At 39.7% G+C, this 288,358-nt stretch overlaps 1 protein-coding gene across 2 annotated transcripts; it reads left to right on the forward strand.

Annotated features, from left to right (window-relative positions):
* The first annotated feature begins 22,302 nt into the window (after positions 1 to 22,302).
* Positions 22,303 to 126,398, forward strand: SLC6A1 (solute carrier family 6 member 1). 2 transcript variants are annotated; one of them, XM_067568046.1, is made up of 15 exons: positions 22,303 to 22,459; positions 85,745 to 86,165; positions 86,849 to 86,980; positions 88,251 to 88,351; positions 94,079 to 94,188; positions 94,316 to 94,448; positions 96,901 to 97,035; positions 97,166 to 97,269; positions 97,629 to 97,753; positions 108,911 to 109,023; positions 111,455 to 111,586; positions 112,198 to 112,300; positions 113,729 to 113,829; positions 119,049 to 119,216; positions 123,912 to 126,398. In XM_067568046.1, the coding sequence occupies exons 2-15, from the start codon at positions 85,928 to 85,930 to the stop codon at positions 124,014 to 124,016; spliced, it is 1,800 nt and encodes a 599-aa protein (XP_067424147.1). In that variant the 5' UTR covers positions 22,303 to 22,459; positions 85,745 to 85,927; the 3' UTR covers positions 124,017 to 126,398. The 2 variants fall into 2 exon arrangements, with proteins under 2 accessions (XP_067424147.1, XP_067424148.1); XM_067568047.1 differs by lacking the exon at positions 22,303 to 22,459 and adding an exon at positions 23,201 to 23,326.
* Positions 126,399 to 288,358: the final 161,960 nt, after the last annotated feature.

Raw genomic sequence — 288,358 nt, forward strand, 5'->3', positions numbered from 1 at the left:
GCTGCAGGTACCAGTCCAGTAAAAAGCACAGCCATGATTATGAGCAGGTTGGACAAACCTGGGGATGGCTTGTGAAGACAAATGTTTGGGACCCCTCGCTTCACTTAGTGACCTCCTCCCTCTATCTGTTGCAAACCCCTACGTCCTGTAAAGTTCTGGGGAGTGAGCCCTGCAGTGGGGGGCGGGGGGGCGGGAGAGAAAATAAGCAAAACATTGAGAACTGTGCATCTGTTGTTGGAGAGAGTGGGGAGAAGAGCAGACTCCTCTTATACTGATCCTGGTGACAGGAGATAAGTTAGATGTGCTGCAGCTTTTAAATCCAAGCTGACTAATGGTATGGCTGGTGTTATCCCTTAAGCCAGTGAAAAAATCAGACACTACAATGAGCAGCATGTTTTCATTAGATCTGAATGCTGCCATTTGTTACTCACATGAGACTTGGATGTTAGTTTAGAGGTGCTTGCATGGGACTTGAACTCTTATAGCAGGGGTGCTGATATAGTGGCTTAGGTAGTCTTTGCACGCTCCACTGCACAGAAGCATAGCCAAGGTGTTAAGTGATGTGCTTAGATCTATTATAGTTTTCAGTTATACAGGATGAAAAAGGATGGTAGACTTGGAAGATGTATTTCTACAAATGGCTAAGCAGAGTGAAGTAAGGAAGAGAGCAAAGGAAAGGCAGGTGCTACCACCCCCTGGAGATGTCTACTGTGCAGTTGTGCGGATCACTTCGCAAATTCAGTTGTGCTCCAAGCACAGAAAAGGAAGTTAGACTGAGATATTGCAATCGCTTTGTATCTGCCTTTTCTGAGAGTTCATACCAACTCTCTGTACACTCGACTTCTTGCTCTTTGTGTGTATACATTTTCTGTCCCACTGACTTGCTCTTGAGTCAGGATGTCAAAGCAGGTGGTTCTTTCTTTTACAAAATGCTGCAGTATTCCAGTGTGCAGCCATTAGAATAATGCAAGGTAAGGATCTCCAATTGATTTTCTCCATTCCTTGTATTAGCAAGTGCAGGGGAAACACCATTGGAAGCTAGTGCAAATTAACATCTGCTCTAACTTATTTTTTCTTTTAACTTTTGAAATGTTTTGGGATAATTTTTTTTCTCTGCCTCAGCAGAATGGAAAAGACAGCATACTGCAGCAAGGTCTAGTAGTCTACTATTAACACTCCTCCTTCACCTAGTATCAGCTGAGCTTACAGAACACATATGCTGGTATAGGGTCCACATCCAAATTAGGTCTCAAGTGAAAATGAGTTTACTCTCATCCCAGTGCCCCTTTTGTATAAAAGATGAAATCTCCCTATTCCTAAAATGGAATGAGAAGTGGAAGAACAAATGCGTGACATGTATGACAGGGTCATGGGGAGGAAGCTTACATGATATCTGCCAATACTACACTTACCTAAGGCCCTGATCTGCAGTGAAATTTGCCTGGGCTGTTACCAGACTTGCCCGTCACCTAGAGGTATGCTCATTTATTAGGGCTACCTTCTTGGAAGGAGGGGGGTGTGTGATTCTATTAATGTACTGCTTGTGTTACTTGTGTGTTCATATGGCTACAAGTCCCCTCTCAATGGAGCTATCCTGCAGGACCTAAGGTTTTCAGAGCAGGGTTTCTCCAGCCCCAGATTCAAATAAACCTCCCACAGATACACACACACATTCCAGATTAGCCAAGTGCATCTGAGCGGACCAGGCTATCAGCACTCTCAGCTGACCCCTTACATGTCCCTGAACTCAGCAGGCTGGGTGACACAGCACTTTCAGCGGCAACCCCTTTGCACCACACCAGAATAGAGCACACTTCTGAGCAGGCTGAGTCCAAACAGCACTTTTCAGCTGCCACCCTTATATGTCCCTGGACTCCATAGGCTAGGAAGAGCAGCACTTCTCAGCTGCCTCCCCCCTCACTCTACAATTATTCTAGCAGTAACCCCCTTGATGAGCAAACCCCATAGGATTTCTGGGCACTCCAGGAATCTTTGGCTTAGGTAGAAGAAGTGTTGCTGCAGAGCAACATAGGGAAGCTAAGAACACAAAGGAGTAAATGAAGTTTGGAGAGAGAGAGAGAGAGACTGGCAACCAGCTTGATTATAAGAATTAGTTTATTGCCAGGTATATAAAACTTACGATACTAATAGTGATACCATGCAAGGAGAGAAAAACAATCAAACGAAAGCTAGCACAGGTTTGATTACAAAAGTAGAAAGTTATGCCCGGACTGAAAGAAAGAGAGAGAGTGTTGGGGGAGTGAGGGGTCTCACTACTCTGTGCAGCTCAGAGGTTCCCAGAAGACAGGCTGTTCAGCTTAGGGTCCGGAGCGCTTGAGACAGGCAGAACCCCCAACACGATCAGTCAGGAAGAGGGGAAGTTCCAGTGGAACTGAAGCAGAATTTGGATCCAGGCATCAGAACAGGGTTTGTACTTGGGTAGGGGTTTTTATAGATACCAGGTTCGTTTATGGGTAAACAATGTCTCAAGGAAGTATCCTAGAATGGTTTTCTTTGTGCTGGACAATAGGAGCTGATCACTCCTGGCTATGGGCAGTGTTCCTTGAGAGAGCTCACAATGCAATCAGGAAGATTCAGTGTTTTACATATCAATAACTAGAATGGTCTGATAACTGCAGAGCTGGATGTGTGCAAGTGTGACTTCATTTACATCAGGAGCAGAGATTTCCCATCATGCAGTGCGTCCCTGCCTTACCAATCCCAGAGTTCAGTGCAGTCCCTGCGTTGGAGCTTGGTTCTCCATTTGCTATGCTAATTCTTGTTCCATCTTCGATGTAGATGAAGCTTCTGTTCTCCATTCGATGTGTTAATTGAGATGCCCCTTTTTACATCTTTGATGTAGATGAGGCTAGGGGAGTTGTCTTAATCCTATTGTTACCCTTGTTTGGAGGGTTTTAGATGTGTCTTCCACTGCCTTTTCATTGCTTTTGGTTTCTGGTTCAAGCAGAGGCTGGGGGGGAGGGGGTGGGGAGGGGATTCAGGTGAGCCAGAGAGAGTCGGAGTTTTGTGCCCTGGTTCCCCAAGAACACAGAGCTGCCAGGTAACAGGGCATACTAGCTTTCCATGCAGAGTCTTACTACACTCAGGATTGGGCATTAAGGCATATTTGTCCTTCTCTTTAGTAAGCACTATAGCTCTTGCACCTCAGATAGTCTGCTACACCTGTGGAAAGTCAATGCAAAATGCTACCAAATGTTTTCCACTCACTCTCACCAGTGGTCATGTTTTACCCCAAACTCTTGCATCCACTTTGCACAGGTGTAAATAATTACCTAAGGAGCGATGCAATGGAGAATCAGACCCTGTGTATTTAAAAAGAGAAGGTGCCTGATCTTCAGTTATGCGAAGGCCTCTTTACATTGATCTGGCAGTGAGAAGAGGTCTTAGAAGAACTAAGAATTCAGGCCAAAGAAAATCTGTTTACACAAGTGTAAATGAGGATGCAAGACAGGAGAATTGGTCCTAAAAATCAACTTAACATAGGAACATCTCATCAATACTAGAATTCAAATCCTAAATGAAATACATAATATTTGCTAGTTCTCAGAGTATAATCTTTTTTCCCTTTAGATATTTCATTGTTTATCCCCTCTCCCTCTTGCTCTACCAGACAGAACTGGTGTCAGAACTGAGTTTTCAAGTGGTCTTTTATTTATTGAATGCTTATGACTAATCAAAAAGCACATCAACAGAAAACCCAGGCTGCTCATAAAATAAAGGCTGCTTTGATGGGACTGCACAACATCTATGACCCATTTGTGGTTAGCTTTAATTTGCAAAAGAAATTGGGATTGCAAATTCATTACCAGAGGCACTAGAGCCTTCCCTAGCATTCAGCTTTGAAAACCTTTAGAACATTTAAAAATATGACTTTTTTTTTTTTAATATTTTTTTTTCCTGGCAAATTAATCCGAGTGCAGTGAAAATACATTTCCAGCTGCTGCAGATCACTTCATCCTTTGTGGAATTTTTTTCCTGTTAAATAAATAAAATCTCAAATTCACAGTCATGTTAACAGGACAGATCTCCAAACACTGTAGGCATCATCCATGCACTGTAGCTTTTGACAGTGTTTTCTCTTTACCCTACTCTTTTTTCTACTGCTATACCTACATCTCGGCCATTGAAGTCAGTGGGACTGCTTGTACAATGACCACGTGTGAATAAGAAGGGCTGAAGAATTGGGTCATACGTACTTGCTGAAAACCAAACAGGAACTTTGCTGAAGATAGAGGAATATAACCCAGTCTCCTCACCTGACCATGTAATTTGTTGTGGAGACCCCCTTTGCCCTTATTGGTTAACTACACTTAGAATCTCAGCTTTCATTAAAACACTATTTTTCTAGCCTTCGTGGTTGCAAAGGTAACTTTGAAAATGTAAGCAGAATGTAAACCACAGCAGTATAGTTTTCCTGAATCTGCAGACAGCCTGAAATGCTAGCTCTGAGAGATAGGGAACAGCCATCTTCATCTCAGTGTGATGTTAACAGTGCTATCTATTTCGCTGATGATCACTCATTTTAGCAAAAACATTCAGGTGATGCACCAAAAGCCCATAAAGTTCCCTATACATCTTCCCCTCTGACAACTTTTATGATGCATTTCCTAAATCTATAATACATTAAACATTGAAAATGTGGAGGCAATGTGAAAAAACATTGGCTTACTTATCAAAATAACACTGGGGCTATCATATTGATTGTTTTATTAATTTTTCCTATCTAGTTAATTACAAAACTTAATCCACGGTCTTTTTTTCAGGAGTGTGGTCCAGCTTCATGGAGTCCATATGGAACTGGAATGCTACTGTTTCCGAACTACAAGATCATCCTTCCTCCTGCACTGGCTTATCATGTTTCTTTAGGGAGATGCTGATAAAAACGGTATTTAAAAATAAGTATTGACTAAGCTCATAGTAGCTCAGCAAAGCTTGGTTGTACAATTAAAGAAACAGAATTAGTGTTTTGAATTAAGCTGTATATAAGGTATTTCTTTATCTGTTCTAGCCTTCTCTCTGACTAGCTGGGAATGATAATTTGGTGAAATTGTTTGTATTATCCCTTTTGGTCAACAGTGTCTTGCCACCAGCAAATGTCATTAAGATTGATGGATGAAATGAGGATAACAAGACAGGCAGCCCTTAATTGGAAGGGACATCAAAGGAAGTTCCATTTTAACAGGAAGTCCTACCCCCTCAATGCCATTAAGTCCTACCATAACTGGCAATGATGATGTCACAGAAAATGGAGTTATGCTTTAAAATTTTGCCTTTCTGGGGAGTGGCTTATCCCCTTTTGACCCCTAACCCCCAATAAGAAGGCCTGCCTTACCCAAGGAGGGAATCAATAGGATTTAGTATATGGCCCAAATCACTTCTTCAGAATCTAATAAGTAGTGTCATCTCCTGTGACTCATCATTTCCAGTTCAGAGGGGATATCCAGTGGCACTGACAGGGCAGGACTTCCTCTCATGTCAATCTTATCTCATCCATCAATCTTTGTGACGTTTTCTAGGGGCAAGATACTACTTTAGTCTCATTAACATTGCAACTTAATCACATTAATGTCTTCAATTGCTGGGTGTATTTGTTCAGATTTGTATCTTGTATTGCCCATTTCCAAGAATCATTTTATAATGCAGATCCGCATTTATAAAGACTTTCATTGAAGGAGTCTGTCTAATATGTTGTTGATTTACTAAATCAACATGCATCGTTTTTTCATGGTATGCTATATTGGAATGGAATTTCTAACAGTATTGACAATCTGAGATTGAAATAGAGCAACACTGTACTAGCATGAAAAGGCTAAAGACATGCACTACTCTGATAAATCTCAAAATTCATACGTGCAGATGTTGTTAATCTGTTCATTTGTTTCATATTCATTTGATGAAAGGCCTTGGGCATTTGCATATGAGCTCCTATGTTGCATTAAGAATATTTTCCAGTTTAACACACACCTATTAGTAACTAACTGGCCACTGTTTGGCAGCCAAGCATATAAACCAGGTGCATGGAAAATACAGTTTTGAGATCTTCCAGGTGATTTAGTCTCTTGCAGCCTTCTCTTGTGGGATTTTACTCAGAAGGGAGCAATCCAGCCCTGAAAAATGAATGTCTTACTTATCTTTAGCACTTCCCATCTTGAAGGATCCCAAAGTGGTTTACAATCTACATCCAACACATATATGAATCCCTTTATCCACTGCAGCAATGCAGCCAAACCTGGGAGTGAAATAAAACTGTTCAACAGGATAAAGCAACACTATGTACAGAGGTCACTCAAGACAATCTGCTGCCACAGCCACAAACTTCATTGTGCTACTTCCCCCCTTCCCCGCACACACACTTCTATCAGTGCCACAGACTTTCCACAGGGGTGAGAATTGCAGAGCGCTCTAACGTATAGAATTCTAACTGCTGCAGGTAGCCGTGCTGATGCAAACTAAAGGATACCTAGTGCATGTTAATGTAATCCCATGGACTACATCAGTGTGAACAAGGTTCCTTTTAGTTCATGCCAGCAGGGTCTTCATGGAGCAGTTAGCAAGACCTGCAATTCATACCCCCGTGGACCAGTCTGCAGAGCCATGTAGACAATATTAAATTTTGCTGATTGAGCATTTTTAGAGAATCACTTCTCCCAGAAATCTGTTGCCTTAGGCAGCTGGTGCTCTAGCCACTGCCTTGTGTGCCTGTAGCTAGAGAAGCCCCAGACTACACAACATTTTAGGGAAGGAACAGAAGAACAATTACTGCTTCAGGGAAAATATGGGTAGACAGAATGTAATTACCCAAACTGGAATTTGGCCAGAATGCTGGGGCTTAACATTCTTACTCTTGTGAAAAGAGCAATGGAAAGGAAAACACATTGACCGGAACTGGTCAGGTTCTTAGTCTTTGCTGTATGTGCATGACACCTCCTGCAGCACAGTTCCCTAAACCAAATGATGGGTACTAGCTCAGAAGGAAGCATTCCACACCCCCTTTCGACATTCACTGGGTTATGATACTAAGGCTGAGAAATAAGCAAGACATGTTCAGCCAGGAAAGGTAAGCCTTCTGGGTGATTTAAAGGGGGACAGTGTCAGAGAGTATGGGTGAGATTTGCAAAGCTCAGTGCTCATTGAAATTAATGGGAATTGGGATTTCATATCCCTCCAGTTTTGAAAATAGCCTATCAATCCAAAATGTATGTTACATATGACATGGGACTAGCTGGAACCCTCGACATGGGACCTCTAGTCTGTGGGACTAAATGAGGTCACCAAGTCCAGTCCCCTGCTATAAGCAACCCTGTCATATAATCATATTTGTAAATTTAGCAAGCTCCATCTTAAAACTAGTTAAGTTGTTTGCCCTCATTACTCCAAGTGAGAGGCACTTGCACAACTTCTCTCCTCTGATGGTTAGAAACCTAGTTTAAATTTCCAACCTACATTTATTCATGATCAGTTTACCCCTTTTTATTCTTGTGCCAACTTATCTTTTAGCTTCAATAGCTCTTCTCCCTCCCTGGCATTTACCCTCTGATGTAATTTACAAGTTTTTTCAATTAAAAGGTACTAGAAAAGCAAATATTACAAAGGGTGTCAAGATATTTTTAAAAAACCAGTGAAAACCATAGTATTTGGCTTTGAATGCCTCTTGGCAGCATTTGCAACCTCAGCATTGCACTAGTGCAGGGGAACTTGCCTAGGAAACACAAAATGCTAACAAAAAGCAAAAATGTTACTAACTACACCAAGAGGTTTTGTTTTAATAAGCGAAAGAGTTAAGGAAATTTGATAACACATGCTTTTTAACCCAACATTTGTCTTGAAACTAGAACATGAGAATTTCCAGCCTGGATCAGACCCATGGTCCATCTAGTCCAGTCTCTGACAGTGACTAGCACCAGGTGCTTCAGAGGAAGTTGCAAGAACCCTGTAATAGGCAGAAGTGGATGTGATCCCATACTCCTGTGTTCACACTGCACACACTTGTAATAATCTTTGTAAAAAGTATACCTTGTAAGGTATCATTTGAAAACTCATAATTTGCTGGTCAGTAATCAAATATGTGTGGCAACATTGCATGTGAAGTTATAAGATTCCCCTGCATGGTGTTATAAACACATGTTCCAAACTTCACAGTCCTGTCCAAAAAGAAGTTGGCAAACTGGTCTGTGCTAAACAAAGGAATGTGTGCTTACCTTAATTTGCATTTAAGCAGTAAACAGGAAGGGAATACAAAGGAAGTTCAAACAGGTGAAAAAACTTGCAGGGAATAAACTTCCACATACACTCTTTGGCTTATGGTTCTCAGCTGAAAATGTTTTTCAAGAGGGGGACTGAAACCATATAAAGGAAGAACAAACACCCCAAGGCATCCCTCTCTATCTCCCCACCCATTGCATTCACTACACCTGAAGAGACAAAGGAAGCAGACAATAAACTATAGGGGAGAGGCTCTGACCTAAAGAGTTTAGTCAGTAAGACTGCTGAAAACATGTGGTGAGGAAACTTTGCTTTGAATCCAATATAATTTGTTAAAATAGGCACCAGTAAGCATTTAATTTTTACTTTTCTTATAAACATATCTGACTTTTATGCCTCATTGCTTGTAGTGATTTTAAAATCCATCTCTTTGTAGTTACTGGATTAGATAAAACAAGTCTATTATGTCCACATTGAAATGTCTAGGTAACTCCATTTGGCTTAACAAATTGTGTGCATATTATTCCGTTAAAGGAATAACAGATTTAATGTATTTGTACTATCCAGGAGAGGGTGGGGCAGTACAGGACATAGGATTCTGGAGGAAAATCTGGGCTAGGGAATGTGTTGGGGTCACCCTACGGTCATTTTAAGGCTGTAATAGCCAAGGTGTGGCTAGCTGTAGCACACACACAGATAAAATTGGGAGTGATTTACATGCTGGAGGCTGTTTGTGAGCAGGAAAGCACTGTAAAGGGCACCCCAGGTCACAGGGCAAGGGTGATACAGCTACTCATTCGTCTGGATTGTACCCTGGTATACCACCGTGGAATAATCTGTCTCCTGTGAAGGGCTCATTTTATTGCCTAATAATTAAAGGTTGGTGTAAACCCTGAATTGAAGCTTTTATACTTTCCAAAACTTTTTTTTGGTATTAACTGTTTCAATTCTGGATATTCTTGTCATACATAAAAATGGCCAGTCCCTCTTTGAATCTTACTAAGTCTTTGTGACAGTGAGTTCCATAGTCTAGTTAGGCACTGAGTCAAAAAGTCTTTCTTTTTTAATCCGTTTTTAATATTCCTTTCAATTTCGTTGAATGTCCCTGTCATGTTGTTACCCTTTTTGACCCAAGCAGTTAACCACAATTCGAGTCCTGTGGGTTGTTTACATTAGAAGGAAAAAACGATGATGGAGTCAAGTCTCTTGGATGCAGTCCTGTTTATTACAAAAAACATACATAAAATCTTGTTTCTCTGAACGCAATGGGAATCAAACAAAGTTTCTTTGTTCACGATTCCAAGCCTCTTTCAGCCAGAACTCTAGCCAACAAGCTTTTTCCCCCCCCCCCTCAAGGCCACGCCACCCAGTGCTTGTTCTGGCTGTCACCTAATCTTTCTAGTCCTTCCAAGTCTGTTTCTGAAGGGTTTCTTAGCCTCTGTGTTTGCTATATCAGTCATTAGGGAAACCCTCTAGACCACATAGTTCAGCTTCTACTCAAACCTCGCCATGTACCTATGTTTTGGGTGGTGTTCCTATTGTTTCAACTATATAGTTTCATCAAAGAGCTCAATGGCTTTTTACACCTACCCTGAATCAAAGGTAGCTGTTTCACCCACTAGGTGTAATGGAGTTTAAGCCAACTGAGAACATTGTTTTTCTCATGGAAAAAAGATAATCCATTGAAGAAAGAACTTGATTTTTTTTCCCAACAGTGATGTTTGTGTTCTTGATGTCTGAAATCCAGAGACAGAAGTCCTGGCAGACATGGAAGAGCGTCACACATCAGACAGATACTGGTTTATTCCTATGGAAAACTACAGAATAGTTAGGGCTCAGTGGTATAAGGAGGGTTGCACTAATATTCAGGGGTGTATTTTTCGCTCACTGAGTGAAATTCATTCCTTCTCCAAAGAGCAAAACAAAACTTATGCATCACTTACATCCCATTTTCACCTGTCGGAGAGCTTACATGAGATTTAAGTGTGTTAGGTATCTGCACAAAGGCACATGTCACACTGGGAATATGGGACTCTTACGGATGTTAATGGGCATGCACTGAATTCAGGATACCACACAACTACTCATATAGACTCGAAACAGCAAGACATAAATGGAACAAGCTGCATAAACATCATTTAATTAAATTAAACAGTACAAGAAACTTGGTTAATTGAGGAAGTGGATTTTTCAGCAGATCCTCCATTAGCGAGATCCAATAACACTCAAAAGCACAGAGATTAATGAACTCAGTACCAAAAACAACTTCTCCCAGGATTTTTTCAAGCTATTAGAAACTAAAATAATCAATTATAAATCTGATGTTTTGGAAAAGGGAAATAGGAGAATTTGCAATACAGTTGAATACAGTACAAGGGTTTAAAGGAGTATGCTACTCCTTTAAGGGACAGATGGGTTCCTACAATCTAGACAGTCTATGGTAATCCGTTCCTGCCCTGCCCGAGAGCTATTTAGATAGAAACAAGAAGTTGAGCCAGAGAGTGGACTAGTAACCATGCAAACTACAAGCGGGTGTTGAGCTCTCAGGTTGTAGGGGATTATATTGAGTAGGCAGTGTTGCCAATGCTCATGATTTTGTCATGAGTCTCATGATAATTATTGTTTTCCTTAAAGCCCCAGAGCTTGGAGTCATTTGGATGTGTGATGATTTCAGCCTTCATTCTGGAATAAAAAGTAAGTTTCTCGCCCTCGTGGGTGTGAAGAAAGCTTCAAAATGTGACCCCAGTGCACCCTAAAGGCTCAAAAAGCAGAACACCACCTCTATTCTTTGTACCTGATCTCATGATTTTAAAGCCAGCCTCATGATTTTTGGTGAGCCTGACTCAGGATCTTTGAATGTTTGGGGATGGCAATACTGAGTAGATCAGAATCTTTGATTTCAGGACTCTCTAGGTTTGGGAGATCTGAACCAGGATCCTGAGGTAAGGGCCTTATGAGCTGTTGTAACTAATGTTCCTTCTCTGATACCTTGTTCAAGGGACCTGCCATTTGGTTAGTTTGTTTTGACTTCCCTTTGCTTAGATCCTTTAAGGCGAACTTACTGATATCCCTGTTGGGAGGGAGTGGGGGAAACCTACAGTGCCCCTACTGGGCTGCAAGGGGGCGAGGGAATGGAACATGCTTTTCACAATAGGCCAAATGAAATCCTGGGGTAAGTCACTTCAGTCAATGGAGGTACACACTGTGGACCAGATTGCGGCCCATCCTGTGTGTTTATGAAAGGAGAAAAGCATAAGGTTTCCCCTTTACTCCTTTGTACTGACCATCATAATGTGAATAGCGGTGTGGAGGGAATAATGTCTTTTGGGGAGTTGCTACACCCCTCCCTGTGCATGTGGACAGGGACTGCAGGTGAAAGAGTGGAGCTTTGTCTCTGTGTCCTACGACGTGCCAGCCGGCACATCTATCTGAGGGCTTTATACTGCTGCCCGTCACTGTCATATCTGAGCGCCTTCCATGTGCCATCTGTGGCGTTATGCTGGGGGATGTATGTCCTGCTGGGCATAGGGATGGCAGGGGGTACATCTCATTTGGAAGGGGGGGAACTTTGAGTCATGCTCTTACTGATCTTACTGTACCACAAAGGTACATTTGACCCCAGGATGAATTTGCCACTGTATTTACATAGTGAAAATGATAATATTTGCCTTTTGACAATAATTTCTTTATCTAATTATTATTGATTGTTTTTCCTGTCTGTAAAGGTCAGTTTTTGTGGTAAGCTATATCTGAATGGTTTGCATCCAGTTGGGAAGTTGGGAAAAGGATCAGCTGCTTTGAGAACTTATTTTGATGACAGACAGGAAATGGACAAAATGCTAATTTTGGTTTTGCCACCATATTCACAGCCAGTGTGCTTGACAGAGCTGTTTCTTGCTGCTTCCTCAACCATACAAATCTCTTAATAGCCCCTGGATAGTCTCTATTCACCATTGTTTGAGATTCTGATCTCATTATGATGATATTCTCGCATCTCCTCTTGTCTCTGCTATAGTTAGCATTGCTCCTACATTTCTGTATGCAATAATTTCTCTTTCCCTTCCAGCTGTTATTAAAGTCAAATAGCTATTCTTAAGGGAGAGCCAAGACTAATGCGAGTTATTTTTTAAAATGTGATTCAGGCCAACTCTCTCTTCTTCTAGGATGTGAAAATGTAATGAAACATTATGAATGCATTTTTATGCTATAGAAATGCAAAAAGATCTATTGTGATAGTCATTAGTTTATTTGTTATAGTCTATTAAGGCCAAATGCTGGCTTCAGTAGCATCCATCATGGTTGGGTTCCAATGCTATTATCATTAGGGACCTGATCCAAAGCCCACTGAAGTCAATGGGTAATTTTCTACTGACTTCAGTGGGCTTTGATCAGGCCCTAAATTTTGTTAATCTACTAAAACCAAACCTGAGCTCCAGTAGAGTCCATCAAGGCTAGGCTTCCCAGCCACAGGTGGTCCTAATGAGGACCTTTCGGGTAACTTGGGGCTACAGTAATCTCAAAACCCCAGCTGGTTCAAAGGGAGGGGACGTTCATCCATCTGTCTTCAGAATTAGCACACTTCGTGCCCTGTTCCCATGCTTGTATGTGGCTGATGTCCTGCATCCCTTACAAATTCAGCCCGCAGTGAGGAAGACAGTGCAGTGGGGAAAAGAGGGCAAATAATGTGCTTCTGAGACAAAGTTGGTCAGTCACTACATCATGATTCCTGCTTTAAGAATCCTCTGACCAAAATCTGATTTCAGTTCCATCTCTATTTGCTTACTGAGCCAGTAATGTATGGCAACCATCTTTGGCATCAATTGAATAAGTAACGGAGGTAGGGGCCATTGATATTTTTCCAGATTTCCCATTTTGTGCTTGAATAAAATAAGACATAAAAAACATCACACTAAAGTATAACATCTAAATATTTCCAAATGAGAAACCAAGTTTAACTGATGTAAAGATTTCTCTACAGTGTGACCCTACGTTACAGTGCTTCAGAGGGGGAAAGACAATAACTACAAGGGTGACACACATTCATGCTGATTTAATCACAAGATATTAAAAACAAATTACTTATTATAGTGCCTTTCATCCCAAGGGTTCCAAAAGCTCTTTACAAAAAGTTGGCCAAATGTTGCTCTTAATTATATCCATGCAATCATGTTCAAATCAGTGTGTCATTTCTTCACTCACTGAAATCCAGCCATCTCTGGGGAGGAAAACAGCAGCTGCTTATCAGAACATAATAAACTATGCAACAGGGTAGGGTAGAAGGTGATGAAAAATGCTAAATCTAATGGAAATCACTGGGGATATTTACATAGGTGGAATCTATCCCCCATATTGGAAATTGGTCAGGAGAACATGAACTGCTCCCCCACTCTTGTGAAAAGAAATGCCATGGGATCTTGAATGAATGCAGGTGGTCAGGACCTTATGACTCAGCCAATATACCTCCCCTCAACCTGGGGTAGGAATTCAGGACTGCCTATTGAATTATTAGCACCACAGAGCAAAGTAGCTGTGTTTTCATAGCTTCTGTCCTAGTACTGACCAGGTCTAACCCTGCTCAGCTTCTGAGATCTGTTGGGTTATAGTCCAAATTATTGTGGCACCAAGCATTAACATTCAACCATGTTATTGGAAACCCTGGCTAGCTGTTGCTATGAAACACGAGGCCACAGAAGCCTGATCCAAATATTCAGGTGTTTGTGGAAGGATGATTCCCTTCTGATTATCAAAGGAGTTTAATACAGAGAATGAAGCAAGGAGATATACTTTTCTGTTTAACACACAAATAAACTTCTGGAAAGACTGCATGCTTCAGCTGTTGGCACAGTTCACAATTAGAATGATCAAAGCAACAATCCATTTCCCCTTTCGTGTTGTCTAGAGCAGTGTTATCTATGGGATCCTGTAGCTTGTAGTGTTTAACCATATTAAAAGTGGTGTGAGTAAAATGACATCAAGAGTTTTGATAGCTGCCAAAACAAGTACCAGTTTGCTTTGTCCTTAACAGGACAACTGTCTTTTTCCTTTTGGCCTATAGATAACAGCTTTTAGTTTAAACCTATTTTCTCAGTAGAACTGTCACAGATCTCGGTAGTATCAATAGTGTCAGTGCAAAGAGTGTTCTAACATATTTTCTTCCTTGTATTGCTAAGTGCCTCAGGACACATTTTACAGTAAATGCACATTACTGCATACTCTGCTTAGATGAATTGGGAGAGTTAAAATAAATACATGGAGACTGAGTCCCATTTATATCCACATCTCCCTTGTCCCACAGTAAAAAGATTAGCCACCATCTTGGTATCATCCAGGGACAGGAGTGGGTGAGATCTGTGCTCTTCCCTCTCTGGGGACAGCGCAGAAAAGTTTGTGTAGCCTGCTGTCATATTAGCTTTTCCATGCCTCCAACTCCACTCTGGACAATTCAGCCGAACTCTCCTGCTTTTATGGAGATTCTGGGAGCAGCCTCCAGATGGAGCGTTCCTGGCCATACAGTTCCAGTAGAGCTGCTCTGCTAGGGAGCTGGAGTAGGGATCTGTGCCTCCTGCAGATCCTCTGAGAGCTATGGATTCTGGGACTGAACCATCAGCTCTTCTGCATGAGGATGAACACTGTTGCATTCCTACATCATTTAGGAAAGCTTAGCAAAAAGAAACTCAGTTTTCCTCCCCCAACTCTTGGGTGTTTCAGTGGGTGAGGACTATTTTCTCCCTGGGTGATTGTTGTGTGCTCCGTTTTTTTGTGGTGAAAAGCAGCACTACAGAACAGATATGTATTTCTTATTTTATTGCAATATAATTTCTTTCGCGGTCTCTAAAAGTTTTCATTATCCGCCACAGGAGGAGAGAGGATTTGAAGAGGTGTCTCCCATCCCTTCCAGGAGAGTGCTCTAACTACTGAACAATGGGATATTCTGATGTGGGGCTCCCATAATCTCTCCTGGTGAATCTGTTCCAGGCAGCGGGCAGAACTGAACTGGTCTCCATCACAGCCTAGGTGAGTGCTGTAACCTCTGGGCTAAAAGTTTTATAAGGGTGGTTACTGCTGCCATCTCCTCCCCCTGCAGCCATTTTGTGTAGCATGAAGCAAGCACCTGACCAATTTCCATGAGAAACTATTTAGGGGTTTAAGCCTGCTGACTCCACGCAATGCATTCCTGTTTGTGGCTTGTTAAGCAACACCAGACGCCTCCCTAGAGCCCAGATGTAGGTGCCTACCTCTGTGAGAGGCCTAGGCCACATTGCTCTTGTCAGCATCTCCTACTGGTTAGCTTAGGTGGCTCTCTGCCTAGCATGCTGACTTTGTGGAGTGCATTCTAAGGCACCTCTCTCTCCCTATTCATTGTATAGAGAGCCTCGGTGCCTAACTCAGGCTCTGTGGATTGCAGTGTTGTTCCTGTGATTTTTTTTTTTTAAGTACCTAAAAGTTAGGAGCCTGGAACACTTTCTGTTTCAATGCCTATGTCCTTTGTGAGTCCAGGCCACAGTCCCTAGGAGGACAGCTGTGAAGCCCTAATATAAAGCAGTGAGTTTGTGGGCCAAGGAAGGCCAGGACTGAAAGGAGGCAGTCCCAGAAGGAGGGCTGTGAAAATCTGGTCTAACGGGGTGAATTTGCAGTCAGGGAGGCCAGGACTTGAACCGCATAGTCCCAGGAAGGAGGACTGTTTAATTTGAATGTACAGGTGAGTGAAAGAAGGCCCACTCTGGGAGCTGAATTGTGTTGGATAAATTCTCTCTCCAGAGAGGGATAATAGTCTACTCACAGCAAAAGTCTTTAAAAAAATATTTCCAGGAACCTCAGAGGGCAACTGAGCAGGGTGCCTGCAGCTCCATCCTGGGCCATGAGGGGTGGTTCTGGAGATAGCGACCCTCTTATCCACCTTTGTGCCTTGCATATTCTGAAGCTTTCTGAGGCCTGTTGAGTATAGCTAGAATTCATCTGTGGGCTGTTAAAATGACTCAAGGACTAAGGGACTACTTAAACAGTAAGATGATCAGAATATGGCCCCAAATTAATAAAAATCTAAATCAACCAGAAAAGTTTTAATTCAGCCTAGAACCACACAAGGCAATGGGGCTGGCCATGGACTAAGGTTCTGATCCATGGAAGAATCTGGCCCTATATTCACCTAAAGTAACAAATATGTTCAAAACAACAAACCTCTGTTATTAATCCCTGGTACAATAAAAATTGAGGAAGCAGACATCAGCTAGGATATTGTTAACTATTATCTGAAACTACAAAGAAATGAAAATTTCAGACCATTAGATCATTACAGGACAATCCAATTATTACTTGCAACATAAACACTTAATTAACGGGCAGCAATTAAATTCAGTTAGCATATTTACTACATCAAAACTCATAAGCAAGTCACTGACAATTCTGAACAATCTGTGTATCATAATAATAAGACAATTTTGAGCTATATCCCCTCTGTCTGTTTCCTTGTACTGAACATCCATGCTTATATTGTTGTTCAATTAACATGTTTTAAACATTGATTCTCCAAAAGTCTTGAGATTCTACAGAAAGGAAAAAAACATTTAGAAGATAGATTATAGCCAGATGGCTCACAAACGTTGGGTGGATTTGTTGTTCAGGGACAAGGCAAACAATATCTTAACAATCCACCCACCTCTATCTTCTGCTTGGGGGAATCAATCAAGGAACAAGAATATAGGAAAAAGGCATCCAGTCTTCCTTATTTGACAAATCTATGATAATGCAATAGATACTAGTTTTTCTTGAGCTGTTACAAATTATTGTGTATCACTGATGTTAGAAAGCATCATGAACACTGTTTGAGCTTCAGGACATTGCAATGATGCTCTGAGCATCAGCCTATAATTTATGGGATTTACTCTTCCACTGCAATGGGAGTTACTTTTATCCTGCAGCAGGAGAATAGGGCCCTACCTGCCTAACTAATTCCATCCCAAGCAATCCACTCCTTTGTTGTGGAGAAAGCTGGAAAAGCACTATAGTGAAGAAACACTGAGGTAGGGCTCAAACACTAACCATGTTAGGAGAGCTTCACACAGTCGAGTGGAAAGGAGGATCAGGGATGACTGCCAGAGACTAAGATCTCAATTTTGAGTGTTAAGTATAGCCAGAGCCACACTGAAGGTGGTGATACTCTTGGCATACAAAAGGTTCCTCCACGCCAGCTGGAGCATGCCATCTTTGTAGCTTTCTTTTGGATAGGGCAGTAATAAAATTAAGAGATTTTTTTTTTCGCTTTTGAGACTGAAGGGTGCTGGGTCGTGGCATGAATTCATATGGGGCTGAATCTCCCAATAACTTCTCTAAAAGGAGAAATCTGCTCTGATAAAACTTAATTAAAATGTTCTGAATCAAAATCTCTTCTGGTATAAACTGGCATTTCTCCTCTGGTTTCAATGCAGTTGCACCAATTTACACCAGCAGAGAATTTGTGGATAGTACCCATGGAAGGAAGCAGTTGCCTAGCTGACATGCCCAAAAGTCTCCAAACTCTTACTGGTTTTAGGCCTGTCTATCTTGTAGATGAGACCAGCCCTTTGAATTGGTACTGGAATCAAACAGATCACCTGAGATTGCTTCATAGATCTGGACAAAAAACATTTTGGGAAGACACCACCTCCAGATCAATCTCTTTCATTTCCTCCACCTTCCCACTAAATGTACTGAGAAAGCTGTGGAATGTAAACATATAAAAATCAATATAGTTCACTATTGTTCTAGGGTAAGAAGCAGCTGACACCACAACAATCAATGGCAAAGATTAGCAAGAATAGTAATCCATTTTTCCAGCTACATGATCTGGAAGAACAGAACAGAGCAGAGCTCATGTATGGATACATTTGCTGTCCTTTCAAGCAAATTTTAAGCAAGTTCATGACTAGAACTGACATGTGAACATCTTCCTCTTTAGAGGTCCCTCTTCTGAAGCATATTATCATTACTTTTTCCAGTAGCACCCATCATGTGTTAGGTGTACAATGGTTGTGCCCAGATGACATAATCAGGGCTCCATTGTGCTAATCACATACAGTGAACAAACAGTCAAAGACAGTCCCTACCCTGGAGAGGCTAAGTATTTTGCAAACACAGTACTTGCTATAGTAGCATACCACTTCATTTTTTTTGTAAAACTACTTGCTCATAAAAACTAAAGATTCATTTTTATGTCATCCTAGAAACGTGTCAGGGGGAGAGAAGGGATTACGGAGAAGATTAGGAGAGAAGGGATCCATATACTGAAGCCCTTGCTTGGTACTTATTCAGGCAAAACTCTCATGGTCTTATCATTCAGTATTCTGCCCTCAGATTGTTGCAGGTGATACCTTTTGAAATCAATAAAAATTACTCATAGATGCTTCAAGGCAGATTATGGCTCTTTGTAAGAACTTCAGTATATGGCCCATGGCTGCTGTCATCTCCATCCTTACATATTGGCTAGTTTCTCAAACCTTCATCTCTCTTGTGACAGGCTCCAACTCCAGGTCCAAGAAGAAACATTCAGCACCAGTGTTTAAAGATATTGAAAATACACAAAAATGAGGAAGTTAGTTAAACAGAAATTAAATGGTACAGTACCAAAAATGAAATCCCTGCAAGCTACATGGAAACACCATCACAAAGGCTCAATTTAAATGTATACCCCAAAATAAAAAACACAGAAGACCAAAAAAGTGCCAACATGGCTAAACAACAAAGTAAAATAAGCAGTTAGCATCAAAAAGGAATCCTTTCAAAAGTTGAATTTAAATCCTACTGAGGAAAATAGAAAGGAGCATAAAGTCTGGCAAGTAAAGTGTAAAAATATAATTAGGAAGCCCAAAAAAGAATCTGAAGAACAACTATCCAGACTCAAAAACTAACAGCAAAAATTAAGTAGATCAGATGCAGGAAGCCTGCAAAACAACCAGTGGGGCCAGTGGATAATTGAGATGCTAAAGGAGCACCCAAGGAAGATAAGGCTATTGCAGAGAAACTAAATAAATTCTTTACCTCAGTCTTCACGTCTGAGGATGTGAGGCAGGTTCCCAAAGCTCAGCCATTCTTTTTATGTGACAAATCTGAGGAACTGTCCCAGATTCAGGTGTCATTAGAGGAGGTTTTGGAAAAAATTGATAAATTAAACAGTAATAAGTCATCAGGACCAAATGATATTCACCCAAGGGTTCAGAAGGAACTCAAATGTGAAATTACAGAACTACAAACTGTGGTATGTAACCTATCATTTAAATCAGCCTCTGTACTAGATGCCTGGAGGATAGCTAATGTGTCGCCAATTTTAGAAAAGGCTCCAAAGGCGATCCTGGCAATTACAGTCTGGTAAGCCTATTTTCAGTACCAGGCAAAAAACAGTAAATAGTAAATAACTAAATAAAAATAACTAAATAAAATAAAAAAATAGTAAATAGTAAAAAACAGAATCATCAGAAACACAGATGAACACAATTTGTTGGGGAAGCATCAACAGGGTTTTTTGGATAGGGAAATCATGCCTCACCAATCTACTAGAATTCTTTGAGAGGGTCAACAAGGGTGAGCCAGTGAATATAGTGTACTTAGATTTTCAGAATGCCTTTGACAAGCTTCCTCACCAAAGCCTCTTAAGCAAAGTAAGCTGTCATGAGATAAGAGGGAAGATCTTCTCCTGGATCTGTAACTAGTGAAAACATAGGAAACAAAGGGTGGGAACACATGGTCAGTTTTCAGAATGGGGAGAGGTAAATAGTGGTGTCCCCCAGGGATCTGTACTGGGACTAGTGCTGTTCAACATATTCATAAATGATCTGGAAAAAGGGCTAAACAGCGAGGTGACAAAATTAAAAGATGATACAAAACTATGCAAGATAGTTAAGTCTAAAGCAGATTATGAAGAGTTACAAAGGGATCTCACAAAACTGGGTGACTGGGCAACAAAATGGCAGATGAAATTCAATGTTGATAAATGCAAAATAGTGCACATTGGAAAAAATAATTCCAACTATACATATAAAAAGATGGGGTCTAAATTAGCCATTACTACTCAAGAAAGATCTAGGAGTCATTGTGGATAGTTCTCTGAAAACATCCATTCAATTTGCAGTGGCAGTCAAAAAAGCTAACCATGTTGGGAATCATGAGGAAAGGGATAGATAAAAGACAGAAAATATCATATTGCCACATTATATATCTATGGTACGCCCACATCTTGAATACTGCATGCAGATCTGGTCACTCCATCTCAAAAGAGATATATTGGAATTGGAAAAGATACAGAAAAGGGCAACAAAAATGACTGGGGTATGGAATGGCTTCCATATGAAGAGAGATTAATAAGACTGGGACTTTTCAGCTTGGAAAAGAGATGATTAAGGGGGATATAATAGAGGTTTATAAACTCATAACTGGTGTAGAGTAAGTAAATAAAGAAGAGTTATTTTTTCCTTCTCATAACACAAGAACTAGAGGTCACTAAATGAAATTAATAGGCAACAGGTTTAAAACAAACAAAAGGAAGTATTTCTCCACACAACGCACAGTCAACCTGTGGAACTCTTTGCCAAAGGATGTTATGAAGACCAAGACTATAAACAGTTTCAAAAAAGAATTTAGATAAGCTCATAGAGGAAAGGTCCATCGGTGACTATTAGCCAGGATAGGCAGGGATGCAAAACCATACTCTGAAGTGTCCTAAGCCTCTGTTTGCCAGAAGCTGGGAATGGGCAACAGGGGGATGGATCACTTGATGATTACCTGTTGTGTTTACTCCCTCTGAAGCGCCTGACATTGACCACTATTGGAAGACAGGATATTGGGCTAGATGGACAAAAACCCAGTATGACTGTTCTTATGAAAGAAGCTACCATGGTAGAAGTCTTCCAGCATTACAGCATTCATCTGGTATGCTATTTACCCTAAATTTTGTTAGCTCTGAATTCAGAGCAGCAGAAAATATCACCTTACAGTAAATGGTGGGACGTAAACACATTTATGATGTTTAGACACACATTTCAATAGCTTACTTGTTTCTTTCTGAAGGATAAGCAGAATAGAGAGAACATAGCACATTTTATGACCACCTCAATGACACAGTTGCAGAAGGAAAGCAGCTTTCCCAAACATTAGCTAAAGTGTAGGACCTTATCTGAAATAACACAAACTGACTTATCTTGGAAAACCCCCTATAAGATAGATGTCCTCAAATTGTCTTGCTGAAATCCTATTACTAGTTGCTATGCTCCACTCATTTCAAATGGACCCTTGGGGAGTCAACACCAACAAGTTGCCCGCCTCCCCCCCAGATGTTGCCACTTATCACAAATAGCTACAGTCTAACTGTAGTTTGTGAAATGGTTATGTGAGAAAACATTTGGCTTTTAAGTAAGACATTTTTTACAAGAAAGAATGTGTTTTGATACAGTCAGGTACTACATGAGCAACTTATCACCATTTATGCATTTATTGGTTCATGCGCCTTCCAAACAGAGTTGTTTGGAAATTTTTCAATGCAACATTTTTAATTGGAAAATGCTGAGTGGTTGAAACAAACTTTTTGTGAAAAATGGTCAGTTTGGAGTAATTTTTCAACTAAACGTTTGGAAAGAAGTTTCTAAATTGTGGTGATGTCTTATCTTCACTGTTCTTTTAAATGAAAAATTCTGGTTGTGTGGTTTGGACCAACCTTTCATTTAGAAATGTAAGTTAACTATAGTAACAAAAAATAGAGATCTCAGCTGAACAATTTGATTTTTTTGAAACAATGTTTGAATTGACCAAAACCATTTTAAAAAAAGTGTGTGTGAAAGTTTCCAAGATTTCAATTTTTTGTCCAAATGTGGGATGGGGAAAATTTTTGAAATTAGGAAATTTTCATGAGCTGGAAAAATCATTTGCTGAACAGCTCTCTGCATGAAAGCCTTCTGGGTGGGGACTAACTTGATCCCAGGAGCGTAGAAGAGCAGGAATAATGCTGTTTTGTTTTGTTTTGTTTTGTTAATTCCATCCAAAAACCAACAACTTCAGTTTGGGCTCCAGGAGTAGCAGGAAGTTTCCCTGGTGGAAGGTCTGGAGGTAGTGGGGAAGGCCCTTCCCCCTGCTCTCGAGGACGCTGGCGAAGGAAGCAGTGAGGATCCGCTGAACTCTTGGGGCTATACTAGACAGATGCCCTGGAAAAGGTGGTTGCTCCAGGCTTGCTGTGATCAAGACCCTGCAGCGAGCTGGACCTGGATACCTACAGCAGGTACAAACCCCAGGCTACCACCCACCCTTCCAGGGCTGCTTCTCAGACAGCAAATCCCTCTGCTCCCAAGGCTGACCAGCAGTGCAGAGGGTGACCGCTCTCCACCCACCGCAGAGCCTTTCCCCGGGCCCCCAGGCTGCGCCCCAGAGCTGCCACCGGCTCCAGAGTCCTGGCTCGGCTCGGCTCACCTGCGGCTCCCCCCTGCAGCCCAGGGTGGCCCCTCGCCCCCCACCCGCTGCTCCTTTGGCCCCTCGCCTCCCTGCTCCGCTCCGAACAGCCCCCGAGCTCCTCCGCCCAGGACAAGCTGCGCCGCCTCGGCCCTTGGCAGCTGACGCGAATCTGCAGCACCTGAGGCTCCTTCCCACCTCTGCCCGCAGCCCCTGCCCCAGCCGTGCTCGCTGCTTCTGCTGCGGGGCCGGAGCCAGCTGCCCTGGGGCGCGCGCCCAGAGCCTGGGGCAGGGCCCCCGCGAGGCCGGGCTGTGGATGCTGCCCCAGAGACCCTCGCCGGGCCGGGCCGGGCCGGCCCCTGCTGCGCTGCCACCCCCGGGGAGGCGGGCTGCGGGCGTCCGCGTGCAGTGACGGGGGCCGGTGTCCGCCCCCCCAGGTGTAGGACCCAGCCGGTGGGGGCGGGGCCGCTCAGCCCGGCTCCCCTCCTCCGGGTGGGCTCGCGCGTGCTGCCTGCACCGCGCGGGGAGGGCGAGCCAGAGCCAGAGCCCGGAGTCTGCAGCGCGCAGCCACTGAGCAGCCGGCCGGGCCGAGCTTTCCATGAGCATTACTAGCGGGCGGGCAGAGCAGCGCGGGCCAGCTCCGGCAGATCCGCCAGCGGCGGCGGCATCAGCGGCGGCATCCTCCTCCGGAGCCCGGCAGGTAAGTGCGTGCCGCTCCCCGAGTTCCTCCCCAGCAGGAGCCGCCCGGCCGAGAGAGGTGTCTGGGCGGTGTCTGAGCACAGAGCCGTCCCGGGCTGTGGGGCTAGAGGGGGCCAGTGGCCGGCAAAGTGTCGGTTGGGTCCGTTACACTCTGGCTCTCTCTAGTGACACCAAACCTCCAACGATCCCCTCCTTGGTGCTCGGTGCTGCCATGAAACGCAGCGTCTGTCTACCTGTGGAATCTCCCCGTCCTGCCTCTGCCCCTGCCCCTGCCCAGCTCTCCCTCGTCAGTCTCTGCTAAGGCCAGCTCTGTCTCAGCACGTCTTGACAAAGATCACTGCGTATGTGACACTTCCCTGAAGTTTCTGCAGAGCACGTTATGGGGAGGATGTGTTTGTGTTTGCTTGTGTGGTTTTGAAATGCAGAATTTTTGAAAACACACACAGCCTAGAGTATAAAGGGCGAGATTTTTCTAGAAGTGTGGTTAATAAGCGATTTTAAGGCTTTGTGAGGTGCAAAAAAATGGCTTTGACTAACATTTAGGATTTTCTAGGTGTGAACTAAAGATCAAGATCAGTTTCTATTCCCATCTATAAATAACATTTATAATGTTAATCTAGGTAGCTACATTTTAGAGAGAGAGGCTTGTATGCAACAATATCAAATTGTGGACAGTTGCAAAAACAGAATCTAAGATTCTTGATGACTATAAACTCAAGGCAACTAAGGCGGAATTGAAACTGTGTGATCCTGTTGGTAGCTTTCATCTTAGATATAAATCTTAGGGAACGATTCCCTCATTTAAATGACCAGACTATAGATTTAGAATTAACAACTACCTTTGCTCCGCGCACACAATTTTTTTATTATGTGTACGTAAAGCAACCTATTAACATTTCTGCATATCAGCCTAACACATAGATTTGTCTTCTTGCTGAGCTGATTGTTGAACATTTCCAATTTTCTTCCTGTTTGCACCCTGTCATGTTGTTTCCCCCCCCACAATGTTATCAACAGTGACACAGAATGCTTGAGATGCTCCTAGAAGCCAAGAGCTTTGGTAACGAAGGTCATTGAACAGGAATTTGCCTAATGTCAGTGTCAAGTCATTACTGTTCCCAGATTTCTCCCCAGAGGGTGACTGCTTGAAGGTATTTAACTCCAGTTTAACCTGATTTTACCTGTACAGTTTGGATTGCAGAAACGTAGTTAGGTATATGCATTCTTAAGCCCCTAGCAAGAATTGAATCAGTTCTCTCTGTTCCACATTTTGTTGTTCACTAAGCTAAACACTGACTTCTTGTTAACTTGAAATCTTTCTGTTCTATTGAAGTAGGCAGTCTGAAGAGATCAAAAAATTGTCAACATGAAACAAACGTAACTTGAATAATGAAAATAATATCAGACTCTTACACTAAAGAGTTATAGTTTACATCACTTTTATTTAATGAACTTGATAGGTCACCTGATCACAAAAAATAGATATTGATGGTTCAGACACTCTTTATCATCTTTTTATTTTTGTTTGAGTTGTTTCCTTATTATTTGAGAAAGGATGGTGAGACCGTGTTGGAGGCATAAATATTGGTGATTTGGATACGTTTCTTTAAATAATGCATTGGGATGTGAAAAATGTTATGTGAGGACACAAATTTCAAATGATATGCTATGGGAATGGCTCCGGTTGACAAAGAATAGTCCATCTGGATTTTAAAGAGAAATTATTCATTCAGAATATGTTCATGAACTTCAACTGATGGTGTTAATGTTTGTAAAGAGTGAAGTGTGTCAGTTACTAATATGTATAATGAAAGTGCTGGAAATCAGATTTAAAAAAAAAAAAAGATTTTATATCTATAAGGATGTTTTCTGATATGTTAAATGTTACTTGCATATTGATTGTCCTTTGTTATGTATGTAACAGTTCTTGGACAAAAATAGGCAAACTATAATATTTCATTTCTTTTTAAAAAAAATGAACAGTCATTGTTTAGATCAGTTTAACAAGCACAGTTTTATAAAGAAATTCATTGAATGAGAATGAAGAGCAGAGGTTTTCAAGAGTAAGTTGAGTGTTCTTTGGATATTAATGGAATCATTTGTTTCTGGAAAACATGCAACCCTCATCCAATGAAACTCTAGATAAGCAAACATTAAATTTTCTCTGTCTTAAATAAAAGTATTTTTTGCAGAGGATAAAATGTTTTAAATCAACTTGATTTTCAGTTTTGATCTAGAGTTAAAACACACAACATAGATTTGAAAACATAGAAATAGCTTAGTATCATGTTTATAGCGTGTTAATGTGTTTTTAAGAGTTGTAATTTCAATTCACTTATCTTCTTTCTTTAGCTGCATTTGAACTTATTTAAATCTATATTCTGGACAGTGATGAGTAAACTTTAAAGAAAATCAGGTCAGGCATAGATTCCGGGCATCTAACCCTTTTCAGATGCCCAGAAATAGCATGACAAATTTCTTTTTCAAGCGCAAAGGTTTTTTTCTTTTAAGGGAGAAGGAAGCGTCTTAGAATTCCTACAGATATCAGAACCTTGTAAAATGGATGTTTCTAGTTTATTTTATTGGATTGAATATGGCTAGCATAATTTCTACTTTTCTGCTGTTTGATTTAGGGCTGCTCAGAAGTATGAGATTATTGGTTGTTGGGTTTTTTCCAATAAAGGTTTTTTTTTTTGTTCTTTTTTTTTCTTTTTTTTAAAAAGAAGCTTTATAGAGCTCATGAGCTTTTTTCTTAGAGGCAGCTGCCACTTACCTGTAGAAAAAAGATTTGGGGTCATTAGATTTTGGCAATTGCCAAAAAACAAAAGAAAATACCAGAAAATGACCAAGTATGTTACTTTTTCTCCCCTCAAATGGCTAATAAGAAAGCACCTAGATTGACATAAGGTGCAGGAAAAAAATAGTTGTTATTTGAAACAACAGGTAGAATTAAGCTATCACATGCCTTGTTTTTCAGGACCTCACAATTGAAGGAAATTAGTTAATCCTACAGTTAATGGACCAGTTCATAACCTCTTCCAGTGCTTTCTTAGTTCTCTGTTGGACAGATTCAGTTGGGAAGAGGCGATGAATTTTTAATTCCTAAATAAATTATGTCATAATGACATCATCACATCCTTCCATTTGATTGATTGTCATAAAAGAACAGTAATGAGATTTGATATGCCTGTATTAAAATTCCCCCTTCCCTTCAAGGGATTGCTTGGCCTGCAGGGTGAATTCCAGTGAATAACACTGAGTTCCAGTAAAAAAGACATTTCTTTTTGGAAGCCAAGGTGGGACATGAAGAGGCAGTGGACTGATCCTGATCTCCTAGAATTAAAGGATTTAGATGATTAAACTTCAAATGGAGAGAGTGTATCTAGAAATGGAGACATTGGTCAATATTTTCAAATCTGGTGCTGCTAAAGGCACCTAAATAAAGGTGAGTTGATTTTCAAAGGTGCTGAGCATATGCAGTTTACACTGACTTCACTTGGATTTGTGGAAGTTTAGCATTTCTGAATATCAGGTCATTTTTATTTGGAAACCTAAGTTTAGGGACCCAGGTTGGCAAATGTTGATCATTAAGCACAAATGTTTTTTTGAAAGCTTTCCCTGCCCCTCCTCCCTCCTTGAAACTACCAATCAAACCAAAATATTAGCCATAACTGTAACTGGGTGTGAACTGATAAGTACGACGTTAGTTTTCTGTGTTGATAGCTATAAATACTAATTCATTAAAACAGTTGAAACTCTGATGTTGTATTAATACAGCAGAATTCTCCTATCATTAGTTTAGACATAATGAAACTCCGTTTACAGAGAAGCAGAGCAACAATCCTAAACTTTCAGTGAATTACTGTGTGAACATTTGTAATTCTGATTATAGTAAATCTCTTTTATAATGGAATTGTTCTTTAATTTAAATCCTTATAAAATTTCATAGTTTTTATAAAGTAATCTGGTATAATTTTTAATTTTTCAGTATAATATTTTGGTATCATGTATCTCACTAAAGCAAGGGTTTTAAAAGGAAAGACCTATCATGTGAATGATGGCCGGGGTAGGCTGCTCATTTATAGAGTTGCTTGGGTATTTTTGCATAGATCTATAATTACTTATAGAATTCTAGAACTATATGATAAATCATATGCAGTTGATTATGTACAAACTTTTATCTCAATCACTAATTGTATAAGGTAAATATGAAATAATTCTGAGATAGAGCTACCAGCATTCTTAAGTGAACTGTTCTTAATAAACTTAGCAGGTTTTGTGTGTGTGTGCGTGTGCGTGTTTAATTCCTCCTTATCTCTCTTTAAACAAGTATAGGGTATGACAAAAGATAGGAAAAAGAGGTTGTCTTAATGTTTAACTTCATTGAGTTGCTGTAGGATCTTTATCTGGGTTTGGAAGGAGTTAAAGAATGAAGCCCACCTCTTATACTGACCATCCTGGTGATTGTAGTTACTGCTCTCATCTTTGATTCTGAAAGACAGCCACCAAGTTTGGTGAATATCATGGCTTGCTGGAACCACATTTCAGAAGAAGTCAATGACTTAATAACCATGGACAGGCTAATCTGAATGCAAGAGTTGGTGTTGAGTTGAATTAGTGAGAGCAACCTAGTTACTTAAGACAGAGAAATGTTACATCAGCAGGCCTGTCAACTTCTGTAGTTCACTAGTGTTAAGATGGTTGTATTAGGAATAGCTGAGTAGTGATTGGGCGTGGGGATTGTTAACAAGTGGAAGGTTGATTTATAATGAATCTATAAATGTTAGGCACCCACAAGTTATTGGTGCCAGTTACATTTCTAAATAAATCTCATAAGCCTGTCTGTACCTATCTTGCATGCTGTGACAAATTTTCATGAGCTGTAAACTTATTCTGGAATGACTGAAGTAGGAACCAGCAATAGAACCGTATTGCTAGAGAGAATCTTGATTTAATAATATTCCATGGCAATTTCTTTTTGCATTCCTCTCAAGATTTGCCACATACTGTGAACCTTCTAGCTCGTACCTGCATTGCACATTGAAAACAAAAGATGGGTTTGGACTTTGTGAAACGTCTATGCCTTCTGACTGAATTTTAGATGATCACCAATGACATTTACATGGTTGTGCTGTAATGCAGGGACATATTTGGTTATATAAAATATGGAAAACCAACCACTTCAGAACCTTTTCTGAAAGCTTACTACTAGAAAGGATCTCAAAGCATGATGTCTGTTACTGTAATGATGACCGTCTTGAACATGAAATGACCGCACACACTTGGCTAAACAGAGAAGGACAATGAATATTTTCATTACTGTGACAGAATTCATTTTGGAAAAACAAGGTCAGTTGTGGCATTTGTTTAAGAAAATAAAAATGAGGCAGTAATATTTTGTCATTGTATTGATGTAATGTTAGTAGATGATGTGCAGTTTTTGAATTACAATATGTAAAAATCCAAAAGGATGTAAAGCAGAACTTCATGCAAATCAACTATTACTGTACCTATGCTAGTGTTTGATAGTTAAAAACCTAAATTAATACATTTCAAAAGTAAAAACTGTATAGTGACTGAAATATTCTGTTGTACTTGCTCTCTAAAGCATATCAAAGGCTATGAATAGACAGCAAATCTTATGTTTGGTTTTTCATTTTTGTTTTAGGCTCTAAATCAGAATAAATTTAGACACTGATTCATGAGTACTATTCATGAAACACCTTTCAGTATTTTTCCATGTTTACTCGAAAGGAATTCATCATAGAACATGGGACTTCTTCAAGCTGTTTTTATTGGTTCCCTTTGTAGGAACAAAATTCATAGCCATACTTTAGAAGTGTATTTCTTTCACATAAATCAAAAGTTATGATATCTCCTTAGATTAGAGACCAAATCAACTTGCTTTATTGATGCAAAACTTCTGTTAACTTCTGTAAAAGTTTTCTTTCAGGATTTGGCCCTAGATCTACTGGTGCTGAACATCATTTTAAAAATGTATTTTAGGATTTTTTCCCCCACAAATTGAAAAGTACAAGGAAGTTCAAACATAGATTTGTAAATAGTTTTGTTAACAATAAAAAGTGTGAGATTGCAAAAAAACCACTAGTATTTTGTAGGAAATTTTTGTGGGTATGCAAAATTAATTTGTAATGATTTTAACAATTACTTAAAAAGAGGCAAATATACAAGTTTGTGAAAATGAGGTTACTGACGGCAATTGTGTAATCTGCAAACCAGGGACTAAATACTGCTCAGTTACACCGGTATAACTTTATTAGCTTTAGTGGTAATACTTGGGTTTGTTACCCTGGGCTAAATCGAAATGTAGTCAGACAATTTACATTCTGATTTCTTTATGTTTCTGTTCCATTTTCTTTAAGTTGCACAGCACTGCCAGTGTGATCAGGTTTTAACATGAAGAGATTCTGCAGGTTTTAGCTATAATTCTGCTTTCATATTAGTTCACTCATAGCTCTGCAATACAAAACCTGCCAAATGTATATTCATTTGGAAACCTGGGATGCATAGAAGGTGTAGATCCTATGGTAAAACACAAATGTTGTACACTGTCTACTAAACCATTTACAGTATTCACTTCAGCATTTTGTAAGTGGAATATTTGCCTTGCTCTTAAGAAACCCAGATGTGCAACGATTGTTCATGGAAATACAGAGTAAATAAATCAAAACTATATTTCTACCTGACTTGAAGTGGGCATTATCCACTACATAGATTTTCAAGGCCTACATCTGAATCTAACTTTTAAGATTTAAATCTCAATAAGCAAGAGACTCATTTCCGTGTTTATTATTCTAAAACCATTTTCAGGCACCGAATCACTTCTCAGAAAGAATATCCATTGTTGGACAATGAATTAAAAATACTGCAGGGTATTTTTAGTCATTTCAAATTGTGAATAAATGTTTAAATTTTACTCTCAGAATTTTATTAATAAGAAATCCAGGTATTTGTTTATAACCTTCACACTCTTGTTGCTGAAGCCTCACTGTAACCTAGGCTTTAGAATGATCCTTGTTTAAAAATTGTTTACAAATCTGAATGATCCATCAGATCTAAAGATATACCATAAATCAAATCAAGCCTCAAATCTGTACTTTTAAACTATATGATTTTGATTATTCTATTTTGTGAAAACATTTAATTTAAAATATGGGGAAATCTGATCAAGTTTTACCTTTCTTTTTTACACCACTGGTCAAAAACAGTAGATATAATAATAATATGTTGGCGGGGGGAGGGGGGATGTTTTAAAAAAAAATAAAAATATTAATTTGATTTTGATATTGGAGTATTTTGCCTTTGCAGTGTCTGCCCGGTTTATATATTTAACTATTTTAGTTAATTGTATATCTCCCTAAAATAATGTGACAAAAATAAAATAGAGCACAGTAAAAAGGTGGAAAAGCCTCTTCTGAATGGTTGAATATTCAAACAGAGTCAAGAGTACAGGTCAGAAACCTATTTGCTTGGGAAGTTTAATTTTAAAAAGTGAACATACCGTTTCACACAAGTAGTGTATGTTTGTGACGTTCCATCTCTTAGTGGCTTTTACGGGAGAAAACAGAAATATCATAAGGTTCTCTATCACGAGGGCTGATCCTGCATTACTTATGTAAGCAAAAGTCCCATTGACTTACACATATCTCTTGTTTAAATAAAATAGGCATGACTGACCTCTAAGATGTAAACCTTTTTTTAGATACATGTATTCTGCATTTATGCCACGTAAAAGTGTCGTTTTTGTGTGGTGTGTGGAATTATGATATTTCTATTGCAATTTAAGTGTCTTTAGAATTCAGAACTGATCATTTGTGGATCATAGAGGTGTATTAAGATATCCTGACCAATCAGAATCTTGAGACTGTTAATTATCTAACTAGATTTTTCTAGCTAAAATGAGGTATAGCATCAATCTCATAACTGATATGCTCTTTACAAGGGTATGGTATCTATCTAGTATGTCTTTAATTTCTCACTACTATAAACCCATTTTCCCACCAGGTGACTAATGGTATAGTGAAGTTGAGACTCTAACCTTGGATATTGTAAACATTTTAGGATTAAAAACATGGCCTCCATCTTCAATCAACAGCAAGGGAGCACTGTGTGGTGTGTTTCTCTTTTCCTGAATTTCTTTAAAGGCCAATGAAAGCCTAAGGAGGCATTCAGCAAGGCAGAGTTGCATAGATTCCTACTATTGCACTGATGATTAGCACAGACACAACTGAAAACATACAGAGGCTTTGCAGCCTTGTGTATGAGTAAATGTTATAAACAGCAGTCAGTGGTAGATAAGATCAGATGAATGCTTTTAATTATAATTTAAATAATTTCAAATGACCTGAGGGGGTAGCTTTGATGAATATACAGCTGGGGAAAATATTTATAATCCAGAAACATCCAGAAACTAAAATGTACATTTTATTATTTAAATTATTTGTTTATATAACTAGAGGGATGGGAGGGGGGATGGACCCTCAAATAAGATGTCTTTTAATCATTTGATATGTTCCTCCTTTTTAGTAGAGTGCAAAAGGTTAAGATATTCTGAATCCTAATTTTGTTTAGTATTAATACTGTTAATGATGTTTAATTTATATAGTATATCAAGCCACGGTTAATTCATCTGTCTTTATTAAAATAAACAACAAAATAATAAAGCGATGAATGTTTTTAGACATTTTAATGTTTTAAATGTCTGATATCAGTCTTTATGAATTCTTAAGGGCTTGACTGTTCAGAGTGCACTCACCCCACAGTAAAGGATGACTAGTGAGCCATTCTTCTTTGGGGCACTTCTGAACACACAAAGCCTGTGCTGTCATTATGATGTCTCTTTATGGGATGCAGATTATTCCCCTTTGTGTGGTCAGCCATGAACTAACTGAGTGGTGCATATGAGGGAGGGAAAGACCAGGCTATCTCCCACCTCTTCCCCATTCCCATAGCGATATCTTGCTCCCCCAGCGGCACAGCTATGGCACATTCAGTGTATCCCCATGGGCACAGAGCCTGGAATTTTGCCTAGCTCTTACATTGGCTGCATAGGGGTGATTGGGAAAGCTTTTCATACCCTCTGCCTCTTGTGGTTCAATTATGTAAGGGCCAGGCACCATATGGCCCTAAATTCTTACTTCAGGCTAAATTATGTTTAGACTATATCAGTATAACTTAAGAGCAAGCTTTGGCCCATAGATTTCACTAGGAGTTTTGTATGAATTAAGGAGTTTGGAATTGGACCCTAAAACTGAAGGAGCTTTCAGCATAAACTATAAAGATACGCTTTAAGTATATATGGCTCACTTCTTTGACAATGCAGAAATTGTGCCTGTAGTTAATTGTTGCCGCATACCTGGCATTTGGCCAGCTAAGTACCAGATTTGTGCCTGAAAGTGGGTGCTTAGCAGACTGAGCGGTAGATTGTCACCTGTTAACTGCAGGCACAAAAAATATAGGCAGAGAGAAAGGCCAGGCTGAAGTATGACTGATAATTGGGTCACAAATATATGGCGTTAATGTTGTTAGTGAACAAATGAAGTGATTTTTCTGTTGACTTTTCTCATTGTTTAACAGTAGGCAGTTGTGAACTGCTTGAAGTCTAAATCGTAACTCCAACCTGAACGCACAATAGACCACATTGCAGGCGTGGAGCTACTACCCAGCTGCTACTTGAGAAATGCATGGGGAGCCCATATGGAGCTGGGCTCCACAGGCTACAATAAGTGAGCATGAGCTCCTACAATCCTGTCCCCACCCTCTCCTCACACTGAAACCACCCTGGCCCTATAGAAGGGGGTAGGTCTTGGGAGAGGTGTGGAGTGGTTCCATTCATCTCAATGAGATTCTTGTTCTCTGCAGCCTAACTCTGTGGCCTACAGTAGGCAATTTGCTTGTTGCTGACAACTGGTGCTAAATGTGGCCAGCATAGTCAAGGACAAATTGTGTTCAGAACTGTTTCAGTGTAACCACAGTTTCTGAAACTGTGCTGAGCAGTTTAAGAGTAGGTAGGTGTCAGTCATATTCTGCACAACCTCAGAAACCTTTTTCTCTGCAATATGTAAATTTCCTAGTGTAAAGAGGGCATCTTGGTTTTTCATAGAGCCCACAAAACCACTGCCTTCAAAGTATCATCCCCCCCAACCCAGCATGTAGTCCAAGTCTTCTAGCTAGAAACTTAGTGGATGATTTGGCAAGGGTTGCTTTAATAAATTAGGTTACTTATTTTCTGCCTGAAATTCCCTGGTTGGTGGCTCAGAGAGACTTTGTATTAAGCTGTACAGAGCATAATGAGGTTGTAGGAATGCTTTGATGTGGAAATGCTTATATACAAAAAGTAGTCTGGGCAATTATTGATATAGAATGCTTTCCCAAAGTATTCTGGGACAATTTATATTAACCAAATTCAGATTATACTGTAATGATAATAAATGTGATAGTAGCACATCAAAACTCTCCCCATTCAATAGACAACATGAAAAGGTAAAAGCTAAATAATTTTCTTCCTTCATTCTGTTGATATGTTTATAACTTCAATCCTTTTTAATAGGCACATTTGCTATCTGCAGTAATTAAAAATTAATATTGCAATGCAACAGATTTGCAGAAAGATTTTTATCTTCCATATAATTTGTACCATAGCCATTCTCCACCATCAGATTTACTGAGACAGTGATTCATCTTTGGAATTGAATGTCTTCAATGAACTGTCACTACATTTGTCTGACTTAATAAAGATTGTTATATAAGAGGTGCTTCCCCTTAGCTGATTGAATTTAATTTCCCATGCCACCTCTGGTTGCTAATACTGTTTATCCATCAGCGAAGCAGAGTTTGCTGTGTTTTTTGCTTTTCTGCTTATATCTATACTTGAGGGTTAACAACACAAACTAGCTCTGAGTGATGACTTGGACACCAGAGATTTAAAAAGCCCCTAATAGCCATAATAATAGAGTTGGTTGAAGGATACTGGTTGCCTTGGTAACGGGCATGTGCCATAGAAGATAATGTGACTGCTATAGTCAAGAGATCTGTGCTGCATATTGATTGCAAGAGTTTTGAGTATTTATATAAATGTGTGTTTTGCAATGCATGTTCCATCCAAGAAGTAATTGTGGCTTACAAAGCAGGCTAAATTCAGAGATGTTTTGAATGCCATTAGAGTACCTTGAAAACTAGCTATATTTTGGTTTTGTTTGTTTTTTTTCGTTGGGCATTATTACAAGAATAGTTTATACCAGATATGATCAGACAATTACTGTGGGCTTTTTCTAACTGAGTTAAATGATTGCGGCTGTCAAACGATTAAAAAAAAATCTCAATTAATCGTGAAATTAATAAAACAGTTGCGATTAGTTGCAGTTTTAATCGCATTTTTAAACAATAATGGAATAGCAATTTAAATTTGCTATAAATATTTTGGATGTCTTTCTACATTTTTAAATATACTGATTTTAATTACAACATAGAATACAAAATGTACAGTGCTCACTTTATATTATTATTTTTATTACAAATATTTCCCCTGTAAAAAAAAGATTTAAAAATAAAGTCCAAGCATGAAGAGGCATACACATGTTTAGCATATCTGGCACATAATTACCTTGCAATGCAGCTACAACAGTGCCTGGCTTGCGAATGCCTGCTCTCACTTTCAGGTGACATTGTAAATAAGAAGCAGGCAGCATTATCTCCTGTAAATGTAAGCAAACTTGTTTGTCTTAGAGATTCACTGAATAAGAAGTAGCACTGCATGGACTTGTAGGCTCTAAAGTTTTATGCTCTTTTGTTTTTGAGTGCTATGTTAAAAAAAATGTACATTTGTAAGTTGCACTTTCATGATAAACAGATTGCACTACAGTACTTGTATGAGGCGAATTGAAAAATATTTTCTTTTTTACAGTGCAAATATTTTGTAATAAAAATATAAAATGAGCACTGTATACTTTGTATTCTCTGTAATTGAAATCAATATATTTAAAAATGTAGAAAAACTCTGTTTTTCAAAAATAGTGTAAGAATACAGTACTCATGAAAATTAGGAGCTAATGGTGCTGGCTAAATGAACACATCTACTGAGGGACATTCCCCTGTGTGTAGAGGGACAGCACAAGGCATTTATGTCCTCAAAATGGGGCTCTAGTGGGATGTAAGTGGTGCCTAGGCCTTGCGAGCTAGTATAAATTTCATCCATTATTAGCAGAACTGTGCCTGCTTCCCCACATGGCTCTTGAACTGGATTAACCCTACACTTAGAGTCCTGGGCTTCTTTTGAGCAGATCCCTAGAGATACCAAATTATGTGGTGGTTCTGAGATGCACAAATGAAAACTAGGATAAGATGAGCTCCAACAGATCAGAATTTGGCCCAGGTTTTCAGTGGTGAAATAAACTAAAATTACTGACCTGTATAGCTAGACCCAGATCTTCAAAGGTATTTAAATAAAGTGGGAGTTAGGTGCTTAAATACCTTTGAGGATCTGAGCTTTAGCCCCCTGAAAACCACTTCAGGTGGCACTTCTACACTGATCCTGCACAACTGAGTCAATGGGAACTTTGCTATTGCCTTCTGTGGGTGCATGATTGGGCCCACGATATTTAGCAGAGCAACTTGTCATCCAGATTTCTTCTACATTTCCCTAATTCCTCAGTGTTCCTCCTCTTTGTATCAGTATTGGTGTACAGATAGAACACTCGTCTAGATATGTTTGACATGTTAATATATTCATACAATATATATGGTGAACATTTACACACACGATGAAAGCATTCACAGCTAACAGGACATGTTCACAAATTATTTACAAACTAGAGAGGGAGCCAAAAATCAATGGAACTTCTTTTTCAATAAATCCTGTTTGGCCATATCCGGTTTTGTGTTAGGGATTTTTTATTTTATTTTGTTTGTTTAATGCTTGAAATTCACATTTATCACAATATCAAAAGGCTTCTGTCCTGATGGATCATTCACTCAGGAAAGAATTCATCAGTGGCCCTTTTTCATAATATTGATTGAATACTTTATCAAAAAGTGTCTGAATTTTATTTAAAAAAATATGACATTTCATTAAAAGTTCCATGTGCAGAGATTTCCAGTTCCTAAATTAATAAAATTGAAAAGGTGGTAGTTGGCAAAAAAGACACGTAGGACAAGCTCTTCTGTAGGTGTAAATCAGCAAGGCTCCATTGGAGTCAGTGGAGCTACCCTTAGATGAGATGAGAATTAGGCCCATGAGCTCAAAAACATTGTGTTCAATCTGAGGCATTATCTGTCCACGGCTTCGGTGCACTTTTTTGGCCAGATTCATTCTCTGGCAGTAACTCAGACTCGCAAACCTGGAGGAAGAAAATCTTCCCTATGTGAGTCACAGCACCAGAAGGTGCCTTTAACCCTCATTCTGCTGGGGCATCCACTGCTGGCCAGGATTGGGCGGTGCTTGCCAAGGACTGGTCTTGGCCAGGACATCAGGGCATCCTAGGGAATCTGAATGCAAATTAAATCTCCCTTCCCGGAGCTGAGTTCCTGGGAGAGTGTGGTAAACTATACACTTACTTGCCTCACCAGGCGTTAGCTGACCATCCTAGACCAAACACTACAAGTTGCAACCACTTCCATACTAGTGAAGATGAATCAAACCCTGTACATATAGGTGAAATCCGTGCATGTACCCTGCAGTGTACATGTTAGAGCTACTTCCCCACAGGGTTGACTAGGGAGAGCTTGCCTACGCTGGGACCATACTTTTTGCCAACCATAAAAGCTTTTTTGATTGCTGGGATCGTTCACTTAGAATATCAGGAGGTTTTTGTTGTTCTCTCTCAGAGAAGGCTTCTTTTTACCAATCATTCAGTCTCTATGTTCATTTCATATCTGCTGCAGTTAGTATCCAGTGACAAACCTGTTTAGCAATGTCTGATCCACAAGAGCAATTTCACATCTCAACACAGCATAGAGAATATACAGAATTTACTGAGGTTTGAATTAAAAATTGCCTTGTTCTTTATAGCTCGTCTTTTTAGGCAGTATTTGACACCGTTGATCTTATAAATCTTTTGGATCAGCTACATGCTGTTTTGGGACTGTCTGGCATATCTCTGGCATTGTTTGAATGTAATTTTTCTCTATCAGAAATCTAGATATAACACTGACATTGAATTTCTGTTGTTGTATGGCATCAACCCTGCCCACATATGAATATCTGGGGTTACTTGTTTTGTTTTGATTACTTATGGAATATTATCAGGAGAGGATAGATTTGGAAATGTTAGTTTTCTCCAGTAATTACCTGCAGGGTTGTGTGACTTAGATCATTAGTACAAGTAATTTAGAATGCAGTGCTCAAACTCTGTGAATTCAGTTCTTCTTTTGGCTATTATCCCTGTTCTTATATCCTTCCATTGCTAACCAGCAAAGTGCCTAGTTAATTTTACTGCTGACTTATGAGACTCCTAAATATTTAACCTATTTTATTTTTTTAAAAAAACCAAAAGCCTCTTGGTATCTTTTATAAGGTTGCTTTACTTATCTTATCTAATCCTAGGTATTTGAAGTCGTTGGATTTTGGACAGCAGTATTTTCACAGATATTGCATCTGCTTTTGCTTGATATTAAATGTCCGATCAAATTCTTTCTTGTGTTTGAATCTGACTGAAGAGACCGTAGTTTGCAGCACTGTTAAATTGTTTTGGATTCTGTGAACTATCGTAAGATATTCTCATGAAGGATAACCTTTTGTGTTTGTACTCTATTTCAAAGTCTTACAAGGAACTGATGCTTTCAGAACCTATTGTGTTTAAGTAGAACCGTTAAGATTACCATTCCTTTTGCAGGGTTCACAACCATTGGAACTGATGGTTGTAATGTATCTATGACTATATCTCACTAATCGGCCAAATTTGGATAGTATCTTCTTATGCAGAATTTATATTGAATTTAGACTCATTGAAGTCCATGGGAGTTGTGCTTGAGTAAAAATGTTTCTAAAGCATTCAGAATTGTACACATTTGGCCAAGACCTGTATGTCTTACCCATTTAGAGGAGTATTTACACACATGAGCAATCTCATTAAAGTTAATGAGACTGCTTGTGTCAGTAAGTGGAGAATCAGGCCCCATGTAAGGACTTCACTGAAAATTGTACGGGTATGTGGTTCAGAGCTGAACACACAGTACAGTTTGCATCTTCTCTTATCTTTAGATATTTTCCCAGTGTGCCGTTTGACACTGCTTAAGCTGGTTGCTTTGATTAGAAAGTTTTGTCATCCATAAAATAAAAGTTGCTAAAACAGTCATTGGCTTTCCATTTAGCAGTAGGTCCAGCAATTTAGATTCTAGAGTTCAAGACCCAGAAGACAAATTATTCTTTTGCCATGAGAAAAATGAACAAACAGGCTGAAATAGGATACCACTTGTAACATATAGTTTAACTAAGGATGCGTGCTCAAATGGAAATAGTGGCCAGTCATTGCAATAACACAGTACCATGTCTTATTGGCATGGCATTGATATATGATAATGGTACAGTTAACTGTTGTGATTTCCTTATCACTTCTAGAGCATGAGCCACTCTTGTACCCTTCCTTTCTAAAGTTTAGCATCTGGATCTGAATTTGTGACAGTTCCAAGTTAGAAGCTAAATTTTCTATTTCCAGATATTACTTTCTTGCTTGAACCACTCTTAATAGGCCATTCCTTCCCAAGGTTTGCAGCTAACATTGCAAACGAAAACAGTGTATTGATTTGGGTGGATTGACTCCATCTATATTCTAGCAGCTCACTTAGTACCCAATCTAATGATGTCAAATGACAAAACTTGGATAATTTGAAGACTGAGCTTCTTACTTCACCTGGTATGAAATACAACTATGTCCAAGCAAAGCCTTTGCTTGTGATGTGTACATGTACGCACACATATGAAGACTTAAAATTACAGAAAATCAGCATAGCCAACTGGGGTCAAAAGGGTGAACCTCCCCCCAGTCATTTATGGAATGCACTGAGGAGCTTGACATTGCATGCTTCAGTATCTTTGCATAGTTGGCAGCCTGCTTCCTGATGTGCCAACAGCCAGCTCCATGGCCTGGTGAGAAGAGACATGAGGCCATGAGCCTGCTTCTCCCTGCCTGCTTACACCCATAGGGTGCACTGTTAGTGCAGAGAATACTCCTTCCTATCTTGAGAGTAGGGACTGCTGTTGTCTGGTGTCTGTGTCCTCTTCATCCTCCCATGCTCACCAGCACTGGGTCAGACACAAACTGGCCATTAGTGTATTTATTACGTCTTAGGGGATGACATTTGTGGTACTGAAATATATGAAGCAATAAGCGGTCCTTGTGATTAAATGTTGAAACAAGGCAGATGCATTGATTATCCACAGAAGCTGTGTATTGTGAAGTGTACTTCAGTGTCCTTTTTTTTTTTTTTTACAAAACATTTTTTCTGCAGTTGTAAACTGTTGGGAGGGGGCTTGGTTGGTTGGAATCTAGGAACTTATGGAAAATAGGGGAGACATCTGATCTTGTGGGTATTTGCAAAGCTATCTCACCATCTTGTTTTCAGTCTTCACAGCGATGAATCCACAGTGGTTTTTTCTCAGGCTAATGGTAGTGAATGTGAAAGTTGCTAATCAGTTACTGCAAAAAGGGTGATCAAAATTTAGGGATTTCCATACACTAGTTTGTAAATTTATCTCGTTTAACATACCTAAAGTTATGAGAATCAAGTGACAGAAAGAACTGAATCACTACAAACATTCATTTTCTGAGGTAAAATGTAAAGATTGTCAAGAGTTAAATAACAAGATAGAAAGGACTGGTGATTATCTAAAAAGATGCAGAAAATCAGTGTCTTCACATTCTTCAAGATCAAATGTGTCACTGAATGATACTTCCCTAGTGAAACAGAAGAGCAGAACTTTGAGTTTGATACCGAAAGTTAGACATTTTTAAGCCATTGTTGTCATTAAATGTACCCCCCATTATCATTTACATACCCCTTTCAGCCACACTTAAACATCAGCTTCATTCAGGAGCAGACTCCATTTGTCTTCAACACACACACACACACACACACACACACACACACCCCCCCCCCAAAAAAAAAGACGAGCAGGTGATTATGCCATGAAAACAAGAAAAATGAAGATAAAAAAGTTGCAACGTTCTTTTATACTAAGTACATTGTTGTCAATGGAGCACAAAATGAGCAATTTAAAGAAGTGATTGACACTTTACCTAGACAGATTTAAACTTGCTGTTCCACTGCTGTATGCTGCAAATAAAGGAGATGAAGAAAAATTAAAGAACTAAGAAAACCAATGTGAACTTTAAAGCAAAACGGTTGGTTGAAATGACCTGATAATAGGTACAAACAACCAAACATGGAAAAATGCATTCATCTGAAGAGAAAAGAAAACCACAGAACAATCAGCTATAAGGTAGTATTGTTCCACTCAAGTCAATGGAGCAACACTGATTTTCACCAGCTGAGAATCTGGGCCACTGTGTCCACGTTATTGGACATGCCATCTAAAAATACTGAAAAAAGTGTGTTGGTTTTTTTTTTGTCATTTTTCTTAAACAAAAATAAAGAGGAAAAGATAAGAATACTTCTCAGGTCAATCATCCAAGGCCCCTGGTGTCTGAGTATGTTAGATGTTACTGCTCTTTCCATGAGATTTCAAGAGTGTGCGGAGCACATAGTGGAACTTCATCTTCATGGTTGGTTGACTGAAAAAGAGGATTATTGCTTCAGCTTTACAGTGACATTCAGTGGAACTTTTAAGGAAGATTGTGTCTCTGCATTTGCATCCATCTGCTTCAAGTATATTGAAATTTGTACCTAAAGTGAGAACAATTTTGATCATTTTACACAATAAGAGATTCTAGAGTGGCACTAAGTTTATAAAACAAGAGAAGAGGGTTTCACAGGACTTGACAGATGATGAACTATCACAATCTCAGTGGAAATTTGGTTTGACTTAAATAACAAAGAATTGGAGACACACAAGGACAAAATTGAAAACAATTTGGAGAAACCTTCACAACTTTCAATTACCTGATTGGTTTCCAGAATGGGAAGAGGGGGCTGAGACATGACTAATTTCCAGAACTTCTTCTTTCTCTTTCTTAGCATTTAAAATTGAGGATCGGACTTCAATCCTACAGCTGTGTATTTGTGAAGGAGATTGGGTATCACATCAGGCTGCTTCAGGGGAGATTCTGTAGAGGTAATATAATGGCAGTCAGGAGAGGTGAATTCAGAATTTGGCCAATTTTTAAAAGACCTACTTTCCTGTTCAGACAGGTATCAGTCATGTGTAGGTTTCTGGCACATTCTGATTGTCCTGCACAAAACTTTGTATTAGATGCTTTGTAAAAATTCATGGATATTTGTGGGCCATATGTAAAGAGTGCTAGTTCATATTACTAGCATTAGCAGACTGGGGACACGGTTATTTTGTCCTTGTATTCTGCATTAGAACCACAAGCTTTTCCTTTTGACAAATCTGAGTGCCATTTTATGTTTGAAGAATAAATCTGCTCACAAGTGAATCATATAGTATCTGTTTTGCGTTTTATTACTTTAAACCATTGTATTTTTTCAAGTTGCAGAAAATTGCAACGAATTCGTAACACAAAGCCAAGGCTCTTTTCAGAGTATGTTGGTCGCATTGGTTAAAAGAAAAGAACATCACTGATAACCAGTGTCTGAAATGTCTGAATGGCAGCAGTTAAATGAACACCTGTATACATCTGCCTGCTAGTAAGCTTTGTGTATTGTTGTGTGCTGGCAGGTTTCAAATGAATTCTTTTTCATCAGTGGATGTCCTGACACTCCCATTTATTTTAGATGAGATGAGAGGTAATCTCCTTTCTTTATCAGTGTTCTACTGCTCTGCAGATGTTGTCCTGAAATGCATTATATACAGACTCCATAGAAAGCTATCACAGCTTATTTTTGCAACAACATAGTTTGAGGAATATTGACATTTCTATGTAATAATCAAGATTGGTTGCTTGCTCACGCCATACATGTAGCCTAAAACTCTCAGTTGTTGAAATCTTGGTGATTATTAACACCAATAAATGGGCATGAAGGAAAGAGAAGATTCAGAATACTGTGCTGGCAGTTGTATTTACTGTCTTCTACAGCAGGGCATAGATCAAGAAAGACTGGGCTATTCTGCAAATGTTAGCTCAGTTATGTGCAAGCAAGTACTGATTTAGGATAAAAATTTGGAGAAAATATAAAAATTTAGAGAAACTATTTGTAACTGAAAAAAATGTTTTTGGAGAAGGATGTTGCATTACTATGGATATGAATATTCTGCTGATACCACTGAAATCAATGGCTAGCCTCCCATTGATTTCAGAGGAAGCAGGACTGAGCTGTGTGTAATTAAATTTTTGTTTAATTCAGGACATAGATAAGGACGCAGGGAATTTGTCACCTTGAGTTCTAAAGTTTTAACTTGTATCTTTGTTGAAATACTTCTCTTAAATATACGTACCCAATTCATTAGTAGTGAGGTCACAGGAATACTTAGTACTGTGAAGTGATGGTCACAGTCAAAAGAATTCAGCCATTGTTTCCATTGTTATCTGTTGAGAAGCCAAAGAGGACCATAGTGCGTCACTGAAGCCCAGGCCCCAGTGTCCAGTGTGAGAAGCCAGGGTGCATGTTGTTTATCTTTGCCAGTGCTGGAAGCAATTCGCTAAGGTGAAGAGCAGTGCTGGAATTGCTCTGTGGCTGCTGGTGCAAACAAGGACTACAGTAACTGCAACTGCTACCGTAATCTCTTGTGGTGGGGAATGGCTAATGAGTTCTCATTCTGACAGTCACAGATCCTCTGATCCTCTCCCTACTTTGTGCAGTAGAACTGCCCTGGTTCCACCGGGTCAGGCATCTTCTTGACTGTAGAGAAAGGGGGACAATTTAGTTGTAGTTATTTCAACCTTTCCCTGTTCCTAATGCACTTCCTACTATAGAACTGTGCCAGTTGAACAGAACTGCTCTGGGAAAGAATTTGAAGTTCTAGTATTTGGAATTACAGAAGAAAGACTGATCACAAATGGCAAATAAGGTTCAAGTTTTCACTACTTTTCATTTGATTCTAGATTTGCAATTGGGGAGAATAAATGGGCCAACTATATATATTTGACCCATTTATCTGTATACGGGCTGAGAAATGTAGGACTGGAAGGGACCTTAAGAAGTCATCAAGTTTGATGACATTACCCTGAGGCAGGATCAAGTAAACCTAGACCACCCCGACAGGTGTTTGTCCAACCTCTCTTGGTAACCTCTCTTGGTAACCTATTCCAGTACTTCACTACCCTCATAGTTAGAAGTTTTCCTAATATCTAACCAAAATCTCTCTTGCTACAGATCAAGCCCATTTCTTCTTAAGGTGGACATGGCGAACAATTGATCACAGTCCTCTTTATAACAACCTTTACCTTATTTGAACGTAATGTGTCATTTCTCAAGACTAACCCTGCCCAGTTTTTTCAATTGTTTGTGTTCTAGGCCAGACAGAAAATTAAAAGCAATCATTCTTGAAGCTGTCTAGGGTAAGATTAAAAAATACACCATTACTTATTACATCTCTTTATACTTAAACAAATGTGCATACCAGATGCTATCTTGTCTCTGAAAGCAAACTGCATTAATATCTGCTGCTTCATTTGCACTATGCATCAACTTTGGATTCGTTCACTTCAGCACAGAAGAGAATGAGTGGAGAAAGAGGATTTATATGGATCACCTACACTTTGCTACATCTAATAGTTATGAATGATTACAATGAACTGATTTCTGCGTACAACTTGTTTTGTGAGTGTCTCTGTAGATTCACCTACTTTATTGCTGCTGTTTGGAAAAGAAGACATGATCAGACAGAATTAATAAAAATATATATTTGTTTGCTGTGTTTGCACATACTTTTACTAAGGTAATATTTCAGTTTGTTTCTCTTAGTACAGGTCCTGGACTGAAATTATCCTAAAGCTGTAGTTACAAATCTCTCTTGTCCAGTGGCCTTTCTGCCATTGGAACAACTCTACCCAGGGGTAAAAAATTAATCTTCCTCACAATTCCAGACACCATCCGCAGCTGTCAATTTCACACCTGAACAGCTCAGTAGCTATCAGGGAAGGCTGCTGGTGGTATAAACAGGGTAAATGGTCTGCCAATGTAAATGGGCTAACCTTCACTGAAGGCTGTACCCAGGTACACTCGCAGACAAATTAGCCCAACAAGATTATATGCAGCGAAGAAGGGCCATAGCACCAGGTCTCAGATGTTATTGTTTTAAATGTACCATCAGTGCTGCTTCAATGAAATTTCTGCTTGTGATTCCATGTGTTACGATACTGATGCAATATAATAACACTTTTGGTCCTTATGACCCTGGTGAAAAAGGAGTTGATTATTTATCTATCTCCAGTGTGCCTATTGCTAAAGAAGGCTGGGTCTGCCTATTCTTAATAGTGTGAATTCAGGCCTATCAACTAACAACTAAAAAAAAAAAAAAAAAAGCTTTTATTAATGGCCACCAAAGGAATGCTGTCTTCCATATAGAATGAAGTTCTTTATTTCAAATAACTATTTACAACAATTTTCCTTTTAAAAAAAAAAAAAAAAAGGGGAGCTGTAACTTGTGCAAGCACAGGTTGGAAATCGAATAGCATATAATGCACATACACAGTAACATTTTGATAAGTGATTATGTTCTGAAACATCTACGCCTCTTTCAGATATATGTAACATCTGCAACATCATGGTTCATTCCCAAAGAACTTTGCTCAGTGACAGCATATATAAGGAAAAAACAGAACACATTTTGATGTAACAGGCAGGATTCATATTGCATCCTTGAAACATCAATTAATAAATGCTTTTTTTTTCTTTTCTCCAGCAAACAGAACTACAAAACACTGTCATTTATAGCTGTCTTTGTGTGATTAGGACAAACGCCTTTGAACATACCTTTGTTTATTGAGTCTTACAAGCTGGCATGTTTTATTTTTTAATTTTTTAAGGCTGCAGTTTTGTCATATTGTTTTGGTGACTTGACTTTTTAAAAATTAATGGCCTGAATTGTTTTATGAATTGGAATATCTTTTTTACACATTGGACCAGCTTGCTTAAAGATGGCCTAATCCTACAAGGAGCTGAGCATTTCCTGTGATGTACTGAGTTCTCTCACTGAAGTTAATGGGAATTTTGCCTGATAAAAGGACCTTAGGATTTGGTCCAGTGGGTCTTAAAATTAGATCATCGTTTATATGTATGACTGGCAGGTGTAATCCTCTTTTGGCCCTCAGCTCTCCCTTTCCTAGGCTGTGCCAGATTTAACCCAACACAATTAAATCTAGTCTTTCAGAACTGACTCCTTAAAATAATGCAGGCTAGGAGCCTGAGAGAATGAAGCATCCAATTCCCATTGACATGGGCACCCCAGTCCCTTTCGCTTCTTTGAGAAACGCATCTTCATTGTACCATAAATTTCCCTGAGGGCCTCTTATCGACATTCTCTTCATGACATACACTAGCACATATTTGACATGCTTTTGAAAAAATAGAGATGAACTGGAGATGTCCTAGTACTGTTGCATTTTTAAATATAGCAGACTAGCATTGCAGATTTTTCCACCATATCTTGTGGTTAGTATGTAAGGGTCATTATTCTGTACCTTTTTGTTACATTCCTCTTAAAACTACAACCTGCTTGCATAACATTAAACAAACTGGCTTTCCTCTGATTTGAGTTTCCCTCCATTTTTCAGAGAAGTGATTAATTAGTCATGGACTTCACACTTTTTTTTGCACTGAATATAATCAGATCTGAAAGCAATTTTAGGAACATAGCATAGTAATGACTGTCCTTTCCCAACAACATGACAAAATCATGATCTAGTTAGAATGGGCATCAATATCCAAATGTAGGTAAGTCTGTATAGTCCTGTGATGTGATGAGTGGGGTTTTCTCAACACTTAAGTACTGATGTAAAATGTGTTGGGAATTCATCAGAAATTTCGATGGATGACCTTCTGAAACAAAGTTAATAGTGAACAAAAAGAAACATCATTTGGCTTCAAATTTATATTTTTCAGCACTATGCCCCTTTCATTTACAGGTATGTTTTTCAGTTTTAGGGTGTGTTGGGTTTTTTTAAACTCCCTGTTTGCCCCAGCATCAATATGGAAGAGCAGTCAAGTAGTTGTATCTAAAAGGCTTCACTTAAGCATGCATATAAACGAATCATTGTTTGCTTCTGCAAAATGTAAGGTGCAGAAATGGAGGTCAGTTTGAGGGCTCGTTCAAACTCAGGACCTGAAAAGTTATCATATGTTTAAATGAGAGGTGTAACTCTTGAACATTTCCTCAGACCAGCAGACAGGAGGGGTGATTTATTTTTAAAGTTAGGGAAAAAAGGGAGCCTGGGGACGGACTGACTGATAGGATAGGTAATGGGATGTAGAACCTTTTCATGGACAGTTACTGATTCCAGTCTGAGCCTGATTTTATCATCATGTGATGGAAGCCTTTGTGATGTGAGTTATTGCTCGCAGTTTTTTCATAATGGACCAGTGTCCACATCACAGCTGAGAATTCTTTGGTTGTTTGTGTGTGCAAAGAATGCAGGATTGGGTTCCATCTATGTAGTATAATCCTATAGAAAACTCTCTTTTTACTTTTGTGCTTGGTTGCACCGGGGAAGGAGGAGGGGAGAGGGATGCCTGTGCAGAAAACAGCCAAAATCTCTGAGAGAAAGTTGTGGGAGTACCAGCACTGATAGGAATGCTGGAGGGAGTGCGGCTGGATGAGACCCTGACCACATCATCTTCTGTACCAGCTGGTAGACTCAAACTGATACTGTGGAGGGTGCAAGCTAGAGCCTGTTAAAGTATGTAGCAGATTCTGCTCCTGTACATAATCCTGTAACAGTGTATTTGAGGGACAGAGCAGGGAGGATACACATGTGCCAGTTTAAACTGGGAGCTGTAGTCATAGGTCACATGCGCCTAGTCACGCGCACTGCAGGAAACCAGATATAAAACTTCTTGCTTGGCAGTGGTAGCAGAATTCCCTAGTGTGGGCCTCTCCCCTTCCAGCTGGTGGAAGCAGGGGAAACCAGGGGTGGTTCTTTTCCATTTATTTGCTCTGATTTTGGAACTCCTGTTGGAAAATAAAACTGGTGTGGAGGAAAGGATCTTGGACTATATTCTGCTTTTCAGGCTGATGAGTTTGCCCACTGGCTTATAACCCCTTTAGGGATCAGGAAGCATTTGGGCAGAATATCTTCAGCCCCTTATCCCAGTGCTGTGTCCCAGACCTCTCCCCAAGATGGCGGTGGTTACTCAAGTCTAGGGTGCACTGAAGAGATTCCCAAAGACAGTTAAAGGAAAGGGTCAGGTTAAAACAGGCCTTTTTGAACAACAGATTCACTTAGCCATGGCCAGATTCAGGGGTGTGCACAGGGATTTAAATGTGACTACTTTTTGGAGGAGCACTTTAAACACCCTCCCCCCCAGTGCCCCACTGCCGCTCCCACACACCAGGCTCCCACTGCCTGTCCCCGCCCATTGTCCTGAGTTCCCTTCTGCGCACCCCAGGTGGGCTCCAAACACTTACTGGAGGCTGTGGGTGAGGAAGGGACGGGACTCAGCCCAACTCCCATCCTGGCAGAAAAGGGGGAGGACGGGCTCGAGGGAGGAAATCCCAGGGTGGGGGACGGGGGCAGAAGATGGGGGTGGAGATGATGGTTGCCCTGCTTGCCCCCCCTTGTGCATTCCTCTGGCTAGATTACACCCATGGGAAAGAGTTTGTGGGGCTCAAACTCCACAAAGCACCTCACAGTTTCCTTAAAAGCCCCTCAAGTTTTGGGACTGCAAAAGAGACAGGGTGTTTGGCTTCCCTGCTCCATATTTCATGGGACTCAAGTGGGAGGAGAATCCTTGTCCCCCAACTGGCCTCCTCTGGCCATTGCTCTCTATTGACACCTCGTACCTGATCAAAGTCCCCTTCAGAATGGGGACAATGCAAGACAGGCCCTGAGTTACTGTGTGTTCAGCCAGTAGTGAGATAGATGTAGGTAACCACTGTGATAGCCATTGCCTGGAGGCATCGGGGTGGGGAGGAGTGAAGGGCAAGACTGCCAACAGTGGCTCCTCCCCTGGTCATTCTAGGATTGTTCAAATGACTAAGTAAGGATGTAAGAGCTTAGGAGAGAGCACGTAGATAATAAAACCGAAAATATCATCATGCCACTATATAAATCCATAGTATGCCCTCACCTTGAATACTGCATGCAGTTCTGGTCACTCCATCTCAAAAAAGATATATTAGAATTGGAAAAGGTACAGAGAAGGGCAACAAAAATGATTAGGAGTATGGAATAGCTTTGTATAAGGAGAGATTAACAAAACTGGGACTTTTCAGCTTGGAAAAAAGATGACTAAGGGGACATGTGAATGATGGTGAGAAAGTGAATAAGGAACTGTTATGCACTCCTTCGGATAACACAAGTACCATGGGTCACCCAGTGAAATTAATAGGCAGGAGGTTTAAAACAAAAGGAAGTACTTTTTCACACAATGCACAGTCCTGGAAGTCCTTGCCTCACCTGTGGAACTCATTGCCAGGAGATTTTGTGAAGGTCAAAACTACAACGGGGTTCAAAAAAGAATTAGATAAGTTCATGGAGAATGGGTCCATCAATGGCTATTAGCTAAGATGATCAGGGATGCAACCCCATGCTCTGGGTGTCCCTAGCCTCTGATTGCCAGAAGCTGGGAGTGGACAACAGGCACTCCCTGAATAAGATCAGTCAATGACTGCCTGTTCTGTTCATTTCCTCTGAAGCACCTAGCATTGGCCACTGTCAGAAGACAGGATACTGGACTAGATGGATCTTTGGTCTGACTCAGTATGGCTGTTCTTAAGTTCTTATTACTTTCTTTTTTTTTTTTTTGGATTTTTTTAAAATGGATTTAAATAAATAAATCTATCATGGAAGCATTTCTGGTGGTCCTACGTTTTGTAAAACTTGTTTTGATCAGCCAGTGTCCTCTCCATGTCAGTCGTGCAAAGTACTGAGTACCCTCAATGGAATTTGTGGGTACACTGCACTTAACAAGATCAGGCCCTTAATTTGCACAATTAATTTTAATGGTTGGAGTGAATCTTGGCTGGCTCTGTTACACTGATTGATGGTTTTAGTCAGATGATAAATAGGAGAAGCTTGAGGATCGATAGGTAAGAAAGTAGGAAAACTGATGGATACGAAGCCTTTCCAAACCTAGACAGCTTATTGAGAACCTACAGCTTAATAGCCCAGCGTCCAATAATGATAGTGTCATAGGGACAACCTGTAGCAATATCAGCAAAGGGCCAGTCAACACAAAATGTTCCTAGCAGTCACTTTTTGTCATATAGCATGGAAACTGTAAATGTCATGTATTATTTCTCCATGCATTTTTGTTTTATGTAAGTAACAGACAATTGGGTACATGAAAAGGTTGTGATTCAAAATAGGTCACTTTATAAATTACAGACTTACTGGACTAAATTTTTCCCTTGGCTAGGCCATGCAAGCTCATTGGTTTAACTGGGGATAAGGATATATAACTGAGAGCAGAATCAAGTCCTCTTGAGTCTAGGTTATCACTCACATTTCTAGTTTTGCTGTAGGGGACGAATTCACCCCTGTGCTGGGGCCAGTCTGCGCAGGAATAGCGGGTGAAAAATGGTTCTCTGCCCACATTCCTTGCAGGGTGCAAGCCAAGGATGGGAGGGAAGAGAAGTTGGCATATGTCCTGGCTATTATCCAGCAACACCAGAATCAGAGAGTTGCTAACACCTCTCCTCCGTTTCTGTGCTGGTTTCTGCACCGACACAGGAATTAAGGCTTAGGCGTATATGTAACATACGGGAAGGGAGTAAAATCTTGCTGGAAACTGCATGTCCCACTGTCTGGAGTTGCTCATGACCGTGAATGCCAGCTTCAGGGCAGACTGTCAAGAAACAGGGCATGAACCCCAAACTGCTTGTATGTTCTATACTGAGATTTCACCAACCAAGTAACACGTGTGAACTCCTCAGGCACTATAACAGCATTAATAGGGAGCCACAGACAGTACCCTTGGGTACTCTGATCTATCTTGCCACCCAGGCAAACCTGCCTATGTGATAGATGGTTCCTCACACCAAAAAACACAACCATGTTCAGGTAACTCCCAATCCCAAAGGGACCAGTCACTTACCTCACATCAATTGTACTCTGATCTCAGACTAAAGACTATGCTTGCAGTCAGTCCTGAGGCAACTTAAAGGTTTAACTAGGAAAAAGAATTGACTTATTTACATGGTTAAAGCAGGAAAACACTGAGTTACAATCTTAAATTCTAAAAGTAATAGACGTTTCTATAATACGTAAGCTTTTAGGTTCTTTAGGGCTAACCCAAGCCAAGGTTTGGGGATCTCTTGCTCATGTTTAGGAATCTCTGCCCCTCAGAGTTCAGACAGCATCAAGATACTAATGTCTCTTATGGACTTGTGCGGGAAGCAATCACCAAAGTCTATTGTCCACAATGGCTTGTCAGATGTCTGGAGCCCTTCTTTTGTTGGAGAGAAGACAACACCTCTTGTTGTAAACTATCATTTTACACTTGGTGATGCTTCTCCCCTGACTACGGAGAATTTACAGTCTTAGCAAATATGTTTATAGTTACAGAGCAAACATTTAAACATCATCTGATCATCCAGGATACAGATTTTAGAAGTAGGATTAATACATGCAGCATCCTACAAGCATTCCATAAAGTCTAAATGGTAAACACATCCTTATCACTTATCTAATATCTATTGCAACAGCATCAACACATGTGAACCAGACTGGTTTCCAGCTATGTATTTGTCAGTGTTCAGTAAGGCCCAGGTCCTTGGCATGAGCTGGCACCTGAACTGCCAGCATCACACTTTTAATACTGAATTTCATGGCTTTTGTGGGCTTAAAAACCTATTTCAGATTCCTGAGTAGGTCTCGTGGGTTTACCTTAATTGTGGAAAGCAGGAAATTTAGGCACTAATGGTGGTTCTGCCACTGCCTTGCTGTGTGGCATTGGTCAGGTCACTTAAAATCTGTCTCTCATTATTCCAGTTTTATAGACAGAATAATGATCTCTCACTTGCGTCACTGTGCTGTTATAAGTCTTAATTAAATACCCACGATAAGTGACTCAATTATGTTCACCGTCTTAAAGTTTTGTTCTTATAACTTTTATAAAACAAACAAAATTTACTAGCCCAGGAAGATATGCACGTGCATATACTGAGTTTGTGTCGTCATATTCTGTAACTTTTCTCTCTCATCGCTATCCCCTGTTCTCCTCACTAACATCCTGCCTAATGTTCAGAGTGTCAGTTGTCTTAGGCTGGGACATCAGCTATCTTTCTGCCCTCACCAATCTCAAAAATCCAGTTCAGCCATGCCAAGTAGGGCCCCCTGTACTCGTTGTATCTTGGGTGCTAGGATTTTGTCAGGAAATGTTATCACTGATCTGCTCATAGTCACCATAATGTGACGGTTATGGCAATTTTCTGCAATATCCTTGAAAGATCTGACTGTGTTAAATTTATGTATTATTGTGGGCTGAGTTTGTATGCAGCCTCTCTACGGGGGACATGTGACCAGTGTTGAAACTGGGAGTTCAAAAAACTGTACTGAAAATGTGCCAGACAAGATGGATTTCCTGGGGATTCCCTAGGGAGAAGTTAATGAAAATTCCTCTCTGCTGGTTATGTGAAAACCCAGCCTTTTGAAGCTATGCCCTGAGGAGATGGTCATTGTCTGCTGATTACCTGTCACAGAAGGCCAAGATCAAAGGCCCAAGCTAAATAAAGAAACAACTGATCTGCCCAGCCTGCATTCTCATTCTGGATCTAAGACAGATGAACTTGTAACCACAGGGGAAAAACAAGTTGGGGGTTCTGAAGGACTAAAACTACCAGAGCCCTACACTGGAGTTAGGGTGACCTCATATGAGCTTTTTAGCATGCGTATAGGAACTTTTATTTTTTTAATATATTGCTCTGTAATCATAGAATCGTAGGACTGGAAGGGACCTTGAGAGGTCATCTAGTCCAGTCCCTTGTACTTACGGCAGGACTAAGTATTATTTAGACAATTCCTGACAGATGTGTGTCTAACCTGCTCTTAAAAATCTCCATCACTGGAGATTTTTCCACAACCTCCCTAGGCAATTTATTTCTGTGCTTAACTTCCCTGACAGTTAGGAAGTTTTTCCCTAATGTCCAACTTAAACCGCCCTTGCTGCAATTTAAGTCCATTGCTGCTTGTCCTATCCTCAGAGGTTAAAGAGAATAATTTTTCTCCCTCCTGTGTGTAACAACTTTTTTATACTTGAAAACTGTTGCCATGTCCCCTCTCAGTCTTCTCTTCTCCAGACTAAACAAACCCAATTTTTTAAAATCTTCCCTCATCAGTCATGTTTTCTAGACCTTTAATCGTTTTTGTTGCTCTTCTCTGGACTTTCTTCAATTGTCCATATCTTTCCTGAAATGTGGTACCCTGAGTTGGACACACTATTCCTGTTAAGGCCTTATCAGTGTGGAGTAGAGCGGAAAAATTACTTCTCATGTCTGGCTTACAACACTCCTGCTAATACATCCCAGATTGATGTTTGCTCTTTCAACAGGTCTGTCCCCTATTTCCATCTCAACCTCAGTTCAAGTGCATACATTTTTAATATATAAGGCAATACCTCCTTCCTTTTTTCCCTGCCTGTCCTTCCTGAGCAAGCTGTACCCTTCTATACCAAAATTCCAGTCATGTGTATTATCCCACCAAGTCTGTGATGCCAACTATGTCATAATTGGGTTTATTAACTAGCATTTCAATTTCTTCCTGCTTATTCCCCATACTTCTTGATTTAGTGTACAGACATCTAAGATACTGATTTGATTCCCCCCGATGTTCTCTCTTGTTATCCCTGCTGTAATGGCCCATGCTTTCCCCAGATTCTGACCCTTCTTCCAGGTCACCATATTTTTTATTTACCTGTGGGTTTTTGTCACCAACCTCCTTTGTACTTTGTTTAAAGGCCTCCTCACTAGGTTAGCCAGTCTGTATCCAAATATACTCTTCCCCTTCCTCCACAGGTGAACCCCATCTCTGCTTAGCAGTCCTTCTTCCTGGAACAGCATCCCATGGTCAAGGAAGCAGAAGCCCTCCTGGCAACACCATCCTTGTAGCCAGGCATTCACCTCTAGGATGCATCTGTGTCTGCCTGAGCCGCTACCCTTGACTGGAAGGATTGAGGAGAACACCACCTGCGTTCCCAGCGCCTTCACCCTCAATCCCAGAGCCCTGTTGTCACTTCTGATCTGCTCAGGTTCATACATCACAGTATCATTAGTGTCCACAGGGATGAGTAACATGGGGTAGTAGTCAGAGGGTTGGATTATCCTCAACAATCCCTCTGTACCATCTCAGATATGGGCCCCTGGCAGGCAGCATATCTTCCAGGATGCCATGTCAGGCCAATAGATGGTGCCTCCATCCCCATCAGGAGAGAGTCACCAACCACTACTACCTTATGTTTCCTCCGGGGAGTGGTGGCTGAGATCCTCCCAGCCTTGGGGTACGTGTCTTCTCCTCCTCCACCTTTGGGGGCAATTCCTCATCGCTTGTTGCCAGGGCAGCATAACCGTTCTTCATCACTACGGTGGATGGGCTGGGAGTAGGGGTGAAGCACTGCCTGCTGCCAGAAGTAACCAGCAGCCAGTGTCCTCCCTAGACAGAGCCATATCCCCTTCCCAGTGGCATGACAGCAGTCCTCTCTAGCTGGTTCTAGCATTATTCTTAATGCTTAAGAATAAATGTGCTTGCTTGGAAGAAGCTGTGTGGTAATGTGTAACTGTGGGCAATACACTGGTCATAGTCTTTGGTGAGCTGGCAAAGCGCAGGTACTGGCCTGTTGAGGCAGTCTGGCTTGTTAGGGTTATCTGAGTGTAAATCCAAGGAGCTGAGCAGCCTTAAAAGCTCTGATGAGGCGGGAGTGATATGCTGGTCTCTGTCCAAGAGAGGTGACATCTGGAAACCTTTAAGTGGGTGCTGTTGGTGGACCACAGAGGGTGAAAACAGGTACAATTGCCCCGATGCCCCGGCTGAATCTGTGATCTAAATGTTATCATTGACCTATTCATTGACCTACTCCATTGTTATTGTAATACCTCAGAACTTTGTACAATTTACTATGAAGATAGGCAGAACACTGCTCCTTCTGGTCTCTGTCTCTTCTTTTACATTGATTTCTGGTTTCTGAATAGGTATGATTCTGCTAGAGATTTTTTAGAATATCAACCTGTAACCCTGCACCCTGCATAGAAATTTAACAACTTCTTAATCTTAGAAATTTAGCTACTTCTTGATCTTAACAAGCTCATAGCCTAATCTATTCTTCTCCATTAGATATAGGGGAGGAATCTGAAGATTGAAGATTCTGATTCGGGCTAGGTTGGTTTATTGCACAACCTGTGCGCTTTTCTTTTCTTGATATTTCTTTTTTGTAGTGGGACTATGGTCAGAATATGGGTAAAAAAGCAATTGAATTAAAAATGACCCCCTTCTAACCAACCAGATCAGCTTCCTGTGAATTCTGAACCATACTTGCTTGCAAAAGAAGAGCTCTGTGTAGCTCCAAAGCTTTCACCAACTGAAGTTGGTCCAATAAAAGTTATTACCTCACCCACCTTGTCTCTTTAATATCCTGGGACCCAACAGAGCTACAACAGCACTGCTTTCTTTATTGTCTATTTTACTCCTGTTTTCACTAAAGAGCCAATATACATTTTGGAGAGTGAGCTGGATTCTTTTTTTCTTTTTTTTTTTTTTTTGATTGGAACATCATTAACAGAATCATTAACTAACCCAGCTTCAAACCTATGACTTTTATGGTTGCAGAGCCAATATTACACACAAGAAGGTTTGTTAAGTCAAAGAATTGGAATATGCATGGCTGTGTCATAGCAGACAGTTGAGAAAAAATCTGAATCATAGCTGAACAAAAAAAATGACAGGACATTTAAAAATCTATTATTTATATCTTATAAGACTGACAAACGGTGGTGGAAAGTAGTGACTGTCTTTTTGTTCTGTGTTTATATAGCACTGAGCACAGTGGGATCCTGGTCCATGACTGAGGCTCCTAGGGGCTACGGTAACTCAAATAATAAAGTTGAATTATTATCCTCATTTTACAAATGGCAACTGAGACATCGAGATTGTGACCTGCCTAGAAAGTAAGTCTGTGCTTTGAGGCCTATGGCGGAGATGTCTGTTGAACTCAGATGTCTTGAAACACAGTCCAGTACCTTAATCACCAGAGCAGCCATCACTTGTCTGGCTTCGTTCAGCAAAATAAAACTTGAAGCATTTACTTAACTTTAAGAAAGTGCTTAAGTCCCATTGACTTAAATCAAAGCTGACTTTAAGTCAAAGACTAATTGACTTTAATTAACTGAAAGATGTGCTTAACAGCTTTCCTGGATTAGGGCCTAAGTGTTTTGCTGCATCAGACACTAAATTATGTTTCAGATTTAATAAAAATTAGCACATTTATTCATTCAAATAGGGAAAATCCATATTTCACATAGACTATGGAATGTTCTGACAAAACTCTGCATGCTGGTAGGACTTGGGAAGACATCATTGCATCACTTACATTTGATTCATGTTGGGAAGATTATCTAAACTGTCATAAGGGTTACAAACTTATTTTTTAAAGTAAGCTAGTGCACCTCCACAGAGGGATATGGAACAGCCATCAATCTGCTTTTAAATTGTAAAAATCACAAAATCCATGACAAACACAGAGCATGACAAATCCCCATCCTTAATGATATGTGAGCCAGAGTGAACACAGTTTTGTTTTCAGATCCCTGGGTGATTTTGCCAGACTGCTGATGCACAAACCATTATTTTTTAACTGGCAAAACTGATCAAAGGCAAATCATTGAGGCACAATAAACATGGAATCCCAGAAGCCATTTTTACAGCCACTTTTCAAAGCTTAAACACATCTCTCATTTCTAAGCTGTCTGAAGTTAGTGGGTGTTGAGGCAAAGACAGAATGATTTTGTCATCTGCTAAACATTGTCTAATGGTCTTCATAGTCGTTGATCTTTATTTCTCTCGTTTGTTTCTTTCCAGAGTAAGCTGCTTTGTAATGAAGCAGAACAAAGTAGCCTGGTCTCTGGTGTAGTTAAATATTTTGCTCTTCCTTTGCCCCCAAATGTGGTGATCCATTCCCAATAGAGTCATAGAACCATAGAAGATGAGGGTTGGAAGAGACCTCAGGAGATCATCTAGTCCAACCCCCTGCTCACAGCAGGACCAACCCCAATTAAATCATCCAAGCCAGGGCTTTGTCAAGCCGTACCTTAAAAACCTCTAAGGATGGAGATTCCACCACCTCCCTAGGTAACCCCTTCCAGTGCTTCACCATCCTCCTAGTGAAGAAGATTTTCCTAATATCCAACCTAGACCTCCCCTACTGCAGCTTGAGACCATTGCTCCTACTTCTGTCATCTACTACCACTGAGAACAGCCTAGCTCCATCCTCCTTGGAACCCCCTTTCAGGTAGTCAAAGACTGTTCTCAAATCCCCCCTCATTCTTTTCTTCTTCAGACTAAACAAGCTTAGTTCCCTCAGCTTCTCCCCATAAGTCATTTTTGTTGCCCTCTGCTGGATTCTTCCCAGTTTGTCCACATCCTTTCTGTAGGGGGGGGAGGGGGGCCAAAACTGGATGCAATACTCCAAATGTGGCCTCACCAATGCCAAATTGAGGGTAATAATCACTTCCCTCAATTTGCTAGCAGTGCTACTAATGCAGTCCATACTAATGCATGCCGTTAGCCTTCTTGGCAATCAGGGCACACTGTTAACTCATATCCAGCTTCTTGTCCACTGTAACCCCCAGGTCCTTTACTGCAGGTCCTTTATTGCAGAACTTTACTGCCTAGCCAGTCCATCCGCAGTCTGTAACAGTGCATGGGATTATTCTGTCCGAAGTGCAGGACTCTGCACTTGCCTTAGTTGAACCTCATCAGATTTTTTTTGGCCCAATCTTCCAATTTGTCTAGGTCACTCTGTACCCTATCCCTACCCTCCAGCAAATCTACCACTCCCCCCAGCTTAGTGTCATCCATGAACTTGCTGAGGGTGCAATCCACCCCATCCTCCAGATCATTAACGAAGATGTTGAACAAAACTGGCAGAAGCACTGACCCCTGGGGCACTCTGCTCATTACCGGCTGCCAAGTGGACATCAAGCCATTGATTACTATCCATTGAGCCCGATAATCTAGCCAGCTTTCTACCCATCTTATAGTCCTTTCATCCAACCCATACTTCTTTAACTTGCTGATAAGAATACTATGTGAGACCATATCAAAAGCTTGGTAAAGTAAATGTATATCATGTCCATTGCTTTCCACACATCCACAGAGCTACTCATCTCATCATGAAAGGCAATCAGGTTGGTCGGACATGACTTGCCCTTGGTGAATCCATGCTGTCTGTTCCTGATCACCTTCCTCTCTTTCAAGTGCCTCAAAATGGATTATTTGAGGAGCTGATCCATGATTTTTCTGGGGACTGATGTGTGGCTGACTGGTCTGTAGTTTCCCGGTTCTTCCTCCTTCCCTTTTGTGAAGATGGGCACTATATTTGCCTTTTTCCAATCATCCGGGACCTCCGCTAGTCACCATGAGTTTTCAAAGATAATGGCCAATGGTTCTGTAATCACATCAGCCATCTCCCTCAGCAGAGCCGAAAAAGAAAAGAAGAAAATTAAGAAAAATTAAAATTGTGCCTAGTTTGGAATAATTGCCTTTCTTCAGAATTGTTTCTTGTAATAAAATATCATGTTTGTTGTCATTATATGCCACATTGGACTTAGTGGCACCTTTTGTCCAAGGATTGCATATTAATAAAAAGTAACTAAACGTTCTACACCCCTGTGAGAGGGGGAGAGAAGGGCTTTATGAAGCACTGAAGGCCAATTGTAAGGTACTATTGTAATGCCCTGGAGGTTCCTGACTGAAGTTTTGGGGAAAAAGAGCATCTGTGGAGAATTCATCCCATGATTTCTACTAGGCCCAGCCAGCTGATGCCAGAAAGGGAGTTTAGTGAGAGCTGCATGAATATCTATATAGTGTAGACATGAGCAATAAAGCTCATAATTATGTTGCTCATTATTAAATCTCAGTGCCTTTATTTAGGAGCTTCCAGTAACCTGGATACAACAGCAGTCATATCTTGGGAGTACAACAGCTGTTTAACATCACAGGGGAAATTTAAGTAGACAGAATGTAATTACCCTAGTTGGAATTTGCCAGAAGCCTGGGGTTAACTCTAGAAAAATGCCAACGGATCTTTTATGGCCACAGATTATCATGATGTTGCTTTTGTAGCTCATCCAAAAGCTGGACTTATTGTTAGGAATATTGTCATAGAAAGAATCCACCCAGTGTATAAAGCAGTATCTCTGTGTAAGTTCCTACCAAAATACACACATGCCTAACCTCCGGCTCTTGTGCAATTTCTTAGGCCTGCTGCCAAAAAATCTCAGAGCTTCAGTGCTGCAAATGGAAACAGTGATAGTGAATAGAATGAAGGCGCAATAGAGAGATGAGTCCTGTCTATGCATGCTATGAAGAAGAGACCTCCCCCCTGCTGTTCAGAGTCGTAGTAAGGAAGCACATTGCTCTTGATTGTTTATATATATACTATAGTGGGAAAGAAGTGGGAGCTTTGAAGGAGACCCAGAGATCTCAGGGGATGAGGAACAGAGAGAGAGAAATGGGGTGAGAGGCGGTGATGAGATCTTTAAGATGAAGAGAGGGCGTGGGAAAGGGCTGATAAGTTGTTGCAAGGGAAACAGACCATCTCCCCCTGAAGATGTGGAGACAAAAAAGTACTTTAGTTCTCAACAGGCTGTGAATATTCAAAGTTATGTAAATTAGCAATTGCACTTATGTAAATTTGACCTACAGGCTTTTTGAGGGCCTAATGTGAGCAGCCTTGGCCAAATCCCAGAAGACATTTTGACTATAAAATCCATCCAAACGGGATTTTAAATGCTAAATTTCATAATTACCCCTCCTTTGCATCCCATCTGACACTGTTCTAGCATTCTGGCTAATATTCTAGACTATTGTCAAATTAAGTAGTAGTCAACCTTGGCATACAACTATTTCACTTCTCCAGGGATAATATTTCAGCAGGATGACAGAATATTGCCAGAGTATAATTCTCCTTTGTTGTGTCGCAATAAGCCTGAAAACTCAAAAATGCTCCGCACTTACTGCTTCTCCATGGTTAGGATGGCAGCCAGAGTACTATTAGAAGGCAGATCATGACCCCCTGCCTTGGACCTTGAAACCAAAAATTCCACATGGTTTCAGTATTTGAAAATGGAATGATTTTCACTTGGGCAGACAGGCAGGCAAGGTGAGGAGCCAGCTGTGTGGTCCTGACTCCTGTAGACTCTCACCAACCTCTAAACCCTGATTCCCCTTTGAACCCTGTTCCCCACTTAACCCTAATGGGCCTTTGGCTCCTCCCCAAATCCTCTTATCTCCCACCATCTCATCCCTACCCTCTCTCTTGCAGTCCACAACCCTTCCACTGCCTCTCCTCTCAGTTCATCCTGCCACACAGATGCCACTGTTTGCAGAGCTCCATGTGTCACACATCATGTTCTTGAGATTCTGATGGGGATGAGGCAGGTGATGGGCTGAGGGAGGAGGGCAAATGTGTGAGTGTTGAGAGAGGCATCTGACTCTGCTGCCTTCTCTGGCTCCCTCCTTGACTCACCCAGATGCTTCGTCCCTTTCTCCCTGGAACTTTCCTTTGCCAACAGGGAGTTGAGGCCGACTAGTTGAATTAAGCTCAGAAGGGAGGAGGGGCTATAGAGAGGAGGGGAATGCAAGTACTGTAAACTGGAGGAGTTGTACTGCAGCTGGACCTCCAGAAAGAATGGGGCAGGCAAAGCCATAAATACTCGTGATTTTAAGATATACCAAGCCAACAACAAACAGTTTCTGATCACCTCACTGGTCATTCAGAAGACAAAACACAGTTTCCTTAAAACTATCCAGTCCTTTGGCCAGCACCTAGACAGCCAAATCAGATATGATGGGGATTACTGAAAATCTTCATCCATCATATGTTTAAAAAAAAAAAAGTTCTACCAATCCCAAAGCATTGGACACATTACAAAGAGGTCAATGAATAGTTCAGATCTTACCCAAATGCAAACTTTAAAGCCAATGATTGTTAACGAAACTAATATTTATTTAAAAAAGGAAAGAAAGTAAAAGTAAAAAGAAAGTAAAATGGTTAAAAGCTCAGTATACATACACAGAGGAAAATAAAGTTCTTAGGTCAATTTCAAAGTATAGAAGTTAACTGAAGTGCAAAGTTCTTAAATTGCAAACTCTCTGCAATTACCCAAACGGCTTGGGGGGTCATCAGTTCTTGTTTAGAGCTTCTTTGTTAGAAATCCTGCAGAGAAATTAAGTGTAAATAGTCCACCTATGTACAGAGTTCATTCAAATTCTCCCATGAGAATTAGCAGGGTGGTTCCCGGCTGATCAGCTGGGATCCCAATCTTGTGATCCAAGCTTTCCCTGACAAGGTTGGACAGATTTGAGATTAAAAAGGATCAGTCCGCTAGAGTCTTTTATAGATCCGTGCAGGCTTACCAAAATCTTCCTGACAGCAGGTACTTTCTTGAACAATTAATAGGTGATTATTTGTGGCTCTGGAGTATCATCTCCTATACCCCATGCACACCGGTAATTAGTTACATTAGCACAAGGTAATTGGCAATTACCACCATTTACAGATATTTACTATTTAAACTTCAAAGAGAAATAAAAACAAAAGTATTGTTACATTCAAGTTCCATCTAAATGTTAACATGTTCCTTTTGAACTCTTAATCAATAGAGCAGTGATAGACGAAAGCAGTTTATCTACATTGTTAACCTCCAACAAGATATATGTAAACAACATCAAATAACCACCAACAATAAATACACTTGCATATCAAAGCTCTAGTCTTCTTATAACGAATGACCCTCACTCCCATTTGTATTTCCCTTTAATGTATCTTTAAAGATCAGATATGGGCCATGCGCTTTGCCCTTTCTGGCCCAGTGTCACAGTTGGCAACACTGGGGATTCCTTCTGTGATCATTGTTCTGTTTGTACTACCTGGGCTTCTTGAAAGTGCCAGCCAGATCTGCAGACTCTGACTAAGTCATGTGAACGGGGTTCTAACACTTAGCAGTCTTCCTGTCAGACAGGGGCATGTGCAAGAGGGGCAGGCAGGGTCACGAGCCCTCCCCAATCAGCAGGGGCAGAGAACTCCTCCAGGGCCAGGGCCGGAGGAGCAAGTTCCTCCTGCTCTGGCATGGGGCAGCAGATGACAGCGCCTCCAGACCCAGGGTCATCAGGGGACAGCGAGCTCCACCGTAGAGCCAGTTCCTTTGGCCCTGGAGCTGCGGTGGTAGAGGGGGAAGAGCCAGTTACTCTGGCCATGGGGGGCACAGAAAATGCCCCTCCAAAAGCAGCCAATTTTTTATTCCTGGGCACACCCCTGTTTAGGATGATTGAAATCAGGAGAGAGAGCTTCTGCCCACCTTGCACTTCAGCCATATGATCAGAGATTAATCCTTCTATATTTTATTTTAAAATAAAATTAACATTTTAATGCTAAATTAGAAAATAAGAACAGTCAAGCCATATCAAGAGGTCTTATGTAGAAAAATGCTGCCGCAATCGCTAAGACGGTTAGCTATGGGAATGGGCGTGCAAAGGAATTTAAATTCCAGCGCTTTTGGAGGATCACGTTCTGTACTCCCGCTGGGGCAGGAGGAGCTCTGTGCTCCACCTGCCAATTATTCTGGGGGGCCCAGTGGCCCTGTTTGCCCCCCTTTGTGCATACTCCTGGGAATGATCTCGTTAATACTAAATTATGATTAATTTGTATACCCTTTCAGAGTCATACAGGCACAAACAAAACCTTGAAGTGGTGAGCTGGGGCCAGATTTTCAAAGGTATTTAAGCGCTAAAAGATGCAGATAGATGCCTAGTGGGGTTTTCAAAAGCATCAACCCATTATGAGTTAAATATTCCAGAGAGGTCCTACTGGTGGGAGTTAGGTGCTTACATGCTTTTGAAAATCTCACAAGGCACCTATTTGCATCTTTAAGTGCCTAAAAACCTTTAAAAATCTGGTCCTTAGCCCTTAATGTTACCGCTACTCTCGCTTAACTTCATCCTTCCAGTTCAGAGTTCCTGAGGGCTGCCATAATCCCAGTTGTCCCAATAAAGAGAGAATCTTCTTCCCTTATGATTGTTTCAGCAGCACTAAGTGAGCATAGGCAAGAGTGAGCGTACGTTGGGTTTCAGGAACATGGGTACTTTGGGGTTTAGTTACTGATTTTTCTGTACAGTGGCCATTTGAAATTGTGCTTTCGGTGGGAGACCCTTGCTAGTACTGAAGTTCCCTGTAATGGTATGACAGTGGTATTTGTGGGCCGTAGTCGACTTTCTCACAGTCAGTGAAGCAAAGCTCAGGAATGAAAGTTCGACACACAAGAATTTTAAATTAGGCTGGGAGCCTTTCTTCTAACTTCATCCTGGTGAATGTTCTTCATTTATCCTGGAAAGAAGAGTATTCAAGGGAAACTGCACTCCATAGTTGAAAGAAGTAATGGTTATGAACTGCCATTTAATCAGGGAAGCTAATTAAATTTTAGTTCTAAATGTTTCCATGGGAGAGCTGCTACATATGGTTTGCTGTAGCTGGAACTGCAGCTGCAGGTGATTATGTAGCCTTCACTGGGCAAAAACTGAAAGCTAATAAAAAAGAGGGATGTTCAAGTTGTTTGGTTTTTCAGAGATTTTGAATTCTTCAGAATTATCCCCAGTCGAAAGATCAGATCTCTGAACTAGTTCCCTAAAAATAAAATGAGTCATTGACAAAACATGTTCATCTGGAGGAAAATGATGAATAATCTCTAAAGTTGTGGAGTGTACATCATAAATGACATTTTAATACCTTTTTAATAACTCCTACATCAGACTTCATGGCACATAATACACATGCAACTTGTACACAGATAGAAAACCAGTTTATTAACAGAATTATTGTTTAATCTTCCAGCAATACAACATATGCATGTAGCTTTATAAAACAATAGAAGGCAGTAAGGTACTTGAACACAATTATACACTAGCTCATCAGATGCAAGCAAAGGGCCCAGTCCTGTGGTCCTTAGGCAAAACTCCCAATAGAATCTATCAAGACGTTTTACCTGGAGGTAGGCAGTCCTGCACTGAGTACACTGGACACAATATGAAAGAAGGGGATAAATACTGCACTGGCAATAGAGAAATCCAGAAAAAAATGAACTTTCTGAGATGTGGGAAGTGTTGCCTAGTGGACAGAGCACTGGACTGGGACTCAGAAGAACTGAGTCCATTCTTGGCTCTGCCACGAGCCTACTGGGTGACCTAAGTTAAATCATTTCACATCTGTGCCTCAGTTTCCCCATCTGTAAAATGGGGGTAATGATACTGACGACTTGTGTAAAGCACCTTGAGTTCTACTGATGAATAGCACTATGATAGAGCTAAATATTATTATTGTAATGAGTAAACCGTTGGACCTCATGTGATATCTCTTACTGCCTTAGTTTGTTTCCATTACAATAGCGTGTGCCTTTGAAATCTGTTCTCCCATATTTAGCCAGGTCCTGTTTTGAGATTTCTTTATTATGTAATCTAGTGCTGAGCTATTACTAGTAGCATTTTGTCATGAATCACCCTTGCAGAAGGATTAAATTAACAGTGTTTGAATGTCTCCAAATCAAGCTGAGGTTGGACAGGAGGAAGGCAGGAGAAATAGCTGCAACCACAGGTTAAATAACTTTGAGATGTTGGAGGGAGGCTGAGGTATAATATTTCTCATTTACTGTCCACAGGCAGCTAAGGATAAAAGGGTGGTTGCCAGGCAAGAAAATGTGGCTGCCCCACTTTCTAGGCTGTGGTCTCATTTTCTCAAGTAAATTAAAATGGAATATTGTTGTTTTCATGGTTGCCTGAGGACATTTATTTCTCTGCATTCCATTTGTTCTGGTTTTGGATTATTGTGCCAGCATTTCTCACTTGTATTCTCCTCCTTCCAGTGTGTCCATCGTCCACTTAATTTAATATAAATGACAGTGCCACTAATGCTACCTGTCTGAGAGGGTGAGTCAGAAACGAGACTGTCATAACTTATTTCAAACGTGAGTGAAAATTCTAACACCTGAGCAACATTATGGATAGTGGCCATCTGATTTGAAATCTAGATGTAATCCTACAAAGCAGCACTAGTCCAGTCTTCCATTAGTGCTGCCTGCCGTTGCTGCTGACTGCTAAGTGATTGTGTTCCCAAACCTGTTCTTGCTCCCATTTTAAAGTGCTAGTTTAGTATGGAAAGCGTCTACAGTGAATCATTCATACAGCTCTTCACCAGTTCCTGGAGTGTATTTTGTTATATAAATTGGCATGGGCTTATTTTGGTTAAGATCCACTTGGTATCACTGCAGTGCTAAGAATAATGAGAACAGTGTTTCCACCACGAGCAATGTGTCCTGAAAGGCAGGTGCACGGGTGGTTAAGGATGGGTTTTTCAAAAATGCCTACGTAATTTGGGAGCACAAGTGCCACTGAAAGTCACCCACACGTGCAGTCTCATTTGTTATAGATTTCATGATACTTAAGAGTAATTTTAGGGGTAACCACGGCAGGTATTGATCCTGCTGGAAAAGAACTTTTAGGGGTAACCACTGCAGGTATTGATCCTGCTGGAAAAGAACTAAGTAGGTTCTGCTGATTCAGAGGCAGGTGGCTTATAGCCCCACCTAGATGTAAGAGAAGTTGGAGTGGCTATCTAAAGAGAGAGCATCTAGGGTGTGGGCTGAGTGGTCCTGAAGTACAAACCCTCAGAGCAGCTGAGCTTGGCAAGATTGATAGGAATTTTGTTGTTACTGTTAATTTCATTGTTAATAAAGTCACATTCCAGGAAGGGGATGAGCTTTGACTCTACCTGTATGCAGACTTCATTTAATTCAAGATGATGAGTATATTTATTTATTTTTAACCCAGAAAACCCAAATGGGTGCCTTGTGCTCCAGATATTTTTCAACTATTTTTATGTAGTTTTCATACAAGTGCATCTAAAATAATTAGCATGCCAATCAAGGACAAATTGGAAATTAAACTGCTTAGCCCTTGGCAAATGTCGCTAACCTGACAATTACAAGGCTGTTAAAAAGTAGAAGAGAAGAGGCCATCTCTCTCCCAAAATGAAATCAAATTGTGTTTTGTTGCAACAACAACTGAGGACTTGTCTACGCAGGAAAGTTTGACCAATTATACCACTATAGTCATACCGGGATAACCCCCACCTAGATGTGAGAGGTTCTTTTGTGGGTTAGCTTAAAGCAAGCTACATTAGCTAAACTGAAAAAAGGCACTTTTAGGCCAGTTCTAGACTAGAAGAGGTCTGCTTGCATAGCTATACTGAGAAACCTTCTTTGTGTCAATGAAGCTTGTACTGCCAAAAAAGTGATTTTGCCCGCATAGTTTATACTGGGCTGATGAGTAAAATAAGCTATACCATCAAAAGCACTTTATCCTATGTATCTACATTAGTGCTTTTGCCAGTATTGAAGTGTGACAAAAATTACACCCCTAACCAGCATTGCTATACCAGCAAAAGTTTTTTAGTGTTGGCCTAGTCTTATACCAGAATCAAAATGTGCCAATAGAGGTTATACTAATATAACTATGTTGGTTTAAATTAATACTCTAGGTTATACCAAAAAACCTTTTTCCATGTACACAAGGCCTAACAAAGCCTTTTATCTCTTGCTTCAAACCATCTGACTTTGGCCTGTACCTTGCAAACGTTATTCTGTTTCTTAAAAATCAAAAGCAAAATGTGTCTTGCAGCATCGCCTTGCTTTACTGGCAAAAAATACTGCCTTTGAACTCAGCCCTCAGAGCGGAGCACAGATGGACAGAGCATTGAAACCGAAGTTCTGCAGTGCACTTCTCTCCAGTCCCACCATCTTCTCCAAGCCATTGTTTATGTAACTGACCTCAGTCAGACCCAGCCTCTTCCCCTTCCCATAGCCTCTATGCTGCAGTGCTGTGCTCAAGCCTTCTCCACTTACCACTGAGACTGCTCAGGCTGCTATGATTGTCACTCAGCCCACCTCATTGGCCTGGCCTAGTGAGCAAGAAACCTGGTATTTTACTTGCCCAGATAGCACATCTAGTTGTCCTAGGTTTATGAGCAGTGTGCGTTGACCCCATAGATTGCTTATGGGTCTAAATTATCTTCACCCAAAGTGAGCATTGGGCCTACATGGTACTGAACAGCATCACCAGCTTGGCTTCTGTGGACTGTGCTCAGCACGTCTGGGATTAGTTTGGGGGTTGCAGCCTCTAGCTGCACCAGTATGGCTGCTGTATGGGCCACAAGCATGTGAGCAAGTTTTGCTTATTCAAGTTAAGTTGACAAACTGTGGCCGATTGAGATGCAGCATTCAAGCCATCAGCTCAGAACTGTTGTGTTCTCATGGATGTCTCAGCATTCATGGGATAAAGTCCTTATCTTGGGTTCTTTGTTGCTACCAGTTTCCTTGATGGTTTAGAAGGAATAGTGGGAATTAGAGTTATCCAACTTTATGGCCATATCTATTTGCCATGTGTGATATTATTAGCTCTTGTATTTGAACCTAGATATTTTATGATAGGCATATTATAAATTAATATGTAAAATAAATTTTCATTCATATCCTCATGAGATGGAAAACTTTTATTCTCTAGCTATAGCATAGTACATTTTTTCTTTTATTTTATGAATATCATAGATTACTGCATTTTGCTCTAAGTAGTATGTCAGCAAATCTTTGTTCCTTTTACTAAAGGACCCACCTCAATCTCTGCATAATGAAAATGAGGAACTACTGGAGAGGAGTTTGATGTTCCCAACTAGCAAAAACTTTGCCAAAGCTACTCTACAGCTATAAAACTGACATCAATGGCAATTTTGACCAAATAATAACGGAGCAAAACCCTGAGGAATTGACCTGAGATAGATAATATCCTTAAAGACGCAATACAGACAGACTATACTGCCTCCAAATAAAATATACTGAATAATGTAATGTTTTTTTTAGACACCACTTTGACAGTGGTGTGACTGACAGCAGAATTTGGCCCATCACTTCTTTCACGAGAAGTATACTGCAGGCTTAAAATAACTGGGACAGAAGAGAAACACATACCTTGTTTTGTCAATACCGTAATGAAATTCAGTCACCATTCACGGAAAAAGTTGACCAGTTTTCACCTATTGACCACTTGCAAAATTTGAAAACTTATCTTGAGCTTCTACTTTTTAAAGTGAAATGAAAGCAATTGTTCAGTTTATCTCTTACTTTCAGAATAAGCTTACTGATTGTTTGTCCTTATCACTTCAAGCCAGAAAGTTTTATAGATTGCTAGACACTTCAGTAGCACGGTTTTAAATTCCTGATTGGACAGGGGATGGAGAATTTCTTGCTCCCAGTTAAACTGCTTTCATTTCAAAATGAAATCCCATTTAAACCTAGAGGTTTGGATTGAAGTCTGAGGATCAAAAAAAAAAAAAAAAAGAGAGAGAGAAAGAAAATGAAAGAAATTTGACTTGAAGCAGTAGCTGAAAAGGTAACTATTGAATCTTATTTATTTTGAGGGCATATCCCTTCTGGTTCCTCCAAAAGAAGCCATCCATGGTAACATGTGCCTATAACCTAGTTTTCATATGTAATATAAAATATTACATGTAGGAAGCATGAGTGCATAATGCAAAGGCTTAGTCTTTGTAATGTTCAGCAAATAGGGCTATTTAAAATGATACGCTGGGGTCGAAAATGTATACATGCCAAATGACACAATAGGAGCATCTGGAATAAACTACATTAACTGCAACTGATGTCAGTTGATAGACTTGTACATTAGGACATAGAGATTAGCACCAACCAAGCCTACCCAGCTTCAGGGAAGTTCAGATCCATACCCATATGAAATTTAAAATGAGAAAAGGAGTCTCTTTAATCAATGACATTTCTCAAACTCAAGGCCCAACCCTACAGTCTTTACCTCAACTCCCACTAAAGCCAACAGAAGCCTGGCTTGAATAAGGATTGTAGGACCAAGCTCCAAAGGTGTTGGACTACCTCCTCCAGTCCGTGAAAATTCATTCTCCCCAGAGGGCCTGATCCAGTGCCCCCTGAATTCAGTGGGAGTTGAGGGTACTCAGCTCTTTGCAGAACTGGGCATGTAAGCCTTGGTTTTGGTGAATCCCTGTCTATGCATTACTGCAATTGTTTTTACTTTGTAGTTAGTAGTAGCTGTTGAAGTGAATCTTAGGAAACCAAAATGACTTGACAGTGTGCTATCATTATTTCAGTTCTTCTGGGTTTCTTCTCAGTGGTGGTTTAAAGGGGAAAATTTCAGATCATATCTCAGTAAAGAATGGGTGGAGGGTCTCATATATATATATATAGAGAGAGAGAGAGAGAGAGAGAGAGAGAGAGAGAGAGAGAGAGAGAGAGAGAGAGACTCAACTGCATGAAAGAGAAATTACAGGCAGCTAATACTTATTAACGATTCAATCTTATTTTTACTGAATGTTTCTTATTTATACTGGTAGCACCCAAAGTCCCCAGTCAGGACTGAGAGGGTACTGTGTGCTGACACGATGTAAATAGAGAGGAAGACATGGCCTTTGTTCCTTTGTCAGCCTAAAATGTCGGAGAGAACAGTGTGAGTAAGAAGTAGAAGGGACAGTGCACCCTATAGGATGATACGAAGGATTGAACTGTCTGAGATATATTTGCATTTTGATCTCTCCATTGAGTTTATGGTAGAATGTGGGCAGTATTTTTTTTTTTTTAAAGTTGTACCCATTTCCTTGGTATGTAATCATCATTTCATTGCCACTTTTCTTGTCTGCCATCTGCTGGCAGCTGTGAAAACCACATGGAAATAGACTGGTTTGAATTATTATTGTGCCCAAATGGATCCCAATAGGCCACAAGGGATAGGGGGTGGACATTTAAATGTTTCTTCCACTCATCTGCTCCTGGGGTTGCCTTTTTTTTTTTTTTTTTAAACCCAGCAGTGGGCAGTAGCTATTGACATGGGCCCTCTTCTTGCAATGAACCCTGCATGAGCAGACCCTGGGACACACAAGGAGCCCCACTGATGGGACTCTGCCCCATACATCATAGTTCTATCACTTAATATTAAGGAACAAAATTATGTTTCTGGGTATTGAATGCATAGTTTGCACCCCACGGAATCAGGAAAACCCTCTTTTAATGAAAACATGCAAAGAACAAAATCAAACCAAATGCAAGTACAGAACCGTTGTACTAGATGTACAGTCTGGTAGCTGTAAAGCTTGAACTTTCTGCCCCTGTCTAGTCCCTTTGAGTTGTGTCTTCACTCTTCAAATGCTCTCTTTTTATATTATAAACTTGTGGCCCAAATCTTCAGCTGGAGTAATTTGATATAGCTCAGTTGACATTCATGGAGCTACTCCAGTTTCTACCAGTTGAGGATACAACCCTCTGGCCTTTACAGCTCTGCTCCAGCAAAGCACTCAAGCACATGCTTAACCTTTGACTTAGTGGGACTACTCCTGTGCTGATATGTTTTGCTGGATCAGGCCTTTATCAAATAACCTACTATACATGCTTGTAGCTGGTTGCTCACTTACTGAATGATGCAGTCCATTTTCATGTTCCTTTTCATGTGTACTGTGGAGTAAAAGCTTACAAAACTTATCTAAGTTTGTGTTGATTTCTTCCACAAACCAGTTATGTTGAATATGCGGCTTCCGGTGTGGAGAAACAATGGTCATCTAAGCTTGGGAGTTCAAATGTTATCCACGAAAATGTGCATGAATATGTTTATCACAGTAGGTAATTATATAAATTCCAGTGTTCAATCCTGAGAGAGGCAAGGTGTGTAAGGTAATATCTTTTCTTGGATCAAATTTTGTTGGTGAAAGAGAGAAGCTTTTGAGCTCCACGGTGACCTGAAGAAGAGCATTCTGTGAAGACAGTGAATTTACTTGAAGGCAGTTTTATTTTGAACTAGGGCATGTTCAGTAACAGGCTAGCAGAGTGTTACTGGAAACATATTTTCTGCAACAAAAATGATCTTCTTCCATATGCTACTAAGGATGGACTTCCTGCAATCTATTTGTTGTACTTGTATATCTCCATCTACATGGTATCTGAGCACAGGAGACTAATGTATTTATCCTACCACCTCTGAGAAAGTAGAGCAGTGCGGTTATCCCCATGTAACACATGTGGACTGAGGCACAGAGTGACTAAATGACTTGCCCAGGGTGACACCTGAAGTCTGTGACAGAGCAGGGAATTGAAACCTGGTTCCCCAAGCTAGCTTACTTGGACCGTCCTTCCCCTCCCAGTGGGACTGCTCATAGGGAAGTCAAAGTTACTCAGTTACATGTTAGCAAGATTTGGGCCCACAGTGTTTCCCGCACTTTTGAGCAGACACTTAGCAATAGGATGGTAGGTTCCATTAATATCACACGTATTTCTCGGAGGCTGAAAACCTGCAGATTTACGCATAAGGAATAGATGATGAAGGCAACATTCTCCCTTTAGTGATCTGAGGCTACTCTCTCAGATTAAAATAGTAAAACCAAATATCCCCACATTTAAAAGTTAGAGATGACCAGGGAGGCATGAGTGTGCGGCAGGATTCTGAACTTGTAAATAATAATGCCAGTCAGCAAGATGGCTGCCCCATCAGCCGGCTCCAAAGTGCATTTTTGCCAGTTCTTATGATATTTGTTATTTTCCTTAAAGCCTGAGATTCTGAAAGCATGTGATTAGGTGAAAATCGCAGTTTTTAATTTTTAGAAAAAATACATTTCTAGCCCTTCCGGTTACAGAGAAGCTTGAAAATGTAGCCCAAGTGTGCCCTAAAAGCTCAACAATGAGAAGGCAAATAAGAACCCAAAATACCATTTTTAAAAATCTTATCATTTTTTAGACCATGTCACAATATTTTTGAGTCCTAACTCATTTTTAAAGTCTGGATTGGCAATACTGGAAATGACCATTTTTTACTGAAAATATAGCACAAAATTTGTTTTCGGCCCACTTGTAACTTTTCTGAATTTGGTCCATGCAATTTCCAATATAATTCATCGTTTTTCCAGGATGACAACCAGTGAGAACCTTGCAGTAGTTTGAATCAGATCCTATGGACTAGATTGTGGCTTTGGGAGCATACACAGCAGCAGCTGCTGCTACACTATTAGCAGGATGTGCTGTTCCTTGCAATGATGCACAACATCAAGTTTCAGCACAAAATACATTTTATTCATAGAGCCGTAAGTCAGTGAAAAGTGGCAGATTCTTCAAAGTGCTGCTGACACAACAAAATTGCATTTAGAAGGATGGAGGTTATTGGATTGGTATGGTGCTATATATTTCCATTTTGGCACAACTTTGTGATCACTTGTCAGCTTGATAGCTCTGCTCATGCTTAAAGAGCTGCTAATCATATCGAGAATGCGGCTTCTGCAAAAAAGCTTGATAGCTGCATTAAAATAAAATAAATTGACTAGATACAAATTAAGGGTTGGATCATCAATTTGTATTCTTGTGCTGCTTGGGAAGTCAAGCTCTCCCACTCTCCCAGCTGCTCTGAGGAGGGAACAAAGTGCAACCAGGTCTGTACGTTCTCTGCATATGCTCCCTGATGCGCTGGCAGGCCTATGCTACTAGGTGCATTTGGGCTCCATCCCTTCCTGCCCCCTCCTAATTGATCTCCAGGATGCAGCAATGTAGAGGTTCTGCAGAGCCTGTTTCTCTCCACAATCACCATATAGCCCCGCCACTCCCTCATGCCAGCATGCAGACCAGGCCATGATCTGGAAATGCTAGAATATGTCCCCACCACCCGCATATGCATTATGATACAGTCTTTAATTATGTGGTCACATACTTTTTTTTTCCATTTGACCCCTGCCTCATTCAGTACATAGGGTGGGTGGTGCTTACTGAATGAACAGCTATTCAATATTTTGTATTATCCTCATTGTTCAGTGGGCCAGGCCTTATTTACTGCACAGCATTTATACTCTGCTCTGAGGGCAGAATTATTCATTACCATATGGGTTTTTCTATGGTGCTCATCCCTATAGACCCAAGTACTTCACAAATATTAATTACTTTATCTTCATGACACCCCTATGAGGGGAGAGGGTGGTATTATTCCCATTTTACAGGTGGCGAGCTGAGACACAAAGACATTAAAGTCAAAAGTTCACACTAATTTTGGGTGCCCAACTTGAGATGCTTATGACGTGATTTTTCAGAGAACTTACCATTCTATGGCACTTTCCATGTTCAGAGCCCAGCTCCCATTGTCTTCAGGTACAGCCGTGAATTCTGAGCACATCTGCAAATCACATCTCAGGGTATCAAACTGAGCACCCAGGCAATGAAGAGCATGCAATTAGTGACCACCTGTGAAAATGTTGGCTTACGTGACTTGCCTAGCATCACATAGGAACTCTGTAGCATAGGCAGGGGTAGAATCCAGTTCTCCAGGGCAGCATTCAACTGCCTTAACCATGAGACTGTCCTTTTGCTTCTTATAGCTCCTGCCTCATTCATCATACACCTTCCAACTTTTGCTCTAGTGGGCACACATTCTTCTACTTTACCCCTTTTTCCCCACAAGCTTTGCCCCTCTTTCCCATTCCCTCCAACTTGTTCCTGACTCAGTCCTGTTTCTTCCCCATCCCAGGGTCCCTGTCCCAGTCCTATGCTCCTTGCCTACCTACTCCCAGTCTCCACTCCTCAGGTTTCTCACCCCATGTCCGGTCTCCTTGACTAGTCAATCCTAGTTTCCCACTCTGGGCTTGCTGCCAGAGTCCCAATCTCTCCCTCTTCATCCCCATCCCCAGTGACAGTATCCTCACCCAATTAGTCCCAGTTACCCTCTCCAGGCTCCTCATTCCTCTACATTGGCTTCCAGTCATAGTCTCCCTCCCTGGACTCCTCATGTAATCTGTCTCCTATGTCCTTCACCCCCTTCCCAGCCTCATGTCCCAGTCTCCCCTCTCACTGGCTCCTTGTCCCATTGTCTTTGCCCAGCTGGCGCCAGTTCTCCCCTTGCACCCAAACTCTTTGTCAAATCTGTCTCCTGTTACACACCACCACTCCTATTCCCTCCCCACTGGTTCGTAGTCCGTCTCCTTGTCCAGCCAGTCCCAGTCTCTCCCCCCACCCATGTGATTTCAATGTTTCCCTCTCCTCAGCCAACTGACTCCCAGTCTCCCCTTGCCTGCCCAGTCCCAATTTTAATTTCACCAGACTTCTTGTCCCAATCTATTCATTTCCCTCCTCCCCATGTCTGGCTTGTGTCCCCTCTGCATTCAAATCAGGCAGTTTACTCCTCCCTGAGTTCCAGGAAGGGACTCAGTGAGAGCACACAAGGGATTTGTTTGGAAAACTTCAGTCAAAATGGTTCAGCCGTTTCTAAAAAGGAGGCTAAGAAAAATTACATTATTTTGCCTATGTTAAAAATTCTGGTGACCTTTTCTTTGAATAGTTTTATCACGCCCATGCTTGGGAGAAGGGAGCTGAAATTTGGCAGGAAGGTGGCTTTGTATCAGGGATGTGCCTTTTGCCATGCCCATGAAAATCTGACCACATCTGGCCAAATTAGAAACTTTTAACAATCACAATTCACACATGCTCAGCCGATGTGTTAGAGCATAGCAGCTAAAATCTCAGAGACTCTGTCCTCACTGAGCGTGCTCAAGCTTCTTGCAGCTCCTGGCAATGACCAGACTGTGCACTTTCCATCCCCTCACAGCTACTATGTGTGACAGGACTACACATAAACCATCCCCACAGAGCAACTAAGCATGCTCCATCCCCTCACAGCTCCTGTGTGAGTCCAGACAATGAGTTCACCGTCCCCACAGAGTAACCGACCATGCTCCATCCCAGAACTACAGGGGCTCAGAAAGATTTTCCTAGTAACAGCTACTCCAAGCCAGGCACTGGCACTGAGAGTCAATCAGACACCTAGCATGGTAGAAAATTTCATCTTAAATGGTTAAAAGTGGCAAAGCTATAAGCAAATGAAAACCATGTCATTTAATGGTAATTGTCAGGAAACCTTAATAGGTGGTGATATGAGCCTGCTTATAAATAACATGTATGTTCAGAATTTCAACTCTATTGTAATTAAAGTAGTAATTAATGGTAAAGGAATTCTTGTTTATACAGGTAATTTATGTTCATCACTAAAATAATGTACATTCCATAAAATATTCATAATTGCTAGTAGTTAATGACTAGTCATTTTCCAAGGTTATCCATTCGGTAATATACTGTATATGGTGCACTATATCAAAGAAATAAGTGATACACCATATTCAGTATTTTCTATTTCTTTTTTTAATTATTCTGGATATTGTCCAAAGCAATAAACTGACACAAAAAGAACAATTTTACACTTTGGCAAGTGAGGAATGCTCCTTGATCTCAAACAAACCAAAACTTGGAGGTCTGATCAATGTGCTGTGAGAAAAAGTGGCTGAGTATTTTATGTCCTGTTTTAATTTAAGGGAGTATTTTATATCATCAGGGATTGAGGAGATTAACACACAGCAGTAGATGGTGTACAGTTTTTATCAGCTCTGTGACTCTAAGCTCCTTCCTTGCTCTAATGTGATTGCTCTATTACAGAACCAGACTGAGCTATAGGGCAATGGCCTGGTGGGTTGGTCTCCCACAAAGGCTGCAGGACGGGTCAGTTCTTTCCTATCTTGCATCTGCCAAGCTGTGAAGGCTGCAGGCTCCCTACAGACTCAGAAGAGGGTTCACCAAAAGGGGGTGCTGGCATGCAGCTGTCTAGCTCCATATGGCAAATCCCTCACTAGTGGCCTGTGGGATCTGCCCTTGCTACTCTGCTTCTGCAAGGAACCTTTGCTTGAAGCATCTCCTTTCCAAGCCTTAGGGGTGCTCTCTCCTCAGCCTCTCTCTGGTCAGACAGCAGCTGCTCTGATGAGCGGGGGCTGCTAGAGCCTTCGGCCTTCTCTCCCTTTTTGTCTGCCTAGAAGAGTGGGCTTTCTGTGCTTCTGGGCACCATCTGCTGCTGTGTGGGTATTAGAATGGATATGCCTGTGTGCGGTCAGCTAGAATCCTTCCAAAGCACTTCTACACCTCCATTCTCTGGCAGAGTTACTGGCTGCAAAAGCTAAAGCTAAAGCAGGGCCCTTACTGAATCAGGCAACGATCTTGCACAAGCCATATTTTAAAAAGAAAGGTATAAAGCAGCTCTGCTTATCGGCATCATCAGAGAAATAAAAATGACTGACCTATATGTAGCTCCTTTCAGTATTGGGATATCCCAAACACTACACACGTGAAGGTGACAGCCTTTAAACATTGCTCAGCAGCACTGTACTGCTACTTTCCTAAGTGGAGAAATCCTTCTCCAACTGAAACTGCAGGGGAAATCTTAGATAAGCACAAAGTAATCAACCAACTGGAGTGGAGCTAGGACACCAAGGTTATCACCCCCTACAAGAAAAATTCTGTGGGATTCATAAGGCAGTGAACAGTCAGGACCTTAGTTTTACTTATCATCATTCCAACAGAGATGGCACCTGCAGCAACCCATTGCTCCTCTTGTGCTATGGGTTTTGGCTAGTGAATGCATTTTGTCATAAACCCATTAGCCACACTCTCTCTCTCCGTCTTTCCCTCCACCGCACAAAGTAGGGGAGAGCTACTGCAGAGTACAATGTGTGGGGCTCACTGTCTCTGAGACTTTCCCTGCCCTTACTGTGTAGTATAACTGGGTGAGCTTAAGAAAAGTTTTGCAGATCTGTGCTCCAGAATCTTCTTGTCGAGTTTTAATAAAAAACTAATAGGCCTGTGACTTCCGTAAGAGGTTTGTTAAAGTGCTTCACTCTGCTTTATAAACCCAAAGAAGACATGGTACATAAAGCAACACATTTTCTGTGAATATTTGTTCAAATTTTGAAATGAATTTGCTTACACCCTTTTTTGTGTCCTTTCCATTTGAGTGGTTGAAGTTCTTCTGGCATGGAAAATAAATTTCAAAACTGCACTTGCTAAAAATCTACCGTCACACCAGCATGCATGAGTATTTTCCCAGAAGCACTTTAGCACCTATCTTCTCAAGGAACAGAAAGAGTATCATGACTTACCCGTCTGAAAAGTAAATAAGACAGAAAAACAACTATTACTTACCTTACCTAGATTGTAAGCTCTTTGGGGCAGGAATTAGCTTTCTTTATGTCTATAGTGCCCAACACCAAGGGGCCCTGGTGTTTGATTGTGGACTCTAGGTGTTTCCACAGTTCAGATAATAAAGCATCTTTTATATCTACAGTATCATGCATATCAGAAATACAAAGATGTCTTAGAAGGACTGTGGGAAGGCACTGTAGTCAGATAGATACAACACAGGTTCTTTGAATCCCAGTCCAGTGCTCTAATTCCAGCTCTCTCACTAACCTACCTTTGTTTGTCTTGCCTGCTTAGACTATAATCTGTCTGGAGCAGGAATTATCTTGGTTTGTATGGTCCCTGGAAAAGTGGGCCCCTGATCTTCAGTGAGGCCTCTAGATGCTACACACAACTAATGCTATACTAATAATGTGGATTCAACCACTTGTAATACACCTGATTATTTAGCTAAGTTACCATTGTATTAAACATCAGATCAGTTTGGATGTAATTAATAAATGAGATGAGTAGAATAGGTGTGCCTTCCAGAGCTAGCCCTTTTTTCCACAGCAAAAACTTCCTAAATTGTGGCACTGACTTTATCTCAATCTGAGCATTAAGTCCCGAAACAGGGAAGAAAGGCCAGATTTACAAAGGCATTTAGGTGCCAGGTGAGATTTACAAAAGTACATAAGGGAGTTAGGTGCCTAATTCCCACTAAAAGAGTTAAGCACCCAATTCACCTATATACTTTTGTAAATCCCACTAGGAACCTACCTGCATCACTGAGGGTCCAAATCCTTTTATAAATCTGACCCAAAGTGCTTTCCAATAATGTTACTAGAGAATTTAGGCCAGATTCTGACACTGTTTCATGTTGAGTAGCAACTTACTCTACAGCTAGTCCTTTTAGAATTGATAGGCTGTCACTCAGAGTGAGTAAGAGAAACAGAATCTGGTTCTTAAGAGATGTACTCAGCAACCATCTCAATTTTGGGATGATTCCCCTCCCCCCCCATGGAAAAAGGTGACAGCAAGATTAGATCTCAATGGTCCACCAGGATTATGTGCTGCTTGTATAGACGCCAGGCAGGGTAGGTTTTGGACAACTTCTATTACTGGGGGAAAAAGAGGGAAAAGTACAAATAGGAATCTTGTAAATATATGCTTAAAGCATGAGGCTACTGTAGTCTGTTGTTCACCACTGCTGGGAGCACTAGAGAGGCGAAATAGTTTGAGATAAGGCTCTGTGCAGCTTGGAGAGATAAAGGACAAGGATGGGGATATTGTAAAGCTCCAAACTGCATCTATATTTCTTTTAACATTTTATTTTCTATATTTTAAATCAATTTGATCTAAGCCACCTCTTCACTACCCCAGTCACTTGGCCAGCCAAAGGGTCTTGAGATTGATATGGCTACGGCTTTAACTTTCAGTGCATCAACTTTGCATTTTACTCAGTGGCCAAAAGAAATATCAGGTAGTCTTGCATGGTCCCAGCCTAGATTTTTCTAATGGAAAGGGAGGTTTTCCATATGTGTCATTATTGTACTGCTGCTTGAAAGAAGATGGTTGAAAAATCTGAACCAAAAACAGGAAAAAGAAATGTTCCTTCCCTTTTTTGGTTCATCATTTTGTTGCTCAAAGTAGAATGTAGCTCTTGGTTTGCCCACTGGTGATAGCATACAGAAATCAGAGTTTTCAGTACTGTTGTTTATGGTTTTTTTCCCTATTTTATTTATTTCATACAATGGCTATGTGGAACCCAGCATCACTGTGACAAAACCAGTCCTCAGTGCCACATCTGCACCAGCATCAGATCCCCATCTTAGAGCTCATGGACCTGCGGCAAACCAAACCAAGTAAAGGGAAGGAAATTGAAGCTAACTTCTTTTGAAACCTATAACAGAGGTAGCTTGAAAGGTCAGAGGTAGGATAATTGTGGGCAAGAGAAGTGTGGCTGTCCCACAGGATAAACTGCAGGGAGTTTTATGTTAGCCACAAGACCTGCAAAACCTCATCACCAACATCCATCTTTTGTTTTGATTTTGGCCCAAAGCAGTTCCTTATGGATGAAGCCCCATTGAATTCAGTGAGGTTCTGCATAAGTGCAGGGCTCCATGTGTTGGGAGCTCCTTAATGTTGGGCCCTTAGATCTGAAATAGCTCTTAGGTTTTAAATAAGTGAATAGCATGCCCATACTTTACTACTGACCTTTGTAAGAGTGCACATCTGCCTTTGCCTAAAATAAGAGGTTACTTAAGTGGTTAGTGTCAGATTTGATGCACAGTACGTACATGTATGCGTATCCTCTAAACTGGATGGCAGATTGCAAGGAGTAACTATAGTAAACAATAGGCTAATTTTTAAAAAAAATGTAAATGTAAAAAATGTCCATTTAGAAAGACCAATCTAGCTTTTGAATTTTGCCACTCAGAAGAATTCTGGTCAAAAGAATGGGCATTCATGAATATCTGCCTACCCAGACTTGCACATCCAACTATTTTTTCTTCACTACTGGTGACTGTGACAAGTTCCAAGATTTGTAACAGGAAATGTAAATTGTGTCATCCATCAAATAATACAGTAGGCCAGATCCTCCGCTTGTGTAAATAGGCACAGCTCTATCCAAAGAAGTGACACCTATTTATGCTAGCAAAGGGATCGAACTCTTATGCATAAAAATGTTTAGAAGATATTCCAAATGCGTTTCATGATCATTGCTTGTCTTTACATAGCTCTTACAGAAATCATAAATATATATATTCAAAAACATATGCTATACAATAGTGAATTTGATTTGATTAAATATTGTTCATACATAGACATTTGGTCCAATATGCAATTACTCAGTAATCTGTAAGAAGATGTAGTTACAGTGTACTTACAAGGCATGTACAATGACAGGCAAGTATATTGCGCACAAGTGCTTTTTCTTTTTCCTTTTTTTTTTTTTTTCCCAGGTCATTCAATGCATTTATGCTTAAAAATTTGGTCCAGAGTGCTGCCCATTATTTTACACTTAAAAAATGTTTAAAAATAAATATTGTCACATCGCTCTTCCTGGACTTTCACAAAAGGGCCAGATGTTCAAAGATATCTAGGTGCTATTGATAGGAGTCAGGCACTTCTGAAAATCTGACTAGGTCCCTAGCTTCATCTTTAGGAGCCTAAATATCTTTCAAAATCTGGCCCAGATGATCCAATGATCCAAATTCGTACCCACATTTATGTGTGGTAAAATAGAACGTGCAGTATACCAACATATTTTGCATGTGTGTATTGCATAGTAAAGAGGTGACTTATACAGGCAAGAAACAATGGCTGTGATATTTTGGCCCTAAGCAGAGCTTGCTTCTAGATATCACACAATGGTAGGCGACCATTTCAAATAGATTCAGCAATCCCAGTTTCATGAACCAAGTCTACTTTGGTGTACGTTGCTTACACATAGTTTATGTTTTATAGCTAAAACTTGTGGTGTATGTAGAGTCAATATCCTTTGAACCTGGTTCACCAATACAAATAGGATTCTAACAACAACTTTCACAATAGGCTTAATTCAGCTACCACTCAAGTCAATGGAAAGCGGGGATGAAAGTTAGATCACTGATCTAAGCTGATATCACTATGTGCTTGAGTTGCATGTGGCCAGTTCTTGCACCCTTGAAATCCAGCTCTTCACAGCTTCTGAGAAGGGGACTAAATGCTTTGTTAATTAAATGGCAATATAGTGCACATCCTCTTTCCTCTCTGTCCCCTCTACCCCCCTGATTTATGTACATTACCTTGGCTGCAGTTTGTGCTCAGCTCCCTAATTACCATGATTCAAGAATGTGGTCACAATGTAGGACATTCAAATGGCATCCAAAGAACTGTTCGAGGGGGCCCGAAGGAGTAAATCCTGCCCATCTCAACCATTATGAAGACTCCACTGGTATCAGAACCAGTGAGGTTCTGCTATTCAGTGAGGCAGGAATCCAGGGGGCCATACAGGAGTGTCCACCCTCAGCGTGGCATGGAACTGTAACAGCGTGGGCCACGGGAAGAATGGAAGAGCAGAGACTTGTGGCTAGATGGTTCTTTCCATTTTCTTCCCTACACCTTCTGGATGGGGTGCATGGGGATGCAGCTCCAAAGCTGCTCCATAACCATAGAGATGTGGGGGGAGCTGCAATTTCCACCTCACACAACTGAGCAGTGCACAGGATTTGGGCTTAAAGCTGCAAGTGCAGAGAGATGGGGCCATTTCCCCTAGTGATCAAAGTCCAGCCAGTAGGTTTGCAGAGCCTTTTGTCTCGGCCTATTCCTCACTCTCATGTCAGGTCACTTTTAAATATAAATCTCTAGGAAGTGGGATACTGGCTAATGAAAACAGGGAAAGCCATCCAAGGCTACTCCCTGCAGTCTTACTGAGTCATGTTTTGGAGTGTTCATGAATGTTCTTTCTTTGTAAGTGCTTTTAATATGAAAAGTGTGGGCTGCAGATAGTGATTGAGGGCATCAGCATAGAAGTGTTGTTGTTTATTATTTTATTTATTGTATGTCTGTGGGTTTGGGTGGGATCATATTTTATGGCATAGCAGAATACCACTTAGTTCAGCCTATAGACCTAGAGTGTGACTTTTAATATGACTTCTGATCTTACGTAGGTCGCAAGAGGCCGTGTTGGTGTCTGCTTAAATCCTAGTGTATGTTTGTCTGCATCAGCCCCTCCCCTTTTCAAATGTACACACTCTCTTACAGTATTGATGGTCTCTGCCCCATTGTGGTCGCAGACTAGAACAATGACAGAAGTTGTTATAGGTCAGGACTTTCCCTATTCTCTCGACTTTCTTTGAAAATTTCAGCCTAAAGGAGATGGGCACACATTTGGGCATCTGTCTCCATAAAGGCTTCTGAAAAAATCCCAATCTTAATAATACAAAATAACTGAGTAGGGTGAATATTTTACCATTTATGCATGTTTAACTAGCCCCCAACAATCTTTTTGCCTGAATCAGGGAATATTGGGCCAAATTAATCACTCCCTTGACTTCAGTTGAGCTGTTGAAGAGGGAAATTTGGACCATTGTATCACAGCATAGATATTGCTATTTTAAAGTGAACGTTTTAAAACAAACGTCCAGGCTGATAAGCCCAAAATGTCACTCTTGATGTTTTTTCTATTGACTGGTACAGGCAGTTTTACTCTTTATATATGTGGATAATAAAACCGAAATGCTTCTGTTGTTTGTTTTCATAAAAGAAAAAAGCAATGTGCATGGAAAACATAAAGAATTAATCTGAGCAGCCAAGCAGTCACAAACAGCCATCCTGCAGTGATAAAGTGTGAATTTGTGGTGGAGGAAATGATTACATGTACATAGTGCTTTAAAGAGCGTAATGCTTCCCCCAGAGAGCTTTCCAAGGCACAAATGGGTACAGTACATTGCACAAAGATAGGACAATGTATTGTAATTATGACCTGTATAGTCTGCAGAGGCGAGAGAGTAGTTTAATCTTTCTGCGCCTTTCCTCATTCGGTCCTTGGCTACCATGATGAGATTTCCAACAGGGATGCATGCTATGATGGGGAGTCTGTGACATAAATCTCAGCCATACTGCCAGCAGGAGAACCTACTTTACCTTCCCTTTTCCTCACCTTTCATTAGATTCAACCCCCTCTGTCTTGAGTACTTAGCACTGTTGCTGGCACAGCTCAGTTGAAGTTCCTATGTAAAATGACACATATTTCAACATGAAAAAATATCTAAATAGGCAATAGAACACTATATACCATTTACGTTCCCTGTAATGTCCTTTGTTGTACAGCAAAGTAACATTTGCAGTTCTGTATTTTCATCAGTAGGTGGTGCTAGCAAATTGTAAAGTTGCATAAATAGTTGTAGAGTTGCAAATTGCATAGTAGCAGAAGCTGTCTGTGGCAAGACACCATGAGTCTTCATAATGTGTCCCTGATGGGGAAGGCCAAATTATTCAAAGTGATCACACCCTCACATGTGAATCTGACACACACTTGTGCCTTGCTCTGTCTTGAGTACATATGTCTTTGCATGCACAGAATCCCACATTTTCCCATGCAAGCATTGTTAACAGGTACAAATCAGCGAACTAGTTGTTTAACTATCCAAACTTTGCATCTGAATTTAGGGAATGGAGGATTTTGCCCGTTCAAAGAAACCTGGCACAAAAACTGCAGGTGCAGGTGCAAAGTCATTTTGCAGCAACTGGCCTTGATCTGAGTCTGTTGGCAAACAAAGATAGCAGTGTAACAAAGATAGGTGTGATCATTCCTGCCAATCTCACTTACAGTATTATAAGATTAATCCTTGGTTACCTAGTGCTTACAGTCAGTTGGAGCAGAATTCTGATATCTAGCTCTGCAGTTTTTGGTCCAGATGTTGGCAAAATGATGTTCTCCCCCCACACCTTAAAAATGAGAGATAATGTGAAGTTTGCTGTGCTCCCAAACAAACTTTAACATGACCAAATGGCAAAAGGAGACTGACTGATTTTACGAAGGCCCACACTCCTGTTCCAAAGTTGGCAGCATGCAGACCCTGGCAGTGGGAGCTTTCCACATTCAGGGTGGGAGCCTTGACAATTAATATGGATATAGTGCCAGATATCCTTACCAAAAGGAAAGTCTCAGAGTCAGAAAATCAGAATAAATACCTTTATCTTTTAATTTTAATCTAATGGATAATTATATGGAAGCAATGGAAGAAATATCTGATACGTGGAGAAAGCTGGAGAGAAATGTCACCAAAGATGTCCACAATCAAAACAACTGTACATAAGCATGGAATGTGATGGAGAGAAGAATCAAACATCTTGAGCAAGAGACCAAAGGATTTTGTGTGTGTTGAGGACATGCTTTATGAAGCTGGCTGACTTGTATTTAATAAATCCTTATCCATCAAGTACTAATATGAAATGGGACCTAGTATAGTTTTAGTGATGGCATCTGATCCTACAGAAAGATCCAATGGGACTAGCACCACAATATGGAATAAGGTCATTTAAAATATTACAAGATATGTGTGATCAGAAGAGATGCACTCTGAACTGCAGCTCAAAAGGAGGAGGGCTTAATAGGAGAGGATGTAAATTGCTGGTATTTCTCAATTTGAGTCCAGCAGCAAAATGGAAGATAAAAAAAACATGGTTATAAAAAATATATTCGTGATTGATGGGTGTTCTTTCCAGCAACACTTCAACTGATAGATCCAAATTATATCTTTCTATTCAGGGATGTGACCTCTGGATCAAAGAGCAATAGAAAGCACAGTGTGAGCTGAGAAGTTGCAGAGAAGGACTGTTAATAACTGAGTCTTTAAACTCAGTTGCAATTTCTGTTGATTATAAATGCAATCTGCAGAGTAAAGTTAGTAAACTCTCTCTTGTTCTTATTTCAGCTGCTAGTGAGTAACTTGTTCTTCCTGGGCTTTGTATCACCCATCCTGCTAACACAGTAACAACATGTATGATTTCTACAGACAGCATCCAAATAATTTTACAGTTAATCTTCTTGCTTTCATTACAGAGTTCAGTTTTAATGATTGTTTAACTGAATGCCTGCTTAGCCCCTCGTTATTAAAACCATTTGCCCCTTGAAAAAGATGTATGGATCTTCAGTATTCAATAGCTCATATCCTTAAAAATGTTGGTTGAATTGAAATTAAGCCATTGAAGTCAATAGGCATTGCAGATGCTCAGCACTTTGCAGGAAATGTCGCAAGTTATTTATAGTACAGTCATGCTTACTTTTTGCTGTTTCTCTTGTGTGTATTGATGCCGCAAAAGAGTAACATGAACATGGTAAAGTTGTACAGAGTGATTGATTCAGTACTAGCAAATGCTGTTTAAAAGGCTCTAGGGTGTAACCAATACCAGGAAATACAGGGCAATGATGGTGTGATCATTATAGCCTGTTACCTTAAATTACAAGGTAAAGTGAATCATCTGCACTCTGTATGCTAGCCATTAATTTTAAAAATATATAAGTGTGTAACTTACTTTTCCTCAGCCTTTAAGGGATGAGCCTTGTAGTTTAATATAGCTGGCTATTTGCAAATTTCTTTGGGAGTCTCCTGGATGAAAGATGCAAATGCACTGTCTTAATAAAAGGGCAGCAATTATCTATAGAAAATAGAAATCTATAGAAAATAACACTGTGATAGTCATGATGGCTTCCTGCAAATAAAGAGACTCTGCAGTTATCATGGAAATTAATCTTTAACTGGTGAATGTAGAATGTTATTTATTTGTTTAAAACTTGAACAATGAAAGCAGTCCTTTTTAAAACTGTTAAAGCAGCAATATCGTTATTGACACACCATGCCAAAGAACAAAATTATACACTGGAATATGGAAACACTGGGTTCCTGACCAACCTGTAAAATGATGTTAAACTCCTATTTTCTGCATGTGAAACTGCTACAGATTCTAGTCTAATAAAGATTAGGAATATTTTGTCAAGCATGGGCATTACTTGGGATGTGAAGAACCTTTCTTCAATTTTCAGGACTGGTGCTACATTCTTCTGCTTTTCTTGGAGCATAAGATAAAGTCAATGTATACCATCACTTTCTATAGACTGTTATGCTGTTGGAATTGTTTAATGCATGTTTATAGAAGCATGAGATCTGAAGCTGAATATACAGTTTTGTGTTTGCGATGTTACTATTTTACCTCTGATCCTGTTCCCATTGACCAAACCAAACCCAAAAGGCAGGATCAACACTAAACCTCCCATAAGGCAGGATCAAGCCCTTAGATAAAACACACTGCAAAAGTAGCTTTCATATAGAAAGGCCCCAGTCATCTAATTGATTTCGATAGGCATTGGACCACGTCTCACATAAGAGGTTACAGTAGAAGCATCACTGAATTCTGTTTTGATCTTATGTCTTACAGATTAATAGAGAAGCTGATTCTGGGATTTTTGATTGGATCACAAACCATTCCAGCATTATTTTATTTTACCAAACTCTCAATTCCCTAGTTGGGTAATCAAGAGCCGCAAAGCTGCTGTCCACGTGGACTGGTGCTGAAATTTCTCGTCCGGCTGCCAGAGCCTCTCCAGCTAAACCCAGAGACATGGCAACGAATGGAACAAAAGTTGCAGATGGACAAATCTCCACTGAACTTAGTGATGCTTCAATCACCAATGACAAGCCTAAGACCTTGGTAGTGAAAGTACAGAAGAAGAAAACAGATGTTCCAGACCGTGACACTTGGAAAGGAAGATTTGACTTTCTTATGTCCTGTGTGGGTTATGCCATTGGCTTGGGGAATGTGTGGCGATTTCCATACCTTTGTGGCAAGAATGGTGGAGGTACACCTTTTATTTTATGCTTGTCGCCTACAGTATATTTTTAGATTAGAACTCACCACAAAATGTTCTTTTACCGTTAAAATGCAAGCTCCTGCTAGTCTTTTTTCCATTTATAAAAATAAGAAAATGAATGGTTTGCTTGGTACAGCAGGGAGGATGCCATCAAGTGACTGGTTACAGCTGCTTGATTCTCAGGGTGGATTGCACTGCTGTGGGGTCTATGGAGGTCAGAACAGCCATGGGGTTGGCAACTATAAGGAAGCATAGCTGGAGCACATTGCACTCCAGTAGTGCCTCCTTCTCACCCACTACACCTGGCTGAATTTGTGGGAGGATGGCGCAAGGACTGTCTATGCCAGCTGTGAGCTTCCCCATGGCAGGGTAATTTTCATTTGGCCAGATTCAGCAATTTTCCTTCTTTGTGCCATCTGAACTATTTTAAAAGCAAACAATCCAAATGATAATAGGTAAAGTCCTTTTTTTCCTTGACTTTCTATCTCTTCAGGCTACTAGTTGTCCAGAAAGGCATTCATGCATGTTAGCTACTTTTAATATTCAAAATAAAAATGATACCATGAAAAAAATCTGCTGTATAATAGATATAGAAGTATCGGACTCAGCATAAAAATGTAGATTTAAGATTACTTTTCACTGTAATGAACCACGTGCTTTATTCCTTTTAGGAGCATTTCTGATTCCATATTTCCTTACTTTAATTTTTGCTGGAGTTCCACTATTTCTTTTGGAATGTTCCCTTGGTCAGTTCACATCTATAGGAGGCCTTGGAGTCTGGAAGCTTGCTCCAATGTTTAAAGGTACAATATGAGATTTGTATTAATATCTACTGTTCTGACACTTCCAGGTCACAGAAGCTGTTGAATGCACTTTCTGAGCAGATACAATGTTCCTTTCATTTTTATTTTCACTCATTTTTTTAAAGAAATGCCTGATTTTTCTGAAGTGGGGCTGGAACTTTCAAAGTCATTGAAGGGATTTAGACACCGATTCCATTAAAATAATAGCAGTTGGGCATTCAAATTTCTCAAGTAGTTCTGAAAATCTCAGAGTAAATGTTTTACTTAGTCTTATAAATTTATATTTCTGATATAGAATAGTAAAGATTGTTTTGAATAGTATTATGTGGAGGAGGTATAAAGCATAGTGGTTTCAGTTCATAGCAGTGTCGGGCAATCTCCTTTTTATCTTGGTTCATGTGGTTTTTCAGTCCTACTATTTATTAATATTATTATTTCTGTTACTATAATGCCTAGAGGCCCAATACAGTAATTTCAAGTCTGAACTTCAGGGCAGGTCTACACTGCCACAGCGTCAGGCATCGATGCAGTGGCATCAATTTAGTGGGTCTGTGTAGACGGGAAATGCTCTCCCATTGGCATAGCATCGTGAAGATGTTATGCTGTGTAGACGTAAGTACGTTATATAACTTGTGTATCTCACGTCAACCCAGCATGGCAGGGTAGACCAGGCCTCAGAGCGAAACTTAGTCCAAACTTCTTAGTTTTTCCTCGTTTGAGATGCCAACAATGAGAAACTGCGAGTTTTATCTTGGTTGTATATGAAACCACAAATTGCCTCTTATCATCCAGAGCCAGGGATTTGGGTTAGTAGTGAAACCTGAAATGAAACAAATTTCAATATGTATACAAAAGTTTAGAACTGCTCCAAACTACAGTACACATTTTAGCTTTTCTGCATTTCCATCTATGTGTGTGACTTTCCCTACTGCATGCAAACCAGGCCCCACCTTGTCCCCCTCATGTCTGGACCACAACTCGAGTAGAAGTCAATAGAAGCTGCAAGTGTTTATCACTTCACAAAATCAGGGACCAGGTGTCTCAATTTGATCACCAAAACATGCATCATCCAAAATTAGTGTCCATTTGTTATAATGTTACTTCTAAGTTTCAATTGGGTGCATGATAAATAAATCACTACAGTGTAATTGTACTGTATATGATGTTTTCCCTCTAACTGCCACCATTTGTAGTAATGCTGAAGTTGTTAAAAACATTGCTAAGAATAGTAGAAAAATCTCTAGTATTCACTTTTTGTTTTTTTCTGCAGGTGTGGGATTAGCAGCTGCTGTCCTGTCCTTTTGGCTAAATATTTACTACATTGTGATTATTTCTTGGGCCATATATTACCTATATAATTCATTTACCACTGTAAGTGTGTGGGTATTTTTGCTTTATTACTCGTTACTGATAGCTGCTTTATCCACCTCCTTTTAAACATCATTGTGGATTTAAAAAATAATCCTTTTGTGAATTAAATTGGGTGGGGCCTTTTATATGTAACTAGAGAGTTTTAAAAAATCGTAAACAAAGCACACACAACCCCTATTTTTCCCAACAAAAAATTTAGAATGAAAAAATCTATTCACAGTTTTTCATTCAAAAAAATTACCAAGTGAAACTCACTGAAAATTTCATTTGGATTCAGTTTTTTGAAAGCCAAAAATTTCCAAAATATTGGAATTTCAGATTTTTTTCTCCTCCTTTTCACCCAGGACTGCATGGAATGAATGACATCTAGGTTCCCCCTAGACACCCACATTTTCTCTCTTTTCTCCTTTTTTATTCCGTAACTTCTCAAAACTTCTCTAATTTTGGAAAAGTTAGAGTGGCAGTGTTACAGTGTTTCATTTTTCTTTTTTCCACTCTAATTTTTCCAGAGTTAACGAAGTTTTGAAAAGATACAGTGGAAAAAGGTAAAAGTAAGGGAGGGGAAAAAAACCTTGGACATTATTCATTTTGTTGCACTCAGTGGAGAAAAAGGAAAGGAAGATGGAAAAACGGGGGAGAAGCAAATTCGAAAATTGAAACAAAACAAATTTCAGTTTTGAAAGAATTTTTTGTTTCATTTTAAAATTTCTTCTTAAAGGATAAAAAATGTTCTCAAAAGATATTTTCCTGCAAAAAATTGAGTTAAACAAAACCCCATTTTTTGGTAGGAAAATATTTTGGTTGAAAAATTTAAATGAACTCTATAGTTGAGTATTGTTTTTGGCAAAAAGCAACATCACTAAAATAAAGGTCCATTATAACTGGAACTGCAGTTGGCACATTGAAATTAATTTAATCAATTTTGCACTTATTTATTAAGTTCATATTTATTATTAATGTATTAAGCACCATTGCTGTACAATTGGACCCATTCATGCTGTTTTTATGAAGTTATTACCCAGTCAAAACTCCTATTAAAATCAATGTGAGTTTTGCCTGAGGACAACACAATTCTTGCAGAGCTCAGTCTGAACCAGTCTTCATTCTCTTCCACTACATGCTGAGTGGAATTTCATGGAAATTTAAGTGGGATTCCACCCATATGTTGTTCTATAGATTGAATGAGATGCCTTCCATTTAGTTGTCATTAAAGAAAGCATGGGCAAAAAAGCTCTGATCTTGTGTTCCTTATTTATAAAGATGCTCCACCCTCCTCCTCCAAAAAGAAATACAGAAACAAACAAACAACATAGCCTTTGGTGAGCACAGAACAACATCTCTTATTTAGAAACATTTTTCTCTATGCTGCCATGTTGTTCTAAGATAAAGACCCAGATTCTCTGGGATACCCAAGCTCTGTTCAGCAGAAGACCATGGGTGCAGTAGGATAAAGATAGCTTTTCTGCACCTTTGTGGTTCCCCAGTCCTCAGATTGATTCAGTCCCCCTCAGTGCATTTTAGAGCAGCCTCAAGGCAGTTTGTAACTCTAGAGAGCTCTTTTGGAAGCCATGGATTGCCAAAGTTCAGTGGTACTTCAACCATCTCCCTACCCAATACAGAGGCTCAGGAAGAAAGAAGGTGTAGAGCCACTATACTGGTTCCATGCCATCCAGGAATTGCCTACACAGGGGGAAACTTAAGGAAGGCAGTGAAGCTGCTGAATGGCTGAAAGGGGCCATAGCAGAGCCCAGAATCTGGCCAAATTGGTTGCTAATGTTTTGTTGTTCAGTATTGTGCATACCATAATGGCAATTCTCAATTCAGCTTTCATTTCTCTTTTGGCTTGGCTTTTTCAAGAAAGCTTTACTTTGCCTCTCGTTGTTTTATATAGTTAAGAAACTTTTATTTTGTTTTCCAGAAGTTTAAAAAATGGGTAGAGAAAATAATTTGGTAAAACCACTTTCCAAACACATTAAATTCAAATGAATACTGACTCCATGAGAACTTGCAATTTGTTTCTGTACAAGCTCCTTGGTTAGGAACTTAAGGTGTTTTCATGATTCATAGATTTTAAGGCCAGAAGGGACCATTATGATCATCTAGTATGAGCTCCTGTATAACATAGACCATAGAACGTCACTCAGTAATTTCTGCATCAAGCCCATAACATCTGTTTCATCTATAACATATCTTTTAGAAAGAAATCCAGTCTTGTTTTAAAGATTGCAAGTGACAAAGAGTCCACCATGTTCCTAAGTGAGGAGTTCCAATGGTCAGTTACCCTCACTGTTTAAAAAAATAAATTAAAAAATTGTGCCTTATTATTAGTCCGAATTTGTCTAGCTTCAGCTTCCAACCAGGCCTCAGAGCGAAACTTAGTTCAAACTTCTTAGTTTTTCCTAGTTTGAGATACCAGCAATGAGAAATTGTGAGTTTTGTCTTTGTTGTATATGAAACCACAAATTGCCCCTTAGCATTAAGAGCCAGGGATTTGGGTTAGTAGTGAACCCTGAAATGAAAGAAATTTCAAATATGTATATATGTTATGCTTTTTTATGCTAAATTAAAGAGCTATCTGCTATCAGAAATGTACTATGGAGATACTTGCAGACCGTGATCAATTTACCTCTTAACCTTCTTTTGGATAAACTAAATAAAATGAGGTTCTTAAATATCAACTTGTGAGGCATATTTCCAGACCTTGAATAATTTTTGCAGCTCGATATTGAACCCTTATGAGTTTTTCAATATTATTTTTTAAATGGGGACTTCAGAACTGGACACAATATTCCAGTAATGGTCTCGCTAATGCTGTATACAGAGGAAATACCACCTCACTACATCTACTTGAAACACCTCCTCATGCATCCAGAGATTATGTTTGGCCTCTTACCTACAGCATTACACTGGAAGCTTATGTTCAGTTGGCTAGCTACCATTACCCCTAAGTTCTTTTCAGTGTCATTCCATTTCAGAATATTATCTCCCATCTTGTAAGTGTGACACAAGTACTTTATTGCAAGATGTATGACTGGCATTTAGCTGTACTAAAATGCACGTTGTTCAAACAAAAGTGTACCTGACCAAACAGTCCAGCTCAATCTATGTAACTGATCTGTCATTATTTACCTCTCCATCAATTTTTGTGTGATCTGTAAATTTTAATCACAATTATTTTATATTTTCTTCCAAATATTCATAAAGATATTGAATAGCATTGATCCAAGAAGAGAACCCACTAAAAACACTCTATGGAATAATTCTCATTTGTTATTTATACAGTAATTACTTTTTGAGATATATCAGCTAACCAGTTATTGAGCCATTACATTTGCACTACATTGATTTTGTATGGTGCTAGGTTTTTTATCAGGATGTTATCTGGGACCAAGTCAAATGCCTCACAAAAGTCTAAGTCTATTAAGTCAACACAGCAGCCTTTAACAACCAAAACTGTAATATCAAAAAGGGATCAAATTTGTTTGTTGACCTATTTTCCATAAAACTATGTTGATTGGTGTTAAGTTTGTTACCATCCTTTATTTCTTTATTGATAGCATCCCCTATCAGTCTTTCCATGATCTTGTCTGGTATGTACATAAGGCTAACCAGCCTATAATGTCCTAGGTCATCCCATTAACCCTTTAAAAATATTGGTGCAACATGAAGTTTTTTCCAATACTCTGGAACTTTCCCAGTGTTCCAAAATTTATTAAAAATCAATTTTAGTGATTCATTTTTGTGGAAACTATAGTAAAGAACAGAATTACCAGACACGTAGATGAACACAATTTGTTGGGGGGGAGGGGGTCAACATAGCTTTTGTAAAGGGAAATCATGCCTCACCAATCTACTAGAATTCATTGAGGGGGGTCAACAAGCATGTGGACAAGGGTGATCCAATGGAGATAATGTACTTAGATTTTCAGAAAGCCCTTGACAAGGTACCTCACCAAAGGCTCTCAAGCAAAGTAAGCTGTCATGGGATAAGAGAGAAGGTCCTCTCCTGGACCAGTAACTGGTTAAAAGATAGGAAACAAAGGGTAGGAATAAATGGTCAGCTTTCAGAATGGAGAGAGATAAATAGTGGTGTCTCCCCGGGATCTGAACTGGGACCAGTACTGTTTAACATATTCATAAATGATCTGGAAAAAGGGGTAAACAGTGAGGTGGCAAAATTTGAAGATGATACAAAACTTCTCAAGATTGTTAAGTCCAAAGCAGACTGCAAAATTGTTACAAAAGGATCTTACAAAACAGGGTGACTGGGCAACAAAATGGCAAATGAAATTCAATATTGATAAATGCAAAGTAATGCACATTCAAAACATAATCCCAACTATACATATAAAATGATGGGGTCTAAATTAGCTATTACCACTCAGGAAAGAGATATTGGAGTCATTGTGGATAGTTCTCTGAAAACATCCACTCAGTGTGCAGCAACAGTCAAAAAAGCTAACAGAATATTAGGAACCATTAGAAAAGGGATAGATAAGGCAGAAAATATCATATTGCCTCTTTATAAATCCATGGTATGTCCTCATCTTGAATACTGCATGCAGATCTGGTCACCCCATCTCATTCACATTTTTGTTTTTTCCTATCACTCAATTTTGCTCATGATTGCTTTCAGCTCTGGAAAACTGTCCCTTTTAAAGAACCAAGTATGTTTTGTTGGTTGGTTGAGACCATATTCTATTTGCACATATCATTTTCTGGATTTTGCATAACATGTTCTTCATGTGACAAAGTTGTTGATAGTCTGGTGTATGCTAGGAGTGTAGGAATCCTGTCTAAATTGGAGTATTCTGACTTTCAATTCCCATTAAGTCTCTGATAAACTCACTCTGTATGTTGTAACGTGCAGTACTCTGCAATAACATATAAAGTCATTTGCTTCCAAAACTATGACGATCAACAGAGCATATGTTTTATCAAAATCAACATTGTCCAGAATTACTAACACAGATACTCAGACATTGGATTCTGGTTTTATCAAAACATCAATTAAGTATCTTAAAGTAAGGAACACTGTTGTATAAAATACCACTTGAAAATAAAAATGAGTCCTGTAGCACTTTAAAGACTAACAAATTTAATTTCTGCAGGCATAAGCTTTCGTGGGCTGTAACCCACTTCGTCAGATGTTCGTGGGTTACAGCCCACGAAAGCTTATGCCTGCAGAAATTAAATGTATTAGTCTTTAAAGTGCTACAGGACTCTCGTTGTTTTTGCTGTATACAGACTAACACGGCTACCCCTCTGGAACTTTTCACCACTTGAAAATAGCAACTCTAGTTCAAGTTCCTGTAAAGATCTCTTCTCAATTTGAGAGGGAAAACTAAAACCTTTGGAAATGGTGTGATCAAAAATGGTCACATTTCATTACCTTTAATGTAACAAAGTCCTTGAGGTCCTCTCCAGTGCAGCCGTATCTTAACGAATTGTCAATACACTCTCACATTTTGAGAGGCATAGCCGATTCTGAAACGTTTTTTCTTGATGTCGTAAAGAAAGGAGGAAACATTTTCACATTTGATTCATATAATTGAGAAGAAGTTAAATAACTTTTATGGCAGACATTCCCGCAGGGAGATAAGTGCAGTGCAGAACTCAATGTACATTAGTTTTCAAATCAGCTATCATTCCTAGTCAGAGGTAATGTTTACTTGTAAAACATTGTTAGTAGTTTGACTCAGATTTTTCTTTTTTCTTTTTAAATAGACTCTTCCCTGGAGACACTGTGGAAACTCATGGAACACGGAGCGCTGTTTCTCCAACTATAGTATACTAAATACCACCAACATGACAAGTGCTGTGCTCGAATTTTGGGAGTAAGCTGAGCAGAATCTCTATACATCATTTGTGTGCATATGCATAGTTCAGCTTGTTATAATTCATATACATACTCACTTCTGAATAAGCAGTTGTCAAATGCGCCATTCTTTTTGCTGATTCTAGACGCAACATGCACCAAATGACAGATGGATTGGAAAAGCCAGGGCAAATCCGATGGCCATTAGCAATTACACTGGCAATTGCATGGATTCTAGTGTATTTTTGCATCTGGAAGGGGGTGGGCTGGACAGGAAAGGTAAGTTTTAGAACTGTTGTAAATGCTCTTAAACTAAAACTGTGCCTATTTCACTCAACCAAGATGTACCATCTTGCTGGAAAATGCCAGTGAGATATTGAATGCTGCCTTACTGTAAAGTATAAAATCTTCCATTTTCTCCCTTGGATCTCTTTGTGAAGCATTTTGTAACACAGCGTATGAAGGGCTTTGATGATTATTCAAAAATTACTTAAGAATTACTAAAAAGGAGAGAGAGACAAGGTGGGTGAGATAATATCTTTTCTTGCACCAAGTTCTGTTGGTGGAAGGAACAAACTTTCGAGCTCTTCTTCAGGTCTGGAGAAGAAAATTAGAGTGTTCAAGCTAAATACAAGATGGGACAGATTGTTAACCATAAGGGGTTCACATATGTTGTAGGACTCCACTTAAAATGAAGTGGTCAATTGCCCACCCATATCCTGCAACCAACACAGCTACAACAACACTGCAAACAATTACTAAAAATGTTCATACAAAAATAATGGAAAGCTTCACAAAAAATGGGTCAATTTAAAACCAGGCAAAATGGTTGTAAATGTAATTTACAACTCCCTGCACCACAGTTGGTGACTCTGGCCCAATATGGTTAGTAATGTAACTGGTACGTGTAACCTATACTTTGCAGAAAATCCTGTGTGTAGGAAGAAATTCACAACTTCATACTTGGGATCAACAAATTAGTCCTTGCTTAATGAAGCAGCTGTGTTTGGGGGGGGATGGTCATAGTTTCAAGACTTGATTCTTAGTTACCCTAAGGATTCTTTGCACCCCACTGGCAATGTAAAGGAGAACAAATTGGTTACACCAACTTTGAGGCCCCTTTATCCTGCCAGGACAGAGTAAAGCAGCCTTAGAGTAAATGAGAATCAGGGCAAAAAACTTGAAACATTCAACAGTTTGGAAATTCTCATTTATGGTCTTCTGTGACCATCAATGCTTATAAATCCCATACGAGACTATTAAGTCCTTATGTTAAACCTTAACCCCGCCACTAGGACATATGTTTTCCAACTCTCCTGTATTCTCATTACTATGTACCTTATTGTGAATATCAGCTGGTGATAGTAATATAATTGCAGTGTATTTATCAAAAATTACATACACTAACTCCATGCGTCTGAAATGTAGCTACAGTATAGTTCTAAGGGCTGGCCTTTATGCAGATGCACACTGGGTTAGGAAGGGTACAAATAATCTTTTCGCCCTTGCACAGCCGTTGCGTGGGTCAGACAGAATTGCTGTCACTGTGCTCCCAAAAATGTAAGGACTATTCTTTTCCTACTTCCCTGGGGATGGTCTGGGAGATGCGGGACTGAGAACAGCAATTACCTTAGACCCTTGGGCTTCACAGTGTTTTACGTTGTGCTCACCAACCCTTCTGTGACTAAAACACCTCCCAAACTGGCAAGTCCTGGGAAAAAGTGCCATGGAGATAGGTGTAGCTGCAGTTCATTGTCTGTAGTAGCAGCTGCAACCTGATGCTGGGTTGGGGTGTAGGATTCCACACCATCAGTTCCCACACAGGACATTGGCCTTTGTGCAGGGGAGCAGGATTTGGCACACTGATGAGGTATAAAACACTATCATTATCAGCAAAATACTGCTAACTGAAAGGAGCTAATCTAGTGACTGTTGAGTACACGTCACTCCCTTGGTATAGACTGAAGATGATGATCAGATGATTTGCCTCTTATCTGAAGAGAGAACTAAGTGTAGTTGTCAGATTCAGACTCCACTCTAGCAATGTTACCATACTGCACTTAAGTGAACTCCAAACATAAACTTTTCTGTGGCTAATTAAAGGCCGCCTTCTCACTGGTCAGTAAGAGCCACATTCCACTTTCACTTTAAGCTTTTAGGTGAATTTAGCCTGATCAAAGGAGGCAGCCAGTCCATTTTTGTGGCCTGACTTCACAACAAACCATCTCAGGGCTTTTGGAAGCCAGTTGAGTTCAAGACCTGCTACAGGACAATTCTATCACCAGCAAATGTCTTCTACCCCTTCCCTGCCCCCGATGTAGGAATACATCCCATTAGCAGGCATAGAGCTTACAGGATGGGAAAAGCAGAATCATATGGTGCTCTCCAGGCTGAGCTCTGCATGGGAGCAGTGGTGCGCACACTGCCAGCAGTGTGAACTAGTGCTTCAGGGGTAGCCCTGACCTCTCCCTGGTCTCTGACTGGTCCAGGGTCCTAAGGGAGGTGGCAGAGCAGAGTGTGTGTGGGGGGGCTTAGTTTACACTTAGTGACTGGAGGATTCTGGGCCTGGTGTGTGGGAATAAAGAGCAGTATACCATCGCTTGCCCACTGTTATGGATTGTAAAACATATCTGGAATCCTATCACTGTATTCTTGTGAAGCAAATAGCTAAAGCAATTTAAAAAAGCCTATTCTAACTCCATGCTTATAATTCCTTCTTTCTTTCTATTAGGTAGTATATTTCTCTGCTACTTATCCATATGTCATGCTGATTATCCTGTTCTTCCGTGGAGTGACACTGCCTGGGGCAAAGGAAGGCATTTTATTCTATATCACTCCTAACTTCAGTAAGCTTTCTGATTCTGAGGTAAACATTTAATCCTTGTAAACCAAAGTTCCATGCTAATTGCTCACCATTTTAAAAAAGTACCTTATTAGCCACCCAAGTATACGTCTAGGCATAGTAAAAAAAAAAAATATTTGCTTTCTGCAATTAGGTCTGGCTGGATGCTGCCACGCAGATTTTTTTCTCCTATGGTTTGGGTCTTGGTTCACTGATTGCTCTTGGAAGTTACAACCCTTTCCACAACAATGTTTACAGGTAAACATATTGTTATGTGTATTACAGTTGGACTTAGGCAATCGTACTTAGATCAGGGTCCCACTGTGCTGGGTGCTGTGCAAACATGTAGTAAGAAACATTTTCTGATCCGAAGATCAAATAATCTAAATAGAAAAGACCAAAGTCTCCATATCTCCATTTTACTAATGGGGAATTGAGGCCCAAAGAAATTATGTGACTTGCTCAAGGTCACAGAGAAAGTATGTCAAAGAACTGAATCCCAGTCCAGTGCCTTAACCCTAAGACCATCATCCTTCCTCTCAGGAGGATAGAAAATACTGGAATGTAACCAGTGTTACTTTATTTATTAGTCTAATGCACCTCACCCTTTGTTTCAGGGATTCCATCATAGTGTGTTGCATAAATTCATGCACAAGTATGTTTGCTGGCTTTGTCATCTTTTCCATTGTTGGATTCATGGCTAATGTCACAAGGAGGCCTATTGCAGATGTTGCAGCATCAGGTAGGCACCCTATTTCTTTAAGCAGTTCTGTAGCATCCGTTTACAGCAACATATATTTTATCTAACTATTCCATTGAATTATTTGTGGACGCTTAAGATAGGCCAAGAAATATCGTAAGGCTTGCCTAAGATCAAGACTCCCATGATGCTTTGCAGTTAAGATAAAGGTGTCTAATGAAGAATGAAATTTCACTATGTGGTAACTCTTAACCTAGTCTGAAAGCTGTTTTAAAATCTATTTTTAAAATGTACTAACTCCAAAATTTATTACCGATTATATTATCCAATAAAAGCAGACAAAAGGATTACCTAGCAGATGGTGAGACAGTTGGAAAGTTGCAATGGTACAGGGAACTTTGGAAATAGCCTAAGATAAGGAGAAGTGTGTACCAAAAAGAGGCAATAGAGAGAGCCAGAATAATAAACAATGAAGAGAAACAAAGGTATAATTACCCCCAAGAAATTATAAGGAAGTAAGACCATCAGCAGACTGGATGCATGCTGTGAGAAACTACAGGGAACGACTTACACAGCTTTGTCATATATATGCCTCTCTGTGCATGTGCTGTCTTACTAACTGTTTGATTATTAGTTATTGATTAATTTGTTACTTAATGTTGACAAATTATTGATCAATATTGATTATCAATGTATTTAATATTTCCTCTGTTAGACCCTTCAGCTCCTTGTTAACTCATTGGCACTGTATATGTATACAGAGAGAGAGAGTATTGTTTCAAGTCTCTCTAGGCAATCCAGTATATGCCCTTCAGTCAGGTGACACTGAACAGGATGACTGCCCAACTGAGTCACTTACTAGCAAATGCAGTTCTTAGGGCACCCACTAGTGACTCAGCTTGGGGTAATGAGAATGAATGACAGGGTCTACTACTTACAGGAGACAATATGAACAGGTGATGTCACTTAATGGGTGGCAAGTTCAGCCAGTGTGGTGCCTAACTGAGTGTTAAACAGGTGTGAAGATCTGAGCACCAGCCCTTTGCTGTGGTAGCTCCCAAAGCAGAAGAAATGCAGTGACTATCACTTCTGTTTGTCTGGTTTTATTTCTTCATTCATTATTTCATTGTCACACTTTCCAATTCGGTCATTTTTTCCCCCTTACTGACTTCTTTTCTAGGGAAATGACCCTGTGCCGATCTTAAGTCAACGGCAAAGTTTCTGTTAGCAATGGTAGCAGGATTGGGCCCCTTATCAGGACAATAGGCAGGGTCTCCCAGTTAGCAGGAATCTGCTGTATTTTGCTTGAAATTCACTGACTTGACCTCAACTGGAAAAGCTTAGCTTAGCAGAACTGATGCTTGCCCTGTCACTCAGTTGCCATGCCAGATACAGGTGCTGTATGTCTCTCTGGGTAACCTTAAGGAGGAGAATTCTGATAATGGTAAGTCACTGGCTGAGGGACACCAGAATAGTGTGTCTTACCGTGTTATTAGCATGCATAACCCAAACATTAAATACCTGCTGGTCGTCTAACTAATAGAACTTGAATCCCAAGAACATAAACTGTCTTAAGCAAAATATAGGTAGAGAGGAATTAGTCAAAAACCTGATAGGACCATAAGTTCCCATTGTGAAAGTCAATGATGTGAGAAATAACTTTCTTGAGTTGTGCACTTGATTTCTCTGTGACTGCATAAAGATTTCCAGCAGTGCTTGTGAACAGCTGCCAACACTTCCGAACCTGGGGGCCAGATGTCAGGCTCCTACATGCATTCTAAGACACCCAAGGCCCAGAGTCACAAAGGTGCTTAGGCACCAAAGTGCCCATTTTAGGCTCTACTGCGATCCTCAAGAGTCCTGCTGGGCTGCTACCGAACACTAGATGCCTAAACTCACTCAGCACCCAAGTTTTTGCAGTAAAACTTCCAGCCTGGCTTTGAGCAACTGCACTGCAGCCTCACTCTAGGCATCCAGTCACCTGTCTCACACCCAAGCCCCAGAGCAATCTGCAAAGCAGGGGAAGACAGGCATTCATCCACCTAACTCATGTGCCGGGCCTGATCTGGTACTCCTGCTCAGACACTGTCTACCAGGTCGGGCCCCCTTCAAAATCAGACTGAAAGTGATGGTGATGATACCCTGCTTATAATTTTTAGCCCACTGGCTAGATCACTCTCTTGGGATACAGGAGACTCAGGTTCAATTCCCTGCTCTTCCTGAGGGGGAAAGAGGATTTGAACAGGGGTCTCTTTCTCAGGCGAGTACTCTAACCATTGTGCTAGGAGGAGCTCCCTCACTCTCTCCTGTTGAAGCTGTTTCACTGTGGATAAATACATAAATTGTCATTAGGCCAGAGAGCATCACTCTGAAGTCTGGTGGTTGGGACACCCACCTTGGAAGACCCAGGATCCAGTCCCCCCACTCCAATGACTTTTTACATCAGAATATCCCACAGGTCAGTGGTTAGGGCATTTTCTTAGAGGTTCAAATCCTTTCTCCCCTTCAGGCAGAGGAGGGAATTGAACCTCGGTCTCCCACATCTCAGGTGAGTCCTATTAATATTGGGGTAAAAGTTGTAAGGTGGGCAGCAGCACCACCATCACCTCCACCTCCTCCTCTGATCTTTCTCTGTGGAGTGTGGCAGGCATCTGACTCATTTTCACAAGAAACTACTTACGCACCTAAGCTGCCTGACTCCAGGAGAGGGTTTATGGATTGCAAACAAAGAGAGGTTTGTCCTGGCAGCCCGGACTTAGGTGCTGATCTCCATGAGGGGGACAGGGCTTAAGGCATACCCCTGTCATCAGCATTTCCCACTGGCTAGCTTAGGCAGTTTCCCACCTACCATGCTGATTTTGTGGATCACATTCTTAAATGCCTCTCTCCCCATGTATTGTATAGGGAGCTTAGGCACCTTATTCCTGCATTGTGAATCACAGTGTTGTTCCTGTGACTTTTCTAGACACCCAAAGGCAGATGATGTGACACTGAGCATTGTAATGCTTAACGTCCCTTTGTTGATCCAGGCCTAATTAAATAGCTCGATTTTCAGAGGGTCTCAGCACCTGCAGCTGTCATTGATTTCACTGGTAGCTGCAGGTCCTCAGTGCATTTGAAAATAAGGCCACTTTTATTTAGGTTTTTAAATATGGATTTACTGTAAACTTAACTGTAATTCCCTTAGCTTGTCCATGGCAAACGAATAAATTAATGCTTATGTAAAATGCACTCCCATTAGACTTTTAGCTATCCTAAGAAGACATCATTTCTTGCAATCTCTTTTACATTTTAATTTAGGTTTGCTGACAAGGCTGTATCAGGCCTTTATGTTCATTCGGTGGAATTTTAAAGTTTGTAAATGTCTTTTTCAATAATCCTTCAAACACAATGTTATTTCTGCATCCTCCCAAAGAATCTTAGAAACTGGAAATGGGTCATTTGGTCTTCACACTCTTGCCACTATACGATTGCAACAACTTGACTGCTGTTCATATAATTCTGGTAACGGAAGTGGTCTTGGCATGTAACTTAACACTATATGGGACTTGGTGTTCCAGGGGCTGGAGAAAGATCTAGGAGCCCAGTGACCATAACTGTATTTGGCACAGTGGCGCCATAGAACTCACTTTATGAGAAGCCCTTTAAAGTATCTTCTAAGTCATCTTTAAATACGTGGACATTGCTCTGACACTCAGTGAGTGTTAATAAAACATCATTCTTAACCTTCTGCTGGTATGGCAAGAAAAACTCTTTTGCACACTAAAATCCATGTGATTTTTGCTTGTTCCCCCTAAGCATATTGTGCCATTACTTGACACACAGTATTTTAAAGTTACTATTTTAAAATAGTAGAAAAAATTATAAAATTTGCTCACAGAGAGAGTGGTTTATATCAAATCATTAACAATGTGCTGAAGACAGATTGACAGAGTTCGGCTTGATTTACACAGATATGCTCCTGGACTCTAGTAATAGCCAGGAGCGTGGTCTAGAAGCAGTGCACGGTGCTACCATGCCAGAGACCTGGGTTTTAGGAGTGAGATTGGACATGTGCTTTCAGTGCATCTGAAGACCAGGCTCAACACAAAATGATGTATTTGCTCTGAGTTCAAAGATGTCCACAATTTTCCTTTACCTTTACTCCCACTGCTACGACTATGACTTTATTAAGTGCAGCCTGAAAGGAGACTGGAGGTGAGTACTGGGTTGGTGTCAGCAGGTGGGGCAGGAAGTTCAGAATAATGTAACAGGAGAAGACTCGGTGGTTCCCATAATGGCAGGGTAGCTTTTCCTGTTCTGATTATCTCACCTATAATAGTCCCTTCTAGGAATGTCATAAAATTGGTTTTATAGACGAGCAGGCTAAGAAAGAAAGAGATTGATCAGATCCTGATGCAAGGAGAACATTGGCATGGATATTGAATATTGAACCAGGAAAAGATAGCCAGCAGAATATTCAGGCTTTGCTCAAATGGCTACCATTTCTACAGTCAAGGAACTGTAAAAGAGAGTTTAATGTATCAAGCTATGATGTCAACTTCCATTTATGAATATTTACAAACATGTAATAGATGTTTTAATAAATTGCTAATCAATCATTATACAGTTCTATAGGTGGCTTATTACTAACACTTTCTACTGATGTGTTTATAGCCATCTATAGTAGTGTTTCTCAACCATTTTGATACGAGGGACCGGCTTCCTATACTGTGTCAGAGAGATCTCAGGGACTGGTGCCAGTCAATGGACTGGTTGTTGAGAAACACTGATCTATAGCACAAAGTATTCATGTCTATAACATGCTTATAAAATCTATTAATCATTTATTAACCCATTATAAACCATTTGTAAATCAAACTTAAATACAAAGTGCAATGGTTTAATGTCTGGCTTTCTTTATTTTTTCCTTTTAGTTTTTTGGGGTTTTTTAAAAATTAATATGCCACTGAATTATTTTAACCAGAAATACCAGCTTTGTCTCATACTGTTCAGATATCAATTAAATGTTTGCAAGGAAGCCTGGAACTTCATTGGCTTCATGATATATGGGGAGGGTTGGGGGGGTTGAGAAAGCGCGCGTGTGTGTGTGTGTGTGTGTGCGTGTGTGTGTGTGTGTGTGTTTAAAATCAGAGAGATAGAAAAGAGAAACTGCAATTGCAAAATAAGCAGTCCTAGGGCTTGTCTACTATGCCCCACAGTTTGGACTATGGGGGGTGTGAAAATTAGTGCACAACAATGAGCTGCACTGTAACTCCCCCATGCAGGTGTGAACTAAATGGTTCCTAGTTCGCATTAACACCGCAGCAATTCACACACCCCTAGTTCCAACTGCAGGGCAGTGTAGACATAGCCTTAGATTCTTTAGTCTCTTCAGAGGTGGTACTGAGTATCTGCCATAACACCAGTTCAGTAATAATTTTCCTGTACTTAGCAACACAAACTGTTGCCTGTTAGTTCAAAGATCCTCTGAAGATCGTAAGAATGTAGTTGTCAGTTTCAAGTGAACCTGGATGCTCTGTGGAATAAACCTGGGTCAGTTCATGGTATTGCACTGAAACTGCATAAGTCAGTTTTTCCATAGGTTTGACTCATAATCAAGTAAATTTTGCTTTGAAATTTTCAGGTTCTTGAAGGTTTAAAAAAATAGTGAAGCAGATCATTGAATAGCTGCAGCTGTTTAAACTGACGAAAATATTCACCTCCGTGTGTGTTTGCACTTTCTGAGATTTTGGCTTTGAAACATATGGGTTCAAGAATTCAAGCAATCTCAAAGCAAAACTTGGAAATTTCACATCCATATGTTTTAAAACCAAAAAACGGTTTCACACATCTCTGTGAAGCAAAAGCAGCCAGACTAGCACAATTCCAGTAGTGATGATGTCGTTTGACTTCTGCTCAGCCATTCTTTTTTCAATGTCATCTCGTGTGCATGTATGTCCAATATTTATACTAAATCAGTTTTATTATACAGGATAATTAGTCACTTTAATTTATCAATTAAAACTTGTTTTAATATCTTCAGTAGTTGCTTGGTTCTGAAAAATAGTAGTTTGCATCTGCTACTATATTTCTTCTTAGAGGTGCACTTAGCAACTCTTGCCATGATCTAGTAGGCTCTTCCTTACGTGTGATAAGCAGAAAGAAAACAGAAACAGCAAGAATGTTTTCAATGTGGTTCATTCTCTCTTTAAAGTTTGGTTCTTAAAATAACTCAGACAAACATCAGAATGACCTGCAATTACAGAATAGTTATGAGAACAGTACATTTGTAGGGGAAATATTAAATGACCTTCCTGAATTTAAAAAAAAACCAAAAACTTTCAACTCAGTTTTTTTAAAAAGCACTGTATGTTAAATAAAACACAGTTAATGTGCTAAGAGATTGTGAGTGGGCTAGTCACATTTATTTTGTGTCATAATTATATATTTTTTTCAATATACTATTTTACTGTGATGTTTGGACAGTGGAGAGAGAGTTAAAACAGAACTGAATTAGTTCAGAGAGTTGTGTTGGTTTCTAATCTTGAAGTAAACTCTTCTAATATTGATATAAGACTTAATACATTATATCTGTTTTGGATTTTATTTGTCAATATTTTTTCTTCCACATATTCAGTGCTTCACATCTCCTTGATCTGAAAAAGTTATATGAAGTATTTTGAGTGGTTAGTCAACATTATCAACAGCTGCTCTTGTAAAGATTCTTTCTGTAGAATCTGAGAGCATATGACTCTGATCTGTATAGAGCTGTAATGCTACTTCTCTCATCAATGTTGGCATAATAGAATATGCAAATACCAATGAAAAATATCAGCCAGCTCAGCATTCCCTAGATTTCACGAACAGGAGATAGACTACATAAATTGAAGAAGGCATCTTATGACATTTGCTATGCCTCTGGCTTTTGGAATACTGTATATATTTCATTTAACAATTACACCACAGAAGCTGTGCAATAGCCAGGTCTGGTCTGTTGGGATTTGATTTTGAAAGCAGACTCTGCTTTGCTCATCAACTCATGGAGCAACACTGGAAAAAATATGGTTCATATCCTACTTTATATACACCCTCAGTCTGTGATTTGGATTAAGCTATGAATGTTTGCTCCCTTTTGTTAGAGCATCATTATTATTAGAAAAGAGCTTGGCTCCACATGTGGATTTCATACATTGTGTATTAAATGTGCATTAGTTCAAGGGCGTTTGGAACTGGGATTTTTGGTCTGGTCCAGAGATAGGAACCAACTTCAAAATTTGGATGCAGATCTTAGTTCTTAGTTCAGAACCTGCAGCCCAAAATTATAGAACAATATAGAACTGCTCTATTGGATTGGGCCCATCTCTAATATTCTTTTAAACATGTAGACTTGTTAATGCATTACAGCTTTTCTAATGGGGCTGCAAGATGCGATCTAAAATATTTGGTCTTTTCGTCTTGATGTATTTATTTCTGACATCATTTTATCTAAATGCTCCAATTTCAGCTTGTAAAAAGTAGTATGAAGTGAGAGAGCGTTAAAGACACTACCATCACAACCTCTGCTCTGTGTTTCATTGGTGCATGTGAACACAGCAAAAGCAAGGGCATATTTCTAATTTTTGCATTTTTTTTTGGCATGTGGGAGGCATTCCAATCATATTTGATAATTCTGATCAGCAAAAATCAAAATATATGAATGAGGATATTGGAGGGTTAGCATCTTGAAAGATGGTCACATTCAGATATCTGATATTGTTTGCTGCTTTGCTGTTCCAAAAGCTAGAGTATGCCCCTACCAGTTATCACAAAAGTACTTATTTTCTGTGAAAACTGAATAAGGATTATACTGAATTTATATCGGAGGCACTCCAATTTTATTTCTATGATTTCTTTAGATAACTATGAATTTTGCCATCAACTACCAACATCTAGTTCCCAATCATAGAATCGTATGACTAGAAGGGAGCTCAAGAAGTCATCTAATCCAGGCCCCTTCACTTATGACAGGACTAAGTATTATCTAGACCATCCCTGACAGGTGTTTGTCTAACCTGCTCTTAAAAATCTCCAATGATGGCGATTCCACAACCTCCCTAGGCAATTTATTTCAGTTCTTAACTACCCTGACAAGACGTTTTTTCCTAATGTCCAACCTAAACCGTCCTTGTTGCAATTTAAGCCCTTTGCTTCTTGTCTTATCTTCAGAGATTAAGGAGAACAATTTCTCTCCTTCCTCACTGTAGCAACCTTTTATGTATTTGAAAACTGTTATGTCCCCCCTCAGTCCTCTCTTCTCCAGACTAAACAAACCAAATTTTTTCAATCTTCCCTCATAGGTCATGTTTTCTAGACCTTTAATCATGTTTTTTGCTCTTCTCTGGACTTTTTCCAATTTGTCCACATCTTTCCTAAAATGGGGCACCCAAAATTGGACATAATACTCCAGTTGAGGCCTAATCAGCACGGAGTAGAATGGAAGAATTACTTCTCATGTCTTGCTTAAAACACTCCTGCTAATACATCCCAGAATGATGTTTGCTTTTTTTTTTTTTTTTTTTTTTTTTGCAACAGTGTGACGCTATTGATTCATCTTTAGCTTGTGATCCACTCTGACCTTCAGATCCCTTTCTGCAGTACTTCTTCCTAGGCAGTCATTTCCCATTTTGTACATGTGCAACTGATTGTTCCTTCCTAAGTGGAGTACTTTGCATTTGTCCTTATTGAATTTCATCCTACTTACTTCAGACCATTTCTCCAGTTTTTCTAGATCATTTCAAATTTTAATCCGATCCTCCAAAGCACTTGCAACCCCTCCAAGCTTCGTATCCTCCACAAACTTTATAAGTGTATTTCTATGCCATTCCCTAACTCATTGATAAAGATATTGAACAGAACCCGATGCAGAACTGATCCCTGCGGGACCCCACTCGCTATGCCCTTCCAACTTGGTTCTGAATCACTGATACTTACTTTCTGAGAATGGTTTTCCAACCAGTTATGCACCAACCTTATTGTAGCTCCATCTAGGTTGTATTTCCCTAGTTTGTTTATGAGCAGGTCATGTGAGACAGTATCAAAAGCCTTACTAAAGTCAAGATATACCACATCTACGGCTTCCCCCCATCCACTAGGTTACCATGTCAGAAAAAGCTATCAGATGGATTTCACATGATTTGTTCTTGATTAATCCATGCTGACTGTTACTTATCACCTTATTATTTTCTAGGTGTTTGCAAACTGATTGCTTAATTATTTGCTACATTATCTTTGTGGGTATTGAAGTTCAACTGACTGGTCTGTAATTCCTCAGGTTGTCCTTATTCCCCTTTTTATAGATTGGCACTATATTTGCCCTTTTCCAGTCCTCTGGAATCTCAACCACCTTCCCTGACTTTTCAAAGATAATCAGTAATGACTCAGATATCTCCTCAGTCAGTTCCTTGAGTATTCTAGGGTGTATTTCATCAGGCCCTGATGAAGCCATCTAACTTGTCAATGTGCTAAGACAACAAAAACAAGCTCTTTCCTTTTTTAATAAGAATTTATTTTCCCCTTCACCTCCCATCCCTCGTGTTTCATAGTAAAAGACCAAGAGTATTGGGACCAGTGCTGTTCAACATATTCATAAATGAGCTGGACAAAGGGGTAAATAGTGACATGACAAAATTTCTGGTCAATACAAAATTACTCCAGATAGTTAATTCCAAAGCTGAATGATAAACATTACAAAAGGATCTCCCTAAACTAGGTGACTGGGCAAAAAAATGGCAGATGAAATTCAATGCTGAAAAGTGCAAAGTAATGCACATTGGAAACAATAATCCCAACTACACATATAAAATGGTGGAATCTAAATTAGCTGTTACCACTCAAGAAAGATATCTTGGAGTCATCATGGCTAGATCCCTGAATACATTTGCTCATTTTGCAAAAGAAGTAAAAAAATTGAATAATGTTAGGAACAATTAAGAAAGGAATAGATAATAAACCAGAAAATATCATAATGCCACTATATAAATTCCTGGCACCCATGTACAGTTCTGGTTGTCTCATCTCAAAAAAGATATATGAGAACTGGAAAAGGTACAGAGAAGGGCAGCAAAAATGATTAGGGGAATGGAACAGTTTCCATAGGAGAAGAAATTAAAAAGACTGAGACTGTTCATCTTAGAAAAGAGACGTGTAGGGGGGGACATAGCAGATGTCTATAAAATTATGAATGGTATGGAGAAAGTGAATGAGGAAGTGCTATTTCCCTCTCCATATAACACAAGATCTAGGCATCACCAGATGAAATTAATAGGCAGCAGGTATAAAAATAAGAAAAGGAAGTGCTTCTTCACACAACGTGAAGTCATCCTGTGAAACTCGTTGCCATGGGATGTTACAAAAGCCAAAAATATAACTGGGTTCAAAAGATAATTAGATAAATTGATGGCGGTGACGTCCATCATTGGCTATTAGCCCATATGGCCAAGGATGCAACCTCATGCTCCAGGTGTCCCTGAACCTCCAGATGCTGGTACTGGGCGACAGGGATCATTCAAAATTGCCCTCTTCTTTTCATTCTCTCTGAAGCATCTGGCCCTGGCCACTGTCGGAAGACAGCTCTTATGTAACAGTAATGTATATTGCAATAGAAATCATTCCATGAAACAGCAAATGGTCCTATTCTAAATATTGGGGAATGAATCTGCATCTCCATCAGATCTGTCTTTGATATTCCTTTTATCTATTCTGCATACATCAGAGGGGAGTTGTCTCTACATTTTCTAAGGACTGTTTTGGCTGTAGTTATTGTTTGAGGCAACTCTGTCCAACTATCTCTGTCCAAAGCAGAGAGAGTTCACTAAGGAGCCTGAAAGATGCAAATTCTGTCCCAGGGAGGCAAGCATATTTGCAGTATTGAAACTCACAGAGGCAGCCTTTTAGGAGCAGCATTTTAAACTACTTCTAGTTTAAAACATTTTAATGTGTGGTATTGCATACTTCTTTCTCTAGGAATAAATGTGTATAGCAGAGTCTATTTTCTCCCTGTTATTTCTCTGATATAGCTATCTCACCCCAACTTACACCCCATTAGTCTTCAGACTGGCAAACAGACCTAAAACAGAAGTACCACTGAGTGCAAATGCCCTTAACATCTCGTTGCATTGTTTCAAAGCTAAAATAAAGACATAAAAGTAGCAATCCATCTCTTTTTTTTTTTGTTACCAGGTCCTGGACTGGCATTTTTAGCTTATCCAGAAGCCGTGACACAGTTACCTATCTCTCCATTGTGGGCAATACTGTTTTTCTCCATGCTGCTTATGCTTGGAATTGACAGCCAGGTAATATTGCTTACTGTAGATTCTTTTAAAAATACTTATTAAAGAAGGCCAATTATTTTCTGTAGTATATATGACATGACACAGTATGCATTGTTGTTGTAGCTATGTCGGTGCCAGGATATTAGAGAGACAAGGTGGGTGAGGTAAAAATCTTTTATTGGTGATCCACCTTGGCTCTCTAATGACAGTATCTCTTTCTATGCATTTCACACTGTAAGCTATCACTGAGTATAGGACCACTTCTAGTACAATGGGGTAGATAGCTGGGGGAGGGGACCTAAGGGTTTGGGATATTCTGAAGGCCAGCAACTGGTACTGAGCCACTTTCCTTTCCACAGGAACTGCTAGTTCCAAACCTCTGAGTCAACGGCTGCAGCAAAAGTAGGTACAGTATGCAGGATGTGTACTCTGCAAAAAGAAGGGCCTCTCCCTTAATTATTAACAATTTTATATTGTTGATTACAAACATTTCTGAGGTGTCCGTCACTGTGGCAATATTTGGACACTGCTTACAGGTTTAGATGTTACAAACATTTCCTGATAAAGGAATCATATACTCTATGACTCCCTGCAGCAACTGACTTCACAGCTAAACTGATAGCTGGAAGAGTCTAGCTAGTAGGCCATGTGGAAGGAGACTCCAGAACCTACAACTAGCAGAAGGTGTGGCCCACAAAGCATCCTGCATTTCATTCTAAATATAGCAAATTGCGGAATTGGAAGTATAACCCAGGGGTGCAAATTCAAGAGGCAAATGGCCATTAAGAGAAACCTTGTCTCTGGCACCCACAATCTTCACTTGAGGGACAAACAGAAGAGAAACAGCCTAGCACAGTTGTCATGGTAGTGTGTGGAAAGGAAGCAGGTCTCAGAGATACTGGGGCCTAACCCAGGAAGGACTTTATACACGTTAACCTTGCTCTTGAATTTCACCTGGGAATGAATAATTAGTCAGTACAGAGCTTGGAGGTTCTGCCATTCTGCCCTACTGAAAAATAAGATGCAAAATAATCACACTTTGTCTGGAAAAATCTTTTTCTGGACTTAAAGTGCTTAAAAAAACTGGAAAGCTTCATATGCCTGCAGGAACATATTTACACCACAGAAAGGGACTTAGGTGGCTTATATTTTAATTGCCAAAGAGTGATAATATTTTCATTTCCCCTCAATTCCATTAATTTACAAAATACCTTTGTAGGCCATGATCCTGCCACTGGCCACGAGGGGAAAGATCGCTGCACAGCACAATTCCAAAGTTCATCAGAGATGCAGGGATCCATAGACAAAGTAGCAGTGTTAGGGGCCTTAACAAATAACAATCCTACATTTGATTACTACATCAAACAGCATTGACAGCACATATGCGAACCTGCAGGACTGCGTACATATGACTAGTACTGCAATAGTCTTTAATTAATTAGAACAAAACCCTGCATTCTTCTGATAGCTAAACTGACTGATTGCAGTCCTTGCCAATAAGTGTGTTTTGGGTTTTTTTTAAAAAAGGAAAGAAAAGAAAAGCAAGGCATTTTGCCAAGAGATAATAAGAAATCAAAGATTCTTATTTTTGCTATTTCCTTCGTAAAGCCTGAAGTTCATTGAAAAACAATAAACCACAGCATTCACTCTGGGGAACTACTGTGAAATTAATTGGGTCAAAAATATTCTTGAAAGAACTTGTCTCTAGGCCACTGTAACAGCTGAGGAAGGTAGTCTAATATTATTACAAACAAGATATGTCTACAGGCTGTCAGGCTTTCCTTTTTTTGTGTCTAACTACTCCATCAGTTATAGTACATGAAATGTTTCATTAATAAAAAAAACTGCAAATATTGGCTAAGTCATGATTTCACTTCTAAAAATGAATGTAATTTCACATACAGCAGGCTTGCATGATTTCAGGCATCATGGAAATAACTTTCTATTGGCAATGTTTCTAAAGTTTCCACCTGGAGGTCCAGCTCCTCAGCTGGTGCAGATTGGCATCATTCCATATGCCAAATGAGGAGCCAACCCTGAGTTTTTCACCTTCCAAATGAGGTGCCTCATCTGGCAAGCTTTTATGCAGATATTTAACATTCTGCATGTACGAAATCCCACTCAAACATATGCATAATTATTTGCAGGATTTGGAGCGTAGGCTGTATACACCTCTTCTTTTATCACAAAAGAAACAACATGTAATTGTAATGAAGTATATGTTAATTTGTAAGAGCTGTGCCAGAAGGGTAATTTTTTGCATAGATCTTAATAACCAGTAATGGGGATTTTCAGAAGTGTTCAGCATTGGCCTACAGTTGCACCTATTGAATTTTCCATTGACTTCAGTGGGAGCAGCTGTAAGCCCATGCTGAATGCTTTTGAAAATGTTGCTCAAAATCTAATACCGCAGTTTTACTGTATTGTGTATAACATGTAACTCTACTTGCAGTTCTGTACTGTGGAAGGATTCATAACAGCTTTGGTGGATGAATTTCCAAAGTTATTACGCAATCGAAGAGAAATCTTCATTGCTATTGTGTGCGTTGTTTCCTATCTGATAGGACTGTCCAATATTACTCAGGTAAGTTATATAAAGGGATTTTTATTTTGCAAGCTTACCTACAATGTTTGTTTTTCAATCAAGTTCATTAAGAATCTGAAGAATGGAAACACCTCTCCACTGTGGATATAAGGCTAATATATTTATAAAGAAATATACTAAAGAGAGGACAAAAACTATAATTACCCTCTAAAAATTTGCTCAAGAAGCAAAGATTGGCTTATTAAAGTCAATAGAGCTTTGCTGACTTACAGCACTGGGGAATCTCATCCAAGGTTCACAGAGGCTCTTTGAAATCCTTAAATGACAACACTATGAAATGAAAAAGTATTATTATTATTTGACTGCTTGGGAATTACTTCAGGAAAATTACTGAATGCAGAGCCAATCAGGAGTCAGTAATTTACATAAACAATTTAATTGATTAACATTATTCCAGTTCTTGGTAACTTAAGAGGCAAGCGATTCAATCTTAAGTATTATATAACTTTTCTGTGAATTACTATATAAGCTACAATGTTTAAATAATAATAAATAAGTACAAAAATATTGAGAAATGTTAACCTGTCTTCAAAACAACTACCAGGTAGAATGTGCTAACTTCAGTCATTTTTTTTTGTTGTGTTTTGTAGGGTGGAATTTATGTGTTCAAGCTTTTTGACTACTACTCTGCAAGTGGAATGAGCCTGTTGTTTCTTGTATTCTTTGAGTGCATCTCTATATCCTGGTGCTATGGTATGTGATATGTTGTTTTCTTTATTCTGCATAGGGTAGTGAGATTAGAAATCTTGTTAAAAAGATTAGCCAATTTCATTTATTAAGACCCATTTTGTTCAATATTCTGTTTATCTAAATATGGGGCCACATTTTGCTTTCACTTACATGAGTACCACTTCATTAAGGTTATGCACATCTTAGCATAGAGTTGGTCTATGGTGTTTGCCTCTCAAAAAACCCAAGAACATAATACCAGCAGTTGTGCGAAGGAAGGTGTTACATGTGTGTCTTAATATTTATTTGTAATCCTGCTTTAGCGTTTGGAAATTTTCTTCCAATCCTGATCCAGGTATTTCATGGCTGCAGGGGTGGTACATAGGAATGCAGAACAGATTGAGCCAAATTTTTCTCTGTTAAAGATTAAAAGCCTTGCTGAAAGAAGTTGCTGCCTTTGCATGAGCAAGGCAGTAAAATGTATACGATATTCTGCCCTGGCTTTTTGCAAGTTTGGTATTGGTTTGGGATCCCAGTTCCACACTTACGCCAAACTTGGTCATGTCCATATATGAATCTTTACTTAATGGCTTTGCTGACTACCATATGCCTCATTATGCCTGTCCAATCCAGAAGAGTAACCCCATCATGATTTTTGTGTCAGATAGAAACATTTTAGCAACTTCGATTTGCATTGTGGGCCTGATCAAAAGCCCACTGAAATCAGTGGGAGTCTTTCAACTACCTGTAATGGGCTATGGATGAGGTCTTTAATGAGGAAGTAACCATGTTTGGATGGAAAGGGATAATACACCATATGAATCCAACATAGAAATAAGAAAGAAATGCAATAGTAGCTATCCCAGATGAGGACAATATGCAGATCTGCAGGTTTGCACTTTTTGGAGGATGACAGAATAGTGATAGATCATACACATTAACAGAAGCTGCAGTTTGCAATCAATGCATTTATATAAGGCATTGAAGAACACTCTAGTTCCCTGCACTACTGGTTGATGCTGGGATTCTGAAGGTTTCTTTAGAAATCCCACACTAAGTCTCTTATTCAAACAAAGCATGAGGAGTTTTTGCTAACCTGAGTGATAACGTTGTCATTGTAGTCTAATGATGCTAGGGACTTCTCAACCTACTCATGGAACTAAATTGACTGCTGGCAGCAATGGATATAATGTCACTGATTTGACCCATAGCCTTCTTTTTCAGTGTGGTGCAATGAGAATTATGTATAAAAGTCCTGTTGTTCATGGTATTTTCATGCATTTTTTCTTCTGTTCAGTTAACTGCAAAGTTCTGCCAGTCTTTAGACTTTGAGAGAAATGCTCCTCGACCACATAAATTCATGTGCATTAAAGGGGTCTTTATTATTTCAGGCCAGTTATGCTTTCATCACCTGGCAGACATACATTTCTCTTCTTTTTATTTTTGTTCCAGGTGTTAATAGATTTTATGACAATATCCAAGAGATGGTGGGATACAGACCCTGCATCTGGTGGAAACTTTGCTGGTCTTTCTTTACTCCTATCGTTGTGGCAGTAAGGAACAAAAATAATATTTATACTGTGATATAAATGACCTCAGTGTGCTAGAATGTAGTCATGCTATCTTAGCACATTCATGCAAATCCTGACTTTTAAGACCAGTTTAAGAGAGAGGAGACTCAGGCCCCTAGACTGCCAGTCTTTTGGAATTGGTATAAGAAATTAATGACTTGCAGAATTCTAGGGTTTACACGAGTCTTTCAGAAATGGTGACTAGATTGTTGGTGGAGATGGCAAATTGTGTATGATGTATCCGATACAGTTAAACATAATACAGCAGTCCCATTCTAAGGTCTAGATTGCCCCAAAAGTGCCAACTTCCTGTAAGCTATGTTCCTTCACAGGAGTTGCAAGTATAGACAATACAATGTGTAAGTGCTGCAAATAGGAGTCACTTCTTTCATGGGACTCTGTTGGCTGTGCCACCAGATTGTCATCAGCTGCTGGTATCCACTTTGCTGACAAAGCCGGATGAGTTTCTGTGCATTTGTGACCATATAGCTTATATTTCATGAACCATATTTATTTCTCTCAGGATTAATAAGAAGAGAGATGCCTGGTCTAGAGAACCCATTTGAATCTGGTGGATTCAAAAACTTGACACATACTTTAATGTTATTGTAATCCTGTTATATTTAGGGAGAAACTGAGCAGAGAGGAAATGTCCACTAAAAGCATTGAGTGAAAATATGCAGCATGTGGATGAATGGAGAAATTGGGGGGAAAAAATGAGAAAGGAAAAATTCTAATGGAATATAATATGTAAGTACACTGGGCCAGGTTCTCTGCTGGTTCAGTGTATCTTAACGTCATTGAAATGACATAGATCAGAGGCAGTGAGGATCAAGCCCATAGTATAAAACATATTATTGAGGGCATCTGGTTGTGATGGCCTAGATTCTAGATGTTTTATTATCTAAAGTACAGGTTTTCCTTTAACTACAAAGTGTTTCAGTTAACCAAATTGGAAGAAATAGAGGACTAAATTTAGGAGAAAATACTTAATGAACATTGCTTTGTCTCCTTACATCAGAAGGGTCTTAGCCCTCCATTTTTCTGTTCCTCTTTGTACCTTTCCAGCTTCAAGCTCATTGTCTCTGTGGCACTCAACACAAAGACAGTATTGATGCAGTGTTAAATTTGAGATTTAAACTCACAGAAATAAGTCAGAAAAGCATTGAAACATAGCCCACTTATGTGTGTATGAGTTATGAATTTCACCTTTCCTGGCAAAATCAGTAGTTGGTCAATGGAAAATTGGGTTTTTGACTATGTGAAAATTTCCACAGAAATGTCCACTTTCCTAGGAATTTTTCATTAGAAACCCAAAACGTTAAAATACAAATGCTTTCAGCATTTGAGATTTTGGTGTTTGTTTTTTTTTAATGAAAAGTCTTAAATTTCTGCTGACAGTTTTGACTTACGTGATTTTGTTTCTATCAATGCTTCCCATAGGTGAGGGAAGGAAACCCTTTCAGTTCAGCTCTAATAACTCCATAGGCCCCATTTCAGCAAGATGTGGAAGAAAGCATGTATCTGACATTAAGCTTGTGATTTTGTTGAAACTACTCCTGTGCTTAAAATCAGGCACATGTTTATGTACCTTACTGAACATTTAATAATTTTAGTTGAATGTGTGGAGATGCAAAAATAGTTAATCAAATGCCACATCACATGAATCATGCAGAAAGTCCCATTTGAAGTTAATGAGCCAAATTCTGCTAGATGTTATACTGAAGTGAATCTGGAATAACTCCATTGAAGCCACTGATAAAAACAGACTGGATGGAACATTTTGATCCAGTTCAGCAAATCCTTTCTATTGGTCAAATAGATAATTTTGGTAACATTTGCCATAATCATAAACAAAATTAATTTAATACTTCATTAATAAAAGCTAAAAATGTAAATGTATTGCATCATATATTATACTTAGTAGGGAGAAACACTAAACTAATTTAAATATATTTACATTTAATTTCAGTTATAAAAATTACAATTAATTTGAAAGTTTTAGAAGTTACAATAAGGTCTTTTCATTAGCTGACATTTATCTAACCTTGCTCATAAGAAGCCACTCTATTCATGACCAAAACACATACTTAGGACTGCTAAGCACTTAGCTCACATTGGTCAATGTTATGTAACGGAAAACTGCATAATGAATAAATACAAAAGGTGGAGTTAAGTTACTTTTCAAAGAAAGGGATTTCCTGACTGCTCAGGGGTTTAAGCTTCAACATAGCATCACCTTTAGTGTCATTCTTGCATATAAAGTGTATGGCTATATGTGCATAGAAGCTGGACCAAAGCCCTAGATGGAGAAATATCTCTCCAAATTGGGAGGCTAACAGATCGCTACTGGAGTCCTTGCCTGTTTTGCAAATGTGTTGCTATCTGGTTTTCCTGTATAAATTAGAGGTTATGGGATGCAACCTATTCAGAAAGAAAATCATTCTTACATATGTCGAGGTGGATTCTGCTATCCTTAGACTGGCAGGGGGAGCCTTACTTCACCAATTATCCCATTTGAAACCAGAGGGATAACTTAGAATAAGATACCTTCACTTGCTGTGAGTAGTATCAGAAGCAGGCTCTTGGATGTGTGCAAGACACAACACACCTACAGATGAATGCATTCAGATTCTGGAATCATATATAAGGAATGTGTATAGTTAAAGTATGTGCCTTATTCATTAAATGAGTAATGGGCAGTCATTTGTAATAGCTGCATGCTCCTTGCACTCACCCGTTCCCCAAATGCAGCAACCCACCTCTCAAGTCTCGGAAAATAATGATTAAAGAAACAGTGTCTTGAAAACTGCATCAACTGCAATGGAAAATAGAAGGAGTGAGCAGAGCATAATTGCCTTTGATTGTAAAATCTTTATTTCTGGGCATTCGTTGTTCACTTTGAGTTCACAGGTGATGATAATCTGATCTAAAAACTGCCATCTTACATTTACCTCTTTGGCAAAATTTTCTACATGTGGCCTATGCAAATAAAGGTTGAACTTGTGAGCAGAGAGAGCTTTGCTTTCTTTGTAGATTCAGTTAACAAGTTTGCCCCTGAGGTATGCTGTGCTAGCCATTTGCAGCAGTCTAGGAAAGAAAGGACTTTGTGTTCGGTGAATTTACAGAAAAATGACTAAATATTCAGAGGTAATAGTTTCAGTGAGTTGAATGGGTGATTAGATGCGCATCACTTGTTAGTGCAAGTGCAAGATGGCATCAGGGTGGTACAAAGAAAATGGTATTCCAAACAGTGTATTAAAAATTTATCTCAGGCTTACCAAAAAAAGCCAGTCCTTTTGTACCTGGTGATTGGAGGTGTTGATCTTCCATTCCATTGGCCACATTCTGTTCTGTTATGTGGACATAAACCTGCAGCAGCTCCACGTTAGCCTCAAGTTTCAGTAGATTGCACTCCCACTAGGGACAGAAAACTGTTTTCCCATCCTGTGAGAAGCTGAAATTTCAAAAATTCTCTCATCCTAATCAGGATGAAGAGTCAAAATCTGAAACATTTTTGTGAACCATTCAACCAGAAAAGACTCCAGTTCAGCTCAATTTAAATGTTTTGCTTTGATTTTGACCTGTTTCCTTCTGTTTGTTTAAAGTTAGTCTAAGTTATTCCAACTCAAAAAACCAAAACTTTCTATTGCAAATATGTTGAAATGGTACCTTTCAAAACGTTTCCAAAAAATGTTTGAGGTGGGAAATTCATCCAAACTGGCACGCACACACTCATGATCTCTTCTCCCTGAACTCTGTTCCCTCAGTTCTTATAACTGAAAAGAAGTAAGAACTTGACAAGATGCCCACCCAATATTTCTATTATTTCTACCACCTAAATCCAATGCATACAATAGACAGCAACTGAAATGGGAAAGAGTTAGGAACAAATTTTCAAAAGAGGGAGTTTGAGCAGTTCTGTGCAGTCACGAACATCAAAATTTGGGCATGCTTTTGAAAAGCTGACCTGTTTTCTTTGTATGTACAACTCCATCTCGAATGAAGGGCCAATCCTCAGCCAGTATAACTCAGTGTGACTCTAGCAACCTAAATGGAGCGATGAAATTTTATACTAACAGAGGATCTGATCCAAAGCTATGGTTCTTTTTCAGCTAGTTTTTGTCAGCATCGTATACTTTCATTTTGAGGCTAAGATACTACATGCCACACATTAGCTCTGAGTGAATAGTTAGGCTGACAGCTATAATGTGTACCAAAACTGTTTCATTTTAGGATGCTCTGTCCTTTTAAGAAGTGTGATTAATTAAAAAACTATAGGCCAAATTCTGGCAAGTGCTTTGAAAGAGGCCTAAATCTCTACTCCTTTCTCTCAATATATCATATATACAGCAAAAGCATTATGAATGTGTAGCTGGCTACGTGCCACCCATGCATACCTTCCAGGCGCTAGTCCGAAGTGTAGGAATAATTTGCGTAAGGAATATGCATTGAGGCTGCTGCAAGGTCAGGGAGTTTACGCACAGAAACATGCAGACCACAGCCCAATTCCTAGGCCCATAACACCCGGCTCTGGTCCTGGAGCATCTTTAGAGCCTGCCTGGGGTGTTTTTGAAAGGACTCAAGCAATGACAGGAATGTATGCATCAACCTCTGCAGGGGACTGTTGGGTTTCTGGCATGAGCTAGTCATCACCACACCTCAAATTTTGGTCCAGTGCAGCTAGTCTGCACATCACAGATTCACATCTCCTTTAGTAATTGTTATACCTTTTAGCATTTACAGCACATTGAAGTAAAAAGCCTAAAGCAGTTAAACTCCTCCCATTTGGAAACTAATGCTTCTAGGGATCTCACGCGGTGGACCGGAGAGCAGGGCCAAAACTGGGACTGAGCGTTCAGTTCTTACTTCCCGCTGGCTCTGTTGGGGAGATGAGCCATGCCAGCTGTGTCCCTGCTTCAGCTACTTCCCCTTCTGCAGTGGCACAGCTGCGCTGGCTGGCTGGCAGTGTGGGGTGGGGAGGGCCAAGCCAAGGTTATTCTGCCTTGCAGCAGTGGCTGCTACTCCCATCCCCAGATAGGGGTCGGTGAGGTAGTAAGGGGACACGTTTTGCTCACCTTCCTCTCCTCTCTATTGCGGGAGGGGGAGGAGGCAGGCTCAGGCATAAGGCCAACGGCATGATTTGGAAAGCACAGAGAACAATGTAAGTCACATCTAAGTCTCACTATTTTTTTTTCCAGGGAGTGTTTATCTTCAGCGCTGTGCAAATGACTCCTCTCACTATGGGCAGTTATGTTTTCCCAAAATGGGGTCAAGGGGTTGGCTGGTTCATGGCGCTCTCCTCTATGGTGCTGATTCCAGGCTATATGGCATATATGTTCCTTACTTTAAAAGGCTCATTAAAACAGGTAAGGTGTGTGTGTGTGTTTTTTTTAATGTATATCTGATTCTACTTGGTAAGATATACAGGCAGTGCCAACTGATATTAGACTGGTAACAGCAGTTGCCTTGGCATCAATTGATTTAGCTCAGTCATTTTGCAGCAAACAGAGGAATGTGGAAATCAACATTACTCTTCCTCTCCTCAATTTAGCATATCATCTTTCTGAAGACTTCAGGTATTAACTCAGCTTGCTCCCATATCAATGGCAGTTCTAAAAGCCTGCCCACTACAAAGGCTGGCAAACAAAATGGCTGCCCACCAAGTACAAGTTACCTCAAACACTGGTGGCAGCTGATGGAGTACACGCACTAGATCAATGCCAAGGCTGATGTAGTTATAGGGATCTGGGACCTAGATCTTCAGCAGCAAGTCAGTAAAGCTCCCTTGCCCCAAGTGGGACTAGACAAATTGACACCATCTGAGGTTCTAGTTGTGATGTTACTGAAGACGTGGGCCCCAATTTTCCTTTGTGTCCAAACTGCTCTGGATTTCAGGGTGATGGTTGTGGCTGCCTGGCCTCGGCACAACTTAGAGCTGTAGGGAAGGAGCTTTCTCTAACTCATGTTGCTGGCATAAAGTCCTTTACAGCAGTGGAGCTGAGCTTCACACAACCTTCCCCAACCCACCACCTCCTCCCCTCGGCTGCCCGCCCCCCACTGGGGTGACAGCACAAAGTGGCCTTATCATGCAGTTCTTCCTCAGGCAAAATTCCCAATGAGGTTGAATAAGAATTCTCCATGGGTCCGTACTAAAGAACATAAAACCTCAGGAAGGCTATACAGCTGACAATTCCCAAAAGGAATTAAAAGTTGGTCACTCACTCCCTGCCTACATCCCTGCTCTTGATGAGATGGGAAATCCAGCATATTGTAACTGGCATTCACAAGCTGTAGCCCTTACTCATGAGAGGAGTCCTATTGGTTTTATGGTGACTACTTTCCTGAGCAAATGCTGCAGGATTAGGCCAGTGCACTCTGCACAGGACCCCTTGCCAGGAGCTCTGGGCTCTATCCTGGCTTGCCACAAACTTCCTGACTGTCTTGTAGCAAGTCACTGAAAGGCAATATGTGAAACCAACACACAGTGTTCAGTTTTGCCCTTCCTGACTCCTTTATTGTCCATAGAGCTTTCAGCATAAATGTGTATTTAGAAAGGCCCAGATCCTCAAAGATACTTGGGCTCCTAACGTCCTTAGGATAGTGATGCCATATGAGGTCATGACCTTAGTGACAGCGCTGCCTCCCTATGTTGGCCCCTCACTAGGGGAAGGAGAGCAGCTTTGGGCAATATCATTATTTGCATCCTGAAAGATATTGCCACAGGCCTCCAGAAATGAGGCCCTAGGGAGGTGGTGAATTCTCTCTCTCTCGAACTCAAGATGGGAGATCTTGCTAAATGATAAGCCGTAACTCAATCACAAGCAATGGGCAAAAATCGCAGGATACAGTTCCATGGTTGTGCTATGCAGGAAGTCAGACTCAATCATTATGGTCCCTTTTTGCCTTAATGTGTGAATCTGAGAGTGCAAAAATCTGTCTTGAGACCACCCAAAAGAATCCTCGTACATACTGTCCTAGGTCCAGTCGTGTGGTTACACTGTGGTGTAGGAAGGGGGAGAGGGAAGGCATCAAAAGAAATCTTAGCCCACGTTTGGGTTCTCCCAATCTTGAAGCTGGTCAGGCCTCTGCCACAGTTAAAGCAACCTGGAGGCTGCTTTAATTTATGCCTGGCTTTCCAGTGCCCCACATTCCTATTCTGTCAGCTGGGAAATTGTCCCAAAACTCAGGTCCATTGAATACAATTATGGTTTACCATTGTTCAGTCTTTCAATTAAACAACTGTTTAGATCAGTCCCTTGAATAAAGGCTTTTTTTCATTCTGCAAGTTTACTCTTATAAAATGGGACTGACAAGCCTGTTAAACTGGAAGTGTTAATCCATTAATATTTCTAAAGCTGTTTGCTATTGAATGGCAAAATGGCATATATTTGAATGTTTACAACTAGCTATCATCATCACAAAATAGATTTTATCTGAGCACATACTTCACATCTTCCTGTTCTGAAATACAGCAAAATTGCAGGGATTTATATTTCCTCCCTTCACGACTGTAGGAGCCAGAGCTTGTCAAAGTCAGTCGGCTTTTCTAGAATATTCCTTAAATTAGTTTAGACACAGCAGTCCTTGCAAGAAGACAGCTGACTCTAAGTACAGTCGACTAGTAATGTCTCACGAATTGCTCAGATCTGCTGCCAAACACTTGTCTTCACTCAGCCTTAAAGCCTCATTGATGCTTCATGAAAGACTGAAAAACTGTCTGTAGTTTGAGACACTGATGCTGGTGTCTCATATTTTCAGAATCTCTCTTCCATGCTGTTTTCACTAATTATTATTACTACTAGGGCATTTACATGGAAATAGAACCTTGGTTGCATAGGGGCACATCTGCTTTTTGGTTGTGCTATTCGATAACATGATAGAAGTTCATCAGCGTAGTTACATTTTATGTTCAGAATCCATGTAGAAAGGGTTGATGAATGCTTACTTGATGATATAGACGTGAGTAACATTATAGAAGTTTCAAAGCCCAGCAGTAGACGTTAGTGTGTGAGTTATCAGTTGAACTGAAACAACCTATAACATTTGATTAGCCATTTTTAACACCTCATTTATCAACACTTTATAAACTATAAAGCACTAACTAAGTATAATGCGAGACTGCTAAGTAGATAGGCAAAGCACTCAGATAAATTTACAACCATGTGAACCTTTACCCCAAACTCTAAGTGAACATCTGCAGAGCATCAACATTTTCTCGTTAAGATAATGTTTCATTTTGTATATGTTGCACCATTCTTGGGCTTATGCCAGGGCAAGAACCGGAAGCACCAAAGTATTATTGCGTTAGATTCCACTCCGTAAGTTGGTGCATGGAGCAGCTCCTGCTACTCCACACTGCCACATGGAAGGGAAGCTCAGCAACAGCATTTCTTAACTCATAGAGGTCTCTCTGCTCTGCGAGGAGAGAGGTGCACGTTGCCCCTTCGGGCACTGTGATAACACAGTTTTTAAATCTAGGTCTGTATTAACTCTTCTTCTGTCTTAGCTGGATAGGAGGTAGTGGTAGGAAAGGCCCTGGCAAAATGACAATAGTGGAGATGCAGGGGGGAGTTGTGCTACCAAGTCCCAAAGCTAGTGTGGGGAAATGCCAGGCAGCAGAGCACTAGGAGCCCAGCTGTTAGAGCAGTCACCTGGAGCTGCCCTATTCTTGGGGGGAATTTTCAAGTCCATCCATCATTAAGTGAAACAGGAAAAAGTACAACATTTAAGAAAGCAAAATCTACCCTTACTGTAAGTTGGGTTTGGCTCAGAATGTAGCTCAAAGTTTAGGGAGGAGCAGCTGGATACCAGCTCAGGTAGAAGGAATCAGACTGCCCTGCAGAGAACTCCTAATATTTCCTGCTGACTCCTCCCTGCATTGATCACTGCCATCACCCTAGAGCACCCTATTCTGCTGGTGGCATAAACCATTGCATGTAGCCCTTGAAGTCATAATACTTTGTTGGTAGCATAATTAGAGCTAGTCAAAATCTTTTTTGGAAAAATGCAATTTAATTAATAGCTAAATATTTCATGGGAACTTTTTGATTTTAACAATTTTTGACTGCAGAAAATCAAAACTAATCAAGTTGATAAAGTAAATACATTTCTGTTAGACATATTGTAAATATAGATTTGAAATGTATATAATGTTTCAAGATCATCAAAATGAAAATGTGAGGAAGACTGACATTTCAACTGTTTGTTCCAATTTAGCATGAAAACAAATGTCTAAATATTGGAATTTCTCACAGAATGGAAATTCCATTTTCTGAACAGCTCTGTGATCTTGCTGATCACAGATTCAATCCTGCAAAGCTTTTGCTAAAGAACTCTCATTCAGGACCTTTGACATTACCAAGGCAGGATTATAATTTCAGGTAAGAAATAAGCAACAGCAAGTAACTGAGGATCAGACGTCTTAGTTTTCTGCACATGTCCTGAGTAATAAAAACACAGAAGGGAAGAGAAAAGTATAGTGATCATGTAAGCCAAAACATCTAGAGTTAGACATTAGCAGCTCTGTTGGGTCTAAAGAAATGCATTGTGGTAGGGGGAAAGCTCTTAATTGTCATGTACCTACAATAAACATTGTTTTCTTTAACACACTCTCAAAAGCTAATCAAAGCCATCAAATTACATTTGTGTCTGGCCACATGTTATGCAATAATTGAAACAAGATATTTTTGTTTCCAAAAAAGTATGATTTGCCTAGCAGAGACCCTTTCATCTTGATAAAGCCAAATTCCACTAAAGCACTTTAGTGAAGAATCCTTAACTAAGCGCTTCAGGTTTTTTGTTAATGCACCTTATTCCATTCACGAATAATTCCCATTCCTGCCTTGATTAAGCAGACAAATTCTCACTTTTTATGGTGTTCGTTACTAAGATGTTTAGCAAATGTGACTGCATATGTATTTAAACCTTTGCATCAGCAGGTGGAATGAACAGGATTGTCTCTCTCAGCAGCAGTAGCCAAAGAAAGTTGTTTAGATTAGACTTGAATGAAAAGCTTAGAAATATTCAGTGACTTCTTCTCTCTCTCTTTTTTATTTAAACAGCGCATCCAAGTAATGATTCAGCCAAGTGAAGACATTACTCATTCTGAAAATGGTCCGGACCAAGCCCAACAAAGCAACTCTGCAAACAAAGAGGCATATATCTGAATTTCTGTATTGGAAAGGTACAAATGCTACTTTGGAAAAACAAATAATATGGTTGAATATGACCACAAATTTATGTCTAAGAATATAATTACCTACCTCTAGTGGCAAAAAAAAAAAAAAAAAAAAAAGAAAAAAAGATGATCACCACTTATAAGGGAATTGATGGGGGTATGATCAAACCATTTGTGGGGCTCAGATGTTGAAAGTGTTATGTTTTCGGGCAATCCACAGACTGTTAATGTTTTTATCCTTTCACAATAAGAGTTAACTACCTTGGAATTTGTAAACTGACATGCAGGACATTTTTAATCTCTCTTTTAGCATAACAATTTGATGTTTTGTGCTGATGATTTTTAGTAGTTTAATTATATATTTCTTACAGTTGAATCCCAAGACTGTTATTTCTGATTTTGCAGGAAGTACAATTACATTTGAAAGCTGTTTTTTACAGACAAAGTATTTTGTACACACATGATTTCCAGTGAAAAGTTTGCCCTTGAAATTCATATTAGCAAACATTATTCTTTTTTGGTTCTTTCAATTATTTTTCAGATACTTTTTGTTTAGTTATGTTAAAAACCATTCCTGATACATGGTCAGTTAGACTGATATTTGTAAACTTATAGTATAAACAATTTCTTACATACTGGCAAAATACATTATCTACACTTAGACTTTTAACATTTACTTCCATATAAACTCATAACATAGTCTCTTACTGTATCTTTTTTAATCATTTTATTTCTATTTTTATATCTATGAATTTAAGATACACATTTTAGAAGCAAAATATTTCATTCTAACATTTTAACAAAATACATGGTAATATGAAACTATTATGGGCTCTTACTAAGATTCCCACGTAAAACCAGTACAAACTATTTGTAGATGAAGCCAGGTAATTTATATTACACCATTAACAAGAATATTGTATTGCCACCAAAATAGAAACCAAAACAAAAGGTTAAACATCGAATCATTTCCCTATAATTCTAATTTAGGGCTTTAAATCATGGACAGTTTATTCAGTCTGTTTAAAGGTCTTTCAACAGAGTTTGTAACTAACAAGCAAATTTCAAGTCGTGGACCGCTCTAGCACTTTGAAGACAAATTTTTTATTTTCTTGATTTTTTTTATTGATATACATATTGTGGGTGATGAAGGCATGAGGGAAAGTTATTGCTATAATATGAAAAGCTCCATTATGGGTTTTATTCTGCATTTCCCACACAGCTAAAACTCCCACTGAAGCTAATGAAAGTTCTTCCTGTGTAGAAAATGCAAGATAAGGCCCTATTCAACATTTCTTGTTTGGCAGCTATAAGTAGGATGGCAAGAGTTATGGGAAATGCAGTATTTGATGTTTGATTGTATGACTGTGACAGAACTGTGCAATGAAACATGCTTTTTCAGCAAACTTTTGTGCAACGTGCAATGTTAGATAGCACACAATCTACGTAGAACTACTATGTGAAACACATTAACTGTGTACGTTGGGGTTTTTTTTGTTGTTGTTTTTGTCTGAAGGTGACAAACATGTTCTTGCAATAAGGTATTATTCTCAGAATGTCAAGCACATTATTGTAGAAAATATATATATACATAGGTTGAAATATATGTCATAAAATCATATAAAGTATTGTTTAGTAGCTTCTAAACTGTTTCATACAGTAGGTCAACTGTAAAAATATTCTGAAATCTAAGATACATTCTAAATATCTGTAGCTGAATTCATACCTAAATGCGAAAGTCTTGTAAGTTTTCAGGGTTTAGGAAAAAAATACATACATATCATACATAAAACATACACATGATAATTGTGACTTTCATTAGACTAAGGATAAAAATTCCAACTTTCGCTTTATTGTTTAATGTATTCAAGTCCCATGTTGTTCTAAGAAAAATGCAGTATTTAATGTTTGATTGTAAACAATTATGACAGATGTTTGGCAGATCTGCTCTTTAGCAAACTCTGTACAAACCATCATCATATATAGCACAAAAAATAGTGTTGTAGAACTACTGTGTGTAAACTGTGAATAGCTGTATCTTTTTGTAGTATTTGCCCTAAAGAAGAAAAATTATTGTATGATCATATATGCTTTTTGCAATAAGGAATTATTCTCTGAACACCAAGCAAATCTATCTCTATATAAAAAAATATATATGTAATATATACATATTCTAAAATATATACAGAGCCTGTTTAAAAGAGTACAGTATTATTTAGTAAATTGCAACCTATTCTATGGACCAAATGTAAAATATTTATAAATTAAGATGCATTTTAAATGTCTATAAATGGTGTCATAATTAAAGCACGGTTGTTATGTAAGTTTCCAAGAGTTTAGGGAAAAAATAAAGGTTATATTATACATTAAATGATGTGATGGTGAGATTTTTTCACTAGGTGAAAACAAAGTTTGTTGAGATAGACCATCACACTCTGTATATGTGTATTTAGCCATCAATATGGTACAATTATAAATTAGTCAGTAATTTGCCCGTCTTTGCATAATAACCAATGATAGCTGTTCCAGAAATAGTAACTGTGTTGTATAACCCCCTCTCAAAACAATCATTTATTTATTTCAGGTGTCCTTCAGTAGCTGCCCATTACTGGTTCTTATTTGGAATAACTACTTTAAATCAATACTCAGCAACTAACCATACACTACAATTTTACAAACTAACATTGAAGTACCTCATCTGACCAGCCTTACTGGTAGTTAGGTAGAAACCAGAGAATAAAGGATCCAATTGTGGAGTCCTCACTATAGTAAATTACTCTTCTCCAAATAGTCTCACTGAACATACCTGGCATGAGCCACACGGCCTTGCAAATTGTATAAGAAGCAGGTTGTATCCATATTGGACAGGATTAAGACATTGATTCAGCAAAGCACTGCAGCATGGGCCAAGTCCCATTATCTTAAGTACTTTGCTGAATAGGGGAGGGACTTTAGCATATGCTTAGCTGAATTAAGGCCTAGACAGATAATGGAGAATCTGGCTCAAGGTATGTATTCATCTAAGAATTATTCACCAGAGTAAGTATCAGGCTCGCATTACCAGATCCTCTTTGTAAATAAAACACTATTCCATCAGCACAATTAAAAAAAAAAAAAAAAACAACCCAAACAACGTTTTATGGTGCCCACAAAAAGCACTGTATTGCTCCCAGCTGTGATGCAGCAGTGAGTTTCAACATTTCAAGGACTCTTGTGTTTCTGATGATGATATCAGAAAGATTGATGACCTAACAAAGAAGTAAACAAAGTACTCACGGTGGGTGCTGATCCATTAGGAAGAGAGAAGAAAAAAATCCAAATGAAAAAATTAGCAGTGACAGAAATACAGTTTGAGAGCATCAGTTGTATTGGTTTGTTTTTAAAACCTAAAAAAAGTAAAAACTGGAAAAGCCTAAAATATAAAAACATATTGGCTGTGGTTTTTAAAGTTGAGTTAGAGCTTTGGATACCAATTTCCATTAAAATTAGGCAGCCTTGGAAATCTAAGCCCTATTGTTTAATAGGAAATCATATTTGTATGTGTTTTCTAAGGGCAAGCCATTTATAATTTAATGAAGCATTCTGTCAATTTCTGAACTGAATCTAACTCAAATTAAGTTCATTAACTGCTAGGAAATGTATTTTCCCACTTAGCCCACTAATATCGGAGTATGGCATTTCCCTGTTCTACGGGTAGGATCACACTCAATCACAGGAGCCAAGATTAACTGGATTGAGAGATGATGGACCAAATTCAGACCTGGTGAAAGCAGCAAGCTTCACCTGCTTATTATATTAGGTTTGACTGTCTTCAGTATGAGTATCTGAGGAGGTTGAGCCAGGGAACAGCACTAACTCGTATTCCAGGGGAATTTCTGTGCATTTAGTCATGCATGTTGCTAAGGTGATAGGTCAGCTGTCGGCAACTGAAGTAGGGCTTTAAAGTGCATGAAAACAAGGGGTGAGACTGGTACTGGTTGACAAGTGATTTGCAGTGGTTGTCAGAACTAAAGAGGCTCAGACAGAGTGTTTGAGCTCCATCATCTCTAAGTGTTAAAATAATGTCAAATACATTTCTAAATAAAGTCTTCTCATGCCCAGCTCAAAATGCTGAGTCTTGGCATATGCCTTTGATGAGATTAGATAGGGCTATACTGACCCCCATTGCTGAAAAATTAGGTTTGTGCTTGCAGGCTCTGTCCAAACACCCATTGCAGCCTAGCAAACCATCTGCATGACTAGATCCTTGCATCATAGAAATAGTATCATTGTCTTTAGATCATCCTTCTTCGGTCTAGATTGTATTTAATATAAAAGTAGAAGTTTGTATTGAGCATAGTTTCTCCACTGCTAGGCAGTGCAAGTGTACTGCAGTTATGGATGCATGGTGAATGAATATAGAAGAAGCTGAAATCAAGTCAGCACTTAGTTTATACATTTAAGACATGATCCTGCATACTCTCACTCACATGGATAGTTGGGTGTGCTATGCATTAGTTAGCCAAAGCAGCTTGGTCCTGCTTTGAGCAGGGGCTTGGACTAGATGACCTCCTGGGGTCCCTTCCAACTCTATGATAATATATTTGTTACCCAGACACAGTCCTAATGGACTAATTTGGTTGGCCACGCAGTTGCAGGATTGGGTGCTTTATACTCACTCAAAAAATGTAACATGCACCAATGTCTGAAAGCTGCATTTGTACAAACACAATTACATTGTAGATTCATGAACTATAGTCTCAAAATCAGAGCCCTTTTTGAGGAAACATTTTCCACCCTTGTAAAGGAAATTTGACATCATGTTCTATCCCACAAAAAAAGCTGCAAAAGCATGTGCAACGGGAAACCAACCCTGACTTTCTATCATGATCTTTAGGTCAAAATATTGACTGGCTGGCCTGCACCCCAACCTGGAAGCAGGAATTGAAGAACTGTATCCCCAGGCCTGGCACTTCTCCATTACCAGGGAGCTCTGAAAAACAGTTGTACCAAAGCTATTGCCTACACCCCCTTACTTGACAAAGGTGCACTTCCCCTGCATGAATTAGGCCTAGTCCCAATGGGTTTATGCTCAATGGCAAGGTTGCTGCTAGCTCCATTATGAGTGCAACAGAACAATGCTTTGGAGTTTCAATGTGCTCCTATTTTTTTTTAAAGAGTTTTTTTCCTTCCTTTTTCAACTCTGTCAGTCTCTCCTCACCCCTTTTACTCTTTTTTAAACCAGAGGGAGGAAAATAAACAAAGAAAGCAACTGACTTCCTTTCACAATTTCTTCAAAACATAGAACAACTTTGGAGGGGATGGAGGCAACTTTCAAAAAATTTTCTTTTGAAAATTTCTGGCCAGGTATAATTCTCTTTCACCGTGTTTTTGTGGCCCAGTGTTTTTAAATTAAAAATCACATGGCAAAGGTTACACTTCAGGCAGATAGTAGCAGTGCTTAGTAATGGCTGGATTGCATTGCCAGTGAGTTAAGCATGAGCAAGGAAAGCAGTTCTAGTTTAAGGATATTGAGTTAGCGCTGTGATATTTCCATGTTCTCCCAGAGGTGCTTCCTCTTGAAGGAATCCTGACAGCAATTGAACAAGAAAATGCACATAAGGTCATTTCTTCCTTACAGGACTGCAGGCTGCCCCCAGCGAAATTCATATAGTTGCTTATCAGGAGTGTTTGTTAGTTCAGCTACTTAGATTTTAATTCTAAAATAATGCTGTTATTTTAGCATTAGCAAAAAAAAAAAAATCTAAGCTGTGTTGGAAATACGAGACCCCCTCCATGAAATGCCTTAAACACAGTTATAATTATTTAGTTGGGATAAACTCTTAGGGAGGATAGGTCAGCATAATCATCAGGAAATGGAGATCTATGATGACTTGGCTGCCCTGCATTTGGCCAGGTTTCCTTTCAGTTACTTTGCTTTCATTAATACAACATGCAAAAGAAAATCTAGTTGTTATATTCAACGTTGAAGGGTTGTCAGATGCTGGAGGCTGCTGCTGTGTGCTATGTACTTGTTTGTACTGTTCACCCCTCGGTGCTATGACAACTTTGGATGGGATTTGACACCCTCAATGGGCAACGTTTAGGTGGCTGGACCCTTTAGAGTCCCAAAATCCCAGCATGCATGGAAGCATGCCACAGACCCAGCTAACCTTCGCCCCTTCTCAACCTACCTCACCCCATCACCTTCCATTTCATTCAGTTCTGCTTTGCTTACCACAGTGAAAAGGTGAATCTAGCCGCCATTCTTTATCAAACAGCTAAGACTCCTTTCACCTACCTACTCGTTAAGTGGTTAATTTCTATACACATTTAATTATTAGTTTAGGTAGGTATTTAAATGATGAGCACTTAAACTATTCTTGCTCTCGCTGTGTATGCAGTGGCACAGAAGATGAAATTCAGACTAAGTCCCGGAAAGACTGATCGTGCCTGGGTGGCATAAGAGGGAACAAAAAGATAATCAAGATTGAGAGAAAGTGAAGATAAGAAGGAAAACAACTAGAACTGGTCAAATTTTGTAAAATGAAACTTTTAAAAATCAGAAAAAAAGTTTCATCAGAATTTCCCATTTTTAATAAAGTTCCCCCCTACTTCTCTCTTGCTACCCCCTCCATCACACTTTTTTGTGGCAAAATGGAAAAAGGAAAAATTGGAGGTGAAATGGGGGGAAATTAGCAGCAGGGGAAGGGAAGGAAAAACTGAAAAAAAATAGAGTAAAAAATGTGTAGTTTTCATGAAAAATTACAAGTATACACTAGATCATTCCTCTTGCAAGTCTCTGGGAGTAACATAACTTCAGATTGCTAAAATAAGTTCCCAGCCCCCAGTTTTTCAACCAGTACCGAAGACCACATGTAGGCCAGCTTTTTTCCCTGCCAAAATTTACCAGACAGGAGCTTAAATATCACTTTAGGAAAACACTGTTCACTGGGCAATTAAGTTCCCAAAAGTGTCATCAATCCTTTTCCATTTTTCAGTCTTTAGGCATGCCAACTATCTCCTTCCCATAATGCTCAGCTGCACTAAATACAGCTAAGATCAACGTAAACATGAATGCTTGCAGCAGGCCAGAGAAACCTAGAAAATGCCATGAGTACATTTTCCTCAACCCGAGGCAAATTCTAATCCCATATTGTCGCACACAGTTGGCACATGCTTGTTAACAGAAAAAGCCCCAATCAGATTTTTTCCAGTATTGTCCAGAAATCATAGAATTCTGATGTGTCTGTATTTGATGTCTGGCTGCACAATTAGAGGCTAGTTTTGAAAATCTGATTCTTTGTTTCCCAACAACTAATTTAAAGAAAACATAAAAAAAAGACAGAGGCCAATACCTTTTAAGTAACGTAGGCAGTGGCAGAAATATATTTCTATTTTAACTAGAATAAATATGTTCTATGGAATCACAGAAACGTAGTGTTGGAAGGGCCCTCAAGATGTCATCAAGTCCGAGCCCCTGCACGGTAGGACCAAATATACCATGGCCATTCCTAACAGGTGTCTGTCCAACCTGTTCTTAAAAGCCTCCAATGCTGGGGATTCCAGAACCTCCCTTGGGAAGCCTATTACAGAGCATCTGAAACTTTTATCATTTTTGTTGCTCTCCCTTGGACTCTCTCCCATTTGTCCACATTTTTCCTGAAGTATGGAGCCCAGAATTGGACACAGTACTACAGCTGAGACCTCAGCAGTTCCGAGTAGAGCGGGACAATTACCGCCCATGTCTAACATACAACACTCCTATTAATACACCTCAGATTGGTATTAGCCTTTTTAGCAGCTGCACCACACTGTTGACTTGTATTCAGTTTTTGATCCACTATAATCCCCAGATCTTTTTGAGCAGTACTACCATCTAGCTAGTTATTCCTCACTGCTCAACTTATTCAACAACAATTCCACAATTCAGAACGAGAACAAACATCTGAATATGGTCATAACAAAAAAAAGTTAAAAAAAAAAATCTATGGAGGAAACCAGTGAAAGTTAACACATGTGAGTATGTGAAAGAATGGTCTAGATGTGGAAGGAGGCACCAACCTAGATAATGTTAAGCATGTGTTCAAATCTGCCATTTTGCAAAACTTTGTAAACAGAGATGTATGAAAAAAATTAGAAATATACCTTTAATTCAAAATTTAAAAGTTTCAGAAAAGATATTGAGCAAGGAACTCAGAGCTGCCATTACAGATAAAGAAAATTTATTTCTAAGTATTTTGAAACTAAGTGACTCTCTGAAAAAGGAGGTTTGGAGAGTTACACTATCTACTAATGGAATATTTATTTCATATGTAATAGGTATCGGTGAAAAACTAATGTAATTTCAGAAGAAATTATAAAATAAGTAAAAACCTGTAGTAAGAGAACAAATACACCTTTACAATCTTATAGTGGTGAAAAAAAACCTGTTAAGTAATTTATGAATTACAGGTATTAAAGATAATTTAGAAAATATAAGATTTGTAGTAGGGATAAGGAATTTCTATTTTAGATTTAGAAATATGTTTATCACTAAATCTAATTGGTAGATATCAGACTATTCAGGATTCTGAAACACTGGAAACAGAACCTCAATTTATAGAATTATTCACTGGCATTGGTAAATTGGATACAATGTATGAAATAGAGTTAAATGAAGCAAAGAAACCAGTTATACATGCAACTAATAAAATACCCTTAGCTTTTAAGAAATAGGGTTCAAAAGGAATTGGAAAAATTAGTTAATTTAGATATAATTAAAAGAATTGAAGAGTGAGCCGACTGAGTTGGTGAATTCATTAATAATTAGTAGACAAGAAAGATGGATTCTTATGGTTATGTTTAGATCCAAAAGATTTAAATAAGTACGTTAAAAAGGAACATTTTAAAATATCTCACAGGGAAAAATATTTGGACAAATAAGAGCAACATGTTTTTCTTCTTTAGACATTTTGAATGGATTTTGGCAAATACCATTCGCGCAAGAAAATAAATTGCTATGTCCGTTTAACATGCCTTTTGGAAATTACTGTTTTAAAAGATACCTTTTAGATTATGTTCAGGTCCAGAGGTATCTCACAGAGAAATACAAAATATTTTTGAAAATGTACATGGATGATATAATAATACGAGGAAGAACTTTAAATAATATGGGGAAGAACTTATGATATAAGATTAACTAAAGCATTATCTATCGCAAAAGCAGCAGGACTGAAACAAATGTTAAATTTAGAGTACAAGAATTAAAGTTTCTAGCAGAAATAGTGACCAGTGAAGGATCACAATGAATACAAACCATTGATAATATTGCTTTCCCCAAAGAAAAGGCAGTTTTACAGAAATTTTTGGGAATAGTTAATTTTGTAGGAAAATACATACCTAACTTATCAGAAAAAACAACAGATTTAAGGGCTTTACTTTGTAAAAATAATCAATGGAACTGGGACTGTCAACACCAAAAACTTAAACAGTTTAATCAACTAATAAAAATAGCTCCAGTAGGAAACTATTTGGTAGTAAGAGACTTATAACATTCATTTCAGATGCATCCAAACAAAGTCTAGGAGCAGTTCTATTACAAACATACAGTGATCTATGGAAACCAGTTGCTTGTGAATCTAGAGCTATGTCAAAACCAGAATGTCAGTATGCTCAAACTGAAAAAGATGCCTTAGAATTGGCTTTTGCATGCAAAAAAAATTCACATATTTAGTAGAGCTGCATTGGCAGATTCAGATACTATCTCATTAGTTAATATTTCAAAAAAGGACCATGCCAGACATCTGGAGTCATGTTCACACAAACTACCTTATTTGAAATGGAATGATAGAAAATTAGACCCAGAAAGATACTTTAACAAAAGAGATGGCACGCTCAGTCTTATGATGTCCTGACTAATAGTGGTCAAGTGTATAGAGGAAAGTGGAGACGTTTGCAATGGTTACTTGGAAGACCAAATTCAGCTAAAAGAAGAAATGAATCAGTACAAAAACAAGAGCAGCAAGAAAATGAAAATGACATAGAACCACTTCAATAATACAGCAAATATAGAAGTTAGACAGTCATTGTACCAAAGGAAACCCATTTAAAGATTTATAGAAAACTGTCAATCTAATTCTGATTACACACACGCACAAATTTGTTCTAAATAATTGAAAGGAGATGTGTTATTGTGGTGGGAGCTGACAGTGGGAGGAAGCAGTTCGTTTTAGGTTAGACTGATAGATTGAGCTGAATTAAGATGCTTTGTATATATGTTTACTATATATCTAATGAAGACTGCTGTTAAGTTACTAGCAATTAATTAATATTAAGACTAGTGGATTACTTGACTATAAAACACCACACATTTCACTTTTCTTCATTGAATTTTAGCTTGGTGATTTTTAATTTGTCAATTTCATTTTGTCAAGGTCGTTTTGAATTCTAATCCTGTGCTCTGAAGTGCCTGAAACCCCTTCTCTCCCCAAGCTTGATGTCATCCAGAAATTAATGAAAATATTGAATAGTACAAGATCCAAGACTGACCCTGTGGAACCCCATTAGATATGCCCCCCCACCAATATGACAGCAGATCATTAATAACTACTCTGAGTATGGTCTTTAAATCAGTTGTACACCCACCTTATAGTAATTTCATCTGGATCACATTTCCCTAGTTTGCTTATGTGGGACTGTGTCAAAAGCCTTACTAAAATCAATATATAATCCACGTCTTCCCCCCCCATGCACTAGACTAGTGCCCCTGTGAAAGGCAATTAGATTTGTTTGGCATGAAATGTTCTTGACAAATCTATGTTGGCTGTTCCTTATAACCCTTTTATCCTCAAGGTGTCTACAAATTTTTTGTTTTAATAATTTGTTCCAGTATCTTTCCAGGTATCTAAATTAAACTGAATAGTCTATAATTCCCCTAGGTCCTTTTTAGTCCCCTTTTTAAAAATAGGTACTATGTTTGCCCATGTCCAGTCCTCTGGGACCTCACCCATCCTCCATGAGTTTTGAAAGATAATTGCTAATGGTTCTAAAATTGTTTCAGCTAGCTCCTTATGTACCCTAGGATGATTTCCTGAGGCCCTGCTGGCTTGACTACATCTGCCTTCTTTAAATATCCTTTAACCTATTCTTTTTCCCTATTCTTGCTTGCATTTCTTCCCTCTTCATATTAATATTAATTGTATTGAGAATCTGGTCACCACTTCTTTTTTGTGAAGACAGAAACAAAATAATCATTAAGTACTTCAGCCTTCTTGATGTCATCCACTATTAGCTCTCCTTCCCTGGTAAGTAGAGGACCTACAATTTCCTTTTTCTTTCTCTTGCTCCTAATATATTTAAAGAACCTCTTTTTTTTTAAATGTCCCTTGATAAATGTAACATATTTTGTGCCTTAGCCTTTCTGACTTTGTCCCTATATGGTGGTACTATTCTTTTGTACTCCTCTTCAGCAATTCATCCATGTTTCCACTTTCTGTAGGAGTCCTTTTTGATTTTTCAGGTCACTAAAGAGTTCCTGATGGAGTCATATTGGCCTCTTACTATTCTTCTTATCTTTCATTCACATTAGAATAGGTTGCAGTTTTGCTTTTAATATTGTCTCCCTGAGAAATTACCAGCTCTCCTGAACTTCTTTATCCCTGAGATTTTCTTCCCATGGGAAGATTTTGTTAAATCATCTAAGTTTGTTAAAATCTTCTTTTTTGAAGTCCACTGTCCTTATCTGCTGCTCTCACTCCTTCTATTTCTTAGAATCATGAATGCAAACAACTAATCCTCTAAGCATTTGCATTGTATGTTTGTCAGTGCTGTCCTGTCTGGCTTACTTTTGCCATTCTAAAGTGCAGGATTCTACGCAACAAAATAATTCTAGAATGCAATAAGATGTGACGTTTCTTCCTGCTTCAGACATAAAGGCACGTGTGACTAATAAAAATACTTACTGATTTGATAAACTAATAATGTTTTTCCCCCTTTGTTGAAATTTCTATTCTTGATTTGATTTGAAAAGGCCTTTGTTAGCCTAAAGGGGTTGAGTTTGAGCCTTTCATTAACTGACGTCTTTTTCATGAAGATTTAAATCATTTATGCATTGCTAGTCTTCTGTGCAAAAATTAGTTTAAACATTGCTGTTAAACATGATAGAGCTAATGCTGATATTTTCATGTTTTACGTTTATTTTGAAGATCCTGATTCTATATTCTGTAGGGGAAAAAAGATACATTGAGCAAAACCCCAGCATTCAGTTTAGAGTTGTATGTCATTATAGCATTTTGTTAGAAAGTGTGGTCTTCCAGTGATGACTGAGGCTATGGGCTCAGAGATTCGGCAGCAGTCAACCGGAGATACACAAACTACGCAAAAAACTTGCATAACTCCCGTTGACTTCTGTGCTTCTGTTTTGTGCTCCGTCTTCAATGCACTGCACTGACGGGAACCAAGTTCCCGTCGACACAGCATACGCCACTTCAGGAGGTGGTCTTACTATGTCAATTTCTGGATCGACTGAGTGGGTCTTCACTGACCACTCAGTCGATCCCGAATTTGCCGCCATCAGTGAAGACATAGCCTCAGTCTATGCTGCACACCACTTGCAGTTGCATGTAGGGTATGTATAGCTACATGCCACAGTGAATTGCAGGCTGTGTCCACACTGCGGTGAGTAGTGTCAGTGAAAGGCTCTGGCAGAGGGAAGTAGTTGGGAGCTGACGGAGTCTTTTCACACTGTCTTTCCCCTGCCAAAGTCTTTCCCTGCTGCTAAGCTTTCCCTTCAGTGAGGAAAGACTTTGCCAGGTCTCCTGCTGCAGAGAGGTAGTTGCGGGTCACTACACAGCTAAAACCAGTAGTATAGACAGGGAGGGAGGAGCATTGCTTGGGCAAATAGAGAGCAATGTAGAGTACATACCCGCAAAGTTCAGGAATGTCTTTATTCATCTAAGCAGTGCCTCATCATCTACTACACTGCTATTTATACCTATGCTTGGGGGGAATGTAGTATACGTACTCTACACATCATTGAAAGAAGTGTGCAGTGAAAGAAGTGGTTCAGTGCTTAGGACACTAGTATATCACTTGGGAGACTGGGGTTTGCATCCCTGTTCCACCACAGAATGCCTCTGTGATTTTTGGTCAAATCACTTAGGATCCTAAATACTTTTGAGGATCTGGGCTTTAGTTTCTCTGTACCTCAGTTCCACATTTGGGGATAGGGGTGTTGTGAGGGTAAATACATTAAAGATTGCTAGGCACTCAGTGGCAAATTTTTAAAAGTATTCAAGTATCTAACTGCCAATGAAATCAACAGGAGTTAGGTGCCAAAAGATCACTCAGAACGCTCCTTATAGGGAAGGGAGAATGTGAAATGTATTGTAACTCCTGTTCAGATTACTCTCTGAAAACCTGATTTGTTTCTTCATTTTCCTAAATTCCCTTGGAAATCCACTGCACTGGAGCTAATTAGGGCATTAATTCACATTCAGTGGCATATTACCTCAGAACAGCTTGAAGGTTGCCAAGCATGTCCCGGCCGTTTGTTTCATAATTAAACATAAAACAAAATGAGAATAAAAGAATATGGTCTAATGTGGCCATACAGGTTAGAGTTTCACAACAAGGGTGCTCCACTGGTCAGCGATAAATGGCAAGCTATGATCTCAAGCTTGAGCCTAATCTACTCTAAGCATGAAGAGCTCCAAAGGGCCTGAAGTAAACTTCTAATTGCTATGGGCTAGATCCTCAGCCTGTGGAAATCAGTGTAGCACAATTGAGTTCAGTTTGGAATTGCACCAGTTTATACCAGCTGAAGATCTTACCTAATATCCTTTTGTCTCTTACAATACCAAAGAGAATATTTCCCTACCATAAGATTTTAGAAAAGAATCATCATTCCTTCCTCAAGGAATAACTAAGGAAAATGACCATTAAAGTAAGTGTGCCTGAGGGCACTAGATATAACCTAACCTCATTCCTCGGATACTCTTGGTTTACTGGCATTTTCCCCACCTTGAATCTCTCAATTCTTTCTTTCCCCAGGTCTAAATCACCTGTATAGTTAGTGTTAGTGACATCATAAGGCAAAAATATATTTTAAAGACTTATGTTTCTTCTCATCTGGGACCACAAACACTAAGATGTCCTTATGATAATTATATGGATATTGAAGGGAGTCACTATAGGGCAGAGTTAAGGTTGTTTTGGTACCTTAAAACATTGGAATTTCTTTTAAGAGTAAATTTCCTGGGTTTGGAATGCCTGGCATTTGTGCTAATTATAATGTCTCTGTAATAGTTTTTCACTCTTAAAATTACTGATATGTACTCTCAACCTTATCTCCATATTAACATAGTCTTTGTCTCGAAATATAACTGAACTCTGATTTCAGTGTTTGGAGGCTTGGGAGTTCCAGGTTTATTCTGGTGCCAACCACAACAAATAGCTGAGTGAATTAAAAGGTACCAGGAAGAGTATGCAATTTGGATAACAGGACAGATCCTCAGCTGGCACAAATCACAGTAGCTTCAAGATCTAGCCAATGTTTTTAATATCACTTTTAAAAATTCCATTTTGGGAATAAACTTGTTTGACTATAATTGAGAGCGCATCTATGTAATCCCAAAATGGCTTCAAGGAAAAGGTCATTGTTCTATGTAGATATGGCATAAGGCCAGTGTAGCAACCTGCATGGGAGTTGCAGGAAGCACAATAGGTTGTAGGAGGGAAGAGATTTGAGGAGGCACCAACATGACAGAGCAGGTGGCAATTTGGTCCAAATAGTATGAAGTATCACTCTACAGATGTCTGTTAGTCTGATTCCTCAGAAAACAATTTCCATCAATTTATATGCTCGGTCTCATTGGTGAAAATAAATCTGGAGGAAGCTTTATTTGCTAGCAGGTTTTTTTTTGTTTTTGTTTTTTTTTTCCTTTTCTTTTTTTCCAAGCGATGTAAAACTGACTTTTTGGATCCATGGTACAAGTTTATTTTGATGATATTTCAGGAAGGTGAGTTCACTGTCAGACTTACACTTTTATGCCACAGTTCAGAGCTTTTACAGTTCCCAACTGAGCACCCACATTTGCTGAGACAAACCACCTCATTATTACAAGAGAAAAAATTGTATTGGTATCTCCATAGCATCCATCATCATTCTTCTCTACAGAGAACAAAGAACTATTGCTGAGTGTACTGGTCAATCATTCTGAAAAATATACTTCTATAAGCACCATCTCTTACTTTCCAGGAGCTCATGTGGGTTGTAAATTCATGATAGAGTAATAATAAAGAACAGATTTTACACTAATTTTTCAATCTAGCATGTGTCATTTTTCTAAGATCTTAAGTGGTTAATATTAGGGTTAATAGCAGATCTTCATGCTTATTATTTTGATAGTCCAGGCTGAAGTAATCTGGTGAATTATTTGTGAGTCATGAGTACTTGATGGTGCTAAATGTGGCCAAAACTGCCTTAGAGAAGGACAAGACAGATGAGGCAGTGTCACAAGAACTAGAAATTAATCTGTTTTGCCAGCAATGGTGCTTTAATCATAATGGAATATCTTAATCATCTGTCCTTGGATATAGTAAATACCGGCGCACTCAGTCACTTAACTTTTTAAAGCAAAACCAAGCTTTACATTTGAGTCTGGAATTTTCTCTGCACTAACAGCACTGGAATAAATCAGGCAATACCCAAATTGTACTATAAAAACTCAAACTCAGCTGATTGGCATGTTTGTTACATTGCAGAAGCACAATTCCTGTACAATGCAAGGATTGTCGTGCAAAGCAATGAAGTCTATAAAAGCCAAATAGAGGTGAATTTGAAAGAACTGGGGGGTTGGTTTTATTTTCCAAAAAGGATTTTCAAAAGCCTTTGCAATAACCACAATTCCTATACCATCAGAACTCACCTAAACTTCTATGCAGATGACATCAGTCCACAGAGAACAAAGAAAGAAGAGACCATGTACATGAGAACAAGAAAGTATCTCCACTCCTCTCTCTACATCGTGGGACCTGATATTGTGATACGCTGAGTGCCTCGGATATAGTATCCCACCCTTGTTAACACCAGTTTCTTGATTTCCTCCTTAATGCTTGTAAACTGCCTTCAGACCCGTGGAGAGTAGATCCTCTGGAAGGGTATAGTACAGCAGTGGCACAGTGTATTACATGTCACCCGATAAGTGATATATTTGCTAATAATTGACTTTTCTTATCCATATCTTCCATTTTCATTGATTGTTTTACTGAACTGAACAGATACACTAGCTACCAGAGTTCAGCAACTACCATGGTAGTGACAGATTGTTGTGGAGGCCCTTAGCTGAAAACAGAACACTGACTGCAAGTCTGAGCAGAGAGATTCTCTTTCTGTCAATCATACGCAGTTTACCAGCACAGCTCTTTAGAGACAATCTATATGTCTCACAATGAGCTGCTTCCATCTGTGCTCAGGGTTGGTTTTACATTAAAGGGCAGAGGAAAGGACTCAGTCTAGATAATTTGTCTGGAGGATTCTGATGCCTCCCCAGCTGATTCCTGAAAAGCTGCTGTGTCTTTTGTTGGTGCCATGCTATGTTTCCAAGCATCAAGACAACAGCCAGCTTCTGGATCTTTACAAGGAAAGTTTCATTCCCATACCCCAGAACTTGTGGTGCAGAAAATCATTAAATGACTTGTTGGGTTTTTTTATGTCGTCTGGTATTGCAGTTGATGGTATGCAACTGCCCTGAGAGCCACTCAGTAGTGTTTTGACAAAAATCTTCTCTGAGCAAGACAATAAATATCTATCTAGAGATAAACAAAAGTGTCAGGTTCTGTTAGGGAATTATTTCTAGGTCATTTCAGTTCACTGCACTGTCAAAAATGTTTCCTTGATTGAGTGACCAACATAATTAATCAAAACATTGTGGAAGAAACACCAATTCACACTGAAGGAAACACTAACTTTGTTCCAAAAATGACAGAGCTCAGCATTTTTATTTCAGTCTTAACCAATTGTCATACATTAGCAATAAATGATCTTCATTTCTGATCTTTGCACAGACTTTTGTCTGTTGTATACAAGGGATAATCACTACCACTTTCCAACACTGGCTGCTCAGTCAGTTAAACTGAACTGTACTGGCACCAAAAGGATTACAAAGCTCTATTTTTCAATGTCTGCTTCAGGGTCATTAAATTAAACCTGGATTCCTTTTAACTAAATTTGGGGAGAAACCCAGCTAAGGATAAATTCCCTCCAAGCTAATTAGACTAAATTAATTCCATCAAAGACAGAAGATTGACACAGTGATTAATTAGGTCCATTGTCCTGCATCACTATAATGAGATATGAGCAATGACCTTTACGAGTCAAGCTCAGCCTGACTGAACAAGAACGCTCAAGAACTGGCTTGGAAACCATTGAGTCCACTAGCCCAGGTCCCACAGACCTGGGCTTAGTGAGCAGTGATCCCTTACCCATAGAAACCCCAGTTCAGCGGTCCATCCGTATTCAGAAAAGCATTAAAGCACGTAGTTATGTTCCATCAAAGTCAATGTGATTTAAGCATATGCTTAAAGTTAAAGATGTGCTGATGTACTCTATCACTAGCTCTTCCATCAAGCATAATGTACTTTTGTGATAAAGGGACTTGCAGAAACTGAGTGATTTGGATAACGGATAAACTGTTTCTTTTAAAGATAATCTGTATATAGATGATGTTTGTAACTGAAGGCCAGAGGTTCAGATAATGAAAACATTGTGTGTTCAGTCAAATCATTAGGGAAAAGATGGTGTTTTGCAATGAGTGCAATTTCCCAGATGTAAAGAATGAGGATCTAGAGTAAATATCTCATGTTTAGCTCGTTTTTTTATAGCATTGAAAAAGACAAAATGATTTAAGTAATGAAAACAACAGGTAAAAAAATACTGCATCTGTCCAAGAAGCTCAAAGTTCAGTGTGGCCCATTTGCGAATACATGTATCTGCTCAGATAAAATCTTCTATACTCTCCAAGTAAATAGCTGAGAGCAAAAAATGCACATATATTTACATACGCAAGACAATGGAAAACCTGAAACACATGGATATTCTTTTTGCTAGTTAATGGCATGGAAAAAAGAACAATTAAATTTGTACTTTAGCTAAACACACTGTGATTTCCAGCTAGAGGTGATTTTGTATTACAAGAGTGAAATATCAAAAACAATTTTTTTAAAAATTTTCTAATTCTAATCAAATAAATGCCTATCAGAAAACAAAATGTTGGCACTGTTGCTACTAACTGAAAATGGTAAACAAGTACGCAGTCCATATTGAAAATGAGGAATAAAGGAGAAAGGTCGCAATGAATAGCTCCATCAATATCAATTACTACACAGAACTTTCAATTAGCACAATATTTTTCGTTACTAAATTATACTTCAGTGGGACAACTCAGATACTTAAGATTAGGCATGAGTTTAAGTACCTTGCTGAATCAGAGTCATCATGATCTTTGGCCACATGTACAGATAGGATAGCTTATTTCAGTAAAATAAATACATGTAATATCAGGACTAGAATTTGCAACTTTTAGCTACCCAATAAACTGAAAAAAACCACTTTACCAGAGAAAGCTCGTATAACAAGTTTAACATACCTTGCAAGAGAGGGGAAATGGTAAATCAATACACAACTAGTACATTTCTAAGACCAGTTAAGAGATATATCATCCTTAACGTGTATGCAAAGTATCTGTGGTTTGCAGTTAATTTTTCACAAAAGTATTTAATAAAAAATGCCCTGAATTGACATTTTTAATTTCTAATCAAGATTTTCCACCAATTTTCAATTTTCCAACAAATAAGACATTTGACTTTTTTAAAACTTGTATTTTTTTTAAAATCCCATCATGTACCTAAGTTGATAAAATTCTTTAAAAAAACCTGAAACTTCATTTAAAAACAGCTAAACCTTAAATGAAAACATTGGATTAATTTTTTTTCAAAACAATTCCAAAATATTCATGATTTTTTCATTTTTCTGCAAGCTGCAGTTTGGAGCTCAGTACAACAGTTGGTCCTCAATCGGCAAACTTATGTTCACAGATAACACAAGAATTGGCCAGTCACACACACACAATATTGGGGACAGAACTCATGGTAATCATTAGAAAAACAAGAAGTGAACTAAAAGCGTGTCTGTACTACTTCAGGTATTGAGGGCTGCTATGTGCATATGAACAAGTCAGATACGTTTCCTCATTTCGAAAATAAAAATACATGTAATCATAAGTTATATTATTCAAAACACCAGACTAAGATGACTGACCAGGAAAATGGTATGACTGAAATGACATCCTCATTTGAAGGTTTTTCTATACCACTTCACTTATATTCATTGTGATATAGGCTAAATACCTTGATTTAAATTGATCCCTTCTACGACTGGGCAAACTAATCACAGAAAACACTAGAATTAATTAACATTTTTCACCTGGAAAATTTTCTTGCCAAAAAGGTAGTTTCATTTAAAGGGTTTGTTTTTGTTTTGTTTTGTTTTTGGTGAGAAAGTGTCAATTCCAGTGAAATTTTCAAATTTACATCAAGAAATGTTGAAATAAAAGTTTTGTTTCAAATTGGCATTGTGAAAGGGAACCAAAATTGTCATTTTATTTTGACATAAAAAGTTGTTTCATTTAATTTTTTCAGTTTAGGAAAGTGAAAACAAAATGACAAGTTGAATCATAGAATTTGTGCTTTGCTGTGTCAGGAGAGGATCGATTACATGAGTTTTGTGAACGTAGTGACAGAGGGAATCAGTTTAGGATGTTTTAAAATTTCTGCCTCCCTTATATCCTAGACGTGTCATGTTACAGCTCAGTTCTGCAAGCAGCCAAGTGTCATGGGCACAGCTTTAACCTAGAAAAACAAAATTAAGCGTGTGTGTAACTAAGCACATGCAAAGTCCCACAGAAGTTATGACCAGACTATTCTACAAGTGAATGAGAACACTCAGTGTTGCTGAGCTAAAGCAGTGCTTCTGCAAGTGGGAGAGTGGAGGGCCAGTAAAGGAAAACACTGATCCCTACGTGCTTAACTTTAAGCACTTGCTGAAGTTGTACATTGCAGGGTCCTGCCATAAAAGTACATCTTTGAAATATCTGAATACATTTAAAATGTGTCTTCCTGAATGGTCTGAAATAAGTCTTCGTTTTCAGATAGAATATTATGAGAACACTGTTGTCATGCTTTCAAGCTTTCCTCTTTTTTGGGCTCTATTTCCCAGAATTTAGAAGTATTTCTTATAAAACGGTAAGAAAACAAAAACAAACAAAAGAACAACAGATTCCTGAGAATATAGTAACACTCAGGGAATCGTCTCTCATTTTAGATCTTCACATCCTCCACATTGCTTGCATTGAACAGTCTGATGTTTGAATTCCATCCACCTCTGTGCTTGCACAGCAACATTTTTGCCCCCCAAGGCTTTTGATAATGTATTTTTAAGATGAATAATGTACATCACTGCTCTACTCAGCTTTTTTTAACCTGTTTATCATACAAAACGAAGCTGTACGATCCTCTGGAAGTGAACATAATGGAGCTGGCATTACTTTGTGCAAAAAATTCAGGTTTATTGCTGCCCACTTTGGATACATTTAATTGAAACATTTCCCTGTTACTATGGAGGTTTAATAGATACCCTAATTAGAAGCCGACATTAACATAAGCATGCAAATTAAAACAAAGCCCACTGCAGCCTTGTATCGATGTCACATTGTTATACATTCAAGTGGTCCTGCTTAACTTTTTTTATTGCCTTCTCCCTGGTATTTCTTTCTAACATCTTTTCAGCAGAATCTCTACCATTTTCACATTAAATAAAACAATGTGCTTCTGTATCCAGATTTCTTCTGGTGAGGAGTATTGTGAAATAAACAAAAGGGGAGATACTTCCCCTGTTTTTGCAGCTGGAAGCATTTGAAACAGGAACGCTGGGATGCTTCCAGCTGAAAGGAGTGTTTCTTTTCCATGTTCCATGACAAATAGTGCTTCAGAGAACAGTGTCATCAGCACAAGGGGGGGGGGGGTGTCAGAAGGGGTAGGGGTAGAACGTGCTCCATGGTACATTAACCAGAAAAGTTTGGAGATATGCAACTCAGTGGGCTGTCAGAACAATATTCCTCCAGTGATCTGCATAGACTTGCATTTTGTCACTGTAAGTACAAATGCCAAAGCTGGCTAAGTCCTTATACATACCACATACATTTTTTTAGTGACTGATGCAAGCAATGGAAGGCAAAAAAGGAGGAGAATTCAGTTTTCTTAAAAATCTCTAGCAAATGCATCCGCTTGAGAGCTTGGTGGCTCTCAACCTCTAGGTTTATGATTCAGGGTCAGCTCATGTCTTCAGTGAAATGAGAGTAATGATCTCAGCTTAGATTTAGTGGACAGTGTTCAACATTTAAACCGACCTCCTTCCGAACAATTTGGCAGGTATTACTTTAGTAAGGCATGACAACATTCTGGTGCACCTTAATGAAAGACCATGTCTGATTTTACCAAAGCCCAATTAATCCTCCAGATAGTAACTTCCCCCATTACTTCTCATTACACAAATGTTTGCCTCTATCCCTGCAGTGTTTATTATTACTTGCTGTTATTTGTATCACAACACCACCTAGATGGCTCAACCAGATCAGAGTCCCTTTGTGCAAAGGACAGTCTCTGTGTAGCATCGCATATCATAAACAGGGAAAGATGGTTACATTCATCAGTTCAGATTGTTCTCTGTGAAGAGTTCATCCATTCTACCTTCAGCAATGGTAGAGAGTCTCCAGCTGGACTGCCCTTACAAGACATGTTAAGCCCTGGTCACCACTGCACAATTCCACTTTTGTGCAGAGGTATTGCAGTCATAACTTTACTGAAACTGGGGCCAAAGCTATAAAAGAAGAGCAGGTGGATTACCTTCCCCCTCTATAGTTGTTTTACAATAGAAGAGGGAGACTAATTTGAATTCAATGATCCTCTCTCAAAATAGCAGCTCATCAGTGTCAGATGCTACTTGAGTTTGAACTGATTGTCCTTGTTAGTTGGCACAGCCAAATACTGAGTGAGATGGTCCTCCCCTCTCTTTCCCCTGGAATCTCATCTTGAATATCAAGTTAATTCCAAATTGTTCCACTTGTTTATACCTCCAGCTATGTAAACAATGTATCCAGTACCACTTAGCTCGCTAGATTTGACCGCAGCAGAAAGTGGTATTGGCTTCAGGTATGTGAAGAAAAATTGATGGTGGAAGCCTTAAACACAAACTAACACATGGGTCCTTATCATTCAAAGGGCTCCTACTGACCTAAATACACCTGCCACCTGAAAGAGTCCCAAAGGGGTTCTACGGATTGACTGCAATGGGAGAGGGATGCACTCAGCATCACTCAGGTGCTCAGCGTCTCTAGGGATCAGCCCCCTATGGTGGTCATTTACATCTTCTGTAGGAGATGTTTATTTTCTTCACCCCATCAAACACCACATGCTAGACAATCTTCTAGGGCACTCTGCTGAGAAGCAGTGATGTTTTTTGTCCCTCAAGACTAACAAAATGAGAGTGTAGATTGTGAAGTAAACTCAATAAGCCACTGTGTAAAATTAATCCGGATGCTTCACTTTTCAATTTAAAAGATAAAAATTAACCGTGAAACTCCATTCAAAACTAAAATCCTACACAGCTCTATTTCAAACATAATGACAATATCCCATTACTCCTGTGTACATCACATATTCAATGCCATTCTAACTGTATTTGTTATAGAGGCATGAGCTGAGTTTTGCATTTAAAGCAGGAATTCAACCACTCTTATGAATGAATATACCAGCATCAAGATTACCAAAACTGAATAGGAGATTTTAACCCCACAACTCCCAGTAATGTCAATGGCAGGTGGGTGGATAAATCTCTTGATCATTTTTGATAGTCTTTTCCAAGGGGGAGCTAATCCCCAGTTCTGATGAAATTTCATCTGGGGAAATTCCATTCTGTCTACTTACATTTTTCCTATGACTTCAACTGGATACCATGTTCTCCACTTCCTTTCTTAATTCGATGGGTAGTATCACTGTGCTGTGCCACCTTTCACCAGAAGAGGTGGATGCAGCCCTGATACCAATGGGACTCCTTGCACAGTAATAGGGTGACCAGATAGCAAGTATGAAAAATCATGGCAGGGTTGGAGGGTAACAGGTACCTATATAAGACACAGCCCCAAATATCAGGACTGTCTCTATAAAATTAGGACATCTGGTCACCCTACACAGTAATAAATCATTCACCGTAAGTAGAGTTTTTGAAGCATATTGGAATCTATTTAGATGCAAGCTGCTATAAAGGACCCCAATCCAGCAAAACACTTAGCAACGTGTTTAGCTTTAAGCAGACGGGTAATCCCACCACTAATCAGCAAAGCAATTTAGTATATGCTCAAATCCCAACGAAGTCAAAGTACTGCCAGGGTAAATTAATGTGCTTCAGTGCTGAATAGGGGCCTTCATATTTGTAAAGAAAGTCTGAGTAGAAATTGGGCACTGAACTCTTTTCAGACCCTTTAAAAATGCCAGCCTCTAGCTACATAAACCCTGATTCTTGAATCCATATTCATACTGAGCAGTTGTTACTCACACAAGGAGCCACATTAATTTAAATATGACTACTTGTGTTAAGTGCCACTCAGTGTGAATAAGGGTCAAACTTGTAGGTCTTTAATTAGTGCTATTGTGATAGCTGCCATCTTGACTGACACGCTGGGAACGGAGGACCTACAAACCTAAAAGCATGAGCTACTCCAGCTTAAGCTAAAAAGCCAAGGCTAGGTAGCTGTAAAAACTCATCCTCTGTGTATCAAGTCCAGAGGGGGACACATTCTCCTGTGGGTTACACTTACATTCCTCTTTGGGAGATCCCACTGATTAAATAACATAACTAAGTATGTCTCCTTGCACTAAAGTCTGGTCTACGTAGACTATCCATTCACGCTCTGAAAAATATCACAGTAGAGTTATGGCTGCACCAGAAGATAGTGTCATTTTGTCAGCAAAAGAGCATTTGATTATTACTTTTTGTTTATGTTTTTTACAGTATAAAATTCAAGTGACAGAAATCTTGAACAAAGTTATCATAAGAAGATCAGACTACATGATTCTCCAATCAGGCAAACATTTTAAGAAACTGATGTTTGGTCATCGTAAAAAAACTTGACTCTGCTTTTATTTAATTCTCTATTATTTCACAATTTTAAAAGCCCACCTATGTCTGGACTGATGACAGTTTGGGTCTCAGTCCTGTAAATTACAACACATAGGCAGACCCCGGTACATAGCCCTATTGAAGTCTTGTGTTTAAAATGAAACTAGACTACATAATCTTAAGGATTGGTCCTGTTTCCTTTGCACACCAAAACTAGACACTGACCTCTATGGAAGTCTCTTGGCAGAATGGGAATGGAAGTTCAGGCTCATAAAGTGGATGCCATTAACATTTCAACATTTACCTGGAGTGATATCTGAGACAGCAAAGTTATTTCTTATTCTACATATAATGAAATATTGTTGCATCCCTGAGATACTAACTGTTACTACACAGTGGTAGTGTAAGTGATGACTTTTTAGTATATTGTATCTTGTACTCTACATGTGCCTTATCTGTCAGCTCTTGGCATCAGTGTAAAATGTATTAAAATTTCTTACCAATGACCTATTGATCTTGCTGAAAATATCCCATGAGCAATGCAAAATCAAAGGGAGCTTCCTTCACAGAAGAATTATACGATTGGGAGTGCAGAAGAAACCACAAACCATTTCAAATTGTTTGGATTTTTTAAAACTGAAGTTTTCAAATCAACAACATGTTTTTGTGTAACATGCCCATTTTGACAAATCACCATTTTCTGATTGAAAACCATTGTAACCAAAAATGTTTACCAGCTCGAGGTTGGGTCTACAACTGCCAACCTGTGTAAGAAATTCTCACACATGCGCCTGCAGACTAGGTACCAGTGCATGCTTCCTTTATTCCACAACAGGATATCAAAGAATGAAATACACCTCCAGCCATAAATCACTCTTCTGCCTGATCCAGTAAAGCCTCGCTGGAAAATGTGTTCATTTCCACTGATGAAATGGAAATATTTTTACCCAGCACATCCCACTAGCACTTTATCAAGTAATTGAACTACAGCTGAAACAGTTCTCTTTCTAAGCCATCTTGTAGCTGCTAATTCCTCTTTATCAGTTGCCAGAGTATTTTTTTTGAACAGCCCCTACTCAGTTGCCCTGAAATTCAACTTCACAGGAAATTGTTCAGCCTCTAAAGTGTGGAGCTCTTCATAGAAACTTTACAGCAAGTAAAGAAAGTTTTTGAATGTTCTCAAAATGAATTCATAATTGCAGAGGAGTCTCCTGGTAGCTATCAAGCAATTAGGATTAAAAGTCACTGTAAATTAGCTGATGGAATGGATACAGCACAAAGAATGTAGATGTCTTTCCTAATTCCATTCTTCCCCAAACACCAGTAATGCAGATATTTGCCCATCCTATTAGAGTCTTTTGTTAGCCTTGACAAGTATTAAGATCCATGTATTACGAACATGTTTTTCAGGTGAACCCTGTGAACATGATTAAGGATATGCAAAAACTTGCATATAAAGAAAGTCTGACTTTTTATCTGAGAAAGGTGAGAAATAACATAGGGCATAAGAACACAAAATAAAGAATGGTACAGATGAGATAGATCAGGAACTTTTCTTCACCCTCTCTTATAATTCAAGAATGAGAGGACGTTCGTTAAAATGGAGATATGGCAAATTTAAAACTAACAAAAGGAAATACTTTTTATCTCAATGCACAATTAGCCTGTGGAACCCATTGCCACATGATGTGAGTGTGGCCAAGAGGCTAGCAGGATTCAAAACAGAGTTAGACATTCAAAGAGGTAAAAACAATATCCAGGATTTTTATAATAAACATAATACACCCTCATACTTCATGGTAAAACTCAACCTCTGATTATTCAAGGTCAGCAGGAAACTTTCCAGGTGGAGTGGAAGGGAAGATTATCTTTCTGCTGGATCCTGCTTCTTTTGCACCTTCTTATGAAGCAACTGGTACTGTCCATGGCTGATCAGAGGACAGTGGCCTAGATCAATCACTGTTCTGGATCCAGTATTACAATGCCTATGTTCCTATGATCCGAGAGTCCTTGAGAAAGCAGAACCAGTTCTATCAGCCAGGCTTGCATCACTGCCATTTGACATTTTGGGTTCAAAGGTGTTTTTTAAAGATGCTGCCATGTTGAGATGCATCTGCCTCAGGAGTGTGTAGAAAACACATGCAGGCAGAATAGCCCCATTTTGGGGGCACTGGGGGAGTTTATGAAGGGGCAACACCTTCACCATTAATAAAGATGCTACCTATTCTCCCCGCTTCTCATCAGCACTGCATTGGATTGCCAGTTGGTGAGGCATGGGAGCCAGATGATAATCCCTATCCCGCCATTTTGGGATGTCCAGCTCATCAAGTGGCATTAACCCGCCTTCTCCTTTATATTCATAGATTCAAGCAGAGAGATTCCCAGCTGCTCCACATGTCCTCTTCACACACCCAGTTCTTGCCCCTGTGCGTATCTACACAGAAGGAAATAGTGTCTGGTTCTTTGATGCCACTAGTCTCATCCATTAGTATGATAGAATCAATCTTGCAAACACCAACCTTCCACTACCATTTTCATTACATAATACTTACCAGCAAACCACACCTGTGCACATACCACCCCAGAAGTAGCTACATTTAGTTGATGAAATAACCCTGGCACATTATTTAAATGTAAACTTGTTGTCTTTGCAAAATGCTTTGGAATCCATTTTGAAATAAAGTACAATGTGTACTACAAACAGAAGGTCATCATTACATTCACTATTACATGATTGCACATATTCTTTAGACATACAGTAATATTTCTTCTTGTAGGACAATGGAAGGCAGAATCACACCACAGGAAAGAGCATCATATAACATAGAGGTCTTGCAATAATCCTTGACTCAGATGTGAATTTCACACTTGCTAAATCTATCACTTCATTTCATTACTACATCCTTTGCAACACTAGAGTGAGGACAGCTGTAGAAAGGTTAAGATGTGATTTTAATGTGTTAAACTAGAATACGTCAATTTTGCTCATGAACCCTGAGCCACATGACTGCCTTAGGACAAAGGAGAGATGATGAAGCATAAAGGAATATTATGGGGTCATTTTAAAAAGTTAAAGGACCAAAGAAAGGTTATTCATAGTTGGAAGGCACTTAATTCATATTTGCGTTCCCTTCTCCAAGAAAATCAGGCAGTAATTTTGCTTAACTGTGATTGCATTTTACCACAATTTGTTCACTTGACATTTGATATTTTCCCTAACTGAAGAAGTCAAAATGTATTTGGTCACACAAAACAGATAAATACTTAAGCTAGCTTGACTATTACTACTACTATTATTGTTATTTATATTGCATTAGAGCCTAGGAACTCCAGTCATGGAACAGAATTCCATTGTGTTCAGTGCCGTACAAACATGGAACAAAAATGATCCTTGCCCCCAAAGGCTTACTTACTGTCTACTGTTGCATATGGGAGTCCTCATACTGGCCCATAATAAACCCCCCTTTACACCAGTCCTACCTATCTGAGGTATTTATCTGGTGCCCATCACTGTCTGAGCACTTCATACATTGTAATATATTTATCCTCACCACACCCCTAGCAAGGTAGGGAAGTCTGATTTATCCCCATTTTACAGCGGGGAAACTGAGGCACAGAGAAGCAAAATACATATCCAAGATTACACAGGAAGTCTGTGGAGGAGCAAGGACTTGTTCCTAGATGTTCTAAGTCCCTAGCTGATGCCCTAGTCACTGAACAACCCTTCCTCTCCAGCTGCACAAAGAATTTGAAGCTGCTCTGAGTGACCACGATTCTTCTTGCCTAGCAGCAAGTTGGCATGACTGCTCTGCACCATCTCTCCCAGCCACCCTGACGCAGAGGATGTACCATATGTGTGCTGGGAGCATAAGTGTATGCAACCACAATGGGCTGGGTTGTTCTCTATCCCTGCCAGCATAGTGACCCATTACAAAAGCCACAGCAGCCCTTAAATGCTCAGATAGCCAGGATTGGAGAGCAGAAAGATGGTGGAAAGGTCCAGTCAGGTCCACCAAGTGCTTTCTCATGCATGTGGATCCACACTTGAATGCTGCATGTTGAGCAAGTCAGCCCAGATCTGTTTAAAACAGCATTGCAGTTATTTTCAAATTTACTGCATTTTGCTACGTTTTTTAGATATGAAATCCTGATTTCCTTCAAATGTCTTCCCAACCCATTTTTCCAGTGGAGACCTCTACTAGTGTTTACCAGCATGAAAAAAACCCAGGATTAGATAGGCTGCAGTGGTGGGGACAACTTTACTACATTAACCTGCCTTCTCCTTCTGCCATAGAGCCCTCAGCAGTGAAGGGCTATGGGAATACACCACAACACTTCTGGCTGCTGAACTTCCCATAGGGAGTTACACTGTATCTTCTATAACAAAAAACATGGCCTGTCTTCACAGAACTAGGGGAATTAGAGATGGAAAAGACCTGTTAGATCAGCCCATATCTGGACCAGTTCAGGATTATTCCTCTACTAAAAAGTTACTACAGCTGAGAGAAGAATGAGAAACATTTGTTTGGATTTTTAAATTAATTGACTTAGGCCATGCTCAAGCCCCTATTACAAACATTTGGGGGATCAAATTGGACTGACAGAAACCTCCACAGAAAGCAAATTGCAAAGCCACGTGCATGGTTACAATATTTACATTTGCAGAAACCAAATATTAGATTATTTGCACAGGCAAGGGTTTGTGCAGGCAATGCTTGCACACTTATCCAGTCCGGGAAGAAAGCTTTAAAGCTAATGAGCACAAAGACATTTTTAATATGCATTAAGAATATCCATATAGGAAGCTGGTGCACAGTAGCTAGTGCACTGTAAATTCGTACTCTCACTTGCTGCACACTAACTTCCTATATAGACAAACTCTTAGTTTGACCCCAGACAAAGTTTTCTATTTTCAAGGGTTTTTAACACCTCTTTAAAATAATTTTGAAATAAAATTTGAAACAAAAAGTCATTTTGAATACAAAACAAAAAATATTTCAGTTTGAAATCTGAAATCTGAAATCAGATTGAAATGAAATGTTTCAACATTTTTGGAATTTTGGTTTCCAGATTAACAATTCAGTGAATTCTACATGAATTTGCAAAATGTTTCTGTCAACCCAAATATGCATTTTTTGGCAAAAATGTTAAGTGTGAAAAATTTAACCCAGCTCTACTCCAGCATGCCTCAGTTACTTTTGAAAATTGGAGTTAGGTACTCTTGAAAATGCTACCACTGAACTAGTATTTACATTCTTTTCAGTGAATTCACTAAGGTTATTTCCAAATCAAAAAGTCAGTCAACTTCGAGAAATCTTCAGAAATAGCTTCTGGGCTTCCCCTCTGGTAAACTGAGGGGAAAATATCACATGCAACTGATGCTTAGCTTTAAAAGTTCCCTTTTAAACCTGCCTTCTTCATTTTTTCCTTGGTTTATAAATCCCTTGGTGAACCAATCAGCATAGGTGTTGTACATCAACGAGAATTGCATAAATCACACTGCATCAGACACTGCTATTTCTTCAAAGTTTCTTAGAATGATTGTCAGCAAATACTATTACCAAAAAGGACTGCCAACACTTTGCTAAATTTAAGTTCGTGATAGGGATCATTTTCCTGGGTGCCAAGGGTAAAGTTAATACTAATGCATCAGGTGACTGTGCAGACCACTGAATAAAGCTTGTACAAGGAGCAAATGCACTGAATTCTATCTAGTTATTTGTAGGTATTTGCACTGTCTCTTCATTTGTTCTTCAACCTTAAAACCAACCCCCTCTACCCTTCCTGCCTCTATCCCATAAACATACAACTATGGAATACCACTGGGGCTTTAATCTTGCAGACCCGTGTGTGACATACAGCAAGGCATACAAGGCTGTTGTGTAAGTGGACGTTATGTAAGGACATCAGGCATAAATAAAATTACTAGCTAAGTATCATCCGCATTTGCTCCCCTTAAATGGGGAGAGGCATGGACTGGGCGACACAATCTTCGTTGTGCTGGAAAGGTGCTAAGCTACACTTTCCTCTCTTAATTCCTGTTAGGGTGAAATATTTAAACCCTCCGGAAGCAGGGTCAGTCTCTCCTGTGCTCTCTGGCCTCATCACATTTTATGTTGCACTTATATGTGCATCGCCTTCCTCCTATATTGAGTAGGATCAAGCCCTTGGCAGATACTAACACCCAGTCTCTTCTGCCCCCCTCCCTCAGTAACAAGTATTATTTTAATGGTTTCTTGGTGGTTATTGCTCCTCCATTCCCCAGTTCAGGAGAAAGGTTTACAGATGGAGACACAAGGCCGCAGTTTAGCTTAGATGAAACTCAGATCATTTGCACCAAAGCTACAACATTCATAAACTTTCTACCTATCTGATTACTTATATGGCCCTCATCACTCTAATATTTGAATGCATCAGGTTTTCCCACTATTCCTTGCTTTTCTTCATGGTTGCTACATTTACCTGTCTGTGTGTGTGTGTGTGTGTGTGTGTGTGTGTGTGTGTGTGTGTGTGTGTGTGTGTGTGTGTGTGTGTGTGTGTGTGTGTGTGTGTGTGTGTGTGTGTGTGAGAGAGAGAGAGAGAGAGAGAGAGAGAGAGATAAGAACATAAAAATGGCCATACTGGGTCAGAGCAATGGTCCATTTAATCCAATAACCTGTCTTCTGACAGTGGTCAATGCATGAATAGAACAGGGAATCCTGCTTATCCTGGCTAATAGCCATTGATGAACCTATCCTCCATGAATTTATCTAGTTCTTTTTTGTATCCTGGTTATAGTGTTAGCTTTCACCACAGGTTGACTGTGTGTTGTGTGAAGAAATACTTCCTTTTGTTTATTTTAAACCTGCTGCCTATTAATTTCATTTGATGACCCCCTAGTTATTGTGTTTTGAGAAGCAATAAATAACTTTTTCTTATTTATTTACTTTCTACACACCAGTCATGATTTTATAGACCACTATCGTATCCCCCCTTAGTCATCTCTTTTCCAAGCTGAGAAGTCCCAGTCTTACTAATCTCTCCTCATATGGAAGCATCTCCATATCCCTAATCATTTTAGTTGCCCTTTTCTGTACCTTTTCCAATTCCAATACATCTTTTTTGAGATGAGGCAACCAGATCTGCATGCAGTATTCAATGCAATATTTTCTGTCTTATTATCTATCCCTTTCCTAATGATTCCCAACACTCTGTTAGCTTTTTTGACTGCCGTTGCACGTTGAGTGGATGATGGGCTATAAATGCCATTGTTAAGTAACTATTAGTGATCCAAACAATTGTTACAGTGGGAGTTACTAGACACCGTCGTGACTCAGTTTTCCTTGTTCTGTATCTGTGAAATATGTTAGCTTTGATAAAACGACATATTTTTCCAAAAATATTTTGACCAACTCAAATTACCCCAAAGGTGAAAGACAATCGAAGCATCACTCACTACTAATATAGGTCATTACACTGCTTTTGGTCACTGCCATCCTGAGTTTGATTCAGCTCTGGTTATGCCAAAGAGCCCCAGATGGCAGAGAATCTGCTTGGAGGAGGACGACTGCTGAGATACAAGATACCCTCATTCCCTGCTCTACCACCAGGACCCCAGTCAGCAGACAGCATCCTAATGGTGAGGAATCCCAACAGGGAAGTGGGCATTGCCAGGCCAGCCAGAGGATAGGCCGATTCACTGCATTCCCCAGGTACTTCCACTACCATGGATCTTAAAGTACCATACACTGCAGTCTGAAGCTGCTTCTCCTCTGACACAACTCCTGCAGAAGAGAAGAGGTCAGCAGTGCAAACACTATCTGTCCTTCCCCCAGGTAGGAATCCCCACATGGATACTGACTTCCACTGGCACTGATGGAGCACTCGAGCCAGATTTATCTGTGGCTGCTGGGAGTGACCAGTGGTCAGCTGAATTGAGAGAGAAAAAGCACCTGAGTAGCTAGGGGTTGAGAAGTTTTCAAGCTGAGCTTCTGATGTTGACCCAGTTGACAGGAGCAGGGAAGAGGAAATGCTCCAGCTCTGAAGGGGGAGTAACAGAAGGCTGGTCCTGGCAAATGAATGCAGTCCTGGAAGATATATCAGCACCAGTTTTTCCTCGCCTTCCAAGCCAGTTGGGTGTCCCTTTTCCCAAAGCAACACAGGGCACAAAAGCTTTTTTTTGCCTCAGTGATGTCTGCTGCCTCCTTCCATACTCCTGAGTACCTTGCAATAGTCTGCGTGATCCTGGAATGGTTACAACTTGACTATTGGAGCAAAACATGCAATTTTCTGTTCAGCTCCAAAGACATTTTGGATGGCTGATTAACTGGTATCTTCCCTGAGGCAAAACAAAAGAAACCGGTTCTAACAGAGTGCTGTACATTGATTTTTTTTGTTTAACCACCAAATATAAAATTGTAAGTTGGGGTGCTTGTACTGTTTGTTTGTTTGAAGCAGATAAGAATTTTTAAAATGCTTTTACCTTTAATCAGCTGGAGAACTGGTGTCAGCCTACCCTAAAAGCCCATTCATTCATATTCTTATAAGCAACAGCTAATCAGATAAAGAGAATTACAAAAGGGCAGCAAGACAAAAGAGTTAATTACAAAGTGGCTTGTAATGAGAAAATTTGGCAGTTATGACATTTCCTCCCCCCACAAAGATATTTAAAAGATTTTTTATTCCAGTGTCTATGCCTAGCCTACACTGTTTTATTAAATAAGTATATAATTATGTTATAATCCCTAAGAGATTATTTTTTTAAAACTTATGTCATTTTCAGGCCTGGGGTTATTCAGTACTCAAAGAACAAAAAAAAAACAGTCCTGATTTCTTATGCTATCTCATACAAACACTGGTTTTTGGAGCAAGCACAGTAAAGAAACAGAGTGTATAATTTGAAGAGCTAAATCAAGGAAAAGAGATTTCAGAGCAGGTACAATTTCCATGACAACCAGTATTGAGACTACTTTAGCAGAGTGAATGATTGTCCTTATTAGATATGTAAAAGCAGCAAAAACTTTTAAAATAATTTCTATCAGGAAATAACGTCTATAATGCCATCTGATTCTATGATTTCTGAACACACACAACTAGTCACAGAATAAAATTAATTTTTAAAACACATTCTCCCAATATATAAAAAAATCTTAGCTCTGAATAGCTGAGGGCTACAACACTTCCCATGTAACATAGTGCTTTACAAACAAAGTTACAAAGAAGAAATGCTGTGTGTATATCTACTCAGAGTTTGGTTAGAAAACACAGTGGTAAAAATGTCTGCACCCGGTCTAGACTCAAAATCCTGATTTTGTGATTCCCCCAAAATCAAGATTTTGTTTGTATAAAAGTGCCTGAAAGTTTTCTGAAATGATGTGAAAATAATTGTGAATTTCAAACAACCCTACGTTATTTTTGCTGTGAATTTTTTATTTGAAGATACATTATTATTGTTCCACATATGATGAGGAAATGAAATGTGCTGCGTATCTCAAATGATAGTCACATCTGTTCAGAGCAGATCTAGTCAGTATATTAACTGACTATATATATTTTCCAAAAAAAATAAAAATAAAAACATTTGTCAAAAACCAGCGTGTATGAAAAAGTTGTTTTAATAATAATGTTTTTCTATCACTACTTTTCTTAGGTCCTTTTTACCTACCTTTCCATAGTTCACAATTAGCTATTCTAAATAAGAACAAATGCCAAAGGGAAGATGTTTGGTTTGCTGCTCATAGGAGTCAAAGTGCACAATGCTGTTTTCTCCTCATTTAATAGAAATTTATTAAGATGATGATATTTAAAAACCCAAATTAAAATCATATCTGGGCTTATCACTTCCTGAACAGACTTCTTCCACTTGCAAAGAATGAAAGATACATCCTGAGGTAAAAGCCTTATACCAGCTCTATGGAAAAATGTATCATCTACTTTCTTTGGCCTGGAGAACTCTGAAAACGCAAATTTACCAGCTAACAGCTACTGCCCCACCCCTGGGTTAAAACAGTACAATCCTATGATCCACTGTGACCAATGCTTTCAGAAGTTCAATGAGAACAGCATTATTGCTGCAAGGTGACAGTTTTGGAGATAAGAGGATTTAGAGTATTTGAATTTGCTCAGACAGATTAGCATCAACTGAGTTTCACCAGAAAGGCACAGTATATAAGGCAAAATAGACATAGTTCAACAAATCAAAACAAACATTAAGAAAGCAACTATGAGAATTTGTAAATGTTTAGAAAGATAGGGCCATATAATTCACACACAGAGGGTGAAAAATAGCAGGAAAATGTTCTCTTTGGTCAAAGGTCTCAGATTGGGTGGGGGCAAGACTGAGTCAAAGTGGAATTATCTGCCATCGGTCTCCACAGCTTCACTCACTCCACATGAAATCTGCCTTCTTTAAGAGTCGTGGTTTTGTCTGAGGTGCTAGGCTGGCTAATTAGCAGTGACAGGAGGGCCCAAGTTGTTCTTTGGAGCATAATTAGAGCTCTGTATGGATACAAAATTTGTATCCGCATCTGAGCTGCGATCTGCAAACATGGTCCTCAAATATCTGCAGATTTGCAGGGCTCTAAGCATAATCTCCCTGTACACGTACAAGAACGTCTAGTGTCTTTTCATACCCACTGCAGAAGATCAGAGTGCTGGGTTCCATGCGGTCCTGGGGGGCTGTAACTGTATTTTGGGGAAGGTAGGATTCTGCAGGTGGCCCAAGCCCTGCAGGATTTCCCTGTAGATCCTGGTACATCTGTGGAGCTGGAGGCACATGCCTTCTACTCATTACAAAGGAATGATTCAGCAAAAACTTTTACAGGTTTTTTCACCTAAGTTTGGCTCTTCTGTAACTTTTTACATGGGAGAGCATGCATTAATGCACTGGACTGAGAGTTATCGAAGCCACATAAAAATATAACTGGGTTCAAAAAAGAATTGGATAAATTCATGGAGGATAGGTCCCACAATGGCTATTAGTGAAGATGGCCAGAGATGTAATCCCATGCTCTGAGTGTCCCTAGACCTCCGACAGCCAAAAGCTGGGACTGGATGACAGAGGATGGATCACTTTATAAATTGCCCTGATCTGTTCATTCCTTCTGAAGTGTCTGGCACGTTTCTGTATAAAATGACATCCTCCATGTGGTGTGACCTCATACATACAGGTATTAGGAATAGAGATACCCTAAGTCTCTAAACAGCCCAAAACAATGTCCAATGGTTGATATGACACTAACAGAAGCCCTGGTCCCTTCCAACTTGGTCATGGCTCTTGCATGTATTGCTGATTCAGCCTCCTGGAGCCTTTTGTCATAGGTCACTATTTGAATCTAGCCTAGATTAGTAGTGCCTACTATTTATTGATTTTAAACACATTAAATCCACTGTGATCTCTGGATATACATACAAACAATTTAAAGCCCCAAGTAAAAAAACACAAAACAGGCAACAAGTCAATCAAAGAAACTTCTCTTCAGTTCACAGATAAAGTTATAGCCACATAAGCCACAAACTGGAGTGAAGAGGTAAGTGTTAGTGTGCACTGGACTTTGAAAACTAAGAACTTTAAAAGACGCAAGGAGGAAGCAAATGCCCCAACTCTAAATGGCCAGGGGACCATTAGCAAGAGCATCTCAGCAGAACTCAACTGCTGGAAGGATACACGGAGAGTAGGACTGGTTGAAAAATTCCATCTAAACATTTCTTTTCCTAGCTAAATGAAAATGTCTTCTTTCTTCACAAAAAGTTAGAAAACCAAAATATTCTTTGGACAAAAACGTTTTCATTTTGGGGCCCAATGTTTCCAGTTTTTAGCAATCAAAAACTAAAAAGATTTTAGGTTTTCTGTTTTTTGAAAGACTCAGAAACAAACATAAAAATGACAGTCATCAAAATATTTAGCAACTTTCCGACCACACATCCCATTATCTGGTCAGCTCTAAGGAGAGGCAGCCTATAAAAAGGACAGGGGCATAAATGAAGGAACTGTGAGTTGGTTTGGTCAGCCTGGTCTCTTGCTGACATCTACCCACCCAGCACAAAAATCCACCTTCATAACTAATATTAATTGACGCTTCTGTGGCAGCTGCAGCCGAAAGGTTGATGTTCAGATGGATTGGGGAACTGTGGAGAAGTTTACCCTCTGATTGGATTTGCTCTATAAATTAGCAAAGGATTTCAGTCACCAAGGTTCTCAAATGACTTGACAAAAACTTAAGACGACAGAGGGGAGGGAGCGTTCATCACTTGGTTTAATTACTGAGTGGGGCATGCACCATAATGTTGTGGCATAAGGGACCAACATGTGATTCATTTTAACTGAATCTGCAACACACTCTTTATTTGAATCCCACATGACTTTAAAGTTGCCTTACACAATTGCTCTTGAATGTTCCTCTTAAGCTCATGATGATCAAATTTAAATAAGAGGCCCCCCAAAACTGAACCACTGAAATTCAACCTGTTCTGTGGAGATTCTGGAATAAAAAGTCATGCTCTGAATGAAGGTGTGGTACCATCATTCATCATAGGATTGTTCTTCTGGTAAGAAAGAAGTGTGGCCACGTGACAGGGTGAGAGGGATAGAGGGTGTACTCAGCTCCAGATCACTATAAACAAACATCTCTCTCTTTTTATCCATTTTACATCTGCTTTCCAACTGCAGTCAATGGACTAGCTTGATTTACACCAGCTGAATGTCTTGCCCTACGTAAATGCAAAATATTGCAGCTCAGCCCATCTTCTCATAAGTTGACACAGCAGTGCCATAAAAAATACACTCCACTATTTGCTTCTTTGAAGTAGAGCTGGTTGAAGATTATAATTGTTTCATGGATAGTTGTGTGAATAAAAGCTCTGAGTCTGATTCATTAGTATTGCTGTGTTCAAATTATTCATTACTTGCACCAGTAACGTGTGATTTGCTATTCTTCTTGTGCTAGTCCTTAGCTAAAACATTTCCAAAACAATACCATGTGACTTAAATGACCAACAAGTAACAAATAATGAATATAGAATATTCTAAGTGAACACAAACTTCCCATACACTGAAATGTCAACATAAGCTGTTCAGTGAATAATTATGAATAATGAATGTGTGTATACATATATGAATCAAGAGCAGGACACAAGCAACTTTTAAACAAAGAACTAAATATGCAAACAAATGATATTAGCAAGTAATAAGTTGACCAGCTCTACTTTAAAGTGAGAGGAACTAAGTGAAAACAGTATGAACATCTTTCAATATTCATTTTTCAAATATCTCAAATATAAATCAAATATTTAATTTCAAATTAAAAAGGTTTCTTCATATACACCTTGAAAAGCTGCCTATCAAAACACCAGGAGGTAGCATCTTGCAAACGGCTAGAACAATAGTAACTTTTTCAGACGAAAACATTGCTGAGAAACAGATGTAAAGCTGCATGAAAAGTTTTGACAGACATATGATCTGTAAACCCCCACCAGGAGCTGAGTAGTCAACAAATGGTTCAACAAACCTATGTTGATATATAAACTTATACCAGCATTGTGCACAGCATTTTGCATTGGTATTAGGCCACTGATAATAGCCCATTCTCACAGGACATCAAGCTGCGCTATCTGGAGATAAACGTGAAATCCACTGAGTGCAAGCAGTATAATTAGAGATGGGAAGTAGTGGCCTGTACCAAGACATGTAGGGGTTTTAAAATGAGTTTTCCACAGCTTGATAACATTTCTTTCAGCTCAGAGCTGATAGGTGCTACCATAGTGAAAAATCAGCATTTTAATAACATTTTTGACATTTCAGGTTGTCAGGAGTTTAGTAGAAAATCCATCATTCCCCTGCCCCATCACCCATTGCTGCCTCTGCTCCACTGCTATTCAGTGAAGCCAGCATCAGGACCATACTCCAAAAAAGGACTATCCCCTTGTCTAAAGCAACCACTTAACAATAGCTGCAAAGTTTCCAATACACCATTATTCAAAACCATTCCCACTAGGGAACCAGTTATATTATTTCTCTGTTTGGTTGCTTTGTGCAGGTTTCACAATATGTGGTTGAAGTGTTATTGTATAGTACATATCAGCGGACTCCAATGAGCAAGTTCAGGTTGTTCTCCTACCATCCTTCCTGCCCAGACCTGTAAGCTGCCAACCTCTCTCTCTCTCTCAATATCAAGTGCCAAGTTCTCCTCCCGTACACACTGGTACTATCCTACTGGTTGCACTGATGTGAGTGAGAAAGGAATTTGGCTCCAGGATATGAGTCAGAAACAGCCCTAACGAAATTAAAATGCCTGAGGCTTTAATAAAATGAAGACAAAAGGAATGTCACTGACCTTCAGATCAAGGCACTACATATTCACTTCCTGGTCCTGCTCCTGTCCCCATTCAAGTCAATGGTAAAACCCTCATAGGCCTTGATAGTGCAGAATCAGACCCCAAGGATAGGTTTGCATGGCAATCATGGCATGTCGTTGCAGCTTGAGAGAACATATCCAACCTAGCATTAATCGAGCTAGCTCGGATCCCAGAACAGTGAAGCTACAGCAATACGAGCTTCAGCGTGGGCTGTACAAACTTGCCCAGAACCCAGATTAAAACTAGCTTGAGTCTGTCCACTTGAGCTACAATCGCACCCCGTAACTGCAGTCTAGACATACCTGACAGTGAACGGCACAGTCAGCGCAGTATGTAGAGTCTATGAAGATGAGCTTCCCTTCACTACCATCACTAGGTAACATATCACACACAGCATATTCACCCCCTAGAACTGAGGGGCTGGGTAGTGTGCAAGAGGAAGAGGGTGGCTACATAGCCACCAATGCCTGGACACAGCCACAGGGGCGCTGAGGACAAGAAGTCATATTATGGCTTTTTCCGACAGATGTGGATTGGTAGAGAGGGAAGTCCCAATCCACCCTCTCCACATCTAGAGCACACAGGCAGGGCAAGCATGATACACAGAATCCACAGAATGTAAAATATAAAGTAAAATACTAAGCACCTGTCAGGGGAGAATGAATATTTGATGGTGTTTCTGCCACAGAAGCCAGAGCTGGACTGGACCTCATAGGCCAAGTTGGTCAGAATTTTTCAAACAATTTTTTTCATTGAAAAATGACGATTCAAACATGAAATTTCATGAAATGGGGTAGGGTTTGATGAATTTCCCAACTTGAAAAATTGCAGAGAAAAAAAGTTTCAAAGTTGTCCAAAAAACATGAAAAATTCTGTTTTTCAGATGTGAAATGACTTTTTGTTTTGAAATTTAAGTTAATTATTCTGAAAAAACACGTTAAAGAAAAAAGGTCAAAAATAAAATGCATTGTTTCAAAGTTATCAAAACAAAAAAACATTTGAACTGTCCTGAAATTAACACAAATTCATTTTTTCAATGCATGTTTTGGAAATTTTGACTTGTTCTGATTCAAGACTGGAAAAAAATGTCAAACTCTCAAAAATATTCACAGGGTGGTAAAAACCATTTCCTGTCCAGTTCTACTCATAGGTGATCAAGCCCTCCAGCCACCTCTACCACTTGCAAGTTATTCCCAAACAGAGCAATTTTATTATTCCAGTTGTCATTTTGAATGGTTATTTGTAATTGGCTTAACCTCTAAGAGAACACACTGTACGTAAGCTTGGAATAGCACCAACATATAGATGCTGTGATATATATATATAGATATAGTGATCAACATATAGACAATCACTAGCTCGTTGCTGTTCACAAAAGAGTGTCAAGCATGTTATTTAAACAAACCCGAAATTCTTTTGCAAATTTATGGTAATGTGATCACTGTAATGTGCAGCAAAATGAGCTGGTGATTATTCAGGAATAATCATTTTATGGAAATTCTTGCTATATGTGCCACTACATACAAGGATTTTTCTTTCCTAAGGGCTAAGATTCAACTCAAGAACTAAGATCACAGTTAATAATTCAAAGTGATTGTGCTGTATACTGAGTTACATATGCAATGAAAGCAGGGGGGAAAGGGTGGAACGACGATTCACCTGCATTTTCTTCTATAGTGTCTGAGCCACATTTATCACAAGAGTTTAAACCCTTGTACCAGTGAAGTCATATGCAAGTTTGGTCATCAATTCGTATGGGATCAAGATTAGGCTGACTCCAAACTTTGGTGGTAAATCCTGCTCCACTAAAGTCAACAGCAGTGTTCAACTTTTGGATTAATTAACATGCCTTACAACATGGTAGCAACTGTAGTGTGGACATACTAAAAGCAACTGAGTCCTTATGTGCCCCTAGTTCCAAAGGTCAGACCCATGTTTGGCTTATCTATTTACCTTCATACCAGAGCTCTGACAAGGGGGTTGGGGAATCCTATCCTTCTGCTGTGTTAATCAATGTCCCATTGTATATATCTACTGCCTTTACTTGTCATCAGTACAAAAGGAAAAGAAGTAGCCATGCAGAGGAAAAAACATGGTTCTGCTGTGGACATACTAGGCATGAAGTTCCTATTTTTCTTGCTAAAGTATCAGAACTCTGGTCTAGCCCTTTTCAACACAAGACAGAAATAATCTAGGCTCCTTCATTCAGAGCTGAGTACATTTATTAGGCAGTTCGATATAAATTGCAATTCTTCAATAGCTATGAATGGCAGCATTTAAAATAAAAAATGAAAGCCAGTTTGCTACAGAAGAATGGGTATTAGATCTTATTGTATTTCTTAGTAATTCTTAGATCATGGATGGCATGTTATCTTTTTTTTTTAAACAAGCCAGAACAACAAGGATTTTGTGTTTATATGTATATATCTTGCAAATCTAACATTAGAAAGAATCTAATTAAAATTAAAAAATGAGTAAAATTACAGGGAATGACATTTCTTCAGCGGTATTAATGGTTTAAAACAATGTATGTTTCTCTTGAAAACCTAGACTAAATATGTTCTTAAGCCACATGAACTCATTTGGAAAGTTAGAAATGACTTCACATGCACAAATGATCCCTACTGCTTGTTGACAGGGCTTTGTCCTTTTATTATTATTTTGCTTTATTAGTAGCACAGGTGTTAATAATTAGCCATTTTTCTTATAATTAAATGAAAATGCCAGGTCTGGAATTGCCTTTGTTATAGGCATCTCATGCTTTGTTTAGCAACAATCTCAGCTAATCATAAGGATATGAACCAATCCTATCCAGTGTCATCTGTTGCACATTTAAGAAGCAGCAGCAGCTAGAGTTTGCCCATCACTTTGGGGTTTGCAGAGCTCTTAGAGTGAGATGTCAAGATTAGCAATGGGTGAGCCTCAAAAGGGTCAGCAGTTGGAAGAAGCAGTACTAGTCAGTGAAGTAAGCCATGGGTTGCAACTCCAGCACACAAGTTCTTATTCTGCCTCTACCAAGCCACTGATTTGATGTGTGCCCTGGGGTGCATCACCTAAGCCTACCTTTAGAAAGGAGACCACTAATTTCATATCTCCCCATATTTGGGTGCCAAAATTGAGACACATAAGGCTTTGTTTTTCAAAGTGCCAGGCACCCACACCTGTCACTGAAGCTAATTGGAGTGCGGGCACCTAGCAGCTATAAAACAATCAACCCCTAAGTGTTGACAGCCCACCTTGAGACAGTAGTTGAAAATATAGGCCTTCACCTGTGTTTTTTTGATGATTGTAAAACAGGGGTAATACTGGGCCTAATTAGTCCATCACACACCACTACCACCTGCCATGGAATAGGAGGGAATAATGAGGGAGGCACTAGCCATGAAGGCAGCTAATCACCCCTTCCATAGGGCACTCGGATACCCATGGGCTGAGGCTTCTGTCACACTTGGATCCAAGGGGGACAAACTTCCCTAAATGAGGATCTCCTCATTGGAATGTTGCCAACTTTAATTAGTGTTTCTCAAACACTACCTGCTATAGGTGCTGCATAGTAATAGCTTCAATTGGATTAGATAAGCCCCCAATTTATGTGCGGGCTTAACTGATACCACAACTCTTCAAATCTCATGGGCTGGAACTAGCATGAGAACAGGTTTTCTCACATGGTTTCTGAGACCTTCAGCTTCTGTCAGTCTTTCAACAGCACTGTCACATGGTATTGCAGCTCTACTCTACTATTTCATTAATAATCATCATGTTTATTAAGGTAGTGCCTAAGGACTAACCCAAAAATGCGTGCTAGGCACTGTACAAACTGTAGGAGACAGTCCCTGGCCTGAAGAGATTAAATCTAAATAGACAAGAGAGACACAGGGTGGCGGGGAAGGGATAAAACACACAAGCAGAGCGAACAATGTGATGACAGCAAATGTCAAGTTAATTGCACTTTTTTTTTTTGGTGGCTTTAGTTGGAAGGGGGATCAACTAAATGGAAAGAAAAGTGAAGGGAGAAGGAACATTGAAGGGAATTGGTGGGGGAGTGAGTGGGCCAGGGCAGAGGAAGAGAGGGGCAGGTGTAGGGTGAGGCTGAGGTGAAGAAACTAGGTGTATGGGGGAAAGAGGGTTGGAGCAAACACCACTGCTGTTCCCAGCTGGCTCATAGAAGCATTCAGGCACGTGAAAGTGAAAAATAATTAGGATAAAAAGCTCTCTTAGTTACTTTGAAATTCTAAGAATGTTCAGGCTGAGGATGAAAGTTTAGGGTGATTTTTTTTTTTTTTTAAATCAGACTCAATTTCCCATTCCCATTCAATAACTACAATCAGAACGATGGCGTAATAATTTCCTGAAACATTAACTTAAAATATCCTTCATAATAAAGTGTGACCTCAAAAGAGATATTTATTCTAAATGAAAGTGAGTGGGATAATATTCTGAGACTGCAGAAATAAATCAGGCATTTATTTTGTCTTTGTTTCCTATCACTGTGAAATGGGAGATAGGTAGATAGCTGAAGGAATGTATGAGCTCAAAGAATGTTCCCAATTAGCGCACCAGAGAATAACATTTAAATAAGTGATTAAAGTAAATGGGCTTTTATGATGTTCAACTAAGACAAAAACATCCCCTTTGCTCTCTTTTAACCACATATTACTAATTGCAGGAGGGAAAGATGTTTTCTTGCAGCTATAAGAAGGAAGAGAAGAGACACCCTACATCATGCCTTCTGCTGACAGAAACAAACCTGCTACAAGTGAAATGAAAAACTGCTGTCACATTTACAGGGCCAATAACTTTTGAAGCAAAATGAAAATAAAGAAATATTACATATATGGCAGGAAAAAATTAAGATGTCTCTCTCCCATCTCATCATATTGTACATTATGGGCAGGGTTATCAAAACTGCTCATTGGCCTAACATCTGCTATTGCAGTCGAAATAAAACTCCCACTGGCGCCAGTGAGAGCAGAGTTAAGCTAGTGAAGAGTGCCTTTCAGTATCCCATGCTCACTGAAATGAATTCTGTAAGACGAACAGCTAAACCCAAGTTTCATCTTAAAAATTTTGCGAGCCCAACAATAAATCCTCAGCCTAGCAGTACATCTGTTTAAAACTTCAATATGCATTTAAGTGGTGGGGACAAAAGATGGCATTTTCCATGTTGTATAGTGAAGCAATAGCAACTAACCACAACTGAGGCGGCATCAAAGCTTATGCCTTTATTGGGACTTAGATCTTTTCTGAAGTTCCTACCGTTATTTTAATTCAGAAAATAAAACAGTTTTCCAATCGTGTGTCTGCTTCAGGCCTCTATGCTCTAAGCCCTCTAGATATGAAACCCACTGAAGTCAATGGAAGTTCTGCACGCAGGTAACTGGCAGAAAGAAGCCCTCAGTGGGCATCTCTGCTGTCACTGCAATAGCAACTACAGTAAGTAGGATTAAAATATTGGGCACTTTCCATTTTTTAACTGATTTTCTTTTAAAATTTCCAAAGACAGCCAGCGACTGATTAGCGTGATCAACTTCTCCATTATCCTCCTATTTCCTCTATACATAAGGCTCAGAGACATGTAACTACACATACAGCCTGGTCAAAAGACCACTGAAGTTAATGGAAAGATTCCATTTGGATCAAGCTTGTGGTTTGTAGATTCAAGTGTGCTTATATTAACCAACATCAGTCTTTCAGTAAAGATGGGAGACAGAAAATGTCCTTGAATAGATGTTCTTACTACCCTCTTGCTTGCTTGATGTCCCACTCTATGCACTGGTCCTTCATTTGACTGACACCACCAGAAAAATGTCTCTTTACAATGGCATATGTGAGGTCAAGGTACCCTCATCTCCATCACATCTTATTGCCTGCAAAGGCCCGTTTACCCTGAATATAAATTCATATTCTAACACCACTCCTTATTACTATTGGCAATCTCACTGTATGTATGCTCACTGCTTCTCCTAAATGTCATTTGCAACAAATTGCAAAGTTCCTGAGCTTTGCTCTCATGTAACTGACCAGAATTTACATCAGTGTAAATGACAACATAATTTCACTTGTTCATAGTAAGTTAGGTTTTTGCAGATGCAATTTTACACACATTGAATTTGCATGCACACAACCCTGATGCACATACACTGGTTGGTGATTTGCGCGCACGCACACACACACACACACACATTGAGCTGCACATGCTCAAATGAGACGTGCACTTCTGCAGATGTGCTTGCAGAGCAAATACTTTGACATGAAACCTAGAATTCATTTTAGTCTTTCCCAGAGGCATCACTGTTTTCCTTTCCCTTGCAAGGAGATGCAGTGTTGTACAGCACATCTGTACCTTGCAGCACTATGTTCTACTTTTACAAACAGAAAAAGATTGTTGACAAGATGAATGTATGTCAACTTTGCTCTTTCCGGACTCAATCTTGCAAAAGCTCTGCATGTAGAATGTTAATTGCCTTCCATGGGACTTGCATGCATCATGCGCTTGCAGGTCCTGAATTGGTATATTTAAGACATGTGAGTGTTGAATATGAGAGGGAGTGTTGTCCAGTGGTTAGAGCATTATACCGGGAATCCAGAGACCTGCTTTCTATTCCTACATCTGCCACTTTGGTTAGTCCTTTCACTTCCCTGTGCTTCTTTCCCCTCCATCCTTTGTCTACCTTCCTATTTAAACTAAGGACCTCAGGACAGGAGCTGTCTCCCTCACTATGTTTTTGTACAGCACTTATGACAATGTGGACCTACTCTCATTTGGACCTCTGGGTTCTACTGTAATACTAATAACACCATCACCACATATGTGAACAGGAAAATAATTCACCTCAAGTCCTACAAAATACTTCACACCATTCCAGAGCTGTCAGCCAAGGACAGTGATCTATACAACCTCTTCTTGGCTCCCTGTCAATTACAGTATATGTTCAGTGCCTCTCTTATAACATCCCTAGCTCTCCCTGTAGGATGGTCAACATGATTTGAGCTATTCTGAAGATGACAAAATGAAAAAGTGTCTTCTCCGCAATCCACAGTGGGGAGAAAAGGGCCAAAGAGTTTCCCAGGGTGCTCACTTTTCCTGCCATGATGCTCATCCCTCCTCCTAAAGCTTCAATGAAGCATGAGGTTCTACAAGTTTTTTTGATAGGGTCATTTGGGGTTTCATTGCTTTACATATGCACAGTAAGTCCACTCATATGTGGTCAAGACTAAGGACCATTCTGAAAATGAAATTTGGGGAAGAATAGGCATTTTCACAACACTGTTCTTTCCAATGTTCCAAGAGAATTTGTTGCACACAAAGTATTTTAAAACTAGGCCCTGCAACACAATAATTTACCTCATTAAACTGTCTTTAAAACATCTTGCTTTGCCTACCAATCAAGCTAATAGTCACATCACATGAGCTTTGCAGCTGGAACAAATTTGAAGCCTTGGGAACCAGCTGGATTTGAAAAACAAACAACTAGAGATGCTGCTTAGTGTACTTGCCTGAACCAATTTTCTCCTAGAGTGTTAAAAACAAAGTTACAGGCCTGAAGAATCACCAGTGTAAAATTACTGTTTTCCAATTGTTTCCCTTCACCACCCCTCTGCAGGTGTCTAACAAGACACAGGTTCATGCATCCCATTCGTGCCGTCCGTGGAAGAACATAGAATGAACTTGCTTTTACCTCTTATATACATGAATATCCAGAGTCATGGAAAGTCAATTATTTCAGTCAAAGGCTCTGCTATAGATCAGATACAAGAATCTGGAATTAAAATACCTGCTGAAATAGCAATGAGATATTACCAGGGGTTTGAACTGTACTTGCAGGCTTTCAGACTTCGGGGATCTGAAATTGTTTTCCTATGAGGAAAATGTTTCCCTATGAGCTTGTTCAGGTATAGAAGTTTAAATTCTTAATCCAGTTAAGGAGGGAACTGTAAACACAGTTATAACCTACACACTAGATATAGAGTACTTTTTGTATATTTCCTTTCCTTCAATTTTTTGCAGTATTGACAGACTCTAGTAAGCTTATGATATTGCTTTAGGGATTTCTACTGCAGAACTGGGTCCATTGATCACCTAGGATGCAGAAATTCTAATTCATGGATGTGATAGTCACTTAGTCTTCATATTGGCTCCATTATCTTAGGATGGGGTCTACAGGCCCCACTCTGAACCAGTGCAGGGAGTACAGCTACACTGGACTAGGGAAGCCCTACCCCTCAACAGTTGGAAGGCATGTTTCCAGTGGAGGAACAGTTAAAAAGCACACTGGTAGCCCAGGAGAAATGGGGAAAATGAGCTGCATGTGGCATCAAGAAGCAAGGCTGATGCTGAAGCTGTGCCAGGAGCGGCAACAGTTTTGTGAAGGCTGGAACTTGGATTCCCCCCATTCCATCTATGGGAGTTGAAAGCCCTAAGATAACTGACTGACTGAACAGGACACTAAGGCCTACTCTACACTACATGGGTAGGTCGACATAAGCTGCCTTACGTTGACCTAGTGTGGAAGTGTCTGAGGATGCATATCACCAATACAAGGAGTCAAGGGTGCAAACACACACACGATTTAATAACTGTGGTGGCTGTATGCCAACGTAAGTTAGGTCAAAGCCCTCCCATCAACATAGCGCTGTCTATGCCAATAGTTAGGTCGGTATAACTGTGTCACTCAGGGATGTGGATTTTCCACACCCCTGAGTGACAGTTATACTGACATAAACTGCTAGTGTAGACCAAGCCTAAGAGATTGAGGAGAGCCTGCTAAGTCAATGATTATGCCCCAAACTGAGGAGCTCCAGACTGGAAGGAAGTGACCCAGGGGAAATAATGTGCGGTAGCTCAGTGTCACACTGCCTAGTGTGGCTCACGACTGTGGGTACCAACCTCAGGGCAGACTGTCAGGAAACAGAGCATGAAACCCAAACTGGCTGTGTGTTCTATATTTAGATTTTACTAACCAAGTAACCAGTAGAGACTCTGCAGGCACTATCACAGCCCTAATGGGGAGCCACAGACAGTCCCCGATCTATCTTGCCACCCAGGCAAGTCTGCCTCTATGACAGATGGTTCCTTACGCCAAAAATCACAATAATATTCAGGTTACTCCCATTCCCAAAGGACCAGTCACTTAGCCCAGGTCAAGTGCGCCCCAGATCTTCCATCAAAGACAAACACTTGTTGCCATTCTTATGATAACCTAACTAACTAAGAAAACAAATGAGAGTTATTGACAAGGTTAAAGCAGGTAAAGATACATACACAAATGAGATAGCCTTAGGTTCCAAAAGGTGATGATAGCTGCTATAATATGCAAGCTTTATATGTCCTATAGGCCTAACCCAAGCTAAATATCTGGGGAACCCTTGCTTATGCTTAGAAATCTTTGCCTCTCAGAGTTCAAGAAGCATAGAGATAACAATTTGTCCTTAAGAGGCATTTTTATTCCTTTCCCCCAGTGTTCAAGCTGTGATGGGATGAAGGTTTCTGTACAAACTCTCTTCAAGGGTGTAGGGGGAAGCAATCAACAAAATCTTTTGTCCACAGTGCCCTGTCTGATATCTGTAGACCTTGTTTTGTTGGTGAGAAGATAAGATCTCATGTGATAAACTAGCATTTCACACTTGGTCATGCTTCTCCCCTAGCTGTGGAGGATTTACAGTCTTAGAAAACATTTTTATAGCTACAGAGCAAACATTTAAACATTGCTTTATTACCCAGGACACAGATCCTATAAGTAGGATTAATACATGCAGCAGCCTATAAGCATCTATACAGTCTAAAACACTAAACACATTCTTCTAACTCTAATATGTATTTCAACAATTCTAACACACAGGTGAGCCAGACTGGTTTCAGCTATGCATTTGTCCGTGTTCAATGAGGCCTGGGGCCTTGGCATGAGCTGGGACCAGGTCTGTCATCCTCACACAGCAACTAGGCTAGATATTTTGATAAACCCTAGTGCTCTGGGTTGGGACCCAGTGGAATTGGTGAACCCAGGTCCCCCTTGCAATTGGAACATGAAGGGGTGACTAAGACTGCAGCTGGTGCCCCCTCTGGGATGATCAGTCTGGCAGAAACTGCAAGGTCATGAGCTGACCACTTAGCCAGCTGGTCATCAGACCTTCCCACTACACTTCCTTATCCTCAGCAAGCAAAATTCAGCTTTCTACCAATACATAGTTTTTGCTTCAGAATTTTTCTAGAAGAACAGTTACTATTCAGACTACTGTGATGGTGGTAATTTTGTTTGCTAGGTTTTGCTGCATTTCACATTTATGATATAGAGTAATGCAAATACAGAGAAAGAAGGCAAACACACACTTTTTCAAAAAGGGATCAAGAACCATTAAACTAATTAGCAGCCAAATTCTAACTCCAGAAACATGTGCACAACTCCCATTTGCACTCATGGGAGTTATATGTCTTTTTCTGAGGGTAAATCCCAAATGAGGCCAATACTAAAAACAAAGCAATAATCAGCAGTTTCATCTGGCTTGTACCACCACCATTTTCTTTGATTTTCCTTTAAAGAGGTTCTCACCTGCTCAGTTTGGTTTTGAGTGTCAGGACTGAACTCAACTAAAGCACTAGGTTTCACCTATCTTTGTACTGAGCCTGTAAAATCCATGGATTTTCATATTTTTTAAATGAAACCATCATCCTTTCCAAGTTCACTTATAATAGGAGCAACACCGGACTCAGATACATTTGAAAGATTCATGATCCTTAGCTAATCTTTTGCTGGACTTTGCCTAAGTGTTTTGAGTTTGGAACAAAACATGAGAAAACAAGTGTAATAATGGTTTCAGATTTTATTGCAGTTCTTCCACACAGCTGTTGTTACTCCTTATGCAAAATGTTCAGCTCTGCAAGCCACTGTAGCTTATTTCTCTCCCATTCTTCAGTGAACTGTCTGAATTCTAACAACATTTTTATTTGCTAGCCTACATGTATTTCAAAAAGTTCTTTCCAGATGTTTTTGAAGACACCATACCTCAATCCCTTCAGAATACGAAATACAGAAATCTAGAAGCGTCCCTCACCCTTGCAGTGCAACAATCCAATGCTAAAGTGAATGGACCAATGGTGCACAAGAGAAAAGGCCTGTTTCTTAGACAGTTGTTTTATCTTGGTTTCCAAAAATGCTGTTGTGACCCCACAATTCCAGACACATCAATTAAGAATCTTTGTTTAATATTTGCTACCGGATCAACTGTGATTCTGATATCCATCTATATTCCCTCCCCACTCCGCCACCTTCAACTCCCAAGCATTTCTCTATAAAGCTGAGCATTCTGATTGGCTTAAAAAATCAGATTGCTCTACTTTCTGCAATAATGTATGCAGGAGTCTAAAAATTAAGGAAATATTTAATACCATATTGAACCCAATTCATTAAATTTCTTAAGTCAGTTTCTAGATAATCTTGTACTCTATGTTTATGATGTTTGCTAAACATTTTTGGTCTGAGCAGTAGCAATAAAAGCTTCCCAACACTGCTCCACATTTGCACCATAACTGTAGCCAGGAGGGATTACCTATGAGTATTCTCCACATCAGTCATTTGTCAGCCTCTCCACTGAAAGTGCCAAGAAGGTGGTGAGTTGTAATGATGTCTTCTGTAGTGTGAGAATTGAATTCATGATCAAACACATTTCACACAAGTCTACCAGACTAGTAACAACTTTCAGGCCCTAATCCAGCTGCTTGCAATGGCACTACTCATGTGGTTAAGTATATATTCACAGAGTTTAGGGCCCGAAGAAATTATCTAGTCTGACTTCCTGTATATCACAAGCTACTAAATTTCATCCAGTTATCCACGTATTGAACCTGATAACTTGTATTTGGCTAAAGCCTATCTTTGAGAAAGGTATTTCCATCTTGACTGAAAGACTTCCAGAGATGGCAAATCCTTGGTAGTTTGTTCCAAACGTTATGCACACATTTTTAACAGTGAGAGTGATTAATTTCTAATTTGAATTTGTCTGGCTTTAGTTTCCCACTATTGGTTCTTGTTGTGGTTTTCTCCACTAAATTAAAAAGCCCTTTAGTATACAGTACTTTCTCCCGTGAAGGAACTTCTACACTCTAATTAAAGTTACCTCTCAATTTTCTTTTCGATAGGCTAAACAGGTCAAGTTTTTTGAGTCACTCACTGTAGGGCATTTTCTCCAACCCTCAAATCATTTCTGTCGCTCTTTTATGCACATTTTCCAATTTTTCAACATCCTTTTCAAAATGGTAACACTAGAACCATATGCAGAATTCCAGTACAGGCCTCACCCAACCCCTACAGAGGTAAAAATCACCTCCCTACTCCTCCGCCCCGTTAGTACATCCATGGATCATATTAGCCTTTTTGCCACAGCATTGCACCGGGAGCTCATGTTGAGTTGCTTATCCTGTATGACCCCTGAAATCCTTTTCTGAGACACGGCTTTCCAGAATGCCGTCCCCTATTCTCTAGGTATTGGCCTGCATTCCTGATTCCTAGATGCATAAGTTTGCATTTGGTTTTATTAAATAAGCATTTTGTTTGAATATACTCACTTACCAAGCAAATCAAGATCACTCTGCATAGCCTCATCATTACTCCTCTGTCAATCTCTGCATCATCTGCAAATTTTATCAGCGGTGATTTTATATTTACTTCCAGAGAACTGATGAAAATGGTGGCTAGCATCATGGTTAGTACCAATTCCTGCAGAACCTTAGAAACACTTCTATTTGATGATGAGTCCCCCATTGACAACTACTTTTTGAGATCTGTCAGATAGCTAGCAAGCAAGTCTTACTCAATCAGGAAGTTAGTCACTGTTATTAACTCGGACTGGATTTAAACTGGTGACCTAGAGATGGGCATGCAAATTTTGCCAGTAGCCCCAGAGGAATCAGTGTGAATATTTGCACAAATAAGGATTTGCAGGATCAGGGCACATAATGAAGCCCAAGTTTCTTTAAAAACCGGAGATGAGTAAGGATTTGCAACAACAGGCTCTATATTCCATTACTCATTCCCTGGGACAGCCAGAACTATTGCTTGATATTCTTAAACTGTACTTTCTTCATGGGGCAAGTACTTTACAATTACACACTTAAGAAATGGAAACAGGGCTGTAGTAAAATGGAAAAAGGTTGACTTTATGTCTTATAGTACTTTGAAAATAATAATTTCACTAGAAATATCCTTAAAAACTGAGGGCCAGAATGAAGCAACACCAATTTACCCAGAATGTGTAAGTTACATAATAGTATCTATAGTTGAAAAATTGTCCAATGCAAAAGATTTCACTCCAATCTGTTTACTATTATCTCAAACGATGCAAAATATATGAAAATCATTATGTCATTTGCAACCTTGCTCATGAAGAGAGAAGACATTCACTACTCTCATCTCAACAACTTTGAAACAACACTGACTGATTCCAGTTTTTCATCAGAAATTCCATTTCTGGTATTTTCAAAGGTTCTGTTTGATGCTGAATGCAAAATACTGCAGCTATTTATTGGACAATTATTAGGATTACTTGCCACAAAATTAAATAATAAACATTTGTACTCTCACCTATGAAATATATATTTAACCCTCAATTTACCTAGAATACTTAAAGGAGGACAAAAACTCTGCCCGTATTAGTGATCTTGAAGGGATGGTATATTCCATTTACCCATAAACAAACACTGCTCTTGTTGGAAATTTTAAATTTTACTGGATTACAGATCAGATCCTATTTTTATTTTTAAACCATAGGTTCCATTTTTTCCCAGCAACTCTTTTGTCTAAAGTAGAAGCCTTGAAACAACAATGTAATATATATTAAAATAAAATTACAGACATGATTCATCCACGTTAGGCTTCTGAGTTAACTTAACTCTCTTTACTTGATCAGTCAGTATATTTCTGAACCATTTGCATTTTCTGATTTTTGCAGTCTTCCCTTCTCTTATTTCAAGAATTGTGTGTGTGTGTGTTTTTGTTTTATACCCTCTTCTGCTAAGCAGTTAATATTCTATAAGAGTTAATATTCTATACTAACTGAGTCTTTCCTTATCACATTTCTCCCCCCTAACTGTTTCCTTTCTCCCACTGATTTCTTCTCTTCTCTGAACAAAAAAGGCTGAGGTAAAATTTGTTCTTGTCACAAACTAACATTTTCAGAAAAGCTTTTTGAGCAAAATGCAGAAAATATTTTCTTTTCTGCACTTGCTATCTTCCAAACCTTGTGGCATGAAATTGACATCATATCTACATGGTCTTCTTCACTGAGATTAGCCTCAAAGCAATTCAACAATGTTTTCAGTAATTCTGGAGGACTCACCAAGGTCAAGCACAATGCAGCACCAGCAAAGCTCTCGCTGCTAAAGGATTTAACTCTAGATGAAGATTTCAAAGACCTACACAAAAACATCAGTATATAGTATTTGATTCCATATGCCTCATTTACAAAAATTCATGCTTAATTATCTTAAATTAAAAAGACAGTTTGAATGAAATGCAGCACGATGTTGCTCTGCTAAGTTGTTTAATTGTGTCAAGCTCAACATTAAAACACTATCTTATTAAATGGAACATATTGGGGATCAACCTAATTTACTGAAATCATTTGTTAAATGATTTATTTGTATGTAAATCTGAAAGATATCAAAACAACAGATATAAACATGAGCTCTTTTCTCAGCTATATTTTAATCACACCCCAGCTGCAAGGTGATCCTGTGTTAACCATACTGAGAGCTATGCACAGATTGCTTATTAATTATGTGCTAAGAAAACACGTTTTAAAAACCACAGTTAAAAAATTAAGATGATGAGAAAAGTCACTAGAGTTCTACTGAAGTACAAATAGCCTTCCCCCTCTCCAAGACCTAAAGAAATAAAAGAAAACAACCCAGAGGTTTTCAAGACACGAACATGTCAGTTCACAGTCAAAGCAAACTATGAATCAAATCTGAACAGAAACTGGGTGGGACGGTAACAGTTCCCTGACACCCTCTTCCCCCCACACATAATTGTCTTTCTACACAAAGCCCAAGTGAGGCACTAAGCCAGCATTTGGACTATCTGGGGCAATACCTACACCCAAAGGCTCTGATAAGTATGAATACCCTGGTGGCAGTTTACAATAGTAGAATGGGATCATCTTGAGACCCACCAGACTACAAGAGAAAGCCTGATCTAGTAGAATGTTTAGGTCAGTTTGCTGGCATGACTTATCTAAAAAAAGGGTTATCAGGTGACCCTTTTCATATATCTGTTGTGAATTTGGAGGGGGAGAGGTATTAATGGGGCACTGTCAGGAACTTTTCAATCCTGCTCCCCCAATTCTCTCCTTTGATCAATAGTTGCTGCCTGCAAATGGAAAGGGCAACCAAGAGAAAAGCTCTGGAGAGACTATTTCTGTGATGAGTGGTCAATGTGCAAGTCCCCAACATGGTGATTAAAGAGACTCATGAGGGCAAGTCTACAAGAAAGCCTTCTTTGTGAGGAAAAACTCCAATGAAGCAATGTCTGAGTGACACACATCAGTGTCACCTGTTGCATGGGACTTTCAATCTGGCCCCAATACTTTAGGTCTCACAAAAGTTTTCTGTATTAACTCTGTCCTTGATCCTACAATGGACCCTGTTCATCATACAGAGGTCTGTATTACTGAAGTGCACTGCAGGATCAGGGCCTATGTTTGTGACAGGTCTAAATAAACTTAGGTCTCATGCAAGTAAATAAAATGCTGGCACAAGTAGGGAAGCAGGATTTATTCACAGGGGTATTTTGATTTAAGGATTATGTTGTGAAGTAACTTCAAGCAAGTACACGGCTCTGATTTTGAATAGCAATATGTACTCTTAGTAACCTCCAGTTAACTACTGTTTGTTGTTAGTACCCAAATGGACACAGCCTGAAAAAAAAAAAAAGTTTGGGGTAGAGGGAAGTGGAGGGGGGAGAAATCAATTCAAACAGCTGCCTGACTGCATTCATGGTGTGGACACACCTGATCATATGGCTCTCAAACTTAACCAAATATTTTTCTCTTCCAGACTTAATTGCTTCAATGTGTTCCTCCGAAGGCTGCAGCAGAAGGCCACTTGGAAACTCTAGCTAGAGCAGAAACAGGATGGCTATCTACTTAGCGGCACTCCTTGTAGGGGGTATATTACCTCTGTACTCCACTGACATACCTGTCTGAGTGCAAGGTCAGGTGTTGAACTGGATCTAAAAAGCCCTTCCTGACTGGACAATTTAAGGACCCCTCCCTTTCCGTTTTTTATCTTGACAGTGAATTCAGCTGGGACTTTGAATCTAACTGTCCCTGGCTGCATTCGTTGGGGAATTGTGGGTAGGCTAATTCTCAGTGGAGGGGCCTCAGCTCTGAATCTTACTCCCCTCTACAATGTGTGCTTGTTAATTTTCCAGGCTCACTACAATGACTGTCTGTTTACCCTGACATTTTCTAAAGAGGTGGGATAAAATGTTGGAGCTGTTTTGGGGGACTGGAAAGTATTTCAGTCTCAGCATTAGGTCAGCTTGAATTATTCTGTATATGTGCTTTCAAAGATAACTGCTTATTCACCTAGAACTCAGGCTATAAGATAAGATTTAAAATAAAAATACTTTATTTGTGCTCCATTATCTTTATGTCCCTAACATGTCTTTATACACAGGAAATCCAGCAGCTTTTTAATGCACTTAAACATGCACATGCATTCCACACACTATACTGCCAGGGCAAAATGACTTGCTGACACATTTTTATTAATGAAGCCCTCATTGTTTAACACAAGATCTGCCTTTATCCTTGGAAGTTTTGGTAGACAATGGCCTCTTTTGAGACCAAAGGCCAATTCACACCCTTACTGGAGCGACTCAGATGATTCTGGTCATATAAACAGCAAATGTATAAGTGGAATGAGTTTGTTGTTCCCACTCTGTTCTCTCTTTGTTACCTTCATTAAAACCACGTCAGACATGCTATAAGACTCAAAGATGTCTAATGCTAAACAACATGGAACAGACTTCCTTACTCATTTTTCCCTGCACTAATCCCTAAAAGTTGAGCCAAAAGTTTTCCTCTGGTCAGGCTAAAAGGAGCCATCTTTCTTTCAGCTGGAAACTGAATCAGATGCATCTTACAGCTGATCTTAATAAGAGTCTGCATTTGCACATCTTTTTGTTTAATATCCAATGGTGGCAGAGGCTGGGGACATAGAGGGAGGTAATACAATACTGCTACTCTCAAGCATTCAAAAATCATGAGTCAAGTCCCAAAGATTCATGACATTTCTTTAAATAATATATTTAGGGATCTTTTTATTTCCTTCTGGTTTCTGAGCTTTTAAGATACATTGGGTTCATGTTGTCAAGCTCTTTTTCTAACCTTTATTGCTGCAGATCTTACATTTTTTCTCCCAAAGCATGCCAAGAGTCCTACATATTCACATGACTCCAGGAGCTGGGAATTGAAAAAAGCCATCAAATACCACAAGACTTGTAATAAAATTGTAGGAGTTGGCCATGCTGGATATATCCTTGTATGGGTCTGTATTATATAAAATCCTTTTTTCACTTTATTTTCAGAAAATGAAAGACTAGGTTGGACTAGGGAGCTCTTTCAGTTACTTTTAACTAGTACAGCTATATTCAGAGCAAGAGTCCAATTTGCAGCAACAAATTATCCCACCTGTGTTCCAGGCTTTGCAGAACACATCCAAAAGAGTTGGACGAGCTAGTCCTGGATCTTGCTTTCTGCATTCAAACAATGAAACAGATTTAATCAAAGTTCCTCCTTTTACATTTTGCATCTTATTCACTCTAGGGAACCTTCTTCTCTGTGGTTTCCAGGCCAACAAATTTCTTCCCAGATGACAGTCACAATATTATGCATGCTAGATTCATGCTGCTTAGCAAGACAGGCAGAAAAAGGATGTTTGCTGTGGGCTGAGGGGGGAGAGGAAGGAAGGAATAATAGACTAATAGAAAGAGCCTCAGTAAATGTTTCTCTGTCTTATTTCTAAACTAGAAAAGGGATATTAGGAAATTTCAGGTCAATGCATGTTAATGATCCCTCCCACTCCCCTTCGCTTTTATTTCTCCAAACAGGTTTGTTCACCTCTAGTTGCTAGGCAACATGGCTGCTTCACATGCTCTAGGTCCTTCTAGCGCACAACAAAAGGATAGATATTCCAAGGGCAAAATTACACTGACAAGAATGGAGCATAAACTTTTTTTTTTTTTTTTTGGGTGCTCAGTGTCTTTCATACTACATTAAATTTCATCTCATCATTCTAAAGCAAGCAGTGCTATCCTTGCTTAACCAGAGTGTGCTTCTGGTAAGGCTCTTAGGAAGAGTATAAAAGGGAGAATCAACTAATGAACCATAATACTTCTCAACTGAAGAGACAGTAAATATTCTTTATGGATAACATAGGAGGACTTTACAAACAGGTGTCTTTGCTGCAAATATTTAAATCACACATGTGCCACAGTAATTTAGGTAGGTTATTGATACAGTATAATTTGTATTCTGCAGTGGTGTAGAATTCATTTTCTTTACAACCTCTATTATCAAAGGTTTATAACTTGACCGTAAAGTATAGTTGCTCCAGGCTGCAATTTATTTCCAGCCAAGAGCTCAGTGCTGTGAACTCTCCTCCCACACCCCCCCCCCCCCCCGCACACCTTCCAAATCTTGAGGAAATAAAAAACAAACAAAAAAAAAAAAACCACATTTCAGCCATTTTTTAAGTATAAAAAATAATATTATGCTTCACGATTATTTTACAAGATGTACCACTTCCTCAGTCGCTTACATTTTGTCCAGTAATTGATAAACAGTGCAATCCAATTAGCTTTTGTGATCTTACGAGAGCAAACGTCCAACGTGTTTAGATTTATAATTTGGCTTGTATAAGTAGGTGGTATTTTTAGGTTCAATAAGGCAAAATTCTTATCCCTTGAGCTGTTCTGAGAGAGAACAGCTCCAACATTTTGTCTTCCCTTACTTTAATCAGTTAGGGCCACCATCTTCAGCTACTATAAATTGGCAAAGCACCCATTGTCTTCAATGGAGCTACCCCAGTTTGCTCCATCTGATGACATGGCTCTTACTGTGTCTGGGCCTCAATTCTCCATTGGTAAAACGGAAACAACCTTCTCTCTCCCTCCACAATTTCATCTGTCTCATCTAGTTAGATGGTATGGTGTTTTGGGCAAGTACCAGCACTTTCTACATGTTCAGACAATGTCTAGCTCAATGTGGTCACAATCTCATTTGGTGTCTGTATGTACTACTGTTATTCAAAGAAATAAGAATTCCCTTCATGTATAAATTTGACAGATGTGTGTGCATGTAGGGAAGGATAATACTGGAGTATATCTCTGCTGTGCAAATCTGAGAACAGAATTTCAATCTAAATATTCATTAGGATTTTAGTATCACTCTATTCCAGAACTTGATAGTTAACTGGCTCACAAAGATTCCTACTAGGTACACAGTCTGTGTATCATTAAATGTATCAGCACAAATGCACCAAAGCAGAGTTAACTACAGTACTGTGTTAATGCACATTATTATAAAAACTAAGCAACACTGAAGGAACAATCTGATCAGATAACTCACAATAGCAGCAATGGCTGGATCATAGTAGACACTTTGTTCACCCTCCTATAGCCATACAATGACAAAAAGCAAGGGCTGGGAAAGATGTAAGATGCTTCACCTACAGTTATAAAAATGATTTATTTTCCTTTCAATTACATATAGCACTTCCAGCTCTAGGAGCAAAGGGAGGATCCAAAAGTACAGTATCAGCTGATACCATGCTCACTCTGACTCAAAGCTATTCTCTTTTGCCTCAACGTTCAGGAAGATTGTAACATATAAATCTTGTATATGTTGGGAGGAGACTAGGTTCTTAATTTGACAGTCTAGGGGTTGAAATTGATGTGCTTGCAGGGAAAATGAGTTTTCACAAAAACCAGTTATTCAAAATAATGGTAGAATCCATTGTGTGTTCCTGTGAGACTACCGTTTTCAAGTGCTAAAAATATCTCAGTGGGGAGATGTGTTTTAGAGCTAATTTATGAGGATTAGAGGGATTAGGATGATGGAACTGTAAATTTAAATAAATAAATAAATAAATAAATAGAGTGTAAAGTGCCTCATATAAATACATCCAATACAACTTAACAAAACCACATTTACATTTCCAAAAACCTCCATCCTATAGATTTCAATAGGGAAAAAACCTACCTCTTGTTGTAAAATCCTGTCTGATGGGTCAAACAAACAAACAATCTATAGGAAAGAGATTATTCTCTGATAAATTCTATAGTTCCCACAGAAGTCTATTGGTTTTCATGAATTCTATAGGATTTTTCCTTAAGAATGTTTTTTTCTACAAGCAGCATCACAGCCACCCTATTATTCAAAAGGAGACAGGCAAAGGGCCTCTTGACATGTCACTGAAGTCATCAGAGGGGTCCACTAAGAGACCACAAAAGTAAATCAAAAAGGTTCCCCTTCCCCACACTTTTGACACCGGAGAGTAGGACTGAGACCAGCAATTGACTGTATGGTACATCATTTTCCCTTTACTTATGGAGATGGAATATTTAACTAGTGCATTTTTGTTTTGCAAACTATTTTCTGCATGTGCTGAACATTTGCCACAGTTTGGCCCCTGCAAAATTTCATGCCAATTAACAGTATTTATTTTTCATGGAAGTCCCAATTTTTACTAATAAATATTATTTGGAGACGTATTCACTGTTGAAAGTAATGGGTTGTGAGCCAATCAGAGTTCAGGAAAAAAAAGTTAGTACTAACCAAGCACCCCTAAAACTGGCAGCAAGAAGCAGCAGAGACTGAAACATGAAGGGACTTGGAATGGCAATAGGATGGTCTCAGAAACAATGGCGAGAGCAGGCACGTTTACAGCAACACTTCTATCTGATTAGTGTGTACTTATTTACAGCAATAGCTCCAGCACATACAGCAAGTTTGATAAGGCCTTCGAACAGGATCTGATGACATATCTAAAATAGCTTTCTAAAGGGGGAAAAAGGGGCAGCTGGTGAAAGTAACTCTAAAATCGGTGCCCCAGGATGAGAACTAACATCAGAAGCCTTTTTTGCCACGTACACATGAAGCCATACACCAGCAACAGACACACTTAGGATGCTATGCCCCTGGTTAATACTGGTTGATTCTAGAGAGAGTTGCACTGACTCCAAATCCAGACTTGGGTTCGATCCCAAAAGATGCTGAGCACCCTGACTCTGATTCAGCAAATTGCTTTAATGCATGTATAGTACTGGGAGGTGGAACTATGCATGTGCTTAGGTGCTTTGCTGGATAGGGGCCAGAGTACTTGGGACTTTGCAGAATTAACCCCTTATTCAGCAAAATTAATTCTTACCAGCTTTCATTCTTAGAAGCTCTCCTGTCAGCATAGTAGCATCTTCACTAAAATGGGCAGCTGTGCTGTCCATGTAAATAAGCCCCTGAGTTGGCCGTAATCTACACCCACTTCCCATTCGCTTTACGCAGGGGTAAATGATAACACCAGTGGACGAGGCAGTGGAGCACCTCACCAAAAGCATGTCCTGCCTCTACACATGCAGGATATTTAAGGAGGATGGTGTTAGACAAAAAAATAGTTATTTATTTCCTTTCAGAGAGCTCCCTTTTCTTCCCTCAATTCATTCCTTTGATGAAAAACTATGAGAAGACCAGTTGGGTTCCATCCAGGTAGATCATGTTGTATGAACAGGCATTCACTCTTCAATCAATCATTGATAAAGCTACTATTTGGCAAAAACCCATATCGACTTTGAAAAAATATTTGATAGTATCCATAGTGATGTTTGATAGTGATCCTGAGGAATACTGCTAGAAGATGCCAGACAAGCTGATCAACATAATAAAAAGTTTACATGATGGAAGTAGATGCTCAGTAAGATCAGATAAAGGCTTAGGAGAGTGATTTGATACTGTGGCTGGAGTTAGACAAGGGTGTGTGTTATCACCAATCTTCTTTTCATTAGCAAAGGCTGGGTGATGAAGTGAAAAACGAAAGGCAATATGGACAGTAGAAAATAGTTTAGCAGAAATGAGCTACACAACCTTGATTTTGCTGATGACATTGCTTTACTAAGCATGATGTGGAACGGAATGATTGCCCTTATATCAGAGGTAGAACAGGAAGCAGCAAAAATTGGATTGAAAGTAAATGTAGAAAAAAGACAAGATTACAAAGGTCAGGAAACTGGACAACAGATGCAAAGGAATATGTGGATTGAAATCAAATTGAACATGCAGAAGTTCACATGCATTGCTATCTGGGAGTGTGGTGATATTTGAAGGTGGTTATGACAAAGATACTCATACAAGACTAGGAAAAACAAAAATCCTTTTTGTAAGGATGAACAATATCTGATCAAACAGAGGTCTCCACACCAAACTAAAGGTCAGATCATACCGTGTGATTGTATTGAGCACACTTTTGTCTGGAGACGAGACCTGGTCAGTGACAGTGGCTAAGAAAGATGTTGGAAGCTGCCCATCACAGATGGCTGAGGAAGATACTATACATTTAATGGAAAGACAATGACAAATGCAAGAGTCAGGAATTTCAGAGCAGGACACGCTAGAAAAATATCTACAAAGAAATAAGTTTCATATGGTTGGGATATGGAAAACGGATGACGAGAAAGCAGGGAAAGCCAAGGAAGAACTGGCAGAAGACAGCGACAGAAAATATTGACCTCATTGGCATTACCTGGGAAGACATAGCACAACTAGTGAGCAATTGTAGTCAATGGAGAAAATGGACTACCCACTGTGTCAGCAGCACAGAAGAAACTAAGGTTTAAGGGAAGTAAGGATTCTCTTATATTTATTTATAAATTCCCACTGAGAATGTGTGGTTTTATTCAGTTACGGAGACACACACAAATACACCAAATAATGATGTCAGGAAGCTTTGATTCTCTGGTCATTATTTTAATATAAAACAATTGTTTACCTACACAGCCAGAGAAACAAGCCAAGATCCATTCTGCACTCATCTGCAATATAGTTCTATGCATCTTTGTCTGCAGAGATCATCCCACACCATGTGTGACATGGTGATAGAATAGTTGTGATGGAGTAGACATAGGTGATAGCTGCAGGGATGGATCATGCTTGATGGGAGCTAAGAGAGGCGTGTTAATTAAGAGGAGACAAAAAGCCATATTCATTATTTAGGTGGATCATTTATAATCAAAGTTTTACATGCTGTCAGGTTCACCAAGTAACCAACCTAAGTGTATCCATCAGAGGTTGAAATATAAAATTCAACACAATAGGTTTGTTGTTGTAACATATGTAGCTGGCAGCACAGAGATGACGCATTATGCTGAGGCTAGGCTTTCTCCAGAAAATTCACAGCTCATAAGCAGAAGGCAATTTTGTCTAAACCCTCTAGTCAGCTAGAAAAGGCTCTTCGGTTCCATACCAGCTCCAATAAGCATTCAAGAAGTGGCCAGCTTTGAGGCGAAGCATGACAGCAGGGCTGGAAATTCAGCAAACAGCCAGAAGCAGCATGGCAGCTTAAGGAAAGGGAGACCATTTCACCTTATATGTTTGTCCTGCTCCCCGTCTGTCAATTACATTTATATACGCACCCAAACAGGAAAGTATGAATAAAACGCAAGCAAACAGAATATGTGCAAACCCAACCTGCGTCTATAATATATTCAGAGTTAAAATGAATTACCCAGGCTGTGCCTGTGCAATTCTAGAAAGACATTAAACGTATAAAATGACAGAAGCACCCATGGGCGTAAGTGAACTTTTTCTTATGCATTTAAGCAGTAATTTAATTTGACAGAAAATTGCTTGCAGGTCACATGATGTGCGATCAAACAACTGTGTCAGGATCATTTTCCTCGGTCTTTGTGCACCTCCAGAACCTTCGGCTGTGATTACTTTAATCTCAGCATCATTGTGCCTGACAATGTTACTTGCCAGTACGGTAAGCATCAATGAATGTAGAACACATTCACCGTCATTCCCTTTGAGTTTAGACTGGTTAGATTTTTTTTCCAGGTTTACAACTCCGATTATGAGCCAGTTTAAAAAAAAATAAATCACAAATAGCATGTCTCAGCTTCAAACTAAGCTCTGAAGCCCCTGTATGCTTTAGCTGAGCACCCCTCACACAGTACTGTTCAGAATGTCTACTACTTAATTTTAAGCAGCATTTCGCTGCAGCTGCCTGAGCTTTGAATGACCTGTGAGCACAGGGGGTTGTGGAAGGCTGCCTCCAATCTTCACTGGCTTGAGGCTCACATCTCAGCTCTAATTATAGCAGCTCTCTTTAGAGCTAGGGGTCACGGAAAATGCTCACACCTTGTCAGGTTTTAGAGGAATCATTTATACCATAGAGCAAGTCACACTGATCTAGGTGACCCATGTGCATGACATTCAAACTGATGAATGCCATAGAAGTTACATGCCAGATACTGACTGGAGAGAGATGATAAAAAAGCAGGGAGAGATTTATTAGCAGGTATTAGCTGTTATCATCAACCCTCATCTGGCATTTTCTTTGCTTTGCATCTTCTTGAACTGTGCTGCTCCTGCTCTGCTTAGTGCTGGATGTTAACCTTTTATTGCAATGAGGAACAAGCCCCTGGGCAAGAGAAGTACAAAATAAATAGACCTAAGTAAATCTGATGCATTGCTTGAGTTCTAACCTCAAACTGCTAATGCCAATGTTATTCCTCATGAATTATTTCTCTTCTGTACATTTCCTCCATGTGAAATCATATTTACATACTTAATATTGTACTGTATCCACTAGTAACTTACATAATCTGCCTATATGAAGCTCCCAAACTGCTCACTAGAGAACAAGTAATTTAATTCAGCTGGGATATCTGTTAATTTGTTAAATTCCTTCCTTACAATACACATTATCCCTTCCCATCCTGATCCTGGAAGAACAACCCAGAATTGCAAATCATTAATGTACATGCATTAGGGATGAGGCACCAGGGGATTAGTTCAGGGTAGATACTTCTGAATGATGCCAACTGGGTATCTACTCTCTAAGTAGATCAACTATTTTTACCACCAGATTTGCCTCTGAACCAGTGGGTAAATACTATCTCGGTTGTCTTAATTCATACATGTATCACCTCCTCAAATTCCTATAACTTCCAGGAATTACAACATCACTGTGTCAGAGAGCATTGATCAGTTGGTGTGGTCATGGCTTCATTCCTTGAAGTGTCACTTTATAAAGACAGAGTGCCAGATTCAGTCTGGCACAACTGCATGCAGCGCAGTTTGAAGAGGTGTGTGTGATTATGCCATGCTTGTGCTCTAAGATCATATTCCCGCTCTGACCCTAGGGCTGCTGGATGCAGGGGCCAGTTCCTCTAATGTAAGTTAGAGCAGCCCACAAAGGCCCCCAGTTCAGCTAGGTACTTAATTACGGTGCTAACTTTAAGCGCATAAACAGTCCCCATTGACTTTAATAAGACTACTGGTGCTTAAAGCTAGGCTCTTGCTTAAGTACCTTATTGAATCAGGGTGAAAAGGAATACACATATCATTCTAGTTAATTCCCTAATGCAAGTTCTCCAACAGGCTTTGAGAAGTCTCATGCTGAAATAGCATTTCCCAGAGGAACACTGCATAAACCAGCTCCTGTGAAAACAATTTTAGTTGTGTTAAATTAATCCCCACCCCAATTACGTTAACGAAGCAGCAAAGGGGTTACATGTATAGAAGTTCCCCCAAGGCCCAATTCCAACACTCTTCCATCTGATCCCTTAGCAGCACATCAACACCCCACATTACAGTATTTTTTGAGTCTCTTTGCAGCACACTAGTAAATACCCAGCAGGCTCTAATCAGTCCCCTGGAGCCAAGAAAGAATTTCCTCACTAGGATTTGAACCTCTGGATTCAAGAAACAGTTCTCCAACATACCTGAGCATTTGAAATGTGACCATTCCTAACCCTGGGGGAGAGATTTTCATAGTGAAATACTTGCCATTTAGATAACAGAATTATTTCTTGCATGTCAAGTGCCATCAGTGTGCTCAATGCAGTACAGAAAGACATGATTCCTGCCTCAAGGAGCTTGCCATCTAGGAGACCAACAATGGTTTTCATCCTAATGCAACCCAACACTTTACACCCTTGACACCCTTCAACACCTCTGATTGCTTTGTGCTGCTCCAGGGATGCAAAGCAGCTGGGAAATGGTGCTTGTGGCTAACTGGTGCTCGTAGCTGTTGGAGGCATGGCTAAGGGAAAGCAGGCACTCTCTCTTCCGGCTTGTTGCAGTTAGTTACAACTTGCTCAAAGCGCCAAACTTTGCTCTGCCTCAATCCCCTTTCCCCTCACCCACACTCTTCCTTGCACCAGAGCAGTTGAGGATCTGGCCCTATAGACAGGAGTGAATTCAGCCACCAGTAAAACTTTGTCATTTCCGGAATGGATCATGACAGCTCTTTAACAGATCACTGAGTCAATACGCAACACTTTAGACAAAAATGAAGGCTACGACATCCAACTGAAACTATACAGGGAACTTAGGTAGACAGACTAGATCCTCAAACTGAAATTTGGCCAGGACCCAGGCTAAATCCCCCCAAAGTGTCATTAGATCATTCCAAAGGTAATGAAAACCTAGCACTTTATGAGGGAATTGCCTCACTAATATATTCAGAGGAAAGATGACCATCTACTGAATCACCAGCATCATTTTTTGCAGCACACTATGTTCTCCTTAGAGGACTCCCATCCAGATTCCAGGTATGCTTGATTGTGCTTTGTAAAGAGAGTACTATTTATAGTATGTATTCACTTTCACTTTGGGAATATTAGAAGACTACAGAGATTTGCTGGCCATTCAAATGTACCAATTTAACCGACGGGCTGCTAATATCTGATCAGTAGAATATGAAGATTTGTAGCAGGCGACAGGATAGCTAAACTATGCTGCTGGAGGGAGAACAAACCATCATTTTTTAAATTTAAATTACGTTTAGAGAAGAGTTGCAAGATTGAGTACAGCTGAATCGCAGAGATTTATTCAGCAAAACAGAAAACATGTTAGCTTAAAGAACAGGGTGACTAACAATTACATCACAAAAATAACTGTTTCACACATCTAGAAAACAGTCAAATCTCTAAACCCAAAAAGAGAGAATTAATGAAAGAGAAAGGACAGACACTTTGGAAGGCACATCAGGTTAAAAGAATGGGAAGCAATCTAGAGAGAATGGAATGTTTCGTCCAGATGTTCCATAGTAAGGACGACTTTGGAACCTTATCCCTGCATAGTTTCAGGGTGAAATTATCGCCCATTCAAGTCAATGGAAGTTTTGCCATTAACCTCAATGGGTCCACTATGTCACCCCTTTGAAAATACATCAAGCTCAGCTTGATGACTGATGCAGAGATAGAGGTTAAATAGGCACAACCCCAATATATAAATGTATTGGGAACACAGATGAACAGAAGCAACATTTGCCAGTATATTGCTTAATTGGTTTTGTTATTTTAGGGTGCTTAGGACAAGTCGGCAGCTAAGAACATCCCACAGAACTAGTCTGCACTCAGTACAGCATTCAACAACGCACGTGACCTTGGTATTATTAATGCCGTGGACGTCTATTTACACGATAGTCACTACAAACCCAGTATATGAAGCTGAAGAAGATTCAGAGTGGTTCTATTGAAACACTGTGCTGATGAAGATCTCATTTTTTTCATCTCTTTGACCCACCTAATACAGATCCTATACGTAGAAGGATTAATCTCTAGCCATCCAACTACTGTATTTGTCTATCCAACCTTTGGATTTGTTGGAGTGGTAGAATATTTTGAGAGAGACTGAACAATTTGGGGCATTGTTAGCTGGACTCAGTGAGGCACATTTTCAGCCTTAACTTTTTCCAAACAAAGATGTTTGCTCAGGAATATGCTATCACACCATTGTATGTTTATGCAGCAGTACCACTGTCTTGATCTCTCATTGCAGTACGTGGAGGTGTGATTTATACAGTTTTAGGTGGCATGGAACCTTATTACAGGCTACGTCTTTAGTGCAAAAAGATGTGTTTTTACGTCAAGTTAGCTATCTCAATGTAAAAAAATACACCTTCTTGCCATGAAGACAATATAATGTCCTTCCCCCCCACCCCAAACAGACCTTCATAAGGAGCGGCAGCTCACTATAACTGGAATTATAGCTGGCACATGGCAATGCATCAGAAAAAAAGTGGGGCTTACATTCCATTGCAGTGTAAGCAGACTGCCACGGTATCAGAGTTCACACAAAATGGTTTCCAATGCATACTTTGTGCATTGCTTCATCTCACCATCTTTTAGTGGTTGGGTAAACTGTTAATTGCTGCTAATAGAGAAAAAAGTCAAGATGAGTAGGGTAGTTCTTTGTTAGAGATCCAATTAATTGCTATGTCTGTACACTCAGTATACCTGACACTAAGGGCCAGATAGTGACTCCACCATGCTGGGACTGATGAGGAACCAATCTACCCACAGAGAGCTCCTGCAGTCATGGGGCATCAATCAGAGTCCACTATTAGTTTATTCACATGGCTGAAAGTCTTTTTTTAATTGCATCAAATTTCAACTGGCTCTTCATCTACGAGCAACAGGGTACCAAAAAGCCTGGTGTGTAAGGAGATTTGGTGGGTGTAGGGAATGGACATATTTATCATCCAGCAAAGAAAATGTCAGTCCCCATTTATACCACAAGCCAAGAACAGCTGGAGAGCTACATTCAGAGCTTCCCCATGCTATCCTGCCAATGGCTTCAATCTACAGAATCACTAGCTGAATAGTGAGAGGTTGTTCCATGCCTATCAGATCAATCCTGGGCCACTCCTAAGCAAGAGCTGACAACTGAGCTTAGAGATGCCTGCTCATTCTGCAATGTTAAGGAGGACCATTCTACAGCAAAATCATTTCACCTAGGAACTTAAGCCAGACTTGACCCCTGGTCTTGAGGGTTAACAGACAAATGCTATAACCCACTAAGATATTGAAAAGTTGCAGCTCTCTCATAAATGCACAGCTGCCACTGAGAATCCCCTATTTGTGTCAGTTCTCTCACCAGACCCGTTCATAAGATAACACACTCTCAATGCAACAGGTCAGTTTGTATTTCTCCTGTATCGACTTTCTCCTGTTTGAGTCACAGCCTTAAGCTCTTGGTTCATTTTTCTTCTGTTCTGAGATACACATTCTTGTATTGTTCAATCTGTGCTTTCATGATTCTCTAATGGTGCTTCATAGTCTACTGGATTCATATTGCCTGGGCCAAATCAATGAGGCTTCCGTGGCTTAATGATAGTCATGACAATTACCATTTACACTCATCAGCAGAGGAATGGTTTATGAACTGTGGAAGCCAGCTGCAGCACTTCATCTCCATTGACTTAATAGTTCTTCCCTGAATTTACAGAGAAACTAACTGTCTCATTAAACCTAATCTTTTCTTAATGTTTATATTATGTTTTTGGTACACAATGTGTATTTTTTACTTAATTGAATCTCCCTCTACAACAGGTATCACAGGGGACAGTAAGTACCTAATGTGACACTAAATTCTACTTGCTCTTGGTATCAATAGTAGGAAGAGGCTAAAGTGAGGGAGAGGATTTGCTAAGCACATTCATTTTTCAACTTTTTGTGGCAGCAAGCCTCCTTAGTCATTTTTGTCACATTGTCAAACTGCAGAGAAAAAAATCTTCTCATTTACGTTCAAGATCACTAACAAGCAGAATATACATAGCCAGAAAGGGACAAAAACATGAATAAAACATTTAATTTGCAAATACCTGGAGGATGAAGAGGTAATCACTAGCAGCCAACATGGATTTACTAAGAACAAATCATGCCAAACCAGCTTGATTTCCTTCTTTGACAGGGTAACTAGTTTGGTGGATAGGGGGAAATGTGATGGACATCACATACCTGGACTTTAGCAAGGCTTTTGACACAGTCCCACATGACATTCTGATAAGTAAGCTGGAGAAATGCTGACTCAGCAGAACTACCATTACTTGGATATATAAGGGGTTAAACAAGCACAAAGAGTAACTATTAATGGAATGATTGGAGGGAAGTCTCAAGTGGTGTTCCACAGGGATCTGTTTTGGGTCCAGTGTTATTTAACATCTTCTTTCTTAATGACCTGGGTGTAGGAATAGATAGCATACTGATCAAATTTGCAGATGACACAAAGATAGAGGGTGTTGCCAACAGTTTGGAGGATAGAGCTAAAATTCATAGGGATCTTGATAAATTGGAGAACAGAGCTATGGATCAGACTGCCTAGGGAGGTTTCAGAAGCTCCTTCACTGGAGGTTTTCAAAAGGAGGCTGGATAGCCATCTGTCTTGGATAGTTTAGACACAACAAATCCTGCATCTTGGCAGGGGGTTAGACTAGATAACCCTGGTGGTCCCTTCTAGTCCTGTGAGTCTATGAAATATAATATAATCTCTCCAAAGCCCTAAATGTAGTAGAGCAGCTGAGCGGCGAAAGAGACGTGCTCTACTTGTTCATGTAGGTGTCCTTGCTTTCTCTGTGACTTGCCACTGTCTCAGATGAGACACTGACTAGATGGACCATGTGTCTGTTCCATTTTGGCAATTCCTATGTTCCTATAACTGCACTGATGTTGGCTGAAGCACAGAAGATAATATATGATATTACTAGGGTCCCAGGCAGTTACCTGGGACCACTCTTTCATTTCTTTGCATTTTTATAACTAAGACATGTAAACTGGTAAAAGAAAGTGCAATAAGATACAAGACATAAATGCTTTCATCTTATCTACCCTCCATTAAACAGTCTGTATGAAAGTATTAATGAAGTATCTGTCACTGTCAAAAGAGTTACTATACCCTGCAGGATCAATACAAACACAAAAGCTCCGACCCTAAAATTACCAGGGAAAGGACCCATTAAAATGGTGTTACACTGACACTTTCCTAAAAGAATAAACTCTCACAGAAAAATAATAAAAAAGAGAAAAACACCCTCTTGCCCATAGTGAACACTTCACAAGACAATCACTCTATATCTGACCTCTCTGTCCTTGTCCTCAAAGAAACCTTGCACAACACCTTCAAAAGATTAAGTCTAGGAACTTAAATTCATAACTCTGATAGACACCAAAAATCATAGACTAAAATAATACTGGATTTTATAGCTGCATATTAAAATTAAGACTAAAATGATTAGGTGGCTCCTATTAACATATCTGTAGAATATTTTATACTGGTGAAAAAATTTCCTACATGATCTTGTGTCCTCTGAAGCTGAGTATATGACATAGGAAGCTTGAAATTTTTATGCCTCCGTTTTCTGAATATTGCAACTTTAAATTTGTGTGAACCTTAAAATTTGTGTATTAACAACAAATAGTGTAGACTCTAACCCTCTTACAGGACCTATTGCAAAGTGACAACAAGCAAATTAAAATTCCCTGCCTGAAATATACTATATCTCTTTCAGCTGTGTTAAAACTTTAAAAAACACTTCTAATTCTCATAATATTGACACTTTCCAGGTTACCAGTCAAATGAGTGCTCAAAAAGGTGTATGCATGAGTCTCTCTCTCAACAGAGATGCTTGTATATCTGGTTACTGTATATATGTGAGTAAAAGCACATTTTAATAACCTGTCCAAAATTTAAAGAGTTTGAACTGAAATAGCAAATAAATGCTAAGAAGGACACTAAATGGCTCAGAGAATTGTACATGGAAGGCAGAGCCTTTCACTGCTAGTTTACTGGTCCAAATCAGCAATGTCTGAAATTACCGTCCAGTGGCTGCTTTTGAATGCTAACTGATGGTTGAGGTTTGCAATACATGTGAAGTGACTCGATGAGCTCAGGCTAGTTCCAGAGGATGTGGTGTTAGTAACATCACACTTTACTGCTGTTGGAAAATAAAGCTAGGTACACTATACTTGCTTCCCTGCTCTTCGCTACTGCTGTAGGTGCCTACAATCTACCAATTTCCAGAAGCAGACCAACACCACGAGTGATCACATGACACCATTCTGCCTCCTAGTGAGTCTCCGACACTGAAAGCAAAGAGGTGCAGTAGACACCACAATTAAATTATAATTTTTGCTACAAAAGCATATTAAAGAAAGGAAATTAAATGAGGCACATCTTGTGCTGCCATTGGACTTTAAATCCTAGGGCAGAGTGTTCAACATGTCTCCAGTACACATTTAGTAAAGGTAATCAGCTTCCTCAGAAGCACACCAGACTGTCAAGACAACTAAAATCCTCAATCATCACTTTCATCCTGCTTTTAAAGCCGCAGATAATCCCACTTCTGCTGACTCCCTTAGTCCATAGCACAGGAAGCCTGCAGGATTGAAGTGCTTTATGTCATTTTGCACTTTTGGAATTTGAATCCTTCCTGTGCCTTCAGCCAAAGCTGTTGTGATGATCAATTCATCAATGTTCATGATGCACTCATACACCATGGTTCCAAGGCCATAGGAAAGCCTATAAATAACTAGATCATCAAGAAATACCATGAAGAAATTCAATCTGTTCTCTCCATACATTAAAATAAAAAATAAATAAATCTACATTCAAGTGAAAAATAGTTCTTGAAACATACAAAGAATACGGAAAAGAGGAAAAGCTCTGAGAATGATGTGAAAAAAGAATAAAAAAAAATCCAAGATGAAAAGCCAAGGTAAACTGAACAAAGCCTTTTTGTTATTTCTTCTAAGTACGCTCTCAATGTTTGCTGTTGTAGTAATTACACTACAATTTGCCCTTCCATTGTCTCAACGAATGACAGGGAATTATCTAAGATAATTTAAGGAGGCTGTTTTAAGTGAAATAACTAGAGTGCTTGAAATGTGACTCTGTACATGAAAAGTTTACAAGGAGGAGTCTGGTCTTTTCCAGTCCCTCCGACTGAATAAAGACAATCTTATTTTCTTAACTTTTCATAACAGCCTAGCCCCACTGTATCAAATCATTTTGATACAAAAAGAGCAAGTTTACAGGGGATCAGCATTTGTCTTTGATTAAACTGATCATACAACCTGGCACACAGTGTAAGCATGTAATACAGTACGTGTAGGAATGTAGTCTTGTAGCTTGAACAGTGAACTAATAGTCAGAACTCCTATTTGCAGCTCTCTACATCTATTTGCATAGGCACCATCCTCTCCCCTCCCCCAAAAACTGAACGTGCAAAAGGTGCACATGCATGCACAATGCGGTTCATTAGATGTTTAAGGCACTCATTGGCACTGTTCACCAACCCCACAGGCAGGAGGAAGAGAACAGACCTGACCCAACCCAAATGGGTCTAATTGTTTTCCAACTTGAACAGGGCATCTGTAGTTGGGTCCCGTCAGGTCTGAGTCAGGTTTCAAGGTTCTAACTCAGGCACAGATTAACCAGTATGCACTTGGTGTACTTGCAAGGGCCCCTATCTCCAGGGCCCCCCCGACGACTGGATTTGGGTGGGTGGCATTGTGACTAGCCAAACACAAATGGTGTTGCCACCTGGCTCGCTCACTCAAATCTGACCCACACCATGTGGGCAACAAAAGCGAGCAGAAGCACTGGACAGCTGGAATCAAGATAAGCTGCTGGATGGCTGGGCTTGGGAGGAGCCCAGGCCAGGAGCAGAGTGCTGAGGCAGGGGGATGCTGATGAGTGGCCAGGAAGGTCCTAGGAGCAGTGGGTGTGAGGTGGGGGCAAGTAGCTGGTGGGCTATGGGAAGTGTTGGTGGGGCTTCGAGGTGAGCGGTTGGTAATGAGTAATAGATACAGACTGGGGGAGAATGGGGGACATTGCAGGGTGGGGTTGTGAAGTAGGATGTTTGTCAGTGGTGAAGATGGTTAAATATTTATTGGGCATAGTTTCTTTCATTATTTTGAACAGGTTATTGTCAGAGACATTATATCAAACTTCCCCCCAAACATCATTACTGTGCTGATGATTTTTATGGCATCCCACTTTAGCCACTTGCAGTGTTGGGAGGTATGACATTCTCTGTACTCTACAGAAAGCACAAGCTCCAGTTCCTCTTGCCTGGCTTCTGAGACATTTATTTGTTACTTTATCAATGTTCTCCCTTGGGCTTCTCTCTCCATACTAGCCCTTTAAGAGATTTCTATCATTTAACAACTATTTAATTGAAGTCTGCAGGTCTGTTCTTGTAGTTTTAATTCACTTACTATGTTTCTACTCTCTGCATTGATAGAAGACTGCATTCTATGGCCTGATCTCCCCCTCCCAAAAAAAAAAAAAAGCCCTCAAGTTCCCAATTAGGCACCAAAGCAAATGGCCAGAATTTCACGAGAGCATGCTCATTGGATGCCAAGCTCTTGAAAACTCGGCCATAAGTTTCACATTGGTAGCTACTGATTTGTGAGCAATTTTGAACATCTGGACTTTATTTTGGTGCCTGAATGAGAGTGGAGTATTTTTGAAAAACTGGCCCGTTGTGAGTGCTGAGTACTTGAAAATTTGGTCCTGAACTATTTTGAAAATTTGACCTCTCACTTCTCCATCTTATTAGTGCTGTTGGACAAGTTTTCTCTGTATGCTCAGCACAGAAGCTGGACACCTCTTCATTCTAACTTGAAAAATAGCATTTCAAGCTTGAAGACTTCCCCATTTCCTGACATTTAAGGACAAGTGAAAGCAGTCTCTTGCAGGGACAATCAGAAGTACACAGAGCTTAAGGGAGATCACTTAGCAGGCTATACAGAGAATATGCAGAGATAAATAGGGTAACCAAGAAGCTGATTTGCATCCCCTCGTCAGCTGATTTGAAAAGATAGTTGTTTTTCCATTGCTAAGAATCTTGACAATTAATTAGTGTGAGCTGAAACCATTGATATTTGTAGCAAGTATTGAGAATCTGTTAGAAGGTGGAAAATGATAACCAAAAAGTCTGGGTTACTAATGCAGTGGTGATGCTGGTGATAAAAGTGCAACACTAGGCCATGAGGTGAACGCAATTTGTAATGAAAGAGGTGTTGGGGCTCAAGCAATTAGGTGCCAGGGCTCAAGGAATTTTTTTTACTTTCATAAGTCATGCAACAAACCCAGAGGTGCCAGGGCTATGAACTGCATAGCCTAGAAGTGCCAGGGCTCAGCCCTGGCACAAATTAACCATGGAACTGGGAAAGAAGAGTTATCCTTAAAAACCATTAACATGCTTGAGGAGTCCTTTTGGAGGACTCTCATAAAACCTCTGTGAGATGACATGATACGTAAGGATGATAAAAGCAGCAGAATAGCTGAGAATAGATAGTAAAACAGAAGAAACTGACTGAACTAAAAGAGAAACAATACTTCTATTTGCTGTTTTATATAGATATAAAAGGACACCATTTAGTCAACTCCTGTATGCCCAAAGTCATTTCTTCAAGTACACAACATTAATGATCTTCTAATGTGGGCATCTGATGGTTCTTGGCTTGTCATTGCTTCTCTTTAGGATTACGGAGGAAACACTCACTTTCTGGCAGTCCTTGCTTAAGGCAGCCATCCTGGTACATGATACCATTAGACCCTCTCCGATATAACTAATGTTATTTACCACACATGCCATACTTTTTCTTTGTTTCTATCTTATACCCTGTCCTGCAAATCAAGCCTGAAGTTAGTATCCTCATTTATTCTTTGAATGGATTTTCCTATGCCAGGCCCATTTGTGTCCATAATGGGACCAACAACTCCAGATTTCCCAAATCTGAAGAGAGCTGAAAATAACAAACCACTCACTGTTAGCTCTCACTGCTTAGTACAACAGTAAAATAGCAGAACTAGGACATGGAATGGAGATGGTGGTTGACTATGCAAATAAGTAGCAGTATGCAAATAAGTGTTATGAAAACTATTTACATCTTTGTGAAAGACAGTGATTGGCATCATATTTAATGCTTTATACAAGCAACAAATTTCAAGATTCTGTTTGATTTGCAAAGCAGACAGCTGAATTTTCTATCACTTTGTTAGTGACTTGGGCTAATTATCTCTCCCCCTCTTCCCCCACACCCATACACCCACATCTAGAATATCTCCTTAGATTGCAATGATTGCAAACCTAGCCCTTTCCAACAGCCCTCAGTCCTTGTAGCGTGCCAATAGTTTTCCAGGTATGGTTTTCTATTAATATTGGATACTTTTATAAGATTCACACTATAACTGATAACAATGGAAGCTGTCACAATACAGTGTGGATAGATGCTCTTTGCAGGTACTGAAGGATACCTGATTCCTGTGGCATGTGATAAGAGGACTAGCGGTCAGGAAAACTGGATTCTATTTATTGCTCTACCACAGTTGTTGTGCAAGTTACTTCATCTATTTCAGGTTTAGTTTCCAAACTGTAAAATGGGAATACCCCACAGTGAGGTTTAACGTTTGTAAGGCACTGCCAGATGCTCACGTGGAAGGAGCTATAGAAATTATGTAATATTATACAATATATTTCAGCTTAAAGTGTAGACAAATATAAAATGCGAGTGACAGAGGAACACATTCCCTATTTTGAACCTGTATGTAGGACTTTTTAGATACCTGCATTATTTGTAAAGTTGGGCAAACCAATGAGATTTTGCCAAACCTATTTTGAGTCTGCAAAACATACGCTCAAGTTTGCAAGATCCTCATGTGTGTCTAAGGACAATGTCTGCACTGCCCCACAGTTGAGGAGGAATGGGTTAGTCCAGACATTTTTGGTTAATGGTTTGTTCCAAAAGGATGGTGCCGTGTGCAAATCATTAGCATTGGGTCCTGCGCACTCAAAACTAGTGATGGGTGCAAACCATTTAGGGCAGTATGCAAACCCAAAGGCGAAAAGCTGGGAAGATTCCTATTGGCTGACAGCTCAGGACAGACTGTATAATGAGTCTGTTCACCCTAGCAAGAGCATACAGCAGCATGCACACAAAAGATAATCAGATCAAGATCAGAAGATTCAGACTTACCTGCTTCTGGAGTGGTCCCAAGTTCCTTTCTTTGCTTCGCTCCGGTTCGAGACGCAAGGTAAATCCTGTTGAAGAAGCGGTGTGATGTGTTAATTTACTTGTCATTTTCCTACCCATGGTTTTATATTCTTATAGGTAATGGGACCCGGCTTCAAGCCTCCTTGTAACCAAACTCCCGAGCTTTGCTATTTGTTTAATATATAATAAATGTTAAGGGTTTACTCCTCTATGTAGTAATTGGACACGAACCCAGTGATAGATATGGTATTGGAGGGGGAGTGTGTAGATGGAATCTGACAAAGGGTAGTTCTTGAATTAGAAATTGCTCTTCCTTTCTATAGAATGGGGGGGGGGGGGGGGGGGAATGACTGGCCAAGCCTGTCAACACCACAGTTCAGACCACAGCATTGTGAACTGCTGTGTACACCAAAGTGCTGCACAGGAACTCCCCCATGTGGATGCTGCAGGTGCGAACTTAAAGGTCCCTGGTTCACATTAATGTAGTCCTGTTTGAAGAGTCTGGAGGCCTCATTTTCTTGTGATTTATTTTTCCCCATTTTCTGCTTCTTTTTCCACAGTCTCTCCTACTTTGAACATCCACCTGATAACATCAGAATCCAACCTTCAAGCCACTCCATTCCAACAGGTTCAAATTAGGCAAAATAGGTTTTAGCACCCCTAAAAACCTCATACAAGAAACATACCAAAAAGCATGTTCAACATGTCTAGACTTTGAACACAGGAGTGTCAGGATAGATACAGAGTACAAAACCAAAGGAACAGAATATGGATTGCAAGTTGCTAAGTGTCACTTAGCAACACTGTGCACTGATGTCACACAAATCATAACCTTAGCATCAGTCAACACCATTCACACAGATGCTGCAAATAGATCATCTGATGTGGCAGAATAAAAACATTACCATTTTGTGCTGGCTTGGGCACACAAGAGTAAATGCTCTTGAATGCTACTTCAACTGGGGCAAAGACCACATCTGTCTTCTTCTAAGCACTAGCAGCATGCATGGCAATAAAATTAATAAATACCATTAAAATCATCATTTTGACCTGCATTACAGATGAAGACACAAATAGGTAGGAATTCAATAAATTAGGCCACCACTCAAGCACATTTGCAATGGCAAGCATTGGAATCTGAATCTTTGAGGGGCAAAGTGGTGAAGGTGACTTCAAGATAGTTTTCTTCCTTATTAATCATCTCTGCTTTTCTGTCCTTCCCATGTTGCAGCTATTTCCCTGTTAATATATAGTTTAACTTTCAAATAGGTTTATGAAAATACTGATTCACATACTAAAGATCCACTAGTTTTCTAGACCTTTTTCAGAGAGTCTCTTCCTTCAGTAATTATCAAGGACACTTGAAACCATTCGGATGATATAAAACCCAGCTTGGACCTTTGTGCAGAACAACAGCAACAGAATCTGGTTTGATTAGGTTCTAAAATGTTTGGTAAAACTTAACACAAACAAAAAAAAAAAAAAAAAAAAACAAAAAAAACTTTTGCAGCATATCTCTACAGTTCCTACATTTAGGAGCAGACACATTAAAATACTGATTGCAGCTATTCTGAAAGTATTTCCAGCAGGAGATACACTGGTAGTAAACAAAATTTGCCAGTTCATTTAATACAAGAATTGCAGGGAGCTAGCCTGAGGGTTTGCATCATTCAGGGTTTTTTCCTATAATATGTATAACAAGAGAATGGAGCAGATACTCAAGTTGAGCTTGAAACACATAACAAGAGCTTGATTTTCAAAGTATTGAGCACTAGGCGTTCGAAAATCAAGCCTGTTTAAAGTATCTCCAGTTGGGCTCCCAAAACCACTACTCGCTTTTGAAAATGGATGCCTAATATTTATTGCTTTTTCCCCCCCATCTCAATACTATCACCACCACAGTGCTTAAAGCGATGCAAGAGAACAGATTAAGTTTGATTGAAAAGACTAACAAGCTTCAGACTAGGCTCTGACCCATCTGAATGTCTCTTGTGGCCAGCCTATGAAGCAACACTTGCAAATCCCCGGCAAGAAAACCCACTGTCCACTCTTGTAACTGCAGGAGAAGGAGAATTGAATGGAAAGCTGCTTATCAGAAGAAATGGGCAGAAAGGTAAAATTTGTCTGTTTTAAAATATAAAGCATTGGACAAAAATAAAATCAGAGAAGAGGAAGATGTCCCCTTCTCAAAACCATTATCTAAATACTTTGGGCCAGATCCTCAACTGGCGTAAGTTGGTGTCACTCCCTTGAAGGCAATGGACAGATGAAAATTTACACCAATGGAGGGTCTTGCCCTTTGTGATTTCTTCCCACCTTCCCTCCCATATTTACTTTCTTTCCTAAAAGATGTTCACTCATTTGGTTCATCTCATTGCTGTTTTGATATGAGTCCTTTTTGTGTGTGTATCAAAGATAAGGATGATCCCATCAAAAGGAATGGGGGGGGGGGTGAGGGAGAGTATGTTAGCAAGAATTCAAAGCTCATTATCAGTTCCCCAAATATTTATGTACTTCATAGTCTTCTAGTGAACTCTATGGTAAATCCACAGCAGATTGTGTGTAATCTGTTTTAGGAATAACCTCTATAAATTTTTCTGAACATCCACAACATTCTAAATCAAGGGAATGTTTTCCTGGTGGGCTGTCCACACATTTAACATTATCTCTTTGGAAGCTGGCACCTCTGGCCCTCTGATGTGAATCAGGTACTTTTTAATTTATATCATGTCCCCTTGTCCTGTTTAGCCACTTTGGGCTAAAAAGAGTAATTCAAGGTGACATTTTCTATGTCATTAAAGATTTCAAGTCCTCAAATTCAACCTCCTCTTAGGAGTCTCACTCAGTGGCTCAGGCTTTTTAGCTTCTCATACTAGTTGTTTTGGATATTTATTATTTGTGTTGGTGGCCCATTTGTGGTCCTATGGTGAAAGATCTTTCAGCATGCACATTCTCTCCTCCTTGGCACACACGCCAATCTGAAAGTGAGCTAAAAATATATATTTTGAAAGGATTTTTTTAAAAATGTTTTTACAAATATGACATTTCAAGTGTGTAAAAAGACTAAACAGCTCATTGAAAGTGATTTTTCCCCACTCTTATGAAAAGTGCCATGGAAATTTTAACGAGCATAAAATGGTTAGGACCATGAATACTCCAGTTGTCTGAGAGACGACCCCTGCAGCACCACAGAGTCTGGTGCATAGTAGCATAAACACTGATTATCATGCATGATTTTGCAGTGCTCCACTAACTTAAAAATGTTACAGTTTTCTCAGCAGGTATTATTAATGTGCAGCTGATACTTCCATATGGAGTTTTATTGCTGGTTTGGTATTATAGATCCTCAATATGTGCATGCATAACATTGTTAATACTGATTCACAGCCTCTTCCATAGAGGCTATTATTAACCACAGTACAAAGAACAGTGCACTGTAACAGGGACTGTGTACAGTGCAAGATATAAGTGAACAAAATGAAAGGAAACAAACCCCCCTCCTGTTTAAATGCTACAGTACAATGTGGACAGTGCTAGTAATTGCCTTTTACTGCTAGAACAACAGAAAAAGCCACATCTTAATATGGCTAAAGACATGACAGGAGATAGTAACTTTCTAGATTAGAAGCATAGTGGAGTTTGGTTACCAATGGGTCCTATTCAGTTTGATTCCTAGCCAAAGCAGAAGCTTGGGAAGGAGTAGCTAATTACTATTGATTACTTCACATTCCAAAGCAAACATCAATTAAGCCATACAATACTCTTCTGAGGAATCATAATACATATTTTACAGAGGGGGAAACTGGGACAGAGACAGTTTAAGAACTTGCCCAAGATACCACAGGAAGTGAGTTGCAGAGCTGGGAGTGGAATGTTATGCTAGACAATGGTGATTTGAAGATTTTATTTCTATTAGCGATAGACCCAACAAGCCACAAATCTTGTATATAAACCTTCCCCAAGTTCAGGAATGTTTGGATCTTTGCTTTTAGCAGGGGCCCATGTGTAATTTCTGTTGCAACAGTAGAGAAAAGTAAAGCACAGACACTAAGATTCTAGAAGAGAGAACAAACACCTAGCCGGAATTCCTCTTCTTTATTATGTCTCCCATTCTCCCTGGGGTGCCCTCCAAGATGCACAGGACCAAGTGCTTTATGGTTTAACATAATTCCATTGTTTCTACAAGACCTGATGGCATGCCCATGTCAATTGAGGACATGAGCCTCCACAACACCTTCTCTGTTCACTAATTTTATTTACTATTAAAAAGATACACTATTGCAACCAATAAAAACACTAACCTGTGACAGCATGAAATGCACATGTATTGCTGGAATTAATATTTGTCACCACTATAGTGTCATGAAAAAAAGAACAGCAGTAGTTCTCTCTGCTTTTAATTTTGTTTATCTTTCATTAATAGTCTCTTCCACTAGTCGTATTCAATCCATGCACCTGTAGCTCCCACATATCCTCCTAAAGCCCCAATTTTATCCCATTTAATCACATTACACAATCCCTTGGGCTCACATCTCAGCAATTTTTCATTTACTTTCCCCGTCTTATCCAATAGCCAATGGAACCTAACACAAACACAAACTACTCCTGGCAATATCTTTGATTAATCAATCCTGCAATGATTATTTATTATAATTAGCATTCCCTTCTTAATATATCACACCCCATTACTCAAAACACTGTACATTTACATCAGAAGTTGAGCTCAGGGCTCTACCATCTTGTCTGAGAAAGCTGCCAGCTCCAGCAAGTACCAACACCATAACAAACTATCTTGCTGATTCACTAAATAGGTTTGCTACTGACTGCCCACCATAAAACAGCAGCAGCAGCAGCTACTCCGAATAAGCATGAAACCCCAAAGAGCTATTTAAAAACTTAGAGTTTGGCTCAAGCAATGATATTTTGATTGGAACCAAACTTTCTGCCAATTCAAAGAGAAGCTGGTTTGGACCCATTATGAATAAAAACCCAACACTTAAGGCTCAGCACTGTAACTATTATTCTACTCTATGAGAGCAGGTAAAGGAATAATTGCCAAATATGAGTCAGCAAGTCCAGATTTTACAAATTCTAAGGCATAAAGGAACTTGGTTAGTGAATTCACTGGAACATTAGCTAGTTACTTTTGAAAAACATGAAGAAGCAGGGAAACACATTGTGAGAAGGAGCCATCCATTCACCAAGTTAAACAACTAGGAAAACATAAAACTAGTACTTACTAGCTGGGACAGAGAGACATTCAGCAGCAATCAGTAGCAAAATGGCCCCTTTAGGGTAGCTCTGCTCAGGTTCTGCCAAATGTAAAGGGCCAGCCCCAGAAAGTCTTGCTGGGAAAAAAGGGTCTATACATGGCAATCCTGCAAAAGGGAGAATTAATAGAGACTAAAGAATGTGACTCTGCTATGCTTAATGGAGGGAAATAAGCATAGTAAATAAATAAATGATAATGGTTATTACTGTCCTATAAGTCTAACTTCTGTCCTTAGCAAAATAATGAAGCAAATATGAAGAGAAAAAAATCATTAAACATCCCGATAATAATGGAACTACAAGCAATAAACAGGATGAAGCAATTATTTAAAAAATAGTTTTCCCAGAAAAAAATTCATTATTCTTAATAGACTTAAGAGGACAAGGTTATATAGCAGATGTAATATATTTATGCAGTAATAAAACTTTTGATATATCTTATGAAATTTTCATGGAATAGCTAATTCAGATTGACTTGAACAAAAACAGTTTTCTGTGGACTGACATCTGACTCAATGGCTATGGATAAAGGGCAATTAGAAAAGGCAAACTGAGTTTAGAAAGGAAATAAAATGGGACATGATAGAGATATGCAAAATAACAAATGGTTTAGAAAAGGTTAGCCATTTGGTCTTATTGACCTTTAGGCATGATGCAAAATCAAATGGACATCTAATGAATCTGAAAAGCAATTATTATAGAAACTGATAAAAGGAAATTTTTTTACACAATGCCTAACTAACCTGTGAAACTCACTGCAACAAGACAGTATTGAGCTCAAGGACTTAGCAGCATTCAGAAAAAGAGATGACATTTAGGAGAGTAATGTGAACATCCACATGAGAAATGTTTATATTTCTTGTAGTTTTGCCTATCATGTTTCAGGGCACAAACCAACCATCAGCTTATGGGGATTTAGGAAAAAAACTTTCCCTCTAGGAAAGTCACTGTACTTTTCTCTGGAGCATCTGGTATAGGCCACTGTCTGACACAGGATAATGAACAAGAGGGGACGTGATTTGATCGGATATGGCAATTCATATGTTCCAAAATTATCCATAGTAAATACACTCCATGGGAGAGAGAAAGCTAGCAAGCACTAATGCTGAAAGAAACTTAGGGCTGATACAGGGCAGCAAATTAGACATGAGTTGTCAGTGCGACGTGACTGCAACAAAGTTCAGTGTGATTTTGGCCTGCATAACCAAAGACATCATGTCATAGAGTAGGAAGGTAGCAGCACTGTCTATAGCCCCGTTGCTGCAAAGCATAGCATGTCCTCCAAGAGTAGCATGCACCCACTTCCTATTGACTTCAATGAGAGTTGAGCACACACAGCATCGAATCTCACAGGAAGTATTGAGCACTTCACTGGGCTGAGCACTTTATGGTTATAGTGAAGTTGCACACGGAATACTGCATTTGGTTCTGGATATCTCACAACCAGAAGGAAATGGACAAAGCAAAGGAAGTTCAGCAGACAGTAATAAAAATGATCAAGGGGCTGGAGAGACTGATTTGGAAGGAAAGATGAAAAGAGCTAAATATGTACTGGTTTGCAAATTGATGACTAATGGGGCAATTATTATTAAAGCGAGATGGAAAGGGAAGTGTGGAAAAGAGTAAGAGCTCTGAATCTGAAGACATGCACCTTGCAGTCTGTAAAAAGCTGGGGAATGTAGAAAGAGCAAAAGCGAATGGATTAGCACTTCGTGAACTGATGTTCCTTGGTTTATTGCCCTATACCACACAATTCTAGTGGGTCCCCGATTAAACTCCTTGGTGGCATAGAATTCTTTGGTAGAGTTTAGAGATGAAGAGTTAGTTATTACTTACTTGTGTTACAGTCCCAACCAGAGGTGTCAGTCAGGATGAGAGCCCCATTGTGCCACTGTACAAACATAAAATAAAAGATAGTCCCTGCCCCAAAGAGTTTACAGGCTAGGCTATTAGATCTATCTGCCATATTCATCTCTGTTAGGCATCGCAGTGGGCTCCCCTTCCCCCACTGGCTGGGTTGGGGATGGGGAGGCATTGAAACAGAGTTCCAGTGTTGGATGCTGCTCCTGTCAACAGGGGAGGCAGGTGCCACTGTGCGAGAAGTCTGGTTTCACTGAATTTGGTTGGATTTTTAGATGTCAGTCTCGCCTCATTCCTTTAGGTACCCCTAATGTCACAGTATTTTCAGTATCTTCTCGAGTCCCAGGAGATGGGACTTTCATCATTTTCCATTTGAGACTGTTCCCCTGCCTAATACATCTAATTGTCAAGAAACTTTCCCTTTCTCTGTTTCATCCAATTACTCTTAGTTATACCCTTGTGCCTTACACTAGATTTCCCTTCTCTCACTGGTATCTACATCCTTGGCTTCAAATAGGGTAGATTTGATGTGTGTGATCAATTTGTAGCACTATTTATTATCAACTCTCCCAGTTCCATTTCCCTTACCCCATTTATCCAGCAAACCACTTTCATCACATGCATGTTTTCCTCTGCTCTGGGCAGGATTTCCAGGGCTCACATATTTGTGCTGCTTTTATAATTACTTGCAGGTTTTTCAGGCTGCTGCTACCTGCAGCCCAAAAGAAATTGAGGATTACACAGCTGGAAGCATTACTAGGACATCTGTGAAGGGATAAGTGTCCTGTCAGCCAATGGATGGATGCCAGCCCATAAGTCTCCTCATCTTCTCTGAGTGCTCATATTGGCTACAGGAGTTAATGATAAGCAGGATCATTTTAATCAGAGCCCACTACTTTTGGCTGGCTTTTAGCCGCTGATCTGGCAAGCTTTTATACTATGTATATATCCTCACAAGATGTGTGTCTGTAAACCCTTTTCAGATCTATATTTTTCTGGGCCCATTTTTTCCCCTACAGCTTGAAATAATCCTGACGGAAAAGCAGGTGCTTTGAATTTAAAGGAAACCTCTTGAAGAGCTAGTTAGTATCTCTTTTAATTCTGTTAAAGAGGCTTTTAGTTAGCCAGTGCCTCAGCAAAATGACAATGGCGGTGTTTTCTAGGCAGCAGAATCAACATTAGCATTCCCCTCTCAGACCCTGGAGATAGCAGACCAGGCCCAGGAGTCTGTGCAGCAAGAACACTAACCTTCTCTTTTGTACTATCTTTGTTTTAAAATCTTTAATTACATTATTAGATCAGTGTTCCACTGGAAACTCTAGCCTGTGACAATAGGATTTGGAGATAAGACTACAAAGTGAGAGATACGGTACAATAAAAAACATCTGAACTCCTTGTGCTACTTGGCAGCTTAGTATCAGATGTTGAGTTTGCGTATAGACCAAATGGTGGTAGGTATTTAAGAAAGGCCAAACCGACTCAGAAAACCCTACTGTTCTAGAACAAGAACCTGCCCTTATTCATAAAGCCATTAAAATAAATCAGTAAAGGTTATGTAAAGTTTCCCCCTAGCAATCTGACAAAGATGGGAGTTACTGACAACAGCAGGAGCCTTTGGCTCTATACTGAGAACAAAAGACTCTAGTGAGAATGCACTGACAAAAGTACTATCGATATTATCATTGGATCTGATCAGAAGTCTGTCAGAAAACGCAGATTTGTTGTAATTGAAACATGCTGCAGAAAATTCCAACAGCACCTGCCTGGATTCCAGCACCTGCCTGGTTTCCTGACAAATCACCCGCTCCCAAGGTCCTAGGCTGGCAGCATCCTGGCTGTCCAAGGGCTTCCACTCAGGGGTGTGCGAATATCTGATTGGTTTTGGGTTGACCCAGGCTCCCCGAGCTCGCACTTTCCTCACCTCTCTAGGCAGCTCAGGGAGCCTTCGGGAAACGTTTCAAAAAGGTCAAAACAAAATGATATTTTGATTTAATTTAAAACAAAATTTTGGAATTCCCATTCCACAGGAAATTTTAACATTTCATTTTTCATTCTGTTTTAGAACTAATTTTGTTTTTAAATTTTGGCATTTCCCAGGGGATGGGATTTCCAGGTTCCAATCAGCTCTTGGTATTATAAGTTTTGCTAGTGAGTTTCTTGCTTTGATGCAAGAATAGTCATTAAATCCCACAGAGCCTAAAGAATTGTAGTTTTGGTGGCAGTCCTCCAGGGGTGGACGTATCAAGGTGTTGCAGGAAGATGGTGTAAGCAGCGGAAGACTATTGTGATGTGGATATAATAGCAGAGTGACAAGGCTAGGCCTGAGTTAGCATAAGTAATAATAGTTAGGCCCCATGAGCAAAGTAGGTCTCTCAAGCAAAGCTAGGTGTCTCGTGACCTGGGCATAAACTCAGGTAATATGTTAACCGCACCATGACCTAGATATGAGCTTGAAATAGAGCAGCAAGAGATGAACACAAGTAACCACAGCTTATAGCGGATTGGTCCCTAGCTAAGTGCCAACAGCAGAGAGAATAACAAATGTTAGGACCCAATCCCCAAGTGGATTGAGACATAACCAATGAGCTTATTGCTAGAAGTGGGGGGAAGAAGTATATTGGGACCCCCGGGTGCTGCCCGACCCCAAAGCTCTTTGCAGACCCGTAGAGGATCCAGCGGGTGCTGCGTGGCAGGTTTGCTCCCTGGTTACAGTCCGCTTACAGGGGGATGAATGACTTCCCCTCCCTTATTGTGGTAAGCACCTGATTTATATCCCAGCAGCTGAGTGTTGTAATGATAGCCTAAGATTTATAACTTTCACAGTTTATTTAAGCAGCACTCAAACTAACAGTGTAAGGTACTTCCTCGTCCGGCTGCTCTTTCCTCACTACCAGGATATCAAACTACGGACGCTCCATCTCGGCGGACCACAGATGGTTCACTAGGTGGTACTCTTCTCTCTGAGTCAGCACATAACCAGTGCCCCAGTAGGTACCGAACCTGATTTAAATGATAGGTTACATACCACAGTTAGTAGTTCTGCATTAATGAAGTAATTTAAAATATTGAATAGTATCAGAATCAGAGCTGACCTCTGCGGTATCCCACTAGGTATGCTTTCTTAGACCCTGTCTACACTCACCTCTGAGATTTGGCAGCAGTCGACGGGAGTTACGCAAGCTATGCAAAAAACTTGCATAACTCCCGTCAACTTCTCTGCTCCTCTTCTGTGAGCCATCTTCACTGCACTGCGCCACTTGTGAAGGTGGTCTTAGTACATCGCTTTCTGGATCGACTGAGCGGGTCTTCACTGACCGCTCAGTCAATCCAGAGAAATCGATCTGATGGTGGCGACTTTGCTGCCGGCAGTGTAGCCATAGCCCTAGTTTGACAGCAAACCATTGGTAACTACCCTTTGAGTATGGACTTTCAACCAGTTGTGCACCCATCTTATAGTAATTTAATCACATTTCCCTAGCTTGCTTATGAGAATGACATTGGGAACTGTGTAAAAAACCTTACTAAAATGAATATCACATTTTCTACTTCCCCACTATCCACTAGGCCAGTAACTTTAAGGCTTTGGAGTTAGCATGCACTCTCAGCCCAGCCCCCACTCACATCATTATGAGCCAGAGTCCTGTATTGTTCTATAGAATGATTTATCCCTGACGCACTGACAAAACAGGAGTGAAGGGAGCATTCAGTGACATGTGAATGGCTTCTCCAGTTTTACTCTGCTTATTGGTGACAATGTGGTATGAGTTGTACAAGACTCAAAATGCAGGCAGTTCCCACCCTGAAAAGCATACAGTCTAAGCAAGACAGGCATAAACTTTTCAGGATGACACTGTCTCCGTTAGGAGTCAAAATGGATGCAGTTTCTTAGGGTAGATAATGGAAGCAATGATTGATTCCAAAATTATCACACCATCAAAGGGAGCCTAAAAATAACTGACTGCTGCTTTATGCTGCATTTGCAGACTTTTGATTTCAATTTATAGTTTAAATGATCGCAGAATCAGTGACACTGCTCTCACTGGAATAATGCCACATTTACACCAGTGGAATGAAAGGCGAACCAGGCCTGAGCATCATCTAAAATACCCGTGACAAAAGTCTTTTCCATGATTTAAACTCCTACGGTCATGACCTGATCAGTCTGCAAGAGATCAGGGAGGGGGAAAACTTGTCAATTTATCAATTCCCCTCCTTCCTCCTCTTAATTAGTGCAAGGGCTTGATGGAGCAGTGAAGTGCATTCTGCTTTGTATGAAAGTGGTTGCAGGTTCAGATCCTGCTTCATGTGTTGCAGAAGAGAGGAAAAAATGGAGGGGGAAAATAGCCAGTGGTTAGGAATTAGCCTTGGATTCAGATGGCCCAAGTGCAATTCCCTCCTCTGTGACCTTGGACAAATCACTTAGGCCCAGATCCACACAGGTGTTTAAGCTCCCAACTCCCACTGAAATCAATGGAAGTTAGGAGCCTAAATACCTGTGTGGATCTGGGCCTCAATTCCTCTTCTGTAAATGGGGATAACAACATCTGCCAGGGGAGTTATGTGGCAATTATGAGGTGCTTGATAGTAGGGTGATGGGTACTGCATGAATACCTTAGGTAGAACAGAGATGGTCCTAGTTTTAGGCAGAGATTGAGGAGGATCCCACCTCAACAGCAATCAGAGCCTAGGAAAAGAACCTCCCTCCCCACCTCTTGGGTCACTTCCGCCTTTAGGCTGAGTGTGAGATTGGACCTAGAAGAGCATGACAATATCCAGCTCACTTGCAGCTTGAATCCTCTTTTTCCAAATGAAGCTCCTCAGGTCTGTGAGCCTCAAGGAGACCTTAATATAAATGAACAGGAAATAAACATCTGTCTCTTTAGCAGTGTCACACGTTTAAAAACGTATGCCACATCCTTTGGCAGTTTTGTTATTCCTTTCATGAAATTGACTTCAACACAAGGCCTCTCACAGGGTAAAACTTATCCTTTGCACTTACGCTCTGCTTGAACTTTCAAAGAGGTTTTAAATCGAGCACAGGCCTTGCATGGAACCTGTATGAAGCATAAATTCCAATTCAAACTTTCCCCAAACTCAGGGGCATTTCAATGCTGGGGTTTGGTGAGGGCACATGCTGTGTGAAATGTATCATATAATATAGTGTTGGTAGGCAGGCAGGTCACTGATCCTCTTTTTCTATAGTTTTGCCCCGTGTCCGCTACTAAGACAAACTCAGACTTGGTTTTGTTAGGAATCATGGATGCTATTTTGAAGAGTGCACCTCTCTGCCCCACCAGTGTGATCTGGTGTACACCAGGCATATGAGTCATTTTGGCAAGGACGGTGCACTCTTCAAAATGACATCATTCATGCAGTGTGACCTCAAATGTATGGTGCATGTGAGGTCATGCCGGCAAGGGCAGGGTCTCACAGGTGGAGGTGGGTACACACTGTTCCTGGAAGTACTGAAATGTCCTGTATTCTGGGGATGCAGAAGTGGCCACCCTAATACTGGGACTTCATATGTACCACCAGGTAACTGCCCCTCCAGGTAGCCAACACATTAGTGATGGTGTGTCATGAAATAGACGGATTACCTCATGTTTGGAAGCACCAACCTTTTCTAGAATGGTTTGTCTTCTACCTACTTGCTAGAAGGGACAGGAAAGATCTTAAAGAAAACTCTTTCAGGGAGTCTAGCAAGAGCCTCTATTTATTCCCCCCACCCCTCCGCACTGCAGTGTTTATCTACATTGAGTCTAACAGGAGATGCCATGGGGACATTTTAGAATGCCAGCAGCATGAAAGTTACACATTCCAAAAGCACTGTATGGCCTGCATAGCCAATTGTATTATATACAATATATATGTGCCATTTTATTATTTTGTAATACCATGGCTTGGTTTTTGGCATGGCACGGCTGGCTCCTTCCTGATAGAAAACATTGGTATGCCAGCATACCTCTCATCTGTCATAATCAAACACAGAGCAGAGCTTATTCATCTCGGTCTCTTGACCTTGAACAGGCATGGGAGCCATGGCCTCATCACAAATAAAAACGAAGAAACGAGCCTCTCTCTTATCAGCATGCTTGACAGCTACTGATAAACTGCCTTGTTCCTGTTTGCAGTGCAGGACTGATGCTGTGCTCAGTGCTGGACTTTTATTTATTTATTTATTTTGCTACCAACTGAAGAGGAGTATTCCTTCCTGGTGCTTCTAACTGTGCCCTGATACCGGTGTGTCAGAACAAAATGGAGTTTGGAACAAAGAGATCCCGCTGCAAAAATCAGCTGCATGAACTAGAAATGGCAACTGTAGCTCCACAGAGACCCTCGCTGATTGTAAGCATTAGCCTTTTGCTTTAAAAACAGGGGGCCAGATCTTCAGGGCCTCTCATCTTTGCAGCTCAGGCAGCACAAAGCAGCTGGAAACTGTCCAAAGTGAGCAACTGAGGATCCTCTTTATGTAGGGCCCTTCTCCCCCAGATTGTGTAAAGCTAGTGTAGCCAGCTCAGCACCACCACTCCTTTCCTCCCTAAACATGTATCAGGTATAGCAGAGCTGTGGGAAGGGCAGGGCCACATTTTGCTGCACTCTGGCAATCCTGAGATGGTGAAATAGCCCCTATGGAGCTGTTTCAACTGGCCTAAATGAGATCATCCCTGACGTTTCCCCAGTGCTAACTGGGCTCTGTTCTTGCCAAGAGGCTTTCACATGTTCAGAAGGAAGAAAGGAACCTGCCAAGGAGGCATGGGTCCTTTCCTTCTATGCTTCCTGCCACAATTCCTCACTACCTCCAGCTTTTGTCCCCTGCAGTCCTCATTATTGAATAGGTGCATCAAGGCTTTGCCACCATGGAATGAAAAAAGTTCCTCAGACAGATAAATCAGTTGTGTTTTTCAGGTGGTGGTGGGGCAGCATGAACCACTGCAGTTTCCTAAAGTCTTGAGTGAAGGTATCCGAACGCACCCAAACCTGGAACCAAAGGAGGTACTGGCAATGATCAACACCTGCCCTTTATTTGAGACTAACAGGAATAAAGAACATTTTAAAAAGACATACATAGTCTGGAAAGTAAGAACACATTCCTTTACCTATGGCTTGTCAGTTGCATTTCCTGAAGTGTCTCAGTTCCACAGTTTGCATGACTTTGCATATATAACTCATGCTAATATAATATGTCACATTGCATAGCCATGGCTTTGTACATTTTAGCATCTGCACAAATGACAAATGTATCAAAAAAATGCATTGAATCAGGAGACTGCTTCAGGGCCAACATAGATGAGCTTCAAATTCACCATTCTGTCAGAAAATGAGGGAGCATCAAAAAGATGGTTCAGATGAAGGGCACAAGACAACTCATTTTCTATAGACTCCTTAAGGAAACATAAGGCTGCAGTGTTGTTACAGCTAAAGCAAAGTTGAGCTACCTGGGTGTTGAGCCCAATGTATTACAATAGTCTTTACTCTTTGCAAAATGGATGTGGGAGTAGAAATCATTTTTTCTTTCGCTTGAGGTTGAATGAAGACAAACAGACATTTATATTTTTAATGAACAGTCCCTAAAGCTGGATAGCTGGAGCATTGCCCATTGCCGGTACCTACCTCTGTATATTCCAAGAATATCCACATGAGCCATTTATTAGATATGTCATTCCCAAAAGCATGACCCCAAGACAACAGACTTTCTGGGCTTCAGAAAGCAGAAAATGAGCATTTCGCGAAGTGTCTTCTTCTAGAAGTCCCTTCCAGGGTAATGGTGAGCGGATAGCATTAACATTAGCCCTGCAGGCCCGGGCAAAATAGGAGTGGTGAGGAACTTCCCTCTACCTCCACACTGGTGAATGAGGTGCCCCAGAGATTGGACATACCTGAATCTTCATCATTTCCACCTTGGTAACCTGCCCTGTCCTTTGTTACAGCCGGTTTTCGTGTTACCCAATCGTGAACTAAAAGCTGAAGTTAACGTTTGTATTGAGTAAAATTCAGAAGTACCTTCCCTCAATGACTTTCTTACACTCAGTTATTAGCGTCTAAGCAGGGCACATTAAGACAACAATAGGCAGGGTCTCCCTGCCAGCGCTGTTAGTGACTGAGACATCCTGTTGAGAAGAAGACTTGATTACCAGAGGAGACGCAGTTACTCCTGGGGGAGGCAAGCGGGAGGCTGGTAGATGGGATTTATTTTTTATTTTTTGAAGAATATCTCCTTCTGGCAAGATTAGTCTGTTGCCTCAGGAACAGTTAAGATGCCACTGGAGATTAGAACAATTTAGCATGAATGAATAAGAGGAGAATTTTCTCAGTGAGGGAACAAGATTTGTTTTGCAGACAAGATCTTTAATGCCTGGTTTTCTAGTATCTAGCAATTACCTCACCCCACCAAAAAAAAATCAAACAGTGATATCTCTATGATATTGCTGGCCTTGTTTATTTATCTGTGCATGTTCTGCTTGCAGTGATTCACTTCAGAGAAAATACTCAATAACTGAATAGTTGGAAGACAGTTCTGCAGAAACTGTCATTTTGTTTGCATGATTCTATCATGTATCACAGCCCTTTGTACATATACATTATATATTATAAAACCTGAGGATTTGCTGCAATGTATTATATTTTATAGGTGACCGAACCAAATATCAGATGTCACAAATACTAAACATCCAAAATCAACTTACACATCAAGTACCATAAAGGGTTTGTATCAGCTAAAAGCTAGTCTATTTCATGCAATTCAGGAGTGGGCCTAGTCTCTGGATAAATCCAAATCTGCAAGCATCAGATGAAAATGTTTTAGCTAAATTAAGGTTTAATCTGAGTGTGTTAGGATCCTTTGAACACACTACATCTTTATTGATAACTATTAATTTGGAGACAGAACCAGAAACAATGCATGAAAGGCAAAGTGATTTATAGGGCAATTCCTCCCTGTAAGTATTTTTTGCTGTGGTTTTAGATGTGATTTTCTGGGTCACAGCTATTTGCTTTTATAGCATACATTTTTCCAAAATAAACACATTTGTAGATGGGGGACTGGGTGGCTCAGGGGATTGCCAATGGATATACAGCCTTGTCCCTAAATTGCTGTTTTGAATCTGACCCTTGTGCATTGTGACCAAAAATCTGCACAAGGGCCCCTGTTCAGCAAATGCATACGTGCTTTCCCTTGGTTGGAACCCAAAATAGTGGGTGGTCCCAGGTTCCCCCACTGCCTACTGGTGAAATGGTGTAAACCCCAATAAGGGAACAAGGCCCAAGTGAAGGGCTGAATTTAAAAGCCCCTGAGCCAGAGCTGAAGACCATGGTGAGGGCAGAGAGACAGTTTTGTTGGACTTTCCCTATCCCAAAAGGGGTTCATTTTGATTGTGTGACCCAGCCAGAGGACCAAGCCACAGCAGACATGCCAAGTGAGGTCGACAACCTATGAGGGGCTCTAGGATCAGTAAATGACTTGCAATATTGCATGCAGCAGCAGGGAGCACTCAAGGGGTGAGTGTGTCGTCCCCCCCCCCCCACACACACAGTCATGTTAAGGTGCCAAAGTGATGACTGTTTACTTGCCTCTGTGAAATGAGTTGGTAGTTTCTATCGATCCACTTGCTATAGCAAACGTAACCCCCTATCAAAAATTACCTCCACACATGTCATTAACTAACACTTTTGCTGGGATTTTCAGCAAGGCTGTTAAAGAGGGAATGAGTCAAGAATATGCTCTATCCTCTCACCTTCCATATAGGACTGAGATACAATGGCCGGACAGTCCCTGGGATACAGAGATCAATACAATTTATTGATTTTATAGTAGTACCAGTGTGCTACACTCACACTAGAAAGACATGGTCACATCACAAAGGCACAAACACAAAAACACCAGTCAAAAAGTAGATGTCTTCATTGTCAAAAGTTAACCTGGGCTACTTCCTGGATTTTAGCCCTAACCTTACCATCCACACAGAACAGCTTTTACCTGGGTTTATATTATTATGTATTATTTGTATTACTATAGCATCTCGGATCCCAAGTCGCAGAGCAGGACACCATGGTCAAACACAGAACAAAAAGATGGTCTCTGTTCTATAAGCCCAGACCTCTGTATCTGGCTGGGGTTAGGTTAGGTCTTGGATTTCACTTTCATGCAGGCTCTACCCCTCTTATTTTACAGTGTAGATGCAAGCTGTAATCCAAGTTCCAAAATTTATGTACTGACAATCTTCCAATGCCTTCCCACAGTCCACTAGGGGGCATATTCTTTTGCCTTTCTACCTAGTCTCTTCTTCTGCACCCAAAGTCACAGCCTGTTTATGTAAACCTGGCCAGGATTTAAACCACAGGTTACACACTGCCTACATGATCTCCTCACCAAGACACGTCACTACCTTCCCAGGGTGACAAACCACTGCTGAATTGCCCTCCACCATGGTTTGACATTTTCTAAGATTCCTGCTCTCTCTTTCTTAAGTATTTTAAAACCTAGTGTGTCATCCTTCAAGCCCAATTGTGAGAATTATGCTTATCCAACCAGGGAAGAGAAACAATTCTATATGACAATGTAATCAATCACAACTAACCAACACAGCCTGAATTTCAAAAGATCAAATTCTCATTGCAAACTATTCATGATCAATCCACAGAAGAAGCCAGCAAAAATAATGTATTTTTGAATAACAAATAATTTCAAGGAAATGGTGATCTACTCAGTCTGGGAGCAGAAAGGGAGGCAAAACTCATTGAATAAAGTATTCTTTCAGCAAAAGTAGATGCTGTAATAATCTAAGCAGCAAAGTCAGGCACCTGATTTTGAACAACCCAAATTGCAGGGTAGAGCAGATCCGCTGATCTCTGTGCTAGGAGTCCCTATTGAGAAGCATCCTGAAAGCATGTTTCATGACAGATTTGAATGAATCTGTACCACTAAACATTGTAACAATGATACAGAAGTTTTGGAGAGTTGGAGGTTTCTTGATCCAGTAGACATATAAAGCACACTCCGGACATCATGTGTTCATTTATTAGTACTGTTATTGTTCATCCTTCACATTTCCTTTGCACTTACTGTTAGCTTTTAAAGAGCAAAGAAACATCCTTTTTATAATGGAATGTCCCATCTCCAGGTAGGAAAAACACTTCCACAATGACTGTCAGGATTCCCTTCATGCGGACCTGAAATGACCCTCTTAGCCAAACCAGAGCCCTTTAGAATTCTGGGGAATCCTCAACACTGACTAAGTAGTAGAGATGTAATGGGTTTCAAAGCACTGGAAGTGAAACTGCAGACAAAGATGCATATTGTAGCACGATCCCTGCTCATAGAACAGAAATGGAGTAAAGTTTTTAAATGTCACCTTGATTCTTGAAGAAAAACATATCAGTTCCCCTCTCCCCCCGGACTAATTATGTTTGGAAACTGGCCCATATGCATTAAAATTTTTATTTATATCTTTATGCCACCTGGTGGACTAAATTTGAAATTGCAGCAGACAGGAATGGGAATTACACCATAATATAGTATGCTATGAACCACAATTTATTGCAGCCAGTCATAGCATGTCCCAATTGAAAATCCTGAAGTTGAAGAGAAGCAGAATATGTCACTACTAGACTATGAGTAAAACATTAAGGATTTTTTTTTTTACTTTTTCATTAGCTGTGCCATGCAAAAATTTTAAATAGTATAGGTTAGATGTATATATCTATGTTTGATAATATTTATATAAAATATGTATGTGGCGGGTAATATACTGAAACTTCACTGGAAATTCATGACAAATGGATCATATGAACTATGAATGTCCTCTTCCCAAATAACGTCTGGAGGTAACATAGGCACTGCAATCCTAGATGAGACCTGTGGTCCATCTTGTCCAATATCCTGTCACCAACAGTGGCCAGTACCAGAGGCTTCAGAGGAAGGTACAAGAAACCCAGCAATAGGGAGTTATAGGATAAGCTGTCCCTTCCTGCCCTGGGAAATTTTTCTCCTGTCCCCCATTAGGTTAGAAGTTGAGTTAAGCACTGTGACAGATAGGGAGGATTAGAATACCAGTTCTAAAGTACCAACTGACACTACATGGTGGCTTAGCCACATAACGATTTTATGCTTCCTGAAAGCCACCTTTCTTCCTCAAAAAAGAATTTTCAGGGGGGTAAAATGGGTATAGAGAGATGGGAATGGCTAAATAGTCTCCTCCAGAAGGAGACTAGGAAGGAAATGTAGGGTCTTTATCGTATTTTTCCAGAAAAGCAAGGAAGTTTGATTCAAATCACACATGTAACTGAGAATTTTACTGATAAAAAAAATCTCTAGAGCAAGCTTCACATACTAGACCTAACAATCAATTTATAAAAACAATTTTTTACTTCTGGTTTACCACTAAGTATTCATTTCCTTAATATTAATTTATTCTTGGGCCTCAATAACATTCAATAGCAGCATTGCAAGATCTTGTCTACCAGATTGGGTTGCATGGAAACTAGATCAGGTATAATTAAATGATGACCTTTCCAGTCTATTTCAAATGAACTCTCATTAAACAAGCCTAGTAATTTGGAGTGTATTTTGAGGCTGTGCACTCCCTATACACTCCACAGCCCTCAAGAATATTTCTGCATGGCTCTTGGGATTTAGCTGACAAGAAGGTAAGTTTGTGACAAGCTTCAGGACAAAGTTCTAACGATTAGCTTTGAATGACTTCATCATGGCCAAACAATTATTCAAATCTTACCATTGTAAGAAACGTCACTGGCAATTCATAGCAGAGACATCGCATATGAATGGCCTCTTCCCAAACAATGTGTGAAAGTATCATAGGCACTGCTATACTAGATCAAACCTGTAGTCCATCTCGTCCAGTACCTTGTCTCCAACCAACGGTCTCCAACCAGGGGTTTTAAATTTCTTTACATTCATGAGACACAAAGCCACATTCTTCTCTCAGTTAGACCACTATAAACCCAAGGAGATAAGAACCTGAGACAGCCAGTGGCAATCGAGCTACAGAGTTAAGGCTGCCACTTGCATAAGGATACACCTTCTTCCACACCCATGGAGTTTTTGCAGGACCCAGACTACGTTACATATATGCTGCACAGGTAGAATGCTGAGAATACCCTGAAGTGCACTGCATATAAATAGTATTAATTATCCATCAGGGATCTTTAAACCTGTAGCCTGGGACTCTAGATCAAAGGCAGCCTGTGTCTCTCTCTCTGGTGGCACAGAACAAACCATGAATTATGTAGCACATTGAAATGTCTGAAAGTCCCTGTCCAATAAAAGATGAAGGAAGGTAATAAACTCGCCACTAGACCTGGGACTGACATTTAATTTGTTTCAAGGCCCAAAGCCAGCACCCACACCAAATAGTTACACCTCTGCCCTTGCCCGCACCCTCCCCACAAGCACAAGGGGTGGCACTCCAAAATCCTGTCCTCCCCGCTGCCCAGAGTCACCATACTGGTTTTGCTACTATGGGGGCTGGGTCAGGGGAGGATTTCCCCCCTAAAACCAGAAGATTGAACAATGTAACTATCACATTTAAATATAAAGGGGCAGATCATCAACTGGTGTAAACATTGAAGTCGATGGAGTTACAACAATTTCCACAAGGTGAGGATCTGCACCAAACAGCAGATAAAAAGAAAAGAAAGAAAAAGAAAAAACTATGACAGGACCATCCACAGCTAATGGAACACAGTTTTAATACCACATTAGTCTAACCTGAGGCAAAATAGAAAAGTGTCAGGAAGAGGATCAGTTCATTAGGTTGCAATGTAAAGCTGTGGGAAACCAGTTATTGGAATATAATTTCCTGCTGGTGTATTAATCTTGTAAAACTCCATAATTGGAAATGCCATAAATCTCATGTGTCTTAATAATATTACGGCAATATTGGCATAAATGGCTTTTTAAAGAAAGTAATAAACTAAGTCAATTTAAAATCTTTCCAATAAACTGAGCCACCATACACGAGATATTTTAACAGTACATTGTTTTGCAACTTAGGGCCTGATCATTAAGCAGGAAGGGTCCCAAACTCAGTTATTTCTGTAGTAACTAAGAACAAACGCTTAACTATTAATATATTCAGAGTTGACAGCTAAAAGGGACCATTAGATCATCTAATCTGACCTCCTGTATAACACAGGCCATTATATTTCACCCAGTTACTCCTGTATTGTGCCCCCAATAACTTGTAATTGACTAATGCACACTTCCTGGAAAGGCAGCCCATCGTGATCCAAAAGCTTCAAGAAATGGAGAATCCACTACTACCCTTGGTAGTTTATTCCAGTAGTTAATCACCCTCACTGTTAAAAACGTGTGCCTTATTTCTAATTTGAATTTGTCTGGCTTCAGCTTCAAGCCACTGTTTCTTGTTAACTTTACTCTGCTGGATTAAAGAGCCCCCTTAGAACCTGCGATTTTTATCACAGGCAATAGCTCTGCAGTCTTTATTTTCAAAAAAATATCTATAGATTTAAGCCCCAACACAGCAAAGACTTAACCACATGCTTGACATTATGCACCGCAAGTCATCCTATGGACTTCAGCAGGAAAACCGATAGTGTATACAATTAAGCATACATGTAGGCAGGCCCGCTGACAGCAATTACAGGCCCAAGGGCAGAACAATCAATGTCCCCCCTAGAAAAAAAGGAGGGCTGAGGTTTACGACCATGGGGCAGCCTTCCCCTCAGAGAGGCTAGCTCCCCATCCTGCCTCTTTTGCCCAAGGCCCTGCCCACATTCCACCCCCTTTTCCCTCCCCCACTTGGCCTGCTCGCCGCTACCTCCCTCTCCCTTCCACCCCCTCAGTTCCCCTCCTTTCTTCCACACCTCAACTTCCTCCAGGCAGTGAGCAATGGTGGGGGGGGGGCTAAGCAGGGAGGAGAGAGGAGGGACACGGGCAAGCAGTCCAGCAGTGGGGCCGGGCAAGGCCTGGGGTGCAGCATGGGCAGGACCATGGACAGAAGAGGAAGATGGGGAGCTAGCCTTCCTGAGGGGAAACTTCACCTACCGTCCATTACCCGGGCTCTTTTAAAAATTGCTGGAGCCCTACTCAATTGCCCTCTTTCCCCCAACCCCATCCGTGAGCCTGCATGTAGGTCTTAGCAGGGTAAGAGTTGTGGAATTTAATAGTGATAGAAGTAGCACATAAATTGTGCTTTATCGTATGAAATGCAAATATTTCCATTTATGTATCTCTGCCAAATAACTGCTCAGTGGTAAAGGAAAAGGGGAAAAAAATCTGGAAATTAAAATCAAATTACTGCTGAAAGAAGTCTGAGTGAGTGTGTTTCCTCCAGGCAATTTTGGAAGTTACAGGAATATTTGTGATGTCAGTTCCTGAATTGCCAAAGCCCCTCTGTCCAGGAGTAATCAAGAGACATTTTAATCAAAGAAGGGAAATAAGATACCAAAAAAAAAAAAAAAGTGAGTCTTGGCTGAAATGATACCCAAGGATTTAAAAGTAAAATAATTTAGCTGATGGCAAAGTGTTTTATTAGGTTTTTTATAAACCAAAGGTTATTATTCTAACGAAAATAGCTTTGTAAACATAAGCTGCCTGTTTGAGAATTCTTTCATGACCATTTAAAAAAAAAGAAATCTGCAATAATTTGTATTCATTTTTATTATTTCTCACACTCGGAGAAGGAAATCTTGGTTATAAATTACAATAGAGGTAGCAGAATCAATTACAATGTGCTCCATTTTTTAGATCAGCTATTGTAGACATTAGATGATAATATGCATTATAATGAGTTCAGGACATTTTCTTTCAGTGAATTCCACTGTCCATACCAAAATTTATACCTGACATTGTCTTAAGTCTGATGGAGCAGTGTAGTCTCGCACTGTACACTGTAGAAACTCAGCTCACTGAAAGAGCAGAAATGATGCAGTAAAGGACTTAGTATAACAGTTCATCTATCGATAATAATCACTCTTTGCACTGAAGACACTACATGGCAGTGTCCTTGACCTCACTGTCTTCAGGGAATGTGTAAAAATGACTATATTTGAAGGTCAGGATTCTGAATGATCTTTGAAATATGTCAAGAGGAGTATTGTTCAGAAGTCGCTCTCAATGCATTAGAGAAAAGTTGACAAGGTTATAATCAGACCCACCACATAACAAAGCAAACTCTGACTGCAGTGTAGTGGCTTTTGATAAAAAAGTGGCTCTATCAGCAGCATGACATCAAGGTAATTACAGTGTTGAATTCTGAAGCATTATTGTGATGGCTGAAATTAGAGCTTGCAGCAAATTGTTAGTTGGAGATTTGAACTGTGGCAAATACACAGTGTGCGGGAGAAGGAAAAGAAGAGGATTGAATCCATTGATGTACCTCTTCAGAATGTTCACTGGTTATTTTTATTAAACGTTTTTATTGTATGAAGAAAAACAAAAGAACTACAACAATTACCATGAAATAAGAAAACAGGAAAATACAACATAAAGCCATATTCATTGCATCATATGACATTTGGCATCTATTCACTGATTTTCAGTGTAAGAAAAAAAATCGAAGCAAAGGGAAAAGTAAGTCAGGCTCTAAGAAATGAGGGAAAGATGAGACTCAAAGCATCAAGTGGCAGACACAAAAATACCACACAGAGACAGGAAATTAATAGTAACACTTAGCTTTTATATTGTACTTTTCACACACTGATCTCTAAGCACTTTACAACAAGAGGTAAGTATCATTAACTCCCTTTTATAAATAGGGAAACAGACAGTGATTCACTAAAGATGGCCTAGTGGCTGAGCCAGGAATCAAATCTAGGGCCTCACCATATAACAGTAATGCCAGTCTATAACTGTTGCCAGCATTGTCTCACCAGGTCCACCAGTACAGTTCCCTTTATATATCATCATTCCATAACTATCTGTCAATCAAACACTTCTAAAAATAAAGACCAGAAGATCCAGCCCACAAATCTGAAGTAAGCAATAAAGATCCTTCCAAGTGATGGACTTGGGTCCCTCCTACATATATTTAAGGAGCAGTTCAAAAATTCTGAGAAGTTAACTGAAGGATTAATTTCAGTTGCGCTAATCATGATCATAAGAGGACCAAAAAAGTGCTAGCATGGCTAAACAGCAGAGCAATGGAGGCCTGTAGAGGCAAAAAGGCATTCTTTAAAATTTGGAAGTCAAAAACCTAGTGAGAATAATAAGGAGGACAAACTCTGGCAGGTTAAGTGTAAGAGCGTTATCAGGGAGGCCAAGAAAGAACTTGAGAAGCAACTTACTAAAGATGCAAAAGCTAACAGTAAGAAAATGCTTAAGTATATCAGAAGCAGGAAGCCTGCCAAACAGGCAGTGGGACCATTAAATGACCAACGTGTTAAAGGAGCACTCAAAGCAGACAAGGCCATTGCAGAGAAACTAAAATAATTCTTTGCATCAGTCTTCACTGCAGAGGATGAAACAAACATCACAGCTATTCTTTTAGGGCAACAAATCTGAAGTACTGTCCCACACTGATGTGTCAGTAGAAGAGATTTTAGAACAAACTGATAAGTTAAACAGTAATATGTCACCAAGACCAGATGGTATTCACCCAACAGTGTTGAAGGAACTCAAATATGAAACTGCAGAACTACTGATGTATTATGTATTATTCAACCTATTGTTGAAATAAGCTTATGCACCAGATGATTGGAAGGTAGCTAATGTAACGCTGATTTTTAAAAAGGGCTCCAGAGGCAAGCAGGCCAATTACAGGCCAGTGAGTCTAACTTCACTACTGGGTAAACTGGTAGAAACTATAGTAAAGAATAGAATTATCAAACACATAGGTAAACACAATTTATTGGGGGAAGCGTCAACACTTTCGTAAAGGGAAATCATTCCTCACCAATCTATTAGAATTCTTGAGAGTGGCAACAAGCATGTGGGTAAGGGTGATCCAGCTGATACTGTGTACTTTGATTTTCAAAAAGCCTTTGACAAGGTCCCTCACCAAAGGCTCTTAAGGAAACTAAGTAGCCATGGGATAACAGAGAAGGTCCTCTCCTGGATCAATGACTGGTTAAAAGATAAGAAACAAAGGGTAGGAATAAATGCTAAGTATTAACAATGGAGAGGTAAAACAGTGGATCTGAACTGGGACTTGTGCTATTCAACATATTCATTAATGATCTGGAAAAGGAGTGAACAGTGAAGTTACAAAGTTTGCAGATGACACAAAATTATTTTAAAAAATTAAGTTCAAAGCTGATTGCAAAGAGTTATAGGGGATCTCACTAAAGTGGGTGAATGAGAAATAAAATGGCAGATGAAATTCAATGTTGAAAATAAAAAGTAATGCCCATTGGAAAAAATAATCCCAACTACACATAAATAATGATGGAGACTAAATTAGCTGTTCTCACTTGGCATCATCATGGATAGTTCTAAAAACTTCAGCTCAGTGCTCAGCTGTGGTCAAAATGACTAACAAAATGTTAGGAACTATTAGGAAAAAGAAAGAAAGACAGAAAATATCATAATGCCAGTATATAAATCCATGGTATACCCACATCTTGAATACTGTGTTCAATTCTGCTTGCTCCTTCTCAAAAAGGATATAAGAGTAACTGGAAAAGGTTTAGAGAAGGACAAAAATGATGATCAAATGTAAGGAATGGTACCTGCAAGAAAAGGACTAAAAAGATTAGGGCTGTTCATCTTAGGAAAAAAGAGAGAATTAAGGGGAATATGACAGAGGTCTTTAAAATCCTGAATGGTGTCAAAAAAGTGAATCAACAAATTTTATTTACCCTTTGCCACAATTAAAAAATCAGGGGTCACCTGAAGAAATTAATAGGCAGCAGACTTAATATAAACAAGGAAATACTTTTTCATACAATGCATAATTAACCTATGGAGCTCATTGCCATGGAATATTGTGATGGGCAAGAGTATAACTGGGTTCAGAAAAGAACTAAATACATTCAGGAATTAGCTATTAGCCAGTGATAGTCATAGATGCAACTCCATGCTCAGGATAACCCTAAACCTCTGACTGCCAGAAGCCGGGAGTGGAAGATGGGTGGATCTCTCCATAATTGTTCATTCTGTACACTTCCCCTGAAGCTCTGGTACTGGCCACTGTCAGAGACAGGAAACTGGGCTAGATAGACCATTGGTCCGACTGTGTATGGCAGTTTTTATGTTCTCATCAGACGTTTGCAGTCTTTTATATACCACCTCATAGCTTCTGCTTCCTCTTTTTAAAAGGTGCATTTGCATCTAAATGACCATTATGCACCACATAACATTAACACAGTCACAAACTTACATTATGTACTTAAATGGCAGTGTTCAGAATAAAAATATCCAATAAAGATTGTGAAAGTTGGCTTTGAGGACTGGTGGTGGGACACCTCTGAGCTACCCAGTCCCTATACCAGTCCACTCTTACATCACCTTGATCATGATATTTGTCCATGCTAACTTACTTTGTTGCTTAGCTAATTTTTTTTAAAGCAGTAAAAGTAGGTATTTCTAAGAATACTTAGATCATTGCTAGTGCTAGTTTTATTGCTGCCTTGCAATGCAAGAAGCTGGAAAGTGGAATGTGGCACTTTACAAACTTCATCTGAATGCCTCTGCCATCTCAAAATGAAATAATAAATTTAGTAGGCTGCCCTCTAATCTACAACATTGATTCTTTCTTCCTACTGGTAATCTTTTATATACTCAAGGAGGTCCAAAGGACCAAACATATGTATTACGTTGTGTTAAATAAATATTTGTGAATACTGCAGTATGTGTGATGCATGTTCATATGCTTGATGCTGCTACGATGACTGGATAACAGAGCCAGATTTTCAAATGAGTAAAAGCTCTTAGCTGCAACTAAAATGCTTCTTCAATTATACTCGTAATTTGTACCAGCACTTCCCATTTGGATGGTTAAATTGGATTTTGGACATGTAACTTCAAGAATTTTGTGCGCAACTTGAGCACATAACTGTGTATAGTCCTGGAATTCTGCCACATGAAAATCTGGTCCTGTATGTCAACAGAGCACTGTGAGTTGCAGAGCTGAATAAGTGGGAAAATGTAATGTTTTTATTTTGAAAAGAACAATGAAAATATTCTCCACTATAGAGGATTTTTCAGTGGGTTAGAATGGAAATGACTTGCTTATATAGATGAACTTGTCCGATGCATCTTTAATGGGATTGAAGTACTAGTTTCTCACACTATATACAAGTACTAAATAGCTGTATGACTCTCCTTTTAATTTGGGTGCACAAACAAATCAAAGATGCCCTTTATGATGGACTCTATTTTCAATAAGATTCTAGCAGACAAAATAATACGAATGGAAAATGTCAGAGAGATAATGATAGGAATCGCTCTCATAAGGTATCATTCTACATGACTGTTGTCTTGCTCTTCATTTCAGAGCCAAGGATATCTTTGTTAAACTCATTAATGGTTTACAACAGTAATAGCATTTTGCCTCCAGGACAAAGGATGTATTAGCACAAAGTAGAATTTTGCCATCAAAAATAATTATAACGTGCACTACCTAGAGTAGAAAAGCCTACTACCGCTCTCAGATAAAAGCTTGTAGCTAGAAAACACTAGTGTCCTTATCACTGATGGAGAAGGTGAATGTATCTGGAACTCTGCATTAGTAAGAATTCCTTTGCATACAACATTCTCTTCCAAAGGCTTTCTAAACAAAAATATGAATCCCAAACACAAATGAATGAATCTTGAAGCTGAATTAGTTGCAAATAAAGTATATTAGACTGCCCAGTGCTGTCTGTAAAACAAAAGCAGCATGGCTGATGCCAGCATCAAATTCTGATAATGTCTGTTGTAATTTGCTTGGACAGTACAATGAAAAACACAGATGTAGATGGAGCATAAGAAACATATGTGACAACTGGAGAAATGCCCCTCTGAAGAAAAAGCACCAAGGATTGATAATTGAGTTCTTCACTCCTAGATCACTGGTTCAAATCCAGTTCCGAGACATAATGGCCAAATGTCATTGTCACATGTAGGATGTCTCTGGGGACCAACATGAAATGAGTTCAGAAGTCTCTTCCCAGTTCTGAATTGAAAAGTCTCCAAATCACCATTATAACAGAGACTAAGAACTTAATAGAGAAACTTCTCAGCCCTACTGTGCTCATCAAAAGAGGGGCATTGCATATTGGCAGGGCAGTGTGAAGACAGATCAAAATGTGAAGTATTATTAGAGAGTGTCTCTTACTACTACTTGTTTCCCCATAAAACAAGAAGTACGGCTGGCTGGAAAACAAGAATTCTGGTTCAGGAAAAATTTAGAGGTTTCAGAATTTGGTTATGTCCCACACTGGAACACAAATGAGACATTTAAAAAAAAAAAAAAAAAAAAAAAAAAATCAGAGAGTGCGAGCACACTATAGGCTGGCATTAGGACAACCTCCTGGATGTGGGAGACCCAGGATGATGGCCTACTGTACTGATTTGGAGCAGGAACTCTAATCTGGGTCCCCCACATCACAAGTGAGCACCCTAACTACTGGGATGTTGGCTATGGTGAAAGTTTCCAATATGTTTCCACAAAAAGTTTCAGTTTAGATTAACTGGCATTTTCCAAAAAAATGTTTCACTGAAAAATTCTTGGTCAGCTCCACAAGGAGTAGTACAGCTCGTACTTACCAAGGCTGAAGTGTCACCTCTTTTACGTTTCTCATTAAACATTATGTACTGAGGTTGTTCAATACTACTTCAATCTTTCTTAAAATGGCCACTGATTTTGGACACCTTGGCCGTTGGTGTCTGAAACTGGGCACTCAAAATCAGTGGTCACTTTTGCAAAATTTTGACCTGAGTTTGAGAGCCAAATCCAGCCTTGATGTAATCCCCATTGACTTCAGTGTCAGTTTTCAGCTGCTTACCATCAGGCTGCATTTGACCCAGTGTTGCTGCAGTTGCCAAGCAGATTGCATCAAAACTATTATCACGTCTCTTCCGAATCACCACATTAAATGACTGACTAGAAGTTTGGAGAGTGAAACTTTTACATGTTGCCCTCAGTGCACAGAGTCCTGTGGCACCTGCACCAGCTGCTTAAATATAAAAAGTATAGATAATACACATGAAATATCTTTAATGTGCTTAACAGCTGGAAGCAGGGAGGAAAACCAGATCTATGTAATCAGCGAGCTGCCTCTCTACCCCCCTGCTACTATTCTGTGACTATTAGTAGTGCCCAGAGCACAGTTCAGTAATCACTGTCCTAGTCCTTCACCTTGGTGAACGCCACCACCTCCATCGGTTTTTTGCAAAGTCCCAGTGCACCTTGAGTGTACGTACCCAGGACCAAATATATTCCTGCTATGAGTGTGAAGCAAGAAGTGTGGCTAACACACATAGTGGAGCTACATGGCCCTGAGGAGTGTGGTCTCCAGCTTGAGGGCATGACCAGTCTTTTGACCCCTGTGCACTGGCTGCCAATGGAAGCATGTAGCTAGACAGAAATATGCGGTTTCCTTCTGGAAGAAGTATTATCTTGCTACATAGTGCATTGTTCTTCCAAGTCTCCTGGCCATCCTAGCTTGCATTCAGGATTCTACTATGTGCCAGGCCATGTTATATACACCTCACGCTCACAGAGGCAAAGTCTTGCCCAACATATCTGGAAATGATAAAAGTGCCTGGAGTAAAAGGAGCAATTAGATACATCTGTTGAATGTTTTTCTCTGTTTTTTGTGTTTAAAAAAGAAAATGTTGCTTGCATTTGTAAAGCTGTAGCACTTGTGCCATTTTAAATGCCTTTTCTGCCAAGTGAACTCTCAAAAATTAGATATTATTGTCGAAAGTGATGCCTAATGAGTGAGTGTCATTTAAAATATTCAGATTTATATTACAACCCTCCAGGTTTCAAGCCCTAAAAATGCCATTAATAGGCTACAGAAATATGTGGGCTGGTCACAAAGACAATAGACCTAGGTTACAGCTGTTCCTGCAGCTGCCATAAGCCTCATGTGATCCAGCACTGACAGTGATTGATAGCCAAATTACGTTGCCAGTACATTTCTATGTCAAGCTCATTATTAGATCCAATGCCTTGGTTGCTCTAGGGAATTTGTTTCATTTAGCTGTTCACAAGATGGATTCTAATTTCTCCATACAATAATTAACAAACATATATATCAGGATATAAGCCACTGATCAGCTATAAACAATAAGACCAATAATAATAGAAATGGAAAGGCCAAAATTTCACTAGTTGGAATCACTGCTAAAATGAGAGAATCTATTTTTAGAGGAACAACTAAAACCTTATATGACAATTACGTCATGTCATTTTAGCTCTGTCACTGTAGGTTCAACTTCTAAGAAGCTTTTGTTATGTTAATACAAAAAAGCCCCTTAGGCATACATTTGTTCCATCTTATGCTCTTAAGTTTGTGTTAATATTGCAAATATCCATAGTTAATGTTCTTATTAATTCTATAATGAAGCAAATTCTGCTCTCAGCCACACTTGTAAAAGTCTAGAGCAACTATTGATTTAATCCAGAGTAATTCCAATGAGCAGTGGTGCAAGTGAGAAGAATTGGGCCCAGCAAGTATGAAACTTCCACAGATAATCTTCTCTTCAGATTTTCATATGCCTATGGTCATAATGATAATACTTAGTACTTTGAAACTAATGCGCTATAAGTGCCATCTAACACCAGTAAATCTTCACTACATAACTGTGATGTAAATAGGTCATCTAATAAAAGAGATGACTAAGGAGGTATATGATAAGAGGTCTATAAAATCATGAATGATGTGAAGAATGTGAATAAGAATATGTTATTTATCCCAGGGTTCATCCAATGAATTAATAGGCAGCAGGTTTAAAACAAACATAAGGAAGTACTTATTCACACAACGCACAGTCAAACCGTGGAACTCATTGCCAAGGGATGTTGTGAAGACCAAAAGTATAACTGGGTTCAAAAAAGAATTAGATAAGTTCATGGAGGATAGCTCTTTCAACAGATATTAGCCAAGATGATCAGGGACCACAACCCCATGCCCTGGGTGTCCCTAAACTTCTGACTGCCAGAAGCTGGGACTGGTTCACAGGGGATGGATCATTCAATAATTGCCCTGTTCTGTTCATTCCCTCTAAAGCATATGGCACCAGCCACTGTCAGAAGACAGGATACTGAGCTAGATGGGCCAGTGGTCTGACCCAGTATGGCCATTCTTATGTTCTTATCATGGCATAGCAAGTAGTGACACCAATATGGATGGCCACACAAGTATTTTCATTCTAAGGGCTCATGCTCAGCTACTTATAATGTTTCCTAATCTGTATTTTGCGGGGCTGAAATTTGGCAAATCAAGTCTCTTGTCTAAGTCTCAAGTCTCTTGACAAGTTTAAGCAAAAGTGATTATGTTCTTTCTCGAAAACAAAGATCAAACCAAGTACACTTTTCCCATTTTGAAATAAAATGTTGTGACTTTTCATTTTGAACAACTGTAGCTTCTCAGTGGTTTTGAAGTAGAAACTGGAAATCTGACGGAGTCACTGGTTCACAGATGTGCCTTTCAGTGGTTTGGTGACAATTAGTTGTGTTCTGAAAAAGCTGTGATGGTTTGACTAAATTGTCATATCACATGCCTAGGAAAGTCATATTCCCACTCACCATCATGCATATGACACATTTTATAGGTAGTTTGAAATCTTTGGGACAATTAAAAAAAACAAACAAAACAAACCTGAATTTCTCTAACAAAACAATAATATTTCCACATCCCTCCCTTGTGTCATGAATCCGCTTGAGCAAAGCTGGGAGGCAGAGAGAAATTCTTATAAAAGTTCTGTGTCAAATAACTTTTCCATAAATAATACTCAGAAGATTGTAAGGTCTGTTATCTTACCCTCTCGCAGGCTAGAAGCAATTACTGTTCCTGTTTGCACTGGTAAGCTGGAAACCCCCAGAACTGATTTGTCCTGGCTCCTGTGGGAAGAGCTATGAGCAGCACGATTTGTTATACTCTTTAGAAGGCATAGCCAGTGCCTCCCACCAGCACTTATTGGTGTGCAAGGAAGGTGGAGTCATGACCCTGACCTTGTCCCACCCAGACACCTGGGTTGCTGTAGCCAACACTCAATAGCACCCCCAGGACCTGCAACTTGCATGTGTGCACTATAAGAGGCCAGAAAGAGAACAGAGAGGGTCTCTGTGATATGTTGATGCTGTCTAATGCACTCAGATGTGGGCAAGTATAAACAGACCTTAAGAGCTACATTGCAAAGCACCTAAAGCAGCATCTGAAAAACACTGGCTATAAACACTGTACTACTTTGATCAGGGCATGCAAAGAAACAGATTAAACAAAATCCAAAAGAAGAAAATTCTTCTTATCTCCATTATGGGGGATATAATTAGCCTTTCAGAAGTACAATCTTCCCTTCTTTGCTCTATAATTGCAGCAAGCTTTAAAGGTCCTACTCAAATATCACTCAAAACTTCTGTTTACAGAGTTAATGTTTCTTGCAAACAGACTGTAAACAATTTTTTAAATGGGAACTGACCTGATTTTTATGTAAATGATGAAAAATTATTGTTCATACTATGGTATTTCATCTGTAACAGCCACAGGTCTGGGACTACTCAAAGTAACAGGCAGGATTCACATTAGGCAATTTCTAGATAAATCAGGTGTTTAATCTATTTCTACTTTAGAATTCTAGACACCTGAAGATAATTGAAGTATTCTTTTAACCAATTTATTGTAATCATCCTTATGCTACAGCTGTTGGCAGAAAGCAACAATCTTGAAAGATGTGCTGGCTTATAATGAATGGGCCTCATCTTTTAACTCACCATGTGCAAGGAGACAAAGCAGCTGGAACACTGGAGGGGGCATAACTTCTGAGCTGTATACAGTGCTGATATAGCCACACAGTGCACTGAAGGCTAAATTGTGTCCTCACCATAAGTGGTTGTGCACGGTGTCATGGTTAGAGAAGAAGGGGAAGGTACAAGTAGCAGAAACTGGCTTACTATCTACCTTGCTGAGTTTGAAACAGAAGTATTCTGAAGGGGCAGAATTGTCATTTGGGATTTCAAACTTATTAGAATTGGTAGCAGATACGAAGATTCTATCACTGTCTCTATGAAGAGAGTCTTCTTGTCTGCAGTACCTCTCTCCACACCTAGATCTGAGAATGCTTAAGAGGAAAAGTCTCAAACATTATTAGTAAATTTTGCCCCCATATTCTATGCAAGACCAGAGAATGTTCACTTTACCTTCCTAAGGAGAAGGGTGCAAATGTGTAGGCTTTTAGAACAGCAAAGTCTGAGACTTGATTTTCTGGAAGAGGTGTTTTTCCTAATTAGTACCAAGATAGCAGTTCTTTATCCTCTCTCAACTGCACCTTCTCATTGGTGGTATAAAACAGAGCAAGCCACAACAGGCAAGAACTTACAGTCTACTGGTGTGCATGTTCTGCTATCAGATGCTTTCTTCCACCTGAAAAAGGCATCTATATGCACCCTTTGGTATGGCTTATTGCTACTCGTGTATGATATGGTTATTTAAATGCCCTTGCAAACGGTTCTAGCAAGCTATATGGTATGCAATAATGAAATCCTTCCTAGTTGAAGGATAAGTGAAAATAGGGGGGGGGGGGGGGGGGGAGATTCCCCTAACATTTTAAATATAGTCTGTAGCTAATTAACTTTTTCTTCTTTGCCACTAAGATTTCCTGGTCTGCTTGACCAGATGGAAGGGTAGTGAATGGGAGATGGGGGCTCCTTTGTTAACGCCTTCCCTGTCACCAGGTGTTATAAAGTCATTAACTGCATGAAGGAGTTGAAAGTGGTTCACCAGGAAGAGACTCTGAAGGGAAACAAACACCAGGGACAGCCATGTTCAGGGAGGATGTTTAGGGTATGTCTACTCTGCAATAAAAGACTCACCGCAAGGCCATGGCTGCCGTGGGTCAGCTGGCTCAGGTCCTAGGGCTAAAAATCGCACTGTAGACATTTGGGCTCAAGATGGAGCCTGGGCTTTGAGGCCTCAGCCCAAACATTTACACTGCCCTTTTTAGCCCTGCAGCTCAAGTCAATTGACTTGACACTTCAGGTTTTTTATAGCAGTCTAGACATAGCCTGAGAAGCTTATGCTGTTTTGTTTTGGGATGTTAAGAAAGCCAAGTCCTCGGAGGATCTGAGTTTAGGCACTCACACAGGGTCTGAGCTTTTAAGGGCAGGGAGGGACTTAGTCTGTTCATAGGACATCTTCTCTCTTCCCCAGAAAACCACTTGGTCTTTAACTGCCACTTTGAGCTCATGTTCTGAGGTTTACTCACAATTTCCATTACACACCCCCCCACATATATCACATTGAAAAACTACATTAAGCTTGCAGAGTCAAGCACTCTTGCATTAGGGAAGATCAGAAATAAGGTTTTCTGTGCAACCCCATTTTGGATCCTTTGTATACACATGCTATGATGCAATCTGTTTTTGTCCTCCTCTGATCCTATCAAACCCGATTGTGTGTGTGTGTGTGTGTACGTGTGTGTACCTGTACTGCCAGCTTCCCACTCGGGCTCCTGCAAACCCCTCTGTTCCTATTCTCCCCCCATTCCTCATGCTTCTGCATTCTTGTCAGGCTGCTCCCTCTTCTTCTCCAGGCTGCATGGGCAGGGGGAGCACTGAGAACACAAGAGAGAGTCTCTCTGCTCTGCATCCCTGCAACACCTGGGAGGAGCACTTGCAGAGAAAGTTTTTTGCTCAGCCCCCAGCAGACACAGGCTGGAACATGCTCAGTGCAAATGGAATTTTCTAAGAAGTTTCTACTGAGTATGTGCAAACAGATTTGTCAGATGCTTATAACTTGGCCATATCTGGGCAGACTTTCTTATGGATGACAAAAGGCACATTCCTGGCACCAAGGCAACATTCCTGCTGATTTTCAAGTTCCTTCACCATAACATGGGGGTTCAAGAGCTTCTCAGAAAATCAATTGTAAAACAACATATTTTAATCCTATTTTCATTCCCAGATATGGGTGAATCATTTTAGCTGATACTTTCCAATCAAGTTCAGTTTGAGGCAGACACCTAGCAGGGGAAATGTCAGCCTAAACAGTTAGTTTGGCAAAGTTACTAGCAAATGAAAACAAGGTCTGATAATGGAAAGAATTGGACCAACTTAATTTAGGTGGCACTACCCTCTTTGCCTAGAATTATGTTTGTGTGTTTGAAGATAAATAGCATTTGTCTCTCCTTATTTAGGAGTTTCCTTCATCCATCCTGTTTCCCTACTAATATCGCTGCTGCTAGTTTGAACCAGCTCTGTAAGTGCTGTCTCTATGATTGCCACGTTCTGTGCCATCAGATAAACTCACTGCAGAAACTGGCTCAGAGATCTAAGCCAGTTCTCTTTCATATTTCTTTCCCCCATGTTTAACTGCTTCTCTTTCTAATGGCTCAACCTCTTTTATCTCTTAAGACAGGGAGTTTTACACCCCAGAGCATGGAAAAAAGGTGTGCTATCTTTTTTTTTAATGGAAAGGTTCCTGTCTTAGGAGAGACCCTAAAGCCAAGTAGATTGGCCTGAACACTCAAGATACACAATATGAGTCAGTTTAATAGGCCAACGTCCTTCAGTGAGTTCATTACACTTTAACTCCGGTTACTAGACAGAACATTTGTCATATCACCAGGATAGGCGAAACCGTTACACGGACTGTTTGAAAAGTGTTTGACAGAAGTAAAACTGTCAAAGAAGAGGAGTGTTGAATTCACTCCTTTGTATTCTTTTTATCACAGGATCTCTTTATTTTCTAGTTAATTTGTTTGTTTCATAGAAAAGTGCCACACACAGAATGCTAGGAAGTGTAGTCTAGTGGAAAAAGCAGGGATCTGAGCATTAGGATGCCACTGTCCCAGTCTTCTTGCTGTGCGTCTTTAAGCAAGGTCCTTTACGCTCTCTGACTCTGCTTCCCTTCTTCAGATTAATAATATCAAGCTCTCATCTAGCACTTTTCATCAGTAGATCTCAAAATGCTTTACCAAGAAAGTTAATATCAAAATCAGGAACCCAGATCTTCTATGTCCTAGTCAAGTGGTCTATCTAGTAGTCCACAATGCCCCCTACAGTTGGGACTGCTAATCCTACCCTGCCATACCTTACAAGAGCAGAGTGAGACTTGACTGATGTTCAAAAGCTATCAAGACAGCATTAAAATAATGTAATGAAGCACAGTGCAGAGCACACAGCTTGTGCAGCAATGAAGTCCCACATAAGCTTTCAGATGCCAGTGGTACATAGGCTTTGTCTAGCCCTCCTCAAAAGGTTGAACTTCATCCTAAATGATAACTCACTCAGTGAAACTCCTTTGTGCGTAATAGAAGCAGCTGCTTCTTCTGTGGCCAAATCAAGTAGAGGAAACCTGGTTTTTTAAAGTGTGTAGAGAACATGGCATCAGTTTCAAATATACCAGGCACCCAGCAGAACCCAACAATAGCTATGATGCATGCACTTTGCCAACTCTCATGACTTTATTACAAGTCATGTGATGTTTGCAGTTTTTGTTTTTTTCATATGATTAAAGAAGATTCTCAGCTGCTTTAAAAAGGAAAACAAATTTCTAGCCCTCGGGGTTGCAGAGAAAAGCTTGAAAGGGTGAAGCCTAAATGATCAAAAGCATGAGGCAAATGAATAGAACTCCACATTTATTTTTAAAAATCTCATGACTTTTTGGGGAGGCGGACTCATGTTTCTGATTGCCTGGGCTGGCAATGCTGTATGCACGAAGACTGTGATGGTGGTAGAATCTGAGCTGCTGTAGTACCAGCTGATGGATTTCCTGAAACTAGTTGGAGACTTTGCATCTTTTAGGGCTACAAGACTCATCCTACAGAATGAACTGCATGGATTCTTTTGTCCGCATGGTTCTCCCGGCTGTACTAGGGCCTGAATTTTCAGAATTCATGGATTACAAAACCCCTGTCTACATTTGCTGTTTATCTCCAGATCCCTTCTTCTTGCCATCCCTACTCCCTGGGACTGTCTCAGTGCTCACCACCTGCCCTCAGCCTTCCTCGAATTGCAGAGTGGTGGTGTAATTTATTTGTGAAAGTCCTAGAGGAAGGAATCCACCTAAAGCTCCCAAAGCTAAGGACCAAGTTAAATTTGGACCAAGTTAAATTAGACTGTGTGGTGCTCTCTTTAGGGGAGACTTTCCTTGCTTTTAATTCTTTTGCTGATGCCAATGCCAGTTAAGCACCCTAGAGAGATATCAACCTGCTCAAATGGAATGTACCCATTTAGCTTTGCTTCACTCCTGCCTGGGATGTGCTTCTGAACCTCCAAGCCTTCATTTGGCATTACCATGTCATCATGATGGAGATCTTTAAAAATACAAGGAGTCCATCTGAATTAAAACCACATCGTTGTGTCCAGAATAGAGAGTCTATCCCTCATCCAGCTAGTCTTAAAGCATAAGAAGCTGTTAAATCTGTGCATTCGTTCTTCCCCCTGACCCAAATGTCTCTTTTCTTTTCCCCCCTTTCATCAAAACATTTTCTTTCCTTCAGATTACCAAGTTTGGATTTCATTTCTATAGAGGAATTATTTAGGTCACTGCAGCTCTCTTTTTGCTGATGGTTCGCTGTAACAATGCATTTTGCTTAGAGAAATGCACTGTACTAGCAGCACATTACCGATGATTCCAAAATACAGTGCTCGCCAGTAATTTTGTTCATTGACTACTAGCTTTGAGACAGGTTATGTCAGGTTATATTGTAATGCTGCATTGTTTCATGCATCATGTCAGATGTGGGATAATTTAATGCAGTGTGACATGACATCCTAGAGATCTTTACATACATACGTTTTTCTGTCAGCTGCCTTTCATCATTTTGAGTAGCAAATTGCGAGATCCAAGCAGTTTCTACAGGTTCTCATAGGGCAGCTTCAAGCTTTCCAGAATGTAATACCTCTGTCATCCCCTCTTATTATGTCTGGATAGAGAGGCTTAAATTGGCTAGTGTTCATGGGCCCCAGAAAAGAAGTGACTGTTTAGGAGAATTCATATTTGGAAAGGGAAAGGGCCTGGTGCACTTGAACAAGGAAGTTGTTGTATTCATAGAGGGCAGCATAGAAGAGGGCACACAGAAATGAGTGTGTGGGTATTGACTTGTGGTGACATAAGTTTATCCTCGATATGGTAGGGACATGCCATGGTCCAATGGGTGAAGAAGATCTTTTTAGCGGCTAAGAAGCTCACAAACTCGCCTAACTGTCCTCCAGCCTTCACAGCTTCATCACTTTCTTTCATCTTGCTGAGCCCTTGTGACTCTACCTACATCAGTCTCCTCTACAATTGTGTGTATGACATTGCATGCCTCTAGAGAAAACAGAGGGCCCTTGTGAACTTCCCCTATCAATTCATCCTCTCAGTAATGCAGATGTCCTTGTGAAAGAGCTCCTCTTTTCCTTCCTTAGGGAATTCAATGCCAAAAACATATCTCCTTCCTGCTTCCCAACTGCCTCCTGCAGCCCTTTCTGCCTCCTGCAACTTTGTTCCTTCTCTGCCCAGGATTTCAACAAATTCTTCAAAGGAACACTGGATATCCACCTTCTTCTGCGCCTCTTCTCCCAGTAACCTTTTCTATCTTCAGCCCCACCACCTGTCCTCATTGTGCTCATTTCTTCCCAGTTACTGACTTTCCCCGCTTTTGTCCTTTGACATCCTTGTATGAAAGTATCCCATCTCCTCTGTCTTCCCCCTCAGCATTCAAGAACGCTTCGTTCTTAAAAAAGCAGCCTTCAACTACTACCACTCAACTCCTCCTCACCTCTAAAGCTCTTTGGACAGGGTGGTTCCAACCCCAGCCTTGGTTTCCTCCAATTCCCTTTTGCAATCCCTTCCAATGTATCCATTCCACTAAAAGTGGTCAAATCACAGCTGGTGCCTAGTCAGCTTTTGAGGCCTCATTCTCACTGATCTTTACAACTGATTAGGCCCTCTCTGACACTTTGCCCTTCCTTGGCTTTTGTGGACCTGGTTTGGGTCTATTCCCCACTCTCCAAAGGCACTCCCAGCATTTTCTCTGGTAGTTCCTCCTTTTTCCCCTTCTGGGAGTCCCACAGGGCTTTGTCCTTGGCTCCAGGGCTCTTTTCTTGGGTGACCACTGTTTGCATGGCTTCAGCTATCATGTCCCTGCTGGGTCAGAAATCTTCCTCTCCACACCTAATCTGTATCTTCATGCCCAATACCATATCTTTGACACAATGTTCCAGAGTCATCACATCTAAATATGGACAAAACTGTCCTCATTATTATCCCCCAGACTTCTTCCACCACTTCCTTTTGCTACAGCTGTAGCACTTGTCACTCAGGCCATGTCTATACTGACGGCGGCAAATTCGCCACCGCCAGATCGATCTTTCTGGATCGATTGAGCAGTCAGTGTAGACCCGCTCAATCAATCAGGAAGTTGACGCTGGTAAACCTCCCCCTCAAGTAGCACAGCGCAGTGTAGACAGCACGCAGAAGGGAAGCAGAGCAGTCGATGTGAGTTATGCAAGCTACTATGCGTAGTTTGTGTAACTCCCGTCGACTGCCGCCGAATCTCCAGGTAAGTGTAGACCAGGGCTCAGTCTCACAACTGAGGTCCACTTTGACTCCTCCCTCCATTTAGCCCCCCCTCCAAACTATCACCAAGTTTAAACACTTACTGCTTCTTCTTCTGCAGCACATCTAGGATGCTACCCTTTCTGGCTAATCTGCTTATGCCTTCATCCGTGTGTTGGTCTTCTTGACTTAATTACTCTGATCTCTTCTCAGATTCATATTCTCCAGTCCATCCAAAATGTAGCTGCTGATACACTCCCCAGTTCACTTCAAATGTTATTGCAGAGACAGTATCTTAAGATGAAAATTGCAAATAATGCTGATTTTAGTCATTTCAAATCAGATCTGCGCATAGGAGATATGCTGCAAAGGTTTATTTAAACAATGTGTGATAAATTAGGATAAATTAAGAGAAGATATAGGTAAGAACATTCCTTAATTCTATCACAAGCAAACCTAGGTTAGCCTAATATACAAGCTACAGTCTTCTCCAGTTTACAAAGATGCTCCTTTCTGTGGCATCTGAAGAGGCAGATCACTGCAGCATTCTGTAGCAGCTGGAGTTTCCTAGGGCTGAGGGCTTTTTGCCCAGATATATCATGTTTTGATAGTCCAGATAAGAGGTGAGGCCAGGTCATGGCTCACCAGGATGGGATGGAGACTCTTAGCCAACCAGAAATGATTGAAAGCATTACCTGCGGATGCTTCTATGTGGGAGCTTAGCATCAGCAAGACATTAGTAGCAATCCTAGATTAGATACTGAATTAACCAGTTGTGGATATTTTCCTTCAGCCAAAGGAGACTGCACCAAGGCTGCAAACTTTTCAAAGTACTTTTCTCAGCTCACAAACACATCCTTTGTACACAAGTTTTACACTAATGTATCAGACCTTGCACTTGGAATCTGAATCTACTATTACATTACATGATTTGGGGTGATCGAGTAACTCTTGAGTGGTAAAATCTTGAGTGAGCTGAACGAGGTTAGCTCAGAAGTAGAAAAGAGGTAGTCACTCCTTACACAGAGTCTGTTGTTTGTAGCAGATCATAATGTTTTTTAACTGAATTACTTGTTAAACTTGCATTTCAGCTCTGGCTTCCTGGAAGCAGGCCAGGTACATTGTACTTGGAACTGGATAGACTCCTGTTGAACTTAATTAGTAGGTCACTGTTTAAAGTACTGGTAACAAGCTGCTGCTTAGAATTGTCCTCTGATAATACAGTAGAGCCTCAGAGTTACAAGCACCAGAGATACAAACTGACCAGTCAACCACACGCCTCACTTGGAACCAGAAGTACACAATCAGGCAGAAGCAGACACATACACACAAAAAGCAAATATAGTACAGTACTGTATTAAACAAACTACTAAAACAATAAAATGAAAGCAGCATTTTTCTTCTGCATTTTAAAGTTTCAAAGCTCTGTTAAGTCAATGTTTAGCTGTAATCTTTTGAAAGAACAGCCATAACATTTTGTTCAGAGTTACAAACATCTCAGAGTTACAACAATCTCCATTCTTAAAGTGTTTGTAACTTTGAAGTTTACTGTATAATGGTGAAACCAGCCCCTTAAAATTCAGTCAGCCAGTGAGTTACATGCCCTCTTAATAATTGCACCTCTTTTTTTGGTAGCTTTTTCTGTATAATTTTATGGCTAAACTTTTAATCCTTCTCACCACTGTTACTCTTATTTTGAATGGCATTTTATGTCCTTGTACTCAAACTCACTGAAAATTCTGTGACCCAAAAAAATGTTTGTTCACTGTCGACACAGGTGTGAAATTATATGGTCAGAGAAGTGAAGCAATGTGTAAGATTTCTTTATTCCACACTATAGGAAAAACATTAGAATATATACATTTACCACAGCTGGATGAGGATAAGGACGATAGAGGAAAATATACATGTAGACAGAGGGCAGGCAATCTATGTGGCTTTGTCAAGGTGCAAAGCAGGTGAACATGCTAATTTTCCTTCTCTCAGCAGCTTGCAGTTCATTCTCTGCTTGTGATTTCTCTACTTGGGGAGACCGGTTTTTAAGCTCTTACATAATCCTGGAAATAAAACACACTTCACGCTGTGCTCCAAAATGAAGAAAAAAACAAGGATGTAATCATGTGCCCTGAATTTTTATAGAGTATTAGCCAAGGGCAGAAGCCTACAGGAGAGAGCAAACCAAAACTCAGATAGGCTCAAACTGATCATCTTCTACTTTTCGACCTCTGGAAGTTAAGTCCCACTCATTTGAATAGCTAGTAGAACCTAAAATTGCACTAAGTATATTTCAGCTATATGTGACTATGAGAATATCCCATACCAGTAGATAATCATAGCCTCACAGACACTAATTGTTATATGCTTCTTTATGATCAGATGTTACTTCTCCTCCTGACAAATGTAGATGCTTCTGAACCAAAAGGCTGCTGCAAACATGCAGCTACCTGCCTCATTGCACTTCAATCAGGGTAATGTTAAACTGATTATCAATTCATTCCAAGCTGTGCCAACTGAAATGCCATGGGAATTTTAATCTAATAGAATGTAAATAGCCAAACTGAAATTTTTCCAGTACATTGGGGATTTTGCCCTGATTTACATGAAAAGTGTCATGGCATTGTGCATGATCATGTGTTGAGACCTTTTCTGGCCCTCTCTTCCAAGAAATGGCATCTCCAGCTGTAGTGTCCTGCAAAACCATTAAGGCTCAGGGTATTACCAGGGTCTGAATATCAGTTTGTAGGAATTATGACAGCTCTCCACTGTTACTACTGAAAATTCCAGAGAGGGAAAAATGCCTCCTGTCCATGATCTACAGTGTGTGTGTTGCAAATGGATATGTATATGCTGTGGCTTTCAAAGACACCTGCAGACACTAACAGCACAAGTCCTATGGAACTTCGACACCTAACTCTCTTAGGTTCCTTTGAAAATCCTAGGTGGTAAAGTCAGTGTTTGTAGTAAATGAGTTGTATTCATGTGTATTTTCAATCAAATTCATAGTGAACATTCATTTCGTAAATTCTAACTACATAGTGTACAGTTGAAACCCAGACGGGAATGTTTCTGGTGAAATAAGCCTATTTGTTTTCACCTAAATAAATGGATCTAAGGGCTTGTCTATGGGAACAATTAGTTCATAGCAAATGCACCCTGCTGATGCACATTAACAGTTCATTGAAGTGTTTTAATCTAGTTCTCTTTGAAACAGGATTAGCTCAAAGAGCTCTAACAAACTGTTAAAATGCAGCAGGGTGCACATGGACAGTTAGATGGCAATAGACTAGCTGGGGTAGATTCATACCCCAGCTTGCTGCACGGCAATTGTTCATGTGGACAAGCCCTTAAATTAATACTGTAGTACCTTACTGATAAGCAAACCAGTGTCAAGATAAACTCTTTATTATGAACAGGAACTGTGTACAGAAATGAGGTGACAAACGTCCTACTTCTCTGTAGCTACAGCCTGTCACTGCCCTGTCCTCGGCTTTTTTGTTTCTGTTCCCCAGACTTCAGGAAGTGTCACAGGAAACCCAACATCTGCATGAAGAGTGTATAGGAATTGTGGCATCTCTACAGGACTGCCTAGAGAACTTACGCTTATAGCACAACCTCCTTTCTTTAGATCCCTTTCTAAATTTCCTGACTGAACTAAAACAGTATTAAATTAAAATTAACAAACTATAATAAACACAATAACTGACTTAGCAACCCTTCAGATTGCTTTAAGACAATCTTTACATGTCTCAGTCAGTCCCTTGGTGCAATCTTCTTGATCTGCTGTATTGCCAATACTGTTTAGTCAAATCATTGTCTGTAACAGACTGTTCAGTCTCATAGTCAACAACAGCATCAGTTTGTAAATCATCTTTGACTTGTATATCTGCCCTCACTTCACTTGTCTCAGCCAAGTTCTCAGGTATCTTGAGCAGATGCTTTTGCCTTCATCTATGATCATAGACTATGAGCCAGAAGACTCTTTATCCGTTGTAGTTTTAACTGGCCAGCATCCATCTTGCCAAATTCTCACTGTCTTAAAAAAAAAAAAAAAAAAAAAAATTAAACAGTGCGAGTGGTCTTGTTCATATATTGTAATATTTTGTCCAATAGTACTTTCAAGTCCACAGACTCCTTAATCATCCTATGATTTTGTCCCATATCTGGTAATTAAGTAATTATAGGGGTATACAGTTGATGTCTTTCCACATTGCAGTGGAGTAGCTCTGTAGAATAGTAGTGGAAAATATGGATGTTCTCTTGTACCCATTGCTTTTTTGAGCATGTTCTTCACTATACATGCTCCACATTCAGCTAATACATTGCCTTGAGGTTATCTGGGACTAGATATGCCATGATGAAAGGCGTACACTTTAGCAAAGACCAAGAATTCTCTATTCTTGAACTGTGGTCCATTATCAATTATTACTATTCTTGGAATTTCATGATGTGCAAATACAGATTTGATATGCCTTATAATTGTTGGAGCTTTGGTAACTTCAAGAGTAACTGCTTCTGGGAAACTCGTACACTAGCCCATTTACAACCAAGTGATCATGTCTTCTCAGGCTGAATATGTCAATTCCAGTGCTGGAATTGTGGGATTCCACATTCACCTCCATATTGTGGGATTGTTTGTGCAGTATCATTAGTTCTTTCTGCAGGGAATCTCTGTAATGCTAATATATTACACCTGCGCTCCATTTCTTCAATGTCACTATTCATCTGTGGCCAGAATACAACTTCCCCAGTTCTCCTTTTTGATTTGGTCATTCCCAGTGTCCTTCATGTAGTTGTACCAGTATTTTCCTTCTCATCACTGTCGGAACCACAATCTGTCTCTCCTTCAAAGGCAGTCCTGAGCTTACTGAGAGCTCATTTTTACAGTGAGAATAGGCAGATAGGAAATGTTGATTTTTTTCATCCATTACTTAAGATTTGTATCACTGTAGCAGCACTTCATTAACTATCCCTGTCTCCTATTCCTCTCATATGCCTAGAGATAAAGCATATAATGCTTTTATCATGGTCACTTGTATGTTACTGCCTGTTCTACGTCCTCATAGCGTGTACTGACAGACAGAGAGTGTCTGCCATTACTAAGTGACATCAAGGTTGGAACTCAAGAGTCTCATCATATATTTGTATTTTCAGAAGTAATCTTGGTGGTGCTTCTCCAAGTTTCTTTTTGTGTATTGCAATCAGTGGTTTGTGACCAGTTTCTGCTCTGAAGTTACAACCATAATGGAACTTCTGAAATCTTGTACATCCATACACCAGATCTAGTGTCTCCTTTTCAATGTGTACATACATCTGCTCTGCAGCTGGCATAGCCGTAGATGCATACGAGACTGGCAACCCAGCAGTTCCATGACATTGTAACAGTGCTTTCCTAGGCCTCCTTTTGAGGCATACATGGAGAGATTGTTGTCTTTCAATAGATCAAAAAATGGCAACACTGGAGTTGATGTCAGAATGTGCTTTAAATCATTGAACTCTGTTTCATGCTCTGGCATCCATGCCCATTCAACAACTTTGTGGAAGAGATGTCTTAGGTGAGTTGTGTGAGCTGTACAGTTAGGTCGGAACTTTCTGACATAATTCAACATGACTAGTAGCCTTTCAGTTCCTTTTTTATCTTCAGGCCTTGGCATGTTCCATGTTGCCCGAATCTCTGATTCATCGGGCAAGCTTCCCTTTGAAGTCAGGCTCTCTCCCAAGTACATTATTTCTACTGGACAACATTTGGCCTTACTCAGTTTAAAATTACTAGCTCTCACAATTCCCAGTATTCTCCTCAGGCATTCCTGATGTTTAACAGGAGTGGCGATCTAATTATTATGTCATCAATGTGCACTTTCACACCTGCTAGCTCCTCTATCATCTGGCTTTGTGTGATGAAATACTTCTGGAGCCAAACAGATTCCAAAAGGCAGTGTTAGAAAGAGCATAACCTGGAACCCTCAGTATCCAAGAGGATCTGCCAAAATTCTGCTGATGCATCTAATTTGCTGAAGAATTTGTCTCTTGCCATTCCAGACAAAGTGGAAGTGTTCTCATTTTATGGTTTTGTTCAGCAACTTAATGTTCATATGCAGCTGCAGTCCCCTTCTGTTTTTCTCTACAATTATTAAGGTATGAAAGCAACCTCTTGGTTCTCTTATTCTCTGAACAATACCATGTCATGTTTCACAGCAATTCTTTTAGCCTCTGTAAGGCTTGTGGAACTTTTCAAGTAGTATGTACCACAGGTTCTGCATCTTCTCTTAACCATATCTTGTATGTTACTGGGAGGAATCCATTTCCTATTAATACATCTTCATAGGATGCTATTAAACACTTTCATTATTTGACTCTGTTGTTTTCGGACTCTCTGTGATGTACATTCTCTTAACAAGACCAAGCACCTCACGTGTGGGCTCAACGCTGGTTGCTTGCCTCCGTGTACCACCACAAACTCTTGTTTTATATTGTTTCCTTTGTATTTAAATGTCAGTGTGCACTCACTGACCATTGGAATTGTTCCTCCATTATAGTCTTTCACGAACATTCTTGACTCTTCAACTTTTATGTGATCCTTACATCCTTCTATTTCAGTTTGTTATTACATTTACTTGTGCCCCAGTGTCTATCTAGTATGTCACATGACATTTGTGCACATTTTAATTAGTCAGTTTTTTGAATTTTGCCTCCTCAATTACTGTATTTAAGAACAGCTCTTCCTCTTCACTTGAGGAATCCCTTCCTGCATGTAATAGTTGCACTTTCCTGCTTTCTCTGCATATTTTTTATAATAGATGTGTTTATTACAGTTTCTACATATTTGTCCAAATGCTGGGCATTTCCTATATTCATGCTGGTTGCCACATTGCTAGCACTGTTTCCTGATTTCCATGTTTCTGTCCTTGGTCATTTTAATTTCTGTGAACTTTTCTCTTGCTGGTTTGCTGTGGAACTCTCAGTCATATGTGCTGGGCTGTTCTCTAGGCTTTTGATTTGTTTTTCTCTCTATTCTGCAGGTTGGCACATACATATTGCCCTTTTCTAGGGTCAGTTCCATCTCCCTTAGTAACCATTCATAGACTTTTTTTATTGTTACATCCCAGGACAACCTGGTCTTTAATGAGAAAGTCCTTTAATACTCCATAGTCACAGGACTGAATTTTTAGTTTTAAGTCTAGGACAAATTCATCTTCATTCTGTGTTCTCCTCCTGAAATTTTTTTTTTCTAGGGACACAATGTTCCTCAAACTTTTTCATTAGCATTGCAAAGCTTTCCTCTCTTCTCCTCACTCCCCCCCACTAAACATCTTCTGCATGGAATACATTATGTACCTCTAGGGCTTCTGTACCTATTACTGTTAAACCTTTTGCTCCTCCTCCAGTTCATTTTCCCCTGGGGCTTTCATGCAGCTCAGATTGCGGTTTGAGTCTTTTCCAGGCATATTCAGCATCCTCCTGATTCTCAGGGCTGATGGGGGAGTTATGTGCAGCTGCACAGGCTCTGTAGCAGCCATTTCAATGTTACTTCTCCACTGGAGTCTCCCAGCATGCCGTGCCTTTTACTCTCAGTGCCCTGTAGTATCTTACTGATGAGCAGACAGATGTCAAGATAAACCTTTTATTGTTAACAGGAACAATATAAAATAATGAAGTAAACTTTCTACTGCTCTGTGTAGCTGCAACGTGCAGTTGCACTGTTATGGGTTCCTTTGATTCTGTCCCAGGCTCCCTAAGTCCCCAGCCCACAGGAAATGTCACAGGAACCCAAGGTCTGCATGAAGAGTGTACAGGAGGTGTGGCAGCTCTACACTGCCTAGAAATACAACACTCCTCATTTCTCATTGCATAAAGGGTATGATTTCACAGTGCTTAGTGACTTTTAATGCACTTGTGTCATTTTGTGTGACTATTTGCTGAACAGACAGAACCATATACACAGAGTTGTTTGCTGTAGTGACAGCTATGCATATTAATGGAGTGGTTAGGATTTTTGTTTCCATATTGCTGAACCCACAGAGAATACTGTGCATACCAATAGACTGTGGCGGCTACAAAACAATTTAGTTAAATGGATAATGAGCCCATTATTCCCACACAGGCAGACCATAATGTACAGCTGCATCCCAGGAAACCCTTCTTTACTCATCAAACAAACCCCAAGAGAAATTAGGTGTAAAGAGTTCTTATGAGCCAGGAATGCTGCTTCTTTTTGTCAGTCTCCCAGGTTGGTTAAAACACCATCTGAAGTATTAAGTACCTACAAGCTTCTTCCAACTCTAATAGAATAGCTGTAAGGGCAGAAAACATGGTCTCATCTCAATTTATAGAGGGGGGAGGGGAAGCTTATTTTATGTAGTTTAGTGATTTATATAAGCACAACTAATGCTTAATTTGCAATGAGAGAGGTACCAGAGCTCAGACAGACAATTTTTTTTACTTTCATAACTGACCCAGAGGTGCTGGGGCTATGAACTGCCAAACCTAGAGGTGCTGAGGCTCAGCCCACCCTGGCAAGCCCTGACACAAATTAAGCACGGAGAGCAACACCTTGGGAAAATAAGAAACAATATGGTTTGGCAGCTTCTGAATGTGTATTACAGTATGTCATGTTTCATACCTAAACAATGTTCACCTTTTACTACAAAGGCTGCAGGGGAATAGGACTTCTAGCTTTAAAAAAAAGTGTATTTGTCAAGAAGGGTTTGGCTATACTGAAAGCATTCGATTCTTGAAGGCATGAATTGCTTCTTCGTGTGTTTTGTGCAGAACCTGGAACAATGAGGCCCTGACCCCAGTGAGGACTCTAGGCACTACTGGAATATAAACAGTAAATAAGAATGAAAACGAGTAAGGATGCAGAGTTCTTGAGCCTCCACTATATCAGTGCAATAATGCCATAGCTTTTTCCCCCTTGTATTCAAAGAGAAATCAAATACCCAAGAAGAGTTATACCTGTTCAGAGACTAAGAGAGGAAGGGGGGTTTTGTTATGTTTTGTTTCACAAATTCCTTTTTAGGTCAAATGTTTATACAGTTTTTTTTGGTTAAACAGTGCCATCAAATGGTGAAAGAAAATTTAGTATAAATGAAATGCTAACAATGTGAATTCCAAGTCTGTTTTTCAGTATGCCTTTAGGCTCAAATTAGCATGAAACAAAATGCCAGCCTAATTTACTTTCCCTCTACCAAATATGTACACCTAATTCCCCAATTTTATGTGGGTACATGGCTAAATAGATGTCTGTCTAGCCCTGTGAATGGTCTGACTGAACCACACTTGCATCACTCATGCCTGCACATGCAATCCACTAGCACGTGCACACATCCAATAATGCGAATTTAACACAATCTTGCAATCCATACTTTAAGTTTAAATGGCCACCATAGCTTGTTGAAAAACAACCTATTTTTGTGAAAAAGTTCAAAATATTGAAGTTCTCAATCAGAAGTATTCAAAATGGACCTTTTTGTGACTTTTTCTCCCAATTTTTTTTCTAAATTTATATTAAAACATGTATTGAAGCATCTTAACTGAAAATCCAAGTTTCAATAAACAAAATGCTTTACTGTTTTCAATGTCTTTGATTTCAAAAGTTGAAACAAATCATGAACTTTTTTTGGCAAAATAATTTCAAATGTTGACAACTTTTTTAGATAAATTGGAGGGTTTTTTGGGAGGGTTGAGAATTGCTTCATTTGGAAAATTTCAACCAGTTCTAGTATCCAAAATTGCCAGATAAGAAATGTACAGAATTTTAACATTGTTGGTTTGCAATTAGATGAGGTTATTTTTGCATTCCCTCCACCTTAAACAATTGCTGAAATTGTTCAACAGTTAAACCGAAATATCAAACCTGAGAAAGAATTGCTCTTTTATTACATAGAAATACACAGTCTAAAGGTCTCTGAGCCATTGGCTGTCTTGTGAGCTGGTAGTGCCTAGCACCCTGGAGCCTCCAGAAACTATTTCAGCAAAAGCATTTAACAACAGAATATCAAAAAGGCTAATAGTTTGGGGTCCTCTATCCTACATTACTCTCTTTTCACCTGCCTTTTCTCCCTTACACCCCCAACACCCACACCAGTCCCTGCTGACAGCTTTGTAGATCTTTCTCTTCTTGGCTACATTTGTGTAAGTCAGGGTTAACTCCACTAAAGTCAATGGATTTAAGGGCACGATTCTCCTCTCACTCCAATTTATGGCTCGATGCGAAAGATACACAAAGTGAGCTGGAGTTAAAATAAAGGAGATCTCCCTCTCCTTTCCCTGACTTGGGAAATCAGCATTCCCCTTCTGAGCTGGTGTGCAAACTGCCTCCTCCTGTCTCACTCTACTTGAACTGCTGAGGTGAGAATTTTTGATGGCATCTTCTCCTCCACCCCTTCTCCCCAAGACAGCATGCTGTTTGGTTTCTGCAGTATTACTAGAAGTTATTTGATGTCATACTGGAAAACTACAGCCACAGACAGTGTGGCTACTGTGCTTGCTTGAGCATGAGCTTGTGTTATGCTGAACCTATTTAATGGCTCTTGCTCGACGCTTGCAACAACCCTTGCAGTGCTATGTCAGAATGTCCTGAGGTTCCTGTCTAGGCCTCAGCAAAACCTTCCTTTCAAATGGAGATGGGGACATGAGGAAAAAACAGGAAGATAACAGAACTGCAGTGAAGCTGGCTTTCTGGGCAAAATGGTCTCTCCTCTATTCTCAGATAGCTAAGAGGGTAACCTTCTCTACTCTGACATTACTGCACATTACTATACAGGAGGTGTTCAGTAGAACCAGCAAAATCCTGTTCATTACGGGCAGGCAGGAGCTGAGAAAAATAGAATGACACTGAGCTTTAGTCCAGAGCTTTCACTGATCTGCAAGGAAGAGCTTATTTTACTGAAGTACTTTTAATGCCTCACAGAGGCAGACAGAACAGCAGAGTTCTTTCCCTCATGGCTAGGCTCTGATCTTCCTTTAAATATGCCCTAGGTAGATCAGCTGTCTCACCCCAATAGAGCCTTCCAGTGAGAGAGGCCTGTTTCTTCCTTTCAGGTTTGCTTCCCCCAAATTGCTTGCCTGCATGAAGTGATAAATACCAGCAGCACATTCATGCAAAATGAGCCAAATTTGTCATTGCGAGAATTCCAATGCAGACAGTTTATCCCAATGTTTTGATCTTTTATCTCACTCCTCCTGGCATAGGCACTGTATCAGCTTACATGCTTTCTGCTCTAGTTCTCCATTTTCATTTGTATTATAATGTACTCAGAGAAACTCTGATGAAACCATATTCTATCAGAATATGCAGTTCCATAGAAATTAAAGCATTTGGCAAAACTGGGGTCGATTTTATCAGAATTTCATCTTTTTTAAAAAGGGAAAAAGATTCTGACAATGTGAAATGTCCCATTTCGGCATTTTTGGAACAAAATGTTTCAATTATTCATTTTAAAGCAACTTTTCATTTTGATTTTTAATTTTCTATTATATATCATAAAATACCAAATAATAAAAGTTGAAATTAAAACAAAATATTTTGATTTTGTCAAAACGACATGTTTCAAACGACCTGAAATGACTCCCAACCCCCAAGCTGTCCTTTGTGGAGAATTGACATTTTCTCTTTTGGCTCTAATTTGGGAACAAAGCCAAAATTTTGGAATCTCAAAATTAACTGAGAAACAGAAATTCAGTCCTCCACGCAGTTTTAATATTTATTGATTGCAGTTATATGTAGTATGAAGTCTCTATATTTTACCTCAAAGCTCACCTTTATGCAATTTTAGACTTGGTGAAAATGTTTTTCCTTTACAAACCCCAGCCGTAGATCAATTCTGGCAAAAGTGTCATTGTTCTTAAGTACTGCAAGTGAACTTAGGCAGGGAACTTTATACCAGTATAAGTAAAATTCAACTATGGTTTGATCTAGCTTTGACTAATTTAGCAGTATGATAGCAGAACCTCTTTACTCTAGCAGAAAAAGGCATAATAAGTTCCAAAGGTTGGAAGCTGAAGCTGAACAAATACAGATTAGAAACAAGGGGCAAACTGTAAGTGAATGTAATTAACCATTGGAACAACATACCTAGGGACATGCTGGATTCTCCACCACTTGAGATCTTTTCAAATAGAGACTGAATATCTTGCTAAAAGATATGCACTAGCTCAGAAAAAAAAGTGAGGGACTTGATACAGAAATTGAGTGAGGTTCTAAGACCTGAGTTATGCAGATCAGACTAGATAACTGTCCCTACTGGATTTAAAATCTATTTTGATGTTATAGGTGGAAATTGTCAAATATTCACAGTTCTGTCCCCCAAACCAGGGTACATTTAGGAGTTTTCAGCTTGTGGTTTTGGCTTCATTCAACTAAGACCAAAAGACAGTTTGTACAATCCCCTTAAACCAAATGCTGAGTTTCCAGGTTAGGGTATATGAACAAGGTATAAAGTACTGGAAATTATTAGCACAATTCTTTACCAAAGGGCTGGAAAACACCCTGAACAGAAAGTTGTACACCATCTGTGCCCTCTTCTGTATAGGGGGCATGTTAGAAATGGGCAGAGGTGGGTCAGGGATGTCGATGGGCAGGGGGGATCCTTAATCTGTCTCCTATAAGGCTGCTGCCAGTGATATAACATAGAACAACCTGTAGACTGCTCAACGATATACTGGGGGCTGTTTGGGATCCTGGCTGCCCCAGGGGGAGGCAGAAAGATAGCTTAAAGCTACCTTCTCCTCAGTTGTACTCAGGTGAGCCCCATGCAGCTAAAGATTTAATCTATGGCTAAGGAGGTGCAACCCATGGAATTTCAGCTTGTGTTGATCACAAAGCTTGGTGAGCATCCATATTAGTAGTACCTGAATCTGATCTCTTGTTGCTCTTTGGGCATGGGTTCCCAGCCACAATATATCCTTGATCATTTGCTTCTCCATCTGGCTGACCCTCTCCTGCTGCTGTGCTCTAAGGATAAGCTCAGAAAATGCAAGCTGCCCTTGGCTGGCCATGAGAAAGTGGCTGGCCGCCTACTGCCACCCATGCTTTGCTAGAATCTTGGCTGCTGTGTAGTACTCACATCTGTGAGTTCAGACTTGAACATGGTTGATTTGGGTAAATTTAGAATTTCAATCCAAACAATTCACCCAGCTTCAGTATCAACTCTCTTGTCCAGCATAATTTTGGAAACTATATATGGTATTAGCTACTCTCTCTTCAATCACATTTGGGATCCAGCCTTTTTCTTCTGCTTGGAGACTTTGTGAAACTAGAGTAAATTCTGAATTTCTTTACCCACTATATTCTACTGAAGCAGTCCAGTCAGCTCCTTCACAATTTCTCCTTGGTTTAAAAAGCTCCGAGCATGCTCATGTGGCTTTGAGTAGGAATAGGCCATCCTATCTAAAATATCAGTAGTGTACAAGAGTGGAATATGCTGTAGACTTTTTGCAACATACCTCCCCATCATCAATGTATTTGCAGTAGTTTAGGAAGAGGAGATTATTAATTAGGTGCATTTTCAAAATGCCACTCTCTTGATAATCAACTTTAGCACTACAAATTTTTGCAAGAAGGAAGAGTGAATGGGACTTGTACTCCCCTTTCAGCATCATGAAACATTCTGTTATACCTACTGTTGCGGGAAGATCCTGGGACGAGAAGGACCTCATCAAACCTGAGTTCTTAGAACAGCATGGCTCCTGGTAAAGGTATTTGGTTTGTAGAGGATGAAAAAAAGTTTTCAGACAAGTTTATGCTGAAGGCTAGAATAAATATCACAGCACTGTTTAATGCTTTGGGGTACACAGCTGCTACAGTGCCAGAATTAGGGATTAGATGTGCCCAAACTAAGACAAAACCTAAAAACTTGTCAGCATTGGTTTGGATGTAATATGTGATTGATTTAGGAAGTGCATTGCAATTATAGATGATCTTACAGGTCCTATTCTGTCTAATATAGTCCACTACACACTGAATGTTGAAATATAGCACACTTTTGAACAGCAACATTTAATCCAGATAGTTTTCTAGGATTCCAATACTATGCATTTAATGACAATTGAAAATGATCAGATTATCTTGGAGGGTCTGAGAATTAATAACAGCACATGAATAAATTATTTCTAATTTACTGTATCAGTCTTTTAAGATAATCCTTGAAATTACTAAAGTTGCATATCCTGTAAACATAAAGTGCTGACTCAATTTGTAGATACCGGATTATTGTTATCAACTTGGATGATATCAGCTTCTTTCCTTGTTGCAACACACTTACTAAAAAGCCATACTTCTAAAATGGCACTCTTGCAACAGTGTAAATCTGGATGTGCTGAAGTGTTTTTTCCCTCCACAGATGGTAATGCTAGGCACATAGCTGAGAAGAGAATACCAAAGACTCGCTGTAGGTAGTGAATACTTTTCTATTCTTTTCATGTGCCCTCTGTCTACTGTGTATTTTAGGCATAGGTGTCCATTGCTCAGCTATGGCTTGTTTTCACAAAACTAGGGGTATCATAATAAAAATTAAAATCAAATTCCATCTATCATAGCATATGATGCCATCTTCACTAATCTCTCTGGCCACAGGATGTCTCTCTTGCTTTACATCTATTCACCCAAAAACAAATGTATGTAGTTGTAAATATCAGACTTAAAGAGAACCTCAGCAAAAGCATTGGATGCATAAAAAGATGACCTAATAGTAATGAACAAGTGCATGATGTCAGAAAGAATGTATAGCATAGGAAAAGAGAGTCCAAGGGCACATGTTCTGGAACTAAATTAAGAATGAGGAGGGTTTTTTATGCAATAAGATCTAAATCACTTTGTTAGATTATTGTTCTCAATGCACCTGGATATATATACGATGCCTCTGTGTTACCTATTTTCTGTATTACTGCATCTGAGGAAGAGAGCTGAAGTCTCTCGAAAGCTTATGTCTGCAAATATTAAATGTGTTAGTCTTTAAAGTGCCAGAGAACTCTTGTTGTTTTTACTGGGTTAAGCACTGAAGTCAGAATAAGTTATCTTGGAAATGTGCAGGTTTGTTTGGTTTTTTTTTTTTTTTTTTGGAATGACTAGGGAGGGATGAACCGGTTTGAAAAAGAATAAAGACAAAAGTATCCCAAGTGAAAGCTTTTTTGGAGGTTTGGAATAATACCCATTCTACTCAGAAAGAGGCCTGCTAGGAGCTTGTACTTTTACCAATAGCCCATATATAGGGTGCAACAGATCAGTATATGTGGCAGCCTATGCTGCCCAAGCTCCTTTCTTTAAGTCTCCAAAGTTCCTAGTCTTTCTTAGGGTACAGTATAAGGCACACAGTCCAGAGACTGACTGTCCTACTAACACTATGCAAGGTATATGATAGGGTGAGGAGCCAGGGGGTAGAACAGGTTTTAAAGTGGGTCGGGGAGCGGGTACCAAGTTCAGGAGGAATGAGAAGATGAGTAGAGAAGGATTAATGATACAGACAGTTAATCTAAGAGTGTCTGAGGGTGATAAATCCGTTTGTTTGGGGAGGAACGAAGCCTATGAATGAAGAAATCTTTTGACAGATTTCATTGCTTTATGCATTGTCCTAGACAGTAATATTAAAAAGATGCCTACTTGTATGGACTACTTAAAATAACTTTTGTAGAGGATTTCATTTTGGTTTCTTTGTCAGAAAAGGTTTCTATTATGCTTTCTGAGAACAGAAAGTGCATGCCATGTGCACCAATGTATGTATATTTGCATACAGTGCAGTCTATTTTGAAGAATGCTATAGAAAGGATGATGGGGAAACCTTATAAAGTGTACTGCTCTGTATGCAAAAGCAAAATATTTTAAACAGATACCTCTACCCCACCAAATTATTACTCTGTTAAATGGTATTTGTTAACAAATGCGTGTTAGTGAAACTTGCATTTCTCTCTTCAGGTTAGCAAAAGTGTGTTTTACTCTAAATCCCTCTTTTAAGAACCTTTGCTAATCACGTCCATTCCTTTAGAAAAAAAGGACAAAACCTATCTCTAGTCATAGTCCTCTTATTTCAGGCAACTCAAACAAGAAAGTTAAAATGAGCATACAATTAAGCCTAGATGAATAAATTAAGAATTTTTATTTCTATAGTATTTCTAGGATTTTTATGGTGTTCGTCACTGTAATACCTATGTGCCACACAAATAGTAATCAGTTTATACTTACAACACTCTTACCCCTATTTACAGATGGGGAACTGCGACTCAGACACATCTTAAAACTGTGCAATAGTTGAGAATCAAATCCAGATCTCCTGAGCCTCCTCATACCGTGCCTTAAGCACAAGACCATCTTTTTTCTCTTGAAATCCCAGTTTTCAGAGATGCAGATTAATAGAAAGTCCAAATCTCTACATAAGCATCTAAACAACTGTGCTGTGTTCTCATTGCTGTTTGAACATCTAAATGCAGAATTTGAATATCTCACTTGGCTTCTCATTAGAGGTGGTTGAATACTTACAGCTGCTGTTACAGTTTATCATTGAACAGTTTATTTGATAAATATTCATCAGTTTTTGAAAAGCCTTATTACTATTTGTCTTACAACACCACCTGAAGTCCCCAGTCAAGAATCAGGGCCCCAGTATGCTCAGTACTATACAAACAAACAGCCTGTCTTCCAAGGAAATAATAATCTAGGTTATGATGAGAGAGATGGACAAACCAATAACCTGAGGTGAAGGCAGTTGGAGGACAAGGAAATGATCAAATGAACATATTTTGCACAATAGACTGTAGTCTCATTTTATCACATGCCTACCTAGCTATTATCAACTGAAAGTTCTTATACTTAAATAGTATTCATTAAGTGCCTGATCCAGTCTTTCCATCAACTCCAGTGGACTTTGGAGAAGGCCCTAAAGAATGTGATGTTTAAGATCTTGACCAGCTGTGGCTCTGAGTTTGAAAAGTGAGACTATGATTAGTCAAAATACAGTACAGATTTGGGACATTTGGGTCCAATTCCTACATCTACATCAGGGACCTCTGGCAGTTGTGTTTCCCTTTCTTTTCTCTGTCTCACAAGCATATAAAATGCTTCATCTCAATTATCTATGTTGGATACCAGCTCAGAGGGAGATAAAAAATGCCTGGAAAGAGATGTTTTGGAGAACAAATTGGATTTCACTTCCTCATGTTCTACTTCATTCCTTTTAATGGAGTGACAAGTAACCTTTAGAAAGAGAATTTAATGCAAGTCTAATAGGCTTTCAACTCTCTTATGTAGCACTTAGAGATAGAATAATTTAAAGAACACGTTTGTGTCTCTGTGCCAATGCTCAGAAAACAATGAGATTTGCATGATGATATACTTGTAAAATAACTCTGTGCCCATTAACAAAAAAAACCCAGAAGCTTTCACTTAGCTTTCCCATATCGTAAGGCACTTTGACTTTGTGCATGAAGCACCGGTGGCAGCTGATGGAAGTCAGTGAGACGTGGAAATGACAGACAGTGGGACATGTTAAAAGACTGCATTAGCAATGCATTTTATGAACATATAACCACAGAAATGGGACATCTCAAAACCTAACTAGTTTCCCTTTCTTGTCTCTCTATAGACTGTGCTTTAGAGGCCATCCCCAGAGGCAATTACAGATCTAAAAAACCAGAAGAGACCTTTCAGATCACCTAGACTGACTTGCTGCAAAACATATGCCATAGAATTTCATGCAGTAAATCCTCCAGCAAGCCCATAATTCTAGGTTGAACTAGGGCATATGGTGACAGATATTACAATCCCATGCAGTATCTTTGGGGAACCATTGGATTACATTTATAAATGGTGCATTTATGATCAGGTTCTACTCCATGGGGGAGATTACCATTGCTCTTACAGGAAGTAAAAACAGTGGAGGAGGGTGATAAAGGTGAGTCACTGAGATTAAACTCTAGAGAGGTACTACCCCCAGAGCAGTTTGTATATACTGGTTCAACCTGGGTTTTCCAGAGGCTAGGAAATTTTTTAAAAGGGGCTTTTGGTATAAAAGGATGAGCTTGATCTGACACAGGGCATTCTTTCTGATCCAGCAAATGGATAGGACCTTCTGTCCAAGGGGGGGGCCCCAATCCTTGAGGAAGGATTGGAAAGGCTTTGACCCAATGCGACTGATGGGTGACCTTTGGTAAGTTTTTAGCATTGTATAGGAACTTTTGTTATTTTATACATCTTTTCTCTGTAATGCTTTTACCTTAAGAATAAACTCACTTCCTTAGAAAGCGTTGTGTGATAACTTGTAACTGCTGGCAATACACTGTTCAGAGCCCTCGGAGAGAGAAAGAAAAGCACAGGAGCTGGACTTTAGGCAGACTGGTTTATTGGGGACATTACAATATAGGCAGGGAGCTGGGCAGTCTTAAAACTCCAATCAAAAGGGAGAAAGACATGGATCTCCACCCAAGAGATATGATGGCTGGGAGCCACAAACCTTAACGAAGTGCCTTCGAGGGACCATGGATGGGGAATACAGGTGCAGTTACCCTGAAACTGAAATATATCTTTCAGATGTGTTATCTTTATTAAAGACTTTGCATGATAGAGAATCTACCACAGTCTTAGTAATTAACCATTGGAATAACCTACCTATCACTGTAAAAATGTTACACCATATTTCTAGTTAGCATTTTGCCTAGCTTCTGTTTCCAGTCACTAGGTCTTGTTATGCCTTTGTCTGCTTGATTAAAAAGCCCTCTGTCAAAAATTTTCTCCCCAGGTAGATACCTTTAGACCATGATCAAGTTACCTCTGAACCTTCTTAACTCTCATTAAGGTTGGATTTTCAGACCTCAGATAACTCTAAGTCAATTATATATCTGAGCACTACCGCTGTTTACAATCTCTCCTTTTATTAATTTATTTCCTACCTGATTAGTCTAGCTAGTTTGTCATCCAGAAAATTGGGTTCCTCTACTACTGAGACAGAGGCCTGGAAAACCGTACAGTCCCCCGTCTCATTTGGTAACCTAATGTGCCATGAAACCAGCACCCTCTACTTCATTCCATTTATCTAGGGCACCCTTAATAAGGAATACTTCTCCATTTCAAACACTGAGTCTATGTATAAAACAATGGGGAAAAGGGAACACAGCATCAACTTTGGGAAACACAGCAACAACATACCTACATGACCAATAAGTAAAAGACTCCCCCCTAGTAACTTTGGCAATTGTCTGTTAATTTAGATCCCTACCTGGTGGTGTGAATGTCCAATAGGAAAATGTCCCTTTACCACTTCACTTCAACCCTGTCACAGTTTGGCATTGTAGATAAGTCCTTACCACAGAGTAGGAATCATTTTTTCCTCTTACAATCAGTTCCATTACCCACTTGATTCTGAGTTTGTGTATACTTATGGGGGTTTTCAAATGTGTCACTGGAGGAATTCTGGGTAGAAAATTTATGCAAATGAAGAAAACTGTAGCTGTACTTCCCCTGATCACAAATAGATGAGAGCAGAGAGCTCTTTGCCCTCTAGAAATTCAGCTCACAGGGTTTTTACATCAGTACATTGCTCATCTGGTGGTGTCTGAACATATCCCGTTTACAGGCCATTTAAGTAAGTAATTCACTTAAACAACAGTAATTCAATGAGTACATAATTCACTCAAGTGTAAAACCCAATTACATTATATTTTCCTTTAATATCTGGAGAGGTTGGTACAAAATGTGGAAGGAATCTTATGAATAAATGTCTTTAGAAAGGAAAACAAAAGCAACATTTTTCATATTCAGTTCTCAGCCAAACCCATAGAGAAAAGGATTACTGAGCAGTCAAGGAATAGTTTGTAGAAAGGTAGGAAATTAAAGAGACAACATAATGTGCTGGAACTGATGAAAGTAGAAAGAATGGCAACTTAAGAAACAAGATGCTTTTGCTGAACAACGCCAGAAAGGAGAGATTTTTCAGCTGCTTGTTTAATTGGGTAGATCCATGAATTCAAATGAAAATGGAAAATGGCAATGAAATGCTGATAGCTACCCATTTCAAGATAAGATGGTGGGCTCAATTCTCCCTTTTCCATGTTATTCCTCATTAAGAACTGAAAGAAATATAAAGAGTTTATAGTTATAAAGTGAGACATCAGCACTGGAAGATTTTTTTATCCTTAATTCTGTGAAATTTTCCATGTCAGGGGCCAGATTCTGCCATCATCCAGCAAAACACAGCAACATTACACAGCAGTCTAGGATAGCAAGTGAAGCAGACCTTTACACCAATTGGAAGTGTGTGAGATTTTTAGGTCAGTGGAATCCAGTGTTAAATGTTAGCACTTGACCAGGACTCAGTGAAGCTAACATCCTTGTTCTTTTAAAAAGTGAGATATATGTAGGACACTCAAATTATGAGGCTCTCTCTCCTACATATCATCTGAAAAATGATATCTCCAGCAGCACAGATCCCTTAATGTCAGTATTGCCAACCCCAGGCATTCAAAAAATCATGAACCAAGCTCCCATAATCCTCATTTTTAAACAAGTCTCATGAGATTTTTAAAAACACATTTTGGGTTTTTCCTGTTTGCCTTCTGGTTTTGAGCCTTCAGGATTGATGATTTAAAGCTTTTCTCCATAACAATAAGGGCTAGAAAATTTGTTTTTAAGTGAAAGTTCATGTTCTCCCATAATCACATTACTGCTAGAGCTAAGGCTTTAAGAAATATATAAAATAGTGTGAGACCTGCAATAAAATTACAAGAGGTGGCAATTCTGTTAAGCTGGAGTGTTGGTTTAGGGCCAGTACAATGAAGAATGCAACTTGCTGAATTACCATCAAAACTGCCTGCAACATCTACAGGTCTGGTGTTCCTTAGCTATTTCCCAATCACGTACAGATGCAGCCTAATGTTGTTTAACTTATGAAATTTGAGAATACCACCACTCTGTGGTAGCATATTCAAAGATGGGAAGAAAGGAGTTCAGATGCACACATATCCGAACCAATGCACACCTACATGGAGTCTGCACACATTTGTGCAAGTGCCAGACTTAGATGTATCAATTCCCATTGCTTATGCATGAGCCCAGAAGGGGCTGTCCTTTTCCTTTATTTAAAAAATATAGGAGAGAGTGAACCTCCAATATTTCTGCACAACCATGACTCCAAGACAGCTTAGAAACAGATTTAAATTCCTATAGTAAAATGCATTAATTGACCTTAATTATGATGGGGGTATAGCTAAGCATAGGTCACCACTGTGGCTTATATAATTTATAGTTTTGATGTAAGGAATGAAATTTCTGCAATTTACAGTGATACACTGCACCTTTATTGATCTTATATTTTCAAGACAATTTGGTTTGTTTGGATTGTCACTACTGGAAAACTGAGATTGCCTAATTATGTTTCAGTCCTTTCATGACTTTTAAAATAACACCTATTTTATAACCCCATAACTGCCTTTCCCAGACTTTGTCTTTGTGTAAGATAGCCAACTTTCACAGCACACGTGATCTCTGTTCTTTCATAGACTCAGACTATAAGGTCAGAAGGGTCCATTATGATCATCTAGTCTGACCTTCTGCACAATGCAGGCCACAAAACTTCCCCCACTCGCTCCTGTAATAGACCCCTAACCTAAGACTGAGTTACTGAAGTCCTCAAATGATGATTTAAAGACTTCAAGGTATAGAGAATCCACCAGCAAGTGACCCTTGTCCCATGCTGCAGAAGAAGGTGAAAATACATAATTTGTTCAACAGTACCAGTCTAGATACAGCCCAACTACTGGTCTGATGTGAATATTGAATTGTAGGGTCAGATCAGTTCTCTCCATAGGAAAATCCACAGGGGGGGGGGGGGACCAGAATACACCATAAAGTCCACCCCCCACTTTTCCAAGATGCATCCCCTAAAGATGGAGAGGGTCCTGAGGATCAAAGAATTGGCAGGGACCACTGCCTTCCAGTCACATAACAGCAGTACAGCTGTTGCTGGAGCCATGCTACTCTTAGTAAATGCCCTATCAGTTATTCAGCAACAGACTCTAAAGGAGGTGACAGCCCAGGATTGACTCTGAAGATACTCGCTGGATATCTGCAGGTTGAGCACAGGATAGTACCACAAAGCCAACAGCTCCTGTATTCCATCTCCTCTATCTAGTGAAGCTGCTTCTGCCCAAAATGCCAGTAGATACAGACCACTGGGAACAAGGGAAGTAGGGCACAATCCCTATTACCATAGAAGCAGTCTTCCCCTTTCTGCTGTATTTGCAGGGGACCTTCTGTGGATGAGTGGAAGGGATGTTCTAGTCCACAGAACAGCACAAACATTCTGGTCACAGTATCTGTGCTGTAGGTATTTTGTGCTGCATGATTTCTGCAATCAACCCCACTGCAGAATTCAAGTAGCCCTCGCAGGCTATATACAAATGCCCATATAAATCGGAAGGGGAGCAGATGATCAGGATTGGGTAAGGGGATATTAATTTTGTACCTCTAAGCTACTTGTCTGTATTCTGCCCAGGTGGGAGCAAGAGAGCCAAATTTTCTGCCCAGTCCCATTTTCTTTAAGAGAGTGTCACCAGAGCTAGTCAGAAAAACTTCACACAATCATCCTCCATTGGAAAATGCAGTTCTGTTGAAATCAAAATACTCCATGAAGTAGTGTTGATTTTGCTGAAACTTTGTTTTGGAGAAAAAACAAAAAAGTTCCAAACAATGTTGAAAAAGTGTCCCCTGTTGACACTTTTGGAATGTTTCCATTTTGAAACAACGGTTTGTTTTGAAATTTTTTAATTATATATCAAATATAACATGAAATGTTTTGATTGGCCCCCCAAAAATGGAATTTCTCTTCAGAGAATTTTGAAGTTTTCAGGTTTTGTTTTTCAATTCAAAATGAAACCAAAAATCTAAAAATCATTCACAAAACAGAATTTTCCCCCTCTGCCCAGCTCTCTGTGTCACCCATTTACAGCAGCAGAGAACTTGGCTCAGATGGTTACTGTACCTGACAGCTACTTGGAGGTCTCCTTCTACTGCCTAATGGACAAGTGTCAACATCACAAAACTACTTGCAACACAAGCACCTGGATTAATAGCCTCAGCATCGAGGCCAAGGACTACAAGTGCATGCTGTTGCTTCCAGTTCAATGGAAAGACATTAGTGAGACACTTGTACTATTACCATGCTTGGGATAGCTGTTCTCTGAATAAATGGAGAACTTCAGGCATCCAGGACATCCATCCATTACATCTGCAGAGTTAAATGAATAAATGTCTAAAAGGATGTGGCACTGAATAGTTTAATCACTGGGAAACATGGGCTTTTCATATCTCCCATAAGCATTCACCTCATTTCACCTACTACTTAATATTTTGAATCCCTACTCCTATTTCTTTTATCTTTTTAATCTAGGCTGCTTTTCTTGTCACACTTAATTATTCTCTGTAATTTTTAATGTATATTTTTCAACAGACTATGCAGAGTGCTGTGATTTTTCCTCATAGCAAAGATACCTCAGCAAACACAGCTTGTAACTGTAAGAGCTCAGACAGATACCTTACATTTATTAACATTATTTTGGAATCAGACTCCAGAAGTTTGATGTTTTTCTTTTCTTTTGCATGAGATTAAATATACTGATCTTGCAAATTGACCCAGCTGGAACTCTAGTTAAAAACTCTCAAAGATTATCCTGACCAAACAGATGAAAGAAGAACAAATATAAATGTTTGATAGTAACAGCGAGGATAAGTCTTCCCAAAGGGAAAAATGAAGAGGCAGCATACATCTAAATCCAGAACAAATGTAGAGAAACAACCAGTAGGATGTACCACAGAAAGAAAGATTACATCTCTGTGGAAAATGAGGATTATGGTGAAGGTTGGCACTATCTGACATTTCATACATATGCATTTCTGAATCCAATCCTCACTATTTCTCTGCTCCAAATTCTTCCCTCCAGTTAAATTTTCTTTATGAGAAGGAAACTGCTGGAGAATGAAATGTTAATAACCAAACATTTCTAGAGTTGATCGTGCATATGGAGGGCTACAGATTCCTTTGCATAAAGGGCTGAGAGGGGGTTACAGACTGTTTCCACACTAAGGTAAAAGGAATGGTGGAACAAAATAGGGCCATGACGGCCCCCTGCCCGCAGCAGCTGCCAGACATGCTACTTAAAAGGGAGCCCAGTCCAGCAGGAAGGGAGTGTGGAGGAGAGACTGGCTTCATGAAGCCAGGGAAGCTGCAGCAGCTGAGGCAGAGCAATTTGCAGGGGAAGGACCAGGACAGTAAGACTCGGCCAGGACCTCCCCCCTTCCTTCTGACTAGGGTGTGGGGAGGAACACGTGGAGTCTGAGGGCATGTGTACACTGCGGTTAAAAACCCACGGTTGGCCCCTGCCAGCTGACTCCAGCTCTCAGGGCTCAGGCTGCAGGGCTATTTAATTGCAGTACAGACATTCAGACTTGGGTTGGAGCCCAGGCTCAAGAACCACGAAAGGTGGGAGGGTCTGAGAGCTCAGGCTACAGGCTCTATCTATAAGATAGAAGCTAAAGGTTTCTAAACTAACTTCTTGTAACACTCTCTTCAGGATTTTTCAATCTTCCTCTAAAGCGGAGAAAAAAAGCAGTAAAAATATAGTTTTGTCAACAATATCATGAGCTATGACCCTAAAGACACACAGACAAGATCTTTTAAATAAGAAGATGCCATTTTTACATAATCACTTTCAGAATAGAACCACACTTTAAACATGAGGAGCAAAATTCACCTGATGGATCTGCCTACAATACTCTGCTCTCTTGGCATGAAGACGAGAAGATTCTCACAGGTAAAAAGTAAAGAATAATATGGAGTCAAGATCTGAGACTTATTTGAAAATTAGACTTTCATCTTTACACCAGTGAAAGAAAGAGAGTGCTGTATCTTCAAAGGCTTTAACCAGGATTAAGTAACTGTTGAATGTCCATCTGTTTGCCCACATAAATTGTCTAGCTACCATAATTCTATCAATTAGGCATATCCCAGGAACCAAGGTTTTATGTGACTCTTACAGGATTTTTACAATATAGTTTTAGCTTCACTTCTTCCTGTTGTGGTGTGGGGAGAGGATGTTTTTGTTTTGTTTTTTTTCCTAACCACAGAGCTCATACATCTAGGCTTTTATGTTAGGTAAGAAAAGGGAGACCAAATCAGGGGAAAAGTTATAGAATAAAGAGCTGCTTACTGCTAGGTTGTTGGTTCAAACCAGATCCAGGGCAATAACAATCAAAGAAACAGGAATGAAGGAGGGAGAAAAGCAGTTTATATTAACTCCCTATTATAACCTGGTTTAGGGAGACCACCCTTAGTTCTGAAAACCAATATAAACAAAAGAAGTGTAATTTGATGGTAGCATAATTAGCTTTTTTTCTAAAATTCCCTGTTACAGTTGGCTGGATCTACAGGAGCTGGCTTTGACAATGAGTATTAATTTGTAATTAATAAAGTAGTCACTAGTAATATATGCTAATTTACATTAAAAGACACATACCAATACTTAATGGTTCCTTATAATTATCAGGACTAGAGACAGTCAGAGAGATTTTGGGATAACTAGTCAGAAAAAAATGGTAACATTTGCAACATGTTATTCCTGAACCTCTAATTTATGCTTTATAGGGGAAAGATTTTTAATGTGATTTAAATGATAAGCCAGATCCTGGATCCTGCTATGGAGACACAAAGGGGTCATGAAGATGGTTTATTCAGTTGAGGATGTCCCAGGTGGTGTAGGGCTACCTATGCCAGATCTACTTCCCTTTATTTGCAATGACCAGTGTCAAAGTCCAGAGAAGAGAATCTTGGCAGAACACGATCCTTGGTGGCCATTGCAGGTGGCTCTAACTAAAGCCAGCTAAGGACTGGGATCCCATCAGGTGTATTAGAGTTACCACTGCTCCTTTTTCTCATCTCAACATCTCTTGCTGTAGTGAGAACTGGCCCCACTGAATCACCTAAGCCATAAAGTTAAGTCAGTTCTTAGGTTTCAACAACTCCGGACACTGGTGGCTTGAATTCCTCTGAACTAAAGATGTATATTCTCTATTCTAAACTGCATCCATTTAACTCCTGTAGGCTGCAGTGGAATTATTCTTTTACACAAGTGAAAGGGAGAAGAGAACCAGCCCATTGCTTTTCAGTTAAAACTACCGCAAATTAAATGCTTTTCCTACTGATTGAAGGACTGAATTGAATTGTCTCACATATTTACATTAAAGAAAGTATTTCTTTTTAAAAAGCCTTTAAGATGTCTCTCTCTTTTCCGAATGGGAGTAGGACCCAAGACCTATAAATCTGAGCCATACTTGGCCAAAAGGAGCTCAATTTTCCATTCCCTGTTGAACTGAAGGGGTAACACATTCAGGAATCTGGTGCAATAGAGTAGAGAATTAGGCCAAAGATTCATACAAATCTGTCAAGTGGGCATACTGCTCTGGTATGTGTGTACCATAGTGGATGCAGATTGCACTCACCAGAATGGCAGTGTTTTATGCCCATCTTACCATGGTATAAATAGCTACGCAAGTTGCAGAGCAGTAGCAAGTCCGGACCATCAAGTTTAGTAGAGCATATATCCCTGCAATTGAGTTTTGTGGGCTGGTTAAAAAATTCATAGAAAGATTCTCTGTTAAATTCTGTAGGCCTTTTCTAGGAGTCAGCATGATAGGGCCTTTGGAGGAAGGTGAAATTGGGAGCATTCTGGAGAGATTTTTGATCCCTTGGACTGCTTGAAGGACCATAAAATTTAAAAAAAAAAAAAAAAGGCTTTTTAAGAGGGCTTAAACCAATGCCTCTGCATGCTTTACCAAACAACCTAATGTGTAGCACTAGACACTTGTACAACAGCTGAGCAATGAGAAATTTGGAGGGCCACTGAGCACTAGATTTTTCACAGTAGATTATCTCAGAGTTATTTCACTTATTTTTAAAACAATTACAAAGGCCCTAGAGTGGTCCTCAAACTCCCATTCCATGTGTGTTATATAATGGTCTATCATTTGCATCACACTGGGCAGTGTAATAGGAAGTCTGAAGAAATAATGCTCTACTGCAAGACTCAATCTAATACACTTTGTGTCTATTTATTCAAGTGGGTTTCTCTGGGCCACATTTTCAGCCAGGCTGAAGCTGGTATCCGCCTTGCACTCTCATTTTTAATGCAAAGCTGCTGCTTGTACACTCACACAAACACCACATCACCCATTTCCCAGACTGGTATCTATAGACAGCTGATTGTTTGCATAAAGCAGGTCCCACACTTGTGTAGTCAGCTACAAGAAAAACCCAGTTGTAAAAACACAATCAGAGGCTGGGTCTGCATCTGTCACAATTCAGGATAACTGCACCTTTATTCCCCTCTATAATATAGCAAGGGCACCCATGCTCAGGCTTCCAGCTCTTGGCCCCTCCAGCCATCACCTTGCTTGGGTGGAGACTCGCATCCTTTTCCCTTCTGACTCCAGGCTAAACAGTTCTCTGCTTTCAATGTGTTATTACCACCAAGAGGCTCTGCCTAAGCAAGCCAGCTTACTTTCTCTTCAGAGTGTTAACCGTGTAACTGCCCACAGTTAAGTTACCATACAGCTATTTCTACACAAGCATATTTTATTCTTTAGGTAAAAAGCCTTACAGAGGAGACATGTTAAAACAATAAAAGGACCTGCATGTATGCTAATAAGTTTACTAGCGATCATTCCAACTCTGATATAGGCTCTGGCAGGACCAGGGATCTGTTCTAGGGTCACAAGATCATAACAGCCTCAGCTGAGAACTAGCACTCATGAAAAATTTAATCCATACATTTCAGGAGCCTGATCAGGAGTTTCCAGGAGAAGGTAATTAGTAGACAATGGATCTCTCCCCAAAGCTTAGGTTCAAAAGACCTCCCAATGCCTCTTAGGAAACCCACTTCACTCATTGTCCTAAACAGTTGCTTGAAGTTTCCAACATCTAGGACTAATGTACACTTAAAACATACAGAGGCACAGCTGTATCGTACCGCTGTAAAAGCACTTGTGTAGTCGCATTATGGCAACGGGAGAGACCTCTCCCGCCGATATAATAAAACCATCTAAATGGAGCAGCAGTAGCTATGTCATCTCCCACTGACACAGCACTGTCCACACCAGCACTTATGCCGGCAACATTTATGTCGCACGGGGGAGCAGGGGATCACACCCCTGAGCAACAAATGTTTTGCTGGCATATGTGCTAGTGTAGACAAGGTCTTACTTTAGTCACATCCCTAGAAAAGTTCAATATAATCCCATGATAACACATAAATCATTGCATTTTTAGTACAATGGACTCCAAAGGTATTAAACTTAATTCAATAAGGTTTAATTTAAATAAAATTTATCTTAATTTCATAAAGTTTGTCCAGGATATTGTCAGTCAGTCACAGAATCCTTGGACTTTATTTCTATATTTGTAAAATGGACATTTTTCTTTTTTAAACAAACAGAAACCAAAATTTTATCTGACATCCACATTATAACTTCAGATTTGGCGAACACATTGTTTCATGCACATTATAAGATGCATTGTTTCCACAACCATGATTTAATGATGGAAAGACATGATATTTCAGCTCACCCATAGAACATTTATATTATAGCAGTTAGGAGCCCCAGTCATGGACCAGGATCCTGTTATGCTAGGTGCTATAAACACAGAACAAAAAGACAGTCCCTGCCCCTAAGAACTTACTATTTAAGTACAAGGCAAGAGACAACAGATGAATAAAGACAAATTGGAAGGTGGGAGAAAGTACAAGGAAACAATGAGACAGTAACGGGCAGCTTGACAGGCAGTGGTCTCAGCATATCAGTAGCTGGGAATGAGCGATGAGATGGATCACTTGTTCTGTTCATTCCCTGGCACTGGAGCACCTGGCATTGGTCTTTGTTGGAGAACAGGGTACTGGGCTAGATGGACCATTGGTCTGACCCAGTATAGCCATTCTTATGTTTTAATCAAAGTCAAGCTTCTTGGGGGGCTCATGGCATATAAGTTTTAAGGAGGATTTTGAAGAAGGATAATGAGTTAATTTTACAGGGATCTTCTCCCAAGCATGAGGGGCAGCATAGAAGAAAACACAAAAGAGTTTGTTTGAAAGTTTAACAAATGGGCAATGAAGACGAATATCATTGGCTGTTGTGAATAGATATCAGTGGGGCAAAATTGAATTTGTCAGGACCAGAGAAAAGGATGTTGCAGTAAAAGAGATGCAAGATGAGAGCCTGGACAAGAGATTTAGCTGTGTAGATAGGTAACAAAGGCCACACCTTAGAGATGTTATGCAGAAAGAATCTGCAAGACTTAGACATGGCCTGGGTGTGAGGACCTAGAGAGAAGTCCAAGTTGAAGAGGATACCCAGGTTGTAGGGGCCTGGGTGACAGGTAGAATGATGGTGTTATCCACCATATATTCTGCCTCTCCAAGACTCAGTCAGTATTCTTATTTCTTATGCCAAAGCCAGAAAGGATATGACAAATAAGGTAACCTTTACACTTTCTTGGGAGAATCTGGCTTCTCCTGCAAGATATGTTTAACCTCATTCACTTCTAAACTCCATTATATATTTTCCTCCAAAAATCCTCTGTGCCCTCTTCCAAAACAGCTACATTAATGTGACTGATGGAGCTGTTAACAGTTTTCAAATATTGTTTTAATTTGAAAAAAAGTTTTATTCTTGCCTTTTCTTCTAAGAGGTTTAATTAATCATAACCAATACATTTGCTCACCCCTTGCACATTGGTTATCATTCATTATTAGATAATATTCTCACCTTTTGACCAGACTACACAATTCATCCTGAATCAGACAATATGGCACAAAGCCAGACATATTAATGACTTTATAAAATATAATTTTCATGGGCCAAATAAGGACAGGTGTGCGGAGCGTCTGCAACTCCTGTTAATGGGATCTCCTAGAGGTCAGCACCTCTCAGGAATTAGTATTCTATCACTGAAATCAAATTATCCGGAACAGTAAGTCATTCATCATTCTTCAAAACTCAGTTAAGATCTTTCATCTCAGAATAACAAAAAGCACACTAAAACCAAAATGAAATTGCTATTGTTTTTTTGTACTGCCATTCTTTTACTGATGATTCATAACACCTTTTGCTACACAATAAGCAATCTCTAAAATGCCTAAACAGCTCTATCATACACACAGAAATACAGTGAACAACTCATTCTGAATTCAAGCCAAATAGTTCCATAGCATAAAGCTATAGTGCAACTGTATATGTATATTCATCTGTGCTTATGAGACGTTGGAAAATCATAAAAAGGACCAGGCATCTGGCATTATGAGCACTACAGCTGCTTGAAAGATTTTTATTGAAACAGTTTTCCATTGGAAAATGTTGTTTCAATAAAACCGAAATTTTCACAAAATTATATAACTTACAAAATTGGGTTTTGAAAAAACAAACAAACATTAAAACGTATTTCAAAAGGTCAAACCTCCAATTTTGATATTTTCAGAATGGAAAGTTTCATCTTTGTTTCAAAAAGATTTTTCATTTAAAATTGACTTTATTTTATACTAATTGTTCGTTTAAATGGTCATCATTGACAATGTTTAAACTGACCGGAAATGGAGACGTTTTTAGAACTTTGTTTAAATGAACAATTTTGATGTTTTGGCTTTTTGTCCTGATTTGAGATAAAAAAAAAAAAATCAAATTTTTTTGCCAAACAGAAAATCTGTTTTCGGACCAGCTCTAATTATTGTATGTTTTCATGTTTTTCTTCTTTGAAACATGTAGTCCTTAAATGGGTATTTTTTCCATAAGGACAGCAGGGTTAGTGGGCCCTGGGACAACTGCTCTTAAAGGAGACCTGTTACAACACACATATGACAGTTTAAGATCTGGACCAAAGAAATTCAGGTGGTCAGTCTTTTCACTAATGTATTTATCAACAACATTCTGGTACTGTTCCCATACTTTGGGGAGAAAATAGTAAAAAATCCCACTGGTAGAGAAGGTTATATTTAAGGATCTTACGAATATATAACTGTAAAATAGTAAATACATATTCAATTAATTTTGGGCAAGGGAGCAATAATATTTTGTTTACCTTTTTCTTGTCCGTTAAGAACTGCATATGGTGAGTAACGCTGGTCTAAGGTGACAGTTCTGTACTTTTTATGATGGCTGCATAGCCTCCTATAAATCAGCATTTCCACACAATTATCTCTGATAGGAAATAATTAGAAGACTGCAATGAATGGAGTCTGTTGATTATAGACCTGGTTGTTGTACTGAGGAAGTATAAGATGCCCTTTGACTAGTGCCACTGAAAAAATGCATGGCAGTCTAACAAAGAGCATCCAATGAGATATCACGCATGCCTAATTTACACTAAGTAATTTGGCTGCACAGGATGTAATTGTTCAGGGAGAGCTGAATTTAGGACATGCTCCATCCCTGTCAGAGCCTAGCACATTGTAGATGTGCTTATTGTGTGAGAGTACAGGGCAACACACAAACACATTCTGCCCCCCTTGCAAATCCAACTTCCTTCCAGTTAATCACATTAACAATAGCGTTTGCTGTAGCCAATTACTTCATTTTATCATTCATGATGTTATGATTAACATGTCATGTCATACATAATCATTGTATGTTGAATAGATTTAAATTGTAGGATTACAGAAGTATAAGATTGAGAGGTATTTAGTAGGGATAAGTATGTGTTAGGTATCTAAGTAAGTAGGGCTTAAATGCAAGAATTACAGGTTGAGGCCTGTAAAATGTGCATCAATGCTAATGAGAATAAAAGGAACCACCACCAACCTATGAAAAAATGGAGTACCACCAATATTCTTGGGGGACACAATATAAATCTGAAAAAGAGGGTGGACACTTACACGCACATTCACAGAGTGTTAGGTGTGGTCAGAATCACAAGATAAAAGAAGGCTCCCAGATTGGTTAAAATGAGTTATTTACGAGAAAACTCCAGCACCCTCTACTGATGATCAATTGGCAAAGCATCCATCAGACCCAAACAAGAATATTGTTAAGGATCTGAGTATGACTATAATTTGTAATGTGCATAGTTCTTTATAGAACTTTTATATGCTTGGGTAATCATAACTTTAATTGTAACGTCAATAAAACTTGTAAAACAGACAGACCTTGTACTTGTGAATGTAAGTGTCGTCACTATCCTTGGTCTTTACATGTTCCTAAATTGGAAGCAAGTAACAGAGGTGACTTTCACTCTGTTAAGCCTGAAACTGTAGCCACCAGACCCAACCCCATGGTGGTATAAAACAACATTAATAAGCTAACTTTAAATAAAATAAAATGCTACAATGCCTTAAACTGTGTGAACTCATCGCCAACTAATGGAAAAAACAGTACAGACTTTGCCAGAAGAAGCAGGAGGAGGAAATGAAAAGGTGTTAAGTTCTAAACGATATTGGAATTGAAAAGTTGGTAGAAACTTACTCATACAAGTCTCAAAGTCAATGGCATTATGTGGGTTAATACTCAGCCATGGAGTAAGAGTAATTGAGCCCTGCTTTTGTTGTGGATGACAAAATTGGTAAATAGGCTAAACATACATTTATGGCTACAAGTTATTAGACTGATTTACTCCTGTCCCTCTGGCCTGGGATGTGGCAGACCCAGGTTCAAATCCCTGCTCTGGCTGATTCAGAGTGACCTGATATGAAAAACAGCTCTGAATCAGGAACAGCCACTATGATTGTCACTCTCTCTCTTGAGTCGGAAAATTGACACAATTTGGGTTTTGTGAGAACATTTGAAAGGGTTTGTTTTCGTTACAATACGTATCAAATAGAAATTTCGAAAACTTCAGAGGTTGCCACAAAATGGAATTGTCGTCTCCCACTCAGTTCTAAGATACACGTGCCTCAAGTCCTGCAGATCTGTGCTTGGCACAGAACCCTAAGAGGTCGGAGATTAGGAATGGACAGATAAAGGCGGCCGTATAGCTCCAATACCAAGGACTGAACAGGGGCCCCCAGCACAAGGGTTCCTCTAAACTGCACCAGCAGTAATAGCCTCTAGGGTCAGTTATGCCAGGTAGAGAATGACAAACTGCAGTGCTCATCAGCCATGTCTTCTTTGGCCTTGACACACCCTGACATGAGCCCCAGCACATATCCCATAGAGTGGTTGCAAGCAGATGCCATAAAATAAAACCAGTGGAATGTGTAAGGTGTACAAGCTGATTGTGTGCAGAGTAAAAGAGTTTACAACTGACAGTGCAGTTCGTAACTTCCCATGGCATTGAATTCCTTGAGCCAACAAGCGTGCAATTAACTATCTCTGCATACCTATTTAGCTGCACACATTTGCACAGCAGTTTTTGCTTCAAGACACAGTGGTAGTGTTAAAGAACATTTCTATTGCACATCCTCAGCATACAGTTTGCAAGTAGTAATACCTTGGTTAATTCAAAACCATTTTTCCCCACTCCAAACCAAGTCAAGGCATAAATACTCAGTGAGGACCATGGGCCCAATCCTGCAAACACTTACTGCCTATGTGTAGCACTTACTACCACTTAAAACCAATGGGATTAAGCAAAATAATAAAGACTACTGATTTTATTGCTGCTACTCTGCTTTAGATTAGAAGCTGACCCATTGAATCCTTAGATGGAAAATTTCACCCAAGTCTTTTGATCCCTCTCTTTGTAAATGCAGGGATTTTCCCAGTCCTACTGGGAAGTCACTAGTATTTTGTTCTGTCTACATAAATCATAAGATATGAAACATTTCCCCTTCTCTTTCATGGCACTTCTATGACAAATTCAGTGAATTGTATTTCAGGTGGGAACATTGCTGAAGCTGACGAAGCTCACTAAATGAAGCTCAGCAGGTTACTGATGGAAGCACTTTTTAAATAAAAATATTTTTTTGGCATCCATGCTATCAAAAACTGTAAATATTTACAAGCAACCCAGAGGTCTACAATCACATCTGCTACTATTTGCAGAGGAAATATTGGCCATTCAGAAGCAAACATTATAATTTTGCGATTGGAAACAGTCTCCCACCTTTCCTTTATCCTATAAACACATTATGTTATGTTTAAAGACTCGAATAAAGAATATATTTAGGAAGATTGTAACTAGTGCTGTACATGCAACAGGGCTGCCTTGTTACTTGAGTAATAAGCTATAGGACTCAAATCCTGTCCCTTTTTTTAATGGGTATGGTCATGGTTCCATTGCTGAGAAAGGTGAACAGGATTTAGGTGCTCACAAAGAGTACCCACACCCCAGCTCTGCAAGGACTCTTTGCATGCCACAGCTGATCAGGTTTGTTGGGTTGGGAGATGAAGTACACTGAAATTGGGATCAGTTGTTTCCTTTTATGCATGGGGCACAGGTGCCACGCAAGTTATTCCATCCGTGAAGCTAGCACAAGGGAAGCTGAGCAGCTACTCTATGATATCAGAGAAGAGATTCCTTCTGCCCCATACTTTGAGCTACTCCTCAGTGCCAGGCTCAGCTGGCTCAGGCTGTGCAGTGGGCACCTATGTCTCTAAGAACAGTAGAAGTGATAGCTTAGGGTTTGTCTTCACTGCATAATTAACAAGTTATAACAGGAGTGTTGCCCTAATTCAAGTACTGTCCACACAAAACAACACCTAATGCGAGAGCGATGGTGCTTGTAACTCAAGTTGGCTGGCTCGTCAAGGGGTGTAAGCTACAGCCTGAACTAGCAACTCATCAGTTGCTAACATGGCCATTCTGTTGTGTGGACATGGGCTAGCATAATTTCAATGACCCAAGTTTTCCAATGCCCTCCCACAATTCACCCCCTGTGCTCAGGAAGGACAGACAAGTTCTCCCACAATCACTGAGAAAGAATTCAGAGAGCCACTCAGCTTCCTGTAGCACAAGGAAAGATGGGATATGCCCCCAGAAGTCCTAACGTCACACACAAATGAGTGCAGCAGCAGTGCAGACACAGCAGCTCTAGTGTTATTTCTCAGTGTGACTGCTCTCACTCAAATGAGGCTAACTCAAGAGAAGTAACTGTGCAGTGAAGTTATACCCTTAGAGAAGAAGAAATGACACCTGGTGAGCAGTGCATCTTTTTGTTTTACAGACCTGTTCACCAATGTCCTCACTGGGAAAACTGCTTGCTTTAGCATAATGGGGCCTTCATGTCCCCAGGCAGTACTGTAATACAAGCGATAATCACAGAGGTCATGACTAGCCTACCATATCTTAGGTAATAATGGCTCCCATACAAAACCAGATCAAGACAAAATAAATGATTAGTCAGAAGGATCTTTCTGAAAATAATACCCTTTTATTGAAAGAAAAATGAGGTAGACGTGGAATAACTCAAAGTTTTCATTATCAAGTCAGTTGTTTTTCATTTCACAGACATCACTTCTACTCTTCTTTGATTAAAAGATCTGATTTGAAGATAAAAACTGGCATATGTATGATGACTACTAATTCAACTGGATAGATTTCTACTTCATAATAGGCCAAGTGAGTCATCACCAATTGAAGAGTTACAATGACAGCCATGAGTGCATGGCATCTGCCGATTCTTTACTCAGTACAGTCTATAAATGAGAGATTTCTCAGAGAAAGGTTAACTAAAATTTGAACAGGATCACTCATATAAAGGCACCTTTTAAAAAAGGCAAAATGAAACACACACACACACACACACACACACACACACACACACACACCTCAAACAAGATTGAGCTGCCTGCACTGCATTTAAGCAGAAGCCAATTATTTCTGAAGAGCTGCTACTACCATTCATTTTATACTCAATTATTTTATGTTGTTGCTTAGTATTTCCATGTGATTATCGACAGGCAGGCATTCAACTATACCTTCTTCAAGTGCAAATGAAGGTGGTGCAGTGGCTACACATCTCAAATGAATCTAATCAGGGGACCTGCAGTTAGCATTGTCATTTAGCACAACTCAGAAGTTTCAGTGTTTGCGCTGAAAATTTTTAACTTTAAATCAAGTGAGGAAAACAAAATCTTCAAAGAACGAAAGCTGAAACAGATCATACAATGAATGTTATTCAAAAAAACCCCACAAAACACTTGCCTTCCATGGCAATTAAATTGGCCAGAGTAATCACTGGATCTTCCATTCTAGGTCTTTTAAATACAGAGTTTAAATAGTTCCAGAGGGATAGCCGTGTTAGTCTGTTTTCAGCAAAATAACGAGTTCTGTGGCACCTTAAAGACTAACAAACTTATTCGGGCATAAGCTTTCATGAGCAGAAGCCCACTTCGTCAGATGCATCAGAGTTTAAATAAAACATTCGTTAGAGTTTAAATAAAATACCATCGCACAGTTAAGGATTTTATTTATTATAATTTTTAATTATATTATTATAATATTTAATCATGTTCACAGTATTTCAGGACAATCAGTTACTCTTTTTAAATACTTTCCAACTGGGTGGTGTGACAGACAATATTATAAGAGAGACTCCTATTTGCATGTTTACATATGCAAAAGAACAATGATACAGCAATATTAACAGAATGAATATGCAGAAAGAAGTCTTAGAATCCAGATGTAACATAACACAGCCTAAATGATAGGTCAGTAACCACTCCACCACAATACCACATATTGTCTCATGAAATATAGTAGTATTTAGAGGCAGATTTTCAAAGGCAGGAATGGGAGTTTTTTTACTCAGCTCCCATTGACTTGCATGGGAGTTGGAGTGCCAAACCCCCTTAGGCGGGAGTCATAACGGAAGCTTAGGTAACGTGATGCTAAGCATTGCAACACCTAACTCTTGGCACCCTGCCACTTAATGGAAGTCCTGACCCTGAGTTAGGTGCTCAGGCTTCTTGTATAATGCAGGGGGAGAGACAGGCACCTTAGAACAGGATTCACAAAAGTCACCACGCTGATCATGGAGCTGCCAATGCCAGCCAATGGGAGATGCTGCCTTACCCCTGCAGCTTAGTGGGTTTTTGTGATAAACTGGGGTGGGTGGGAGGAGTGATGCCACCCTCTTTATAACCTTTAGCCCAGTGGGTAGTGCACGCACCTGGGCTGGGATGTGGGAGACCCAGTTTCAAATTCCCAATCTGCCAGGCACATGTCTCCTACCTCCCAGGTGAGTGCACTAACCACTGGGCTACAGAGTCACTCTCTCTCTGATCCAATGAATGTTGACACACTGTGGAACAGCTTCAACAGAAGAGACTGCCCCAGAACACCCCATAGCCCGTGGTTGGGGCACCCCCCTGCGAGGTGGGAGATCTAAATTCAACTCCCTGCTCTACAGCAAGTGGATGGATTTGAACCTGTGTCTCCTACATCCTGGGTGAGTGCTCTTACCTTTAGTCACTGGTTATAAGGGCACCATTGGCATCATTTGTGGGGGATTAGGCATGCTCTGAGCTCATCGACCTGATCAGACCCTGAAGTCAGGATAGGTGGAGAAGGCCTAGTTTGCAAATCCTGCTGGGACTTAGACACCACTAGGCAGTGTCAGAACTCAAGCATTTGTCCAGTCAATGAAACTTAGGCCATATTTACATTAGAGACATTGTACACTTGTACATTGTACACAGCTGTACTAATGCCCCTGTGCCCTGTAAGATTACTTGTGAAGTCGTTCTATGCCAACAGGAGAGAGCTTTCCCATCAGCATAATAAAACCACCTCCACAAGTGGCAATAGCTATGTCAGCAGGAGAAGCTCGCCCATCGACATGCGCTGTCTACACTGGTGCTTCTGTTGGTGTAACTTATGTTGCTCAGGGGGTGTTTTCTTTCACACCCGAGTGACATAAGTTATCCCAACAAAAGTGGTAGTGTAGACATGGCCTTAGGTGCTTATTGACTTTAGCTGTCTGCAGGGTTAGGCAGCAACTGAGCAGAGCTTCTGTAAATGCCAGTGGCACCCTTGTTAACCTACCCTTTGTGCTTTAATTTTAGCCACTTTTATTTCCCAAATTCCTTGTTCTTCAGATAAGAGCATCTCATAGATATTCTATTCCCTGAGCAGAGACGCTTGCCTTTATTTGTAGATGGGTGTAGATTATGCCATCTGTTCAGCAATGCTCTCTTCATGCACAGTACAGCTAGAGCAACCCCCGTCTTCCTTTAATGTAACAGATTTGTCATGCAAGAGCATTAAGCTATCAGAGCTAGGTAAAATTAAGATAGAATATATTAATAGCTGCTTTTCAGCAAGTCTTTGATCTATAGACCTGGATAAAGACAACTGGGTTCACTAAGCACCCTTCTTTCAGGCCCAAAGGCAGGAGAAATTAAACCCCTTTATCTAGTGAAATAGCTAGAAACAAAAGAAGCCACAACCCAATTTTATTCTTCTTAATGCAAGATTGTATTTTCATGAAAGAGAAAAATGTGTGTGACTGTTCATTCTAAGGCCTGTGAGTGTCATTTCTTTGTAACATTTATAAATAAATAGCGACAACAATACAGAGGGAACCCAGAGGCAAGCAAGATAAGTGAATATGCAAAAAAGAAAAATATAGGAAATAGACAAGTAGGATCACCTATGCAACCTTATTATACTTGCTACCAATAGCCAAGTGGACATAAGTATATGCAGATTATTTTAAAATATGCAAAGCCTATATTAGGAAGATCAGGTCTTGCCACACATTATTTTTCCTAAAGCAACCAAGAATGGTCTGCATGAACTGTTCTGCCTAAAGTATGTGTTTTAAAAGCCTGTCTAATCCCACTGTGAAAAACTATAGACATCTTCCTTCCCACATAAAATAATTTATGTGGCCTTGAACAAACCCACTCAACCCAGCATTTCTTCTTGGCCTGTTGCAGAGAGATTGAAATTTCTATGAAAAGAGTATAATTTAGACTTAATTTAGATTCATTATATGAAAGAACAGAATTTTAAACAGTATAAAAAAAACAGTATAAACAAATAAAAGTGCTAAATATTTTTATTAGAGCTGAGCAAGTTCTGTAATTAATTGAAAATGGACTGGATGAATCTCATCTCTTTTGCACTGTTCAAATTGTCCAGGAGACACTGATTCTCATTTAGTTATTTGAAATTAGTCACTGAATAATTGTAACAAATAATTCTTGACTTTTAGCTTACTGGTTAGCAGTTTAATATTGTATTTGATATTGAAAATCTGAGCTCTTTTGATTTGACATATAGGTCACAGGGTGTGTTTCCTAAACACAACTCTCAGAATCAAGTTTTTAGAGAAAGTGCTTTATGAATTTAAAATTTACTTTCTCCAAAATTTGATTGAAAAACCACTGTTTCAGAGAACATTCCAGGTAATAACTTCACTCACTAGAACATCTGTGAAGAGCAAACATGAGAGGCATGTAAATAGTCAGAGAGAATCAATTTATTTAAAAATCCACTGAATATTTTTTACTGCATTTACACAGTTCTAATGGTTATTACTTGGGTAAGACAAGTTGGAGGAATGTCAACAGTATTGCCAGACCCAAGCACTCAAAAACTTGGAGTCAGGCCCTGCAAAACCATGAGATTTTAGAAACAACAAATTTTAGGATTTTTATTCAACTGCTGGTTTGAACCTTCAATAATAGCTTTCTCTTCATCAGTAGATCTTAAACTGCTTTATAAATGAGGTAACTGTAATGCCATTTTACAGATGGGGAAATGGAGACAGCAGTGAAATGAGCTGCTGGAAATAGAATCTTGAGTCTGGAGTCCTAGGTTGGTCTAACTACTAGACCACCCTGCCTCCCTTATGAGCTCACCTTTTCAGTATTTTCTCTGCAACCAAGAGGGTTAGACTCTTACTTTAAGGGAAAACAGCTGAGATTCTCATGCAATCACATGACTCCAGGAGCTGTGGCATTAAAAAAAAAGCTACCAAATAACATAATCCTGATAAAATCATGAGTTGGCAACAATGTGATCATCTTTTATCATAATAAAAAGGAGACTCACTGTTTTATTAACTTTTCACTGCTAAGCAGAGATTTGGGGTGACAAAATATTATGTGACTAACCACTTTCTGTGTTACCTGGCAACAAATAAAAGGAAATAAGGACATAGAAGTAAGCCCTTTCATCAGCTGTATATGTAACTCATCAAGAACTCAGAGCCCTACTTTGCACTTACATCTCAGCAAAACATAATACACTAACAAGATTTAGAAGCTGCTTAATTGTGAAGTAAATGTGTACAGAATAATTGCTTAATGTGACTCTGACTAGAATGATTACCTTAGTACTTGATATGAGGAGTTGCTGGGAGATTAAAATTGTTAACATTTTTAATAAGAATTCATAACGCGCTGTGTCTCATTTGGGTATGTAAACAATACAGGCTAAAAAACCCAAGTATTATTTACAAACTTATCTTTGTCTCTACTACAAGTGCTTTGCCAGAATACCTATGCCATCTTAGACCTCTAGTGTAGATACCATGAGAAGGAAGTTCTGTTGTCATACCACCACCACTTCCCCAAAAAACACTAGCTATGCTCTTTGCAGTGTTATTGTGATCGTATTGGTCCTAGGATATTAGTAATTGTGAAAGAGACAAGCTTGAGCTAACATAGAGCTCCTTTTCAGGTCTGGGAAAAGCCACTCAGTGTCAGAGCTAAATACAAGGTGAAACAGATAAGGAATTAACGTGTGTTGTTGATTTATGGTGTCTGGAAGAGTTATGAGAGGCCTCTCTTCTTCCTTCAAACAACTCGCCAACCTTGCCAAGCTCATCATCAATAGCAAGCTCCTCGCAGACCAGGACACACCAACTCAAAATGGCACCAGACCCTGCCAAAACAGATACAAAACCTGCAGACATCTCTCCACTATTATGCTGATCAACACCCCCCTCCCACACACACAGCACACCTTTCAGGATCCATGGGTCCTACACATTCACATCAAAACATGTGTGTACCTCATCCAGTGCATGATATACCCCAAGAACAACTATGTGAGTGAAACAAAACAATCATTACTCTCTTAGAATGAACTGACACAGAAAAATGATAAAAGACCCACACACACAAAGAAACCCACATACATCACCCATGGACAAATACTTCACAAAGTGATCACTCCATATCTGATCCCTCAGTTCTCATTCTCAAAGGAAACCTGCACAACACTTTCAAAAGACAAGACTGGGAACTTGAATTCATTTGTTTCACTAGCTTGTCTGACTAGCTATGCAGACAAACGCACTCTTCTGTCCACACAGCTGCAGTTACACTGGGGGTGGGGGCACGAGAAGGGTTTCCAGAATAGTTATTGGGAGGGGATGTTTCATGCCGCTGTCCAACATAGCTATGCCAACAAAACTTTGTAGTGTAGACTTATCCTTAGCATACTGTAAGGCCAGATCCTAGGCTGTTCGGCTAAGGAGTGACACGGTTGGAGGCAGAGATGGCTGAGTCTTCTGGCAGCTTGGGAATAGAGACTTCTCTCTGTCATGCCTCTGAAAATCAACTGGAGAATTCCCATGTACAGGAAAACACTCCAGTGGTGCAGGCAGCTATACTGCCTCCTGTGCCAGCTGGTCCCCACCCCTGGCGTAAAGAGTAGGCCGTGTCTGAGGAGTGACTTGGACTCTGCTCTGCTCAGAGACTTCATGCCAAAAGCTAACTTTGGTATTTGTGACAGATATGGTTGTGCACTGATTCAGACAAGCAAAAGAAACAATACTACATGATCTATCTGACTAATCACAACTAAGCAACAGAGTTTAAATTTGAAATATTCACAACACCTAGACTAGGTAAAGCGAAGAAATTTGTCAGATAAATCTGCAGAAGTTGGGATTTTGCAGAAATGCAATCAGAAAAGATGAGATTAAGGAAGTGAAATTGTCTGCTGTGAATTATTTGTCCAGGTCTATTATTTCAGGATCCTCAGAATGCACTTCAATTTTGAACACACTGTTCCTTCTTACAATGAATATTAGTAGTGAGAGTTGCTAGTAATCTTGTTTTTCCAACTATTTCATCCATTGCTCATATATACTTGCACTATAAAGCAAGAGGGTATTGATCCACATGAACATCTCTTACTATATCTGGAGAGGCTTGAATGCCATGTTTGCTTTTCCAAAGCAAATACACATTGTGTTGCTGCTATAGTCCCTGACACTTCTCTAGCCTCTTAACTACACCTCAAACTAAAGTGTGTTTGTAGCATGGGGTAGGTATACATCACACTAGCTGTAATCTAGCTACCAGAGGTGACAATAGTAATGAAGACGTGGTGATATAGGTTTAATCACACCTGAATTTGCAATGTAGATGTATATGTACTTAACAGAATTAACTTTGTGCAGAGACAAACTAGTGCTGAAATGGGTTCAGTTACTTTGGTGTATATGGGCTGTCCTTTTACCACCCTCTGTTTATCTTTGGCAAAACCTTCTTAATCCTTGCTGTTAAAATGAGAAGAAGCCCTGGTTTCTAGTTAAGACTCTCATTCTCCTTGCTCTAGGAAAGGTGCACTATGGAGTTACTGGGCTGAATTATTTCATCTCTGCAGTATTTACAGATTTCTTCTGTGTGCTTCATTTCACCATTAGCATGGACCAGTGGTGCAGATGGCACTGAGCTCTATTTTTGTTTCACTGCTGACACATCTTTGTCTCACTCTTTTGTAGTCATTCTGATTTATGAAGTTTAAGCCTGAACGTTATACTGCTTCTTTCTTTTTAAATTAAAAAAAACAAACCCTTCATTAAATTGCCCTCTTCCTTATGGTCTACTTTTGTTTTCATATTGAGGTTTCTGGCCAGTGACCACACTGGAATGAAAAAAAGAAAAAAAAAACCACCACACACCACCTCCTGTGCGACTTTGTCTTATTGAAAGAGAGAACCTGGCTCTTATGTTGTTTATATCAGAGGTGTGCAACAGCCACTTTATATCAACAGAGGCAGCAAAGGCTTAAGGCAGTTGAACTAGTAAATAATGTTTGGAAAGTCTTCAGATGTTTATCAAATTGGTATTAAGAGGTTGTTAGATAAAATGTCCCATGACCGGAAAAACTTGACCAAACGTTTGCTAGAGGTATTTATGCCAGCAACACACCATTTCATATAGTCAAAAGTCCTATCAGCAGCCTTTTTTCAGTGACATAGTACATCATTCAGTTTTATCCACAGTGAGTAAGCCTAAGGCATCTTCTATTAAACACCTCAAAGATCTTCAAATCTGCAAGAAAACTCTTCAATCAGCTGCTGCTGAAGAAAGGGTGGCCAGGCATTGCACTCAAGTAATCAGCACTGACATTCTTGATGATATCTTTCAAGTGTGAAACACAAAATTAATTTCACTGTTTGAAAAATAGCTCAGTCCATTCAGAGCATGGAAAATGATAGTTCTACATCATTCGATGTCAAGAATGAGTTCCTGAACATTAAGAAACTTTGTGAGAATACTGAATGCAGTCCACTTACAAAAGGAGGAAGAGAAAAATATAATAAACAAAATGTCACAGAAAAATCAAGTGATCACTTCCATTCATAATGCTGCCTACCTTTCTGAGCCATGCTTCCAGGACCAAAACCTTTCTGAAGATGAATTTGATACAGCTTGTTACCTCACAGTGACTGTTGTATAGCATTTAAAATTTGCAAACAAACAATTCTGAAAGAGGCAACAAATTATAAAGCAAGAAGCAACCTGTTGAGTTGAAAAGATAATATCGAGTGCAATCCCAGCAACTGAATAGCTTGCTCTTTTTTCATGGCAGAAAAGGTTATATCTGTCGTGTGAGAAATTCTTTTAACACTTCCATGCATCGCTCTATGTGTGGAATGAAACTGGTCAGTTTGGGGAACCATCTATTCAAAAACCAGAAATAGACTGAAGACCTCCACTGCCAGGAAGCTGGTAACTGTGTATCACAATTTAAGATAAGAGCAAACACATTTTTGCTGTCTTTATGTCACAGAAGAATGGTCACTGGATCTTCTCTGTGACTTACATCTGTTGAGCCACTGACAGGTTAACAGCCTGTTATTAATTAGCCTAGTGTACCTGTCATTGCAGTTCAATTCGCCAAGTGTTCCGAGTATGGACTTGCTGAGTATGCTGAACTTGCTGGAAAGTTTGGTCAATACAAAACAGATTAAAATCTTCTATAATATCAGTACTGGGAATACACTTGTTAAATGAGATACTTTCAAAATCATGTGACTATTAGACATGCACATCTCTCCAAAAGTAGAGGTGTTACTTGAATGGTACTTATTCTGTTGCCATAAATGTACTGTAACTTAAATCTATACTTCTCTTCAAATGCCTGTTGGAATATAGACAAACAACAACGCAAAATCCTGGTTGACAAGTCCCTGACTAGGAACATCAAATTCATCAATACTTCTTATGCCTCACAATTCATAACACCAAGTTCTATTCCTCTAGCTTCTGGGCTGCCCCTGTAGTTTTAAATGCATTTGATGCTGACAATCCAAATGGCATATAGTAACACAGAGAGAAAGACACAATCAGAAGCACAAGTCTCACTGACTTTCAGTGGCACTTGCACTCATCAATTGCTTAGGCTCTTTGAAAAAAAAATCTCTCCCCAAAATTACTATTGCATTTGGATCCTTCAGATTTTTTTGTACTCATTTCTTGTCATCTTTCTGTGTTTTTAATCCTTTCCCCCCCCCCCCCACTTCTTTTTTTCCAGTTTCTATCAACTATTTGGTTACATGGCTTCTGTTGTTCTGCAAAGCATGGATCTCTGATCTTTAAGACATGAATTAGTCATGTCACTGAATCATATGCCTAGCAGAATGCATCAACTCACATTTCTTTCATTCATTTGTTGAATCATCACTTCATGAGAAATTCACATTCATCATGATTTTGAAATTAGTTCAAAACAAAACCCACCTGGCAACTACAATGAGGCACACACCCACTCTCTAACAGCAGAGAACAGACATTAAAGAGAGGAGTAGGATGAGTGGAGCTGTAGGGACATTTTTATTCCAAATCATATGTTTGCAGTGCTCTCACTATGCTGCAAGCCTTAGAACTGATATAGTTGGCCACAAAGCAGCTTTTCCAGAACCAGTTCTGTAGCTATGATTACATGACTAAAAAGGCCACCAATGGCCTTTCCTCCTGCCCTTGTTGGGCCCTTTTGCATCTTGTCTCCTTGCATCCTGTTAATATTCAGATGCAGATGCATCCAGTGGCTCCTCTGTGGAGAAAGGCCAGAGGCAGGGGAAGCATTTCTTATTTCTCTTCTCTGTTGGTCCCCCTGAAAGGAGTCATTTCTGACTTTTTGGCCTACCTACTTACACTTGCTTCCCAATCCATCCTTCTAACTATCACTCCCATGTCTCAACCTTCCAGTTAAGGTACTCACCAACCACCCCTTTTGGTGGTGTTTCCTGTGTGCTCAGAGCAATCTGCTCAACCTTTAGAGTTTGCAGAAGTGTCTGTATCAGATCTCTAGGCAGTTGAGCAATACATATTCTAAAGCTCCATTTACTAGGAGCTAATTGATCCAGAGTGAGGCAGGGATGGAAAGACTCCTGGAGGTAGTTGGGTTTTTTACCCTGCTTTAGAAGTCTACAATTGGAAGTTACATTGGTTGTGGTGGAGCGACAGAGAAGAGCATTTCCAGAGCTTTTAAAATCTGAACCATCAACTGGTCCTATAGCAAGCCCCGATGTCCAAAATACACAGATTGCAGCTGGTTCCAAGAGAAATCCTGCCAGTGAGTAGCCACTCCTTGTGATCCCAGTGCACTATGCCATGGTTGAGAATCCAGATCATGAGGAGCTATCCCATCACACACACAAAAAAACTGGAAGAACAACAGAGTGGAACTGGAAGTAAGTCAGTATCCTGTAAATAAGAAGAGGGATGGAGAGGGGGCAGGCAGGACCTCATGCAATACTTTTCAGGCTACTTAGCCTGGCTCACAGTGGGGTGGATATCAGCCTGGAAGCAGGGAGAGTGCCATGGGCCCATGGCCTGCACCTTATGTCCTGGAAGCCTCACTTACCAGAGGACATAGCCTCCTAAATCTGGAATGAATGGGAACCAAAGGCCTTTTTTCCTGACCCACAAATCCAGTGCCTCCCAAATGTCGTCTGAGAAGCAAAACTTGTAAATGCTGACATTTATCATTTTTCTCATCTTTAAATAGCTACACACAGAGCAGACTGATAAGAGAATCCATTACAAAATCCAGGAGGCATGCATGAAGTACATTAAATCACTAATGTGGAAAAATTGAAACCAACTTTCAAAAACAGAGCCGAGACTTAGGAACTATAGTCTTATCAAAGTTCAAGTTTTTTCCTACCATCTCTGAGTTGCTAACACTGTTCAAAAATGAAAACCAAAAAATTGATTGAGAAATATGTATTTTTCCTTTCTTTGTTCGAATGAAGGCTAAACCATTGTGTCTCAAAACTTTACAAAAACATTCACTCCTGGACTGGGAGGAAACCTTCCAAATTTCAGTCAATGAGTTACAAGCAACTGAATATAACATCTGAATATAGAAATGATTAGAACTAAGGTTGCACATAGCTTGTTCTTTACACTATTAAAGACACAACCTAACAACTGTAAAAGTCTCCTAAACTGGTAAAACTTACATCATAGCTCAAAAACAACCCTAAATGTTCAGATTGATTTACAGTAACAAAGATTTGATAGATCTGCTTTGTTTCTCCCTTTTAAGGTAAGGGATGTTGGACAAGGAGAGGTTTGTTTTGTTTCTTTTTTTACAATAAAACCCATTACATTTTTCTTTCCCAATTATCACTGGTGTGCAAATTATTTCTCCAAAGCGGTTGTCTTTTTTAAAAGACATTAAAGATTATGCCAAAAGTAATAATTTTGAACATGGTTTAATTAAGGAGAACATATAAAGATTATATCAATGGACTGGGAATTTAGGGCTAGAACTTTGTGAGTCCTTGTTATTCCTGTTAAAAGTAAGATCAGAGACATTTTATTTTGGATCCAATTTCTAAGAGCTTATGCTTAATGAGTTTACTTAAGTGTTTGCACAGCCAAAAATAATTGTAAAAATGGTTAAGGTTGAAAATTCTGAGTACGAAGAACCATCTTTGTTACCTGAAATGAGATGTGAGAACACAGAAGCAATGTTTTGTACACAAAAAGACAGACATACTTTCAGTCTAAAATTACTTTTGTTTGTCCTTGTTTTCCTTCAACCAAAATAAATGTAATGTCTCCCTGAGACAGCACAGTGACATCTTTTCCACAACAGGCTCAACTTTGAGATGGAAAATCAAAAAACCACCAGCAGCTGTCTTTGCAAATGGGCAATGCGCTTAGAAGTACAAAGGCGCAGTACACAGAAAATCAAGGGATTGTAGTTTCAAACCATACTTTAGGTGAACAAGCCTGCTCAGAAAGGTGAATATTGCATGAGGCTGTTTCCACCAAGTTACATTTTACTTTGCCATAAGATAGACATGATTAGCTGCAATAACCAGCCTAACTACAAGCACAGGACTGAAGTCCATTTCAAAAATCACTCCTCAGCAGCTCTGACTTCAAACTTCAGTAGCAGGGAATGCTGAAGAAATCTGTCACTATCCCTTTCACACACATTCTGGATATAGCATCACACCTCACATCCCCCTTCCCTCATGGACCTAATGGTGCACTAATCAACTTGAATGGTGTCCCCTCTCCTCTCAATTAATTCCTACCTTGACTGACTATGCATCTTGTACTCACTCATTTGCACCCTGGAAAGCAGGCAACTTTCTCCAAAGATGTGTGGAGGAATGAGATGAAAGGGGCTTATAGGTGCAACTTCTGAATGTCTTGAGAAGTCCCATGAAGCTGAGGGAAACGGGGAGGTCAGAGTGCTGAGAGGAAATAGACGAGGCTATCACTGACAGAAGAACTGAATGCCAACAGCGGAGGTAATTTTGTGATGTGGCCACCTGTCTACTAGCAACTAGCCTGAGACCCCTATTTGTTTCATATATAAGCCTTTAACAAATAATGACAACTTCTGATTGCTACTGATTTAGGCCATATTCAAATTAGAATTGAAGAACCCTACATCCTCCACTGCTAACTTCTGAGTTATTTGCAACCCATCCACTAAGAATTCGCATCAAGGGAGCCGTGCCCCAGGGTTTGATGGAAAGAAACAGGAGGGACTACTCACAATTGAAGAACAATGCTTTCACTTCAGATGCCATGGGTGCAGCCTTCTTCCTGAAGAGAATGGAAGCCAAGGCAGATAACAGTAAATTCTGCTTCATTCCCATAAGCATATGGCTCAGTAATAAGCAAAATGGCACAAATCCTGACCCATGTTATTTTCCTCCATGATGTGAAGCCTTCTGGATCAGTCAGGCTGTACAGACACTGAAGAGAAATGAAATCCTTTTGGACTGAAGTTTCCCTCAGCAGCAGCAGCAGCAGCAGCAGTCACCCTGTAGTTGCTCTGCAGCTATTGAGTCATGCTCAGTCCCCCAGAGGTAGTGTTTGAAACTGAACTTCCATAGTGTCTGGACAACCCAGGGGTGATGAAAAGGGTGTCACTGCTTCCCTAATGTCCCAATAAGGGGAGTGGGATCTCCAATTACTGAATGGAAGCTGGAGAGAATTAAGGATACAAATGCCCTCAAGGCCACCTATTTCCCAGGATAATTAGAAGAATGGCAACACTCCAGGGAATCTCAAGCTCCCCCCACCTATGAGGAAAAGTCACCCCCACCCCAATGCTGACAACTTGATTTCTTCTTTATGGGGGTTGCTATATTCAGTTATGGCATGATTTCCATGTCACCTTCCTGTCTCATGTGCCACAGATTGCTCATTGCTCCCATAAAAGGAGACCAGGATTTGGTCCATCAATATGGCTCATATTACACCTGCAGTAATCAATGAATGTTAATTGTTATTGCTTTTTATTCTAAACACTGGCAAATCTATGACACTCAAATTAAGTCTAAGCTGAATGTTTTAACTGATTTTCTTTAAGAATTTCCTGGAAATGAATGAGACTTTCA

This window comes from Emydura macquarii, unplaced genomic scaffold (assembly GCF_026122565.2).
Source record: "Emydura macquarii macquarii isolate MOO-44397 ecotype Brisbane River unplaced genomic scaffold, CSIRO-AGI_Emac_v2 contig_2846, whole genome shotgun sequence".
In the NCBI taxonomy this organism is placed as follows: domain Eukaryota; kingdom Metazoa; phylum Chordata; order Testudines; family Chelidae; genus Emydura; species Emydura macquarii.

Coding starts and splice junctions, on each gene's coding strand:
- SLC6A1 (XM_067568046.1), top strand. CDS start 85,928: ATGGCAACGAATGGAACAAAAGTTGCAGATGGACAAATCTCCACTGAA. Junction 88,352..94,078: donor TATATAATTCATTTACCACT/GTAAGTGTGTGG, acceptor CTTTTTAAATAG/ACTCTTCCCTGGAGACACTG. Junction 97,270..97,628: donor TTCCACAACAATGTTTACAG/GTAAACATATTG, acceptor CCTTTGTTTCAG/GGATTCCATCATAGTGTGTT.